The sequence below is a fragment of the Uloborus diversus genome, chromosome 5, assembly GCF_026930045.1.
Source record: "Uloborus diversus isolate 005 chromosome 5, Udiv.v.3.1, whole genome shotgun sequence".
Taxonomy (NCBI): domain Eukaryota; kingdom Metazoa; phylum Arthropoda; class Arachnida; order Araneae; family Uloboridae; genus Uloborus; species Uloborus diversus.
Window position 1 is genome coordinate 80,966,836 of NC_072735.1, and position 260,123 is coordinate 81,226,958.

The 260,123-nt window shown below is 34.0% G+C and overlaps 2 protein-coding genes across 3 annotated transcripts in view; one reads left to right on the plus strand and one right to left on the minus strand.

The window, feature by feature from the left end:
- Positions 1 to 24,438: 24,438 nt before the first annotated feature.
- Positions 24,439 to 188,409, plus strand: LOC129223422 (uncharacterized). Of its 2 annotated transcripts, none has more exons than XM_054858022.1 (6): positions 24,439 to 24,712; positions 132,669 to 132,882; positions 158,651 to 158,880; positions 177,299 to 177,498; positions 178,945 to 179,079; positions 188,019 to 188,409. In XM_054858022.1, exons 1-6 carry the CDS (start codon positions 24,563 to 24,565, stop codon positions 188,200 to 188,202), a joined length of 1,113 nt encoding a protein of 370 aa, XP_054713997.1. In that variant the 5' UTR covers positions 24,439 to 24,562; the 3' UTR covers positions 188,203 to 188,409. The 2 variants fall into 2 exon arrangements, with proteins under 2 accessions (XP_054713997.1, XP_054713998.1); XM_054858023.1 differs by lacking the exon at positions 24,439 to 24,712 and adding an exon at positions 131,458 to 131,580.
- A 38,816-nt stretch (positions 188,410 to 227,225) lies between these two features.
- The window catches only part of LOC129223424 (syntenin-1-like), a 38,482-nt gene continuing 5,584 nt past the window's right edge, over positions 227,226 to 260,123 (minus strand). The window contains exons 2-7 of the mRNA XM_054858026.1: positions 259,486 to 259,698; positions 245,200 to 245,361; positions 242,791 to 242,966; positions 239,108 to 239,249; positions 232,551 to 232,672; positions 227,226 to 227,713 (exon numbers count right to left, since the gene is read on the minus strand). Of these exons, the coding sequence (XP_054714001.1) occupies positions 227,659 to 227,713; positions 232,551 to 232,672; positions 239,108 to 239,249; positions 242,791 to 242,966; positions 245,200 to 245,361; positions 259,486 to 259,698 (870 nt within the window). The 3' untranslated portion in view covers positions 227,226 to 227,658. The remainder of the gene's footprint in view (positions 227,714 to 232,550; positions 232,673 to 239,107; positions 239,250 to 242,790; positions 242,967 to 245,199; positions 245,362 to 259,485; positions 259,699 to 260,123) is intronic.

The following is a 260,123-nucleotide window of genomic DNA, read 5'->3' on the forward strand; positions in this document are numbered from 1 at the left end:
ATGAATGAAGGAAATGAAAAAAAAAGGGGGGCTCAACCAAACCAAGCACTGCTACCAGATGTCTATTGTACTAGTCGTCAAACAAAAGTCTTTAAAACAGACCAGTAGCTGAAGCAAAATTCAGCAAGCAACTAATAGGAGTAACATGATTCTCTCACTGTTCAAGCAAATGATGACCAAAGTCTATCAAACGACCAAATCTATAGGCAGAAAGCCTTTCACAATAACATGGGGGTGTAAGTAATAGATTCTTCATTAAAGAGGTAACCTCTGCAAATGGGATCATTACTGACACCCATTATAGCAAGTTGCTGCTTTACGGTGTAAGACCAGTAGGAAGACCAGAAGTCATCCTAATACTAATTTTGGAAAAAAGCCTTTTGCATTTTGGGAATGTGAGCCTCAGAGAGAATCAGGTCTGTCCTCCTTGAGATGACAAGCTGAATATGTTCAATATCATCGCCAGATAACCTCTTCGACTGGAAGGTTTCTTTCGCAACAGCAATCTTAACCATACTCACTGCTTGAACAACCCCTTACCATTCGTGGCCTACCCAAGAATTATAGAAATTCGGTCCATTAGATCTCTGATAACCTTTTAAATTTTAAAGATATTGAGTGGAATTTTTTTCATGAGTTTTAGAATATATCTGAGCTTTGGATTATAAAAGTTATAAATTGCTATCTTTTGACCATGTGCAGTGAAAAAGTAATTGCTTTACACGTTCGTATTTCATTTTGTTTTGAAAATTTTAACTTCAAATTTTGTTGCTATATTTCTCTAATATGCTGCCAAATAGTCTGAAAGTTTAGTAACGTTTGACGAAAAACTCTGTATGATATGAGCCAAAAACCTTTTAAAAAATTGCATTTTTGAAAGAAGAAATGCTTATATCTCCATGGGTATAAGAGATACTTTCACGAAAATATAAAATAAATTTTTGATAGGATTTAAATTATTTCTCAAATTTATAGCTTATTACCTTACAATGAAAAATGATCAAAAATTGTTTTTTGGTTCCTCAACTTGTTAATGGCCCTCTAAATGAATAGTAGACCTAATTTTATTGGACAATGACAGCTGGAGTTACTTTGTATGTGAAAAAAATTACGGAGCAATTGGTCTTTTATTTCTCTAGAAATCTGTAAAAATGAAATTTTGAAAGTGTCCCAATACTTTTAGTCATATAGTGTACATTCGGAAAAGTTTCACTCTTCCCCAAAAAATATGATGATCCTCTTTTGTTGTTGTGTGTTGTGTTTATAGTTTATACAATCAATGGTGCCAAACAGTTGTGCTTTACGTTCTGTGGTCTCTAAGTACAGATTTCTTTTTCTTAGTTGCATTGATTTTAATTCGCGAATAATTCCATGGACTAAGTAGAAAGTTCAAGGAATTCTAAGTACTTAGGAACAGGGCCGTAACCAGACTCTTGTTTCGGAGGGGGTTTTACCAAACACATTCTTTGAAACATTTATATGGTCTATCAAATTTGGTTTCATGTGTATTGTATTGATTTTTGTTTACAATAGATTATCTAAATGAAAGGGGTTGATGTTCTTACAAAACGCCATATTGTTACATATTAAATAATGGAAAGCATTTTTTTGGATGAAAAATTTCAGTGGGGGTTTGAACCCTATAAACCACCCCCTTGCATACTGCCCTGCTTAAGAAAGGATTTTTCTTTCTCCGAAAAGTCGTTTTCCAGGATCCCAGAAATGAAGAATCTGTACAGTTTACACACTCTGTTATTAGTGACCTTAGCCCTGAACCAGTGATATTCTATTTCCGTGACACAACAAGAGAAAAGTTTTTAGGGGGGGGGGACATTGGAGAAAAAACAAAAAAATTGTATCTGACAGAAAAGGGGGGTTTGGGGGTTCTCCCCCGGAAAAATTTCGAAACTTTTAGCTTTAAAAACATAATTTTAGACTTTTATAGCTGATGTTAGGGGGGCAAAAAGTGCAGGGGTCTCAGCGGAATTTCTAGAAATTGAAGCTTTAAAAACGCAATTATAGGCCGTATTTGCTGACGTTAGGGTAACGGATGGAGCTCAAAGACTATCCCTGATCGATTTTTTTTTGATAGGTCGTAATCAATTCCTCCCCCCTCCCCCATGCTTTTGACATTGAATTTTCAAGAACGCAATTTTAGACAAGCGTTGAAGATTTTATGCGAAGGAGGTTCTAAAGCTCATCCCTGGTAGAAATTTCAAAATTATGGTGCTAAAAACTAAAGCGATGTTTTATATTCAGGAGCTATTCCTCTTAATATTTTTGTAAGTGTAGCTTAAAAAACCTAATTGCTTTTTGATATTGGAGGAAGGCGGTACAGGAACCATTGCCCTAATATTTTATTCAAGTCTTAAAAACACAATTATAAAGCCATATTTTGTAACATTAGGGCTAGTAATTTTTTGAAGTTAAAGCTCCAAACACGCAATTTTAAGCGATATTCGATGTTTTTCAGCATTTCGATAGAAGCATTTCGAACACTTTCTTATTTTCAGATGAACTAGAAAAAATAGTATGGGGGAGGGGGGGAATTAGTTGATCAATCAGCTGTTACTTTTAATATTTTTAATTCAAAGATTTATTTAAAAAATAAATTAAGATTTTCCCTTAAGATTACTATTAATTTCTAAAAACCACTTTGTTCTCCAAAGATGTGTTCTTTTCTTCTCATCAGTAAGAAATAGTTTAATAATAATAGTTCAATATAAATAGTTTTTAGTTTAATAATAATAGTTTTGTAAAACACTCAACTCAGCATTCTGTGTGAGGGGAGGGCTGTTGGCCTCTTTCTGGATTCCCCACTGTTTTATTATACCCGTCTATTACGTGGTTGGTTGTACATTCATGTGAGCGCCAGTTAAAGGATTAAAAGTAAATTTCGCTTTAAGAAAACTTCGGAAATGCAGCAAAATTTCCGCTCTTTCTCGAAAACACTCATTTTTGGGCGCGCAATCCTAGTTTCTCTACTTTAATTTAGTGAACTAGGATTACATGCCTATATATATCGGGGGGATCATCTCTTTAGGATCAGGTGCACACACAAGGGCCTCTTCTGGGCTTCAGATTGCACCGCTGTGATACAGTTTAAAAACAGATAAACTATAGGTTGAAATTACTAATTGGTGGTTGAAGACGGATACAACTTTTGCATGTAATTTATAACAATTGCATTGTTAATATGCGAATTACACGTTTTGTTATCGTTTGAAAGTAGGAAAAGTGCATCGCGTGAATCATGTAAAGTTACAAGCAGAAGTCATGGATTTCAAAGCTCTAATTACAGAAGATACCCTGTTAATGCAAATTGTTTCGAATTAAGTTCTTTTTTTTTAAATTTATTTATTTCATTGTATTTAGCAATTAAAATGCAAAATATAAGAAAAAATAATTGCACTAGGTGTTTACTGATACTAGAAATACTTAAAACATTGGAAATGTATCGGATTTTTTTTTTAAAATAATATTGGAATTATTAGACTTAAAGGGGAGTTTTTATTGAAATACTTGATGGAAAAATATTTAAAAACTAGTATTTGAGTGGAATATTTCCATGGGAGTAGCCAGAGGGAGCATGGAGGGGCAGCTGCCCCTTCCTGGAGGAAAATTTTCTATCCGCAAATTCCTCCTCCTCCCAAAGGTAGTTCAAAATTTTAATTTTAGGACTTCAATTTTGAATAATATTTGGAGGGCTACTTACCTGCTCCCTTTCTGCTCCTTAGGCCAAAATAGCATATGGTGTTTTCCTCTCTGCCATTTAACATTCTCATTCCTCAAAGATAGCTTTGAAATAGAAGCTTTAAACATCATGGGAACTCCAAATCTCTTACGCCATCCCATAATTTCAGAGTATCCGCGCACCTGGGAAGTCATGGCTTCGACTATGACCGACATTTTTCATTTAAAATCATAATTTTTAGCAAAAAAAACCCTCAAAAATCATGAAAATTGACAACTGGTTATGGATTTTGAGCTTTGGAATATATATAGGACCATGTTTTACCGAGAGGACGCGAAATTGACGCAATTTAGCTGTTTTTATGCTTTGTTCCTAAGTTCTGATCTTTTACGCATTTCAAAATCCCATTGCATCATCTGTTGTAAAATTCGTTCATTTTTGTATGCTGTGCGATTATACCAAGTGGGCACTAATGTTTTGCTAACCATTATTTAAACTTACTAGGGGCTCCGCCCCCTGCTCGCCGACGCTCACCAACCCCCGAAGATTGCTTCGGAATCTCATTTGATTCGCAAAGATTTAAAACGTCAATTAGAAAGAAACAGATTAAAAACGCATTATAAGTAGTGATGTTACGAATATCCGTATCCGTATCCGCGGATATCCGAGGAAAAATAAAGATCTGTATCCGTATCCGCTACTTTTTTGACGGATCTTAAACGGATCGCTATTATTCTAAAAATTCTTAAATATTTGAATAAAAGACTCTTAAATTCCGTTTAAATTAGGTTTTATTTCCTGTTTAAATTATAAGGTATCATTTCAGAAGCCAATTTGTACCCCCGTTGCAAAAAAAAAAAAAAACGGATAATGAGTTTTAAAAGTGTATCTGTGTGTCGATTTGTGGCATCGTAGCTCCTAAACAGATGAACCGATTTTGATAGTTCTTTTTTCGTTCAAAAGGTGACTTGATCGAAAGTGTTCTTAGCTTGGCCTCGTTTTTGCAGAGAACTTTAATTACCGGAAATATTAATAAAAACCGACTTAACGTTTTTAAGAATTATGGTAGTAAAAAATTACCCGTATGTTAAAAATATTGGCTCCAAATTGAACGAACTAAGTTTTCTGCGTTTGATATTTGTTTGGAACTTCCAAGTTATATACAATAAAAGCTATAATCTTGTTAAGGGAATTTTAAATGCAATTCAAAGTCTTTATACGCGTGATCGGTAGCTATTTCATAGTCAAGTGTCATAGGATAAGGAGAAAAAACTCAATGATTAAAATTTTCTATCTGCTGTCAGTTCATATTTGTTAGCAATGTGTGTTCTGACCCGCGAAATCCATCTCAATATCAGGTCGGCCCTCTGAGACATGTTTTTTCTTTTAGTTTAATGTTAGTTTCTGTTATTGATTTGGGGTTATATTATTCTTCATTTTGGTTTTTCATGGAATTCTACAAAAAAAGGGAGACTAAATTCTCTATTTACTGTTTGTAAAGCTGATTCCGGCTCTGTTACTCTGTCGGTCGGAGTAAGTTGGGTGGAATGGGTCAACGCTGGGTTTATGCTGAAATAAAATGCGAAAAATAATCTCTAGCCTGTCCAGTAGCAGCTTTACACCCTTGCTCTTGTATCCTACATCTACGGAGCAACCTAGAAATAATTTTTCACATTCTATTTAAGCATTAATGCAGCGTTGACCCGTTCCTTCCAACTCTCCCTCAAATTTATCGGAGATTTCTTTAAAGAATAAATCATTCTTGATTATATTTTCGCCGTAGACGACATTTTTTGAAGAAGCAGTGTTATTATTCTGACGTGAATACCTTCCGTAACAAATTAAATTTTTGGATAGTTAAATTGGGGGAAAAAAAGACGAGATCCGTATCCGTATACGCGGATCTTGACACTAATGATCCGTATCCGCGGATCCATTTTTTTGACGATTCGGCACATCACTAATTATGAGCTCCCTTTGGACAAAAAGCACCCCTTAACAGGGTTTCAAAATAAGTTGTACCAACTTGCAGATCCGTAAGGGTTAAGGGGTTCCTGAGCATTGCAAAACTGCAGTTTTGTACTTTTGCAAAGTCGCTTTCATATTTGTGGTCTCTAGTAATCTATTTTACTTTTTAGCTCGGGGCTTAAATTGAGTTGAGTCTAAGATTTTTCGTTAAAATCGAAACCCTTAAAATTTGTGAATAAGAAAGAAGAAACAAACGAATCTAAAAGACGTAACTATGGCAACGCCAAATAAATCATCAATAATTAGAATGTAGATGAGATTTTTCGAACTTGATTAAAACGGCTTGTAACTTGTTTTTCTTTGGAGATAGAAGCTTAGTTTTTCGACCACAGGTCAAGTTAGATCTGGAGTAAAAAAGCGTTCTTTCCAGTGGTGTCAAAAAGAATACTGTGGGACAATTCCTTCACTTTTTACTGATAGATTTAATGAAGAAAGTTGTGCCTAACTTTCAGCTAAGCACAAATTGAATTGCTTTTAAAAAAAATCGAGCTAAAAACGCAAATAACTCCCGCCGTAATTAAGTTACAGCATTGAAACAAATTGTGTATAACGCAAAAAATTCTACCCTTTCCAACGATATACAATATTAATATGTGCAAGTAAATTTCACCCCTTTAATAGGCAATTTACGCGAAATTTGAGCTTAAAAAATTAATTACAAAAGAAAACTAATTCGAAATTAAAAAAAAAAAAAACCTCAAGTGCAAACCACCGGGGCTCGAAGTAATTTTGTACAAACTTTTAAGGCTGTAGGTGTCATGGGGTCTCCTGGACGTAGGCCCGCCTCATACTTCTTTTCAGAATTGTCTATGACCTTTAGGACTCGACTGATGCATCGGCGCCGATGGTTCAACAATTTAGCCATCGGCATCGGCATCGGCGGCCGATGCTAACTTGCGGGAAACATCGGCCCATCGGCCTTAAAAAACATCGAAAAGCCGATGGAATTGGCCGATGTTTTTGAAAAAAAAAAAGGACCTTTGCTGTTTTACTTTTTAATACAAAGTAAATGGAGTTGTTGTTTTCATATAAAATTATTTACTTAAATTTCAGTATGAATTTCTATTTTTAGTCATCCCTAGAAGAGTTTTTAATATTACATTCAGGTACCAAACAAGTTAATTATTGCGTTGTTTCTTGCAGCAGGATGTACGTATGTATCTGTCATAAGTCATAACTCAAAAATGATAATCTGTAGAAGGTTAAAGTTTAGTCTGTGGGGTCTGCGAATGTTCCAGTTGTGCACTTCCCTTTTTGTTTTCGATCGGGTGTTCTGAAAAGCCTGTTAACTCATTTTTTGTGGCTATTAATTACTTATTTCAATGCAAAACTAATATAGCGTCTCAGACTGACGATCATTTGGTGATATATTGCCGAATTGGAGACTATGGAAACAAATATGAGATGACGAAACCGATTTTTGTGTCATTTTATTAGATTCCCGTTAAACCGACGGTAATTTTTAATATTTCGATATTTGTAATATGAATCACAGTAATGCAGTCTTTTCTGTATCGCTTCAGCGGAGTTACAAGTTTGGGGCCCGTCGAAATACATTTTGGGGATCACAGAAGTTGTAAAACATTTATCATTCGCATTTTTGTAACTCATTCGGTGGCGCTATGGTTATGGGGCCTCTCGCGCAATTGCAACATTTGCTATATTTTAAATCCGCCATTGCACGTCAAAACAAACTGGGGTGCAAGTTTTGAAAGGGTTTTCTGCTCAATGTTTATGATTATTTTGAACTCTATTTTTACGATTTTTTTTTTTTTTGAATTTCCGAGAACACTTGCGTGCCCCTCCTCCCACTCTCTCAATTTCTGAAATTAAACTCTAGTTGTATTTCTGAGTTGTTTAAGACTAACACCATTCATAAAATTGAAGATTTTTTCTTTTCAAACTTTATCTATTGTTTAGAAAGAATTTTGGGCATTAATGTAAGAAATTGATTAAAGACGTTTTGAATGGTGACATAATTCGGAAATCAAAGGGACTTTTGATTTTTTTTTTTTTTTTTTTTTTTTTTTTCGGAAGTGCTGAAGTAAATTCAGAAACTCTTCCGAGGCGTTGGTGGTAGCTTTTCTGTACTAAAAAAATGAGGCAGACCGAAATTGATTGGGTCGCCAAGTGTGACCGAAGTGTGATTTACTCCAAATTCAGAGGGTGACCGCCCTAACCCTACCTCGTCATTTCAAGCATTTCTTAAATATTTAGCGATTATTTATTTTGGTCAAGAAATAACATTTTGCGCATTTATCATACTTGTTTCACCTATATTTCGTAAATTGCCATCTTTTTTGCATCATTAATAGCGATTGATTTTTTTCCTGTTGTAAGTAACTATTTTTATGTATTTATATAAAATCAATGAATAAGTTATTTTCGTTTTTTATAGAAAAGTTGTAAGGATTTTCTATTATGCAATTTTTCAAATTTCAGAAAATTATTGTTAAATTGAAAAATTTAATTTGAACTTGTTTGTAAAGCTTCATAAAAGATGAAACAATCAAATTGCTCAATACTATGTATGCAAACATCACATCAAGTAGTATATGTGTTCAGTTATTAACTTGGTGTAAATATTGAGTTTGTTTATTGTACCTGCGTTTTAAGAACCTTGCTCTTTTTATGGCAATTTTTTTTCAGCAAAATGTATGTCACTGTTATAGCTTTTATAAAAAATGCAAACTTTTCTATTCATAAATTTTAAATAAGTATAAAAATATTACTATTTTGATTTAATATTTTAATTTATCTGTTACCGTTTTTGTTTAATTTGATGACTAAAAAATGTCTACGTGCAATCTTTCCACTTTAATTGCGTAATTTGTTGACGGTTTCATAGTTCTATTCTTCTTCTTATTGTTATTTTTTTTGAATGATTAAACAACGTAATTTAATTTTTTTTAACAATGTTTAGTGTACCTAAATCCATACATTATTGCAACATTACTGAAATCTTAGTTATATGCTCAATTTAAAAAAAAAAAAAACGAATCAATTGGTTATTAAACAATCTCTTTGTTTTTCTTCCTTCTTTTTTTGGCTATTGTTCTTTCTCTTTCATCATACAGCAGTCAAAAAAGGAGAAGCATAACTACACCCTATACAGATTGTACGTAGTACGATGCAAAAGTTCAGGGACAAGCTGTATAAAATCTTACCCAGAATAGTTAAGGGACTATGTACTTCTGCCAGTGTTCATATAACTTTTGGAGACACTCTTGGAAGCCATTTTTCGCTACCTTCTATGATGCAGCTTCATCTTCTCCTGACGGAAAAAAGCGGCGTCTATGCCAATGTTTTTTTGCTGGGAACAGGTAAAAGTCACACGGAGCTAAGTCCGACGAAACGTTATGTTATTTGTTTGTCATATTAGAGTATTGACCAATCGAACCGTGCATCCTCAACATGAAAGTAGCCTTCTTCCCCACGATGAAGTTAAAGCAGCAGCGCGAGAGGCCTTACAGGCATTTGCGAAAAATGTCTTCCACGAGTACTTCTAAAAGCTATGCGAAAGTTGGCAGAAGTGCATAATCGTTCAAGGTGACTATTTTGTACATAGATATATGCTTCGGTAATGTGAACTATTCAGGGTAAGGTTTTATACAACTTGACTTCGAACTTTTAGATCATACTACGTATGTATGAGTTTTCAATTTACTATTTCATAACGTTTTTGAGTGACGCAAGTTCACGCACATGAAGACATCACAAGAGAATTTGCGATAATTAACTGAGGAGGCGTTCAAAATGAATATTTGGTTATCTATATGTTCTTAGGTACATATGTATGCACAGATGTGCCGAAAAAACTTGTGAAGTATAAATTTGGTGATAGTAAAATAGAAATTTAGGTCGAAATCTGATTTTTTTTTTTTTTTTTGTGATTACAATTCTTTATTCGTAGAAAGGAAGTAAAGTGAAATGAATCAATGATTCTTTAAATCCCTGACAATCTTATCAATTTATTTCTGTTTGATTTTTTTTTTTTTTTGCCATCGGCCAACGGCATCGGCCATCGGCCATCGGCAATCGGCCATTTGGAGGAAAACAATCGGCCATCGGCCATCGGCCATCTTTGAACAATCGGCCAACAATCGGCATCGGCCCATCGGCCAAAAAATGCCATCGGTCGAGCCCTAATGACCTTAATGACTTTCTTGTGGCTGTTTTATATTGTGTAACTGAAAACTTTTGCACACTTATCATTTTTTCAAACCCACTCGGAAGCTTCAATCCATTTGCATCCAAGTAGATTGTAGATTCAAGCTAATTATTAGCTTGAATAGAGAGAGCTAATTATTAGCTAGAAGAGTGGTATCAGTTAATAATACCACTCTTTAAAATTCTTTCTTTTAACAATGGAGCTGCGATCTCACACACCGCTCAAAAGTTCATCCGATCACCCCTATTTCATTTTCAGTTCGATTGAATGGTTGGGGCCATGGTAGTCCGATCGGTAGAGTGTCGGATTCGAGGCCGGAGGGTCCTGAGTTCGAACCTCGATGGTCGAAGATCCACCGTCGTCATTAAAGGGGACTGGGCGACGTTAAATATGCTCGTGGTCTCAATGTCCTCCAAGTGAAACGATACCTCTGGGGGTGCTAGCACCAGGTAGCTATTAGCTTCAGGTCTAGTTCTCAATTCTCATTAACTGTTCGGTCCGGTGATGGTGCTGCCATCTATCGGTATAAAAAAATAATGGAGGCAAGGCACTTAGTATGCAGTCCTTGACATAAATACAGTTATAGTCAGTTGTGACTCGGAATCGCAGTAATTGCAGATTGAATGGTTTTCCCTATAGCTTTTAGTTTTGTGACCTTGAACACCCCCTTGCTTATCAGTATCTTTCGGCAAGTGCATCTGGTTTAAATTTCATTGCATTCTTTAGAAGCGGTCTGTGAGACTGCACCTCCCCTTCCGCGTTACAACTTTCGGCAGTAGTAGACATGGCTCTTAACGTTTTGAACTGCGTTTATAGGTTCATTTATCATTAGTGCCTAGAATAACTATAAGGCACTATAATTTATCTCTTCCGCGTTATGCGGAAGAGATGCAAAATATTCTAGATGAGGTTGAGAGTTGTTTGAAATGTTCACAAACGTTACACAAAGGCTGAATTATTCCTCGAAGTACGACGCGAAATACTAATAGTTAAAGGGCTGTCAAAATGTTTCCGTAACGTAATATAATCAACTTTCTGGTACTAAAATGTTCTGTTAATAAATGATTCATTTTCATTACGAGTTGTTAGTAATTTACTGCAGCATATGATTTTCTCGAAAAATCTTAAGACTGTAGCAAAACCTCCTCGGAAAAGGTATATTTCGATTAAAAATTCAAAAATAATTTGTTCACGGAGCTAATAAAAGTACAAAGAGCATCTAAGAGAAATTACGGGAATGTGTCTTAATTACACGATTTTTAAAAAAATTCTAAATAGAGCGATCTCCGAGGCCTCACGTCCCCTGTTAAGTCATAATAAATTAATCAAATTTTGGAAAATAATTGCAGTTTTGCATCTCTAATGAACTACGTTGATACCTGCGTCCCATCCATTTACACAAAATTTACTGAGCCAATTTTCACAAAACTTGAAACACATGTTATTTACGCCGCCATTATTAGTTTTATATATGAAAAAAGTCCATTCGCTACTTTCGCAAAGTTTATGATCCTTGAAGGGTTAAGTCATTGATCCTTACAATATCTTTTTTTATACTAACTGTTGGTAAGTTCTTGCAAAACGAAAGACAGGAAAGGGAGAAAAAATAACTTTCTGCAAAATGCTAACAATTTGTTTTAAGGTTTTTTTTTTTTCTTTTTTAATGTCAGTAAAAATATTTTCTTTTGCCATTTTGAAAAAACAAAACATTCTTTTGTTTTTTCAGAAGTGAATGATCTCATGACAGATGCTTGAAAAGGTTCTCTTTCTTTTGTTCTACTTAGTAGCAGTTAACACCCGTTTATGTGATGGCTGGAATGATAAAATGTTATTTTCCAGTTTCAATCTGAGCCCTTTTATTACGATGGAAGTGTTAAACTTGAATCTACTCACGGCTCGAAAATGTTCCTTCCCCATAAAAGTCGATTTAATACGAATTATCTCTTTTGTCGAACTATGCATGCTACTTTATAGTCAGCAGTTAAAGTTTTTTAAGTTGTTTATATCCTTTTCACTTAACAAATCCTACTCTAGAGAAGTTTTATATTTCTCTCTCTCACTCTGTCTTCGTATAAGAAAGAAAAAGAAATCTTACAGAAGTAGAGGGGAAAATCTATACAAAAAGATCTTTTTACTGGTAGCTGTAAAATAAGCTATTCCGCACAGTTCAGGTTAAAGTGGTTTTTTTCCCCCCATCAGTAATGATAATATATTTTCTTTAACATAAAATATTTTCAAGGTAAAAAAGAGTAAAGTGAAGGCAGGAAGTTACAATGGTAGTAGTAATGAACACGGATTTTTTTAGATCATGCTTTAGTGAACAAACTCATTTTATGTAACTGCGAAAAGGGACTAAAGCTTATACATTATTTTGTCAAGGGTTTTAACTTTCTTAATACATCTTCATCAACACAGGGGCGGACTGGCCCATCAGCCAGCGCCTCCCGCCTACGCTCCTTCAAGCCTGAACACATTTTTTTTTTCAAATTTAATTTTAATTTTTGGTGCAACTTCCTTGTGTTTTTTTTTTTTTTTTCGCTCACAAACCTGTGCGACTTTATACTTTGCTTTCTTTTCCTTTTTTTTAAACTCGTAAACCTGTGTTCTATCTCCCCCCCCCCTGCACGCCCTTTGGAGGCCATGATTGGCGTTATCTTGCAGGATCCAGTCCACCCCTGCATCAACATCATAAGTAAGGCTTCATTTTAAAGTTTTTTTTTTCACTACCATCGGTGAAAAATGAACAAAAAATTCCCATTTTAGAAGTTTTTGGAAATAAAGCAAGGTCATAGTGACTTGACAAGGTCATTTGACTTCTCTTTGAAGGTTGAAGCGCCCCTAAAGCAGAGACATTTTAAAATTCTCTACAAGCGCATCGAAGATAATACATCTTGAAAGCTTTCCCAGAAGTATTTTCGCAGTTGGCATTTTAAATAAAATTTTATCATCTTGAAAAATGAAAAAAAGAGAAAAAATTGAAAATGTTGCTTATCTTATATTTATCTACGACATCGCGCATGCGGGGACCGAGTTACGCCCTCTGAACTGCGGCGTAGACTCTGTATCATAAAGGGCTGTAAAGGTTTTTCGGAATCATTGCATGATTATCTGCCGATAGTAGATGTTTCTCTAGTACTTAATATGCCTCGTCCAAAACACAGAGCGTCATACGAACGAGTAACGGAGTTAGAACGTGGCCACATGATCTGCATGCATGAAGGTCAACTTATGTGTAGAGAAATCAGCGCCCGCACGTGGCGTAATGCCTCAACTGTGATGCCTATTAGTAAAATATGGATAGAGGACGATGAAATTAGAAGATGGGCTCGCACCAGCCCACGCATCCGAATGACGCCACGGATTCTCGACACCTCACCTGCCTAGTTGTGATGGATCATATAGCGTCCTCTCGTGCGCTAGCACAACGTTGGAGTATGGCTACAGTTGTCACACTTGCTGCATCCACAGTTCGTCGACGTCTGCTGCTCCAGAGCCTGCATGCAAGGATTCCCCTAAGCAGGCGTTACCCTCAACCATATTGTCGCTTTCGGCTTCAATGGGACCACCAACGCACTCAATGGAACGCGAACTAGCTACAGGTCGTCTTCTCGGATGAGTCCGGATTTAATCTGCACTATAACGATGGACGTGTACGCGTCAGACATTACACATGGGACCATCACCTCCCAGAGTGTGTAATCCGACGTCATACTGGCATAACGCCAGGCGTCATGGTCTGAAATGCCATTGAATATCAAGGGCAGTCCCATCTAGTCTGAATTACAGGTAACCTCAATAACGAGCGCTACTTCAGGGACGAAGTGACGCCGGAGGTATTACCGTTTCTTCAGAGCATTCCTGGTGCAGGGTTTCAGCAGGACAATGCACGTCCACATGTCGCACGTAACGTACAAGTGTCTTTCGGTGCACGGCAGGTTACGCTACTTACTTGGCCTGCCCGTCCTCCGGATTGATGCCCGTCAAGCATGTCTCGGATTGCGTTGCTCGGAGACTCGCCCATGTGTCTCGTCCGGCAGTTGATACGGATGAAATTTGGCTTCAGATTGAACCCATATGAAATGCTGTTCCCAATCGTGACATTCAGCACCTCTATGGTTCAATGCTAAAACGTGTACAGGCTTGCATAGCTGCGCGAGGTAACTACATTCAATATTAATTATAAAAGGAAAAAACAATTTTAAATTGGAAATTTATCGCCTGCCGCGATCTCAGTTCCAATTAACTTGAATAAAATCATCGAGAAGAAAAATCTGATGCTATTTTTTCTTGAATGTAAATAAATAAAATTCTTCCTTTTGCTGTGAAGCTTTTCCTGTTATCGAGAGATTTAAATGTTCTTCCTCTTTTGGTTATTTTTCCGGGATTTCCTAATTTTTTTTTGTACTGCCGGCAGCAAATAATCAAATATTTCAGTTATGTATTAATAGATACCTTTACTATTCACTTTAAGCCAATCGGGACTTTTAGATTTACCGTTAGCGTTGTCTAAGAATGGTTGGTACTGATATAGATTTTGACGGACTGGCGTCGGTTTTTCTAATGGAGACTTTTAGAGAACAAAGAGGAATTTTGCAAAATTGCTAATTTCATTATGCTACCGAAATTGGGGGGTGGGGGGGGGGAATCATCCCCTCTTATCGTCCAAATGACAGGGGTGGATTTTGGGGGCTGTTGTTTTAATTCTAATGAGGATTCTAAAAGTCTGTTGACGCTATTGTGGATTGCGGAACTGCTGCTTTTATTCAAATGATTCTTTTACTTATACTTATCCTTATTCATTCGAGTATTTTGAGTTTTATGGGAGTGTTAGCTTAATTTACGAAATTTTCTTATTCGAATGGGGATTTTTAGGGACTAAGGTCCAAATTTTGACGGAATTTTTAGGAGCTGTGGCCGATTTTCCGACGAGAAATTTTTCTCTGTGTTTTTTTTTTCCTTTATTCAACACTGATTGTTGAACACGCGTCACTGTCACTTGACATAACTTTTATTTCCAAATAGGTCGTGCAACGTCAGGTGACGCGGATAGTGTTTTAATATTTTGTTATGCAAAATGTCCGATATCTAACTGTTTAAAAGCAAGATACTTATCATGTCTTTTCATTTCATCCTTCGGAATATGAAATTAATAACTAATAAATATGTTGTTCACATTTTCGGACATTTAATTCTTCCAAAAATGTGAAGGAGTACATTCATTCCTTGAAAAAAAAAATCCTAGCAATATCTCTGGATACAAGTATTTTTTACTGGAGGAATAATAAGAGTAACATTTTCCTCTGCTCTACGGAATCCTATGACATGATTTACCACTGCACGTGCTCCGAGAGGCGTCGAATCGTCTGCTGCATCCGAGCTTCGAAGTCGTTTTCGTTTCGGGGTTGCTGAAGTTGGCGAGCATTTGACACCATTATCGCCGAAGAAAAGTTTAGCCGGCGATACCTTTTAAAAATTATTTTTTAATTTGAAAGGCGTTTTTCATTTTACTTTATCTCGAATTAACCATCCCCTCCGGGTACTCATGGCGCAGACTGTGCCATTGAAATTTTCTGGGGGTTGTTTTTAAGGGCATTTTTTCTCTTTTCTGGAGTCTCTCATGCACATGAGCTCTCCTAGTCATTGTGGGAAGGGAGTGGGGGGCAGGTGCAGCTCAGCTTTACTTAGAGACAAAGAAAAAAAAAAAAAAAATTGAACATTTCACTTTTAAGTAATTAATTTTGAGAAAGCATGCATATGTGAGCAGGTTTTTGTTGTTTTTCAAAAAAAAAAAAAAAAAGAAAAAAAAGAAGAAGAAGAAGGGGTCAATTCCGTGTTAAGTGATCCAAAGTTTTTTCATCACGTTTTTGGATTTCTTTGAAAGTTGGCTCATCGATTGTACCCTTCAAGGTGATTAAAAGTCCAAATTTTTAGATTTTTATCTCTTCTTTTTTTTTTAATGAGACTTTGATTTTTGGAAGCCCCCCCCCCTTTTTTTTCTTGGATGCTTGAACATAAAATGGACGATAACTCAGCATCGAAAATGGATAGAAAGATTTGATTAAAGGCAATTTAAAGTAAATTAGTTGCTGTTTAATATGATATGCAGCACGACTAATTAAAAAAAAAATATTTAAAAAAATTAAATTTAAATTTAAAATTTAAATTTCTTAGAAAACATATAATGATTTTTGTTTAATTCCCAAAAGATTTTGTGTATTTTATCTTCATTTGCACAAAATTTCAGCTTGGGATCTCAATGGGATCATATTTTTATGAATTTTTGAATAAAATTTGACTTAAGCAATAATGATTTTTTCCAGATTCTATTTAGTTAACTATGGGGCTATCTTTCTAGAGATGGTCTAATGAGTAGTAAGTAAACATACCTATGCTTGATATGAGCTGGGATCAACTTGCAGATTGGTAGCACCCCCCCCCCCCGCCGCACCACCACTTTTTATCTTTTTTTTTAATTTTAAAACTGTTTTCAAAATTTAAAAAAAACCCCGAAAATAAAAAAAGCTGGTACGTAAAAGTAATAATCAAAACAAACGCTGCCAAACATCAGAAGTGACTGAGGCTCATAAATGGGAGGGGAGGGGGAAGATCACAAACACTAAAATTTGGGAAAACTTTAGCAAACAAAAAGAACCAGGCTTGCATACATATGTGACTTGTTTGTTCAGTTTTCGCTGATAGTTACGAAAAAAACTTTAAATGATATTCTTCTTTTGAAGTTTGGTGAAGTATTAAAGACGTTATGGCGTACCCTAAAAAACACTTTTGAGAAATAATGTATACATGTTACTTCGTTTTAACACGATAAAATAAGCGTTTTCTTTTCTGATTCGATGCAGCAGCTGGTTCAGAATCCTGCCCGACAACTGTGGATGCTTGAACATAAAATGGACGATAACTCAGCATCGAAAATTGATGGAAAGATTTGATTAAAGGCATTTTAAAGTAAATTAGTTGCTGTTTAATATAATATGCAGCACGACTAATCTAAAAAAAAATTATTTCAAAAAATTAAATTTAAATTTAAAATTTAAATTTCTTAGAGAACATATAATGATTTTTGTTTAATTCCCAAAAGATTTTGTGTATTTTATCTTCATTTGTACAAAATTTCAGCTTGGGATCTCAATGGGGGATTATAGGGTTGGTTGAGGAAAGTGGGGCCCTTTTTAAGAATAGTTCGTAATTGAAACCTTGTACAAAAGTTTTGTGAATAAATAAATAAATAAATAAACTTCTTGTCTTCTTTTATCTTGGACATTATAAATAAGCAAAAGTTCATCATTATTTTCTAAAATAATGCTTTAAATATTCTTAACGATTAATTTCTTTTTAAAAATCGGATTGGTGTCCCACTTACCCCATAGTAAAGGGTAAGTGGGTCACCCCCCTTTTATTTAAATTTAAATGAAGCGTATTAAAAAAGGGGTAAAGGAGTATTACATGATAAAGTATGTAAATTTTTAGTGTGATTTTTTTTTTTTTTTTTTTTTGTAAATGCATCCACTTATGAGATATTTACTATCTTTTAAATCTGTATCACGGAAAATTTTAAAACGAAAAACAAAACAAATTCATTCGTGAAATTTACTGAAAGGCTGTAGGTACATATTTTACATTTACATATAAAGGTGTGTTTAATGAACATAATACAGTTGATTAAGATCAATTTGAGTAAATTTGCCAAAACTATAAGTTGAAAAGAAGTTGGAAACACTAATTGACTGCGTCTATGTAAAATTGGCTAAGGAAGAACCATTATCGCTTCATCCTCAGTAATTATTCCAGCATCATCTGCACTATTCCAATAAAAAGTCACTATTTCTATTCGTTCTTGCAAATTCAACGGCATTTTTTAATTTGTATCATCAACTTCCAACATTAGACCTACTTAAATCTAAATGATTTTCTTTCGCGTATGTTTCACAAATACATAATTACCAGCTTTAGCAGTTTTAGTAGTTGAACTATCAATTCCTACTAAGTCATCATAGTTGTCTTGAATTTCACCAATATAAATATTTAATCGGAGTTGCTTTTGATTTTGAAATCAACATTGTTATAGGGGAACCCACTTACCCCGCATAGCAAAATGTACGGGGTAAGTGAGACCCCTCCTCTTAAACACTTATTATTAATATTTCGTACAGAAATTCTTGTTGCTGTATGAATTTTAAGTTAATATATACGTGAAAAATTAATTATCATACAAAAAGTAAATAAATAAATAAATAAACCCTGGAAACACTTCTTCAAAAAATTTTGCTTAAACTCGTAAAAACTTATTTTTCAGTTTTTTTTTTTTTTTTTTGACTAAGTGCTATAACCTAGAAAAAAATTCCACGAATCCCAAATATGTGCAAAACCAATTACTACGATGAAATTTAACATGATCAGTGCAAAAACGTTTGAAAAACACCTGAGCCATATTTCAGTTTTAGGGGGTTGACCCTCTTACCCCAGTGACCCACTTACCCCAACCTACCCTATTCATGGAAATTTGGTTCTGAATTCTAATGAAGAAAATTCTTCATTCAAAAACTATATTTTCTGGTCCACGAAGGATAGATCCCATCAAGGACAGATAGAAGGGAGGGGTGATGGGAGCGATCGCCTCCCCCCCCCCCTTGCGGAATCCTGCACCTGCAATTTTTTCCGAATTGAAGTCCTAAAAATACATATATAGGGCATCTTTAATGACGTTAAGAAAAGGAGTACGGTTCGAGTCCCCCTCTCGGTGACTTTTCGAAATTGAAGTATCTAAAAAGCCAATTTTAGACAACTATTCGAGACGTTAGGATGAGAAGTTTGAAGGCCTTCCCTGGAGCATTTTTTAAAATTTAAGTCTTAAAGGCACGATTGTAGACATCTCAGGTAGTGTTAGGGGAAAGAATGAGTTGAGTGACTTTACCCCAGTAATTTTTTTAAACTGAAGTTTCAAAAAACGCAATTTTAGGCGATCTTCAATAACGTTAAGTAGAGAGGATTGTGAAACATTACCCCGGAATTATCACGAAGTTGAATTTCTAAAAGACAATTTTGGAAAACTCTATCAACAGGAAAGGAAAGGAACAAGATCGGGGACCGCCTTGGCTAAATTTCTATATTTTAGGTTTTTTTTTTCTAAATATAAATAAAAGTGATGTGTCAACCCAAATGAAGTGATGCAGGCAGGTGTAAATCGGAGACATAAGAGAGGTAAAGTAAAAAAACAATCGACCCCTCCTTGAGAAATTTCTGGATTCGTCCTTGAATCCCATCACCAAATTATTGGCACGACACTATTACCAGCTGAGTCAATAGGCCACGACCTCAGGATGCACCCTAAAGCAGTGCGTAAAAAGTAACAAAACAAATTAAATTCGACGCCTCTACTTTGTTAAAATATCCTTAAAAAGTTACGAAGTGAATTACATGCTAAAATTAATGTTTGTTTCGTAATTTTAACAGCAACAGATCTGTTGTTCAGAATTCTGCAATGTGTTTCGATTATTTACCCTTACATCCCTATCAGAATGCTACTGAAGAAAATAAGTCAATAAAGTGATATTTTATCCCCTAGTCTTGTTTCATTTGGTTTGGTTAAATACCCCGATGGTAGACAGGCAATTTTCCTCCGTTACAGAAAAACACACCGCATTCCAAAGAACATTCCCTGGGCACTTTAGAATGTGGTCAAGTTGAGTTGGCGACAAAGCGCTCTTTACCTGGGACCCCTGGCTGCTGTCAGGTATGCCACTGCTCAAAGGGGTGGGCGTAGATGTGGAAGAAGGAACAAAACCTTTCTGTTTGCTAAAGCGAGCCATCGCCATTTGAAGGATTACAACAGAGTGTGTTGAGGCATTCTTTGAAAAGGGTATGGTGGTGTTGACGATTATCTCTGTCCCCGAGGGATGACGCCTCTCCCAAATACATCACCCTCCTTAAGTAAACTGTCTTCTTTACAGGTTACTTAAGCTATTCAGTCAAAATAGGATCATGACCCCAGTCCAAGCATTTAAATTTTCTGTAGGAGACTAAGCATTGTATTGATAAGCTCTAAAGACGTCAGTCTTCAGGGTAACTTTTTGGTCCACTATTTTTTGAATTTTACCAGGGCTGCGGAGTTGGAGTCGGAGTTGAAGAGTAAGAGTCTGACTGATTTTGGAGTAAAGGAGTAGGAGACGAGAGTCAAAGGTTTAAAACTCGAAGAGTCGGAGTCGGTTATTTTCTCTGCAAATCCGCAACTCCGCCAGTACTTGCGAAGTCGAACTGTTTTTAAGGCAAAGGAGTCGGAGTCGAAGGCTCTAAAATTCCCGTAATTGGAGTTGGTCATCCTCCCTCCAACTCGCAGCCCTGATTTTTATAAGCTTATCCAGGGCCCGATCAAGCCAAAGTGGTGCCCAGATCCAGGAAAAATTTGTTGCCCTTCTTGCAAGATACTCCGTACACTTTCGAAGTTGTAATTACAAAAAAAAAAAAAAAGTGCAGAAAGAAAGAAATTTACCCTATTTTGGTGCAGTGGCGGATCCAGCCGATTGTTTTGGGAGGGGCCATTCGAAATTTTTGAACAAACTCCGAATTCCCTAGAAATTTATTAAAATGAAGTTTTAAAAACTCAATTTTAGGGGGATCGATACATTACTTGAGAGAGTGGTTTTAGGATTCTCCCTCGAAAATGTTTCAAAATTTAAAATTCCGAGTAATTTCTGAAAATTAGGAAACTAAAAACGCATTTTGTCTATTTTTGATTATGTACGGAGAAAGGCCAGGCTTCGGGCGCTGGCCCCAAAATACTTTTTGAAAATAAAGCTTAGAAACCAAAATATTCTGAATATATACATTGAGAAGTCAGAAGAGGAGGGGTGCTCTTCTAGCTCTTCAGTTGTCCAGCCTAAAAATGCACCTTTAGGTAATGTTTGCTTGTGCAAAGAAAGTGTGAATGTGTTTAGAATCCTTCCTTCCTGGAAATAATTTGCCTTTAAAACTCTAAAAATTCGATTTTTTACTATATTTACACATATTTCAGAAAGGAATGGAGGATTCGTGAGCTCCTCCAAAAACCTCCTTTTAAAGCTATCATCACGATATAAACAACGGAGGGAGGGGGTCCTATCAAAAATCGTTTGTAATTAAAGTCCCAAAAAAATTCATTTAAGTTGCTTTTAAGCAAGTTAGGTGAAAAGGGCTGGATAAGCTAGCTTCCGTTGACATTTTTTCCAAATAAAAGACTTAAAATGCAATTTTTTTCTACATATCAAGGCATTTGTGAAAGGGGGTTCTTCCCCTAGTTTCGAAATTAAAGCCATAAAAACAAAAAGTTACGCTCTCTTTGGTCTTGTGAACAATAGGTATACTCTGAGAACAGCAGCATTTAGAGATCGTTCAAGTATCTGTAATTGGAATCAAGAAATGATTAAAATATGGAGAAAATTTTTGGAAATAAAAGTTTTGTTTTGAGGTCAGGGACATAATTTATCTCCCAAAAAAAACCTATGCTTCTTTTTCAGTAAAACGCATGTGTTAAATTTTGTTATCTTCTCATAATATTTTTTTCTTTTTTTTTTCTTAAAAAAATTCCTACAATCACAAGGCTTTGGGAGAGGTCATGGCCCCAATGGCCCCCTCTAGATCCACTCCTGTTTTGGTGCCCCTAAAATTGTGGTGCCCAGGTCCATAGACCCGCTGGACCATGCATTAATCAGGTCCTGAGCTTATCTATATTTTGTTGAAGTTACAAGATCTATTGGCATAAAACGGAAGAAAAACTCCGAAAGTATTATACATGGTGTTCCGTTTTAACTTGCAAGACCTCTATTTTTGCAAACCGTTAGTCTTAGATGCATACTTCCAATATCCAATTGCAAAAATATTCAAAATCAGATGCAGAGTTAAGATATTGAAAGTTTGAAGCGAAAATAAAAATGAGTCAGAAAATAGAAAATTTAACTTTTTATACGGGCCCTAGGTCCCCCAACTACTATTTAGAGAAATATACTCTAATGAAAACTATTACTGAGACAAAAAACTTGACATTTGTGCGGCCAAAATAAAAGGAGATATTCAAGTTCGAAGTTTTTAGGGACCATACAGAAGATGATTGGAACTTATCGCCCTTTTAGAAGAATGACAGATTGTCGAAGTAAAAAAGCAAAATATTTATATTTTTCATTGCTATTCAAAAATTTTTGTCAATGCTATGTCGTGATGCGCAAAAACACACGACAAAACCTCAAACAGTTTGAGAAACCACACTCTATGCACACATATAAATTTAAACCCTTGTTAACTGCTATATTTCCCCCCAAAAAGTGTTATTGACGGCGAGAGTAAAGTAATGTAAGTCACAAAACGCTGCGTTTCATATCTCGGTGAATATTGGTCGTACTTATGTCAAACTTTTTGGGTTGGAATTGTTTTTCAATGGATATTATTTTTCTAACTATAAGTTAGAGGACCTAGGGTCCGTATAAAAAGTAAAATTTTGTATTTTTGACTCATTTTTATTTTCGCTTCAAACTTTCAATATCTTAACTTTGCAGCTGATTTTGAACATTTTTGCAATTGGAAGTATGCATCTAAGACTAACGGTTTGCGAAAATAGAGGTTTCGCAGGTTAAAACGGAACACACCCTGTATAGTCGTCCAAAGTTAAGAAATAACAACTATAAAAATCGCTTAAAATGAATTATTCACCTGGTTAAAAAAAAAGTGATCTGTTTACTTCACATTTTGAACCATGCGAGAAATGGGATGTAGAATAAATAATTTTAATAAAGATGGTTGCCACTTTGAGCCTGAGAAATTAAACTTCTAAATGTTCAAAAACTCTCCATTTCTAAACAGGCTGAGTGTAAACTCTTGGGCCTGTATAGAAGATATTGGGTCGGCTTTAAGGTATGTTAGAGGGGAGAGAGGGAACGATAAGAAGCAAGAATGATATAATATACTAAACATGTATTTGACTCTACTCATAAAATAGTTTCCTCTAGTGATCAAAGTGTATTATAGTAGCAAACATTTTCAAAATTTGATACTAAGATATTGTCATACTATTTTATAATATATCAATATGTATTATATGTATGTAATATTATAATATATATATATATATATATGTATATATATATAATATATATATAGAGAGAGAGAGAGAGAACTGAGGAGTTCTCTCGCAACTTGTGGTTGTGTTGGTAAGCTTTTTGCACTGATGAAGAGGCTCCATTGTAGCCTTGAAATAGCTATATGCTGCATTTTCTCGAATATTTGTGCTTTATTTACGTTGTTTTTTTCACCTTAATCATTTCAGATATCAGTTGAGACCGACTAATGATCATTGGGAGTATTTAGTTACTTCACATTAGACATGTTTTCCTTTTGAATGTTGCTGCACAGATTGTCAAATGCACTCATTCACTTATTTTCTTATTCATTTACTAATTCGTTAACTCATTTGCTGAATTATTCATTATGTAATTAATTCATACAGTCAGTACTTTATTATTTCATTTGTTTATTTTCACCCATTCGTTAATTTATTCCTTTTAAGAAAATCCTCATATATATAATAGCGAATGATCGAGTAACGCTCCTGACGTCACCAACAATGAAACTCGTGCCACGGCATGATAATTTTATAATATTTTACAAATATCTTTATCCATGTTTGATATGCAGGGAAATGCTTTATTTTGACAAGAGCTGAACTGGATCCGTTATCTTAACTGTTTTACTGGAAAGGCAGAAATTTTAGGAGAATGAAGAATCGAAAAGGGTGGTCAAAAATTAACGCTATCTACTGGGGTTTAGGGTTTATCCACTGGAGTGAGGGTTGAAATTTCAGTTATAAAAATATCAGCAAAGAGGCAATTGCTTCGTTCAAATGTAAAAGCAATTTTCACCCGTCATACTTTGACGCGTGCACGGGCGGTTTTCTAGTTATATTTAATAATAAAACAAAAAAATGTTACACGAGAAAAATATTTTAACGCATCCCTTTGATCCGTACATAGAGCAAAGAGATTATTCTTCACTTTTATTTGAAGATATACTGCTAAAAAGGAATATTTCAATACAAGTTAGTTACACTATAAATATATAGTGTTGTCTATTGATGTACTGTAATTTTCAAATAGAATTTCTCTTTTCTTAATTTTGAGAAATGTAAGTTTACTATTTCACCTTGCTCCACATTTCCTACCTTGAGAGGGATATAAACATGTGCATAATACAAAAGAGTTTTTTCATTCAATCCTTTATCCGTACTTTCACTATCGCAGTGGTCAGAGAGATACCGTCGCCAATTTGGCATTGCGAACCAGTTTTGGCGATGCCGGTCGGGAGAACGTCTTCGAGTACGAAAGATGCGGGAGCTTATTTCAAACACTGAAAGCGCACCACGTGTATGGGTGAAAAGTTCAGAGCCGCTCTCACGAATCACATGTGTGTGTTTATTGTACATTGTCCATTCCGAGAGCCGTGAAAAATCGCAATTTTAATCACAATTTTAAATTTCCATTTCACCATGCCTGTCAGATGATAAACACTTCTGGCTGTCAATATGTGTGTGAGAAGTAGTTCTTTTTCCAAAACACAATCTCTGCGAATGAAAAAGTGTGATACCGTCGCCTTTGGATTATGTGGGTACTAGTGTTGTGATTATTTGGGAAAATATGCATCTGAAGTGTCTTATCATCTTTCTCCTGATGCTGTTGGGAAATAATCAAGTAGCAAATGCCACCAGTGCGCAGAACTTGCACAATCTACTAAGGCACCCACATTATGCAGATGGACATCAGCATTCAAAATCACTTTATTCACAGGTATTTGTGCTAACTTATTTTTCTAACTTAAAAAAATAATACTTTAGATTTGGAATAAGTGTGCACTGAAGTATACAAGGAGCGCTTCATCTATTTTCCTTCTCTGATACGAAGCTTCGTATTTAATTGCATAGATTTCTTGAAAAGATGTTAACTTTTCTTTAAATTGAATGTTAAACGAAAGCTCTGCATATCAAGTTCCATGTAAGAATTCATATGACATTAGGATAAAGTGTTCGGATTTTTTCAAATGAATATCAGAACATATACTTGAGGGAAGAGGGGGAGGGGCGCAGTGGTGTTTTTTTTTTTCCTTCTTCCTTTTTTTAGATGTTTAGTATGGAGGAATGTCTATCAAGGCTCGAGAGTCCTGGCGCAGAATGTGCCAGTAAAATTTTAAGGAGGGGGGGGGGGGGATAGGGCATTTTTTCCTTTTTGTGGGGGGGGTCTCACTTTTGAAGGGCTTTGTAATATTGGAGGGGGGGGGGGTGTCACTGAATGTCAGATTTAACATGAAAAGTAAATTTGGCACGAGACACCCACTCTTCCTCTTGCAATGTAGTTAGTTAATGAAATCATAGCAATCGTTTTCAAAATCTGAGATAATCGCGTAATGTAAAAGTACTTTGGAACTCAGTTGAACCAATAAAGAACTAACGTTGAAAGATAGTTGCATGGTATTAAGTACGGAATCTTACACAATACATGTTTTTTTCTTCTTTAAGGATCTTTCGGTGTCAGTTAAACTTGCTGCTGAAATTTAGGGGTGCCCACCTCCCTACGAGCAAGGACTCACCCCCTAAAGATCGTAAAGACCCCCAAGCGTAAGAATCCCCTAAAAATGAGAAAAATAACCCTCGAAACAACTCCCCTAAAAATTTCAATGCCGCATTCTGCGCCATGCCCCCCCCCCCTTCAGGTGGGCACCCCTGTTTGAAAGAAGCTTTCAATAGCAAAGATTTATTGACTTTCAAAAAATTCATTTTTTCGCTACCTGATTACTTTATGGACAGTGGAAAACCGGAACAGGGTTGAAAGAAGTCAAGCTTTTTTGCGTATAGTCACGTACATAAGGATCATAAACAAGTTTTTAATAAAAGATACAGTTGACTCTCGATAAATCGAGTTTGTCAGGACGAGCATCAACTCAGATAATCCAGATTACAGGTTCGTTATTTCGAATATTTCCAGGCGGAGAGGGGGGGGGGGGGGGCAAAGGGTATGTACTCAATATAAAAACAGTGAAAACCATGCCCACTTACCTGCAAACATTTCAATTTCCCAAAGCCAGGAGGGCAGTTGACCCCTAAATGATAGACCTCGTGGGGTACATAATAAAATTAAAGAGAAATATATATATATATATATATATATATATATATATATATATATATATATATATATATATATATATATATATTGCGTGTAACTAAAAAAAAAGATATGAAATAGTAAGCAAAATAACGGACACACAGATTGGTAGAAACGGTTTTAGCAACTCTCAGAAACAAACCAGACTAACCCAAGATGTCAAGAGAAGAAAACGGAACAACTTAAATGCAGCAAAATTGGCTTTATTCTGCGATTTCTATGTGCGCGTGAGTTTTTTCCACCCCGTACACGTATTTCAAAACCTAATCCTTCTATTTCATATTTTAAATGTCAAAGTAATGTATTTTCTAGAATATCCAGATTCATAGCTCGTCATTTTGTAAGCTGCACATCTCCTAACCCAAAATAAATGAATAAATAATTTAAAAATACTTAAAAACAGAAGGAGAAAAAAAGATCCTCAAAGACATGTGTAAAAAAGAAAAACTGAAATTGGTTGGGGAGTGAGTAGAAGCTCAAAATTTGGTGCGCAATTTTGACTTAGGCTTGAACCTTGCTTTGAGGTTAATCATTTTAAGCTTTAATTTCTGATGAAATTTGTATGAATTTATGATAAAACTATGCTTATTTTTACATAATTTGTTTTTTCTTTCCATTAAAAAAAGTCTATTTTTAAGCTTCTTCATTAAATAATATTGAGCAGCCAGAAGGTTATTGTTTTGACGTTCTACATATCTCTGCTTACTGCACAACTTCCACGTTATAAAGTATTTAAAGAGGTGCAAATATTTCAAAACTTTAAAGATTAAATTTTTTATGTTAGTTGCAAACAAAATTCAGTTTGGATGTCAGAGTGGAGTGCGCTTATGCGCTAATATGTTTAACTACAATGAAAAGAGGGGCACTCTGATGCAGGTCCGTCATTTGGGGATTAGGGGGGGGGAGAGTATCAATTACCCCCCCCCCCTATGAATTTTAGAAACATAATGAAATTTTCATTTTTGTACGTATTTTGTTTTTTCCTATAAAATGTATTAAGTTAACCATTTGTCCCCCCCCCCCTCGAAAATATTTGAAATGACAGGCCTGCCCAACCGGATGTCCAGGGATCGTGATCTTCCAAAAATTTCCTTATTCGGTAAATTTTGTCTGACGATTCTGTGAAATTTGGAGTTCCATTTGGCAAAATTATCATTATTCGGAAAAATTTGGAGTTCCACTCCACAAGTTGAGAATTTCCGCCCTCCCAAAAATTTTATTTCTGGGAGTCCCTGACTAGTAACGACAGCTCTGTTATGAAGAATGAAGAATATTGGTGCATCTTTACTTTCGTACCGAATGTAGACTTCAATTTCTAACGTAAATAGAAACACAGTAGCAGAGAAATTTGTAATCACGTTTCGGAATAACGAAGAACTATTTCTTCAGTGCAAGAATATAAAGCAATAAAGAAATTTTTGTGATAAATTAACATTTTATCGCTATTTAATAAAATAGCAAACACACATACGGGACAAACTTTTGTACATCCGTTTTATACTTCTAATGCTTAAAAAATATCCATTTATTGTTCGAGATTTTTTAAATATATACCTATTTAGCGTTCCTAGTATTTTTAGTATTTTTTAGGGTTAGCTTCAAAAAGAAGCAGATAGAGGGCTATTCCACAGAAAATCAAACATTTTGTAATGCACGTGACAGCTCTAAAGCAATACCCCCCCCCCAAAAAAAAAAGTGCATCGTGAAAACACACGATAGAAGTGACTTTTTTCTTTTCTTTTTGTATTCTGAAATGTCACTTCATCCGCACGTCTTAAATCACGCCACGGCCTTGTTCTTTCTGCGCGTGGCTTAGGCATAGTTAGAGCCAAATTGTATGCTTCTGTGAAGAAAATAGATGATCAACAATGAAAAAAAAAAACAATCAATACTTGAAATCTGCTTTTCAATTGCCAGAAACAATGAAAAATAATAGCAATTATAGAGGTAGTTTTGTTAATAAAAATTAACAAACTAATTTCAAGGATGAACTTAAGCAATGTGCATTTCGCTTTTAAACTGACATATTGACTTGAATCAAAGACATCTTCGAAAACCTGCATTATTTGAAAGGTTTAAAATTTCCAAATTCACAAATATTTGCTTGCTTAAGTTTAGGATTGAAATTAATTTGTTAAATTTATTAACAAAACTAAGTTTATACTTGCTATTTTTTTTCATTGTTTTCAGCAACAATTAAAAGCAACTACGTCACTTCCGTCACACAAAAAGGTTGCAGGTCAGAATTTCAAAACCCTCGCATAAAAAGTTTCACCTAAAAATTTTCGCCCCAAAATTTCATAGGTACGTTTTTATCTGAATTTTTTAAAAAACATTTTTAAAACTGAAATATTGAGCTGTCACGTGCAGGAAAAAATTTCTGATCTTCCGCGAACAGACCCTAATAGATTCATGTGCGCTGCCTTTAATATAGTGATGTATTTCCCTTCTTCTCTAGTCTAAAGACAGTAACTCAGACTGCTCAGTGGTACATTTTCAAAGAAGACTTTTCTATTCTTTCCCCAAGAAATGCGGAATCATATCTGTATGATTAAAAAAAATAGTGCATAAGAATTAAAAACGTTTTTTGCTCTAAACGCACTTATTTTCGCGAGCCAGTCATAATTACGAAAATTTTAGCCTCGCTAAGTATTTCAACTTTGCATATTATGTAATCAACTTTTGGTTCTCTTCATATAAAATTCGCGAAATCGCCAATATCTTCCTTTTTGCGAAAACTACAACCAGCGAAAATAAGTACTTTTATAGTTTTTATTATTTTTTAACGAATATCCACCAGAGTATTATAGAAGAACTGTCCTGAAATATTTCAATTTTGAGCAAAATATTAACCCGTGCGTATGTTCGTTTGCACGCAATCTTAGTACGCCATTGCTCGGACTCTTGGAGGTATAACTTCAAGGAAGCAATTTCATACTCTTTCATTTTCGTTTTTCTTTCCCAGGAAACCTGTTTCCTTGATTTTAGCTTTATACGATGATTTTAACATGCACTTCTTTACTGTATTATTTGTTTTAAAATTAACTGACTTAATCAGTACTTGACTACATGACATTTTATTCTAGGGATTTATCCCATTTTCGATTCAATTATTTATTTAAGAAAAATTCTCATTAAATAATGATAAGAAAAGGGTAAGGTTAAGAGACCTGTACTCCTACAGCGTAGTGCAACATTCAAAGAATAAGTACACTCGAATTCAGTTAGCTAATGACTGGTTCGGGAGAAGATGAAAGCAGTGCTGTGGAGTCAGACTCAGACTGATTTTGGGGTAAAGGAGAGAGTCGAAAATTTTAAAATTCCAAGACCTGGAGCCTTGGTACTTATCCTTCAGAGTCCTCAACTGTGCTGAGGCTGTGAAGTATGAGCCTGAGTCGGACTTTTGGGTTAAAGGAGTCGGGAGTCTAAGGTTAAAACTCCAAGAGTCGGAGTCTGTCATTTTTTTTCCTTCAAAGTCCGCAACTCTGCCAGTGCTTGTGGAGGCGGACTGATTTGGGGGTAAAGGAGTCGGGAGTTGAAAGCTTTAAAATTCCAAGAGCTGGAATCAGTTATTCTTTCTCTGAGTCCTTAACTCTGCCAGGGCGGTGGATGTGGAATGCGAGTAGAAGTCAGACTGATTTTGGAAGTCGAAAGTTTTAAAATTCCATCGGTCATTTTCGCATCCCTGGATGAAAGTGTCAGTTCCGCCTCAAGCACCCAGTTACAAGTCGGTTATTTTGATATCATACGTCATCTGTACGACTTTAAGCAGTTAATACATTAAAATGCTTATGTTGGAGCATTTGATAAAAATGTGAATGAATTTGATTAAGTCCTTTTCAGTTTTGTAAATTTTGATAAGCTTCATAAAAGTAAGAAAATAATGTACTATTTCGTCGATTGAGCATTGCTCGGCAATTGCAAATTTGGAGAAACTAGGAGTTTTTAATTTTGTCGACAATTTTTTTTCGAAAGAAGACATTCATACTTCAAATTAAATAACATTAAGAAATCGTAGTTTAATAACATTGAAATCAAGTATTCACTTTCCCCAAAAATCATGAAAAGCGTTATTTGTTGAATTTTTCTCGAAGCAATATGTAAAAAAAGCAAAGGAAAAAAAATCACTGAATTACAGTTACCTAATAGCAGCATTCACTAAACGATTCGTCATTAACAGTGACTTAAAAGTGAAAAAAAAAAAAAAAAAAAAAGCCATTTACGGCCATTTAGTTACATATTCCTGTATTAGTTGGTACAAACAAGTAAAAATTTGTGATTTATAGCTTTTCTTCAAAACTTTGAATAATAGTTTCCACTTTAAAAGCATTTTGCTTGTGAAAAACTTACTCTCATGTACAATATATTATACACATTGCGGGTGAACTTTTAACGTTATCTATAACTATCTTACGTTAACTTTTAACTATCACAGTATGAAAAATTATTTTTTAAATACAAAGCATTTTTTAGAATCTTAATTACTGTATATTAAGAAAAACATAATGATTTCTTCATTTAAATACATAAAAAGACTAAGTTTAACTTCCTGGTTTAAAGCGCTGATGGGAGTCATACACTTAAAAATATAACATCCGCAACTGTAGATTCAGCATTTTATACTTTCATTTTGTTTGTCGTTAGATATACACAGCCCCAACAATTTAAATTATTCACTATTTCCTTTGAATCTTTTTTCACCCCGCATTGCAATAATAAAAAAAAATAACTCCGTTTTTGTAAAAAAACAAATAAATCGCAGTATTCAGTGAGCAGCGGTGTTCTTTTAATATCCTAGCAAAATCTTTAATCTTCATTGATGAAGAAATGTAATGAATCTACAGCAGAAGAATGGCAAAAAATATCTCTGAATATCCGTTTCATTGCTTTCTGTTGAAGGTTTAAGCTTCGGGGGAAAAAAAAGAAATGGACTAGATTGTTTCTTTTGCAAACGTTTTATTACTTTTCAGTAAATACTGCGGGTATCAACTAAAGGTTTAAGGTTTTTAAGGAAATAAAATTGAGGAAGGATATATATTTTGAAAGTTCTAGAGGTAAGAAATCTGAAACTTTTTATTTTATGAAGCAATAACTGTTTTTCTATTTCCTTTTACTTATTGTTACAGCATTATGTATGAAGTGATGGTAAACGGTTGGTTAAAATTTAACTTTCGATTTAAAGATTTAATCAGAAATACAAAAACAAATGAAATAATAAGTTCACACGAAATAGTTGTTGTTGTAAGAGCAAAATATGCGATAAACTTGTTCATTGTTTTTAAAAGAGTCGTAAAGAGTTCACCTACATGTTATGCATGGTTTTTATTATTAAAATCCTTCATTCTTTATTTCCTTTAATTCACGAAAAGAGTTTGAAAAAAAAAGTTTAAAAGAGCAAATGCATTTTTCTTTAGAAAAATATTTCTTCTATTTACTTTTTTTTTTCATCCGCAGACTTAGGGTTTATGGTTTTTTTAACCTTTTCAGACTTGAGGTTACAAAAACAATAAAACTATCTTCTTGTAACTCTTTTACGTATGTAGTACGAACGGAATCTTTATTTAAAAAAAAAAGGTAAAAACTAAACAAAGGAAAAGGTGGAAAAAAAAAACATTCTTAAGAAATTCATATTTTAGGAAGATAATCAAAAGTTCCACATGGTTAAGATTTTAGGTCCCCGTAAGTCAGTACATTGTTGATAACTATTAAATAGATGACAATGGGGGATGTTTCCTTCAGTCAAAAGTACAACTTTTAGTCACTAAAGTTAATAGAACAAGCAAAAAAAAAAAAAAAATCATGGAGCGAGAAAAACTTGATTTTTCCAACAGTTATTTTTTATTTAATTTTTTTAAATGTCCAAATTTAGAAATGAGGCGTGGTCTTGATGACGTTACAAGTGATGTACTTTAGCGCGCTACTCCATTGACTCAGTAAATGTTTACACTTTGCTGTCAATCGCGTTGGCAGGACATGATAATTTGCGCTGTGCACTAATGGCATCAGTGAATGGCATTTCATCATCTCTGATGCCACGCGCAGAAGCGCAAAAAATAAATTTGAATCTGCGCGCTGATTGAAATATATTTTTTTTTAATATTAAAGTTGTCCAATCCAATGTTTTTAAGCAGAAAAAATACTTTCCAAATGTCGGAAACTACCCCATTTAGTTTCATTAAATAAGCTAACAGTTTACACTGCTATAAACTTATTTTTTTTTTTTTTTTTTTCAAATGCGTCAAATTACCGTAGGGAAAATTTTTTCGTTCTTCCTATCTCGCTAACTGGAATTCAGTATGACATAGTTTCCGAAAGATCCCTGTTCTGAAAGTATTAGTCGTTGAATTATTTTTTAATAGCCAGAAATTTGTCGGATACTGCTTACAGCATTGATTCTTCAATAATCTGCTCTCAGGGACGCAAAAAAATCTCGAGTCTTTACACGCTGTTAAATTAGAAATAATTTTTCGACATTACTTTCTTTTCTTCTACTTATCAAAAAAAAGAAAAAAAAATCTTTTGAATAGAAACCATTCCTTGGTATGAGTTTATGGTATATGAGTTGTATCGTCGCCAAATTTTGCGTATGCATACGATGTTTAATTCACGAAGTTCTATTCACTTGCAAATGAACGTTTCTTTTCTAGTCTTGTCATTTTTCCAGACAGAACCATTTCTCAGCATTTATGAAGCTGTCATGGAATCGCTCTCTTCTGCAACTCTCCTAAAACTCTTGATGCCACAAAAAGGAAACAAAAAAGGCATTTACTCATCCTTTACTGGCGCGAATGCATATTCGTTCTTTTATGATTCGTTCGACCGTGAATGATGCAAAACAAGCTACTATCCCGCCCCGCCCCCTTTTCCAGTTTTTACTTTGTTCTGATTTATGTATCTGCAGTCTTAAAACACTCAAAAGTTTTTAATGCTGACTGACTGATATTTTTTCCCCTCCTTTATTCAAACAAAAGGGTTAAAACGGTCGACTGTTTTTTTTATCCTGGAAAATAAATGTAAAACATATTTCAATCCTTCATGTATCATTTTAAGTGCACGACTTTAGAGCGAGTAACTAAATAACTACAGTAGACTCGTGCTACAACGTAATTCGACTAACGTGAATTGGTAATAACTAGACTTGCCATATTTCTGATATGTTCAACCGGGACACCGGAATGCTCCACTCACACCCCCTCCCCCAACGTCGTAAGTATTCATAAGGATACTCTGGCTGACTTTTACTGTTTTAGAGGATAGTTCATTTTCAACGCTATGAGTAAATGGTTACTAATTATTTGTGAACCTAAACCAGCAGTGACACAACCAGATAAATTTAAACATTTTATTTCCTGCAGGTTAATATTTATATTATAAGTTAATTTAGTAAGGATAAACAATTTGAATGAGGAATAAAAATTTGAACAAAAGCAACATGTGCTTTTTATTAGCTAAGACCTTTTTTGGAAAATCTTTTTTGATTCTTGCTGTAAAAAACCTTACAAGCAAATCCAATATTGATTTTACTAGTCAATGTTGCAAATGACATAGTAGTTACACTAAATAATTCTTCCGTTAATTGTTTTTAGACTTTTTTGGTCATATGTAATCAAATTTATATTTTACCGGGATGTAAAGTAAACCGGCCGGGACACCGGGATTTTGTCCGAAAACAGGAACTGCCCCGGTTAAACCGGAACGTCTGGCAAGTCTAGTTATAACTCGAGTTTTTCACAAGTAACAGTATAAAAAGTACTACGATACGTACAGTACTAAATACTGTACGTACCATACTGTTTATTTTTGTCTCTCTCTCTCTCTCTCCCATTAATTTATCTCTCTCTGAATCAATTGATTTTGTGCATCATAACAATGTTGAGTAATACAACTTTTTAAAAATATTGTAAAAACTCCTTTTTTTATGCGAGAAATGAAAATATGTATGTAGTTAAGAAATGGTTTAAAACAGTTTCAGAGGTGTTTACAAATGCCTAAAATAATTAGGTATGTTTATAAAAAAAAAAAGTCTTATGCATACCTTTTTCTATACAACGCGAAATTTCGACTTGCGCGAGGGAACTTGGAACGCATCCCTCGTTTAAGTCGAGACTCGACTTTACCTTTTAAAAATATTTTTTTTACAAGTTTTGCAGCGTATTAATTAGAGGCAGAACTGAATTGAAGCAGCGAGAGCAAAGGGATGCAGGTGGACATTTTCAAGTTTTGAGTAAAACGCGTTAAAAGATAGCATCCTAGGTCTTTCATTGAAATTTTTTTCTAAATCATGCTGAACAGCAGCAACTACCAGTGCTACTAGTACCATCTCTTGCCCCAAGACAGAGGAGAGGTTCACCTACTATATGTACTGGTTATCTCCAAATTTTTAATTTTGCCACTTACATCCCTTTGCTTCTCACTGCCTCAATTGATCTTTTTAGCCCTGTTGTCTGAGCAGTAAATAACATTTGAAGAAAATTGAGACAGCGCGAATCAAAATGATTTTTTTTTTTTTTTAAAGTTTTGAGTGAAACGCGTGTAACGCTCATCCCCTCTAAGTAGCCTTTCTTTTGGAGAGTTTTTCTACACCATGGTGAATAACAAAACCTACCAACGCTGCTAGTACCACTCTTGCCCCGAAACGGATGTGTTTCCTCTACCATTATTGAGTCACATCTTCTCCCTCCTCATTGTCACAACTTCAAGAACAGCCCTTACCTTTTCGAAACGTACGGGGGATCATCTGTGCACGACACCTTTTTTGTGGTAGTGATTTTCTTGAAGATCGCGTTTTTACTATAGTGAAGGATCTGATTTTGCTATCGTAATTTTTTTGAGAAATGTTTCGCTTTTTACCCAGTAATGAGTAACAAAAAGGTTTCGTTCCAGGAGATAAAAGGGTCCTTTTAGATCATTTTATTTATTTATTTATTTATTTTTTTTGGGGGGGGGATGGGGAGATGATTTTGAGGAAGAGTACCCTTTTAAAATTGTTCCCCTTCATATGGACCTTCGTTAAACAGCTAACACAACGGCATTACCAGCACGGATCCAGAATATAGGGGGGGGAGGAGGTCATAACCTTCGTTAAGTGTCCAAAATATGTTCTAAAACTGTATTTTTGGGACTTATACAGTAAAATCCCGTTATAACGAAAACCAATGCAACAAAATTTCCGTTTCAACGAAATGTATTTTTAATCCCAATTTAATTGCTGGAACATTGTTTGGATTCCATTTCAACGAAATTCCCGTCGCATCGAACAAAATTTGTAATCCCTTGAAGTTTGTTGCAACGGGATTTCACTGTATTTCAAAAAAAGAAAAAAAGCTCCAAACCCACTTTTTCAGCATTAAATTACGCGTTGACCCCTCCCTTTCCGATAATGACTCCCTCTAAAACTAGAAGCTGGATCCGCCCCTGACCATTTGTACTAACTATAGTTACCTCCACATTTTACATTTTGGAACTTACACCCACGGTTGTCCTTTTCCCGTCCAAAACTTGTTTTTCCCATCCCTCCGGGAAAAACTGAGAAAAAGTGATAAATACAGGGGAAAAGTGGTAAAAACGGGGAAACACTTCCAAATAACAATATGTAAGAAATATTTTGTCTTTCTGAATCTGATGTGTAAAATGAAAGTTAGAAATAAATAGTTATTACAAAATTCCCTTGGGTTTAAAATTATTCTGCAGGAAAGGAATACAAATAAATAAGAATTATTGCATTTGCTCACAGAAGTTTTTAACAATAATTAATTTCCTAAATAAATATTTTAGAACATAATAAAGTAAAATTATTAAATTGAAAAATACCGGGATCATCAGGAGAAGCAGAAAATAATTTGTGTTTAATATATGTAAATAAAGTTTTTATTACATTTTTAAGTAGACCTATTAAGCATATATATATATATATATATATATATATATATATATATATATATATATATATATATATATATATATATATATATATATATATATATATATATATATATATATATATATATATATATATATATATATATTGTTTCGGTGTGATATTTACACAGAATGTTCTTTGGCATCATCAGTAACAGTTGTTGCCAGATTCTTGTCCACTCAAATGGAATGTTTGACAAATCAGTCGAACACATTTTTCTCTGACGGCATTACAAACACTGCAAAAGCATCTGTGTTTTGTTACATGATGCTAAAACCCAATGTGTAAGTAGAAGACGAAGAATATGAATAGGATTATGATTAATAATCTCCGTGCTGTGTAAATATTTATAAATAAATCCACTTCGTTGTCTATTTTTGTAAATTTTCTATTTTTTTTTTCAATCTTCCAAGCTATTATTTAATTAGAACTCAATTGTGATATTTATAAAGATTGTTTTGGATTGATATTTATGTTTTTAAAAATCAGTTTTTTCCAGGACGGTAAATACCGGTTTTTACCATGGTAACCGGGGGTGGGAAAAACCTTGCCAACCCTGCTTACACTCCTTTACTTCCAGGTTATTCAATATTCATAGTGTTTAAGAATCGTAAGTGTCAAGGGAGTGATGGAAGGTAAGACAACAAGAAACTTTTTTTAGAACTCTATTCTTGGGCATCAACTTGATAGTAGAATGAGGAACTTCCACTGATTAATGCCCTGAATTTGTGCTAGTTATCTGAAATTGTTAATTTAACGCTTAACCCCTTAGCTTCTAGGTGCTTCAATTTTATTTTCAGAAATTCATAACATCAATGAAAACTAGAATGGTTTACTTGGATTATTCGACAACTAGCTTCTAAAATTATTTTATAAAATGAAAATACAAAGCCAAACGAAGTTCAGTTTTATTATTATTATTAATTAACTTCAGATAACTTCTGAGTTTTAAATAAACACAATTTCAAAGGAATCTTGAACCTTTTGAGTTTTAACAGTAAATAAATGTGGATTTACAGTCATTTCTGCCTAAAATTCTGTTTTAAACATTAAAAATTTTCTTTTCTGTTCGTTTAGCATATGACGTTCAAATAAATGTGGAGACGACAAAACAAAAGTATAACAAGTTTTACGTCGGTTCTAATGTTTAAAGATTTGATAACTTCCGGTTTAGGTCGTGAAAATAACAGCAAAAAGGATTAATAAACAGATATTCAGTGTTATAATGTCTATAAAATATATTAATAGATTTAAATTCTATAAATTTCTATCTTTCATCTCGAATAAAATTGTAGGATTGTAGTCAATGGCGTAGCTACAGTTTCTATCTCCCGGGGTGGTTCCTCTATTTGCCGCCCTCTCATTGGGACACATCTAATACATTAAACCATTGAAAATTATCGAACTTAAAAGGAAAACTTCATTTAAGGAAGCAAAGGGAATCTAATTTAACGCGTACTCTTCTCACAAAAAAAGGGGGGGGGGGGGGTCTGGCGCCTATCTCGGAGAAATATTCTGAATTTACATCAAAAATTGCAGTTAAAAGTAACCTTTTGGGGGGATGGGGTTCTCTACCGAATCTTCATCAAAACTGCAGTCAGTTTCAGCCGTTGGGGGACGATAGGGAGTCAGCTTTTATTCGGTAACAAAATTCCAACGAATTGTTTTCCCCGCATTAACTCAGCACAGGCAAAGAAACAACTTTTACAGAAATATATTAGATATTTATATACAGAAACAGATATTATATTGCAGAAATATATTTGATATTATTTGAATATTTTCCGAAATTTAAGTTTTAAAAATACAATTTAGTCTGTCTTAGAGGACGTCAAGTGAATGAGGAAGGTTCAGGGGCTTACTATGGAAATATTTCAACTCCGAACACTGAAATGACCGTTCCGTCATACCAAAACCTTACATTTCGAAGGGTTTTTTTTTTCTTTGATTCAAGTAACATATTTAAAGCATGATTTTCTTATTTTATTTTTTTTTCACATCGAAAGTGCTGAATGGCCGCCCTGAAAAGTATGCCGCCCGGGGCGGACCGCTCTCTCCGCTACGACACTGATTGTAGTCCAAGACACCTCGGCATGAGATGTTGAAACTGGAACAGTGACACTGCATTTTGTAGTTGCGTAACCATCTCAAAGAAACGATCGCTTTGCAGCAACTTTCCTTCGAAACTTTCCCCCGGTTATTAAACTTACAGAAGCATCCAATGATTGAAAGGTGGAGAAAGGGGATGGGGAAAAAGAGAAAACCTCCGGGCTGTGTATCTTCCAACTCGTGTGGCTGGTCGGAGTCTGGTGCTACCTTTGACCTTGATTCTGGAAGTGGGGATCTCGGATTGGAACTTCCTCGATGGATTCCTTTTGTTAGAATGAGGTTGCGTAGGAGGATGCATTCAAGAATTTTGAAGGTCTTATTTATATATTTGTTGACATGGATGCTAATGGGAGTTTTCACAAAATCGAAGATAAGGTTCATAAAATTCCCAAAATTAAGGAAAGAAAATCCAAGATCATGTGATTTTAGTTTATTTGCTTTTTTTTCGGTATTTGGTTGATTATTAAATTTTCAAAATGCTAAAGTAAAAAAAATATGGAAAAAAATACTAACATTGACCTTTCAATAATTATTTCTTTGGAGCAATTTCAATAATTATTGAATGAAAACAAAAAACCCGACTGCGTATATATATATATATATATATATAGGCCCAGTACTTTAGAATTTTATTAAGTACTACTGAATAACTACACCATTGAAATAATTTTATAATCGATACACACATAAGACAGATCCTAAATTCAAAAGCAGAATAGAAGGATCGACAGTTGGGGTTCATTCAAATTTTACGGGGTTCCTTGGTTTAAAAAGAAATCTGCCCCGACTGTTGATTCTTCTATTCTGCTTTTGAATTTGTGATTTGTTTTATGTGTGTATCGATTATAAAACTATTTCAATGGTGTAGTTATTCAGTAGTATTCAATAAAATTCGAAACTTCTGGGATTATGTTTTTCTTTCTTTTTTTTTCCTTTTTTTTCACTCAGTCGGGTTTTTTGTTTGTATTTAATAATTATTTTTTATTTTAACCGTTTTAGTTAATGTTCATTAACTTAGTTATTGTGATTATAAGACGGTAAATTTCGAATTTCTCGTTTCATTGAGTTTATATCGTGAGGTTTATGAAGTAGCTTGCAGTGATCTGAACTACTGATTATTTTACCTCGGCTTTAAGCTACATTGCTTGACCTTTAGCAAAAATGTGCGAACTTAGTCAACCACATCGCAGCTATACAGGGTGTTCCGTTTTCACCTGCAAGACCTTTATTTTCACAACCGTTAGTTCTAGATGCATACTTATAATTGCAAAAATGTTCAAAATCTGATGCAGAGTTAAGATATTGAAAAATTGAAGTAAAATAAAAAGTCAAAAAATACAAAATTTAACTTTTTTTACAGGCCTCAGGTCCCCTTAATTATATTTAAAGAAATAATCTCCGTTGAAAAACAATTTCAACACAAAAAGTTTGAAACTAATACGACCAATATTCTCCGAGATATAAAACGCAGCGTTTTGTGACTTACACCACTTTTCACTCGCTGTCAATAACACCTTTTGGGGGAAAATATAGCGGTTAACAAGTGTTGAAAATTATATGTGTGTATAAAATATGGTTTTTCAAATTGTTCGAGGTTTTGTATTGTGTTTTTGCGTATCTAGGCATAACATTGGCGTTTATTTTTGAATAGCAATGAAAAATATAGATATTTTGTTTTTCTTACTTTGGGGGGAGGGGGGGACGACCTGTCATTGACGAAAAGTTCCAATCTCATCTTCTGTTTGGTCCCTTAAAACTTGGAACTGGAATATCTCTTTGAATTTTGGCCGCACAAATGTCAAGTTTTTTTTTTTTTTTTTGTTTTAATCTCAGTAATAGTTTTCATTAGAGATTTTTTCTCTAACAATAGTGGGGGACCTAGGGCCCGTATAAAAAGTTAAATTTTGTATTTTTTGACTAATTTTTATTTTTGCTTCAGATTTTTAATATCTTAACTCTGAATCTGATTTTGAACAATTTTGCAATTGGAAGTATAAATCTAGGACTAACTGTTGCGAAAATATAGATATTGCAGGTTAAAACGGAACACCCTGTAGAAACAACCCGTATAACTCATGATGACGCGAAATCGGAAACGTCGTCAGTCAAATCTTTCTCGCCAAACTAAAAAAGCAAATCAAGAAAATACACGTTACGAAACTCAGTCCCTTGAATCAAGGCAAAACAAATGCAACATGTTAGAGATTAAAATCGAATTTGTAGACTTTAAACAAAAAATTCAGGCAGTGGAAACGCTAACTGCATTTGTTGCTCGCTGTGTTGTACGCAGATAGCATGCGACACGATCCCAGAAATGACAAAATAATGACTGATTGTTGATATGGTGAATTTTGATTTCTGTCATGTGTTTGGTGACACTACCGAGGTTAATACAAATCGATTGATGTATGAATTATCAAAATCGGCCAAGGCGTTTAGCCTGTACAACGCCACACAAGAACAAACATACATACATAGACTGATAAAACACATTACCATCCTTTGCGTCGCGCACTCGCAGTCGGGTAAAAAAAGAAGGGGGGGGGGGGGGCGAGGGGTAAAATCGTCTGCCAATACAATTTTTTTTTTTTTTTAAAATGTTTTGACTCAATAGGGAGGCAATATTTTCGTCATCAGAAAAGCAATCACATCAAAGGCGGGGGGGGGGGGGGATTTTTTCTTCCTTTTTTCTATCATTCTTGCGTGTTTTTTTTTTCCTTTTTTGTTTCTTCCCAAAGCCATCTTCATGTATGGTTACAACATGAGCATGAAAGAAAATTTCATTTTACTATATTTTAGGGAAAACTTCCTGTATTATCGTTTAAATACTTAATAAATGTATATTTCTCATCAATAAAACCCAAGAGTTTCGAATGAAATCCTAAGAGCCGTAGGCCTCTGTTGAAAACCCAAGATCTTATGACATAAAGTAAGCAGTAAGTCAGGGTTGCTTTTTTTGTCCACTTTTTAGTAAAAAGTCCGGAGCGGCGGGAGAAATTGGATAGAATGGACAAAATTGGACAAAATCGACGAATCGGATGAATTGAAAATAAACTGATTTTCCATACCTTTGATCAGGACTTAATTTTTACCAAAAGAACTGCAGGAGTCCTATAGTCACCACAAACTATTTTTATGCGTAAATAGCCTGGATTTTGCCTAAAACGTTCATGGATGCATTCAGGGAGTGCTAGAAAATTTGTTTAACACTCAGATAAAGAAGATCTACTTATTTATTTTAGTTCTTTATAATTTTATGCTCCTGGGGTCGATTACTAGCATATCACTCTAATAAGCCAAACCCTTAGTTCTATTACTCCTATTTATATATATGAAAAAAAAAATGGTGAAGAGTTGAAACAAATGATTACGTTAGGTGAAGACAGCTCATAGATGGAAACTCTTCTATTGTTGACTGCAGTTGAGAGCAGCTTTTGAGAACTTCATCTTACTGTTCTTTTTCTCGCTCTCAAGAATTTTCTGCAGTAAGTTTGATCGACGTGGCTGAAATACAAATCCATCCTGTTATTTTTAAACAAAAAAAGATTACAATGCCAAGCGTTGAAGACGGTTTGCCGCCAAAAGAATATCTCTCATTTGAGGAGCACATTTGAGTGCTTTAAATAAGCCTAGTTTCAACAACAAACAACGATCCCGAGAACAGATTGTTTGCTTTGTGACCCAGAGAAAGTGAAAACGAAAATAAGGGAGAGGCATTTCTAAACCGCCTTTTTGAATAGAAAAGCCCAGACAACAATAGCAACTAGTTTGAGTTAAGTAAAAAAACTCGATCTTCTCATATCATTACTCCTTTTTCAGTGCAATTGCAAGGCTTACTGAAAAATGCCGGTAAGGATTTTTTTTTTCTCTTTGGTACTCGAAACCGTAATCACAGTGTTCACGTTCCAATGTCATTCAGAAGGGTGTATTTTACTTGACCATTTTCAATGAGAGTCAAGATTTATCGTTACGCCCGTGTAATTGCGCTGAAATTTGTGGTGTTTTTTTAGGATCAGCCTCATCCTGTTTTGAGGAAAAGTAAAATGCGATGGGTTGATGGTTTTATTTGAGTTTTTTTACTGAGTGCAATTTTTCAAGGGAAAAAAATTCTCGTCAACTGTAATGTCAAAATATACTGAAAAAAGATGCTTTGATTCTGAATGGTGAGATTTAAAGCTTTAGCTAGACTTTATCCCTCGTTCTAAATGAAATGATTCTGCGTTGCCATTCGAAAATACCTTGAGTTCTTAAGCTATTTTTGTGATATCAATCATCAATGTTTTGTAACACTAAGAGCTTTTTTTTTTGGCAATCTTTGTTGTAAATTGCTGGATCTGCTTGCGGTGTCGGGAGGGTAGGAGAATATATCGCTGTTCCGTCGGAACATTGACGTAACTGCAAAATTAATTGAAAATAAGTTGTTCTAGTCACTGGGTCCAAACGTAGTTACCCCATTCGGAGGAACACTGAGATACTGACAGATTTGTTTTTCAACTTTTAGCCACCAGGGCAGTAACTCAACTATGTTTGATTGTATGTGGTAATGAATAAAAGAATTTTGTAAATTTGTTCCACCGGAACAGTGATTATCATGTATGCCAGTTTAAACCTGTGTCGCCCAAGCTACGGCCCACGGGCCACATGTGGTCCTTTAAGCTGATTCATGTGACCTATTGGTTCCATGTTACAAATCGAAAAAGAAAATTCCGTAATCTTTTAAAACAACCGATCATTTTTATTCGATGTTTTGAATGCTGGTTGCAAATTTAAAGCCAATCAGTCAGAAATAGCTTACTAAGAAACGGATGGAAACTTCGCAACAATAAAATGAGCGTGAAGTCATGATAACAGAAATTCTTGGTTTGTAGTTTTCTGTTTTTTTCTTTGTTTTCCCTACTATTTAGAAAAAAGTAACAGAAAATTTCCATTTTATATATATTTTGATCCGCGAGATTCATCTTAATACGAGGGCGGTCCTCGGGTAAAAGCAGCTTGGGCCCCACTGGACTGGTTTAGTAAACTGAATAGAACTGAGTAAGCAATTGAGATTTCTACTCTAACCTAAATTAAAACAAAATTATTTAGTTTTCAAAATAGTGAATGGCAATTTGAATGGAAAGGAGTTTTTCATTGTCATTTTATTTTATTTTCTGTGAACAATCTTTACTGTGTAAATCTGTGTACAACTTTTCTGTTGAGAAAAACTGCAGATTGTTTTGAGCAATCACGAATTGCTAATTGTTCTCACTTGACAGTTTTAGGCGTCCGTCCTTTGATTTTATTTTTGTCTCAGCCTCCCTCTGACGCACCTCCGTCGACCCTGATGTTGCTCCTCCAGCGTTATGCTAGACAGTGGTATCCATACCCTACACAGGGGCGTGCACAGGGTGGGGGGGGGGAGTGAAATGTAAACTAAGCACGTATAGGTAGGACCGAAAAAACTATTCATTCGAGAGTGAATAAAATAGAAATTTAGACCGAAATGTGAGGGAATTTCTTTTCGCAGTTATACTTTATTTACTACGTATACAAAAGGAAGTAAAAACGGGTGTGTGCATTACACGACTTCCTTGTACGCCCATTAAATATTCGATGTATTTTTAATAATTCAAAAGAATAGGAGTTAGTACTCGCACATTAGAAGTAATGTTTCGGAAATGCATATTTTTTGTGACTATGGAATATGCTATATAGAGAATTTCACTCTTTAGATATTTCAATGTTTCGTTGGCGTCTGAGATATTAAATTAAAAATAAATAAATAGGTAAATAAAATACAAACCAACTTTCTAGTAAGCATGCTCAAATTACATGCTTTCAAAGGTTAGTACACTCTTTATATATAGAATATTCAAGAAATAAAAATAAAAAAAAAGTCATGGAATACCATTTTGATTGCGATAAAATCATTCATCATAATTTGTATTAATTCTGTGGCGAGAAAAACCTTTTGAAGGGAGTATTCAAAAGAGCAAGTATAGTGTACTTAATGTTTCTTAACATTTAGCAAACATTTCAGAATTTCGTTAATGTGTTTACGAGAGAAAATTCTAGGGACATGTTTAAATTGTTCTGCCATATTTCCTAAAGAAATAACCTGCAGTTTTTAGAAAATGAAAACCAGAAAATTCGTAATTGCAGAGAAATCTGGTTGCTTTGTACACGAAATAAGTTTTACCTCTTTAATTTATTCCAAGAAATGTTCGGCACTAACAATGACAATTCACTTTCACGTAGAAAGAAAATAAATGTTTTCATCAGCATTTTGATAGCTTTAAAATCATTAAGACGTAGCACAGCAATCATTCCCCCCTCCTCGATCTTTTTCATGTGCTGCATTTTGGGGCGTGGAATCATTACCCTTTCTAATGTTTGAAAAAATATATATATATAAAAAAAGAAGAAAGAAACCAAAACAAAAAAGAGAATACTTTTTTGTTTTGTTTTCTTATTTTTCAAATATCCTTTCTAAAATAGTCTTTTTTATCCGTTCTTTCGCAATGGCCGAATACAAGTCCTTTTTTGATGTAGTCCGCAGAGAAAATTGCAGAAGGTTAATAACTCAGAAGCTTCGATTCTTTCTCTTCTACTCAAGACCACCCTGAAAGTTAAGCGAGGTCTTAAAAAAGAGTTTTTGATTGCGGTCACATTTTTCCTTGATTCACAAATCTAATTTCATCGAAACTCTAAACTATCATGTGATCACTCGTTTTCTCGAGATTGAATTTATAGCTAATGATTCATTTAACCTACAATTTTACTTTTTCTCGCAGGAAAAAGAAAAGAAAACCAATCTGTTAGTTGAATGACTTAATTAATAAGAGGACTGCTACATTGAATCTGCTACGTTCGCGGCCAATTTAATTTTGTCGACTGGAAAAAGTATTGTTTCATGTTAAGAGCCAGTTTTTTTAAGGATCAGGCAGGCTGGATAGTTGACATTTTTGATTTTGCTGAAATTTTCAGGATATGTCCCTTATTTAAAACTACTAAACACGTGTTTTTTTTATTTTTCAAAAAAAAAAAATTAAGTTTTTGGATGTCAAAGTTGGACTTAGTTCGTTTTTTCAAGAAAAACGTACTAATTCACATAGGCCAATACTTTTTACTTTAAAAAGAGTGAACCGTGGCACTGGCAATTATGTTGTGTTCTACTGTATCCTTGTAATCTGTTCGTACATAATTAGTTGTGGTTGACTCTTTAGGCAAAGGTCGGGGGGTCGCTCAAAGTTGAACGAAAAAAAGTTTTTTCTGCAACTTTGACCGTCGAAATCTTCTTGCATCAACAGTGAGCCACAGTAGTATATAATTCAGTAAATACATACCACAGAGTAGTATCCAAAAAGAGAAAGATTTGTGTGGCTGACATTTGGCGCACTGAAATATTTGACTCTGAAATAATAGAAATCACAAAATTGCATGACTTTCAAGGTCATTAATTTCTTGTATCAAGAGAGTCAGCAGATATGAAACTACCTGGAGAAGAAGCCTTTCGTGTCATAGAAACAAAATAAGTTAACAGACCTGTGGCTACTGTTTCAACTTGTACAAAATTTGACTCTAAACTTTGCTCAACGAGTGTTTCTTGGCGCTTGTGAAAAAATGCCAATTACCTGCTTTTAAGTATTTATTACTATTATTTGCAACAATATTACAATACATTTTCATAAACTAACTAAAATGGTAACAAAGGATAACATATAGTTGGAACCAAATTGAAAATTGAGTCCGTAAACTACTCAGTATGCAACAAAAACTCTATTTGTCTAAGTTAAATAAATACCCTTGTGAATCAAAAGTAAAATACGAAATAACACTGTCAAATAGCAAGAATTGCAGATTACTGCAGACATGTGTTTCGGCGTGACAAGAAACGCCTTTTTCAGAGCAAAAGATATCAGCTTATGGATGAAAAGGGATCCGACAAAAGACATGCGCTTTTGTCGGATGTATTTTATCATTTCTTTCGATATGCTTTTCTGGAGATGATTTTATACCTGTTCCTCTCCTTTCATGAAAGTATAATAATTATGCGTCTTTTATTTATAAGAAAAGCTCGGTTTTTTTTCTGTTGGGAAGAGCCTAAACCTCTTTCAACTACATTCAAATTCGTGGTATTTTTCAAAAGGTTTTTTGCTTAAGTTTGAACCTTACTACACTCAAGCAGATTCATAATTCTCAAATGGAATTTCTTGATCTGTACAAGTTACCGATGGAAAAGGAAAGAACAGATGTTTCAAGAAAAATCGCTTGGCCAAATAGACAAAAAGAAAATAAGAAATAACAACGTCCGTGGACACGTGTTTCGGCGTTACAAGGAACGCCTTTTTCAACGCAACGTGTCTGCAGTAATCTGCGATTCGTGCTATTTAACATTGTTATTTCATATTTTACTTTTCATTCACAAGGGCATTTTTTTAACTTAGACAAAGTTTTTGTTGCATACTCAGTAGTTTATGGACTTAATTTCCAATTTGGTTCCAAGTACAATGGCTCCCAAAAGTCTTCGTACACCTACGACTTTCAACGAAATAGGCCCCAATCCATTGGTTAGAATTACTATTTCGGAATAGGTATTTAATTATAAGATCTATGATCAATTTGTAACAAAACTACAAGAAAAGTTTTTAAAAAATATTAAAACTTAATTTTTTAAAAATCAAAAACCAAAAAGTGCTGGAAATTTTATCTCACAAAAGTCTTCGTACACTTTGCAAAATGTCTATATATTATGGTATAATCTAACTTTTGATTAAGTTATTAATTAGTAGAATATCATACAGTATTCATAACACCTTTTAAACGCCTGGGAATAGATTTCATTCTTTTTCTTTTTTTCTTTTCTTTTTTTTTTTTTTTTTTTTTGCGTAATTTCTTAGTAAGTGTTCAACCACACTTCGAGTCTTACTGTTTCTAGCTCTATTTTCGTTTTAAAGCCCTATTTTCGTAATCTAGCCTCCAGATATCTCTAAATACGTTACATTAAGTTAAAATCTGGAGATTGATGGGGTATTTTCTAAACTTTATTACAATTTTCGAGGCACTAGACGCAAACGTTGAAAACCGTGTGCTTCCTATCGTTATCTTGATAAAAAACAAAGTTGTTTCCAATAACCAAATTTTTGGCTAAGAGTTCAAAACTAGTTTTTAAAACATTTAAAGGAACAGCATGATTCATTATTTCATCAAAAAATTACAAACTACCAAGTCCTGATGCTGATATGCACCCTCACACTAGAATACCTCCACCGTCCTGATTAACTGATCCAAATAAGTTCTTAAGATTAAGTTCCTAATTTTTTCTTCTACTTACAGTTATACAACAATTTAACCAAAAATGTTGAATTAATTTTTTATCTGTAAGTAAGACGTGATTCTAAAACGTTTTTAGCTTATTTATCATTGATTTTGCGACGAAAAGCGTAAGCTTTTTGTTAGATCAAGAAAATTTCTGCGGGAAGAGGTCTCATTTAATCCAGCTAATCAGAGAACTTGGCGAACAATTTTAAGTGAAAATTAAATGTAAAATGTTTAATTTAATTCTTTAGAAACTTTTACAGCACTCAAATGTGTATTTTTCATCAATTTTTTAACTTTAAATCTCCGATCACGTTTTATCAACTTTGCCGGTTGCCCTTTTCTTACCTTGTTTTCGGTCCGATTCCTTTCTTTAAAGCATTTTATCAAGCACTTTACTATACAAACAAATAAAATAACTAATTTAGAGACATTTCAAACCAATTTACCACTACTGTGGGAAAAAAAAATTCAAATTTTAAATGGTGTTTGCGGTTTTTTTACGAATTCCAGCCATTTTACAGTAATAAGCACAATATTAAGGAATAAATAAACAAAGAATTAAAGCCAAATGACTTATAAGGGTCAACACAATGCAAAAATATTAATAACACGGCATATGATAACTTTAATCATGAATTTATTCGAAAATATTTGAGTGTATGATGACTTTTGTGGCGTGTTATTTCTCTGTCTCTTCGTTTTCTGACTCATTTCAAAAAGAAGATCCGTCAATATTTTGAAAAAAACCAATGGGTTGTATTTAGAATGACGTAGGAATGACGTGAGAAAAAAATTGAACTTCATATTCGAATTCAGTTTCGAGTTATTTTGGTTTTACTAAAAAATTTCAAAGTGTACGAACACTTTTGGGAGCCACTGTATATGTTGTCTTTTGTTACCATTTTAGTTAGTTTATGAAAATTCATTGTAATATTGTTGCAAATATTAGTAATAAATACTTAAAAGCAAGTAATTGGCATTGTTTCACAAGCGCCAGAAAACACTCGTTGAGCAAAGTTTAGAGTCAAATTATGTACAAGTTAAAACAGTAGCCATAGGTCCGTTAACTGATTGTGTTTCTATGACACGAAAGGCATCTTCTCCAGGTAGTTTCATATCTGCTGACTCTCTTGGCGCAAGAAATTAATGACCTTGAAAGTCATGCATTTTTGTGATTTCTGCAATTTCAGAGTCAAATATTTCAGTGCACCAATGTCAGCCACACAAATCATTTTCTTTTTGGATACTACTCTGTGGTATGTATTTATTGAAATATATACTACTGTGGTTCACTGTTGGTTCAAGATTTCGACGGTCAAAGTTGCAGAATTTTTTTTTTCGTTCAACTTTATGTGACCCCTGACCTTTGCCTAAGGAGTTAACCGCAACTAATTATGTACGAACAGATTACGAGGATACAGTAGAACACAAAATAATTGCCAGTGCCACAGTTCACTATTAAAGTAAAAAGTATTGGCCTATGCAAATTGGTACGTTTTTCTTGAAAAAACTTAAACATCCAAAACTTAACATCCAAAAACTTAAAGTTTTTTTTTTTTTGAAAAAAAAAAAATGTTGAGTAGTTTTAAATAAGGGGCATATCCTGAAAATTTCAGCAAATCAAAATTGTCAACTATACAGCCTGCCTGATCCGTAAAAAAACTGGCTTTTTAAAGATATTTTTCTGTCGCAACATAAACTCAGATCTATTACTTTTAAATATAGGTTTTCTTACCGTTATCGGCTGTACTATCAAAGCATTTTAAAATTTTTTATTTCTTTCTAAATTTATTATTCTGCTGGGGAGCAATATAATTGTTTTGCTTTCATATATTTTCTAATGCTTTTAAGCTCAAGTTTTAAAGTTTGACTCTTGTCAGCTATTATGGCGCTACATATCAGTCATTCTAATGAGTTTAATTTATCATACAAGTAAATAATATTACTTTCAGATCTAAGCAGTGTTCGACACATCCCGGACGCCGTGTGGCTCAGGTGACTAAAACAACAGCTTGGCATATGGTTCTTAAGTCATATTAGACTGAATTTGAATATAATCCAGGGCCGTGGAGTTGGAGTGAAAATGACCGGCCTCGCTCTCCAACTGGTGCAATTTTAGAACCTTCGACTCGACTCCTTCATCCCGAAGTGAGTACGCCTCCAACTTTACGACTCTTGACACAGCCCTGACTGAGTCGCGGGCTGGGGGTTAATAATTGACTCCGACGCTTAGAATTTTAAAGCCTTTGACACTAGACTCCGACACCTTGTCCACAAAACCAATCCGACTCCCCGATTCCGACTTAGTAGTCCGGATATAAACTATAGGAAATATTATATAGTAATTTGACTGTCACCTAAAATTCCTCCTGACTCCTAAGATTGAAAATTTTTTAAGGACCCCGGACTTACTGTATCGATATATTTAACCCAGTTAAAATTTAGTTATCGGTTTATAAACTTATCGAACGAAGCCTGTTCTTATTTTTCTGTGGAACATCCATCTCTGAGTAACCTGATGTTTTTGTTTTTTTGCATTTTTCGCATGGGGCTGGTTCACTGATTTCTAGATAGTTTTTTTTTAGGGGGAGGGGATAGGGTAATTCACAACTAATAAAGTAGATTACAGACAACTTTTTAATTCATATTTCAACATTATGCTTGAAGAATGCTGGGTTTGGATCCCGGTTCGGGCACGAATGTACTTTGTCTCTCCTGTCCTTGTCTTTTCTTTGTGTGAATGCGTTGCTATTCTACGAAGGGTTACTTCCCTATGAGGGTCCTTATGGCACATGTCAACATGTCCACGTGTATACTGCAGAAGTCGAACTTCACACCAAATCATGGTACAGTTGGAAAAGTGAAAAAGTCCACGAGCGCACCCCAAATTGCCAGCCTAGCTGGCACAAGACAACAACAACAACTTAAACTACTGTGTAATTTCAAATGAAATAATTTGACTTGCCAAACATATGTAGCACCTGGAAAGTTTTCCGTTGGCAAACCCAAAGCTATTTTAAAGTTAAAACTGATTCAACAATCCATCAATTTCGAGCATGAGTTAAAAATCGGCAAAAAATAGAGGAAAAGATCAAATCCTTTATCTTGCTTGGACTTAATAAATCTTCTGCTCCATAATCAGTTCTTTGGTAAACAAAGTAGGTTCATTGTATGTTTTGCGGAAGGTAGTCAAGTTGTGTTTTTCTCATTTAAAGGGTGTCGCCTAACGCCATTAGCAGCCTCTTCAACAGTGAGACAGCGCGCGCGTGCAGTTTTCGTCTCATGACTAGTCATTAGAGGGGCGTCTTCGTCGGGCTTGGTGGCACTCTCGGGCGTCACTGCCACCTTGATGACAGCCTGCGTCATCATCCTTGACACGCCGAATTAAGTAAGGGAGGGGAAGCCGACGAAAATGCTTAATTGAAAAGGATACACTTTCCCTCGTACTTTTTGTCTGCAAAGCGTCTGTCGACTAGGTGAATTAGCAGAAAGGAATTAATTGAGTTGAAGAGGATTTACTTTGATGCTTCTAATCTTTCTGAAGATATGGTATGACACCATTTAAACCCTAAAACACTGCATTCATTTGACAACTAACCCAATTCAGTCTACTGAAGTACTATGAGAACTAAATTGACATTCTGTTGTTGCCAAATATCAATTAAGAAACACTCCGAAAATGCTGTTAAATTATGCTTTTTTCTTAAACAAAATTTTTTTTTTTAAAACCTATAAATGATAGCCCTAGTGCAAATGAAAGATAAAAACCAATAAATTTTCTTAGTATTTTCTGTTTAAACGTTTTGTTTAGTTTTCTACGCTTCAGAATGCTTATACCTTGTTATTTCTATGACAAATGAAAGTAACAATGTAACTGGAACAGTAAGGTATTTTTACAATATGCATTCTTTCTTTAGGCTTTTTGAGTGTCAAGTATTTGTTGTTGTTGTTTTTTTTATGTTAAGGACACGTGTTTTTTTTTTTTTTTTTTTAAATTATAAATCACACTTGTACGAAATACTATTTTTAAAGCAATGTTGCCGTGATTTAAACAATAAATAAAAGCGAAAGACTATGTTTAAAAATCAAGCATTGAAAGGTTTAAGTGCATTGACATATTCCCCGCTATTTTATGAGTGCTTTTAACATTTTTTTTCTAACCGTCCTAAAGCAGCGGTTCTCAACCTTTTTGATTGTGCGGCCCACCAGTTTTGTAGAAAACACGGTTGAGGCCCACAAACTACTATACATTACTTGCACAGCCAAAATTTACTTTCTGGAGGGTGCCTGTTCATAACTGTACTTAAGTGTAAATAATATACCGTATTAGGACTGAAAGTGCGTTAAAAACAAGAGTTCCGGAGATGTTAATCCCCTTTTCCCTTTATGTTGCATCACATATGTAAATACACTCCACAAGAACAATTTTCAAAATATTTTTTAAGGAAGAAAATAACTTTATTGCATTCACTTAGCTGGCATAGCTGTAAGCTGTAAGGAAACTCAAAATCAAGTCATCAAAGTTAAAGCTCCATGGGATTTTTGGCATTGTCTTTCCTCTACGATGGAGTTGATATCTGGATTGAAACTGGATGGTTTTAGTCTCAAATAATTCGCATTCAATGCATTTCTATAGTATTTTAAAAAAACTGCAATGAAAAGTCTCATTCAAATAGGTAGGTTGTCGAAAAGCCCCTCAAGTGTCTCAATTCACTTCTTGCCAGAGTTCAGCAAAGGAGGATCATTTTTAACTTAAAGCTTGAATCTAATACTAGTTTCTTTGGCAATTTTCATTAAAGAAGTTTCGGATTCATTAGGTTTCATCTTCAATCATAGGGGAAACTTTTTAAGAAATATAAGAAATCTTAATCCTAAAGTTCCTTATTGGCGATGAGCCAGCGAGAGTTTTTGAGTGATAGTATATCTAATAAGTGAATTTTCGCAAAAACGGAAATTAAGACCACAAGTTTTATCTTGGTTCAGATTCCCGACCAATGTCCACGGCCCAGTAACACGCTGTTCGCAGCCCACTTGTGGGCCGCGGCCCATGGGTTGGGAACCGCTGTCCTAAAGGTTTCTCTTTATAGTATGTTCCAGAAAATAATAGTTAATTACTTAATTATTTGCCAAAGAAATATGTGAAATGATTGGTTTGAATTTTGAAGATATAACATGCTAAATTAAATAGGCGAATATTTTCTTTTGCATGTTTTAATGATTGAGTCCACAGCGGAAGATGACTTAGAATTCTCAAATACTTTTATCTTTTATTAAAATGCCTTTTTCATTCTTCTTCAAACTGTAAGATTTGCAGTTTTCAAAAATGCTTTCCCAGCTGTCAACTGTATCGATAAATAATCAACTCCATAATCTTACAAGTAAAAAGCTCCATTTCAAACTTTCCTTTTGAAGCTCAAATGAAATATACGGATTCGAGATTGAATTTGCAAATCTTTAAAAAAATCTTGAAAGTAGCATTTTTATATCAACAGTAATGTCGTGAGAGTATTGCGATGTAATTAACTTCATTTTCATATCGTGAAAAGTTGCGATTTATCAATACCGCTCCAGATAACTGTACTGTCCAACTCTGAGAAGTTGAGCTATGACCTTGTGCAAATCCATTTCTATCAAGGGAGAGCAATCAGAAGAGGAATTGAGGCGAGAAAATCTTGTACCGCTTGCTACTTCTTACCTGAATCATATTGTTCGCCTAATAGGCAATAACACTGCAAACTAAACCCGCAAGTTCTTAAGCCGCATTTCCTCACCCCTATTTCAACAAATGGAATCGTTTAATCGGTCGTGCCGCGGAGCTCAACTTGCCAGAGGTGGACAGTATAGTGGCAATAGTTAAGCGTAACCTTACATCATGGCATTGGAAATTATCATTGTGTTCCATTAATATCGCTACTAATTTTTTGAGAAGAAAATATATTTTAATTCTAATCTATTAGTTTTTCAGGTATCTTATCCAAAATATGAGCATATCTTGTTTTCTCTAACAGAAATTGCGAGCCATTTGAAGCGACTAGTATGGGCTGGGTCCGACAAATCCCTTTTTTCACGTCGACTTGACTAAAAGAAATCCCTTGGCGACTGTAGTTCTTTAAGAAAGAACTTGAATCTCTTAAGAATCTTTCAGAAGCCATGTTACACTGAATTTTCTGTAAATTCTGAAGAATGACTTTTCTGGTGTCAAAAATTCTTTTGTGGCTCCTAAGATTTTACAATTTTTGTCTGTCTCTAGTTGAAAAGATTATGTAACTGGAAAAAAAGTTTTCTTTTTTCTTTTTTTTCTGCGCCTTGAAAATAATAAACCATGATAACGAATAACTTTGCTTTGTGCTTCAAAATTAATTAATCAATTAACTAACGTTTTCGTGCACAAAATATGCAAATTACTGCAGATACGTGTTCCTTGTAACACCGAAACACGTGTCTGCGGCAATTTTCAATTTTTGTGCATCAAAACGTTGGTTGATTGATTCATTTAATAAACCATGGTCACTGCTAAAGTATCCATGCTATGCATTTATATATTGATGGTTGCTTTTTTCTTTGAAGAAAAACTTCAATGTCGAACAGTATCTTTCAAGTGTTTTCTTTCAAATTAGTACAGATGAAAGCAATTTTCTTGTATGGCAGGGGTGCCCACCTGGGGGGGGGAGGGGTCATAATGCAGACTTCGCCATTGAAATTTTTAGAAAATGTTGTTTAAAGGGCTGTTTTCCTCTTTTTCGGGGGGAGGGGGGAGTTCTTCCGATCTCGGGGGACTTTGTGGTATTAGGGGCAGGGGTGTGTTCTTGCTCTTAGGGGGGGGGGGGACACTTCTGTGTATGGAAATCTAGTTATAAGCAACAAATCTTTCCTTGTTGGTTGTCGAATTCTGACATTTAGTCATGATTTATGTCTAAACTTACGCTTCAAAAATTGATCTCACTTTTTTCATTGAAGCAATTTTGTTTCATCCGCCTGTAGACAGCTTCTTTCTTCCCTTGCCAATTGGTCACAACCTTTAAAGCTGGAAATCGTTTGTTGTGGTTTCTTACTTTCTATGAATAATATCAAAAAAGATACTGAATCCTCGAAGTCATGAAGTAGTTGCGTGCTGTTAGTTGGCTTCTTTATTCTCTTGGCAAGCTCCAGAGCCTGACCATGAGCATCAGAGCAGAAACATGTGAATCACTATCTTCAGCTAACCTTTTTTTTTCTTGGATACTATTTACGACCATGAGCTGAGATGAATTTACTTTTAAGTGTTTTAAAAGTTTATTTGCTAATTTAATAAGTTTCATGACAAAATAATTTTGTTCATTTATATTTTAGATGAAACGTTTCATTTTTAACCTTTTATGCGTCTCAAATACTTAGATTATATCAAAAGTAATTTTTTCTGAGTGATTTGATCCGTTATATGCAATTGTTGTCTTTACAATTTGATGCTTATTTCAAGTCTAATAATCGTGACTATCCCTTTGGAAGGGAATTTTTCTTTTCTTTGGTCGGTTTTGAACTACGTGTCTCTGAGACGAGTAATTTTTTTTTTCTTCACATTTGTTGTATTTTGGGTTCATCTATAAAAGGTAAATGATGGCAAAAAAAAAAAAAAACTTTAGATTTTTGACAAAAATTCTATTGCGAAGCGAAATGGAATTTTAAAGAAATTAATGAGATACAGTAAAGCCCCTCCTAACGGACACCTCTCAAGTGCGGACACCCCTCTTATACGGACCATTTTTAATTCCCCGATTCCAATGCAAATAACATTATTGGAACCCTGTCCTGCGGACACCCCTCTATTGTGGACAAAAAGTTTGTCCCGTTAGTATCCGCATTAGAGAGGTTTTACTGTACCTCTATTTTAAACCCCTAGTACAAGAAGGAAGTGAGTTATAAGCTTGACGTGGTGCATTTGTGATGTGGTGTGTCTGTCTGTGGCAGCAATTTTCTTGTTTGAAAGATGACTTGATGGAAAATATGCGTAACTAGATCTCATCTTTGTTTGACTTTAATTACTGGAAATATTAAAAATTGAATTAGCATTCTTTCGCAATTTTGGTTGGGAAAGCTTATTTGCACATTCCAAGTATTAGTACAAATCGGAAGAACAATTATTTCAGTGTATGATGGAATTCGCTTGGAACTTCCAAAAGCTCCATTTAAATATTACCGTAAATCGGGGTTACTTTAGACTGACGTGGTAACTTTATATATGTTTTTTATTTTTGAACCGTTCTGGCGGGCTTAATTTTACAATTGGCGACCCTCTGTAGTCTCAGGGTTTCAAGAATCACTTTTCCGAGTGCGCTGACATCGCCAATTGATTGAAACAGTAAAATGGTTTTGACAACACTGATTTATGTGGGGATGGGGTAACTTTATTATAAATCACCGAAACAGTCGTTTTAGATGGAGAAAACACGTTGTTACAAAGTAACCCCGGATGATGGGGTAACATTAATAAAAAAAATGACCCCCTCCCTCCCTATTCTATATATCGAAGAATTTCAAACGGCAATTTAAAACTGAGATGTTAAGCTATCGTTTGGTTTAAGAATTGTTGAAATATCTTGAAAAATGAGGGTGCTACAATACAAAATATGCGAAACCTGTATCAAAGTAACCCCGGTTTACGGTACTTTTTTTTTTTTTGAAATATCAAGACACCCCCCCCCCCCAAAGGATTTTAACGTGATGGGCAGGTTATTTTTCGCTGACAAGGAAAATGCTCAATTAAAAAACATGTAAAAATTATCTGTTGCCATTTTCTATTTCTTAACAAGTAAAATTATTATATTGATTACATCAAGACTTTTAAAAGGTTTTTTAATTTTTCCCTCTTGATTCCGACTTTTTCAATGAGCAAAACTTGGTACCCCCACTCGCAACAATCGATCTATTTAGCACATACATATGCGCCGAAATTAATGATTATGTAATACAAAAGCAGGATTATTATAAGGATGTATCTGCGCAAAAGTAAGCTACTTCAGTTTTTTCACTGCCTTCACTAACTATTATTGAACCTCTTTAAAAGGTTCGACGAACCTTCCGTGGTTCCCAATTGAGAACAGTTAGCGATAACTAAGAATTACTAATGATGTAAACACATTAAGCAAATACAAACATCTGTAAAAATAAATTATTCTGCAGAATAAAAATGACATGGTTATTTATTACAAGAAGGTATACGTGTTATCAAAACAAGAACTAATATTGAATAAAAATTTCAAACACCCCGACCCCAAGGGCTGCAGCACCTTATATTTAGATGAATCTCGCTGGCCAGAACACATGAATTATTTAAATAAGGACTTATTTTATTTTTTTTCCCAGACAACATGGGGAAACACGGAAAAGGAAAGATAATCAAATTTCCAAATTCAACACGACAGATATAAACGCGTCCTAACCTGTGGATGGAAATCAGTTCGAAAGAAATTTCAAACACTAAATGAATTATTATAGTTGTTATTAATGTTATTTGCTCTTTATGTCAATTGTTGTTGCAAACAAGTCCAAAATATATCTTTTTTTAATTAGTAGGCCAAGATTAAATGGTTTACTTTAACGTTACGACCAATACTCTTATTTAATAAAAGAATTGCGGGAGCCTTATATAGCCTTGGGAAGGTAAACAGCCGTATTTGCAAATTTTTAGTCTTTCTTTCTTTCTTTTTTTTCATTTTTGTCATCAGTTTTACTTTAGATTTACTCTACAAACTTGTTTGTTTGGTTTAAGCTGAAAATAAAGCATGAAAAGAAAGTCAAATTTTAATTTTCCAAGTGTTTGTAGGTATCGAAAAACACCTTTCTTCAAATATATCAAAGGCTCATTTTCGTAGATGCTACTTCCATTTACCTACCCACGGTAGTATAGTCCTCAAAACCTGTTTTCGTGCCAATATAGTCTGAATTTCGCCGAAAACGATCAAATTCTTGTAGAATTAAAAATACAGAATCCCCAATTATGACTAAATTTTTCACGCAAAACAAATTTCTGAAATTTCAGTCACTATGATATTTATTTAAACCTAACCATTAACACAGGAAATTTAGCAAGGAAATTTATAGCAAGAAAATGTTTTCCGCACACAGCTTTTCATCATTTCCTAGTGTGTGATCCGATTTCAAGAAAACTGTCCCCACCCTGCTGAGAATTTATTTCAGTGAATGAATGAACAAGATCTTTATGACCGTAATATGCGCTATTTCCTGGTGAAAATACCGCATGTGCTCTTATTCAAGGCTCAAATAGAACTTTCCCGCAGAGAAGTGATTTCACAGACACTTAATGATCAAACATAATTGAGTCTGATTTTAATTAATGTTTTCATGTTATTGTCGCGAATGTCTCCGGGAGATAAAATGAACGTAACCTCCAAGACACGTGGAATCTTTGATGTTGTCACAGCTATTTATGGCACTGTGGATTCTTTCTATATGAAGTAGATATCCTTAATCATCCCTTTGTTATCCGAAAGGAATATTATACAAAGGTAAATGATGAGCGTGGGCAGTAATTGAAGAACTTACTGCATAATGAAGCAACGACTTTGTGGAATGTCACTTATTATTTAGAGTCGGTCCTGTTTGAATCCTCGGGGCGTATCAGGAATAATGGACTACATTTTATGATGTATACATTTATATGACGATGAATAGAGGCTGAAGTAACAGTAAAATCGTGGGAACCAGGTAAGCAGGTCTTTGCAATAGTTTTGTGCTCCTACTAAATTTGCATTCAACAACAGTTCAGTTATCCGCTTTTGATTGTTCTACATGAAGCATAATCAAAGTACAAATCTAAGTACAAAACTTCTGGTTCAAAAAGCTTCTATTAACTTGAAAAATAACTTATTTTCGACTTTGTATTAAAATATAATTTATATCACATCAAGAAAACCTAGCATGTTGCAGAAGTAAGGTTTCTTAATAAAACATAATAACCGTTGTACGTTTCATTAACTTGCCCTGTTAAGATAAACGTTCAATGTTCCACCAAGAAATGAGTCGAATCTATCAAAAATGTCCTTGCAACCATCATACTGGTGGTAAGTTTCACCAATTGAATGCTGGTTTCACAAACTGGTAAACGCCGAAGGACCCTTTCATTGGTAAAACTTATCACTTTTGATAATTTTATTAGAGAGAAATTATTTCTTGGTTAAACAAACAACTTAGTTTTTAACAGAGTATTGAAATCTCCGAACTTCCCCAAAAGGCGATATAAAACTCTTTTTGCTAGAGAAGTAGTTTTTAAGTGACATAAATACTCAAATTGACCAAAATCTGAACAAAGAATACGTCTTGAATTTTTTTACCTAAGACCTTTTTTCTTTGAATGAACAGAATCCATTAGGTTAGGGGTACAACATTCTAAAAGTTTTTCGCAGACTTATGCCACCGAAGTCTTTTCTTTCCACGTAAATTCGTTCTCCAAAAAGGTGTCGAGCTTCCTCGGAATGCAAAGGCGAGAGGATTATTGCTCCAGGTGGTTTGACCCCTTGCTCTGCAGACGTGATCCCGACACGAAGCCCTTTTCATCGCTGCCGTTAATCACAGTTTACTTTCTTATTCTACAAGCGAGGTAATAAAAGAAAATGCGTGTCATCATCATCCGAGACTGTAATTGCCTCGAAAACTGTGCTTGCGCCACAGCCAGCAGTGATACTCCTGGAAGAGAGACAAGTTGGACCAGTCCAGAGGCAACATGCTTTGATTCATAAAACCCTAATTGCAGATGATTGAAGGATCTCTTTATGGCGTGAAGACTTCATCATAAACTGAATGCAAATGCTGTGTGCTCTCGAAGTCATTTAATCTAGTAGAGCCTGGTTAACTAGATAGACCATGCTTACAGTGATTAATGGTAACTTTGATGCGCAAGATTTCTCTGTTAATATCTATCCCACTCATATTTTAATAGTTTTACTCGCACCTGTCTGTCTCGAATTTCTCGGGGCAAAAGAAAAAATCGATGTAAGGAGGTTTTAGATACAGAAGTTGCATTCCAGAAAGTTATAAAAGACAATTTAGAATAAAAACGTTTAGTTGCTTTTATTCTAGTTGTTTTTTTTTTTAATCATTTTGATGTCAGATTGTTGAATATCTTTTTCCATGACTTATGATAACACGTTTTGATAATTTTACTGGTTATGTCGATAGTAAGCTTCTGGATGCCTTTCAGGACAAAAATTACAATTCAACGATCGTCGTCCTAAAAGGATGAGATTTTTACTTTATTCTCCATTGAAACAATTTACACTCTAGTACGGGATAAACCCAGAGAACAACAATATAAATGTAGGGGAGTGCCTGCGGGAATGCACAGAAGGTCACTGTCACCTCCCAAATATTCCTTATCTGGTAAAGCTGGTGACAAATATTGAAAATGTTGTTGTTTTTTCCCTCCTTTGTATGCCTGATGTGTCTTCTCAGTTGGTGTGGTTGTGTGTCCTAGTAATTTAGCATTCGGTAAAACTCCGAGTTTCATTCTGAAAATGAGAATCCCCCCCCCTCTCGAAAATTTAGGCTCGGGATGGCACTTAATGCAGGGGTGCCACCTGGGGGGGGGTCATGGCGCAGACTGCGCCATTGAACTTTTTAGGGGGGTTGTTTTGAGGTATATTTTTTATGTAGGGGAGAGGCTGTTGCTTTTTGGGGGGGATTCTTTGTGATATTTAGGGGGTGCCCCTAATTAATATAATTATGCGCAATTGCTCATAAGCGAGGTAACACCCCTGCTAAATGACTGTTCTCAATGTCTCAGACTCAAACAGTGAAACTTATGAAATTTTTCACTGTTTAACAATACTCACTTGTAAATCATTTTTATACGAGTTACATTTTCCAAAAGACTTGGAGAACTGTATGACTGCAGATGTTAGAAAAATTCCTTTTCGTCTACAAGTTCTGCTAATGATAAACATCGCTGCGAATCTATAGTGACAGAATTCAAGATATGGAGGTTTTCAGGAAAAATTTTTTTCGAGATGAATATGAGAAAAACAGTGAGAATCTTTACAAATAATAAAGCTGAAAGTCTGGATGCCTGGATCTCTCTCTGTCATGGTCTCTGTGATGCGCATAGCGCCTAGACCGTTCGGCCGATTTTCATGAAATGTGGAACAAAATTAGTTTGTAGCATGGAGAGAGGGGGGGGGGGCACCTCGAAGCGTTTTTTCGAAAATTCGATTTTGTTCTTTTTTTATTCAAATTTTAAGAACATTTTCCGAGCAAAATTATCATAAGATGGACGAGTAAATTACCAAGTTATCATAAGGTGGAACTGTAACATGGGCAAGCCAATTGGCGAGAAATTCACCATACATTATTTGTAAATATACAGGCGAACCAAAAGACCTTTTAATTTTTTACTACTGTCAAAGCCGCGCGGGTACCACTAGTAAGCTATAAATGCAGAGAAGTTGCAAAATTTCGGTGTAGGGAGGTTTTTCAATTAATCTAGTTCTAGATGGTTTGATTATTGCATCCAGTGGCGGCTCATGGGAGGGGTCCGGGCCCCCACACTTTTTCCGACAATAATTTGGAACTTTTTTTAAAAATTTATTTTCCTTTTTTTTTTTGTGCGTACGTGCTTAAATTAAGAAAAATAAAATAAAATGGATTGTACCGTATTTTCCTGTGTATAATCCGTGGATTATCTCTTAAAAAAGTGTAAATTTAATGAGGTGCGGATTATCTGTTTATTTTCCTCTCCTCAACACCAACGCATAGAACCTCAATATTTACAGCAGGATTCGCCGAGACCGTTAAACCTGCCTGCATGTGGTTAATTTTACATAGCTTGAATGTTCTTCTTACGCGATTCAGGATATGTAAAATGAACAACGTACAGTGAAGGAAGAAGCCTTCATTTACACAAGATTAGACCGTTTGCTCCTTTCTTGACTCTTTGTTTTCAAGTAATTAGCGTACTATAATGACAATTCCGAGAAGAAATCATTATTTTTAGGGGTTTTTTTTCATTCTAGTTTTGAATATACCTTGACAGTTATTATTTCTTCACGTTTTAATTTAGTTGCTAAAGTTAGATGTTGAATCAAAACTTCACTTTTTTTTGCATCACATTATCCGCGGATTATACGAACATTTTTCTTTTCTTCAGGCTGGTTTTAGGACTTCAATTTTGAAAAATAATTCCGATGGAGAGCTCCAGAACCCCGTCCCGTTAAAATCTTCAAAGTTTGTCTACAATTACTTTTTTGGAACTGCGATTTTGAAAATTTGGAATTGATTTCTCTTTATTTTTCAAAGGAAGAAAGAAAGAAAAAAAAAAGGAATTGGGGAGAGTCCCGGAGTTCCATTCGTTACCATAACGTCTATCAATATGGCCTATAACCGCGTTTTAAGTCTTCTATCTGCAAATTTCCACGACGTCCCCTGGATACCGTTTTTTCCTTTAATATCATTAAAGACTATCTAAAATTGCGTTTTAAAATTTAATCGCTTTTAAATTCAAGATTCAAAATTGAGGGATTTGATGAGCAAATCAATCAAATTGACGAGATTTTTTTCCTATTATGCTTCACCTCCCCCCCCCCTTAAAAATTATATTCTAGTTGCGCCACTGTTGTATGTTGTATTACGTATGTGCATATATCATTACAAGATTTGTTTTTTTTTTAATTCAAAAAAAAAAAAAAAACTCTCCATTGTTACACAGAAATTATTACTCGATTTAAATTATTGCTCGTGTAGTTTCGTGACAAGTTATCAGTAATATGAAGAAAATAAAAACAATTCAAATTTTTTTTTCTTTGTCTGCAGAAAAATTCTGCATCTGGCCCATTTGCGCCGGCAGATTCATACCTGCATGTAAATCACTAAAAATTTGTTTTTGCTAGTTTTTTAGTTTATTTTTTAAAATTTATTTTTAAATTTAGTTTATCTATTTTTATTTTCTTTATTTTAAAGCGAATACTGAGATGTATTTTCATCTTTGTTAAAGTTAATTAATTTATAATTTTTACATATTTCTCTGATCACAATATTACTGCACTTTTGTAATATGGCCTTGCTTAAAATGAAATTAATTTTACTCATTCAAAATAATTTGTTATTAAGAGATTAAAAATAATAGTACTATTAAAAATATTAGATTAATATTGCGTTTTAAAATTCATTTATTTATTTTGAAAAGTCAGGGGGGGGGGAAGTGCCTCCCTTGCAGCCCCTTATCGGTGCTGCAGGCGAGGCGTACTGCAGTGCCGGAAAGCGAACTGGATATAAATATGAGATTAATCATTTTCGTGATGTATTTTGTAGCTTTTCTCTCTCTGATAAATTTTATTTTTGAAAGTCAGGGAGTGAAAGTACACCACTATGCCGGCAATCATGGACATGATGTTAATATCTTTCGTGATTTACTTATAGTTTAAGTATTTTGTTGCTTGTCCTGTGCTTAAAATGAATTTAATTTTATTTAACTAGCACAAAAAATTATTTTAAGAAAGTTTAAATATTAAAAAAAATATTTTTGAAAAAATAAATTCAAAAATCGGGGGAGGGGGAGAATGAACTCATGATCTGGCCCCCCTCACTTTTTCAAGGCACGAGCCGCCATTGATTGTATCTATTGACACAAAACTGAATAAAACTCCAAAAGTACTGTATAGTTTCCATATTAATTATAAAAACGACTTAGAAGGAATAAAAAGCTCTTATTCAAAGTAGTTCTTCCTCTTAGGATCACATTGAACCCTGTCTGAAACGAGAAGTTAAATAAATTATTTTAATGGAAGTAGTGCAACTTTTAACCAGAAAAGTGAAATTTCTAAATATTAAAAAACTACCTATTTTTAATTCATAGCACCACAAGCAAACTATGAAATAACAGCGACCCAATTTTGTTCTTTGGAAGTTTAAAAATGGTGACCATTTGTTCGTACGAAAAATCATTGCGTTCTTAACTAAATTTTATTTGAAACTAACTAGAGGTTAGAGATACAAAATCGGTGATAAAACATCAATGTTTCTGTATCATTGGGTTTTTTAAATTCATATTTATACCGAGAAATAAAATTATTTTATAGTAGAAGTGAATTCGTAGCTTGTACTTATTGATTTACAGCTAAGACAATTTGAATTATCAACGTAGAGTCAATAATAGTAGTAATATTAATGCGATATTGAAAGTACTGTATTTTCAAATTAAGCAATACATAAGAACAAGCAATTTATGCCTGAATTTCAAATATATAAAGCATTAAACATCATAAAAAAGTAAAGTTCTTATTTTCCACCTGAATCATACAAAAACTTCATATTTTTATGATTAATGTGAAGCAGTTAGATAAACTGTTAATATTCTGGTAGCGCTAAAATAAAACCCGAATTAGAAAAAAAAAAGTTTTTTAAAGAATTATTCGAAATTAAATTACAAGGATGAATTGCATAAATTATATTTGAAACGTAAATCAATTTCAATAATCATAAAACATTTATAGCTATCTGGAATGTGTACTAATAACAATCTGAAACATATTTAAGGCAGCGTTACAATTTCAACGTTTAAACTAATTAATTTCTTCAGATAATTTACTGCAGAAAATTTTTCCCAATGTAATGGATGTCGAGATCACTAATTAAGGATGTAGATTTCAAACTTTGTTTTCGTAAACATAATCATTAATGTTTTGTCGCATGGCGATAACGTTGGTTCAGTCATAAAACGTCATCTGAAAAACAAATATATGTTACATTAATACAGTCAAAACGTTGTAACAGAGTGCTCGTAAAAAGCGATTTCGTGAAAAAAAAACTCATAAAAATTCATTATAGTTGCTTTTTTTCTGTACTGTACCAAATGAGCTTTGAACTCTCTAAATGTCTTATTCTTATGTCATTGTTTTTGAGGAACACACACATATGAGGCAGTGAGAAGCAAAGGGATGTAAGTGGCAAAATTAAAAGTTTGGAGATAACCAGTACAAATGGGAGGTGAACCTCTTGTCTTGGGGCAAGAGATGGTACTAGTAGCCCTGGTAGTTGCTGCTATACAGCATGATTCAGAAAAAAAAAATTCAATGAAAGCATACCTAGGATGTTATCTTTAAATACGTTTTACTCATAACTTGAAAATGTCCACTTACGTCCCTTTGCTTCTCACTGCCTCATATAAAATATTTAAATGTTTCTTTACTCCACAAATTAACCAGTTATGCTTGCTTAGATTAAACATTGTATCAACCAAGTCTTTCTGATTTCCTCGATAAATCCGGGTTTTCGTTAAATCAGAGCTCGTTATAAGAGAGTTCAACTGTAAAACAATGGTAGAAATAACATCGATTGGCTTTTTAAAGCATTGACGGTAAAAATACCAAAGCTATTTAAACGGTGACATCGATGTCGCAATCCTTACGAGACATTATTTCCATTTCAACTATAATAAATCACTTTGAAAAATGAGTACTTTTATCTATAAATACACGAAAATTTGCTACATCATCAAAATTATTCCCTATAAATTCCATTTAATTTTTACAATGCTCAGAATAAACTGAAATTTTTTATTAAAATTAAAAAAAAAACTATTATCTTGCATTATCGAAAAAGAATTTGCAAAAATGCGGAAACATCCCCAATACATTCTTTATTTAATCGAAAAATTCTTTTTTTTTTCTCCTTGCTAAAAGAAGAAAAGATACAATTGAAATCTCATGGAAGAGGCTCTCACCTCTAATCTTTAACCTATGGTACTGCTGATAAGAGTAAAATTAGGAACTGAGGAAAGAGAAAAACATCTTCGACTGTATCTTCTGTCGTCCATCATTCGTGGGGGAAGATGTTTTGAGGGAAATTTCGGTAAAACAGGACTTAACCTTGACGTTCCTATGACTGAGATATGAGTGACAGTTTGTAACAAGAAGCGTGCTTGGAGTTCCGAGCAAGTACTTTTCTATGAGGTGTGAATTAATCAGAGATGATGGCTCCATCAAAATGATGTCTGTCATCATTTTAGTGGATTTTTTCTGTTCTTCAATGAAAATACAGTCGAACTTGCTTATAGTGAGCGCAAAGGAACCGCGATATTTGCTCGTTATAACCAAGTGCTCGTAAAAACCGAGTGTGTGAAAAATCCTAAAAATTCATACAGTCGCTGTTTTTTTTTTAATCACTGTACAGAAACAGATAAGTTGGTTACTTAGCTTTGAACTGTATGAATGTCTCTTTCGTGTATCATTGTTTTTGAGGAATGCACATGTACACATATATAAAAACTTTAAATGTTTCTTTGCTCCACGAATTGAAAAAAGTGATATTGTTTGTTCTCAGGATTTATTATTTGTCATTAACTTTGGTTGACTTTGGAACGTTAAAGAAAATTTACCAGATAAAGGATAAGCTGAGCCGGAAGTCAATAGAAATTTTACGAATCACAAAAATTTTGCTCGTTTCAAGTGGAGTTTGCTTTTTAAAAGCGAGTTATGCTCCTACAGACTTAACATTGTACCAACCAAGTATTTCTAATTTCCTTGGCGAATACGGGTTCTCGTTAAATCAGGGTTCATTATAAGCGAGTTCGACTGCATATAGAATAAATTGTTATATTGTAAAAATCAGGGTCACACACATGATTTTAGTCAAAAGAGTTTTTTTTTTTTTTTTGGAATCATTAATTTAAATCGTTTGCAAAACCTTAACCTAAAAAATCCTCTTAAAACACCCATTCCCATATTTCTCTTCTTGATTTGAACAATTTTTCGTTTTATTTTGAACAGTTAAAAAAAAAATTAACAACAAAACAAATTTTGCTGGAAACGCTTTTGATAAATAGCATTTATACGTAAAAAAGATCTTTTTGCTTTGAACAATTTTTGTTCAGTTTTGAACAGTTCAAAAAGAAAAAGGGGGAGGAATGAACAATAGCACCTACGGCGAAATTTATGGCAAAGATAAAATCCCGAACTTTAAGGCAGATTTGCTTCAAACCAATTTTGTTGGAAAGAGCTCTTTAAGTCGTTTTTTGGTTCCTCATATTTATGTGAATAATTGCTTTCGGTAGTGAATAACCTACAATTTAACCGGAAATTACGGCTCACAGATAGGCAGATTGGCGAATGTGCTTACTGGCAGAAATATCAGCATGCCTCCAAATTACGAAGCAACTGCAAATAAAATGTAATGACAAAAATTGTATTACCTATGATATTTATATTTCTTATAAAGAATTTTATACAGTGTAGATTTCACATGCATTTAGTTTTTTTTACACAATAATATTAACAGTAATTTATGTTGCGTTGTTCAACTTTTAATTCACCTTGAAAAAAATCAGTTATCTTGCCCCTAGATAACTGAAGGGCTCAGGGCAGGAACGTGACAAGCCACAAGGAGTGACTTTTCGATCAAAATTTTTGTTTCTCATAACTAAAATTGAAATAAACATGAAAATGGATTATGTTATTTAGAGAAAAACATACCTGTTTTTTGCATTGCAGAATATAGAATGTATAATGACTCTGAAAAATTCTACAAATATTTTTTATAAGTTGAAATTGGCCTACTGAAAAATTAACATCATGTGGCATGCTACATTCTTACCCCGAGACTTTCAATTGATATTGTATGCAAAATGAACATTGATATAAGACTACAAAAGAAAAGGGAAGGATATAGAGTTTTCATTTCCTTTGTTACTTTAAAGACAAAAGCTTATTTTCAGTTAAATTCTTTTTTAAACAAAGGTTTTTTTACATTAAAAGAAGGTGCCAATAAGACGAGTATAAAGTATGCATAACATACTAAGATCTGCTCAGACCTGGCCACTAGTGACTAGCCCACATGTGAACCCGAGCTTGTTTAACAAATATTCCATTTTGCATCTTTTTTTTCTCATATCTCTGATATAGTTATGATAGAGTTATCTGGCAGTAAAAGTGCTTCGAAATGTAGTAATTAATAACTCTTAATCTTAGTTTCGATCTGAATTATTGCAACAACAATTTTCCAAAGCAGCCTCAATGTTGTTTTATAGCAAAGCTACTTACTATGTCATGGCGATTCACGCTAATGTGATTAAGTTTTAAAAAGATACTGTCGTTTCTGGAATATATGTTTCTTTAAATTTTCTTTTTAGCTTGGCGGTGTCTCATTTGCGTAGACACCATGAAAGGCTGCCTTTGAGCAAAGGCCGCATTTGATACTCCGTATCCTCGTCTCCTGCCAATTAACGAAAAACGTGGGTTGCAAAGCATGATTTGGGGCGCTATTTTTGTTTTAGTCAGGAAAACGGGGCGAGGTTTAAAATTTACCGCACTTTTCTTCCATTGAAAAGTTTTACCCAAATGAAAAGTTGCTAGTTGTATTATCAAGATATTTAACCGTAAAGACTACATAAACAAAAGGCGCAATTTTTAAATAAAAAGTAAATATCGCCGCTCAAAAGTTCCCTTCATCTTGGAATTTAAGGGTTTATACTAAGCGATTGATTTTCCACCCTGGTGAGAGAAGTGTCATACACCCCAGAATTAAACTTTGTGCGAAACTAGTAAAAGGCAAATATTGGCGCAGCATGGCCAGAGAGTTTTAAGGATCATGCGCCAAAAAACTCAATAGAACCGAACTAAAGGCAGATTTATCAGTCAGGCAGGTCATTTATTAGCCATTTTAGATTTTGCGGTCAATCACGTTGTTGAGATATTCTCAAGTAACCTTGTCTCAAAAAGAAAAAAAAAGAAAAGAAAAATACTGCGCAATCGAATTTCACTGTTATGGCAATAAAACATGTTTCTGCAACATCTCGATTTCTGTCCTTATCTCTTTTTCTGGTTTTTGATGTCATGAACTTTGATTTGTATATTAAATTTTCTTCTTCCGTTTCCAGGTAGGCTTTAAATTATGGATAATTCATTTTATATTACTTATTGGTACACATCTTTGCGTAATTTTGCTATAACCATGTGCTCCCCTAATTGTTTTGAGCAGTGTATTTCTGGAGTCAGGAGATTTTGGATGAATTTTGTCTTGTCGCTACACTATAGTAGTCGACTATTGCTGGGTATGGATAATAGAGTAATCTTTCTTTGGTATATAACTCAAATAATTAATTCTTTGGTTCATTTTAAAAAAATATTTTTGAAAAGTTCCTGTTTATTCATTGAGTGTGATTTTATTGAAAAAACCTTTATGTGAAAAGATCTTGTACTTTTCCCCACTATTTATAAACTTCAAAAATTGTATAGAAAATAAAGGTCTCTAAAAAAAGTACAGAATAAATGAACACTTTTTCATCAATTACCTAAATTATTTTACTCATTTATATTCAACATATTTCGACATTACCACCCTGTTATGGAACCATGGGCCTGTTAGGTAGCACTTTTAAGATGCATAATAGTTTTATTAACACTCATTGAATTAATTGTTGTTTTGAAAAAGTTCTTTAAAAAATAAATAAATAAAAACTTCTAATAGCTTAAGAAGACACAAATGGACATAAGGTTGGATAAGGGACTTGACATCCGTACATAAAATGCGTCTTATATTAACACTTAAATGTCTGGTTGCCTATTTCCTATCTTTATGTTTCTAAACAAACATTGAAGAGAACTTAATAAACGTGTATGGTAAAAATGCACAGTGCCGTTCTACCTTAAGAAATCAGAGTAGGAAAACCTTAATTTACGGGGATCGTCAGATATGTGTAAAGAAAAAATTCTGTGAAGGATTGGAAAATAAATTAGAGATGCAGTTAACTTTCGATTATTTGTGGAGTAGGCAGGTATGGTAACCGTGGATAAGCGAATTTGGTGGATAATCAAAAAAAATTTTAAAAAAAAAAGGAAATTAATTTGAATTCTGAAATTTTGAATTCAAATTATGTTTTTCGCAATCACGAACTGAGACAGAACCCTGCTCATTGGAGTTATTGTTTCTAGAAACCGCTCCTGTCTCCCCCCCCCCCAAGTCTGCCTCTTCTCCTGGGCGGTTACTTGTGCATAGTTGCGTGTGTGCGTAGACCTGTGTGTATGCACGTAGGCATGTGTGAGGGTATGTGTGTGAAGTCGTGTGTGCGTATGTGTGTGAACATGCGTGTGTGTAGGACATGGACGCCTCCGACCAGGAGAAGCGGATAGCTCAAAACCGGAGCAGCCGCGCCGCGCCGCCAGCAGAGGATGGTGGGCGGTGGTGCTGCTGATTCTTCAGGTTCAAGTTGAAAAAGGCACGGACACCAAAAACGGTCAAATGAGAACAATAAGCAATCGTGATTGCTCAAAAAAAAAAAAAAAAAAAAAAAACTATATTAGGGCATCAATAGCAATAAAAATCAATAACACTCACACATACATTTAAACATTAGGTAAAAACGATAACAAGATTTCTCATTTTTGCAAACTTATTGCACATTATTGCAAACATATTGCACATTAGAACAGTTAGTAATCCAACGTTGTGAAGCACAAAAATTGCAAAATTATTGCAGACACGTGTTTCGATGTTACAAGGAACACTTTTTTCAATGCTAAGAAGTGTGAGCTTCTGGATGAAAAGTCATCCGAGAAAACTTTTCATCCAGAAGCTCACACTTCTTAGCATTGAAAAAGGTGTTCCTTATAACACCGAAACACGTGTCTGCAATAATTTTGCAATTTTTGTGCTTCACAACGTTGGATTACTAACTGTTCCATTTTTCAGCACTAAGTTATTTATTTGTTACATTGCACATTATTGCAAACCGATTGTACACATAAGCGAAGAAATCGTGCTAGGTTACACTAAAAAACATATAGATGGAAGGATTTTTTTTTTTCGAAAAGAAAATTGATCTGGTCACTCGTTTTACACGTAAGTGTATGTCTAAAATTCAGTTAGTAGTGCAGATATAGTAAGCTACGTTTCAATTAATCAGGTTACGGTGACTTTGGAAAGGTTAATGTTATTGGAAGTATGAATACCTAATAATAGGTTTTTTTACTTGTTAAGTTAAAATTTCTGTTTTCCTCTGCATTCAGTTAATCTTCGGCAGAACTTTTTTTGTTAAAAGTGGGAAAGGCAGTGGAAAAAGCCGCCCGCGGATAATTAAGAGTTAACTGTACTAGCTTAGTTAGTCGGAGTTTTCGTTTTGCATGAAGAGAGATCTTAACAGTCCCAATATCGTATTAGCATGTTAGGATTGGCAACGCGGTGCAATGCCAAGGGTTCTGCGCATTAATCCCTGCCTTTGCGACCCTGCATACCAATATGTTTTTGTGCCAAAAACGAGTTTTTGAAGCATTCAGCTATTTTAGAAACAGATGAGTGACATAAATTTTGTGACGTAAAACCAGGAAGGACGACGTAAGATAACATCATTTCACGTCAAGCTACTGCGTTAACTGACACTTTCAATTTGCTCCTTGCTTTTTCAGTGCTTTTAAAGACTAGACATAACTTTTATTTTATTTATTTATTTTAATTACTTATAAAGAAATCAAAATGTGCCTAATGAGTACAATAATTAGTTTTTACTTATAATAATAAATCTAACAACAATAATAATAAATATGTGGAAAGTATTTAGATGCTGCATAATAGAATTAAGTCTACGGCAAAGCTCTTCCCATTTACGTTGAGGAAGGAATGCAGTTTCTAAAGTGTTTTAACAGTATCGCCTCCCTCGTTGCACAGGACTTGTTGCCATCTTACAGGGGATCGATAAATTCTATTTTTTAATAGTGTCTTGGTTTTGGAGGCGAAGAACTCGAGTAGTGCTATTTTGACATCTTCATTAGGGAATTCTTTTCCTGCCAAATAAAAAAAAAATCCCAAAGGGAGGGCTAAGTGAGAAACACAGAGGCTTTAAGATTTGGAGAGTATGGTAACTGTCCGGCCATGCTCAACATGAAGCAAATCGTACGGCATCTTGACAATGCATCACCCAACATGTTCTTTGGCGGCTCTCGTGAAAATCGCAGAGCTAGGTACGGAAATTGTTCCGCATCCACCATACTACCCAAACTTTGAAACCTTAGATCTTCACTGGTGAGAAAAAGTTATAAAATAGTGAAAGATGAGGAACTACTCTACTTCTTCGTCTCCAAAACCAAGGTGGTCTTCAAAATGATAAAAGTGTCCATATAGATACTTTAGGTTTTATCAACCGTTTTGCAGATTCCCATGTTTTTTAGCCCTCTCTTGCACGCAGGCTGTATAAGCGATGTTTCAGTTCCTCTTAAATCAGACCCAGCGTGTTTTGATTAACCAGTACAACTGCTTCATCGATGCTGGCTCGAATTCCTTGAAGGTCCCACAACGGAATCAGAAAAAACGCTATCTTCAAGCTTCTAAAGAAAAACTCCATTAGGGTTATGTCTGGAGACCTTGCAGGTTTTAAAGAGGTCCTCCTCCTCTGTCAGTCCAGTGACCTAGAATTATGTCGCACAAAGAAATCTTAGGGATCAAACCTCAATGAAGAGAGGCTCATCTTAGGAGATAATGTCAGGTTGCAGACTTGACTGCAAAGGCTTCGACCTACGACAATGCAAATTGTTGCAATGTATCTAGATAAACAGTTGAAGTCATTGACGGCTCTGTGAAGAAAAAGCACCGCATGGTCATTGAAAAGTTCATATTTTACGTTTATTTTTGAATTTTTGCGCTTAATTTTTACGAAAGATTTGTCCTCAGAACACTAAATCCTAGCATTGTATCGGTTAACCATCTAGGACGCAAAGGCAGAATTGGGTCGTTATTTTCGTCTACTAAATAGCAAGAAACAAAACTTTAGGTGTATGTGAACATTATGCCGTAAACCACACCTTTCTACGTATCCCCATTTCTGAAATATATGCGACCAAAGTTATTAAGATTATTTCGCTTTCCAAGTCGTCTCGTTTCTTCGTCTTGTTGTGATTATTAACGGGCAACCATTATTATTTTTTTTGCCTAACAACAAAGATTTGATGTAACGGGTCCTCATGGCACCAAAGGTTATTGCGTTACCCACTTTGGTAACATCGGAATTAAAACGGTTATAGCATTTTTCAGTTTCTTTTTTCAGGAATGTGAATTACATTGAATATACTTATACAGGGTGAGTCTGAGCTAGACGACAAAACTTTACTGGGTGGTAGAAAACATTTAAACAATCAGGAATCGTGCAAAACATATGGTCGCAAAAAACAATGATGAAGCGCTACATGCCAGTACACTTAAAGCCAGAAATTGACAGATAAGAAGCAAGGGTTACGCAAAAAAGATTTTACGCAACATTTTACTCGTAGTTTGCAAAAGTTTATAGAGTGGTTGTTAAAATTTCAGTTTGTATTACTTGCACCGCCATAACAAACGCAACGTTTGTCGCAACGACGAGCCATTCTGACAAGGTTTCACCAATTGCTGCGTAATGCTTTCCATAAAATGATGAGCAAAATCGTCTTTGTAATAAATTTGTGACCTGCTCAGTACGCGTCAGTCAGTATCTGGCTTTGTGTCTGTATTATTCTTACTTGTTTAAATATTTATTATCACCCAGTAATAAGTTTTGCCGTTTCACCCTGTATAAAAGTAAATACGGGGGGGGGGATTATGTCAGTTGGGGGCATTTTTCTTAGGCCTTCCTGTACAAACATTTCATTCGCTTACTTGTATGTATGCATGTTTCATGGGGTGCTGATCCCCCCCCCCCAAGGGTAATGGCATACCGCGTATCTCATGAAATGCTACGCAAATGCCCCCAGGGTAAGTCTCCTCCTTGAAAAAAAAAATACTCCTTGAAACAGCCCACTAAAAATTTCAATGACGCCATGGACCCCTATCGCCCATCCTCATGAGCTACCCTTGCACTCCTTATTAAGTGCTACAATCCCCCCCTCCCTTTTTTTTTGTAAGCGCTATCGAATTAGCAAAAAAAAACTTTCCTTCAATGAAAATAACGCGAACATCTTTTGTATAACTTTCTTTCAATTTCTTGCCCTGTTTTCTGTCTTCATTTATCAATTAGAACATTAAAGTGAGTCGTAAAGGCGCCGAATGGGTGGACTCCTCAAACGATCGAAACATGTTTGGTTTTCTAAAAGGAATTGCGCCTAGAAATGCCTTTCATGGCTTATTTACTTTAAACGGTTAATAACGGGTTTCTCTGATAGAATGTAAATGAGCTCATTGGTAATTGATTTTAAAGCTTGTTCCAGTCAATTATCTTCTTTTTTTTCCCATCACTTCTGTTGACTCCGTTCGCTAATCTAAGCAAGGATAGCTAGGAGTGTAACGAGTGAAGAACACTGAGAAAGTTTGGTTGTTTAAAAACTTTATCTTCATGAAAATAGTTTCTTTCTTCCTTCATTTTTTTTTTTTTTTCAAATTTATAGAAGTCCTTGAGAAGGGGAAAAACAACACAATTGATTTTTGAAATGCCGAACATTTTTTTTAAAAATTTTTTTAAAAATGAACGGTGAATAATGAAAGAATAGGACCTCCACGCCGCACCTCCTTCTTCATCCACCAAAAGGAGAGAAAAAAAACTAACACTTTTATATTTAAAATGATTCTAAGCTAGTATAGATGAAGTATGCGTTTAAAAGAATGATTTTTCAGTTAATGGCTTCCATTCCAACATTTCACGAGACATATTATTTACTTAAGATTTTTTTCCAAAATTCTTCTCTCCTGTGCCGTAAAAAATGCTTTGACTGTCTGTCAGGGCTGATATCATGGGCGTAGATAGGATTCCCGTTAGCTAGGGGCAAGCATAGACGCAACAATATAGTGAATTTTAACGGACCCCCACCTCCCTCCAGGGCTAGACCACGGAAATGGCTTGAATATTTCAAGCCATTGTGAGGTCTCCCCTCCTCACCCCTCGAGAAAGAAAACATGCTACGCTATTTATGGTAAGATGCGAGGAAAAACCGCAGTTATGTGGCTCCCCACGAGAATTTTTTTCAAATTGAAGTCCTAAAAATGTATTTTTACATTATCTTCGGTGAGATTAGGGATGAGCGTGAAGATAAAAGGTTCTCTTCAGGGAGGGGGCAGTTGCCCCTCACTGAACCCCCCCCTCCTCTGGCTACACCCATGGCTGCTATAGTGTGACTCTGAGAAGTTGAGGTTTGACTTTGATACGTTTACTTATTTTGAGGGGCAAAAAAAAAAAAAAAAAACGGAGTGCTTACGAGGAGAACTCTATGTCGCGCCGACAGCTTCCTTGAAATTTTTATTAATGCATTCTAAGGGGCCATTTTTTCCTTTTTGTCGGGCTCTCATTCTATGAGTTACTCCACAGCATTTGAGGTGGGTACGCCATTGCTCTTGGAAAGGATGCACCCGCTTGAATAAGGAAGGAGGATTGGAGCTGACTGCTGAATGGAGGTGGGTAACTGTCGCTTATCGCAGTAGTTTTGTGAAAGTATTTTAGCATAAATCCGCGCCAATATCTCGTCCCTTTTTCATTGAACTCCCCAAAGCGAAGTAAACATTGTAGAGGTTAGGGCGCAACTTATCAGAGCCATACTATAATAATCCTAAAAATTAGTGACTTTTCAAGGCAACATTTTTTTTTCTCTTGAAAGACGATTACTGCTTTGTATACATTTTAAATTATTAAAAAAAAAAATTTAAATCGTAGAATAAATACTATGAAAATTACTGATATCTTACACGTGAAATGTAATGTACTAAAAGTTTAAATTAATGGACTGATTAATAAATGAAATGATAAATATTATTAATTTCTCATTTAATGAAAGAATTGTTCCGTTCCATGTGTAAAAAGAATATAATCAGAAGCAGTGATGTTCCCATCAATTTTTCTGAGGGTATACTTCCAGTAATTCACTACGCACGATATGTGTATGCGATCATATACATAATATGTCATAATATGAAAATTTTTGAAGCTTGAGGGTATACGCTATATGTCTACAAAATATTTGAGAGTATACGGCGCGGCGTATATGGAGTGTACCCTATGGGAACACCATTGATAGGAAGGCCCTTTAAGGTCAGATGGGTCGTTCTTTCAAATTTGTTCATTGTGCTCTCAATTTTTTACTTGTGTTTCAGTACTTAAAGTAAAATTTGAAGCATGTTTATGAAAAGTTGTTGTTCCATAACCAGGGACGGACAAATCCTGGTTGCCAGACCATCTGGGAGATTAAAACCGCACCTTCGCTACTAGTTCCTTCGAAACAAATTTTCAGAAACCGTGTTACACTGAATTTTCCTGTAAACTCGTCTGAGAAATAATTTTGTTTGGTACCTAAATTGCTTTAATGGTTCCAAAGATTCTGCAATTTTTTTGTCGGTCTTTGTACGTAACGCATTTTATTAATTTTTTTGCGTGATAATTCAATAATATACCTATTCTCACCTAAAAAATCTAATCTTTTCTCCTCTAAATTCTCCTCTAAAATAGTAGTAGCTGAAGCATTGAAAGTTCATTTAGAAGAGCGAAGTGTGAATGATGATTGCTTTCCGGTATGTATGTTTTTTCTTTCAGAAAGTGTGTTACGACACCGTCTTTTGGTAAAAGGCGGCTTAGGCGTAAGGGTGGCGAATTGCTTTTGATTACTTTTTAATGACGTTTGGTTCATAAGCTGCCGAATGACTTGTTGCGAGAAAAATTTTCATTTTCCGCTACAAATTGACGGGTAGTGTTGCAATCCTCAGGCACTGACTCTTTCTCAGAATGTTCAATTTCCCATACTTCGAGCATTATGAATCATTTTACCGCCCGCCACAATCAAGAACTGCGGTGTCACAATGAAGTCATTTTTGCTAAGTCAAGTGTTTTAACTGGAGGTTTTCAGAGAAAAGGTCTCCGCGATTTCCTTACCAAATATTTCTCATTGAAAAGAGCAAAAGCTGCATTCGCTCGTTCTAAATTGGTTATTCAGCAACTTCATTAGTAGGACGAAATTTATCAAAAAATAGTTGAGTGAATTTGTTGCAGATTCTTCTGTTTGTTCTATTCATTCTTCAAAAAAAAAAAAAAAAAAAAGTTAAAGCTGGAATTCTCCAGCTATAACTTGAAATAAGTAATAACCTGTTCCAACTTTTGTGCAATTCGTTAACATTTCAGAGTTAAAACCTTCAAATCTCATGCTAAATCTATTTAAATGAAATACATTATTGTCTTTATTGAATAGTTTACTATCATAACTTTAAATAAACCCTTATATATTATTTCTGTAGCCTGTTTTTGGTTTCTACGCGAGATCTCCCAGCAAAAAATAATCTTCAGAAAATCTTCAGAAAAAATTTTTTTGGCGTATTTTTCAAGATTTCTGCAGATTTTTAGACGACAAGCAAAATCTGTTTTTTTGTCTTCAAAATAATCTGCAGAAAATCCACACAAAAAAGTTTTCTTTTTAGTCTTCTTTTAATATTCTGCAGATTTTTTAAAGGTAAAAAAAAATCTGCAAATTTTCTTCAATTAGATCTACAGAAAATCTACACAAAAAATTCTCTTACAGTTTTCTCTAAATAGTTCGCACGTTTGTAGATATTTTATGGTCACCAAAAAGAAATCTGTATTTCAATTCAAATTATTTCTTAAAGTTTTATTACAGCATAAAAGTTTTTCACACTTTAAATTTTTTATTTTTATTTTTTCAGTTTTTGAAAATTAAGCACATTTCTTTGTTTCTCTTATTAAAATCAGTAATAAATAACTTAAACTTTTCCCCCAAGAACTTTGATTTATATTTTGATAACTTGTGTTGAAATGCTTTTAAATTTCAATTTGTTTGAAACATTTACCAAATAAAAAATGTCTGTTTATTGTATTATACAAATAATATGACATGAAAATCAATTTTAATATAAGTGCATGATTCAAATCAAATAAAAGTAAAATTACAATACATCTTTTTTTTTTTTTTGAAAACAAAACGATATTGAATAACGCAAGTTATTACATGGTTTGAAAGGGCTTTCAAAAATGTCATTTTCAAGAAGGATACGGATTAGAACAGAGTCAAATTTGTCTCACTTGGAGAAAAATCAGGAAATTGAAATTAAATAAGAACAAATATGACTTGAAATAATGTTCTCGAACGGCGCGCCGTTCGAGTACAAACGCAGCGAACGCCAAGCCTCTTACCGTCCACGGAGGCCTCGGTCCGTCCCGCAATATTCGGGTGCCACAAGCACAAGGCTACGAGAGTAGATTACCCCTCGACCAGGTGACGCGTATTGTTTTTTTGCTCCGTCACGGAAACAAATAATTAGGGAAATTTTAAGTTCCATCATTGGAAACCCATGAAAACATATTGGATTCATACCTCGTTCACAAAAAGGTAAGACACTTTAAAATTCACCAATTATTATTTGATTAAATTAATTTTTATTTAATAAGTGTATAGTATATTAGGGTTAGTTTGAAATGTTATACCTAATCGGAGGTTTTTAATTTTTGAAATTTTTTCTTTTTCACTGATTGACTTAAAATTTTGAGCGAACATTTACGTTGTCAATATCTATTAATAAAAAAAAATGTGTTACGATGTCTCAATAATAACCAGCCTAATTAACTTAATTACTTTCCACCACGTGGCCGATTTGGAGGAATTTTTCGAAATTTTTAATTTTTACAAATTGTTCTATTTATTATTTCGTCTTGAAACTTTATACTAATTTTACAATCATAGCGATGTATTTTTGTGACAAATTTGGTTTAATTATTTCAATTTGCATAAGCTTCAATTCAATAAAATTTAAAATTTCATTTTGGATGCGTAGTTCAAGTTTTAATTATATGTTTTGTTAAACGAACATGAAACACCACTCTGCAGTGAATTTACTCATTTTTATTAAAGAAATGTCGAAACTTAAAATTAAAAATGTTTTCGGATTTTTATTGCATTAATTTCATTTGTTATTAATTGTTATCTACTATTTTTAATTTGCTGGGTACATTTTTTGCAGTTTATCTACAGATTTTCTGCAGAATATTTAAGTATATTTGAAACATGCTTTCTTCACAAAATCTGCAGAAAAAAATCCGCAGAAAAAATCTGCAGAAAATTTGAGCATATTTGGAACACGCCTTCTGCAAAAAATCTGCATATAAAATCTGCAGATTTTCTTTAGAAAGCATGTTCCAAATATGCTTAAATTTTCTGCAGATTTTTTTAAAAAGATTTTCTGCAGATTTTTTTTAGCTGGGCTTCCTCAATTCTTGATCGATTTCTTTGATTTACACCTTATTTTAAAGCTAATCGTGCAGGCTACTGACGAAAAATAGACCCACGGCCTAAAAATTGTTTTTTTTTTCTGTCAAAAAACCGGTTTTAAGGAACCAGAATGAAGTTTTCGGTTAAATTTATAACTTTAACTTGCAGTGAGACCGACGGAGCTGAATAGCTTGATTGACAGAGCGTTCGACTGGTAACCAGGAGAATGCGTGTTCGGGCCCACGTCCGAACAATCTGCATCAAAAAATTAGATAAATATCGCGCATTACGCGAACACTTAATATCAAAGAATAACAAATATGAGGGAGTAGAATAAATGATGGAAACGGTCCTTGCTGTTATGAAAACTTGATGCAACGTTAAACTAAATTGATTCTTAATTGTAAGGCTTTTTTTTTAATATAAGCTTTGGCCTCGGTAAGAAAATTAAAGCATAATATGTAAGTATCAGGTTTAAGATTTCAGACTACAATGGAAATTGTTTTTTGCCCAGAAAAAAATAATAAATCGTATATTGAAATATAGATTCTTCTAATGAATTTTTGACTAAACTATTTTTTTTCTTCTTTTTGTAAAAAGCAAATAGCTTATCACATTTTTACTACATTCGAAAAGCTTTGCTTAAAAAAAAAACTTAGTTCAAATTATTTTGCATTTTAACCGTGCTGTTAAATGATGAACACGTGCTGCCATCTAAATTATAACGATTCAAGCAGCGTGCGATAACAAATTGTAAAAAATTTCAAAAATAAAAACACTTCTCTTCAATATCTTATCTTATATATTATTCGCCTCTCATTTTAAATTTATCAGGCCAGCTAATGACAAAAAGTAGACTTAGGTCGAAAAATCAAGTTTTCGGAAACGCCCCTTGCTGTTGTAAAACTTTGATGCAGCCTGAAGTTCTTACGCAGATTTTTTTTTTATTTAAGCAAAGTTCTAATACAATTTTGTAATTTTTTGCGTCGCTTTCACCAAGAAAAAAAAATAAAATTAACCTGTGTGTGTGTATGTTTTTAAATAAAGCTTAAAAGCACTGGACTTAGTTAATCGGTTAAATTGATAAGTTTTTTTCGGTAGAGTGTTCGGCTATAAACTAACTGAACTTCGGGCAAGCTCGGGCTGTCCGACATAATAGCAAATTTAGATTAATGTTACGCATTACATGTACTCATAACATACAACAGATAACACACGTAACAAAATAAATGCAATGGGAATGCTACTTGGTGTTTCGACTCCTTTATGCCGGCTACAGTTATCATTCGGATAAGTTGACTGTTAATCGAAGGGTGTTCTTCCTTTTTTTTTTAAAGCTTTGACTCCGTTCAGAAAACTAAGCATATTGTAAGCATAAAAAAGTATTAGATTTACCTCAAAGGAATCCTTTTTGTGCAGAAAAACATTTTCATTGTATGTTGAAATGCATAGATTTTTCTAATAGCAGTGTTCGACATTTTGTACAAATGAAAATATATTACGCCAAATTGAAACTACGAGTTTTACTCAGTAAACATTTAATTTTTTATTCGAATACGATATAAAACATTGAAATTATTATCAATTTCATTAGTAAGAAATCATTTTCTACTCCTCTGCTTTCGGCTGAAAAAAAAGAAAAGAAAATTAATTTGAATTCTGAAATTTTGAATCCAAATTATGTTTTTCGCAATCACGAACTGAGACAGGACCCTACTCATTGGAGTTATTAATTCTAGAAATGGCTCCTGTCCCCCCCCCCCCCAAGCCTGCCTCTCCTCCTGGGCAGTTACGTGTGCATAGTTGTGTGTGTGCGTAGACCTGTGTGTGTGTGCGTAGACCTGTGTGTGTGTGCGTAGACCTGTGTGTATGCACGTAGGCGTGTGTGAGTGTATATATGTGTGTGTGTATGTGTGTGAACGTGCGTGTGTGTAGGACATGGACGCCTCCGATCAGGAGATCGGATAGCTCAAAACCGGAGCAGCCGCGCCGCCAGCAGAGGACGGTGGGCGGTGGTGCTGCAAAGGCTTCTGGTCCAAGTTGAAAAAGGCACGGACACCAAAAACGGTCAAATGAGAACATTAAGCTATCGTGATTGCTCAAAAAAAAAAACTTTATCTACGTTCGAAAAATTACACTTAAAAAACGAACTCAGTTCAACTGGTTTATGTTTTGAATTTTAAGTGTTCGATTAAAAGCGAAACATGTGCGGGCATTTAAGCTGGAACGGTTAAAGCAACCTGCTGTGTAAAATAGTTCAATATTCGAAAATAAAAAACACTTATTTTCAATCTAATTTATTACTTCTCTAGAATATTTGTTTCAATTGCTACGTGATATCTTCCTCACTCTTTAACCAAATTCCATGCTTTACGAATAATTTTAAATCGTACCATGTTGACTAATGACAAAACATAGACGCATGATCTTATTATTATTATTATTATTATTTTTTTTTTTTTGCAAAATTCTTTTTTGCTGTTTTTTACTACGCATTCCTTCAATGAATAGCATTCGAAAAGGAAGGCGCAATTGCTAGGTTTGTTGGAGTGTCGTGCTGTTAATCAGAATGGCGCCAGTCCGAATCCGTGCCAATAATGTTTCTTTCTTTCCCGTCAGATGCTCACATGGGCAGGACTGTATTTGCCACAACCTGTTTTTTCATATGCGCAATTACTGCTTTTTCACGACTCACTCAGCCACACTTTTAATGATATTTATGTTTGCATTGAAAATATGTACAATCAAAAGGTGAGCGATGATCAAATTATCACAACGTTGTATTTAATGAGGTTTTGTTACTGATGTCTTCAAATTTCATGCCTTCTCTTGTGCGCTTACGTTTTTCCGTTTACTTTTTTCGGTTCTTCTTTATAATGTTCTTTCTGAAATTTGTAAAAAGCGAAATGCCTTATGAAACGATTTGAAGCACAGTGCGGAGTTCCGCACAGGTCGACTAGTATTTATAGAATGCAAGTTGAATCGTAAGTTAATATTCTGTTCGTGAAATATTTAAAATATTAGAGCCCCTACTTATTTTTACCCTACCTATTTTTAACACACCTACAAGTGTTCTTCTCATATTGAAAATCAGAAATACGCCTCAAAAAGGTAGGAAGTCTTATTTTCAAGGTTTCTATTCTGAATTTAAAAAATTTCAACCTGGAAAATTGTAATAAGAGCTATTTGAATTTGTAAAATACATCTGAATGTTTTTAAATCTTTTTAACTTCAAAAGATCAAAGATTCTGATGGTTAAAATTCAACCATAGTCCATATGTTTTAGCTGTCCTCGTCTATCTGAAATCTCAATGGTTGCCAAAGTTGGTGCCGTGGCACACTAGAGTACCGGCGATGTATGCCGTGAAATGTCCACAACATTAATGGTTAATTGGGATAAAGGGAAACAGAATTTCAATGTTTCAACTTTAGATTCATCTCTTTCTTTGGATGAATTGAGATAAAATTTTGTGCATCGTATCCAGGACTTGGACCAAGTGTCTCTGAGAATAATTGCGTATGAAAAATTTCCAATTACTTTTGAATTTTTGTTAGCGAATGAAATGGTAATTCCTTTTACCCAGTTTCTTTCACCCCAGAAACTGGGAGTTAATGGAAACACCCCATTTATTACTCCAAGAGGTGGTTGTAGATAGATAATCGCACTACACACTATCAGTTGAGAAGCTTAGAAAGTTCTACACCAACAATGCTCAATCTGCGACTCGCTGAATCGTCCGAATGTAATCTAACATCATTTAAAATGAAAAATAAAATATTTAATTGCATGCTAAATTCATGTGAAATATACCGAAAGGTATCATTTAACATTAAAATGTAATCTTACGAAAAATTTGGGAGAATGAAGAACTAAGAACATAATTGTCTCCGTTTACGGTATGTCTGGGATGAATGGGATAACCTAACTTGCAAATCAAAATTTTCTGGAGAGGGGAAATTCATAAATAAGTAGGTTTTTAATAACCTTCCACCTGGGAAGTAAAACTACTTGAAATCAGTTGAATCGCATTTGTAGACTTGCTGAAGAGAATCACTAAACTGTAAGATCACTATACTTTTAATAACTTTTTTTACTTCAAACAATGCATGGTGACGCCTACACTGTTGGTTGGGAACACGTGGAACTCCCAGGCTGTCTTCTTCAAGTTGCCCAGTCTTACCTCACCAACAATTAAGTCTCACAAATTAGCCCCTAGTGTTTCAATAAAATTTGTTTCCATTTACCACGTGCTTCCCTTTGCCCCAACTGACCCTACTAATTTTAATTTGCATTGAAAAAGGAGTTCCCTGAAACAGTTATATGCAGTAATCTGCTTGTTTTGTATTATAAAACGTTGTTGATATTCTTTTACTAGCCCTACAATAGTTTTATTGATAATATTAAAGCGTAAACACTCTCAGAAAGGTATTTTAATCGACACCATCACCACTACTTACCAATCAACCGATTTCAGTAATCGCTTGAAAGGCTAGTTTTCAAAATTGCTACTTGTACTTTCAAGGGTTTTCTGTGGCAAAAACTTTTCAATAACCACGCAGGGCGTTGAAGTCGAGACTCTGGCACCTGCTGCTCAGTATCCCCACAAGACGTATCCTTCCTTGTATTTTGTTTTACTTTTCGCCTTCCGTTTGTGAGCGTGTGGTGATTATCTCTTGAACCAGCAATTTCTAGGCGCGTGCCAGCTCGAGATGGTTTCTGGTGTGGATGCTCCAAGGAAAGAGGTGAAAATAGTTTTCCTAGGCGTGCTTGTGAGTGTGGGAATTAACATGCTAAATTGCCGGAATGGCATTGGGGAGTCTTATTTTAACTACAAAAGCACCGCCTGTGTGGCCTTCGACCGTTTTCCGTTCGGTGTTGTAAAAGCCGTTATTGTTTACCGAAATCTGACAAGTGGCGAAGAATTTCTCTGAGATTAATGATCCTGAGAAAGATAGAGTTTGATAAGTTCATAAGCATTCAGGTCAGTGATGTGGAATCTTCAGCTGCATCAATCTTTGAACCGAAAATGTATAATTGGGATTCAGGGTTTGAAGGTTTTTTTTTTTTTTTTGCTCATAAGAATTAGTTTTACGGTTTAGTCATAGTTAAGCAGATGGAATCGAGGTCAGACCCATCATTTCGGGTGATCAGGAGAAGACAATTCCCCCTCCACCACCTTGGCTTTGAGAAATCAATGTATTGACACATAAGTGATCTTGGTTTTAGTTGTTGTTCGGGATAATTTGCATTGAATATACACCCTTTGAACGCCCCTCCCCTACCCGTAAAAATTTAAAATGACGGGCCCGTGCAAAGCTTCATTTACTATTAGGTCCAAGAATGTTATTAGGTCCCAAGCGTAAAGTATAGAGGATCACATAGAAAATTTCAAATACGTTTTTATATGTTCATTGTGATACTTAAAATAAGCAGCGATTTTATACATTTCATAGCAATTTAGCTTTTAACACCAAGTTAACCATTTTTTGTTATCTAGAGCAGTGGTTCTCTTCCTTTTCAGAACTGAGATCTGCTCGGTACTCTTCTGAACCTTAAGTGGACCATATACGATAGAAATAATATTTTCATAACAGTTATATTAGGTAAAATGAGATTAATCCGAAAATTTCTTTAATAAATTCAATGACTACTGTAAAAATAATATAAATATACATTTTCACGAGCGATCCGAGGACCGCATGAAAATTGCTCGCTAACAGCTGATTGAGAAGCACTGATCTAGACTATTTTGTTAGGTAGTCACTCAGTGTACCCTGGTCTGTAGCATGTCAAAACCTATAAAATGTTGGAAAATTGGAAAAAAAAATCAAAATACTTTTTTTCTTACGTTGTGTTGTAACTTTATATAAAACATGTGATACAACAGATAATTCATATTGTTGTTGCAATATTGTTGTTTTAAGAATCGTTAATTCCATGGACCTTAGTTTTGAAGCCTTGATTTTGCGGATTTTATGAACCCAATCTTGAATTTTGTAACAAAATCTCATTGGCAGCCCTGATTTTAACTCCTATTGACTTGAAGTTGGGACACGCAATATTCTCCTTCTTGTACCACAGCAAAATATTTTTAACCTTTCAGTGGCGAGTTTACAAAGTTAAGGAATAGTTGCAATGCATTTTTGGAGCCCCTCTGTCTATCACAAAAGTGTGCCAAACATCACGTGCATTCTTGCATTCCATCCTCGCAAAGGCGACACTTGTGACATGGTAGATCTGCCGCTGGCATGATTTTATAAATTACTTAAGTTTTATAAATTACTTGATTGCACCAAATTATCTGGAGATTTAAAAAAAGAAATAATGCGTGATAATCAGACCAGTCACTTCGAATTCTTTCAATGGGAGACAAAGGGTGTTGTGTACTTAATGTTTTTTTTTTTTTTTTTTTTGAGAATAAAACAAAAACCACACCCCCTTATATTTGAAAAAACATTTTTTTTTTGGAGCGGGTAAGGGGGTAGGATAAGGGGTAATTGGCCCTTATGTCCCCTAAATAACGAACCTGTTGATACCTATTTTTTAAAAAAATTCCAAAGTCTGGGGCATGATTTGTACCATTTTCGCATAACCCAGACCTTTTCTCATCATACGTGATGATGGTCCACGCAACGATCGTCTGTGTTTGTCCGTCGGATGACGTCACTTCCGACGTCTCGTGAGCCACGTGCTGAATCAAAGAAATCATTCAATTGTCACCTTTTGAAAGAGCCGCTCATTTCCTCATCGGAAACTCCAGATGGATTTATGCGCCTTTTCCGAGATTCTTTTCCGGTTGGAAAGAAAGCAATCGGATAGTTCTTGCCTCGACTGCTTCTTCGATTAAGATTTAAAACATTTTGTGCTGAAAATTTTGATTTCCAATTGAAGACCTCGTTGCAAGATGAGGACAGCTCCACTGTTCTGGTTTTGTGTTTCATATTGAAATACAGTAGAGTCTCGAAAATCCGAGAAGTCACATATCACATCAGGTCATACTCCAGGTACCTACCACTATTTGTGGTTCAACCGTTTGGGTAGGGCCCTGAAGACAGCTCTGTTTTTTGAACCAGACCAGAAGTCGAGCAATCCCTGGTCCAGCAGCCCCAGAGGTATTGATTCACATGGTGAACTTTGCGACCACGACTTATTTAACGTGCCCCAGTCATTATTTACGAACACGGAGGATCTTCGATCGGCTGGCATCGAACTCGGCACCTTTCGGTTTCGAGTCCGACACCTTACCGATCAGAACTAGGGCCGGCTCTAGTAGTTTTGCCGCCCTAGGCGATACTGACAAATGCCGCTTCCCTCCATTGAATGATAATAATGGTAATAATATAAAATAATAAAAACAATAGTAAAGTGCTTAAAATTAAAGTGAGTTTCTAGTTAAATTCTGTACTGGGTTTTGCATATCCAAGCACTGGTAAACACTTCAAACTATCTTTTTTAACTGTGCATCTTATGGCACTGAAAGATATATTAATATTTTCAAAAGACTTTTAAATCACACAATTTACCGCCATTAAAATTAAATTCAATTCTATGTTAAATTCCGAACTATGTTTTGCATATCCAAGCACTGTTACACACTCGGAATTATTTTTTTTAGCATTGAAGCTGTGAATCTTATGGCGCAGAAACAGATATTCATACTTTAAAAAAATTGCTTCGATTTCGAATTTTGCCTTCCCTAAAATCTGCCGCCCTAGGCGACCACCTAGGTCGCTTAACCCAGGAGCCGGGCCTAATCAGGACACCGCGAGCTTAAAACCGAGTTAATCGAGGCTCTCGCCACCTTGAATTACTGAAAGCTTGGATTATGCAGAAAATTTTTAGCGATTAAAAGTTTACAATATTTAGACGACAATATGAACGTGCACCTTTTTCTTTCTTGTAAAATGGAAGGATGTATTTTTGTCACAAAAAAAAGAGCTTGAATTTCAACGTAAATTTCAACTTTAATTCTAGCTATGAACGTTTTTTGCTGGTTGCAATCGGTATTACAAAAATGCTGTTTATTCGTTGCTTGTGGCGAAAAAATAGGAGTCTTAAGTCATTTTTCTGTAAAGTAATAATCTAGAAGGCATTTGTTGATGCAACTGTAGTAGTCAATAAATATTTCGCTCCACTTATTGAGTGTTGTTGTCACCGACCTCTCAAACTTTAAGAAATATAAATAAAGCCCCTCGAATTAAACGGAACTTCGGACTTGCAAAACTCGAATTTCCGATACTCCACTGTGCAAGACGAAAAATATTGTCTTGCATTCTTGTATAAGAAAGAGAATAGTTTTATGAATTTGAAACTATATAGCTTTTTTTTGGCTGATTTTGATATTCCGCCTGTGTTCCTCAAAGGTTTAAATGAAGGTTTCTTTTCACGTTCTCATTAATTCTCAAAAAATAACTACCGTAAAGTGGGGCTATTTGAACCTCCAGGGGCTACTTGAACCCATGAGAAGAAAGTGTTTTAAATCCATAATGGATCTATGTAACTTAATGTATAGACTTCAAAAAATATCTCCATGACAGGTAGCAGTACTAGGTAGAGGCTGGAGTATGAAATAAAGTTTCTGCTATTCCCACCATTTCTGATAGAGGTTATGATTGCAAGTAGTCTAAACAGTTGTTTTTATGTCTGCAAACTTTCACATGTAAGTTCATGGAAACAGCTTATATCATCTAGGTCAAGATAGTTTTATGTTTGCCTTCTATTTCTTAATAAAATAACAGTATTTAAGGTTATATCTATATAATTAACACAGTAACTAATATAAGTTACTAAAAGTGCACCGGTTGCCTTAAAATGGGGCTACTTGAAACCAGCGTTCAAACTGCCCCAAACCATATTTCATCACTAAATTATGTTGAGTAAGGTTGGAATCTTTTAAAATAAAGAGGTTAGTTACTATTTATACCCGTTTTTTTGCAGATCTGGGGATAAAAGAGTCCGAAAGTAAAAGCAAACCCCTTGAAGTAGGAAATAATGCGGATCATTAAGAGGAACAATTAAAATTGTGTCCAGATTCAACTAATTCCGGAGAAATGTCTTAGACTGGCATCAGCCCATTTTGTCTTAAGTGTAACAATTCTAAAAAGGAAATTAAAAGATCGTTCACAAGACAAGCCTGGGGCATCCTGTAGTATTCAGTAGCTAGGAAGAGCAGGTATTAAATAATATCAGAGAAAAAAAATCCACTCATGTCATTAAATTGAGGGACTTTCATTCTTTCTAATGTTTAAATAATGAGCATTTCAATTGGGTTTAGCTGCAGTTAGATAATGTTTCTATTTGAGAAATTATGTTTGCTTAAAAATATGTTTTTATGTATACGTTGATTTTATATTAATTTATATAAATAATTTGCAATTTATATGAATAGTTTGCTCACTTCGTTTTGAGTTTATTTTTTAAAATCATTGGTCCTTCTTGATACCACCACATGTTTTACAGCTTTTTCTAACGGATTTGCTGAGTGGGACCAAGTAGCCCCAGCGCGGGGCTACTTGAACCCAATTTTTAAAAATAGAAAAAAAATATATATAAAGTTAAAATTGTTGTTTAAAAAAGGATTTTTTTTTGGTATCAGAACATCTGAAAAGTGGTAAAAACAAGGTTATCAGTTCACATTATGGGTTTAACAAAGCATTCAGTATAAAACTCGTAAAAAGTATAAAATTTCGGGTCCAAGTGACCCCACTTTACGGTACTATATTCTCATAGCTTGCTAGGAAATAAACGTAAAACTTGTACAAAATTATCAATATTTTTTAGAAGTTCTCTTATTTTGCAGCTTTTGCTGAATGGGTTGCGGGTAATAACTCCTCTATAAATCTCTTGTAAAGTCGTATTTTTCCTCCGTTCCCAGAAGAAAAAAAACAGCCCAAAATAGGGCGTTTTTTTCGGAAGAACTACTCTCGTTTCCTCATAAAAAGTATAACGTTTCTTAAGATTCACAGATTCAATGTTATAACATTCTTCCAAAAGTACGTATCTTCCTCTTCCATATCTTGGCTACATAATAGACCTCAGTCCTACTAAACGCTTTACGATCTGAGATTTCCCCCCCCCCCCCCCCAAGAGTCCTTTAAAACTGATAAGGTTCCATTTTAAACAAGAAATCATCCACTCAGATTACAAATTATCCAGTTTTAAGACAGATGAAGACTATGTTTTTTCGAAACTGTGTACATTAAACTAACTTTTTATTGCATCATAACCTTTCATTAAGTTTTTGTTTGAATCGTCAATTCATTGGTAGTAAAATTTCGCATGAATAAAATCATCGAGGTCTCAATCTACCATTTTGCATCTAGTAGGGTAAAACAAAAAAATTTTAGATTTGAAAATCATTTTCTAAATGCACGAAGATTTTGTAAATCATTATAACAATTGTCTTTTCAGCTCTATATAAAGTTGCGTTGCTTGTGTGGTGTTTGTTCCTTTTCGACTGCGCTATTAAGTTAGTTTATTGTGTAAATAATATATTTAGTTTAAATAACATTTCCATGATGATGTTATAAATGATTATGACTATAAAAGCTAAAGATTTCTTCGCCAGTGTCAATAACAAAATTGTTCTCTTGAGTAATTATAGTCTTACATCACGTGTATGGACTATGGCTTATAAGCCAGGGAAAAAATATTCGGGTGAAATTTTTTTATGATTTTGTTAATATTGGTCTTCTTAAATAAATACCAACCATAGAATAAAAATTTACGTTGAACGATAAAAATATTTTTTCGTGAAGAGTACCCGCTAGGAGTTGATTTTTTACCTGACTAGAAAACACTTCATACAATGCTACGAAAAAAGGAAGCAATTCAACTTTTATATATTTCTGTTTGTTAAGTGTTTGCTCAGTTCGGATGCTTGCATTTTATGTAGATAGCAGGCATAGCATGAAATAGATATACCATAACTTTTAGAGTTATATTAAGGAAATAAAAATAGAGTTTACATAGCCGGTTAATAGCTGCAATGTTGATATACAATGGGGGAAATATCTTAGAAAAAATACCTGAAATTGTTCTAAACCTAAATACTCGTGGACTATAAAGAAAATAAAGATAAAAAATAATTCTTGCAAAATGTAGTCATATGCAATGGCATTCATATGTTTTCCATTTAGAACTCACAATTCCTACAAACATTAACTTGATTCTTATATGATGAGTAATAAACATATTACTCTTATGAAAATGTCCAAAATACTTTGAGCATAAAATTCTCTCATTTGTGCACATAAATACTATGCAGACAACGATAACAATTTTATGCAACGAAAAATTCATCCCTGCACTTAAAAAGCATTCTCTATTGCTAAGTCCTAAAAGCACCTAAGTCTGGGTGTCTGCGTTCACAAGCAGTGTCTTTTAAATGATTGGGCAACGTCTAACCAGCTACGAATGGTGTGTTGTCTTGTCCCATCCCTACATGCATTGGCAGCTTTAAATAATTGGTTCACCTGTGAAAAAGGTACACAATGCTCCTGTCAGCTGTGGCTTAATGAGCCTATCATCCGAATGAATTGGAGATTTTCATCAAGATTCCAACAAGCTCATTAGCGTTGAATGGATGGCAGCTTGCCACTAATCATTGCGTCTTGTTTATAAACACGTGAATTTTCCCCCTTTTTTTTCATCATCTACTTTTTTCTGTTGCAGTAGGTCAGGGACTCAGGAAAAAAGAGAAAATAAAAGAAACTGAATCGTGTCGAGATAGAAGGAATTCAGTGGTGCACTAGGAAAATTAAAGAAGAGATAGACCGCGATGGGATCACAGTTTCGTAATAACCAGACCCGGTTCCTGGGGTAGGCAACCTGTGCCACCACCTAGGGCGACAGAGTTTAGAGGTGGCAAATTTCATGGTGGCAAAATGTAAGGAGGCAAAAAAGAAATTGAAAAACTTGAATTTGTTCCGCAGTTTTTTTTTTTTTGCAGCAAATACGTGAGAGTACACTCGATGATTTAAAAATATATATATATATATATATATATATATATATATATATATATATATATATATATATATTATTAAGCCAATGGGGCTGCACTTGTCAACATCGCCTGGGGCGGCAAAACATCTAGAGCCGGCCCTACGAATAACTTGTCTATCTATACTATGAAGTTACATGTGGCATATGCTGTTCATTTAGAGGAAACATGTTCTGACCTTTCTATTTTGTGGATTTTTGATTTTGAATAATAAAGCGAAATTAAAAAAAATAATCCAAAACTCAAAAGGGAGCTTGTGCAATGTATGACATTCAGTTTAGTCTCATCAAATTGGCCATATCGCCGATTCAAAAGAACAGCAGGATATCTTACAGTTGCTTCTGGGATTAGATTTATTACAGTTGCTCTGGGGCAACGATATGTGCGGGGGTGGAAATTGATAAATGAAAACATGCTTTTTTAACAAGATCTAATATGGTGTCCATTAAAAAAATGACATTTCTGATATTATACATACATTGTACGCAGAGATATAGCTAGGATTGTCTTCCAAGCATAAAAATACTCCTCGACTTTTTTTTTTGGACGAGTGACATTCATTTTGGTGGAGTGGGATTTACTTAACAGTGAAGTCCATAACTGTGATCAATTCTATGTAAAATAAAATCCAAGTATCCAAAAATGAAATGCAAGCTTGCAGAGGCGAGTTGTGTTGCATTTTGATTTGCAATATTTAGAATGGTCGATATTTTGTGTTTAAAAAATACTAAAACAGTCAAACGTAATATTTTTAAAATCCTGACTGCAACCCCAGGGGTTGGTGAACGAAACGAGGGGGGAGCTGAACCCCTTAGTGTTTGTAGTATAGCCTGTTGCCATCGAATAGGACATTTTAAAAAAATGAATTGAGTGACTTCTTCGTAAAATCTACATGTACTTGTTGATTTGTCGATTTCCGTTAAGATTTTCTGCGCTATCTGAGAAATTTATTAGCATTTGTATTAGCGGTCGAATTGTGCTAAAACGTACGAAGTCGTGGAGCATTTTCAGCAGGATCGGCAATCATTAAAAGGAAACAAGTAAGTGCTTAACTTGTCGAAAATCGGAGCAAAACTACGGTGATGCTCTAAGAGTTTTCAAACTCACGCGCAATCACTCTTTGTATGAATAGGATGAATGTGTCATCAAAATGGTCAAAGTACTTTACCTTTACTTACCACAAAAGTTACTTTGAAGATGATTAATCTTTGTACATAGATGTACTTTAAAATGAATTTCTTGTGTTTATGCAGCTGCATAAAAATGATCGATTGTTACAAAGCAGCTATTATTCTAGGAGTCTCTACCGAAAATCTTCCTGATTCTCATTTGAAATTAATTCTTTAGAATGTAAGATGTTTCTTCCAGTAGTTCATTTCTGGCGGCTGTATCTAGGCATGGTGAGTAAATTAGAATGCACTTTTTTAAATCTAATACTGCTGCCTACGTTTCGTTAAAAACGCAGTACCTAAGAAACGTTTTTATTTAGAGTAAATAATCTCAGCATGAAGTTAAAACATAATTTAATAATGATTTTAATTGAAATCATTTATTCGTATGATCTATCAAAAGTTGTAGGTCTAATGTTATTTACAAGTTTTTTATTATTAAGGGGTTTGACTGATCAAATGTGAGGTAATATATGCTGCTGTGACTTCTTAAGATTGTTCTCGCTCTTCAAAAACCATAACTCGCTATAACATCATTTCATGACTTATAAAGAATCTTCTCCCAGAAAATTGTATTTAGTATTTACTTAAACAATATTTTAAATTTTTAGCTAGGCAGGAAAATTTTCTGACGCAGGAAGTTTGGCAATAAATATCAAGATTGGTAATTTTTCTGCTCACCAGAGGCGACTAAGAAGCAAATTTATTTGCCACTACATCTTTTTTTTCTTGTCGCAACTTTTTGCAAACCAAAAAAAAATTAAATAACGAATTTGCTTCTAAATGCTACTAAGCATTATTGACTTAATTAAAGGTTAATATACAACAAATTAAGGGCTTTCACGTTATCAAGTGTCAATTATGTGCAGAGCTGCGGAGTCGGAAGGAAAATTGCCGACTCCTGGATTTTGAAACGTCCGACTCCCGACTCCGGTTTTTTTTTAATTGAATTTTTTTCAATTCCCTTTCCCCTTCTGGGGAAAGGGGAAAAACCTCTAAACAGAGATTGAAATATTAATCCCCTTTTTATGAAAATTTTGCATTTTGTATTTTATTGTAAACCCAAGACGCACACAACGTTAGAAATTCAATTTAAAAATCCAATTTTCCAATAGTTACGAGTTTAAAAGAGAGATGACTTAAAAATCCCTTTAACAAAATTGAAAGGATTTCTTGTAATTTACTCCCCTTTAATGTTTAACAAACAGATATTGATCAAATCGTGTGCTTTCAATTTCTAAAAGCTGTAACTTGAGAGAAATAAAGCTTTTTTTTTAAGTCTAAGTTCTTGAGAGGGAGTGGTTTGCCCCGGGTGACACCCATCTGGTAGGTAACACCCAAAGTTAATTTCAGAGTTTATAAAAAATATAAATATTTTAGTTTTGAAAATGTTCCCGAATATATTTTAAGTTATATTTCATTAATAGAACTTCAAGGAAAATAGGGCACAAATACGTCAGGAGCAAATTTTACACAAAATGCGGCGGTATAAAAATTTGTACGAATAGCTTTTACTATACCTGTATTTCTTCTCCTCTAAATTTTTAATTTAAATTTTATTGGTTGCTTTAGAATTAACCTTAATATGAAGATTTTAAGATTAACTGCAATTATTGAGTGTTAAAACCAAGAAATCATTTACTCTTATTTTGTTTCATACTTTTTAGTGAGAACCAAGCTTATAGAAATAGTAGTAAAAAAACATTAGCTTATTTCGTCTGTCTTTTAGATTCGTGCTTTCACACCAGAAATTATTTGAATTTGCCGATCACTCTCAAAAGTTTCCAACTGAGCTACGGGCCTCGACTTACTAAATTGTTACGTTCCTTTTACTATTTTATAACTGAGATCGAACAAAACACTATATTTATATTTTTATTTGAAAGTGATTACTTGAAAGTGTTCGGCAACAAAACCGTTTGCTGACAGTTGCTATTAGTTAAGTTAAAAAGCAAGCAAACTAGGGGATGGCTACAGAAAGTTCGGTAATCATTCAAGCTAGCTGATTGCCATAATAGCAGTTATTTTCTCATTAGTAGCTATTCAATTGAACCAATCGGTAGTCAATTTTTTATTAAAATGCAAGGAGAGTCAGTGAAAATGAAAGAAAAAAAGAAGCTCGGAGTCGGCATGTTTTCTAACGACTCCGACTCCTTTACCTCAAAATCAATCCGACTCTGACTCCACAGCCCTGATCATGTGAACAGGAAATTATTTAATTTTAAAGGAGAGTCTGGAAATATTGACTGTTTATTTGCAATTATCTGTAAAACAATATCACTCAACGCACATATTATTATTTTAAAACTCTTTTTTTTTTGGATAAGTTTGCAAATGATACTCTGATATTTAAGCGGTGTTAGAAGTCGCAAGAAGTCGCAGTGAAACAAAATATCATGCATTTTTAGTCTATATTATTTCAAATTTTCTTTGTTGTATTTGTGAAAAGTTAAGTAACTGACACAAATGAAGGTTTGATTTAAAAAAAAGAGAAAAAAAAAATGGAAAAGAAAACCAGAACTGAAACTTTTATATCTGAAAAATTATTATTAGTTTTCTTTTCTCAATCTAACACGAAACTAATTATTTTAGAGGGATTTTTTTTTTGAGCAATCACGATTGCTTATTGCTTTCATTTGACTGTTTTGGCGTGCTATCATTTTATTTTCCCACCGCCACCCTCCGCACCATCACCGTCGACCGGCTCCTCACGATGCTGCACGTATAGCGAAAGCCGTCGCCAGGTTGCATCCATGTCCTACACACACGCGCATACATACACAACTACACACACACGCATGCATACACACACAAACACATACACCTACACGCATACATATAGACACCTACACATACACACACAAAAACATACACATAACTACCCACACAGTCATGCCTGCACACAAACACATATGCCTACACACACATACCCCGCCCCGACGCACACAAACACTCATACACACAACTACCAACACTCATGCCTGCACACAGACACAAACACACATGCCTACACACACACATACCCCTACACACACACACACATACCTCCCCCCCACACGCCTACATACACGCATGCGCACGTGATTGCGAAAAACATAATTTGAATTCAAGATGACAAAATTCAAATTAATTAATTTTTTTTAAGTTTTGTTAGTCGTTTTGTTTATGTGGCAGGTATAGACAATTAGATTTACGCTCTTAACTCTATCTAAACTAAAGCTTCTAATATTCGAAGTCACTGTAACAGAAAACTGTTCAAGGCCAATAACAAAGCGCCTGACGATGACACCTGCAGCGTTGACAAGTTTTCGACAATATTTCTTGATTATGTTAATATTCTTAAGGTAGTGGAAAACCCAGACTGACACTTCTGTGTTTGGATTCTGTTCACTCGTGTCCTTGCGAATTCCTTCAGGTTTGAAATCTCGTCTGAGCTAAATGCGGGTCAGAAGGGCGAATCAGAATATATTTCAAGTAATACGTACATATTGTGCTTGCGGATTGTACCCGCATTATAGAGTAACTGACAGGTTATGAGCATGGCAGGGGTTCTCTTTCCCTTTTTTAAAAAAATTTAGCTCTCTTTTTTAGTTTTTTAAAAAATATTTTTTAGATATTTATTTATTTTTAGCTATTGTTATTGTTGTCCTGACTGTTATTTATTTAGCTATTTTATGTAAAAAGTTCTGTGAAACGCCAATAACACACGCACAGGCAAACTTAAAATAATTAACTATAAAAAGAATAAAATAAAATAGATGATTTAAATTATGAAAATAAATCAATTTATAAATTTAAATAAATGAATCAACCCCCCCCCCCCAAAAAAAAAATTTTTGATGGCGCACCTTGCGACATACCCCCCCCCCCCCCCCCCCTGTGGCTACCCCTGGGAGTTTTTTTTTCAATTTTGGTTACAAATGTTGCTGCTCCAGTTCTAGTTCATGGTAAAAACTTATTTTAACGGTTTACTACTTAGAAAATTTTCATTTTCAATTATGATTTATATGTGAGCATCAATCAGTTCGAATACACTGGTTTAACTAGTCACGGTCCTATACGATTTTAGTTATGATCATATTAAAAACTAGTTACAGTCATACTAGCTGAATTCAATTGAATACACAAAAGAGTACTCAACATTATCAAACAGTATTAATAAAAGTTTTCCCTCTATAATTCTTTACGAATACATTTTTCATTTCTAGTAGGTCATACCCGTAATGTCTGACCAAAATCTAATTAGGATGATCATTTGTCAAAAAGTAGGCACCCATGACCAAAACTAGTATTAGTAATCAAATTTTCAAACTAAAGTAACTGATTTAAACCGACTGAACAACAATAAAAATGCCCTCAAAAAAAAAAAAAAAAATCATGGACATGTATGCCCATAATTAAAATATTTACTTTCATTGACTAATTATGGGCACTTAGCTCAAAAAGATCTAAAATATTTAAAAGTTTTTTCTTTCACAATTTTGGTAGTAGAAATTTACTCGCACGTTTAAAATATTAGTGCCAATCGAAAGAATGAATTTTTCTGCGTATAATGAAATTAGTATTGAACTTCCATGTTAAGTAGACCTGGAATTGTAACCTTTTTGGATATTTTAAATGCAATTCTAAACCTTTATTCACGCGATTGGTAACGATTTCATTGTTAACAGACAAGGAGAGAAAGATCAATGATGTGAAATTTTTTATCTTTTGCCAATTTATATTCGTTAGCAAGTTAAGTACTTGTAATTGAATTTAGTACATAAACAAGGCTTTGAAAAATATTTCCAGTTTTTCATCTTAATTCTTATCTTAGTCCTTTGTGACTAGCAAATCTTAGAAGTTGTGATTATCTTTCCTTTTCAGTGCTTTCCCATGTTATCTAGAAAAAAAGCAAATGTGTTTCGAGTTTATATTTGTTCTGACCCGCGAGATTCACCTTAATACGAGGTCGGCCTACTCAGTCGGGTTTTTAATTTTTTAAGGGGATCCGGGTCACATTTAAAAAAAATGTGTGATTTAAATTTAATTTTTTTTTCAAAAAAATGCGGCTACTTTTAAACCGCTGAAACTCAAAATATTCTTAATCAATTTTAAATTTTTTTTCATAAAATCATGCACAAATATCTAAGTTTCAATTTTTATTCGGCGATTTAAAAAATATTAATTTAATAAAAAATAGAACATTTTTGGAGAACAATTTCGAAAAATAATTACTTTTTCGATATTTTTTTTTTCAAATCATATTGTTTTTGCAAAAAACGTTTTTATTTATTTTTTTCTTTTTTTTTCAAATTTGGCGCATAAAAATTAATGTAAACTATTTGAAAAAAGATATGCTCCGATTTTCATTACTTTACCCTTATCAGTTCTTGACTTATAAGAATTTGAACGCAAAAAGTCGGGCAAAATAGCATCATGAAGAAAAAACGCTTTTAAAGTTTTAAAGTTACGTATAATATTAATTAAATGCATGCCACAAAAATAATTATATCTTTCGTTGTAATTAAGATAGAAACAATATTCAAACTTATAGTTAAGCAGATAAAAACGGAAAAGTTTTTTAAATGATAAAAAAATATTGCAAAATTTGACGATTTTTGTGTTTTGCATCCCCTTGTTTTAATATTAGTTCCTGTCTTCTATTATAATGACCAAATGAATGAAATTTTTTTGTCAAACTCGTAAAAAGAAATGATAAATGCTGTCTGAAAGAGTGCGAGATCGAGGTTCAATTTACAATATTTCTCTTAAATTTCTGAGGAAAACGCTGTTTCTTTCAATAAAAATTGAGCTCGAAAAAAGAGATGGCATATAAATGCTGTCTGAGAGAGTGCGAAATCGAGGTTTAAGGGGAAAACCTTTGTTTTCAATAAAAGTTGAGCTCGAAAAAGAGATGGCAGATTCAAGTTTTTGCCGTATATTTTCTTCAAAATCCGAATTTTTTGTCTCAGTTTTATATGGATTGCAGTAACTATTAAGTTACTAGAAAGTTGATCGCCAAGGTATGACGGTTGAAAATTGTTTCTACATTTGAACGATGCCATTGCCTGTTTGATGATATTTTGATAGTTGACATTGTAACCCTAAACTCCAATAGGTCGCATTCATTGCTGACCATTTTTTTCGTTTCTTCATTCCCCCTAAATGACAGTCTTACCAGTAAATAGTTAAGCTACCGGATCCAGTTCAGCCTTGTCACAATAAAGCCTTTTTCTGCATGTAAAACATTACCAAAAAATATTATCAAATTATCATGCCGTGGCGCGAGTTTCATTGTTGAAACACGTGCGTTACTCGATCATCTGCCACATCGGCTACAAATTATATGAAGATTTTATGAATCATACTAGAACAGACTTTCTAAAAATTCTGACATTCAGCATCCTAATTCGTTGCGAGTTGAATAAATTGGCCGTAGTTTGTATCAATTCCAAGACTCTTCAGAAATCTGAATGTGTCAGCTCCCGAAAGAATAACTCTCGTATCAAGTAGTCATTAGAGGCTGGGACCCGGCTTTCAAAGAACACCACCCACCCGAGGCCTTCTGTCCGCGAAGGACAATTGCGTCTGATGATCGCGACGCCCACGAATCGCCAATTGGCCCCCTGCACCTACTGCAACATACCTAAATGGATCGTAAAAGAGGATCAGTTCTAGCTGCAGACACGCAAATTTAGAGATAGGAATTCGCAGTGGAAAAAGTTTGTTATATATTTTCCACTGTTCCTCTTTTTTCTATCATTTCCTTTTCTATTAGTGCATTGCAAATGCAGTCAATAGGGTAACTTTGAACCATGTGGGTTGACATTGCACCACTTGATGTTTTTTAGTATTCTTGAAAGAGGGGAAATTTTGACTTCAAAGCGAAGTCTGGGAGGTTGTATGCTACACTGTGCTAGCAATGTTATAATATAAGTTTTTTATTTTGCGAAATATGTTGGCTTCAGTGATTCAAGTAAATTGTATCATTCAATCATCTGAAGTGACTATTAGGTAGATACAGTAGAACTCCAATTATCCGAACTTTGGCCATCCGAATCGCTTTCAGAATTCAGAAGAAGAAAAAAAAGGGGGGGGGGGGCCGAAAACGTATTGTCATTTGCAAAATAATGATTCTGTCTACTCTTACAAAAGTCAAACAGCTTATTCTGACAGAAATGTTCAGCAAGCAATGACTTTCATTCACAGTACGATACACATAGTACACGGTGTACGTATGTACAGCACTTGTAAGTACGCTTTGCGTTAAAAGTGTTACCTTTCCATTTCGTTAATTAAAAAATCCTTTTCTTCAGTGTAATGTATTTATGTTTTAAGGCAATATCGAGAATACAAACCACGTAACTTGATATTGGAAATGATTAATTTAAAAGTTGTACTGATCAAAATTGTTGGTAATAAAATAACGATACAATACTTAATATTCAGAAATAATTTTTTCTGCTCATTTTCAATGTACATTCAGTAATTTATTAAAACAAAAATTTTTTTTCGAAAAAATCCAATCATTCGGTTTTTTGATTATCCGAATAGGGTCCGATCCCAACGAATTCGGATAGTTGGAGTTTTACTGTACTCTTGAACCCTGATTTGAAGTGGTCGCCATCTTTTTCCCACATTATAACTTTCTGTGTAATGTTATGAAATAAAATTGTGAAGTTTTTCAACTTTATAAGAAATTTTAATTTCTGGTTCAATGTTGAAATAACTTTTCTTTTTTTTTTTTTTTTTTTGTTGATAACATCGACTAATGCTTAATGCCTCAACTTTTTTATTGCCAGATCGAAGTTCAAAACAATCAAACTAAAATTTAATGCGAAATTAGTGATTTTTCTATTGTTAGAAATGTTTTGTAATTCCTGATCACTATTTAGTAGATGCTAAATTAACTGAGAGATCTTGACGATGTCAATTTCGTTTTAAAATAATTACTGTTACTATTGAAAAAAAAGGATAATCAAAGACTGAAAACAATCAGTGCAATAAAGCGATGTTGATGCAGGGAAAGTAGGCTCATTTAATTGTAGATTCTTTTTACTTCCTTTTATAAAAAAGGAAGTATTGTATTCGCGAAAAAAAATTTCACTCAAATATCGACCTTAATTTCCATTTTGCTCACCCTCGAATGAATGTTGAGTTTATTTTTCAAACCGACCACACGTGGATAAATGCCTAAGAACTTATAGACGCGCGAAATATCCATTTTTGACGATTCCCGAGTTAGTTACAACGAGTTTTCTCGCGACGTCTGTATGTACGTATGTATGTCACATAACGCAAGAACGGTCTGTCCTAGAAAGTTGAAATTTGGTACGTAGACTCCTAGTGGGGTCTAGTTGTGCACCTTCCCTTTTGGTTGCATTCGGATGTTTCTAAGGGGGTCTTTGCCCCTTTTTGGGAGGAAATCATTGTTAATTTCGATGTAAACTCAAGTGGTGTTACAATTTGGCGGACATTTGGCGATATATCGCCAGCCTTTTGGTCGCCAAGTTTTGTCGCCAACTGGGCGACAAATTTGGCGATTTTTTTTTAAAAATCTGGTTTTAATTTGGTCATTGTTGGTGATATTTCGAGAGTAAACTATTGAATCACATTAAAATTACCAATAATGGGAAAATGACATTAAATTGAAGTAAAAAGAAGTCATATAAGGCACACATCAGCTCGTTTTTGTTTTTGTTTTTTTTTTTTTCCTTCAGAGCCATTCCACGGAAAACAAACATTTTGTCCCGCACGTGGCAACCTATATTTCATTGAAAATATTAAAAGGATAATGGAAAAAATTTTTTTGCTTAAGAAATTACAAACGTATGTGTGATTTCTTAAGCAAAAAAATGTGTTCATTACCTTTTAAAATTAATACTTTTTACATAAATATGTGAGCTGTCACGTGCGGGACAAAATGGCGGAATTTTTCATGAGATGGTCCATCAGAATTTTCTCAAATTACCTATCGCAACTGAATTTTTTTAGCTTTTTGTTTCAGCGATATTGTTTTTTTTCATAAAATGTTTTTAGCCTTGACCTTTACTGTTGAATTTCAGAGACCTTTTTTGAAAAATATTGGTTTACCTTACTTTTCGCCGACATTTAAAATTCCCTCCCCCTTAAATCTATCTAAATTTAAGGTTGAAACTGAAAAACAGGGGGAAGGAAATTTTGTGTGGGTAAAAAAAAGTAAGAGACACCAAATTTTTCATTCTAAAAATTTCCTTTTTTTTTTTCTTTTTGAAAAGTTTTAACTTTTATTTTCGAGTTTTATTGCTGCTATGAACTGGAAAACAACATGCTCTACTTTAATTCCTCGAATTTGTGTGACCTAGAATTTGTGTGAAAAGATAATTCTTTCCCCCCAATATTATAGTAGTTCTAAAGACGTTATTGTCCTCCCTATTTTTCCTTTGTGATGCAAAAGTACAGAACTTCCAACAGCAATGCGACATAAATATTTGTCCTTGATTTCTTCTAAAGCACTATTATTCATATAGTATTTTAAATTGCTCGTTCAAACAAACCATTTCTTTAACAATGCTAACGAAGATCTGAATTAAAAAAAAAAAAAAAATCTGCATAACACATACTCCAATTCAAATCATAAAATTTCTCGTTACTTATCTTCTTAAACGAAGAAATTACACAATTGTTTTGCAATGAAAGAGTCTTATGATGATAGCATTCAACATGGATTACTTCTGGATTCTAATTTAAATAAATTGGTGAAATTATTTTTCCGTTCAATGCGTTAGGTAATTTTTGTTTTGCTCTCATCTTTTCTGCGCGTTAACAAATGGATATCACGAAACTAGCATCCCTAGAATTTTCTAAATAATTGCGTTGTGTTTCTCGATAAATATCTACAGTTGGCTGAATTTCATATTTAATACAACTTTTCATTAACTGGATTTCATTAATTACGATCTTTTCTTTTCTTCTTTTCTTTTTTTTTTAATTCTTGCCAAATAGCCTTTTTACGAATGCCGTCGTTGCATTTTACTTCTTACGCCGCGCCGTCTTTTCAAAATGAATATTGCGGTCTTCGCGCGATGAACTTAAATGCACATAATGATCTCGTAACTTTTGTTTACTACCGTATTTAAATTAATTTTATTTCTTAGCACTTGGCGGAAGAAAAAAGACTCGGCTGCTTTAAAAGGATTATTGTGGTGTTCCAAAGGAACCTTTGATGAGGAATTGTGGCCAAATGCCAAAAGCGTTCTCTTTTTTTCCCCCCTTCGCGTTCGCTCGTCTAGAACTTATTAACGATATGCTCTTAAATTGTTTAATTTTTGTTGCGTGTTTTATTCTTGTTTATACAAATAGTGACCCCATTCATATCTTTCAGGATGAGATTGAAACTCCTTTTTGCGTTTTGGAATACCTACTCTGCCGTTGAACGTTTCATTTTGGAAGATTTTGAAATTAATCCCTCAAACGAAACATTCGTTTCTTAGGCGGATATAGTTTAGGACTTATATTTAAGGTGGCGCTGCACGTAAAATTTGCATTTTCTGAACACTTAAGCATAATATTATTTATTTTTACTTTTTATTTGATTATTTATTTATTTATTTTGGATTAATCCGAACAAGCTTGCCTTTTTCTCTTAGTACTTTATCTTTTAATCTTGGGTTACATAATGAGCTGAAAAGTTTCGCTAAAAATTTGTTTAGTGTTATAGTTTTAGTACTGTGCGAGCAAAAAACACTTGACGAGATTTCGCATGTCAGTTAAACCATTTTTATTTTTTATCATTTGTGGATTAAAATGGTAAAAAGATTACAGAATTCGATAAGTTTAAAGAAATAATGGAAGATCAATAAAAAAGAAAACTACCACCATATATCCGTGAGAATTTTCTTGATGATTTGCATAGCATGACAGAATTAAATCATAATTCATAAATTAGAAACATACGAAACAGAAAAATTTTAAATTAACCGATTCGGCAATTTGAGAAAAACAAGTCAGCTACAAATGCAAAACAATGAGCGGTAGCCAAACAAGACAAAGAAGTATCATCTTCCTCTTTTGGTAATAATTCGTCATATAATTAAATTATCTAGCATTTAATGTTATTTTTGTCAGTCTTATGGCCACAATGAAAATGTAGTTCCATCGAGAATTGATAAATACCGAATTCAACATTATGGAAATGGCTGCTTAGAACTACGAACTACGTAGTTTGCATTAATTTTTGACGTTTAGTAATGCTTCTTGAATTCTCATTTCTTTCTACGTGGGCCCGAATATCCACAAGACTTTAAAAATTAATTTAAAAAGAATAAAGCAAAGAAATCATGCATACAAACAAAAATTACTAGGCTTATCAGCATGCGTTTGTTTTACCTTTTTCATCCTCCATTAGACAGTGACTGCAGTGCCCATTGTAGTTTGTTGGAGTTGCGAATTAGGATGGTCGTCAAGTTTGCTTGTGTAGTTTTGTTTTTGTTGGGAATATTGCTTCCTCGTCAAGCATGGGGAGGGATCAGAATTATAAGAAAGATTTAGAAGAAAGTTTCGTGATAACCACAACATACTAGTCATGGTCCCAACATTTCAAGCTGAAGGTTAAATCTGACTGGTATTTCGACGTGCGTAGAATAAAACGGACTAAAAAATGCACAAAAATGACTTTGAAAGTTTGCTAGTTCATCGTCAACCGAAGTTACCATTCACTAGGTATTTAGTTTCAGCCTCATCAATGCGAAGCAAAAAGTGAGTAAAAAAAATATTTATTACACCCGAATACATTATTGCCAGGATTATTCATTAAGTCATGAAAACGCTCATTTCCTTATGCTTTACATCTGAATTACCAACAAGGGCCAGTCTGTTAACTCAATTATCACGGATAGACTTTGAGAGATATCGTATGGTATCCGGACTAACCCTTTGCATCCACCCTCTTCCACCAACTGTGGCGTTGACGGATGAGTGGGATAACTGATGGCGGGAACTCGTTGACCCCTTCTGGTGTTCCATTGTTTGAGGGGCATGGCGCAACAAGATGTATGGAGCGGATAAGTGAAAAGAAAGGATGCAAGTGAAGCAGCTTGACCTTTAGCTCTGCTCTTACTAGATAAGTGATCAGGTCCATTTAGCAGGTGGATTCGTCTTTGATAGCTCGAGAAAATATTCCTGATTCAGGGAAACTAACTCGATCGTTGAGAAATAATATCATCAACAGGGTCGTATAAATCCTGGGCACCAGGTCATCCAGTGATTTAAAAAATGACCTGGGCAACTAGTTATTTCAGAGAAACAGAAAAGAAAAAAAGAAAATCAACTATAAATATAATTTCTACTTTTTTTTTGTCTCCAAAATTCCAAGTAAAGTCATAATGCACAGAAGTAAAATTTAAATTTTTCATTCATCAACACTTTCTAATTGTCTTTTGAGCAACATGTAATTTACTTTCGACGCAATGTGTAAACTAATATAAAAAAGTTAAATAAGTTAGATTTTCTACTTGAAAGTGAAGTATTTATTCGTTTACTCTTCAGTTGAGAAAAGAAATTTGTTGTTTCACAAGAAAAGAGAATAGCATACAGCTAGTAATTTGTTTATATTTTTAGACAAAATACTTTTTACTATTTAAGGTTCCAAATAAAATAATCTTTCTAACGCTTCAGGTTTTCTTCTCTTTTTTACCTTCTCTTTTAAGTTTCATTTATCTGAATTTTTCAGCATTAAAAAGTTCTTCATTGACGATCAAATGGCGTGTTTACTTGTGATTTCGTACCGAATCTTTCTCTCAAAGTAATATACTCCTTAAAATATTTTTTCGTGTGCAGGGAGTAAAATAAAATCCTGGACTCTAATATTTTGAAAATTTTGTTGGATTCAGATCATCAAATATGTTTTACAAGATTTTCAACAGTGTTGTTAGAAATGTGAAAAAGCTGATGTCTGAATGGCGGGACGTGAATCTTCGGAAGAAGAGAAAGAGTAGCAGCTTTTATTTTAATATATATATTTCATTGTGATATAGGGTAGACCGACCAGTGAGTGAAAACCACTCAGTGAATGAACAGCGCGTAATTTTTTAAAAGAAAATAAGCTTCCAATTTTTTTTCGAAATAAATTCACTACAAAAGTGTTCTTTATTGATATTATAAGCTATCTGATACCTGATTGGTTAATTTGAATACGCATTTTTTTCCAGAAAAAAATTTGAAATTTTTACTGCCGTGAATCGTTCTTTTTCTCTTTCAAAATAATAAGGCTGATTTTGTGCTATCAATTATTTTCATGAATATTATTTTTATTAATAAATTTTATTTTTCAACTCTTCAAAAAAAAAAAATTAAGTATACATATCTAGGCTATGGATTTAAATTGTTTCAGTCAATGCAGAATGCATAGATTTTCATGTAGAGGGGTGTTCAGTCACTGGGTACGAAAAATTGCACAAACCCAGTGAATGAACACTGGCAAAATTTCTTTTGATTTAAAAATTGAGATATTTTCATTTTCGTACTTTTTTGTAATGCAGATAGTTTTATGTGCTTATTTATTTATGTATTTCATTATATATTTTATAATTTCTTTATTTTTGTTTTCGCAAACAATGCACTTTTTACTGAGTTTTATCTTTTATCTATCTATATCTCAATCTGTATATTACCTACCTACCTACACATCTATCTATCTATCTACTTATCTATCAATCTAACTATATATCTACCTATCTACATCTATCTATCTATATCTTTATCTCCCTTGATAGATAGGCAGGTAGATAGCGAGATAGAGAAATAGAAATATATATACAAAGAGAGAGAATAAATAGGTGTGTATGGATGCTTGTATATAGATAGATAGCTAAATAGATAGAGGAAGATATAGAGATAGATGTATTAAAAGTAAGAGGTAAATAGATATATATCTAGATAAATATAGAGATAGAATAGGTAGGTAGAGAGACTGATATAGAGATAGGTAGATATATTGAGAGGTAGATAGACCGATAGATATAGATAGGTAGATAGGCTGATAAAGACAGATAGATAGATAGGTAAGTAGATAAGTGGATAGATAAGTAGATGCGTGGATAGATAAGGAGATAGATATATAGATAAGTAGATAGGTAAGTAGACAAATAGATATATAAATGGACAGGTAAGTGGATATATTGATAAGTAGATATGTAGATAGATAGATAGAGAGATAGATAAGTAGATAAGTATATAGATAGGTAGAGTGATAAAGAGATAGATAGATAGGTAAGTAGATAAGTGGATAGATAAGTTGCGTGGATAAGGAGACAGATTGATAGATAAGTAGATAAATGGATATATAACTAGATAAATGGATAGGTAAGTGGATAGATAGATAAGTAGATAGATATGTAGATAGATGGATAGATAAATAGATAGATATGTAGATAAATATATAGTGGCTAGATATAGATAAGTAGATAGATAGATAGAAAAATAGATAAGTGCATAGATAAATAGGTAAATAGACAAAGAGATAGACCGATAGATGTGTAGATAGAAAAATATGTTTTTAGATTAACCGATAGATATGTAGATAGACAGATAGAGACATAGATAGATATATCGAAAAATAGGTAAATAGATTAGTAGATAGAAAAATAGAAAGATATATAGATAGATGGATATAGACATAAAAAGGTAGATATAGATAGATAGATGTAGATAGTTATATAAATAGATAGATAAATAGATATAGATAGTTATAGATAGATAGATAGATAGATCTGAAAGAAACTAAGATTCTTTTTGAATCAAAATTTATCATGTTCATTCACTGGACCAATTTGTGTTCATTTACTGGTTGAAGGTATTCATTCACTGGGTCATTGTGCCATTTTTTCTTTAAATACCTAAAAAAAGTCGGAAGCGGTACCATTTAGGTTCCCGGGATTATTTTGAGATATTTAAATGTTTTAACCATCACAATCTGTATAGTATATAATTTAAAATTACTAGGATTTTTTAAAAATGAAATTCTGTTTAGCTGTTCATTCACTGGTCGGTCTACCCTAAGCAGTTTTTTCTGAAAACATGTTGGAGCAGCTTTTATTTATTTATTCAGTTACCATTATTATTAAGCGTTTTTGCTTCTCTATAAGTTATTCCAAGTCAGGAATCATCTTATTCCAATGGAAGAAATTATAAAAGAATTTATGAAATTTATCCACGCTTTGTTTACTAATGTTCCCATATTTTACCCTACGAAGATTTCCCTAAACACTTTGTAGCTCAATTATTTGCGATGTTTCACGAAATCATCGTAAAGTTGTATGTTCAGAATTTTTAAAATTAATTATTCACTCAGAGTAAGATATAGCAACAGATCATAAAACCAACGTAACATGCAGTCTGATTCTCTGTCCTCATGAACTCAGCTTCGCTAATGTTTCCGACTCGGTCACGTGAAAAATTTGATAGCAGATTGATGAATTGGATGCAATTTCGTCCATGTGACCGGTAGAAAACGACGGAGGAAGAAGTGCAACCGATGTACGTTTCGCAACATTCTAATGGGCGGAAATCCATTAGAACGTAGAATACATTTAACATTAAATATATAAGGAAATAACTTGAAATATGTAAGGAAAAAGGTAAAAGGGTAACTAATGTGAAAATCGGTATGCTACATTTTCTTCGAATGTTATAGTATGCAGTGAGAGTTCAGGTCTCTTTACCTGGTTTCATTTTTTAAATATTTTTTTTTAAATAATTAAATCAAAATGGGATTAATCCCAGGAATTAAATTGTGTTTAGTCAACTCCTCGTACATTAAGAAATATCTCTGTGATTAAATTTTACTTCCGATTTCTTCTTTTTTCTTTTCATTTATTTTATTCTTTTACTCGAATGGCCTTGGAATTTAAAGATATGTTCTTCGAAAAATGCGCAGTGCATTGCATAGTAGTACGCAAATAAGCAGGATAAAAATAGTGTACAAAATTATAAAATTGTTTAAAAGCAACCGGTGAGCCTTGAACTTAAATTTGTAAAGGAAGGGCGGCGCGGCGAGGGGGCAATTTTCAATTGCCGAATGAAACTCCGTATTTATCGAATTTAAAAATATGAGCATATCATTGTTATAATATTTTAAAAAATTGCAATTTTGCAATGTTGTTTATGAGTTTGCCGAATTTTTCAGACAAAATTTGCTGAATAAGGAATTTTTGGGAGGTCGCAGTGACCTCCCGTTACCTCCCATCTGGGAGCTCCTGTTTAAAAGTTACTCGTAAGTACTTGATCACCGCATTAATACAAGCCAAACGAGGAGCCTCTGTCTTTTTCGCAGATTCTAAGATTTTTTCCACTTTTTTGCTAGATAAATATTTATGTTGGTTTGACTTATGTTCACAAAATTCTTATCGAACCAAAAAAATCGTATACACAAACACTTGAAAAAGATTAATCTCCTTTGATATATTTATCGTAAAATTAGAGTTACATTGATCAATTCGAAACAAGTTCCGGTCGATTTTTTTTCCTTTGTTCGAAAGCCCTTTGCTCTGTGGAAGCTCGAAAAGGCGCATGAGAACGTTCCGCCAATCTCTGAATATTCGAACAGACGACATAAACAAGAACTGGAGATTCACGAATCGCATTCTGGCTGCCACGTTTAGAAGCCGTAACAACTGATCACAGTCGCCGATGTTCTTTATTTTAATCTTTCTTTTTTTTTTCCGTCGTGAACTGCGATTGAAGTATTTTTTTATAATTCAGTGCAAACGACTAATGAATCTTACTGACAGTACATAGGAGCCGCTTGTGAACTTCATGAGGCACCAAAGAAACCGTTGCAAGTCCTCCTTTTGGGAATTGAAAAGAAAAAACCTTTGATTTTAAAACTATGCATTTTTTTTTACAGTTTGAAAGTAATTAAAATGCTTTTAGTTAAAGCATATTTTTGCTTTTTTATTCCAATGCGCAGGTGTCGTTGAGAAAATAAACAGTTTCAAAGAACAGTTTTTTTTTTCACCTTTCATTTTAATATTAGAAACATTTTTACAAATACAATGAGTCAACTAATGAAAAAAAAAACATCTGTTTTAGATTGGATAGCACACGACTTCCTTGTGCGTCTGTTAAATAATCTGCATTTTTAAAAGCTCAAAAAAAAAAAAGGTTGCTTGTATTCTTGTACTTCACTGTGCATTTCCTGTACTCTTCATAAATGCATTTTTTTAAAAATGAATTTTAAGTTTTTTTTTAAATGAAGTCTTCGACACTTTAAAATATCAATAAAGTGTGGTACATTTCTAGAATGGTGCTTTAAAATTTGAAAGAAATTTTTGTTTTTGTCGAAGTCTGAGATCTGAATTTGTGACAACTAAATGGCACGGCAAAAATAAACAAAATGCAATAGCGTCAGCTGAGTACAAGTATTTTTGAATTGAAAAATTTGATTTGAGAAAAAAGAAATGAATGAAAAAAAAAAAAAACGAACACCCTACGACATAATGAGGGGTTGCCCGAACTTAAATTTTTATGAGGGCGAAAATTTCCAATTTGCTGAATGGAGCTCAAATTTTGTCGAAGAATAAAATAAGGTTATACAGACAAAAGTACATCAATGAAATGGAACATTAGAGCATTCAAAAATTGCAACCATTTCCACAAATTTTCCGAATGAGAAATTTTTGGGAGGTCACAAGGACCTCCCACCGGAGCGCCTGTTGATATAATAGGGCCTTAGAGTGAGTGAACTTTAAATTCATGCACTACCTAGATTATTGGGATTTGGAACGACAATTTTACAATGATTGATCACAAAAATGTCGACAATGTTTAACATGGTTTCTGCAGAAATCTCGCCAAATATCACGAATTCTTTTTTACGTACCATGATATTATTAATACGCACGCCCCTGATATTATTCGTGGGTGGGTTACACTTCTTCGATCAAAGTTGCATCAGCTATGGTTGCGTCAGCAACCATTATTAGGATATGCGTTACAGCGAAAGCCGAAAAGAAACGCATTGCTAAAACAAAAGCACTATTCACTTTTTAGGTAGCGGAGAAAAAGAGCGCCGCAGATTTTTTTTTTTCCAACACTCTCTGACACAGATGTTATTCCCGCCTTTTCATGTTGCTCAATCTTTGATCGTCTGCTGACGGATGCACGTCACTAGCGCATAAATCGCTTCATTCAATGCGATTTTTTTTCTTTCTTTTTGATCCTGCGCTCTATACGGAAACGAGTTCAAATGATTGTCAATTATCCATAATGGCTGTCGGCGGGAATGAAGAGTTAAAAAACTAAATAAAACAAAAAAAGCTACTCCGCGGTAACAACTTACACTAATCGAGTGAATAACCGATTATTTAGATCGTCCGATAAGAAAAAAATTCGTAATTACGTGAAACTTATGCTGTTACGTTGCTCGAGTTTTCTCTGCAGGTTTTTTTCGGTGATTATACTCCTTACAGGCATATATAGAGTAGTCCACCCCAGTGTATGAGCACACCTATGTCTACTGCTCCAAATCAGCCATATAATCAAAGTCAATATTCGGCAGAGAGAGCTCACATGGACGTGTTCGGCGGACAACAAAACGGGAAACTAATCTGTCTTAAGCATGATTCATGCTTTTTCAAAATTTATTTATGAAGTTCTATTACCGGATTTAAGGTCTAAAACTATCAGTAAATAATTCTTTGATAATTATCCATCGAGGTTGTCCGCGTACATTACTTGTTGACAATGCACCATGCTTTAAAAGGGTTGAATTTTCTGATTTTTGTAAAAAAAACTGGGTCTTTATTTGTAATATGTTTTGAAAAAATTAAGTTTTAGAAGTTTTCTTTGATAAATTGGCAGGAGTGGCTCTCTTCTATACCAAACCAAAACTCAAAAATATTTTTCAAAAAGAAAACATTAAAATTTTTTTGCGTTTGTTGCACTGGTTAGTGGTGTTTATCAGGGTTGCCAACTGCTCCACAAAAAATGGCGAAACTCCACGACTCTGCAAAGAAGTTCTTTTGTTCCACATTTCCCGGCGAACGCTTTCGAGCTTAAATTTTGCTATTTTATCATAAAAAAACATGAAAAAATGGGGTAGTAAAGATACTTATACTCAGAGAATGAAATAGTGGTTAAAGCTGTTTTATTATATTTTTTTTATACTAGTGCTTAAAATAATTATTAAAGCTCTAAAACAATTTTAGATAAGTGGTTTTAGTTATTTTTATTGATTTTTATACAAAATTCCGAATTGGTTCGCAAAATTTTAAATTGCTCCTCAAAATCAGCGCAAATGCTCCTCAAAATTGTTTCTTCAAGGTTGGCAACCCTGTGGATCATTGACTGAGATGTGGCATTATTTTCCATTTAAGTATCATAAAAACGAGAGACAGAAACACAAGAATGAGGTGGTTTCCAAAATGTCAAAAGAATTTTTTTTCTGAAAGAGCATGCTTAAAAATATAGGATCTGACCATTTTTTAAAATGATTTGTTTAAGTTTAATATTTTTAAAAAAATACTTAAATCGGTGAGCTTTCATTGTTTACATTTCTTGGCGATGACAACACAAATGATGAAATGCCATTCTGTGTTGCCACTCACAGAGCTAAATATTTAATTCGCATCTTTACTCACGTGTATTGGCAACGATATGGTTGATAGCAAGCGCAGAGTGCAATTTTAATTCGCTGCTTGATTATCATAACGTGGAAACGTAGTAGAAAGATGCGCCAAAGAACTTCATTTGTGACGTCATCAAGACCACGTCTTGTTTGAAAAATAGGACATTTTAAAAAATTATTTAAAAAAAACTATTGGGAAAATGAAAGTATTTTCTGGGCCCATGGTTTTTTTTTTTTTTTTTTGCTCATTCTATCCATTTCAATGACTAAAAGTAGTACTTTTTACTGAAGAAAACTACCCCATTCTCTCAGTTATGAAACAAGAAATATACACTGCAAAAAAAAAAAAAAAAAAACTAAGATATACTTTTTTCCATGTTCCCAATAAATTTTGTCAAGATGTAACAAAATAAATCGTCTTTTTCTCTCGGAATTTTAACCTTTATTATGATGAAATAATAGAAAATTCATATCGCCGATTCTTGCCATGACAGATTTGAAAAGCATATTATTTCATACTGAAGGAAATACAAAAATGTTATTTCATCCTGCACTGTAATTTCCAGAGCAGATAATTGTGCAGGAGCGAGCTTGCTTAGGAAAAAATCAAAACCTCGGAGCAATTAGGCGAATTGTTCTTCTCGTGATAGTAGACTTTTACATTTGCTAGCACCATTAATCTTTATTTTGTCCGTTTAGTGCTGATATCAAGCTATTTGTTGCTTTACAAAGTAAACGACAACATTAATTTTAAGTGAAGTTTAACTGTGCATACTTTTATCATTCCGACGCTCTGAGTGAAGAAAAAAAAGAAGGAAATATTTCTACAAAGTGATAAACGGCAGTGAGTAAAGAGAAGGCGGGTTAAAAAAATAACCATCAGAGTGGAGTGGACTTAGTTTTAGAAATAAAATGTTTTATGATGCTGGGGTAGAAAGTAATGCGCATTACCCGACGACAAATTACCCACGTTTCCCCCGGTTTTCGCGAGTTCCAAGTCGACAGATTATACTGGCCTTGGTGGAAGCTACGATCGTAAACGTCTTGTTTGTTTCGCCCGTTAGCATTGCCGCGTGCTGTAATGACGAACGAGATTGGAAATATTTTTCGGTGATCTTATTCCGCGTGTGGGTGGTAGGAAGCAAGAACTGGGTATTGTTTGAATTGCAGTTTCCCACAAAAGGGAGAAACAGCACTAATCTAACAGGATAAAAACATAGGATGTACAACATGATTCAAAAGAAACATTTTTTTTTTTTGAGCAATCACGATTGCTTACTGCTTTCATTTGACTGTTTTAATGTCCTATGATTTTATTTTTCCCCCGCCACTCTCTGCAGCATCATCGTCGGCCGGCCTTACGATGCTGCTCCTCTAGCGAAAACCGTCTTCAGGTTTCGTCAATATCCTACACCTACACGCATACATACACGCACCTACACACAAACACACGCACAAAAACATATATACACCTACACACACATACAAACACATACACACATGTATACAAATATACACCTACACTCATACACAAACACATACACACACATACCCCTCCCCACGCACTTACACAACTACCCGCACACTCATGCCTGCACACAGACACAAACACACATGCCTACACACACATACACATACCCCCAACACACAAACACACACGCCTACATACAGACACACACTCGTGATTGCGAAAAACATAATTGGAAGTCAAGATGACAAAATTCAATTTTTGGGGGGGGGGGGGGCTGGTTGCATCCCCTGCTAAATTTCATTTCGCTCATTTGGAAGAAGAGTGCCACAATACGAAGAAATGAAATTTTACAGAAGAAGCGTTTGAAGTTGAATTCTTCAGGCAATTTGGATTAAAAAAAGTGAGTTTGCTGTGCTCTCCAGTGGTTAATATTAGAACAAAAAATCTGTGATTATTTTCCAAAGAAGATAACGTCATGTGAAAGCCTTTAAGAGAAAAAAAACAAGACAAAAGAAAAAATAATTAATTTGAATTTTGACATCTTGAATTCAAATTATGTTTTTCGCAATCACGAAAGTGGGTGTGTGTATATAGGCGTGTGTGCTTGTGTGTGGAGGGTATGTTTGTTTGTGTGTAGGGGGTATGTGTATGTGTGTGTAGGCATGTGTGTTTGTGTCTGTGTGCAGGCATGAGTGTGTGGGTAGTTGTCTATGTGTATGTGTCTATGTATGCGTGTGTGTATGTGTTTGTGAATGTGTGTGTATGTGTTTGTGTGTGTGTGTATGTATGCGCGTGTGTGTAGGATATGAACTCAACCTGGAGACGGTTTTCGCTATAGGAGCAGCATCGTGAGGAGCCGGTCGACGGTGATGCTGCAGAGGGTGCTGGCTGGAAAATAAAATGATAGCACATCAAAACAGTCAAATGAAATCAATAAGCAATCGTAATTGCTCAAAAATTAAAAATTTCGTTTTGTGGCACTCTTTTTTCAAACGAGCGGTTTAATGATTTGAACTCTTCTTCTGTTTTTGAATTTTAAACAAGGCGATCCTCGAAAAAAATGTATCGTGCGTAACGCTAAGTTTTTATTTGATTCAGGTAACTATTAATTAAATATGGCATTAATTGTTATGCTTTGATAATATATTAAAACATGTATTATTCCCCTACAGCATTATTTTTTGAAAGTTTTCGTTAGCTGGAAAAAAATAAAAGACTTAGCGTTACGTACGGGACATTTTTTTCGAGAATCACTCAACAATTCATAGAACATTAGTTCCTACTCGGAAATTTAAGTCATATCTTAATTCTGAATCGAAAGAAGTAATTGTTTCAAAGAAAAGTTAAGCGAAAGAACTTCTGACGTAGAACATTTAAAAAATAATAATTATAATTTTTTTCAGCCCTTTCAAAGGCATTTTTTGAAAGCGCACAATGAGTAATTTTGTACCTATTTATTTTATTGACTTTTTAATTCGATAATTTCTTTCAAAATGTGAAACGATATCTGTTGTTGGTATCTGAATTACATCCACAACCGCAAACAAAATTATTATGCGGTTATTACGCATAATAAAGTTTGGGTGATGCATATTCGGCCTTCGGGATGAAAAGTTATTCCGATTGCTACCGTTATCAATCTCTATTTATTTGACTCCAGATGAGAAATCTACATTTAATCATAAGTTGTGGTAATCGGAAACGTGCTAATGAATAGGCATGGATTGAGATCTATATTATTGAGATAGTTGATATTTCAGGTTGGATCGAGTTAGAAGATTTGCATAACGAGTTCTAATGAGTTTTATCACTTGCAATACACAGTTAAAAATTTCAAGTCCTTATAAGGTATTTCTTGTCTCGTAATTCAAGTCTGAAATAAAAAAAAAAGGGGCGTCAGCAAGGTTTGTTTGTGCTCATAAACAAACCTTGTTGACGATATTGACATTTTCGAATTTTCACACATGGAAATAGAATTTGTTGAAATTGTAAAATTTGAGAGTCCGTTTTTTTTTCGATGTAGTTTTTGTTGGTTTTTCTTTGGGGCATTTTCTTGGGCATCCTTCATTTCTCCTTTTTTTTCACTAACAATAACTGAATAAAAAAATATAAATGAAAAAATAAACAAATAAAACAATTTCCACAAGTGCTAGTGTCTGTCATAGATAAAACATTTCTGAAAATGCAATTCACAATACAATACCGTGGTTTTTGGTTGTCTTATCAACAATCTAAGGACTATTAGGAATCTAAGGACTATGAGTCCCTCAGTTCATTTTTTTAATATAAATTATCAAAAACAACTAATTTTTAATTGTTTTTAATGTTATTATGTTATTGAGGCATCAAAATCTCAATACTATTACGGGGAGAAAAACCGAAGAAGAAAAAAAGCACCAAAAAGAAATAATTTCTGTCAGAGCTTGCAAGAACTCAATTTAGATTACTGTGAAATCGAAACCCATGCATTTTCAGGAATAGTAGGGAAATCAGCTGAAAAACAAAATGCTTAGTTCTGAAATAAACTTATATTTCCAAGAAATCAAAGTTACTATAACAGGGCAGTGTCTTTTCACCAAACGAAATTGTTTGTTGCATTAAATACCATTCAATATTTATAAACGTGTTTCACAAATTGTATCGTACAAACAAAAGCTATGCTTAAAGGGAAAAATTGGGAAATTCTTTGGCCACCAATGCCCGGCAACAATAATTCATTAGAAAACATTTTTTTGAAACATTGGCTGTTTGTTGTTCAATGAGCTAAACGATATTTTAAAAAAATTATTGAAGTCAATAATCCTTAATACATTAATTAAAATAGATAATTAGTATGGCGATTGGGAGGCAATTATCAGATTTCAATTCTTTAGCTAACATACTAATTTATTTTCCTTTGAATTTCCTGCCGAGCTTACAGCGTCGCGATGTAACAGATTGAAAGATAGGCTTCTGAAACTATACTGGTCCTTTTTTCTCTTAAGCCGTAACTGTTATTGTTATCTTTCTCAAGCGCTGCTCTGTCAAAACAGCTAAGTGCTTTAACATTTCATAACGGATGCACGAACCCCCACAACCACCACCCGTTTCACTGAAATTTTGGCTCCGAAAGGAATATCCTTAACCCACCAAGTATAAGGTTTCGTTTTCTACTCGAGCTCTCTCCAACTAACCCGTTAAATTTCTCTTCTTCAAATAGCTGCTGCTAGTCTAGACGCCTCAATGGTCTAGCGCTTTGGTAAGTCACTCCAGTATTTTGACACACTACCTCCCAGAATGAGGGAGGACCCACTCCCAAAGCCGAACGACCCTTGCCTGATAAGGTTCGAGAACCCCCCAAGTGGTCTGCGATCTTGAAGGATTTTCGGTGTTTTAGAGGGACTATTGGATCAGCTGTTCTCTCTGAAGCTGTTTGGATAAAGACGCTGAAGATTTTGTGTATGTTAAAAAAACGAAAGTAGTAGAGATAGGAAAAATATGGTGTGCTTGTTCCCTGGTTCTATTTAAAAAAAAAAAAAAAAAAACTGCATCTACATTCACCTGTGTAATAGGAAAATTCCGTCTGACTGCCTTCAGATGTTGTTTAGAAACTTACAGTGTCATTTAGCAGGCAAAATTTGAGTTTTTAGTATGTGTCTAAAACAGTGGTGAATTCGGAAAATTGTTCAGTATCGGAAGGCAAATGAGCAATAATTGAACCCTGAGTCGTCCGTGAAGTGACCAATTTTATGTGAACAGACGGCTTATTTCCCCGAACAGCAGAACCGAAACGGCACTCCGGTGCGTTCTGGCACCAATTCACCCCTGGTCTAAAAATGTAGTGTGCGTCATTTCTCTTGCAGGTGAAAATAAGAAGCAAAATTTGAATTAGTAATAGTAACACGTGTCCAAAAAATTGAAGTCTCGTATGTAGCATACAATTTCCTGTTGATCACTTTCCCTCAGCTGAAACATTTTCATAATTGTAAACAAAGTTTTTTCACGCGAGACTATATCCGAGAAAATAAGCAGACACGTTTAATAGAAAAGAAAGCTGTTGCTGATAAAACTGTCATTTGATACAGACTTATTCAACAGCATCACGCAACCAGTGTCTATTTTTGCTATCTCTCTTCCTCTTTCTCTGTATTTATAATTGAATTATTTATTTTTGTAAAAATTCCGCTTGTTGCCTTTAACTTTTTCAAAATCATCCTTCGAAATGAAGTGCAAATATGGTTTCCGCCATATACAAAACATGGTAAAGTAATGAAATGACCAATTATCGGTGCTTAAAGTGTATTATTTGCGTATTTAAGCTCTATATAGTTTAAATCAGTCGATGGAACTTAAGGTTTCAGTGGTTTTCGTAGAATACAATCTTTAATTTACACTTTGTTTCCAAGTGTTGCATTCATTTTCGAGGTTGAATACAAAATGCTGCAATAATTGCTTAAAACGATTAATGTTTTATACAACCAATGTTACTCTTAGAAAGGCGCAGCGGGCAGAGAGGGAGAGTTAAGCCCCTGGAACCCTCGGTTTTAACCCATTTTGTCAATCGTCGTTAGTATGCTAATATCTGCACATGTAAGTACAATATGAACCCCATCCTCCAAGATAATTCCGGCTTGTTATGTTATGATCTCCTATCTCAAACCGCATAAGAGAAAATTCTGGCTGCTCTTGGGATACTAGTTGATTCTTCTCGGAACGCGAATGTGCTCGAAATCATTGCACGGTATATATAGTCGGAACTCTTTATAACGAGCCCTAATTTAACGATAACTCGGATTTAGCAAGGAATTCTAAATGGTTTGGTTGGTACAATGTTAAATCTATGGGAACATAACTCACTTATGGCGAATAAAACCCGCTTAAAGCGAGCAATATTTTTTGTATTCCACAAAATTTCTGTTGAGCTCCACCCATAAAAAGATTATCCTATTTTAAAGGAAAAATCCTGTTAACATTTTGAATTCAACCGAAAGTTAGAAATAAGACATATTTCCTGAAAACAAGTAATGACGGCCCTTTTTTTTTTTTTTTTTTTTTGAAATCCATGGAGTAGAGGGACATTTGAAAAATATATATTTGTTGAAGGTAATATCATTTCCGAGATATACTTCCGAGGATATTGTAGCACAAATTACAAGCTAATTCATATGAAAAAAAGTAAAATAAAAGCGACCGCGATAACGACAAATGTGAAGAATTCGAAGTTTAACAGCCCTCGACATACTCAATAGCTTCCAAAGGGCAGAAAGAGTTCAAACTAATTTGAAGCCACGGATGCAAATGACAATGTTTTTCGGTACACACGTTTCTCAAAAACAACAAGAGACAACAAGACAGTTCAAAAAGAATAACCAACTTTTTTGGTACTGTACAGAAATGTGAAAATACCTGTGACTTTTTTCACAAACCTGTTTTTTACGAGCACTCGGTTAGAACGAGAAAATCTCACAGTCCCTTCGCGCTCGTTATAAAGGAGTTCGACTGTATACGAAATATTGTTATGCGCTAACAAATTTTTCCCTCCCCCCCCCCTTTTTTTCTCTCCTGCTAAGTCCAATTTCTTTAAACACAAGTAAGTGTCCTTTTTTTTCGATTAGTTATATAACAGTACTTACTTATCTTTGTTGCTCATTTATTTCGGAATAGATAATTTTTCTTTAAAAGCTTTAAGCGGTTGAATGTCCCACAAATAAATGAAGCAACAAAATACTAATAGTCAAGTTTTAGGAATCAAAACCAGCAAAGCTTAAAATTGTTTATTGTGTGAAGTGATAAAAAGGCACCGACGCGGCTGGATAAAATAAACACAAAACGAACAGAATCCAGTCTTCTAAACGGGAAGAAAGGTAATTCTACTCAAATTTTATTCCAAATCTCCTTCCTCATTGCACAAAATATTTTGCTTTACAAATTATTTACTATGCACTCACATGCACTCTTGTTCCGAATGATGTAAACAATAATTGTTATCAAGTACCTTCTCGTTTAAAAACAACCCAGCAATTTATATTTTAAATACAGGATCCTACCCTGGTGTCCAGCATAAAAAACCGAGAAACGAAACTGGTTTCGGGTTCGGAATCGAAAGCAACCGGTTCCCACCATCCGCACCAGCGATGACTTATTACAAATCGCTCTTTGTTGCGCTGTTTTCCTCGCATGTGCATTTGGGAGCCCTTGAAACAAATTGGACCTTATGACGTTTATGAGTTGGAGATCGCTCTGGGGTGCAAACTATTAAGACGGACTCTCTTCTCCTCTGGCCGTACATCAACGGATTAATGGCGCAAATGAGTCATCAAAGGGGCACAAAGTAATGGCGTCGCGTTAATAAGCACTTTGTTTCGCGCCGCGAACAAGGCAGCATTCCAACGGAACGAAATTACATCTCTACATCGAGATCTCTCTCCTAATCAGTTACTATAATTTAAGTTTTGGAACGCAGATAACTGAAGACTGGAAATTTATCTGAACATATCCTGCTTGCAATTCAAGGTAAAGAAAAGTTAGAAGTTTACAGATTTGTTAAAAAAAAAAAAAAAAAAAACTTAAAATAAAGCTTGGTTTCGGGGTAGGAGGATTCTGAGTTGGAGATCTTAAACGCCAGCAGTAGAAGTTGGTTATTTTTCCTCTGACTCTAGTCTAAACCATTTCATTACGGGCATGTTTCTCGTTTTCTTGCAAATTACATCATGGAAATTGTTGCTTTTGATCTTTCGACCATAAACATTAGTCAACTTATAAGATAAACAAACAACTATTTAATTGTACTTCAGCACTAGTTCTCTGAAAAAAAAAAAAAAAGTAGATTTATTGTAAAATCCACCACAATGAAAACCTAATTTTTACTGTCTTTTTTCGCCTCATCCACTTTCTAATAAATACTTGTGTGTCTAAAATAGAAAATTAAGGACAACTATTGCAAAAAGGTTTTTCTTTCAATTGCACAAGTTGCTGGCTTTTTCCCCTCTCGGCTAATGTACTTCTAGAACATTCTGAGATGCAAAAAGGAGATGTGCAGAGATAGTCGAATGGTATGTGGCTACAATTCCTGCGCACAATGAAGAATTTCTCCATACAGCACCCTCGAAGTTGAAGTGTTCGATAGCGGAGAGACGCCACCCCTGGAATTTCGCTGAAAGGTATGCACACAAGAGGAAATCTTACCCAATAATTTTACTTCCTCAGTTGTGCAAGCCTTTCAGTTCCTTTTAAGGAAGATATATAGTCATTCGGGATATTTTTGAAAGACAACTTCGCTATTTTTATTTGCATTTATCACATTCATACTGTAAGCAGGGTCGCCGAGAGCCAAAGCTTGTCCCTTTTCTCTTCGGGCCCCCTACCCCCATAAAACTTGTCAATTTGTTCTCCTCTGAAAGGACGGATTTCTAGTTTCCTGCCACTGATTGTAACTCCGAAACTTGTGAGAAATGTTGTGTAAAATAATTGGTTTCCGTAAAGTAGTGCTTCTTCAAACATTCAAAATTGTCATTTTTCTGGTTCAAAACCTCCCCATTTTAATTTCGTTGCATCACCAGATTTCTATCATTTATTACAGTGCATAAAATGTCCTAATGTAAGACGAAAGATTTCAGAAGCTTCAAATTAGAATGGAGAACAGTGGCTTCCAAACAATTGTTTCAGAATGATTGCATTATAATAGACTAAGCTGTGTGCAGGATTGTCAACATATTTGTAAAATGAAAAGTGTAAACCACGGATACTACCTTGCTAGCAGAATGCAGTTTTGTGATTTTGACAACTTTTTTGTTTTTGAAGATATATGCCACAACGTATGAATTGCAAAGTTTGTTCACTTGTTAAAAATGTTTTCGCTAAATAACTGAGTTGTGCTGATGAAAAATTGATTGCAGTCATTATCATTAAATTTCAAATGAGCTCAGACTCGCAATGACTGGTTATGTTACTTATGACTAGATTTGTAATGTTTCACAAGACGGCATGTGTTTCTTTCGAGTTCTAAGGGAGTTTCTTCTTCACTCAGTAATGGATTCGTTTTTCATTTATCACGTTTGAAAGAGTTTGCTTTCAGTTGCCAAATGCTGTTCCATTACAACATAATGAACTCTTTAAATCCTATCTTTCAGTTGCCAAATGCTGTTCCATTACAACATAATGAACTCTTTAAATCCTATCTTTCAGTTGCCAAATGCTGTTCCATTTCAATATAATAAACTCTTTAAATCCTAGCTTTCAGTTGCCAATTGCTGTTCCATTACAACATAATAAACTCTTTAAATCCTACCGAGATACGTCGAGTCTATTAAGAATTTTTTTTAAAAAATTTCTGAGTCAATAATTCCCGTAACGTATCCCAATCTTAAAAGAAAACATCTTGCAAAACTCGTACTATAAGTGTATCTGAGTTCTTTTTTGTATACCTCAGTATTCTTTTTATTTCGCATAAAATGCTCAATGTTTTCATTTTTTAAAAGCAGGTAGCATTTAACACTGTGCAATTATCTACATAATAAACTTTCTGGTTGATTTTATAATCATAAAATCAGCTATTAATATTTACAATTCAAAACGTACTATGAAACTTCTTTTTTTTTTTTTTTTTTGAAATTGTTTAGTTTGTATACGAAATAATAATTGGCATTTCATCAATTCTTTTAACAAGTTTTCTTTATCTTTTCTTCGAAATGTACCCCTTTTATCCACACCTGGCTGTGGTTATTGTGGTTTTGAAGAAATCAGGGAGTTCTTTGAAATTTGTCGTTGCTTTTTTGCTCGAACCTATTTTACGCGGGACCAAAACCTCTTTCTCATCAGTGATTGTTTGATATCTTCTGTGGTAAGGGTGCTATGTATGCCAAAGACTTGAACATCCCAGACGGCTTGGTCGATGTGAGCTTGGCCGGGAGCCACGATGTTGTGTAGAAGGAGGTGTACTGTGTGACAGCGTTCATGTGAATTTTTTGGATGAAGGTGCGGTGGTTCTAAAATAAGAAAACCAGAGGGTTCGTCCAGATGGATTGATGGCTTCTTTTCATCTGAGAAGAAGGAGAAAATCTCGGTCAAAGATACGATGGTAGCTGATAATATTTTTTACGAGCTTTTGTGATTGAAGACGTTGGAATTTGTACCATTTTGGTGGATGGATATTGACTCCACCTCTTATTTGTAGAAGTTGAGAATACAAAACGGGTGTACAAAGTTCCCACGTTATAAAATAAGGACTACATGATTTGTAGGTTAAGGACGGGTACATTTGTTGGAGGTGACTTTATGCAGAGGTTACACTCTTGCGTAACGGAAAAAATAGTTCTGAAAAAGCATTCAGCCATTAATTATTTTTTGAAAATATATCACCATGGCAACAAAAGTGACACGTCCCAAAAATTAAAAAGCGTACTAATTCTTTATCTAAAACATATATATATATATATATATATATATATATATATATATATATATATATATATATATATATATATATATATATATATATAATAATCTTTCTTACCACAAAAATCCAAATAAGTTAGCCTACATATCTGGAGCGCGGTGGCGTAGAGTAGAAATGATATAACTAATATGTAGCGTTAGGTCATTGCAGAGTGGCGCGAGGACGGCCCGCTCTGAGTACTACCTATCTGGTGGGTGACTCCCATAGTGGATTTATGAGTTCATAAATAAAGTCTTTAATTCTGAAATTTGCTCCCCTTATTTCTTAAATTACGTTTAATCTATCTCATTTCAACTAAAATAGAGCTCAAAATTGTGGTGAAGATTTGGTCACATATGCGTAACATAAAATGAGGCTGTGAGAAGCAAAGTGATGTTAGTGGACAATTTAAAGTTTTGAGTAAATCACGTTTAAAGTTCAGGTCCTTCGTAGGCTTTCATTGATTGTTTTTTCTAAATCATGCTGTAGAGCAGCACCTACTAAGTCTAGTAGTACTATCTCTTGCCCCAAAAGACAGAGAAAAGTTCCACCTTCTATTTACACTGGTTATCTACATTTTTTAAATTTTGTCACTTACATATCTTTACTTTTCACTGCCTCAAATACATTCGAAATTTATACTTGTCTTTTAAATATAACTGTCGTTACACCGCACAAATAAAAATGAGTTCGAAATACATGCTTACATACATCAGTAAGGGAATAAAGTACAATTTTTTTTTCTTCTCGTCCTCCATAACCTCATCGTTAGAAATTTTGTTTTTTATAGAATTTATCACTGTTTTCGTATACAGTGAGGCACTGTTTTTAAGTGTCTCTTTTATACGTTTTCGTCATTTATTCGTTTATTAAATTGGCCCCTGTAGAATTCAATACATATTAACGCAGGGGCGGCAAATAGGGGGGTCAAGAGGGGGCGGTCGCACCCCCAAATTTTTTAAGCAGAATGATAGAAAATGGGTGAATTCTGTTTATGTAAGTCGGAAATCAATGCTCATTAAAAAAATCTCGCTGGTTCTCAGTAACTATTTGTTGAAACTCGACACATTCCCATAATAGAAAAAGTGTTTTTCGTTATTTGGATGATGACTTAGAAATTCACGAAATATTTTTCGGCCTTTTCACGGCTAAATATTTCATACTTGTGTGCCCAGTGTAACGATGGTATGTCCAATATGAGAGGCTCGTGCAAAGTGGTGTGACTGCATGGTTTTCTCAAGCAAATTCCTTGATATTTTACATTCATTTTTACGCTCATTTTTTAAGTGTATATTTATTTAATGAGTGTTCATCGCTTTCTTTTGCTAGAAACACGCTTCAGCTGCTCAATGCATTATCTGCTTTCATAGAAACTTCTTAAAAATGCATGTGCTTATTGAATAAAAAAAGACAAAATATCCTTTATGGGGCTCTATAGTTATGCAATCTCGAAGTGACACAAGATGGTTTTCAAGAGTTAAAACCATAAAAACCTTTCTCTATAACTTCAAAGCAGTGATTTGACGACTATGAGAATTATTGCAAAACGATTCTTTCAATGGTGAAAAAGCTCATGCCCTTCAGCATGTATGACTTCGTTTGAATTTTTATTCAATTTGTTTCTATTGCGGAGAGTGTTTTAAAAATGCTTTACTCTATCAAAACATCTTCAATCCGCCACACTTAATTTTCGGACTATTCAAGCCACAGTTCAATCTACAATTGATCTGTGCGTTCATACTACCATAGTGCAATCTGCAATTGAAATTGAAAATAGATTTTACATAGATGCATATTTCAATCAATGGTGAAAAGTTTTCAAAAAAATTCTTCCTCCAAGCCAATTTAAAAAAAGCGCTAAAAAAAGAAAAATCCACATGATGATGTGAAGTCAAACACTGATTTTTTAATATTTTGTATGAAGTAATAGATTGTTTTTCGAATAAAATTAACACAAGATTTGATGATAATTATTTCTCTGCATGGTTGGCTATATATTATCTGGATTGGATTTTTTGAAAACGAAAAATGTTTCAATTATGAGTAAAATTTTTAGCACTAGGCAAGAAAAATTACAGGCAATATACCGACAGACCGGTTATCACATCCAGAGACTGCAGTTCCGTCCTTGTTGTGGACTCTCCAGCCTGGAATAGTGAATAACAGAGCTGGTGGTAGATGACATCTCATTAAAGCTGAGAGCGCCGGACGAGACTAGATTATTCAATGATGAAAAATTAAGCTCCTCGCAATTTTTGAAGTTGCCTGAGTGATTTTGAAGAGCAAGACATAAAAAGTGTTTTCATACATAACTTTGCTACTTCAATTATTTTTTAACTATTCCAATCAGCTCAGCTGGTAGAGAAAAATTTTTCTTAGGTTAGAGAAATATTTTCGAAGCACAATGGGCAAAAGAAAAAATAAGGAAGAAAAAACCTTTTCTATTTAGCTGTACTGGCAAAACAGCACGACACTGGGCACTGATAGTAAGACGATTCCCTGCTCTTCTGAATTCCAAAAAACATGCATTAAAACTTTTCCCAAAGGTATATAAACTTCAGTATCGAGATGTTTTGTATGATAACTTATTAGAAAATGAATCAAAATTTTAATTGCTTCTAAGCACTAATTTTTATTCATATTAAACCGATTTTATGACCACTTCCTGTTAGCTAATGTGTGTTTGTTACCGCACTGTGGTAATACATATTTAAGCAACTCGACCCCCCAAATTAAAGACTGAAATGCCGCCCCTGTATTAACGTATACCTATTATACGTTTTTTTTATACGTTTTATCATACACTCCCTTCAAAAACGTAAAAGCGGTGCTTCACTGTGTTTCACACCTCCAAAGTGAATTTCACTCATCTAAAAAATGTCGAGGAATCTTTTCACTCCTCGAAATGAAACATAACAAATTCCATCAATAGCTCTGACCATTCTGTACTTGACCACTTTGCTCAGATCCGTCATTTAGGGGGTCAAGAGGGAACTAATGACCCATGGCTTTGAGAGACTGATGTATTCGGAAAAACTTGCATTGAGTATACACCCTATGCCCCCCCCCCTCCGTGGAAAACGTCGTAATGACGGGCCTTCCATTGCAACTAGATAATCTTAAAACTTTGTGCTAAAATTTAGGGAAGAAAAAAAAGTGTGTATCAGAAAAAGCTCGTTTTTGTCGCTTCGAAAAAGTTTGTGAAAAAAGCTTAACAAGTAAATATTTTGGCTTTACATCAGCTGGAAAAACGCAATCTACATTTGCAAACGTTTTCTCCGTCTTTAACGGAACACATGTTCTGTGATAAATGATTGTTTCTCAGAGGCTTACTCCATCCTCTACCACCTTCATTTCTCAACCTCTAATTTCTGTTTTTTTCCCAACATGTATTTCGTTTTATTTTGGCTCTTAACCGCTGTCATCTGGCTGGCACATGAGTTACTTAGCGCGCGTGTCGCATCTTAGTCGTCTATTGGAAAAAAAAAAGAAATCAGTAAAAATTCTTCAAGTTTTGTCCAGGAGGAAAAAAAAACACCTTATCTTTCTTTGGCGTGATAAAAAACGTGTTTTTTTCTATCTCCCCTAACGTATTTTTGTGTTGAAATAATGCATGTCTGTCGGACAGCCGCGGGTGCAAACATTTTTACCAACGTTGGAATAACTCTCAGGGACATGTTGACGCATTTTGGAGTGAGAGACGAAGAAAAAAGAGGGGTAGACTGAAGAGATTGTGTATTTCTCTTGGCGTCGGACACGTTACTTCCATCATTGAGGCTATTCTGTTGGACATTTCCATCCCCTCCTTCCATTGGGTTCCTTCCAGAAGTCTTTTGAGTACATGGGTGGTTCATTGCTTTTGTATTTTATTGATTTATTTTTTGCTTGATGTGTTGCAACCTGAGCCTTGCCAGTGTGCTGACGATTTCTGCACGTGATGCAGAAACTTGGCAAAAGTTGAAGAGTGCAGTAAGTTCTCACGAAGATCATAAACAATAATTTTACAGGCAGTAAGCTATATTCGGATTTTCAAACACATTTTACGCCATTACACGTGTTGATATTTATGCCTTGCTGAAAAGAACTTCTATTTTTGAGTGCGTTGTTAGTTTAACAGACTGTAAAGTTAGTTTTTATTTGTTTTTCTTAAGAAAAATAGAGTCAAAGAGGTTACTAAGTGAGGCTAACGTGTGAATGAACAATTCGTAAAGATGTTTTTTAAAAAAAAAGTAAAATTTCAGTTTTTTTTTTCCTTTTAGATTAATTACCAACAGCAACTTCCTTCGGTACAATTATCCCAAAAAGGAAGAGAAAAAGACTGAATTATGTGTTTTTCTATTGGTTAGTAGTGCTCATGAATGGATAGCTGCTTTTTTTTTTTTTTTTGAATGATTGGACAAATTCATAATGCTGCAGTTTTGACTAGACTCGATTATCAATTCTTGTTAATGAAATTGAGTTAAAGTGTTGATTTTCTGTTTAGGCTACCCTACTTGCTCTGCCGTGGTGTCAATTTGCCAGGAACAAACTTTATAATCATTGCCAAAAATAAAAATAATACAATAAATTCTCAACCTGTGACTTGGTTCTAAAAAGACCTTGTCAGTTTTTTGATTATTTGAGTTATTGATCACAAAATATTATACTTGATCGGCTGTTTTAGTTCTAAAATGTTCTACTCCAAATAACAAGTAGAATGCTTTCTTTTTTATTGACTTTTAATAACATCTAATCTTATTGGGAGTACATGAAGTACACCGCCAACTCAGTCATTCCAGCCGAGGACTGCAGTTTCGTGCTTTGGGGGTGCACACACTCATTGGGAGTGTTTTTGAATTCAGTTAGAAAAGGGCTTTTGACTTGCAATAGACGATTTTGACTATGCTCCTTTCAGAACCGAACCACAGAAATAATCTGCAATTGATGAAAACGGAAATTAAAACTAATCCGCCCCTTCGATTGCAGCCCTCTTATTCCACATCGCTCAAACTTATTCCTACTCCAACCCTTCTCCACGTGCTAAGGAAAATGAACCTGTTTTATGTCATCTAAGTCGACTGCTTACGCCTTCCAGCAGTGAAATGGTCAATGAATCCAACAGGTCCCTCGTGGATTGTAATATTTGTGCGTTCACAATCCATCACTCTGGAGGTTCCTCCCCATAAATCATCACTCTGACGGAAGCGATGCAACGTGAGCCTTCCCCTCGCACTCGCTGGATTTCCCATCTACCAGGTGGCAATATCAGGCAGACACTGTAGGTCAAGCAGCTCAAGTTGACTTGGTGATTCATGTCTTCAGCGCTGGACGAAGTTGGGTTCTCTCAGGGGAGTTGGAACTTTTTTTTTTCGACTAGAAAAAAATCTTATTTTGAAATGAGACCTTTTGTTTTTTTATTTTATAGGACTATGTGAAACGCACTCGATAGAATCAAACGATGTGTGTGTGTTGTACACGAAAATTCCAAATGTTTCTCCAAACAATTTGAAACTAGAGCACTCATATACTCAGAAATTTGATCTCTCTCTCACATACCAATAAATTTGATGTATATCTCTTTTTCTCATATACTCAGAAATTTGACGGCTATCTCTTTTCTCTTATATGCTCAAAAATTTCATCTCTCTCTCTCTCTCTCATATATTCAGAAATTTGACGTCTCTCCCTGATATACTAAAAAATTTGACTCCTCTCTTTCACCTCATACACTACTCAGAATTTTCATCTCTTTCTCTCTCTCTCTCCATATACACAGAAATTTGACGTTTCTCTCTCAGACACCAAAACTCGACTTCTCTCTGCTCTCTCTTTCTCTTTCATACACTTAGAAATCTGACTTCTCTCTTTCTCTCTCTTATATGCTCAGAAATTTGACTATCGCAGTTTATCTCTTGCTATCTTTATCATACATTCATAAATTTTAAGTATCTCTCTTATATACTCTGCAATTTGACATATTTCTCTTTTTCTCTCAATGCTCAGGAATTTAAAATCTCTCTCAGGAACTTGATGTTGTCTCATATACTCAGGCATTCGACGTCTGTCTCTTTTCTCTTTTATACTTAGAAATTTCATCTCTCTCTGTCTATTTCTCTCTCGTATACTAGGAACTTTGACGTCTCTCCCTGATGTACTCCAAAATTTGACTCCTCTCTCTTTCTCTCTCATACACTACTGAGAATTTTTATCTCTCTCTCTCTCTCTCTCTCTCTTTCATACACTTAGAAATTTGACTCCCTTTCTCTCTCTCAAACTCAAAAATTTGACATTTCAGTTTCTCTCTCTATCTTTCTCATACATTCAGAAATTTTAGGTATTTTTTTTTATATACTCTGCTATTTGACATCTCTCTTATCTCCCTCTCAATTCGGAACTCCAGCGCTCGAATACGCTACCTTGCGGTGATTTATAAAACTGCGTCTGCACCTAAAACATTGCCACGTTGCGCATCACGTGTGTCTGTTGACGTAAACACAGGCAGTTTGTTCTGAGTATTTATTAACGCAATCGATGTGTCTTAGTTTGCTTTCAGCTACAGAAATTAATTCGTCCCTTAGTAGTATTCTCGAGCTTCTCAAAATAATGTTAGTTTTTCTTATTTCTTTCAAAAAAGTATTAAATGGTGGAAGCGTAAACAAGAAAACTCTGGATTAACAAAATTGGATAACGTTATACCAGGTAAAAATTTTTATTGTTTTGTATGAATTTGTAAGAATATGAGTTTTTTTTAATCTTAAATTAATTTAACTAATCATATTTTACAGCAGCATTTAGTTGGAATGGACAGTATGCAAAATATTTTCTTGAATATATTATCGTAGAACAAAATGAATAACCGAGAAAGAATTTACTTTATTCCTTTTATTCTCAGCTGAAAGGTTTCGCCAAATTTGTTTAGGGTTATAGTAGTTTTAGTATTGTGCAAGCAAAGTAGCCTTGGCGAGTTTTCGCGTTTTTAGTTAAACCATTTTTAATTTTTATCATGAGTGGAATAAAATGATAGTAAGATTACAGAATTCGATAAGTAAAAAGAAATAATGGTCAATCAACTGAAAAGAAAACTACCACCATATATAAACTGTGAGTACACATTTTATTTATTTTGTTCTGAGTGAATTTGAATAAATATCAGTTTTTCAATTCGATGAAAAAAAAAACGAACTTAACAACATTGACTGGACACTTTTCTTTAACCTAATTCCACATAAATGATTTAAATAAAATTTGTTACTACAGTATCCTACTGAAATAGACAGTATGCAAATAAATTTTCTTGAAAATATTTATCGCAGAACAGATTGAAAAATCCAGAAAGAACGTTAAGAATTTGAACAATAAAAAATAAAAGTTCGCCAAAAATCTGTTTATAGTGTTATGGTTTTAAAATTATGTGAAAGAATAATGTATCTTGACAAGATTTCGCATATCAGGTAAATTATTTCCATGACGAATGAATTAAATGCATGATTTCTTTGGATATCCAATCATATAGTCATAGAAATAAATTATCTAGTGTTAAACGTTACTCTTGACAGTCTGCCACGTATGTGCACTATGTGACAAAAATGTCAACAAATGCTGGAAATGTCACGAAACTGAACTTACTATGTACTAATGTATAGAAAAAACGGTACAAAATGAAAATGCCGTTCGAAGCGAACCAAAAATTTATGAATTCCGAATTCAACATCGTGAAAATGGCTGCTTCAGAACAACTTACTGTGTGTTCTACATTAATTGTTTACTTTCGTAATACTTTTTGGTTTCTAATCTCTTTCTATATGGGTCAGAATATCCACAAGACTTTGAAAAATCTTTTCAAACGAATAAAGCGAAAAAATCATACATACGAACAAAAATCACAACACTTTTAGCATTTTCTTCGCTACCACATGCGTTTGTTTTAGTTTTCAATTCCGCCATTAAACAGTGACTGCAGTGCCCCCTATAGTTCGTTGGAGTTGCGAATACTCAAGAATTTAAAGTCTCTCTTAGGAATTTGATTTTGTCTCAAAAACTCAGACATTTCACGTCTTTCTCTTTCTCTCATGTACTCATACATTTGACGTCTCTTTCTCATATACTCAGAAATTCGACGTCCCTCTCTCTCTCATATACTCACAAATTTGACGTCTTTCTCTCTTTCTCCTATACTCACAAATTTGACGTATCTCTCTCTCTCTCTCATAGTCAAAAATTTGACTTTCACGAAATAATTTCAACTCATATACTCAGAAACTTAATGTCTTTTCTGCAGCTCTCGCTTGCCTGAAGACGAGAAACTTAAAATATCTAATATATTACTGAAATTTCCTTATGTATGAAAGTTTATTTTTCAACTCGTGTCTTTCGTTAAAAGTAAATGAAGCGTTTCAAAAAAAAAAAAATAATAATAACAATAATAATAGTAATAAAAATAAATAAAATAAACATTAAAAAACCTATGCTGAGTTGAAATTCTATGTTATTATGTGTTTGGAAACTTATGGACATCAGCTTTCAGCAGTTTTAGCTGAAGTAAATTGAGTTAATAACTCAAAATAACAAGAAAGTCTGTATATTAAAAAAAGAGAGAAAAGAACAAGATACAGCCCTTTTGTTAGTCACGATTTCTGTAATTATGTTCCAGTAATGAATATTTAAAAATCTTCAGATCCTGGGGTTTTGTTCTTTAGGCCAAAACGACAGAAATTCGAAAGTGTCGGAATGAATCAGCATTGACGTCCCGAAGCACTTAATTAAATTTGAGGAGTCGTAACTTAATGAAAACAAACTCGTCGTGTTTTTCATTAGTCATATCCTCTGGCGCTTCTCTCTAGTCTTCCTATTGTCAACCTTGAGCTTGTCAAGTGTTCCGAAATAAATTCCGATCTTGCCGAACACACGAGTCGTCCGTTCTAATTTGGAGTAGATCGTAAATCGGACGCTTTCTCCTGCCAACTGTAATTACATGTTCTTTTCTTCGCACTCATGTCAACAAGTGGAGAAAAGAAAAGGTGGCAGAGTGTATTCTTACTTTTGAATTATTGATGACGCGATCTCTCTTTTGCCCAACAGCATTGTAATCGAACTATTATGAAAGGACTACTTTATGGTTTGCGACCGGTACACTGTAGCTTAAATGATTCAAGTACTTGTATAGTTAAGGCAGACGATTTAGATGGCTTTTTTAAACATGAGAGTGAAATAACTGAGTTAGTGCTTTCGTGTTTTAAAGCTTACAAGCCATTATCCAATGTGTTTCCATGCTAATTTAAAAGTTATAAATAAATCACATTCTTTTAATTTTTTTAACGCTGCTGTTATTTTTCAGATTTTCAGTTTGGATATTTGCTTCAGAAGTGACTTTCCGACTCACGTTTCCTATTTTATTTCTGAAACCGAACACCGTTTCTATTTCATGGTTATTTTATTATAATTTTTTTAAAATTTGATCTCATTTTTACAGCGAGATTTTTGCAGTTAAAATGATGCTTATGCCTTTTTTTTTTTTTTGTAAATCCTAGACATAAGTTAACAACCCCACTACAGGATCGTTTGTTAAATAAACAAGTTCCGCAGTGGTATAATTTTCATATCTCCAACTCGTTCCGAATCCAGTGATGCTTTACATTACCAAAACTTACCTGACTAAAATTGGGGCAAACTTAACCTGGCAGCATTGTGAATGATACGCAGATCCTAATAGGGATGCCCCGATGGGAGATCACTGTAATTTTCCAAAAATTTCGTTATTCGACAATTTTTGTCTGACGATTCAGCAAAAATTTTCATCATTTGGCAGAATTTGAAGTTCTATCCGGCACAATTATCATCCTTCAGAAAAATTGGGAGTTCCATTGAGCAAAATTATCATCATTCGGGGAAATTTCGAGCTCCATTCGGTCAAGCTATTATCATTTGGCAAAATTTGAAGTTCCATTCGGCAAATTGGGAATTTTCACCATCCCAAAAATTTCAGTTCGGGACTCCCCTGATCACAGCGTTACGTTGCGACCAGATTAGGTTTGCCTGAACTGTAAGAACTTGATATGACTTCTGTAGTGAATCATTTCCAACAAGTTAAAGAATATGGTAAATGGTTCATCATTTCTAGAGAAATCCCTGATGAATTATTCTGCAACTTTTGTCCCACGAAGAATATGTTGAGCGCACACTTCCATACGGGAATTCATTCATGTGTGCATTTACAAGGGTAGCAACAAATTAAAGATGAAAAATAATAGTTCTGATCATCTTGCATCGTAGAAAGCTACAAAGAGCCTGTAAATCTAACACTGATATTTTTCAAAAACTATGGCAGGGGTCATGGCGCAAACTCCGCCACTCAAATTTTGAGGTTGTTTTGGAAAGCTCTTGTTCTTGGGGGTGATACGTAACTTTTGATTGGTTGAGCTATTGTTCTTGGTGGGGATAGATACCCCATATTAGTCTTTCGTCATTTTTTTATGATTAAATTTAGGTCGTTAATATTATACTCCTCTTTTTCAGCACACGACGTCATTTCCTCAGCGAAGTTGGAACTTAGAGAGCCGCTGGACGCCGTCTCTCTCCGCGGCACCCACGTTGAAGACGAGAAGCCAAGATGGCCCTTCCCTGGGGCCCTGGAATAGAGTTGTGCCAGGGTACTATTCCCTGAATGGATTCCCTGCAAAGACCACTTCGGCGTCCAAGAGCCCTTTATTGGACCCAAGGATAGCTCAAGGTGAGAATTAAATAAATTCTACAGGTGGGCAGTTGTGATGAAAGATAACTAGTCAGTGAAGAAACAGAATCTCCTATTAAAGTTCACAGTAGAGTAAGTCGGAGAAAATGGGAAAAAATCAATCTTTTAACTTTAGACCTTTTACTACCTGCTTGGTGAACTAAGGGATAAAATTTAGTGCAATGCGTTCAATACTATGCTGCCTGAAAGTAATAAGGTACAAAAAATAGTCACTTAATGGATTTTGACAAAGAATGAAGTTCTATAAACCCCAGTGCGTATGCATTTAACCCAAAGACAACAGGGTAGATGAAAACTTGACCCATGAAGTTCAAGTATGTATAGATAACTGACATACACAATCAACAAAGTACCGACAGCCCGATTATAACTCCAGAAACCTAGCTGGGGGGATGGTTATTGACTATTCCAGACTTCTGAGGCCATAACAAGGACAAAACAGCAGCTTCTGGGTGTCTAACCAGGCTATCGGTATGTTGCTTATGTAGTTGTGCCTTAGCCCTGGTTTAAAGGCAGTAACTTACCACTTAATACACAATCAGTTTTTTTTATAGCTTAAACAGTTCTACAGCAAATATACTCGATATACGATTCATAGACAGTATACTACCCGCTTTATTTTCAAAATGTAATCTAAATTCAATTGGAAAATAAAATTCTTCAAAAAGTAAATTCTAAAATATGCATAAAATTTTAATTTATCTTTCAGTCGTATGTCCCAAAAAGATAAGAATGACAAACTTAAGGTAAAAATAAAGTGAAATTCCCAACCAAACGTTTTTAGTAACCTTCTACATGACAAATAAAACTAGTTAACCAACTACTTCGCGTTAATAGATCTGCAAAGGAGGAAAATGTAAGAGCACTAAACGTTGGCGAACATTTTTTTCAGTATCATCATCAATAATGATGCCGCCCAGCGCCTACATAGTTGTTGGAAACACGCGGGATTCTCAAAATAGCTTCCATCTGTCTCGCTTTCATCAATTCTTCAATTGCAAAAATCGCAACAAGTCTGGTAATAGTTTGTTCCCTTTTTCGCCGAGAACGCAGTGATAATAGATTCTTTATAAGCTCAAAACACGTGTCAGTTTTATTTTTATTATTTCGTGCTTTAACTACACAGGATGTTTCTGAACTCTTGGGCAAAATTTTAAGGGGGGGGGGGGGATAGTACACATCTGGACAAACAATGTAATTGCAAAAATAAGGGTTCCAAACGTCTTCCGTAGGAGATAGGCGCCATTAAAGTTTATGGTCCAAAATTTCAAATTGTCATAAAAAAACAGAAAAATTGGTCGATTCGTTTGCGGTTTTCGCTAAACTTATTCTTTTTATCAGTATTTTCTTGAAGATAAATTTTGAATGTTTAGCTTAAAAACTGCCGATAGAGGGTACTTTAGACTTTGGAGTAACGAACAAGTATTTTTACCGCTATTTTGGAATTTCATTGAATGTTTTCTAATGCTTGGACTTAAACCTAAATTTTGAGCTCAAAATCGGAATTGTTGGAAGTGATTAAGTAGCGGAAACTGAACTGTTTTCAAAGGTTGAAATACACTTTGTCACAAAAAAAAAATTATGCATCAAGAATAAATTGAGCTGCAACCAACAAACTCGGCAAGAATGTAGTTTGGTAAGAGATAATTTAAATTTCGTCGCCAGTGACGAAAGTGCGCTATGCAGATACAAGATGCGCAGATAGTTACGGTTGAAAGTGGGAAAGTTTGTGTCCAACGAAACTGTCGAGTTGTAAGAATGCTATTGTGACTCGGACATTTTTAGAGGTATAGGATTAATTGTTGAACTTTTTACTGAGACATACAGTAGGTCTCAGAGAAGCAAGTTAGTTGTACGGCGTATCTGCCGGCTCCTTGATCGGAGCAATATGGTAGTAGCTTAAAGGTAAAAATAAATGAATCACTCCATTGCGGTTGGTTAAAGCATTCTAGAAACATAAATGAGAGCGAAGATCGCACATCATAAAAGTGGCCACTACCGTATCAACAAGGTCTTTAACATTAGTTCCATGCCGTTCAATAGCTTTTAAGAAACTGACGGTATCAAGAAAACAATTCTGAGTAGACTGAAAGACGCTGGTATCTCGAACCGGCGTCCATTGCGATGGTTTGGATTTTCGTCGATTGGATTTTCGCTGCACTAAAATTGGCTGGACTGTGACAGACAGGAGACATATTTTCTTCAACGATGAATCCCGATTTTGTTCCTGTCGTCATAGGTGACCTATTTCACTCCATGTTAGATTGTGTTTTGTCTTGTGTAGTTGCTAGAGGAGGCTGTACAACTTACGGTTTTGTAACCATTCTTGTGTCATAACTTTTTAATAAAACAATCTTTTGTTCTTAATTTGTAATCATTTCCTTATTTTGTCATTGGTCACATTCATTTTAAGTTTCATGAAGATCCCTTTTTTCCTTCTATGTTAAATGTATTTTTTCGTAATAGAGTGTGTTTAAAATTCTAAACACAGTTCAGTTTGCGCGACTTAATCACGCCCAATGCTTTTGATTTTGAGCTAAAAATTTAAGTTTTAAGTCCAAGGGGGGGGGGCATTAGAAAAAAAATGAGATTCAAAAACAGCGGTAAAAAATGGTTGTTCGTTACTCCAAAGTCTAAAGTGCCCTCTAACAGCATTTTTTAAACTACATCTTCAAAATTTATTTTCAAGAAAATAACTGATAAAAAGAATAATTTTAGCGAAAACTGATCTGAGCAATTTCGTTATGTAACGTAATTTATATAATAATATAATTGTATTAACGGACATTCTAGTGTAATTTAATTAGGAACGGAAAGGTGAAATATTGAGAAATTTAACGTGTAAGTTTTTCATAAAATTTCAACATCTTTGAAAATTTTTTCGTTAAATCGTTAAAGTCCATCAACAGCCCCATAAGCATTGTAAGAAAGTGAAGAATAAAAATCGTAACATAAACTAATTTTAGAGGCAGCTGCAAATTCCCAGAACTATTTCTGATACAGCAACAGAGATTGAAACTCGGATAACAGTGCTTTCTCATGACAGGAAGCTGATATCGGAATAATCTGCGCAGTCGTTTAAAGAGAAACCACGGATGTAAACAGCTCTCTGGAAAAGGGTAACTTGAAAAAAGAAAAAAACGAAACTTTCTACCACCGGCAACAAAGTGAAAGGGTTGACGTTATCTTAATCTTCTATCGATATCGGCGAACACTGCTCACTTCATGTTTCATTCATTTTGGGGGCAAACGCCCTTATCGAATGTGCTGTTGTGAGCCCGTATAGCTGTCATTTGATGTTGCTTTTCAGTGGTGTTCATTGCTCCTTGATTGCCCATTGCTCCTTGATATTTTGTAGACAGAAGTACTTCGATCTAGTTACACTTTTGAAATAAATGAATACATTAGCCCAGCAAAGTAACAATGGAAACACAACGTTGGTAAAGCATTAATTAGCAACTAAGTTGCAGTCCTATTTTCGGGGCTTTAAAGAATACTTTTTCAATGCAATATATATATATATATATATATATATATATATATATATATATATATATATATATATATATATATATATATATATATATATATATATATATATAATGTCGATAGCAATTCAGGAGATTGAATAGTTAAACTATTTCTAGGAGATGTTTTATTGATTCTTATTGAGGAATAAAAATTATGTGGGTAAGTCTTGTTTGTACTTGTTCGCGTTGTGCTTAATGTGAATGATTCATTTTATGCCTTAACTGGGCACGACCTGATCCGAACCAACTCTTTTTTTTCCCTGATTTTTTAGTTTATTCCAGGGCTTCGCAACCGGTGTGCCGCGGCACACTGGTGCGCCGCGACATGGAACCCGGTGTGCCGTAGTATTTTCGTAGTTATATAAAAAGAAAGAGCCTTGACGTATTTTATTTTAAAGTTACGACCGAATAGAGTTTGTATCGTTCTGTAACTTTTCAATTCATCCTGTCGATCATGTGCAATAAGACATACCCAAAAAGGGGAGAGGAGGGATTTGCTGCCTCACCTCTTTTAAACTCTTTGTGTTAGGCTATTACTTTCGGTTTTTGAAAACGGATTTTAATTTCCAGAAAATCAACTAATTATACAAAATTTTTTCTAAATCTTTCGCAAACGGGAGTATCGTCCCAATCCCCCATGAATTTTAGCCCCAGCTTTAGCTTTTGTTTTCCTCTTTTCCAGTTCCGATACTAATTTCTTTTTATAGTAGTTTCTCGAAGCTCGATTCTGAGATTTAGTAAAACAGAAATTAAAACTATACAGTTTCCTCTATCGTGAAGCTCTCATGGCAGACGGATTTAATTACCAGATGAGCTGAAGTCAGCTTTGGCTGAAGTCGTAAATTTCATAAATCGAGGCCGCATAATTCTCGCCTTTTCTCTTTATTTCGCGAAGAAATGAAGACAGATCACTACTCCCTACTTCTTCATACAGAGATTCGCTGACTTTCATGTAGTGAAATACTTTCAAGAATTTTTGAATTGAGGGACGTGGTACGCTTTGATTTTAAAAAACGAAATGCAGTACGCCAGTTTGTTGTAAGACAAATATTGGCTGGCAAAACTAACGTACATGGCTGACATTTTTGAAAACCTAAACGAATTGAATCGGAAAATGCAAGGAAAAGGAGAGAATTTGGGTTGCATGTATGGACAAGCCCCAAGCCAAGCGGGCTCAAATCAAAAATTCAGCTGTGAAGAGAAGAAGTAGTTCATTGGACATGTTCAAACGGACCGTCAACATGGTATGTGAAAAAAATGGCATGGAAGAAAAGCTGCTGAATGTGGTGGCAGAACATTTAGTCATACTTCAGGACACGTTTAAGCACTATTTCAAGAATCGCAACATGGAACAGTATGGCTGGATTCGCGATCCATTCTCTTCATCTGCAGATTCATAAGTTAAAGACCTTTCTTTGAGGCGCGAGAATAATTATGGACCTCAAGAGCGACCGTACTCTTACACTTAAGTTGAGCAAAGTGCCTCAGGACGAATTTTGGTTGCTTGTTAAAAATGAGTATCCAACTATCTCATGTCTTTCTATTGATGTTCTGCCAACATTTTCAACTACATATCTTTGCAAACTCAGCCTCTCAGCCCTCGCATTTATAAAAAAAAACAGTAAGAGATCATCTCTAAAGAGCCTGGATCAAGAATTTCGTGTAGCTCTTTCCAGCATAGAGCTGAACATCAAACGTCTTTCAGGAATTAGTGTCAAACGGAAGTTAGGAGCTTGGTTTTAATTTCTTGCTTGCTTCTTTCTTGAAACATTATTTGATAAATCATTTAATTGCAGTGTGCACTTTTGTGACATGTTTGACAGAAATGCTTTGAAACACATGAAGCATAATTTTCTGTAAATAGCTATAGTTTTGTTGTTCAATCATACAAAATATACATTCAAAATATTCAATACATTCAAAATATTTCTGCTTTCTAAATGAATTTAGACATTTGTTATAATTGTTTTATTCATATGAAAAAAGCCCCCCCCCCCCGTCTTTTTACCAGTGAATGATAAAAACATTTCTATATTACCACTTCGAAATTAAGTTCAGTGTGCCCCGTTGATCCAGAAATTTCTTAAGTGTGCCGCAAAGTAAAAAAGGTTGAGAAGCACTGGTTTATTCCTCTTTAGGCTGTAAAAGAACATTAAAAAATATCGTTGATGATATGCATGTGATATCATCTGTAATACTTCAACTAAGTTTTCAAAACGAATTTTCGGTAAAAATGTGTCTCTCGTAGATATTACACTACTTAGGACAGGGCTTCCCAAACTGTGGTCTGTTTTCTACTTCAACAAAACCATGTAGCCTGTCATCACGTGAGTTTGAATGTTAGACTGACAGAACTTCAGACTGCAACGTACCCACAAATCTAACTTCCAGAATCAGTTAAAAATGAAACCCAATATGCCAGCTAGAAGAATCTCATTTTTCTCCAAAGGGCGGACGCAGATTTTCGTTTCGGAAGGGGTCATTTCCGGTAGGAGTTTCATAAGCCATTCTTGCACATAAATTTGAAATCTTGACTAATTCTTTCGAACTATAAGTTCCCAAAACACAGCTTTAAGCTCTCTTTGATTATTTAATTAATATTATTGACCTTAATGACCCCCTTTGGATCCGTGTCTGCTCTTCAAATAAGTTCGATGCACAGTTAGGAATTTTCAGCATTTGTTACCGATTGGTCTCTGTCTTTTCTATTCGATTTGTGTACTTCTGGAATTGCAAATAAAAATTAAGCATTGTAAATTACCTACCTAGTGCCTTTTTTTGGGCAGAACAATGATGTTCACCTCAAGAGAGAAATGGTGAATTTGATTATGTTCAATTTACAAAAATTAAAAGTACCAATACACTCTAGTGACGGGGGTCAGTACTGAACATTGATCAATGAAAGGGATCCACTGGCTATAAAGTTTGGGAAGGTATGATTTAGGATATACTTAAACATAAACAGGTACCAAAATGTCCCAAAAATTTACTATTTTTACTTCGGGAAAACGTTAAACTTGGCGTCGTGCTCTGCTTTCGACGAAGGATCTGTACTGGAAGGCTTTTTGCTCTTTTTAAGAATATTCAGATTCTTTGTTTCACTTCGAACCGTGCTGCTAACTGTAACTGAATTAATATCCTTCCTTTTTAAAGACAAATCGATTCGTAATAGCGAATGCCCAATTTTTAAAAAATCTTCAAATTAGCAATGTCACCTGTGAAACCGTACCCATTTAAAGTTCAAATTATTTTTGCGCTAAAATAAAAGAATGGATGACAGTGAGTAGTTTTCAACAGAGTATAATTCTGATATTGATCCAGATCCAGTGTATCTGAATATTTCAAAGCGTGTCATACAAAAGCTGAATTTGAAAACAAAACAAGTTTTAGTATTCAAAAAGAAAAAACTTCCTTTTCCTACATTTATCTCCTGTAAATGGTTCTTTTCAGTTCAGGTCCTTCTTCAGAAAAAAGCCAACTTTAAGTAAAAACCTTTTTTTCTCCCGCAATTTCAAATTAGCATAAATTAATAAATTCAATGGTTATAACTGTTTTGACTGTTGATTTAAATTTGCTAAAAAGTGATGGGGTTGCTTTCATCAGTTAAAAGTACTACTTTTAGTCACTGAAGTTGATAGAATGAGCAAAACAACATATCATGGAGCAAGGGTCTTTTATTTTCAAAACGTTTAATTTTTAATTATTTTTTTAACTGTCCTGTTTTTCAAACAAATTGTGGTCTTTATGATGGCGCAAGTGATACACTTTGGCGCGTATTCCACTGGCGCGCTGAATGTTTACGCTTGCTGTCTACCGCGTTTCCAGGTTATGATAATTCAGAAGCGAACTAAATATTGTGCTATACGCTTGCTATCAACCATATCGTTGCCAGCACATGTGAGTAAAGATGCGAATTAAATATTGCGCTCTGCACAAAAGCATCAGTGAATGGCATATCATCACTTGTGATGTCATGTGCAGAATCTAAAAAAATATAATTGAATCTGCGCACCGATTAAAATAATTTTTTTTAAACATTAAACCTTGTCAAATTTTTTGAAAAATGATCAGACACTTGCTCTATCAGAAAAAAAAAATACTTCAAAAATTTCGGAAGCAACCCCATTATGCGCTTCTACGAGCCTATTTTACGAAGTGAAAATCGAGAATAAACCTCAAAAAACGCAATCAAGCGTATTTTCACGCTCATTATCTTAAACATAAGTTTATCGTTGTGGAAAATGGGGAACAAAAACTTTTCAAATTTAAAAAATCTTATATTTGAATGCCTTATTTATTATTATTTTTAATTTATTTTTCAAATTCAAATCGTCAAATAGTCTGTAGTATAATTGTAGAAAAATAAAAATGGTACATCTTTTCTTTCTCAGCAATCTTCCGTCTTATCCTTAGAAAGTTAGTTTTTTTTATGGAATTGATCACTATTATGGTTGTTTCCGTGTATTTCACGCCTCCAAAAAAATGTCAAGGATTACATTCGAACTCGCTTTTAACGAGCCCTGCTTTAACGAGAACCCGGATATAGCAAGGAAATCAGAATTACTTGGTTGGTACAATGTTTTAGTCTATGGAAGCATAACTCGTTTCTAACGAGCAAATCCCGCTTAAAGCGAGCAATATTTTTGCGATTCATGACATTTCCATTGATTTCCGGCTCGGTTTAGCCTTTTTTGGTCCAAAACTAACCAAAGTTAGTGATAAATTATAAATCCTAAGACCAACAGCCGTTTTTTTAGTGTGTGGAGTAAAAAAAAAATTTAAAAATTACATACATGTGGATTTGGGTATGTATATATATTTCTCAAAAACAATGACATAAGAAAGAGACATTCAGACTGACTGTTCAAAACAAAGTAACCAACTTCTTTGGAACAAAGTGATAAAAAAAGTAGAAAAAAAAGAGCAACTATGATGAATTTTTATGATTTTTTTTTCACGAACCCGTTTTTTACGAGCACTTGATTATAACGAACAAATATCGCGGTCCCTTTGCGCTCTTTATAAGCGAGTTCGAATGTATTTAAAAGCCTTTAAAAAAATCTGTAGCAACATCTTTGCTAACAATAATAAACAGACACACACTTCTCTAACTCAAAATTTGACTTTTTCTAATTTTTGAACAATGATTTACTTTTAGTTCTCTCTCTCTTTTTGGCGATATTTTAATTAAATACATGTACATCTTTTACATGTCCCCTTCCCTCTTCAAGTAGGCTTTTGTGTAATGTAACGCTATTATAGTCATAGCTGTTTTGTTACATTCCACTTCGTCAAAATGAACTTTACTCCGCTAAAATAATGAGGGAGTTTTTTTCACGCCGTGAAAAAAAAAAAAAAACTCTAGCAACATATTCGCTCACAATAGTAGACACACATTTATCCATCTCAAAATCATACTTTCAATTTTTTTTTTTTTTTTTGAGCAATCACGATTGCTTATTGTACTCACTTGACTGTTTTGATGTCCTTTGATTTTATTTTCTCACCGCCACCCTATGAAGCATCACCGTCGACCGGGTCCTCACGATGCTGCTCCTATAGCGAAAGCCGTCTCCAGGTTGCTTCCATGTCCTACACACACGCGTATACATACACAACTACACACACACGCACGCACACACACACACACACACACACACACACACACACACATACACACACAAACACATACACACACAAAAACATACACACAACTACTCACACATTCATGCATACATACAGACACCTACACACACACACACACAAAAACATACACATACGTACAACTACCCACACATTCATGCCTGCACACAGACACAAACACACATACCTACACACACATACACATACCCCTACACACAACACACATACCCCCCCACACACAAACGCACACGCCAACATACACACACTCGTGATTGCGAAAAACATAATTTGAATTCAAGATGTCAAAATTCAAATTAATTAATTTTTTTTTTTGTAATATTTGAAAATTTAATTAACTGTGTCTCCCACCTTTTTAGCGTTATTTTCATTACAGAAAACATGCAAATTTTCTTCCCTTCTCCCCTCCCCGCCGCTTCTTTTAGTAGGATAAAAAGGAATTGAATGTTAAGACAATTTTTCAGATAGCAACGTAATCAAGCGGAAACGGATGTGACAGTGGCTCAAGGAGGCTCACGTCGATGATAAACAAACGTGAAAAAAACGTCTAGAAAGAATCATTGTGAAAGATTCCTGAATTCTAAAAAAAGAAATGTTTCTGGGACACGAGCGGCACGTCTTTCCGAACACAATGAAAATATTAAGAATGAGATAGAAAAAAGGTGGCATTAGCCAGTTACTTTTATTTCAGCTGAATTATTTTAACTGGAAAACTAAAATAGTTCGTAAAATGTAGCTTACAAGTAACCCTACCGATTTGAATAAAACTTTGCACAGCGATAGAAATAATAAAAATACTTAAGACGTGTAATTTTTATTGGCAACGAACACTTTTAATAGGGTGAAATCTAGCCCTAAGTATTGGATAGTTGAGACATTAGAAGGTTCAATATATTCTTTTATTTTAAATTTTAACTACGAAAATTCAAATAATGATTGAAATTTTGAAAAAAACTAAACAAACTAAAGTTGACGCGTTTCAGGATTTTTCTGAATATACTACAAATATATAAACCACGCTTTGCAATGTTACCCAGTCACGGTGAATGACTCTGAAATTTAAATCTATTGTAAGAAAGTCATATTATCTATAAAAAACAGAAACTCTATTTTTAAGCTTTACAATATTTTTTGAATTCACATTCTACTATAATTAGAAGAGAGAAGTTAGTCTTTTGTAAGAACACACTTTTCATTTTTTTTACCACATTTTGAGTTTTTTTACTGGTCTATAGTTTGAACAAATTTTTAAAGTCGAAATTTAAAAATTGGTAGGATCACTAATCTTGTCGTATGTGTCCTTCAGGCCAAATTTTATTGAAATCGGATATGATGAGGTGAAGAAGCTGATTTATTTCACATGGAAATTGTTCATAGGCAACAGCCCCGCGACGGGGTAAGATTACTAGGGATGGTTTACCCCTATAAATAGTTTTTTTTTTTTTTAAGATCCTGAAACACGTCAACTTTATATTACTTTGTTTTTCAAATTTTCAATCATTTTTTAAATTTTTGTAATTAAAGTTTAACGTAAAAGAATATATTGTACATTTTAAAATCCTAATTATCCAATATTAAGGGGTAAATTTCAATCCGTTAAAAGTGATTTGTTTCCGATTTAAAAAAAAAAAAACGGGTTCAATATTTTTAAGAGATCTAACGATGTGCGAAGTTTTAATTCCAATTGAGGATTCACACTTGGGTAGGGTTACTTGTTACAAAGCTTAATTGTAGCTCATTGCCAATACGGTTGTATATAATTTCCTTGAAATTCAAAAAGCAAAATTTTCAGGGTAGTTGAAGGATTGTTTTTTAAGCATCAAACGTCATCCTCACTTTGTTAAATGTTTACTAAAACAGACATGGAAAAATGATTTCACATATAGTTTGTACATCTAAAATTTCCACATACCGAAAACAACAAAATTGTTTTCTTTATAATTTTTCTTCATTACCTATCGAATGACAAAAAGAAAAAAAAAGAGTTAGTTAATAGGTTGACATTATATCTGGTTCAAACTATCTTAATTGTCACCTTTAGTATTTTTATGTTATATGTTTTCGGGAGTTTTTAGTATCGCCAAAGTAATTTTGCTTGAAATTCCCGAACCTGGTAAAAGGAGACTTAGTATCTAACGCACTTCATAGTTTTAAATGTTAATACAAAAAACGAAGCATTACACACCTACACAGTCATTCACTACCACAGGTAGAATCTTCTTTCTTTATTTTGGAGGGGGAGGGGAGTGCAGACACATTACATTTCAAACCCCCCCCCCCGGTATCTATCGTTACATGTGGCTTGACCGGTTAAGTGGGGATTTGAAGACAGGTCTCTCTTTTGATCCTGACCAGGAGCAGAGAAACCCCAGATCTATTAGTTTGGAATGGGAAATTAGTCGACTTTCTAATCGAGACATAATTGAAGTGCAGCAGCAACCATTAGCGTACGAAGTACCTTCGACTGGCAGGCATCAAACCCGCAACTCTCCAGTTACGAGTCCGACGCCGTACCCATCAGGCCACAATGACCCAAGGGCAAGGGGGGGGGGGGGGGTGATTAGTCAATAAAAAAAATTATTTACTAACATAATAAGGGTGGCAATACGGCTTAAAAGAAAGGGTTCTGGAAGGTTAACTATCTTGCCTCGCTGCGCCTCGACGAATAATTAATGTACTGGGTTAGCATAAAAGAATATCACGGTTTTAAAAATTTATATTTCATAAAAAATGACACTTCGCACTATTAATGATGAATAAAGATAAACTGTCTTAAGTTTTTATGAACCTAAGTAACTACGTAAACGTTCACGTTTCGCACTACCGCAGCCAGAAATTCCTTCCGTAAGCGGTTTTTTGATCGCAACAGTCCTTACACGTGTACTAACTACTGTATTAGGATTGGCAATAATGTTAAAACCAAAACCTCTAAGGGATGTCTCCCCCCCCTCCCACTTCGCTGCGCCACTGAAACTTGGCAACGCTAGATTGGCCGTGCTAGTGTGATGACCCTTTATGCGTTGACTAGCCAGATCCTCAAACCCAACCCCATGTGATTTTCTTTACGAGGTTTCGTCAAAGACAGTGCTTTTGCACCACCATAGCATAGAACATTGCAAGCCGAAAGCCTAACCTTGCGCCAAGAAACCTAATCAAAACAACCAACATTGCAAGAACTAAACGATGTGTAGCATTACGAAAAATGGACAGTGAAACACTTCAAAATGTATGTTATAGATGTGTGTCGCATTACGAAAGGCGCACACATCGAACATTTGTGAGTGAAAAAACCTTTCACAGTTTATCTATATTTTTACTTTCTTCTATATCTAATATATAGAAGAAATTATTGGATTCGCGCAAATTTTCGAATTTTGACAAATTTGAACATTTTGAGGTGTGCTGAGTCCATTTCGACCACTTTTGGAAAATGTTTGTCTGTCTGTGTGTGTGTCCGTGTGTCACGTATGTGTGTGACCAGTTTTTTGTGGTCGCACTACAGCAAAAACTACCGTCTGAAATCGAACGAAACTTGGTACACATAAATGCCCCATGTGAACTTTTTGGCGCAAATTCCTCCAGGGGGGAGCAATGGGACGTTTTTTGAGTTATGCGTGCCTGCTATTCCATAGGAAGTAATTGGCGGAATCAAACTAAATTTAGTTCATATGTTACCCTTAACAGATACAGGCGCTGATTCAATTTTGGTGTCAATAGCTAAAACGGGGGTTGAGCTATAGAACGTTTTTTGTTGTCGATCGTGACTGCTGTATCTCATGAAATAATGAACGGAATCAAACAAAAATTTATCGAATAGTAGCCCTTAGAGAGTATAAGAGCTGATTCTATTTTGGCATCAATAGCTGAAAAGGGGGTGGCGCAATCGAACGTTCTTTGTTTTCAATTGTGAGTGCCATATCTCAAGAGGTAACGCTACGTTCTGGATGAAATTTTGAATAAATGTCAATCCGTGTGTAAACAGGCGTTTGTTCAATTTTGGCGCCAATCGCTCCGTGGGGGACTGATTTTTTTTTTTTTTTGTGTGAATAAAAATAGCTTTATAATTGCAACAATAAGAAAGATAAATCGTTATAAACTGTTGTCTGCGTAATTCACATGATTTTAATTGTTGGAAAATGACAAAAAAATCGCGATGATTTAAATTTTTTAACTGTTGCCATCTTGTGTTTGTTAACAAATAAATGTTTGTAATTATTTTAAACAAGGCTTTAAATAATTTTCACTTTTCATTCTTTGCTTTGCTTTTGAGATAAATCGGGAATTAGGATGGTTAAGTTTTGGAGTGTATAATTTTGTTTTGTTGCGAATATTGCTTCCTCGTCAAGCATGGGGAGGAATTAGAATTATAAGAAAGATATAGAAGAAAGTTTCGTGATGACCAGAACATACTTGTTATGTATCATTCATAGTGCTAAGTGTAATAGCTTATGAAATATAAATTTTCAAAACCGGGATATTCTTTTATGATAACCCTGTATATTGCATCAAAAGCGTAACTGCAAACTAGGGCAGTGAACCGCTCTCTATTTTCGTGAAAATCAACTTGAAGCTTCCATTCCACAGAACTCTTTGCACAGAGGTCTTCGTACTCTTTAATCTGTATTTTTTCTCGCAAAGAATAAGGATTCTTTTGAACTTCTCGTGTTACTTAATGTGTCAGGTAGCTCGTTGTAGCCGGGGAATTTAAGTATAATTTCTCTGAAGTACACTCGAACTGTCCTAATTAATACTCTGAAGTTGAAAAGCGGAACAAGTATTTTATTGATATGAACTTCAGCTTTAAAGTGCTTATTGAAATGAAGATTTTATTTTTAGACGATTTTAGTTACTATTTTTTTCAAAGTGCAAAGCACATGCAGTCATTCAGGGAGGCTTTGATCCACTTTCTCTATTTTTAAATGTCCCATTCATATTTTAACATTGTTATTGCAACAATTGACGATAAGCTGCAGAAGATTTCCTAAAGGATTGCATAGTGTCCCAATTGTAAACATCTTTTGAAATGAACGGTTTACCCGGTTCGGTCAAAGTTACCCAGCCACATTGAAACATGGGGGAAAACTAGGTGTAATATAAGTTATTTTAGTCAAAAAATTTTGAACAAAAGAAAAAAACAAGAACTTATCGATGCTTAACAATTTTACCTTTTTATTTCACGTCATCACGAGATTTCTATCTTTTATTATATCTAGTCACTTGAAAATGATTGTGTACAGTACTGCCACCTTTTTTTTATAGAATAAAGAATTGAAAACGAATAAAGAATTGAAATCTTGCCTTAAGTGAAATTTCGATTCATTTTACTTCAAAGTACAAAGCAGATACGAAAAATAACTATCTGAATGCGACTGTTCTTCTAGCCCCTCTTACTGATAATACATTAATAGTTTAATAGTAACATTGTACTGTACATTCTTTATCTGAATTCGACAATATTTTACTCACATATTACGAAGACTATTTTCAAATGCCGAATAATTTTTGTATTGTAGCAAAACGTTATACGGCTTTAAAAAAAAAAAAAAAAAAAAAAAGCAGCGAAGTAAATTTTATTTAATTTTATCGTAGATTCTGATATTAATCAATGCAAACCAAACAGAATTATCGTGATAGTAGATAAACGGTTGTGTAAAATTTGTATAACCAATCGCGTTTACTTTTGCTCCATATTTGAACTACAGAGCGAATGTGATCTTCTTTTAATGTGTTTAGATTCGAATATTACAAATCTAACAATTTATATCTACGCAGCACTTAACCTTAAGGACAAGGAAATTAATGCATACAAAAATGCATACAAAAAATGCATTTTTGTATGCATTAATTTCCTTGCATGCATACAAAATGCAAAAAAAAAAAGCATACAAAAATAAAAAAATGCATAAGTAAAATGAATGCATACAAAAAAAAATATTTAAAATAAGTGAAAAATTTCCTTAAATACGTTAGATTTTCGAAATCAAAGGATCGTAAAATCAGATTAGTATAGTACTTTTGTCAGGGGCGTAGCTAAGGGGGGGGTTTTGGGGACAAAAACCCCCCCCCGAAAAGTTAGTCTCAAAAAAAAAAGAGAAAAAGAAGAGAGAAGAGAAAGAAAAAAAAAAGAAGAAAAGGAAAAAATTCCAAGCGATTATACATATATATAATATATATATATATATATATATATTAAAAGAAGTAACCCCCCCCCCCCGAAAGTCGGGTCTAGCTACGCCACTGACCTTTGTGATCTGAGCTGTTTCTACCAATAGGTAAGACTAGGCGGTCGCCAGAACAGCAAACTCTTGGGGGTGGGGGGGGGGGGAGAATGAGCCAAAAACTAAAAATATATTGAAATTCATAATATTATTATTGTTATTTAAATCTTCAACTCTATATAAACATAAATGTTATGAATAAAATGCAGTAAGTCATTGTAATTAATGCAACGTAATTAATCATAACAAGAACTTACATGACCATTCAAAGCAGGATTTTAGCCAATAAAAATTAGTATTGATGTTAGTAAGAGGTTAGGCTCATGGCGCAGAATGCGCTATTGTTTTTTTTGGGGGGGGGGGGTAGTTGGTTTCAGTCGATTCTTATAGAGGAATCTTCGTGCTTGAGAGGGGTGTCTAGAATTTGAGGATATGCGCCACCGCTCTCAGCAGGGATGGACACTCCTGCTATCAGGGATACAAAATCATACGGATAATGACCGACTCTGACTCCAGGAATTTTAGAGCATCCGAATCCTTTACTCCAAAATCCGTCCGACTCCAACTCTGACTCCGCACCCATCGTAGATTACGGACTCTAGGGAAAAATGAACAACTCCTACTCTTAGAATATAAAAGGCTTTCACTCACCGACTCCGATTCCGCAGCGGTAGTCCTTAATAGTAGTTGAAAAAAAATCATCGATGAAAAAATCTATTATCACTTGTTTAAGTTACTTTTTTTAAATTTTAATACATTTTCCAAAATTTTAATTCAATTGCGTGGTAGTACATGTTCGAGGCATTTGATGCGCGAGTGAAGATTATTGATAATTTTTGCGCTCTAGTTAATGTGCAAAAAAGTGTTGTGATGTTGGAAACAAGGCGGCACTTTCATTTATTGCCTTGAGCGGCAGAAAGCTTTTAAACAGCTCTTTCTGTGGTAGCAAAACTATTTTTTAGCACTTACCCTTAATTTCGTCCCTTTCTTTTACCCATTACTTGTGATAATCTAGGTGCAAGGGTTGTGATTATTACATAATGGGCTTGAAAAACAAATATTTTCGTAGGTGTTGCCACAACAACTAATGATATATAATTTCTACGAATTACGAAACACCAGTATTTGTTCCGTTTTCACCTGCTGTACTCGCTAGGCAGAAACGCTCTTCGCTTTTTCAAATCGAAAACTTTGCTCCTTTTAAACACTACCTACGACATAAGATCAGCCACAAAAGCCTTCGCCGGCAAGAAACGCTATTAAAGAATTCTTTTAAGAGGGAGAGGGCATGGTGCGTTTTTTCCATTATGTTAATCCGGCGATAAACCCGGTGACCCCTCGCGAAATGAGAGGGTGGAACAGTGGTGATGGAACTCTGAAGACGTATGCAAACGCAGATTCCCGCCGAGATATAAGTTGGTGTGAAGCAGTTACGATATCGGGCTGAATAGAAATTATGCTTTTTCGCTAATTACAATGGGAAGTCACGTTGTTTTGTTATTTTCCGTACCAGGAGTTGTGTTGTGATTGGGATAATATTAAATCTTCAAGAGTGCTTAGTCTGGATTATTATCTGTTCTCGGGAGTTGATAGGATCAGTTGGGGTGATTGGAATTGAAATTTCAATGATTTAATTTTAGATGCTTCTCTACTTTTTCGATGCGGTGAGAGAGAAAGTAAAAGTTGACTCTTCGACAATCTGTGAGAGAGATTGAGAGAAAAGAAATCAAAATCAGAGAAACAGAGACAGTGAAAGGAAAGAAGTTGAACTCAGAGGGAAAAGAAATATAATTCAGAGAAAAGAGAGAGAGAGAGAGAGATTGAAAAGAAAAAGAAATCGAACTCGGGGAAAAGCAAAAGCAGAGAGATCGTGAGCGAAAAGAAGAGAAACACGAGTCAACAACACCTCCTTACAGGGGTGTACAGGGATAAGGCACCCCTTACCGGGGGGCCTTACAACACTCCTTACAGGGAGTTGTGATCAGAAAATTTCCAAAATTTTGGGCTGCCATTTCCGAAAGTTTTGAGCTGACAGCACATTCTAAAATTGAAAAAATATATTTAAAAAGAAACCTTTTAAAATGTGTGGTTTTTTATTTTTTATTTATTTTTATTTATTTGCAATCATTTTTGTAAGCATATTTGAAGATTTTTTGCCGGGAGGGGGGGGGGGAACTTTCTCATAATTTTAGAAAATTTCACATTGTCTTCAGAAAATTTACTTGAATCCACTCTCACCCCTGACGTAGAGAAAAAGAAGAGGAGACTGAGAGACAAGAAAAAAAGGGCCGTATTCAAACAATGTACGATACGTTTTCCCCCACCAAAAGTCCATTGACTTCGTTGTGATGTTAGACAACACTTAGGCAAGTGATATTCAGATTCATAAGGCTTAATCTTGTTTTTACACTTAACACATTAAAATTTAACTTTACGGCATGTTCATAACTTAGTAAAAATTCAATTCTTCTAAAAAGTGAGTAATTAGTGAACGAAGATTCATAAAATCTTAAACTTGCATACTCACCAAAAATGTACAGACCATATTAAAACTCCTTTCTCAAGTCTTTAAAAAAAGTAGGCACTCCGACCACTGAATAACACACCCCGGTAAATAAACATTTATAGCAGTTTTTTGAAAAAAATAAGGTTCCAAAATTCTTTTCTTAGGTGAATAAATATTGTTAATAGTGAAACAATAAATACCTTTTTACTTTTGACAAAAGCCTTTTGTCGGATGTCTTTTCATCCGTAAGTTGCATTGAAAACGGATTCCTTGTAACCCCGAAAGACGTATGTGCACAATCTGATATTTTTGTGCAATTATTCGTTGCTGTTTCTTACTTTTAACAGTATTTTCCTTCAATGCGGTTCCAAAAAGAAACGGCAAGAATTTTTTGTCTATCGAATTTCTACGTTATTATGCTAAAAAACTGAGTTGCTGCACCATTTTTCATTTACCCTACCCCCCCCCCCCCCCCAAAAAAAAAAAAAAAAAAAAACTTGGAGAGGAACTATGAAAGTTTTGTCATTATTTTGTTTTTAATACAACATTTATAAAAATATAGTTAATGTTATGTATCAAATGCTAGTTATTTCCAACATTTTAAATTATTGAAAATGAAATTGTGCTTCATGAGTTTGCTGGTCAGATTAATCCGACTAACTAAAAGATTTTTGAAGGACGCATGAAAAATAAATGACACTTTATCTTTTTTATCTATTTTTTTCAAATTCCAAACTAAAAGTACTGATGCAGATTTGAGATAAAACGTTTGCATTTCCGAATGAAATGGTAATTTTATGAATCATAATTTTTTCTGGTACCCGGCAGAACCTGAAAAAAAAAATGCCCCACACGACGTACCTCCAACTGGACAGCGGGAGCTCGAAAAAAAGAAGAAAAAAAAAAAACAAGAGGCTCAAGGGAAGCGCTGACAGGTGAACTACCCATACCACTGCAATTACTGTTGGAATTAATTGCATATGCACTTTGGAGATGGTGTCTTCCCAGCCCCCAACGTTTCTCATATTCCTTCTGTATTTTTTCTCCTATTTTTCTAGAACATTCTTCCAAGAAAGTTTTGTTTCTTAAAAATTTAAATTTCCTATTTTTGCTAGTTTTGGATGCAATGAACGAAAGAGGAAAAATGAGAGAGAGAGAGATTTTAAATTTAATGGAATGGAGTTTTCAGCATAATTAAACCTTATTACCAGGTACAATTATTGCTAAATATTGAGGAAACCCTTGATTATTTTCAATAAGCGGCGATAGTATATTCTCACAAGTCATAGCCTAAATCTTTGAAAATTGTTGCCGTTGTCTAACAATTTTTCCCATAATATGCGAAATACATCCTGAAAACATTTTGATACTGAAAGAAAAATAGATTTATTGATGCAAACATTTTTATTAAAGACTTCCCGAACGCGTTACTCCAAGATAGATAGATTTATCTGTGTAAATATGTTTTCAAAGTAACCTTTTTGTACGCTGATACTATTATAAACAATAATTAAGTTATAATTATTTATGGAAGTTATTTTACCCTTTCAATTTTTGTAGGCGTTATATTTTCCTTGTTTTTGCTTTTTGGGAAAAGTGTTTACTGGGAACTGCATCGGAAAATATTACGCCCGTCATTTGGAGGATCATAGGGGTCAATTGCAGCCCCCTTGATTTTAGAAACATAATGCAATAATGCTTTCGGGTGTGTATTCTGTTGTTTTTTTCGCCCTAAAATGTATTCCTTATAATTCCCTTCCACCACACTGTGAAATTTTGAAGGGAAGAGTAGGGTGTATTCCCAAAAAGAAAATGAAGTCTTTCTTTTTTTTGTCGCATAATTGTTTTCCCTTTACATCAGAACAATTGTGGTGTGGGGGGGGGGGGGGGAGAGACCGTCTGAAAGTGTGAACTAGACCGAATTGGAAAAAAACTTCAAGCAAATTTGACAAAAACTTGTCCTTGTATTTCCACATGTATCACAATCATAAAAACGTTTTTCCAAATTAAAAAATATGTAGGTATCCAGCACAATTCCTAAAAACTAAAATTCTTCAAAAAAATTGATTAAAAAATTTTTTTTAACTACAAATAAATTTTGTAAAAAATATCAGGTCAAGAAATTATTGACGAGCACATTTTCAAATCAAAATTTGCGAATGAATATATATATATAAATATGTGTGTATTTTAATTGAAATGAAAAATGTAACTTTACCTTGAAAAAATCCATATTTTTGAGTGCTAGTGTAGGAAATCTAAATATTGCTTTTGAGCTGAAATTTCTATTTAACGCAAATTAACTTCGTTTATTGTTTATAGTTTTTAGTTTGATTATTTATCTTTCTATTTAAAAATATGTATCGAAAAAATCAATTTCTTGAAGGAGATGGACATTTTAGGCCTCTTGCGGGGTATGTAAAAATGTTTTACTTTGGATAAAAGTTTTTTTCGTGCATGTGGGGCTGTAGGGGCAACATTTTATCAATTTTAAATATCGAATTTTCGAAAAAAAAATTTTTTTTTATTCTACCTAGCACATAAAAGTTGATTTACACTTTCAGCCGCAAGTCGGCGCGAGTTTCCGTTGTTCAAATTATATGAAACATTTTTTACAATTGTTTTGAGATAAAAGCAAAAAAGAGAGGGTATGCTACGCATTTGGGGGGGGGGGGAGAGATTCAAAGAAGGGGGCCAGTTCGGAATTCAGCAATTTCGACAAATAGCTTTCCTTTCTTCCTTGATATGAAATATTTTGATATTTTTCACCAAAATCGTAATCATCCAAATATTTCTTCAGAAAACGACTAAACTGAGATATCTCATTGAAAGATGATTTACCTTTTTCCTACACGATTCAAGTGCTGAAAAATTACCTCTTAGCATATAGAATGCTAAATTTGTCAGAGCCCTTTTCCTGGCCCCAGCAGAGGGAAACGGGGCTTAATCCCGGCTTTATAAGATTCGAACAATCTCACTCGGACCACCCCCCTTGGGTACAGTGTCACCGCGAACCTTACCCCTGCTAGTCCTGATGGATGAGCTTCTAACGGAAATAGTTACATTTCTTGGGATTAGAAATGTCGTTCTTATGTCTGTGACCCCTGTGCAGTACAAAAGAATTTCCGTTCTTGCACAAGTGACAAGCCTCTTGTGGTATTATCTTGTCCTTCGGCCGGAAATTGTTCTGTAAGAATCCCACAATATCTTTGATGATAATGTACCAGTTATTAAAATCGTGTTAAATCCGTGGGAGATAGATGAAGTAATGTAGCTGTGGTATTATTGAGGTCACTTTCTTTTTGGTGGAGTTTTTTCTTCCTGAAAGTTTATTTATGACTAGTGGTACCCGCACGACTTTGCTCGTAGTAGAAAAACTAAAAGGTCTTTTGGTTTGCCTGTATATTTACAAATAATGTATGGTGAATTTCTCTCCAATTGGCTTACCCATGTTACGGTTCCACGTTATGACAACTTGGTAATTTACTCGTCCATCTTATGATAATTTTGCCGGGGAAAATGTTCTTAAAATTGGATTCGAAAAAGAACAAAATCGAATTTTCAAACAATCGCTTCGATGCGCACACCCCCATGCTACAAACTAACTTTGTGCCGAATTTCATGAAAATCGATCGAACGGTCTAGGCGCTATGCACGTCACAGAGATCCAGACATCCAGACAGAGGGACTTTCAACTTTATTCTTAGTAAAGATATCCCAGAGTCTTTCTGTGTTATACTGAAAGTGCTGATATTAATACAGATTGTCTCAATTAAATGTACATACGCAATTCCTTGGACGGCTCGAATTATTACAATACAGGAAAGTTCTAAGATTCAAAATATGTGATAAAATGTAGAAACAGGCAAACGTGGTCATAGTGGTCTTAGGTACAACTGATAGCTCTGACAATAGAATAAAAGTAGAACTAAAGCGCCTATAGTTGAGGCAAACCTAACCTGAGAGCATTGTAAAGGCTGCGCAGATGGAATCAATACCTTTGTGCTTCAAAAGTAACAAAGAAATAACAACGTTAAATTGCAGATTACTGCAAACATGTGTTTCGGGCTCACAAGGAATCTCTTTTCAGTGCAAAATAAGTGAACTTATGGATGGAAAGACATCCGACAAGAGATTGTTGTCTAGATATTTCTTTTTTACTGGTTATACTGATTCATTTTGTGAGTTCTTGCCCATCCTTTCTACAGTGAAATTACACTTAAAAGTTTGTTCACTGATCAGATCACTCTCATTCATATTTTGTTACAATTAAGTCCAGTAACCTTTGATAGATATAGATAAAAATAATATATAGTCAATAAAAATAAAATTCACGTGTAAAAAAAATGTCTTACGTAATAAGAAGTGTTATTCATAACCTAGGGATAAATCGCCACACCGAAAGATTCGCGATCTTCTAACTTTTCCGCCGTGCTGATATACAAGTTTTTTTCTCTCTCTTTTCTGGGCCATGTCAAGTGGCTCGTGTTCTAATGAGGAGTCAACTATTTAACTTCTGGACTGTAATTCGCTTGACCCTCACTTAACCTTAAACACACACAGTATATGGTTCGTCTTATCTTAGCTACTATGTATTCTCCTATGTTTTTCTAGTGGGAACGATAATTTATCCAACGTAATTATAACTTAATTTAAATGAAGCGCTATGCTGTTGAGATAAAATTTCTTAATTCCTTAAAGTTTTATTGCCAAAATATCGTTTAATGAAAAAAAAAAAAAAAAAAAAAATTACATGGTTAAAAAAAATGCTTATCGTAAGCTTCGCTTGACATATGTTTTGGGGTAGTATTTTCAAAATGAGCAGGACGAAAAAAAACTTTCCCAAAAAGTTTTTAATTAATCGTATTTTCACTCCGCTTGTCTTCGAAATTTTCATTAAAGCTATATTTTACAAATAAAGTAGTATTTAGATCTGTAAAAATTTAGATTTTTCAATCATCAGCATTTTTTATTTTTCTTCTGAACATCATACTATTAGAGCCCGGCATATGTGTAATTAATGGAAAATTAAGTTTTTAGTCAAAATTTAATTCACAATTAAATGATTTAGTCATACATTCACCAATTTAGTTCAAAAGGGTTTGATTTGCGAGAAAACAGAAAGATACCTATCTGTATGCAGCCCCGAGGATATATATATATATATATATATATATATATATATATATATATATATATATATATATATATATATATATATATATATATATAAGTTCCGCATTTTGCCAAGATTCTGGTTTATTCCAACTTTCTAGAGTATGCACTATTTTCCTGGTTCAGTTAAAATGATTTAGATCAGAGATTCCCTATTATCACCCAAAATTTCGTTTTACTCAGATGTCACTGGTGGACGGGCAAATCGTCGCGTAAAGAAATTTAGCCTAAAATCTTCTTTACTAATAATAAAGCTGAAAGTCTCTCTGTCCGGAGGATGTCTGGATGTCTGTAGGATATCTGTAGGATGTCTGTAGGATGTCTGTGACGCGCATAGCGCGTAGACCGTTCGGCCGATTTTCATGAAATTTGGCACAAACTTAGTATGTAGCATGGGGGTGTGCACCTCGAAGCGATTTTTCGAAAATTCGATTTTGTTCTTTTTCTATTCCAATTTTAGGAAAAAAATATCATAAGATGGACGAATAAATTACGAAATTATCATAACGTGGAACCGTAACGTGGGCACAAGCCAATTGGCAAGAAAATTCACTACACATCATTTGTAAATATACATTTGAACCAAAAGACCTTTTAATTTGCTATTACGGGCGAAACCGTGCGGGTACCACTAGTACAAAATAAAAGAGAGGGAATTTTATACGTTTTTTTTTCTGTGTGTGGACAGTTTGATTATTATTGACCACTTGGATTCCATTTCTAAATCCGTAGTTTTAGTTTAATGTCTTCACAAAATACCGCATTAGAAATTTTTGTAATTTCCGACGTGATAACCAATTTTTAACTTTTCGCATTTTAACGACCGAAACCCTCTAGAATTCTTTTAAAAGCTTTCATGCCATATTTTTTATAGCGATTTACTTACAATTTTGGAATATATTTATACTTGTAAAAACAAATAAAACATCATAATATATCAAGTTCTTCACGCAGTTTAGTTTATTACAAATTTAAATCCACGGTGCAATACTTCATTGAAGTAATTTTGGAAAGGGGAAAAAGCTTGTTTGCTGAGCTAGCTATTTTGATTAAGAGCAAGTAATTTCCTCAAATAAAAACCTCTCAATGCCAGAAATGAATTCCAATTTAAACAATGCATGCATCGAATGACCTTATTAGAAAATGAGTTTCACGAATAAAATATTCAAATTTACTTATTTATGAGTTACTAATCGGTTCACATTTATGTGCAATAAATCGGTTCATATTTTCATGTATATGTTAATAAAAGGTTCACATTTATGTGTCAATTGGTTCACATTTATGTGTCAATTGGTTCACATTTATGTGTTATTGATCGGTTTGTGTTTTCACATTTATGTGTTAATAATCGGTTCATATTTATGTCTTAGTTAAAACTTAATCAGTTCGTATTTTCACAATGGGGTCGTTTCCAAAACTTTAAAAGTATTTTTTCCTTTAAGAGCATGCTTAAAAGCATAAAATCTGACCATTCTTTGAATAATTTGACAAAGTTTAATATTTTTAAAAAATTAGTTTAATTAGTGAAATCTTATTGATTACGCTTCTGCGTATGACATCACAAATGATGAACTGCCATTCACTGTTGCCTAAACCAGAGCGCAATATATAATTTGCTTCTTTACTCACATGTATTGGCAACGATATGGTTGATAGCGCAGAGCGCAATGTTGAATTCAATTCTTGATTATCATAACGCGGAAGCGCGGTAACCAGCAAGTCTAAATATTCAGTAGAAACACACAGCGCTAGTGGAATACGCGGCAAAGCACATCATTTGTGACGTTATAAAGACCACCTTGTTTGAAAAATTGAACATTAAAAAAAAAAAATTAAAAAATAGCTGTTGGGAAAATAAAAGTATTTTCTGGGTCCATGTTCTTTTTTTGAGCAATCACGATTGCTTATTGCTTTCATTTGACTGTTTTGATGTCCTATCATTTTATTTTCCCACCGCCACCCTCCGCACCATCACCGTGGATCGGCTGGCTCTTCACGATGCTGCTCCTATAGCGAAAGCCGTCTAAAGGTTGCATCCATATGCTACACACACGCACATACATACACAACCACACACGCACAAGCACACGCACACACACACGCGCATACACAAACACATACACACACGCATACACACACACACTTACACACACACACACTTACACACACACACCACAACCTACACACATACACACATACACAAACACATACATATAGACACTTACACATACACACACACCACAACATACACACATACACACATACACAAACACATACACACACGCATACATATGGACACTTACACATACACACAACTACCCACACACTTATACTAGCACACAGACACAAATACACATGCCTACACGCACATACACATACCCCCTACACACAAACACACATACCCCTCACACACAAACACACATACCCCCCCCACACACACAAACACACACGCCTACATACCCACACTCGTGATTGCGAAAAACATAATTCGAATTCAAGATGTCAAAATTAAAATTAATTTTTTTTTGCTTATTCTATCAACTTTAGTGAGTAGTACTTTTGACTGAAGGAAGCAACCCTATTTTGTCTTGATCTATTCACATGTATGTGTTATCAATCGGTTCATGTTTTCACATTTATGTGTTCAATTTCAGAACTGAACGAAGTGCGAGAGGCGAACGCGCATTTCGTCAACATGCGTTCCGGTGCTCGTTGCGAGATTCCACGCGCACAGGTGGTGTGTGTGCGCGACCTGTACCCCGAGAAAGAGCTGCTGCCCCGCTGCACACTGCTCCACCGATGCGGAGACTCCGCGGGATGCTGCGAGGAGGAAGGGATGCATTGTGCGCCCAAAGCGATCCAAGAAGTTGTGCTCCATTTTTACGTGAGTCGTTTTTTTTGTGCATTCAGATTTTATTTTCAGTAAGATAAATTTATCAAAGTTAATGATAAAACACATACAGTCATTCAGAGTATCTTAGAGCCAGTGCAGAAAACTTTACACCACCTATTTTTTTTTAAATTTCTGTGACTTAGGAGCAGGGGCGTGCACAGAAATTTTGCGGCCGTCCCAAATGACTTTTCCGCCCCCTTCATATTGTTTACCCCTGTGTTTCACGCCTAGTTTTAAAAATATTAAGCCCTCTTCAGGCTCAGGCCCGGGCCAACAAGTGTCCCTTCTCCTCCCCCCCCCCCTGCTCATACCGCTGCTTAGGAGAACAAAGCTAGAAGTCTCAGTAACGCAATTTTTGCTCTCGGTTATTTTTTAACATTTCTACTATTTATGATTTTAAATTGTACTATAATATAAAAAATATGCAGTGGTGCAAAAGTATCTGGACTGGTTCAAAGATAACCTGAATGACTGAAGATAAAGGCGATCATCAGTGCAGTTGAGATTGGATTTTGCAAGCCACAAATTAACGTACAATTACAACTTTACGAATTATTAGTTATTCCTGGAAAATCTTCCATTGAAACAAAGAAATTTTTAATTATTTTTTACGAACTTGGCATGGCAAAAATCTCTTTTCATGAACTCGAAGTAAGGTCAAAAAGTAGCTCTTTCTTAAGAATTTTAGCGCCAAAGACAGGAAACACCAGGTAAGAAGATGATTCCTTTCATTTAAATTATAATGTAAAATGAATGTCTGTGCTCAGATGCTTTTTTTTTTTCTTTGACAAAAAAAAAAAAAAAAACAAACAAAAAAAAAACGAAAAATAAAATAATTATTTTATTACATAGTAATAGTTATTGCATCTAACACTAACAGAATAATTATTAGTTTTAGTATAAGTTCGATTAGTATTGATAAAACTTGCTATGAAAATATGTGAACCACGAGTAATATACAGTTTCCGTTGCCTTACAATTTTATGAAGTCTCGTTTTTACGTTTTTTTTCTTTTTTTCGCAGTTCTAAAGAGTTCGTTAAATTGAAAATGAACTGACCAGCTTCGAATTGTTTTTGTTTCCAAAATCTGCTAATAAATAAATAAAAATGTTTCACTAAATTATTGTTCTGATTTGTTACTTTTTATTTTTATTGACTTTTTAATTGTTTCATTTGTTTGTTTATTCATTTTTTGAATATTTAAAAACTGTCTGCAGATTTTTTTGATGACAGCGCAATATCTGAATTTTTGTCCATACTTCAATCAGCAGCTTTTTTTTTTTTTTTTTTTTTTAGATTTTTTTATTGACCTAGAGCTGTGAGAAATGGGTCAGATGCATTTAGACCAAAATGAAATGAAAAATTATTTCTAATTTATCCAGCACAAATAACAGCTTTAGAATTTTACTTGATTCCTACCTGCTATATCAACTCGACTGGATAAACCACACATAGGGGTAGGTACGAAAAACTCTGGACGAAGATACATCTATTCAACTAACTAGAAACTATTTGTGACACTTTAGTTTGGCATAAAAGCAGTTTGCCCCTAACCTCCCGTCTTCTCATTTCTCGTATGCTCCACTATACATTTTATCCGAAAATACTTTGTCTATACTTCAATCCGCATTTATTTTTCAAACTTTTATTACACCATCAAATTTGAAGACGATTCTGAAGCTGAAACTGCAACTTCATTACGTTTATCTTTTGTAAAAATTTATTTTCAGGACATTTTTTGTCAATAGTGTATTTTATTGTACGGAAAATAAAAGTTACATTTTTATACTTTAAAAACTTATCGTTAAAATAAATTTCAAATTAATATTGCATCAAAATTTACGATGATTACCGTAGATTCTTGATGAACTCTATTTAGCACTTCTACTGTAGTGACTGATATCAGGGCCTGAATTACCAACAGAGCCATGAAGAGGTTCCCTAGCTGCAATGGCAGACGAAAGCTGAAAGCCCATATAGAAAATTGTAGGAATAGGTTCATAAAACCCGGTCAAATGGTCCCCTGCTACAATGCGCCCCCCCCCCCCTCTAATCCCCCAAAGAATTACAGACCACATAGAAAATTGTAACAAAATATGGTTTTAATTTGTTTTTCATGCTTTGGGCAAGACCGATATGTAAAGCGTATCGCAATGTGAAATGATCTATAAAAACAACCATTTTTCGTAAACAAATAAATACTTCGCTCAGGTAGTTTGCACCTTCAGTGTACCCAACCCTGTAGCATATGCAATAACAAAAGTCTGCTGCTGGAACTCTACAGCACTTTCGCCCGTTGCACTGTTCAAGGTGACTCCTGCAGGTGACTCCTAAAATCGGACAACGATTAGTATTTTGGAAAAATAAATCAAGACTTAATGCTATGTGTATCTAATGGTATGCATTTATTCCTTTTAGCTGAAATACGAAAGTCCATTAACTTAATTCTTCTGTCTTCCTAGTCATTGAACTTCTTTCTGTTCACGGATCGCATTAGAAAGTTTTCCGCATGAGAACACTTTTCAACAGATTCATCTTGTTGTCTTCTTTTCGCGCCATAACTCCTCTCTCAGATTCAATTCCAGTGTCTGATTTATGTCTACTTATCATCATCTGCCGGGGAAATCGAGTTACGAAGGCCCTTTTAATCGTTTCCTAATCACGGCTTCTCTCTCCCCCCTCTCTGCAAACTTCCAGCTTCGATCAAAATTAATATTTCTGTAGTAAGTAGTCCTCATGATGCAGCCTAAATTCTTTGCAAAACATGGACGATAACATCTCTTGTTGTCTTGAAGCCGATGATGGATAATTGGATTGGATGGAATAGTCATTAATCTCTTGTCTCAATGGGGGTAGGAAGAAGGATTTTATGCTGTTTTCTATGGGGGCCGATAAGTATTTCCTTTTGGGATGAGTGGTTGAAGAAGATCACTGAGAATAGAAACATTATTTGTATCAATAGTTGTCTTAAGCAGGAAACGTGAATTGTGTGAAACTCCTTAGAACATGTAGATCTACTTCGAATTCTAGAAATCTTTCTATTTTTCTATTTGAGGTACAGTTATGGTTAATTTTTCAGAACGGATAAAGGGGTATCCAACCCTTGTTGGAAATATTTGCTTACGCAATGCTTTCAATCAACTTAATGCTCATGAATACTCCTTCACTTCACTGCTGTTTTGAATAGATTTTATAGATAGTCAGTTACAAAAATTCAAAAAAGTATCAATTAAAACTCGCATGTTTTAACATACCACCATAAATAAAACTGTATTGAAATTTTTAACTGTATTTTAGCTTGTTGTTCGTCATAAAAATTTAAACCCTCTGATTTTTTATACATTTTTTAAACTTTTGTTATTCATTTATTTATATATTTTTTGAAAGAAGTTACTTTAAACGATGTATTTTGCTAATAAAAAAACACAATGTAAAAATATGTACTAAATTTACAAAAGTTACGTTAGAAATTGCGCTTAGAGTGGGAAAATATCAAAGCAGGCTTCAAGACGACATCCTAATACTTTGCACCAAATTCGATTTTCTTTTATAAAAAAAGTTTCAAATTTTAAGCAGTAAACAACACACTGTCTGCGACTGCGAGGCTCTTTTCTGGTTGAGCTATGTGACCAGGGATGCCCCAAACTTAAGTTTTTGGAAGGGCAGATATTCTCAATTTGCTGATGCGTAAACATGATAAGTTTGCTGAATAGCACTCAAATTTTTGCCGAGTGATGGTGATTTCGCCAAATTGTCAGACTACTAGCGCAGCCAGAAATACCTTCTAGAGGGGGTTTATTAATCAAAAATACCTTTTGAAGAGGGTTTTTTTTTTTTTTGATAGAAACAATAACTTCATATGGGTAAACTGCATTATTAGAATTTGCACTTATGGAAAACCAATACCTCTGAATGATGTTTTTACACCCCCTCCCCCGCTTCGTTGCGCCACTGCGTCAGACAAAAGTTGCTGAATAAGGAAATTTTTGAGAGGTCACAGTTATATCTCATCGGGGCGCCCCTGTCAGTGACGTGCAAAATGATGAGCTGTTAGTCTCAATGTTTCAGAAAATGCATTATTGACATTGAAACAAGGGAATGGCGGGTTAAAGTTTTAAACATATGTAAAAAACCCATGCACGTTAGAATCGCAGGATGAGCAAACTTTATTACATTTATACTGCCTGTGGAAAGTCGCGGGATTAGCAGTCGGGGAGTAAAGATCAGGTAGCAGTCATTTCCAACTACACGGATTGAGTAGGCATCAAGACATTATATCTTTCGTAAGATGTGGGGGGAAATATTTCGTGATTTGTAGCGTCTTAACTTAATTTCTTTCCTCACAAAAAGTAACAAACATTAGGGTCTTTCTAAAGAAAGGCAGAATATAGTTAAACTTTTTCTACCGTTTTAATGAGTCTTAACGATAAAATTGTATAAGTTTGGTATAGTTTAAAAAACTTCAAAATTGCAAGTAAACCGGAATTTAGTTAACGAATAGATAAATTCGGAAAGATATCTCCCCCCCCCCCAACAAGTTTGCACTGTCTTCAACTGTAAAAATTTTAACAAATTCTTTAGATAATTTGAAGTCAACAAAATTTAATATTGCGTAGAATTCGATTCTCTTTGGGATATTTTTGGAAGACTCTGCTGCCCGTTTTTCATTCCTTATTTTAGCAATTAACATATTTCTCCCTACAAATAAAAAAACCTGTTAACAAGTACTTATTAATATTCCAGAATATTTTTAACTGAATAATCTAATGGTTGGTTCTGAAAATCATAATGGCAGTAGAGTCTAGTTAACAAAAAACACAAACTTAAGATTTTCCTTTGAACTTTAATTCTGTGTGTTTTTAATCTTTTTGATATTTTTTCCTTGTATATCTGTTATCTTGCTGAGTATTCTTATTTGTATTTCAAATGGACATATAAAACTAGTATGTTGTGGCCATCACGAAACTTTCTTCTATATCTTTCTTATAATTCTGATCCCTCCCCATGCTTAACGAGGAAGCAATATTCCCAACGAAAACAAAATTACACATGCCAAAACTTGATGACCATCCCAATTCCTGATTTATCTCAAAAGCAAAGCAAAGAATGAAAATTGAAAATTATTTTAAAAGCCTTGCTTAAAATAATTACAAACATTTATCTGTTAACAGACACAAGATGGCAACAGTTAAAAATTTTAAATCATTGAGATAATATTTCGGATCATTTCCATGCAATTAAAAGCACGAGTTGAACGCAGACGACAGTCTGTTATGATTTATCTTTCTTATTGTTGCAATTAAAAAGCTATTTTTATTCACACAAATAAAAAACTAGTATGTTGTGGCCATCACGAAACTTTCTTCTATATTTTTCTTTTTTTTTTCTGATCCCTCCCCATGCTTGACGAGGAAGCAATATTCCCAACAAAAACAAAATTACACATGAAAAAACTTGACGACTATCCCAATGTCTGAATTATTGCAAAAGCAAAGCAAAGAGCGAAAATTGAAAGTTATTTTAAAAGCCTTGCTTGAATGAATTACAAATATTTTATTTGTTAACAAACATAAGATGGCAACAGTTAAAAATTTTAAATCATTGAGATAATATTTCCGATCATTTCCATACAATTAAAATCACGAGAAATACGCAGACGACAATCTATTACGATTTATCTTTCTTATTGTTGCATTAATAAAAATATTTTTATTCGCAAAAAAAAAAAAAAAAAAAAAAAAAAATCAACACCTCTTGGAGCGATCGGCGTCAAAATTGAACCAGAGCCTGTTTACATATGGATTCACATATATTCCAAATTTCAACCAGAACGTAGCATTACTTCTTGAGATAGGGCACTCACAATGGAAAAAAAAGAACGGGTGATTGCGCTACCCCCTTTTTAGCTGTTGACACAAAAATAAAATCAGTTCTTATACCCACTAAGGGCTACTTGCCGATACATTTTTCTTTCATTCCGTTCATTATTTCTTGAGATACAGCAGTCACAATTGACGACAAAAAACGTTCTATAGCTCAACCCCCGTTTGAGTTATTGACACCAAAATTGAATCAGCACCTGTTCCTGTTAATACCAACATGTGGACCAAATTTTGTTTGATTCCGCCAGTAACTTCCTGAGGAATAGCAAGCACGCGTAACTCGAAAAACGTCCCATTGCTCCACCCCCCTTGGAGGAATTCGCGCCAAAAACTAATGGGCACAAGTTCACATAGGGGCACATATGTGTACTAAATTTCGTTCGATTTCATGCGGTAGTTTTTGTTGTAGAGCGGCCACAAAAAACTGGTCACACACAGACGTGACACACATACATACACACACACATACATACATACACACACACATACACACAGACAGACAGACATTTTCCAACTAGTATGTTGTGGCCATCACGAAACTTTCTTCTATATTTTTCCTTTTTCTGATCCCTCCCCATGCTTGACGAGGAAGCAATATTCCTAGCAAAAACAAAATTACACATGCAAAAACTTGACGACCATCCCAATGTCTGAATTATTGTAAAAACAAAACAAAGAGCGAAAATTGAAAGTTACTTTAAAAGCTTAACTTATATTAATTACAAATATTTTATTTATTAACAAACATAAGATGGCAACAGTTAAAAATTTTAAATCATTGAGATAATATTTCCTATCATTTCCATACAATTAAAATCACGAGAAATACGCAGACGACAATCTATTGCGATTTATCTTTCTTATTGTTGCATTAATAAAAATATTTTTATTCGCAAAAAAAAAAAAATCAACACCTCTTGGAGCGATCGGCGTCAAAATCGAACCAAAGCCTGTTTACATATGGATTCAAATATATTCCAAATTTCAACCAGAACGTAGCATTACTTCTTGAGATAGGGTACTCAAAATGGAAAAAAAAGAACGGATGATTGCGCTACCCCCTTTTTAGCTGTTGACACAAAAATAAAATCAGTTCTTATACCCACTAAGGGTTACTTGCCGATAAATTTTTCTTTCATTCCGTTCATTATTTCTTGAGATACAGCAGTCACAATTGACGACAAAAAACGTTCTATAGCTCAACCCCCGTTTGAGTTATTGACACCAAAATTGAATCAGCACCTGTTCCTGTTAATACCAACATATGGACCAAATTTCCGCCAGTTACTTCCTGAGGAATAGCAAGCACGCGTAACTCGAAAAACGTCCCATTGCTCCACCCCCCTTGGAGGAATTCGCGCCAAAAACTAATGGGCACAAGTTCACATAGGGGCACATACGTGTACTAAATTTCGTTCGATTTCATGCGGTAGTTTTTGTTGTAGAGCGGCCACAAAAAACTGGTCACACACAGACGTGACACACATACACACACATACATACACACACACAGACAGACAGACATTTTCCAAAAATAGTCGAAATGGACTCAGCACACCTCAAAACGTTCGAATCCGTCAAAAATCGAAATTCGAAAATTTGCACGAATCCAATACTTTCTTCTCTATATTAGATATAGAAGAAAGTAAAAAAGGAAGAAAAACAAAGAGACTGTTTAATAAACAATTGATTTTTTTATATTGAACATATAACTAAGATTTCAGTAATATTGTAATAATGCATGGATTTAGGTAAACTAAACATAGTTAAAAAATATTAAATTATGTTGTTTAATCATTCAAAAAAAAAAATTAAGAATAAAACTATGAAACCGTCAACAAATTACGCAATTAAAGTGGAAAGATTGCACGTAGACTTTTTTAGTCATTAAATTAAACAAAAAATGTAACAGATAAAGTACAATATTAAATCATAATAGGAATATTTTTATACTTATTTAAAATTTATGAGTAGAAAAGTTTGCATTTTTCATAAAATGTATAACAGTGACATAAATTTTGCGGAAAAAAGAAATAGCCATGAAAACAGCGAGATTCTTAAAACGCAGCTACAATAAATAAACTCAATATTTACACCACCAAGTTAATAACTGAATACATATACTAGTTGATCTGATGTTTGCACACGTAATATTGAACAATTTGATTGTTTAATCTTTTATGAAGTACTACAAACAAGTTCAAATTAAGTTTTTCAATTTAACAATAATTTTCTGAAATTTAAAAAATTGCATAGTAGAAAATCCTTGAAACTTTTCTATAACATATTATTAAACATATGATGAAAACGAAAATAACTTATTCATTGATTTTAAATAAATACATAAAAATAGTTACTTACAACAGAAAAAAAATAGTATGTTGTGGCCATCACGAAACTTTCTTCTATATTTTTCTTTTTTTTTTTTCTGATCCCTCCCCATGCTTGACGAGGAAGCAATATTCCCAACAAAAACAAAATGACACATGCAAAAACTTGACGACTATCCCAATGTCTGAATTATTGCAAAAGCAAAGCAAAGAGCGAAAATTGAAAGTTATTTTAAAAGCCTTGCTTGAATTAATTACAAATATTTTATTTGTTAACAAACATAAGATGGCAACAGTTAAAAATTTTAAATCATTGAGATAATATTTCCTATCATTTCCATACAATTAAAATCACGAGAAATACGCAGACGACAATCTATTACGATTTATCTTTCTTATTGTTGCATTAATAAAAATATTTTTATTCGCAAAAAAAAAAAAAAAAAAAAAAAAAATCAACACCTCTTGGAGCGATCGGCGTCAAAATTAAACCGGAGCCTGTTTACATATTGATTTACATATATTCCAAATTTCAACCAGAACGTAGCATTACTTCTTGAGATAGGGCACTCAAAATGGAAAAAAAGAACGGGTGATTGCGCTACCCCCCTTTTTAGCTGTTGACACAAAAATAAAATCAGTTCTTATACCCACTAAGGGCTACTTGCCGATAAATTTTTCTTTCATTCCGTTCATTATTTCTTGAGATACAGCAGTCACAATTGACGACAAAAAACGTTCTATAGCTCAACCCCCGTTTGAGTTATTGACACCAAAATTGAATCAGCACCTGTTCCTGTTAATACCAACATACGGACCAAATTTTGTTTGATTCCGCCTGTTACTTCCTGAGGAATAGCAAGCACGCGTAACTCGAAAAACGTCCCATTGCTCCACCCCCCTTGGAGGAATTCGCGCCAAAAACTAATGGGCACAAGTTCACATGGGGGCACATATGTGTACAAAATTTCGTTCGATTTCATGCGGTAGTTTTTGTTGTAGAGCGGCCACAAAAAACTGGTCACACACAGACGTGACACACATACATACACACACACATACATACATACACACACACATACACACAGACAGACAGACATTTTCCAAAAATGGTCGAAATGGACTCAGCACACCTCAAAACGTACGAATCCGTCAAAATTCGAAATTCGAAAATTTGCACGAATCCAATACTTTCTTCTATATATTAGATATAGAAGAAAGTAAAAACAACTTTTGTTTAGCGGAAAATTTTCCTCTGTCAGCAAGCACAAATCTCAGCGAACCTTATAAATTATCATTTGTACCAAGTCAATATAAAGTATAGGTTACGAAAATGAACCAAAAGCAAAAATCATTGAGGAACAAGTTAAAACAAGTGAAAGGAGTTGAGCGAGCCGCTGAGCTCCCTTATATTACAAAATGAAATTCATATTCTGAATCGTCAAAAATAGTACAATGATGGTTTTTAATCTCAAAAATAAAAGTGTACGCATAAATTATTTAAAATTTTCTTTTAAAGCAACTGAAAAGAATTAAAAAAGCGGAAATATAAAATGCGAATGGGAAGCGAACTGTGAAGATGCTATTAAAGGAAAAATAATTCTTTGCGTCCTACTGCTCATTAAAAATGTTGTTAAGACTCTAGTCTTTTCTTTGCTTTTCCATAGCATCTCCCTTAAAGTTTCGCTACGTTTTTTTTTTTTTTTCTTTTCAACTTTTTTTACTTTTTCTGTTTTAAATGCATTTCAGTTCATCTTTCTTCCTTAAAATTGAGATGTTTAATTCAAAAGTTGTTCTCGAATTTGCTTCCAAGCAATTCCGGTTGTTTTGAGGATAAAGAAGAAGCATTGTAATTCGTTTTTTCTTTCGGTTTGGTTAATGATCCAAAATATTTTCTAAAACGCTTTTTAGCATTTTTTTTCTTTTGAGAAAGTTTGAGAATAAAAAGAAATTTAAATTCTCCCAATGGCTGCAGCGTTTTTATACATATCTGATGCAGTGACGTCGTTACGGGGGGGAGGGGGGCCACCCCGGGGGACACCCAAAGTGGAATTGCAAATTTTTGAAAAATATGAAGCTAAAGTACAATTCTAAGACTACAAATATAAAAATTTTCCGAAGGTTTACCCCCGGACTCACCTCTTTTCCGCTCCACATCATGGAGTGAATACTATATTTAGGATTAGGTTAAACTCATTATCCTTTCAAGTGTTTGAGATACGTTTGAAATAATTAAAGGACAATCAATTTCATACACCCACTTACTTATATGACCTCTCGATGGCCTGCACATTACATAGAATATAAAAAACAGCTTTTTTTATGCTTGGGGGGGGGGGGAGTCACACCAAAAATTACCACCCTGGGTGTCATTCATGATATCTACGCCACTGCCTAATGATTCAGTTGGTAAAGCACTTGGCTATAGTATCTTGCCGATACTATAGCTAAGATATTAGAATAAAACTCGCATAATGGCACATCATTCGTGGAAAAAAAATGTTGGTTTTCATGGCCACATTCTTTGGGAAACATTAGGGCTGATCTTTATATTTTTACCTCTTATTCAGGAAATAACCTGAAAAAATAAATGAACAAATAAAATAAAATAAACATATCAATGAAAAATTAATGAAAGAATGGATAATATTCATTACATTTACTGCTTTTCATAGCTTTTTCATGTTACATTTTTTTTGGACTGTGGCATTTTGTGAAAGTATTCCAACTACATATTCCATGATACTGTCGGACGATATTAATCAACTTTCACATCCCGATCTGAAGATGAGGCCATTCGAAGTTGCCTCCCCGGGAGTGTTCGATTCCTCCCTCATCTTGGGAGGGAGTCCACACGATGAGTCAAACTTTTCAAGTGCTCCCCGGGGGCTTTGCAAGGTTTTTGCCTAATCGGATTAGGAAACCGCAGCCTTTCAAAGCTATTCTGACAGATTGCCGGAGCGATGTTCGGATTCCTTTATCGAATCACTTAGAAATAAATGACCCCTGCTATTCTCCTTTTTGGAACATCTGTGGAAACGCCGCTCATCCCCAGTTCGGAAGCTTAGATTTTATCATCGTTATCGCTAACCAGGAATCTTGGGTACGTTATTGGGTACTGATGCCCCACCAAAGGAAACATGCGAACTCGAGGGGTTTATGTTTCGGAAAATTAATTAAACATATCGTTTTGTGCTCGTCGTTTTTGATGAAAAATTGCTTCAACGTTTTCTAAACGTTGATGCTTCCTTCCCCCTGTTGTGCTTTTGGTTCGATAGCGTACCTTGAGAAAAATTGAGGTTAACCTGCATTAGGAAACTCAGTGAAGTAATTGAATGTAATGATTTTGTTTTCGAGTATTGGGAACAGCCCTGGATCTGCGTGCCCGCAATCCCCGCAGTGCTGGGGAAGGGGGCGACCATAAGGGACCCAATGACCCAAGAAATTGAAAAAAAAAAAAAGAAAAAGAAAAGGAAAAACTAGAACTAAAACTTATTAACGTTACAATTATACATTACAATTATACACTGCTGACCTCTGGGGAGGGGCGCTACAGATTTTACTGCAAGGGTGACCAAAATTTATAAATCCAGGTCTGATTGAGAATGAATTTCTCTAGTACCAAATTGCTTTTCGAGTCCAAAAGAAACTTTGCATCATGCCCCCCCCCCCCCGTCACACACACACACACACACACACACACACACACACACACTTATTACAAGGGCCCCTTTGCCAGATATTGCTTCGTCCCTCTTCTAGTTTTGTTAAATTTTGAAATGTACATATGAACATAACTTAACGCTCCTTTTTTTTTTTTTTTTCACCTTTGGTTCTTCTGAATCCTTGCCACATTGCTCTTATATATCTGGCCTCCAGACTCCTCCTAACTGTTTATAGATCATGTGAGAAAAACATGAAAAAATCAATAGTTCCGCAGAGCAGCTTAAATCCGCGATTTCTTTCCTTTTAACTGTCAAACTCGTATTTTAATAGTCCTATTGCATCGACTGGCATAGAACAAAATAACTGATTCACTAATTATTGTATAGTCAACCGAAATCAACAAGTAATAATTATTTCATCTATTTAAATACCAATTATTAGCCTAGTTCAAAGTGATCCTACCTCTCCACTCTCACCCACTTAGAATTATGTGAGAGATTGGATGTAAAATTCATAATTTTAACAGAAGTAGTGCAGCGAACCAGAGAAATAAATGTTTTGAATAATTAAAAAATGTCCATTTTTCTTTTATATCATCACTACTGGTACCAGCACGGCTTTGCGCATAGTAGAAAATCTAAAGGCCGTTTCGTTTGTCTGTATGTTTACAAATAATGGATGATGAATTTCTAGCCTATATGCTATGTTAATTTGCTCGCCCATGTTATGTTAATTTACTCGTCCATGATATGGTAATTCACTCGGTATTGCTGCAGAGGAATTAAATCCCCTAATGGTGACTTAAAATTAGAACAGAAAAAGAACAAAATCGAATTTTAGAAAAATCACTTCAAGGTGCTTACCAAGGCCGCGCCAAGCCTAATCCGCGCCGTCGTGCACATGTCTTTTGAGCGCCTTTATGCTCTGGCGCTCGGGGAAAATATAGTTAACACCTGGAAAGAGGTTTTGTAAACAAATATAAAATGGAAAAAAATACGTTTTGCATTTAATTTATTAAAACAATGTGTGAATATTTAGTTTGGGAATATGGTGTACATTTTTACTTCATGTTTCGAAATTATTTAGAGTTCAGTAGCTCGTCTGATATGCTAATAATGCATTTTGGAAAAAGAAAAATGTTTGAAATAACAAAGTTCACGCCACTATGAGTATCTATCTGCTCTCTAAGTGATAAATAATTAATAAAACGGTTATACCTGTCAAAACATGACAACAGAAGCAGTGGCGCAACTAGAAAATAGTTTTAGAGGAGTACATTGAAAAAAAATTCTCTTGTAAAATTTTTGAAATTTGTAGTTTTAAAAGACGCAATTTTAGACGATCTTTGGTGGTGTTATGGGAGAAAACGGTACAAGGGGCTCCGCGGAAATTTGTAGAAGTTGAAGCCTTAAAACGCGATTATAGGCCGTATTTATTGACGTCAGAATAAGAAATGGAACTCTGGGATTCTACCCGAATTTTTTTTTTTTTTTTTTTTGTAAAACAGTTAGAAATCAATTCCTCCTCTCCCCTCCAATTTTCTGAAATTGAACTTCGAAAAACGCAATTGTAGACAACTTCGGAAGATTTTTACTTTAAGGAGATTTTGGAGCTCCTCCCTGGAAAATTTTTCAAAATTAAAGCCTTAAAAACTTGAGCAATATTCTATGATATTAGGAGAAGTTCAGAGGCTATTTCACTAAAATTTTACGTAAGCCATGTTTTAAAAATCTAAATTTTAATGATATTAAAGGAAGGCAGTTCGGAGGCCCTTGCCCAAACGTTTTCTGAAATTGAAGTTTTAAAAACGTGATTGTAAGACCATATTTGGTAACATTAGGGCCGGCAACCGTTCGAAATTGAAGCTCCAAAAACGGAATTTTAGGTGATTTTCGAAAGTAGCTTCAAGTGATGTTGTTTGGTATTCGAGGACTTTCCCTGGAAATTTTGCGAAATTGAAGATTTGAAAACGAAATTTGAGTTGCTCCGTAATGCTTTTGGTGGCGGGAGAGAGAGAGAATCGGAGGAGTAGCATTTTGAAGACAATCTTACTTTCAGACGATCTAGAAAAAAAGAAAAATTATAAGTAAAAAAGAAAAAAAATAGGACGGTGGGCAAGGGCGCCCATATACAAAATTTCAAGGGGGGGGGGGGCTCAAAAATTTTCCTCATGGTTTAGCAGAACATTTTACCCATCGAAATCGATTTCAGTACAGATTAGACATATTAAAATTTTATATTTTTAATAACTTACTCATTAATGGCTGGAAAAGAGATTTTTTAACCATTTTTGCAAAGAAAAAAGCACTAAAAGCAAGGAATTTCTCATTTCAAGGGGGGGGGCTTGAGCCCCCCTTGCCCCTCTATATGGGCGCCCTTGACGGTGGGCAGAGTAGCTGGGGGAACAATTAGCTGTAACTACTGAAAATGTTTGATTCAATGATTTCTTTTTGAAAAAAACTTAAGTTTGTCCCCAACATCAATATTTTTTTTCTTATCAAAATTACTTTGTTTTCCTAAGACATGCTTTTTTTCTCTTCAATAATAAAGAATATTTTTGAAAAAAATGAACTCAGCATTCTGGAGATGCATAAATTATAATACAACACATTCACTGCAAGAACCAAAATGGGGAATAACATATTTCTTGCGCTTCGTATGCTCAACCTTGTGAAATTATAGACAAACCGAAATATAGCATGTTTGGACACAAGAAGGCAATTTTTTCCTTTTAGAAAGGCAGCAAGGAGGATTGCTTGTTTTAATGAGCAGTATAATTTCACCATCACTATTAGATATAATGAAAGTTCAATTTTTTTTTTTTTTTTTTTTTGGTTGGACATTTTTTCCACTCATTTGGAGCATTTTTGATTGGTATAGCTCGGCGCCTTTTCGACTTTGGCGCCGTCGTGCGTCGCAAGACTTTGCACATAGGGAGGGCGCGACCCTGGTGCTCACCCTTATGCTACGAACTGATTTTGTGCCAAATTTCATGAAAGAAGAAAATCGGCCGAACTGTCTAGGCGCTATGCGCATAAAACAAACATCCAGACATCCAGAGACATAAGACTTTCAGCTTTATTATTAGTAAAGATAAAGGCAATATTTCTATAGTTTGTTATATTGCATAGAGAACACAATTTAGAAAGGGAAATTTCGACAACTTCAAATCAGTGTTTAAGAACAGTTGCCGAACAACCACTTTATACTTACTGGAAGATACAATGAGCTGGTGTACAGTGTTGCCATGCGGCTAAAACCATCGAGTTACTGGTAGTTCGATTCATGGGAAGTTCCCACAGCCTTCTCACGAGTTTTTGTCGAGATAAAGGGATATTGCAATTAAAAGACTTCGTGTTATCGAGAGTTTACTGCATTTTGGAAAGCAAAAAGTACATATTAAACCGTGCCAGCACAGTGCAATATTGGGCCTTTGGCAGTTTTTTTTTTTCTTTTTTTTTTTGAAAATATACAAAAGAAACAAATTAGTGCAGAGCTAACCCACGTGGTTCTAAGTCACTCAAAATGATTGTTATATATCTGCTAGTTGATGTAATTAAAAAGTAAACTTCAACTAGAGGAATGTTAAATGGTTTTGAGTTAAAATCTCCTAGTAAAATACCATCCCAAACTCTACTTTTAGAACTTCTCTCAAATTTGAAACCAAGAAAAATTCTTCTTTTTCTTTTTCAAAGTTTTTTATGTCATGATTTTTCACCTCGCGTGTTTGTCGTTTTCTACTGTTCTGGCTCTCAGTTCTGGTAACCTGCCAGCCTAAATATGCCATTTAAAAAAGGGTGGCAAACAGCTGTAGTGAGTATACTCACGTTAGTCATTTCTTTCACTAGACACAGAGTTTGGTGCTGCGTCGGTTGCGTTTTTTGTCAAAGAGAGCAAGTGCATTGCTTCTTCGGAACATAATAGTGGCCTAATCTTAATGCACTTTCGTTTCTCTGCTGCGAAAAAAAAACACATGCTCACTAATCTGAGGCAGCTTAATTTTCGGTTTTCCCAGTAAAAACGATATGAAGTTAATTGCGGTTGAAAATTTTTCTTCTTATAATTTTTTATATATATACGACGCTTTTTTAATCTATTCTAAGGCATGATGCCTAAGGAGAAAATGTTATTATATGTTCTTCTGAATGAAAAGAAAAAAAGCTCTACAGATTAGATGAAAAATTATGAAGTTAGCAGAATGCAATATGAGATCAATGAGTAAAGTTTAAGTACCGAACAATAAACTGAAAAAGGAGTACTAGGGAGATTCAAAAATAGAGTTAACCAAAAGTGGACATCCACACTAGTAGTTGACGCAGCATTATTAGTTGGCACTTGTAATTCAAAAATAAATTTAAAAGAGAAATTAGAAATTCGTTCAGAAATTACTTAAGATAACATGCTCCAAAAATTTGAAACGCTTACCTTTCATATTACTCTTAGCTAATCTATTGGCCCATATTATTCAGAATTTCTATTCTATATAGTACAAACTTCTCTGGTCCACCGTCTTCTGCTCGCGGGTGTTCCTCCTGGGAAGTGGTGGGAGCGGTGACTCTTCCGGCTCTTCTTCCTTGTTCATATCGGAACGACTTTATTTATCGTCGGGAGGGTTGGGACCCGACCCTCCCGACTTTACACAATCATCTTTAGATAAAAGCAACATTCAGCACTCAACATCAAACATTCAGCACACAACATCCAGCCCTTGCATTCATTGGAATTTTGACGTCTTGAATTCAAATTATGGTTGCGACAAATGCCATTAATGGAAACAAGAAACCCAACGAGTAGAGTCTTATTGCAATTCGTGATTGCAAAAAAAATTTGAATTCAAGATTTCAAACTTAAAGTATATTTTTTAAATATATATTTTTAATTATATAATATTTTTATTTTTATTATTCGTTTAAGAGAGAGAGCTTAAGGTTCCGATTCAGGCATTTTGGAGAGGTTAAATGAAAAGTAGAGCAGCAATCCAGTCAATGACCACATCTAACCAGAGGACAAACACGACGTTTTCTAGTGAAACTTTTGAAGTTGTGTAGAAAAAAGTTGCTGCTGCCTTTTTTTATATACTGCAGCGCAGGGCTCACAGATTGTTTCTTACGGTTATTACGGATAGATTTGTATTCTAATTGGGATGTTAAAGCTTTGATGAAGATGTTAAACTTTCCAATATAGCTACATTTTTTCCAAATTTTATCAGAAGTAATAAATTCAATGTACTTTGAATCGGGATAAATTAACTATATTAAATAACATAAGAAAATAATGTCTGCTTTAAAATTCTAGGGGGGGGGGCGGTATCAGGGTACCAAGTGATATACTGCCGTAGTTAGCTAGTTACAAAATAGTTGACGGAACTTAAAATAGACAAAAAAAAAACAATTGATATCAGTGGCTATCGAGTATAACTAGCTAACTGGATCGAAAAATCGCTTGATGCACTAATAATCTCGAGATACAGAATTTTTATCTGGTACACATTCTAATGTACACAATCCTGCGCTAATTGAAGAAAAGTCATTTATTAATTATAAATTCGCTTTTTAGTTCGAAGAGATTATGTTCAACGAATCTTCATCAAAATAAAAAAAAAAACGCTTTTTTCTCAGCCACCACTAACTAGAATTTAACAAATGCTTCATAGACTAATCATGCTCGAATTCATAATTTTTCAAAAGTGTCTCATTAGTTTTGAATGAAGTTTTGAGAATTGAGTTATGGATGGATAGCCTCGGTGATAACGTTTACATGGCATCAATAAGAATTTAAGGTATTGAAATTTACTTCACACTGAACTTCAACGTTGCAAAATAATATAATTCTTCAAAATATTTCTTAGGGGAAGTATTGGTAATAAAGCTATAAATTCCTTTTTAAAATATTAGATATTGAAGTGTTATAATTAACACACAAAGTTGAGATGGAGCTTGAGCGTTGTCAATATTTATTGAAATCAATCTACATCTACACTATTAATTTCTGTTCGCGTCTGTCTGTGTGTCTGTAACCCTATCTTCTCCGGACTAGGTATGTCTACGTGGTCAATACTGGTACCGTTAGATGCAGGACATCCAGGGAAAGTCATTCCGCCTGTCTCAGATCTTTAAACCTTTTTAGAGGCTGGATGATATCCAGGGGAAAACATTAAAATCATCAATTGTCACACGCTGCAGGCGGCATTGTACCACCGCAGGCGGTTCGTGAATGGGGGTTTTCGAGCGAAGTGAGCAGAGTAGAGACCCCTAGTCCGGATGAATTGTTGTAGCTTGGGTAACAACGTTTACATTGTATTAAATAAATTGCACTTGAATGCATTGACATTTGCTACACCAAGAACTTCAATGCTGCAAAATAATGTAGTTTTCCAAAATACTTCTTAGGGGAAACATTGGTGATAAAGCTATGAATTCTTTTTTGAAATACTACGTACTGAGATGGTGTTATTTACATACAGAATTGAGATTGTGCGTGAGCACTGTCAATATTTATTGAAATACATCAGGATGAAATTTTATGTTTTAGGTGTTAGGAGGGGATCATCGTTCAAACGATGTCGAGAAACTACTGTTCGAAAATCACACTGAGTGTGAATGTCAGGCGAAACCTCAAGTCATTTCAGTCACTACTTCTACTACCACCACCACGACAACAGCAGCTCCCATCACCCCGAATGTGACGGTGTCACATGAACAACCTCTTCTAAGGGACCAACAACAAAACAAGTAATGTCTACAGCGTTCATCTGCTTTAAATGTGTAGTATTATATAGTTATAGTTGAGGTAGTGAGAAGCAAAGGGATGTCAGTGAACTTTTTTCAGAACCACCTTAAAAGAAAACCATTCCACAGCAAACCTGACGCAACAGTAGAAGGATGGGTCAAAGCCTTTACTTGACTGTGTAGCACTCTCAACACTCTCCCTACACCAATTTTCTCTCCGCCAGCCTCTTGCTAAGATATCACAGAAACCAGTGAGAAGGCTTTCTTGTAGGAGGTGCAGACTTTTTTACGTTTTGAGTAAAACGTGAGCAAAGTTTGTACCCTTCCTTGGTAGGTTTTCATTGAAAAGTTTTTCTAAATCGTGCTGTATAGCAGCATATACCAGGACTACCATTAGCATCTCTTGCCAAACAGAGGAAAGGTTCTCCTACAATTTGTACTTCTTATTTCCAAATGTTTAATTTTCTCACTTAATCCCTTTGCTTCTTGGTAATTCAGTTGTATAAACCTATATTTAATGAAAAATACGTTACATCAATTTCTTTTAAGTTTGAAAGAAATTAAATAGAAAAAAAAATTGAAGAAGAAAGGAAAAATACATTAGTACCTGACTTAACATTTTTTTTTTTTTTTTCAATTTTTATGCGCATTGATTTTAATGTATTCAAACCTCTACTTCTTGAATTTAAAAGAAGTCTGAATAGCATTGAGTTATTTAATGATTTTGTTTGTGTGTTTGTTTCTTCTTATGAGACTGCGTATTGACTCCTCACAATTTGTCAACTTACTGTTAGTGCATTCGCTAGAGACTGGCATCCACTCTTCAATGTGGCACCACAATTGGTTGTTGACCAATTGGTTGTTGGCCAATTCGATGTTTTTTGATATTTTCAAATGTAAAAAAACATCTCTTGTCTGACAGAAATTTTTGGCTACTTTTGACACCAGCGAAGTTGATTGGTGCATATTTAAAGAAAGCCGATTCACTTACAATTTTTCGTCTATTTCAAAAATCGCAGCTTCTGTTTTTAAGACGGATTTTTTTTAGTAATTAGGAGTCATGTTTTTTTTTTTTTTTCAAAAATCTGACTGGTCTTTGTTTATGCTCTGTTCGATTTTCTAAAAGAGTTTTTTTTTTATTATTATTATTTACCACTGTGTCAAAAGGCTAAGCACAAAAACATAAGAATAATCTTTAGTTTTTTTTATAATAAATATGACACAAAACCAAAATATTTTTATCTGTTCTTTTTTAAACTAAAACCTAAAAATTATATTTAAAAAAAAAGAGTCGAAAAGTGAAATAATAATAATAATAAAAGTCATCCAAATTCGGGTCTCAGTTGCAAGTTTTTTTTTTTTTTTTTGTATTTTCTTTCTGAAAGAATATATGTGGAAAGCGATAAACAGTATTGTTATGAAATACTAACTACAGGCTTATATTTACAGGTGTCGGCCTTGTCCTAATCCGTTCTGCATACGGGAACATGAGCGAGGGCGCTGTAGTTGCGATTGCTTCGACAGACACAAACCTTGCATACGCATCAAAAGGGGGCGAGAAGCCCTAACCGACACCGAAAGGAGGTGAGTGAAAAATCCTTTCCTAAATACATTCGATTAACGATGAATTAGCGAGAAGAATAGGGGTGTTTCTTTAGAAACTACTTTGTTATTGTGGCAAGTATCGCAAATCATTGCATCGCATCGTTAAGATGAAAATCTTAATTTTATCATCATTCCAAACTCATTAAAGAAAATTAAAAAATACCGAAACTAGTGTCGCTAAAATATCACAATTCATTAGTATAAAATTCTCTAGAACAACAAGTCAAGCGCTCTAAATTATCCACTGTTCTTATCCGATTTTACTCTACTTTTGTTTTCCAACTAAACGATTTTCAGGCGTTAGAATAATTTTTTGAGCTTTATTGCTGAAATTAAGAAGAAGAAAATTAGCTTTTATGTTTGAAAAAGGCCCATTATTGGCAAATGTGCCCATAAACAACAGAAAGCATATCATCACTTCAGGGCAACAGTATGAGCAAATGTCTTACAGTTGTTAGATATCTTACTGTTGCTCTGAGCAGAGCCGGCCTACACTATAAAAAAATTCCGAAACGTTACTGAGTATTTCCTTGCTATGTTTCGGAATTTCAATGGTTTTTATCCACTTCCTGGAAAAATCAAATATCATTGTCAAAACGTTTCCTGAATTGCTACAAGTTGCACGAATGCAGACTTCTCGCAATTGCGAAAAATATTTTTAACTCCCAGTTTAAAGATTAACTGAGCATATTTATAAAGTGCATCGGCTTCAGCTAGTTTCCGGCCTGTCCAGACTGCTAAGGCATCCAAAGGATGCGAATAAGTCCATGGACTGCGTAGCTTTGCAAGAAATGCAGGTGAGTAAAATTCTTGATACTTACTTGCAATTTTGTCTTAGCTTTTGCCATGTTTGCAATACTGCTTTTAGAGCTTTCCTGGAAACGCAGAAAGGTGCCAACCTAATATGTCAAACCTACCTAAGCTCGCTAAAGTTCCAGAGACACGACAAGCTTTAAACGGGAATATTTCTGAATATTTTTGGAAGTTTCCTGGATAATTTCAGGATGGTTACTGAATTTTAGCGGAAAACGTTCCTGGTTTTGGTAAGATATGTTACTGGAAGAAATTGGGCACATCAGCTACCCATTATTTTCCAGGAACGTTTCTGAATCGTTTTTACAGTGTAAGCACATGCGCGGCCCGATTGGAAAAATCTGTCGGGCCCTTTACAGAATGGTTGTACAAACTCGAGAAGTGCCGACCGATTTTTCTGATTCGGGCAAGTATTCGAAACTGCCGTAATTATCCGTCTTCCTTCAAAAATTTCTACATCACGTTTGATTTTTACTTTGTTTTTCTTAAGAAATGAATGAAAGAATGGCCACAAAAATAAGTGTAAATATTAAGACCGTAAGAAAAGTAGCTCTGAGAATCTTTATGCCCAACCACTTGCGGTTGGTGCACGAGAAAATTGTGGGGTCAAAAGAAGTGTGAGGGTTAGGATACGAAGGCCCCTAATCCTGATTTTTTCTTCCTTTTTTTTTTTTTTTTTGGTTGAAACATTGGACGATATTATGGGATTTTAACATGACTGATTAAATAACCTCCAAAAAAAGTGGAATATGACCTCCAAAACAGGGACGGATGGCCACCGTAGACTTCCTTCTTCCAATTCAAAGTTCGATTATCGTGAAATAACATGAGAAAAGTCCTTTTAGTTGAAATATTTAGTTTGGAATAAATCAACCCACCCTGTAAAAAATCATTTTTCTATAGATCATTATTGTGCAACTTTGAGAAGTGTGAGCCCCTTCACCGTTGGAGATGAGCGGGCGATTGCCCCCTTCCCCCCCGTACCACGTACGAGTCGCCTATATGCGCAATTTCTAGCTTTGACGGGAAAGGAAAATGCACCGAAGTTAAACAGTTCTAAAAAAGCTATGTCGCAGACTACATGCAAAAAACCAGACGTTTTTCTGGTGTCAGAAGTGGAATGGAATTGCAGGAAATGAGTTGGCTCTTCTTGGAAATTTTTCAAAATTGAGGTTTAAAAAAAGTTTTGATACGAAGATGAGGTTTTTTCTTGGGGAGGGGGGTGCATTAGAGGTGCTCCCACGGTGTCCGGGAGAGTCTTCAAAGTTGACGTCTAAAACCGCAAATTTGGACAATTTTGTGTAAAATGAAGGGAAAGGGAGAAAGACGGAGGTTCCCTGCCTACCAAATTATTTTTTTGAACTTAAGATAAGTTCAGATTAATTTTGGTAACGATAGGGAATTAGGGGCTCCTCTCAGAAATTTTAGTCCGAATTAGGTGATGAAAATCGGTAGGAATATGTGATAGTTTGATGAAAATCGAGAAAGAAGGAATTTTATGATGTCCTGCAGAAAACTTTCAAAATCTAGGGCTTTAGGCGCAATTTTAGACTATCATTGAAGACATTAGGGGGTTCAGTGACTCTTCAAACATTTTTCGATATTTAAGTGATAACTCAATTTTAGACTCTCTTTCGTAACGACAGAGGAAAAGGGAGGAGATTCCTCCCGGAATTTTTTTCGAAACTGAAATCAATTTCATGCTATCCATGGGAAGGAATTGGGTTTGTTTTTCTCGCGGTAGTATTTTCTAAAAGCGAAATTTTAAGCTATTGTGCTGGTGCTAAAGAAAGGTATCATTAGTTACGAAAATGGTTTCAGAGACCTTCCAAATAATATATTTCGAAATGCATATCTTAAAAACACTATTTTATGCTACCTTTGGAGACGTTAAAGCAGGAGAAGGGGAGGAGGGTTATGAAATTTATGAATCTACTCCTTCCTTGGAACTAATTTAAAATTGAAAACTGAATGATGTAATTTTAGTCAGTATTTTGTGATAAAGTTGAGGTAAGGGTGGGCGTTTGAATAGCCTTCTCCTGAATATTTTGAAATTGAAGTCTTTAAAACGCATCTTCAGTCACGTTAAGAGATACGTCAGGGTTTGGTTTCTGTCCCAAGAAATTTTTCCTCCTTGAAGATTTAAAAACCAAATTCCAGGCTATATGTTTATAAATGTTAGAAGATGAATGGCAATTTGCTTTCTTTAGAATTTTTATGGAGATATTTTACACGTATTAAGCACGCATTATTTGAAATTTATCATTTATTTATATATTTTTTAGAATTGCACCTACGCAGGGCCTGATTACTGAATAGGCCAACCAGGCCGTAGCCTAGTTCCCCCGATATTTCGGGATCCCCAAATGGCTGAAATTACTTCAGTCTGGTTAAAATTGTTTCAGCCAATGGCTAAAGTAATAAAAAGGATAAATAACTGGTTAAGTAACAGGCTATATGTGTTATTTTTTTCTTCTGGAAATTTATTTGAGATTAGAAGTTTTGGACATATATTTTCTATTTTTAATAGGGATGCTAAAAGGGTCAGGAAACTCTCCCCATACTCCCCTAATAGTACTGAAAGTAGCTCATACCTCCCCCCCCCCCAGATTAAATATCAGTTAAGCATATTATTATTAATATCAGTTAAGTTCATTTGAACCTTTTATTTCCTTTATTTTCTTTTGTGAGGAAAAAAGCATTTTTTTAGAGCAGGGGCTCTGCTGCCGCGGGGCCCCATTTGGCTCTTTTGCTCTAATCGGCTTAATGCCGGCTCTGGCTCTAAGGCGACGATATACATAAAAGAAGACAAGCATTCAGCTGTATGAAATAAAAATGAAAAGTTCAGAATCTGTTCAGAATCTGCTATAGGGAAAGCTGCAGTACCCACGGACGGTTGTACCTGCGGACGTTGGTCGGGAAATTCCGGGTATCGTCGAGAGAGATCCTAATTGGGGTTCATCGTGTGTATCACAGCCCTTTCCAATACCCCAGGAAGTTTCAACGCCATCAAACGAACGTTTAAGATTCTATCACATTTTTTTGGTTTTATTAGGGTCTAAGTAAAAAAAAAACATGAGCAATTTCCTTTTTTTTTTCGTCCGTCGTGGATTGTATCATTCTTTTTTGTTGTAGGTATCATGATTCCCTATATTTTTAAGGTTTTGTTTCTGATTTTTAATGTTGTAAAACTGTGGTCCTATCGATGTGACTGCCTTTCAAAACCAAAATGGCATACCTTTTTACCCAAGGACACACAATCATATGTACCCACGGACAGCAATTTTTAGTCTCCTTGTGTCACACATGAGTCTTCTTACGATGTGAAGTACCTCAAAATAGTGCCTTGTCATCAACGTCCGAAATTTGCTTTCAACAATGATGATGAATTTGAAATAGGGCTTGAAGTTATAGTGTTGAAGTAACCCCTACGGTGTTGTAGGATCTACAGACCGTCAATCCCACCTGTTTTCATTTGAAGTCAACTTTTCTAGATTTTTGTTTGTTTAATCTAAACTGATTTTTTTGTGGTGGGTTAATTTTGGTTAAAGGTTTCAATTTGCATATAAATTGAAGTTGTTATGCAGATACAATAGAGAGCCATACTATCATGAATATAGTTATTTTTTTGTTTCAAAACATATTAATTATTCATAACGTCATGAACTCTCTTAAGACAAATAACATTTTTAAAGAGTTCACTGATGTTAAAAATTGAGGAAAATTAAAAAAAAAGGAAAACACCTTAGATTTTGTTTAAAGTTTAATTTCTGTTGGAGATTTTATTTAATGTTATTTTCAATGAATGTTTGAACTATTTCAAAATAAAATGGCTTATGAAAATGTATTAAGTATAATTGAGTTCCTCCGACCTATTTATATATTATTTTTTTATATGTCCATGGGTACAAAGGCACCTGTCCGCGGGGTAAACGGGTTGTTGTACCCACAGACAAAAAAAAAGGTTTTTAAGAAAAAAAATTTGAGGTCGAAAGCTTTGAGATTTTCACCTGACAAAAATTGCCAAATTAGATGATAAGTTGTAGATTCTGCCAGAAATTTTTTCCGATCGATTATCCATTCCCAGAGAACGGTAAAAATTAAAAAGTAAATTTTGTTCGTGGGTACAGCCGTTTCCCCTACAAATGTGAAAAGTAATTACAGATATTTGGATTCTATTTATGTTGTTTTTGGTATGTTTGCCATCAATGTAACGAAAACGAACAGCAAAATTTTGCTATTCTTTCAATGACCCCTAAATGGCAGTTTTGAGCTCAACAATGTTTTGGGGTAATTTTCGTAAAACTTTTCTTTAAAATGTCTTGAAAAAGCAAATCGCATTTGGAATTCTGGTAGTCAGGTTGTCCCCATACCTAGCATTCAGTCTCCAAAGTGCTTTTCGGGTTTTCAAACACTGTATGAGTACGATGGAGTCATGATTTGTCTGCCACGAACTAAATACTTTCGAAATTCGGGTCATTTTGGATAATAGGGATGGCTTCTCTTTTTTATTGTTTACCATTTGTCAAGTTTTTAACTAGTACATACACGACCGCCAAGAACCACGAAAGGCCCCTTGTCAGTTTGGTCGCCGGGCCCCCCTCCGCCCATAAAACTTTTAAAATGTATACTGCAACGGTTACGAACCGGCTCCCTAGTTTGAGACTAGTCTGATATGACTTCTCATCGGCCCTAAGTACATGACACTTGGACCAGTTGCCTTCAGCTTGTCCTTGGTAGCAAATTTCTTTTGAGCACGAGGTGGGCTGTCATTTGCCGAATAGTACTATAATCGTTCATACGCTCGGAAGTACTATTGTACTGTATATCGACATCTTCTCCAAAAAAAAAAAAAAAAAACGAGCAGTAATGCGTCAACGTGCAAAATAATTATTTTACATGTAGATTTGCCTTAGCTCTGGCTTAAGAGCGGTAACTAACTGCTTAATGATGCGTCTGCTCAAAAAAAAAATCCCTGAATTACCCGGATTCAATGTATATGAATAGAAATCCCGGTACAACGAATACCAATACAATGAAATTCGTTTCGATGAAGTACATTTTCAGTCCCGTTTTTACATCCATAACATTGCTTGTATTCCAAATTTCCATTACAACGAACAAAATTTGCGATCTCTTCAAGTTCGTTGTAACGAGATTTGCCTGTAATAGATATATATATTGTCATGAAAATGCAAAGCACAAGAACGTTAAAATGAAAGTAGAAGCTTTGTTAGCGTTTAGCAACTCGCAATATGCCAAAACTAAGGACTGGCTCCCAACTAGTGAGCCTCAGCTTTTATATATGCTCATAGAATATTCCAGAAACATCTAAAGCATTTCATAATTTACCCAAAGTGTAAATACAATAATACTTTTAATTAAAATTACAAACTTTTGATAGAAACGTCTTTTCAGAGACTCGATCCACAGGAACCGATTAACTTGACGTTCAGGGCGCTTCGAGTTGAGCCACTGTGATCATCAGACAAACTGCCCTGTGTGGCAATATCTAATGTGTAGTTCAATTGCTTTTCATTTATTTATTTGTTTATATATATATAGCCATTCCATTTCAGATCAGGCAAGGTCTGTCACATGACCATCACTGATTTTTTTGAAAAAATTACAGTAGTTACAACTAGGGGCATATGAAATATCCCAAAAGGATTTCGCAAGAAAAAAATTTTTTCTTCAGTTACAGCCTATTAAAATTCTGAACAAAATCCGCCATTTTGGAAAAAAACGGCAAAACACTCCATTTGAAATGGACACTATTTCAAAAGTATTTAACCTACTTGAATTATTCTTTTTTTAAAAAATAAATAAGGACCCATATATCCTCTAGACATCGTTTTTGAAAGTTTAGTTAGGTTTTTTGATAAAGAAAAAAATTCATTTTTGCCGCGAAAAAACTGCATTTTTACCGATTTTATGATTTTTTTTCTCCATGAAAAAAAAAGTTTTTTTTTACTAAACGGAGATGGCAGTCTAAAGCCCTTATACGATAGTTTCATAACATATTTTATTATAATCCTTGGATGCATACAGCCTCGGAAATAAAATTTGAAAATTTGAAAATTTTCGAAAATGAGCGATTTTTGAAGTGGTTTTACTCAAAAAACCCATTTTTTAAAAATCTAAAAATTGGCTCATTTGAACCCCATATAATGCTTAACAAGTGGATAGACACCGCATCCCGTATTTTTTCCCATAAAATGTTTTATGATTTTTTTGAAAGTGACCTTATCGCCTATGGCATGCATGTAAAATAAAAATTTCTAATAATGTCAGTCACTGAAAATCTGATTATATTAATGTCTAATAGCTACAATAATGGTGCACTTTATCAGCAACAAATAAAATTTTACTGACTTTTAATAATATAGCAGTATCAAACCGCTTCTGATGACCCAGTCAATTCGTCTTTTTGTACTTCGTTATATAAATATATTTTTCTGCTGATCAGCGCCTAATTGTTATGGGAGCTGAGCTTACTACCTTAATACCTGATACTTCCTTATTTGTTTTACACAAATTTTTGTATTTTTGATCGAATTCAGGCCACTTAAGCATTAAAATAGGTTCTAAAGACTATAGGGATCCTGCACTTCTTTTGTTAGAAATTGGATCCCTGGCTATGATCTCATAAAACATATATCTCATAAAACAGGTGGGCTTTTTAAATTCTTAAACTACAAGTGAGTTTTGCGGTTTGAGTTTAGTATACACATTCTTACGTATAAAAGTAATCATACGAGGTAGGATCCAAAAATTATGTGACAATATTCGCCAATGACAACCAAAGCACGAAACTAAAATTAATCGTTTTAAATGCATTGTATTGTTCTTCCTTTGATGGTTTCCCCTGTCGCATAATTGAGTTGAAGAGAAAGAGAATTGAAAGAGAAAAAATATGATTCGTTGCTGCATATGAAAGTAACGGTGAATGCATAGCTTTGAAGACAAAATAAACTAATATTTATAAAAAAAAAAGGAAAGATTTTAACTGTTACTGATAAAGTACATCATTATCGTAGCTATTAGTCATTAATATAATCACCAAAGGCTCTTCTATGTAAAGGCTACAAACAGAGTCTTACAGAAATACGAATTGACTGGGTCATCAAAAGCGGTTTGTTACTGATATATTATTAAAAGCCAGTAAGATTTTAGTTGTTCCTGATAAAGTGCACCGTTATTGTAGCTATTAGGCATTAATATAATCAGAATTTCATTTACAGAAATTATTAGACATTTTTATTTTACATGCATGCAATGGGCTATAAGGTCACTTTCAAAAAATCATAAAACATTTTATGGGAAAAAATACGGGATGCGGTGTCTATCCACTTGTTAAGCATTATATGGGGTTCAAATGAGCTAATTTTTAGATTTTTAAAAAATGGGTTTTTTTAATAAAATCGCTCCAAAAATCGCTAATTTTTGAAATTTTTCAAAATTTCAAATTTTATTTCCGAGGCTGTATGCATCCAAGGATTATAATAAAATATGTTATGAAACTATCGTATAAGGGCTTTAGACTGCCATCTCCGTTTAGTAAAAAAACCTTTTTTTTTTTTCATGGAGAAAAAAAATCATAAAATCGGTAAAAATGCAGTTTTTTCGTGGCAAAAATGAATTTTTTTCATTATTAAAAAACCTAACTAAACTTTCAAAAACGATGGCTAAAGGATATATGGGTCCTTATTTATTTTTAGAAAAAAGAATTATTCAAATAGGTTAAATACTTTTGAAATAGTGTCCATTTCAAATGGAGTGTTTTGCCGGTTTTTTCCAAAATGGCGGATTTTGTGCAGAATTTTAATAGGCTGTAGCTGAAGAAAAAAAAATTTTCTTGCAAAATCCTTTTGGGATATTTTATATGTCCCTTAGTTGTAACTACTGTATTTTTTTCAAAAAAATCGGTGATGGTCATATGACACTTTTCATACCTACCTGCCTGATTTGAAATGGAAAGACTCTATATATATATATATATATATATATATATATATATATATATATATATATATATATATATATATATATATATATATATATATATATATATATATATATACTTATTTATTTTTTTTGTATAGATGCGTGGATGCTGGACATTGTAACATCCCTGACTGCGAATATGGAGCCTATGACCCAGATAGGGGCCGGTGCCCTAGAAGACCCGACTACGATGCCCCCAGAGGACCTGAAGGTCCCTACAAGAGACCTCCTGCGAATCACAAGAATCCAAATCACAGATGGCTTTACTTCGAAAGGGACTGACCTCACAATGAATGTAGCCCTTTCTCACTTCCATTGTTTTTCATCAAAAGAAATCTACATTTAAATCATTGAAAAAGACTTTTTTTTGCAAGCTCGACGGAGAATTGATCATCGTCTGCCAGTTCTACACGTACCTTTACTTTGACTGTTGATATACACAGTTCTATTTATATTACATGAATTATTTGAAATTCACAATAGAACTTCAGTGGCTTGAATAAGTATGTGAATGATTTTGCTTACTGTATCGTTTTGATTCAACATCGTTTGAAACATTTTGTTTTTTTTTCTGTAGTTCTTTTTTGAACAGATCTGCAAGTAATTCCATTTTGCATTCTTGTAGAGAGATCATTTGCATACCTGAAGAAAAATTTCTTCTACAATAAAGGTAAACTGCAGTTATTTCTTACACGCTAATGAATCCAGTGATGAAGATTTTTGGAAGGCCACTTCTTCTGAGATTAAACGATGGCTTGACATTGCAATGCACATTTTGTGGAGAAATGTTGGATATCTATGACTTTATCACCAAAAAGCAAATGACAGCAGGAACTGACTGCCTTTTTATGGTGCTTATTGTACAATTCGTATTCGCTAATTGTGTTCCATGTGCTGTTATGATCATTCTGTGGTATCTGAGGAATAATTAATCATTAATGTCTTTCCATGCTGCGAATCGCAAGACGACCTCAACTTTCTTGTTTGGTGCCATTGAAAAAGAGCTTTTTGTTTCATGACTACTTCGTGCGAAAAGGCACATTTATACTAAATGCAAAAGTGTTCAGAAACTAGAATTTCGCATTGCACTTTGAAATCATCTGTTATCGGTTTTCATATGAATCTTTCAAGTGTCAGTATGCATATGTCTATTTTATGTCTAGTCCAGACCGAAATACCTTTTTTTTTTTTAAATAAAAATGCTAAAGCAAGCAAATATATTTACTTTACTGCGGGGGTATTCAAACTTTACAACTTGGGAAACTCATTTTCTTGAAGAAACCTCCTGGTAAAAGAGCAGAAAAATCAAGATATAAAACTTATCCTACTCAAATTTACAAAATTATTTTTGTAACTTTATTTCACCTCGCTACAAATATCTTAATCAGTTAATGAACGGTAAGGAAGCTAATGGGTTTATTCCTGGGTTTTCTAAAATGTACTGTGTAAATATTAAATAAAAAGAACAAAAAAAAAATCTTTTTACTTTTACTAGCAAACCGCAATTCAGAATTCTATCTTTCATAAAAATTAAAATTTTACTAACATTTTGGTTCTTTGATAAAACAAATAGCCATCCTTTGAGAAACCTTTGTCAAAGTTCTAGGGGCTTTGTCAAGTCCAAGTCAGAACCTCTGCTGCACTCAAAGAGAATGTCAATAAATTCAACTCCTTAACCTAAATCTTAAAAACGTCTTTGAAAATGTTGTTTTGCTTTTGTTCTTGTTTGAATCCCGGGGAAAATATGTCTAAAAATAATATTTATTACTTTTTTAAAAAACCATTTGTCAACCTTTGACTTGAACTGAGAAAAACACGAATTTCTTTTCAGTGAAATGTCAAAAACATTCATAATTATTGTAAAAGTACCTTACTGTTTCTTATCTCAGAACCTGAGGGAATGTCTAAAATTTTCGGTACATTTATTTTTGTATTTGTTGGCAAAAGTGTGTAAGTCTGGATTAAACTTCACTTGTTTTTATTTGAATGTAACATTTTCCGTCACAGAAGGCCATTCGTGAAGAAGTTGGTTAAAGTTGCAGTTTTATTATTTCAAATCAGTACTGTTTAGTTACATGTCTTCTGATTTTGTAACTGCGTCATCATATTAAATAATTCTTTGTAATTACAGAGTTAAAATTTCGATAAAATCAATCACGCTGGATTTTGTGTCGATAAAAATTTAAAGAACGAAAAAAATTAACTAGAAATTGACTTGAAACGAACATAATTATCTTGTAACGTAACAACAGAAATCACCAGCATAAAATACTCCCTAGAGTGTTTTTTTTTTTTTTTTTTGAACAGTTAATTCTCATTGGAAATCTAATCTAATCTGCATGTTATAATTCAGAAAATGTTAGAGACAGTATAATGAGGAGTCAACAGGTCACCTACTCCAAGAACCCGGCCTGTACTCGAATGTTCTTTTGCAAAGAAATGCAACTCTCAAGCTTGAAATATTAGTTCACAAATTCCAAAGGGAAATGCAGATTAAAAATATGTATCTTCCCATGAACTGTTTTTTGAATAAGTCTACTGAGAGACAGATTTATTAGATCATCAATCTAGAATTCAACGCAATGTCCATTCACTTAAAAAGCAATCTTTAAAGTTTTTCTTTACGATATTTTATCACTGTTATTAGCTAATAAATTAACGGACTGAAATTCAAGCCAGTTTTTTTTCCTGCAATTTATGAAAGAAAGATGAAGAGTTATCAAAAGTTGTAAAAGAAAAAACAATATTCTTCTAAGTTGTTCGACTTTTGACACTTGTAGAGTTAGTTCTGTTTCACACTTCTTTTTTGAAAAGCAGAATAGATAACTTCGTTACAGATACGTTTTTGGGTGACGAAAGTAAACTAAAAGCAACAACATGAGTTCTTAGAGCAACAGATGGAACAAGCGGAATGATTCTTCCCGTTATAATGCTCATATATTATCCTAATTTTTAATATTCCAACATCAAAAACATTTTTTGTAACTATGTACCTATATTCAAGCTGTGCAAAGTCTAAAAATAAATCATTAGATATTAGGATTTGGTAAAGTCAAAAAATATAAAAGGAATTAATCACAGAAAATAAAAATAAATGAGAATAATAAAAGGAATCTTGGAAAAGAAAAATCGGTTCTGTCAAAGCAAAAATATCCTGTGTGTTCTATTATGAAGGATTTTAAGCAGGTGCGTAGCAAGGTGGTTTGGTAAAGGACTCTAGAACCTAGAGCCCCTGGTATTAACAAATATAGCCAATCCTAGTATAGTATTTATGTACATGTAAATAGAGTAGACCGAGGCACGTTTAAGCGGATATTTTTTCAATGAATTTTCTAAATTTTATGTTTTAATTTAAGAAATTTTAGACATGGCGGTTTTATGAAGCAGTTAATAGAGTCAAAATTGGTATATTCAGTTGTTGCTCAGTTTATGTTTTTAACCGTTGGAAAAAATATTTTTGTGTCCAAGTCGGTTGCGTAAACTTGCCCCGGACAAGGGGCACGTTTACGCCTATTTATTGTGACACCTAACGTGGTTCTGTTGGTGTTTTGAACAAAATGTGTTAACCATCGTTAAAATAAAGCAAATTCACTACAGGCTGAATAATGTATAAAGTAAAAGCTAAACGGGTATGAAGACAGTACTACATGATTGTAAGTTATAAGATACGAATGTGTAACTCAGTTAAAAATTAAATAGTGATTTTCAAAACTAAATAGCCGGGAAATACTAAAACGTTTTGAGACAGGGCAAATTTAGAAGTAATAAAAAGCTGTTCGTCAGTTTAACGTCAAAGCGACAGATTTTTTCAAGACAGTTGTGATTGAAACTTTAAGAAAAGAAAATAGAAAATTGTAATTTTTGGAAATTTGATTTCTTTTTGAGTTTATAACAAATACATAGCATAGTTTTATGTACATTTTTTAACGCTTTGCATTTACCTTTTTTTAACGTGACGATGTTTGTGCAATAAATCTAGTAGTTTCAAAATTATAGTATAAATATAAATGATTATTATAATGCAAGATCCGGCACGCCAGCCTCCTGTAATTGTAGAAAGCGCTGTGTGACTTGTAGTATGGATACGGTGATGGAAGTGGTATCGATAGATAGCAGTTGCCATTCGCAGTTGTAGCAATGGCATGGCGTGACTAACACTCGTTGTGTGTTATGGAAGAGACCATTCACAATGGTGGTTTTTCGATTACTACACAGCAAAAACTTTGCGTTTGCTGCCAACATGATCCTGTTACGGATAGAAAAAACTAATATTTGTGTATCAAACCTTAGAATACAGGTACAGCACTGAAAACAAAAACGTCTGGCAGATCTCTGTGTGGCCCATAATAGAGCGTCCACTCAGGAATCTCCAAAGCGCCTTGACAGCACATAAACATGCAGTTGCCCAGCGATTTTCTGGTAAGAATGTACGCAAAATCCTGCACAGTAATCTTTACAGTGTTGGAGTATCTCTTGGCAAAATAAACTTCCTAGTGCTGTTTCGTATGGAATAGAGCAAAGGTGCCCCCATCTAGTGGGGAAACTGGTCAAAATTCTCGTGGCAATGGTATCCCAACGGTAGTGGTGCCACGTAAAAGACTGACTGCTATGCCGTGGGATCGCACTAGGTCTGCAAAAGCTGCAAAAGGCAGTGCCTCTACCGCAGCCCCATTGAAAAAAAAAAAAAAAAACTTTACAATGTGAATAGTCTTTCTTGCCGAGCAGGATTATATCGGTTAGACCCGGATGTCAAACTCTTGCTGAGTAGCAATCAGAAAACCACCTTTCAAGGGCGGTTTTCATAAGGGCCTTGTGAATATACTCCACACTGCGATGTTCACCACACCATGCCATTGCTCCTATTTACTCTAAATGGCACGTATAATACTATCCATCGATGCTACTTCCTCCACCACATTACCATTACACCTCACATTATTGAAAAGAGATAAAATGGAGGGAGTGAAGACTTTCATTCGTAGAGCAAAGACACCAAGTCACGTGACAGATTTTAAAGCAAAGCATTGGAAGAAATCAGGTTTCTTTCGCTAGTTTCACTCGAAACGTGTCAAACATTCGCCGTTGTTGAGTCACATTACTTAGGGGTCTTTGCCTAAGCTTTTGCTAAGTCAATGATTGGACTTGCTCCCCCCCCCCCATTTACTAATTTCTGCTCTAAGCCTCACACCGCGCCCTCTCCAAGCACGGGAGGTTGATATGCCGCATACGGTATTGCCTCGCATGTATTGTCTGAATTAAAATTTTCTCACTTTTTGTGATTTCACTTGTGTACTTTCTTCAAAATATATATCTAATTTTCCAAAATGAACTGATTTTTTGCATGCACTTGAAAAATTTCTCAAAACCCACTCATTGTCGTTGTTTTTTTTTTTTTAAATTCACCTTACGAAATGGGTGTTATTTTGTAAATCGAGAAAATTTACGCATGTATGCTGGCAACTTCGTTGTAAGTTTTTCTTTAATTTTAATCCTATTCATCATAAAGTATCAAGTATTATAGATTGTATTTACAACGATATAGCAAGCTGAAGAAGTAAGCGTTGAAGATTATTATTTATGCCAGTCTTTTGGAAAATATAAACGTACATTACATTGATGACTTAATTTAATGTAATCAATCTTAATGTGAAGTGCATAAACGTTCACTGCCACTTTTCGGGTAAAACTTTGGCTAGAGAGTGGAATATCGTTACATAAGCGATATAATGACGTAATCTGTATTGGAAACTAAGGTGTTTCGAGTTGGCGACATTCTACAACCGCATGGTAAACCTAATATTTGTCGCCATGTTTGGCTAAATTTTTGTTTAAACTTGATTTTGCGATACATTACATTATTTTGCCTTTTTAAAAGACAAACGAGCCGGAAAACATGCATAAAAATACCATTAAAAATGTTAAATAATCCAGCGAATAAATAAAACAAGTCACTAGCATTAAAAGTTCTGCTAAAATGTAAAATAATCCAGCAAACGAATAAAAGGAGCCATTAATTAAAATAAAATCTATGTTTAAATGTAAGAAAATCCACCAACTAAACCAAACAGCCCAAAAAGAAATAATCTGCCAAGTAGATGCATTCAGATATTTAAAAAACAGTATTAACAGTTCCATTTAAATGTTAAATTTAAACATGAAGAGCAAACATGGCGGCAACGTAGACAATGTTTTTCTATTTTCGCCAACAAGTTCCCGAACCAGTGTAACTCTATTCTACTCTCTTACCAAAACTTTTTGAATCAAAGTGTTAAAATTTGTTCTTATGTAACATGAAATCTATGCCATTCATGTTTTCATGTCATAGATTTGAAATAAAGACTTCTTTTTAAAAATGATGCATTTTATTATTTAAATCTAAAATCAAATTTTATTAGACATCGGGCATATAGAACAATGCGCGTATAAATTCAAATGATTTCTATGTGCATTAAGCATGAGGGTCATTCTCCAGAAAACGTAACTTTTGAACGCAATTATTTTTAAACTTCGAAACCTTTTGTTTTCTGGGGTTTTTTTCTTTTCTCACATGAAAGTGTTACCTACTGGAAGTAACCATAAACAGTGGCCCAGCGAAGTTCCAATTATTTTACTCATAAATAAAAAAATTAAAAAATGCCTTGTTCACGGAAAAAAAACTTTTAACATTTAAAAATCGAGGCCAATTTAACATCAAAGTAGTAATTTTGTTAATTGTGCAAACAATCAGCTATTGTAATGATTATTGGGAATATAATATTTACCTCTCTTAATTAAAGTACTGCTTAGTTAGTATTTTCAAATGTATGTTAAAAAATAGAATTTAATAAATTTGAGGATATACTGGCAATTTATAATTTTGGTAGAATGTCTGTTATTGATGAATTTCCCCTCTATCATTTGTTTTCTCCTCAGAAATAATGATATTGATAAGGTCTATCACGGAGGTGAGAAATTTTCCGTTAATGTAGGCCTAATAGATACATTTTTCAGGGATTTTTTTTCTTCGTTGCTACAATCTTCACATGTTAAGCCTATGAAAACATGTTTAATTCTTTTTTTTTCACCTTAATTAACATCCTTGAAATTCAAGTACACTGAAGTGAGAAGTCAGAGTAACCACACTAAGTGTTTAAAGCAAAATCTATCTTCTTGGTTTTCGACAAAAATCTCACAACTTCAACTATGGATGAAAATAAACAAGGGGGCCTCCTTGTATTATGGAAAATAAAATTTAATGTCATTACTGCCACGTGTTAATGAGGAATGGCATTTTGTGTTTAGATAACGGATGTGATAATTTATTGTGTGACATGACTCTTTATCCTACTAAAACGAACTAAAACACAATATTAAAAAATTAATTATACTTAAACAATTAGTGTTTGAGACACTTATAAAAGGAATAGTAAATAAATAAGTACATAATTTTAATTAAACAAGTTATTAGGCAACGTAAACAGTCACACAAGGTGTGTGGCATGCCACGGAGGTGAACCCAATTGTGAACCAAAAATATACTCAAATAAAAATTATTATTAAAAAACTGTTGGCAGGTTTAAATAGATATATTTTGATGAAATTAAAAATTATTGTTAAATGAAATTGTTCCTTAAAATTTTTACTGTAAAAGACGTGTGACAGAAAAGTTACACTTTTTGAAGAATGACCCATGAGTGAAGCTGTCATTCAACTCGCAGCATACATTGTTTAATACGACTCACATCTTATACTGTCATAAAAAATTTTCACTGATGAATTGGTTCCTTGCAACGTCAAACCACGTTTTTTTCGGGAGGGGGGGATCCTGTTTCACATTGTTTTTTCACATTAAGTTTCTACCTAAAGACAAAAGTTTATTAGAAGTGCCAACGAAAAGGGATCATGGCACAGACTGCACAATTGAAATTTTTGGTGTTGCTGTTGTGGACAGGGCCGGATTTAGGGGAGGGCAGACTGGGCTACTGCCCCTATGCCTCCACAACAAAGGGCCTCCACAATAAAATTTTTACAAAATATCCTAACTTTCATGGGTCGAAAATATCGGATATATACATATGTATCAAAATATTCGGATATATATTAAAGTATCGGATATTTTCGAAAATATGATGATCTTTTCGAACCCTGATTAGGGTCTTCTACTCCTTCGTTGTCCCGGGGCCTCCACACTTCCAAATCCTGCCCTGGTTGTGGAGGGTCTTTTTCTCTTTTTTGAGGGTCCGCCACAATTTGGGAAAGGTGGGGGGGGGGGGGTATGGAGCACCCACTTGTTCACTGTTTATCCAGGAAAATATAAAATATTCTCTGAAAGAGAAAAAGTAATTTTTAAAAGTTATATTCACGTTCTAGAAAGATGACGGTATAACTCAACAATCTCCGACATACGGAATATGTTCGAAATGCATATTTTGAACACAGTTGGCCGCGAGCTTGAGTTGGCATCGTCCTCGTTGGCAAATGTCCAGCTATTCCCGTTCAATGTCATTAGTTCTGAATGAAGCCCTTTTTACAACTTACAGCTTTTGAGGCTGAAATCTTAGAGTTTTATTTCTTGAAAATCGCTGGTGCCAGGCTGTGATGGTTATCACTTGGCAAAATGGATTATGATCGACGGAAAGGCTAAAAAGTCTCGTTCAGCAAAACTGTTGACAGCCGTCATTGTGCGTTATGTATTGTGTTTAAAGCGATTCGGGGCAGTGGAACATGTTATTGAAAGACATGTTTTTACCGATATTGAGCATCCAAAGTTGGTTTTTTATTTTACGACTTCAAAACAAATGTAATTTTTTTTCTTTCTGTAGATCATTAGAACTTGTAGATAGAACTTGCCAGAGAAATTTTGTTTCTCTCACTCTGCTTTCGATGGAAAAACTTTGTGTGTGTGTGTGTGTGTTTGTTTTTGAAAAAATTAGCTTTTGAGTTTTAATAACAATGGACGAATGCTGGCTAGCAGAAAACCCGTTCTTTCTGGTGGCGGACAAGCTCATCATTATAAGTTGTTCTGGGAGGAGATGGAGCAAATAGTAACTATTTATTCTCAGTGTATTGTTGTCCTACCGGTAAATAAACATCCCTTATAGAATAAAGAGTTTTTTTTTTTAAATAAGGTTTCAAAACTTTTTTCTTAGATGAATTGGCAAGAGTAACATTCTTCTATATACACTATTCCGAAGAGGAAAACACAGGTAAAAAAGAGGGTGATTCTACGAAAGAAAAGGTTTTATTAGATAGTGAAGCAGCGGGCGGAAGAAAAAAAAGTAAACCAGAGAAAGAAGTAAAAACAAAACAGGAGTATTAGGAGAATGTATAAAACACAAGATGAGCGTAAAATAAATGCAGAATGGGAGATGCCGCAATAAAACTTTGCTGGAAAACAAAAATCTCACGTGTTCCTTGAATAGAAAGTTTTTATGTTTGTCCGTTGTCTAGGGGAAGTTCATTGACTGGGTTGTTGCACCAGTTTTCATTTTAAGTTGCAAAAAAACCTGAAGCAGAACGAAAAAAGTGCTTCTAATTTTTGCAACGTAATTGCAGAAATCGAGAGTTTTTTTTAATAAGCTGCATGAAATACTAGTTTTAATGATATAATGAACAGTGATGTTCCCATTACATTTCCTGAGGGTAAACTCCCAGGAATCCATTATATGTGTATGCGATCATATACATAATATGTCTAAAAAATGAGTATACGGCGTATATGGAGCATACCCTATGAAAACACCCCGATAATGAATTTCCAAAAATGAAATTGTGCTTAGTTATTAATTTGCTAGAGGCATTGCATTACTCTAAATTATCTGTAAAAGATCCAACATACATCACACACTTTACATATTACTTTTCAAACCAGGAACCCAACCTATGGGCGGAGTTAGAATTTTACATCAGGCTAAACCTAAAGCCAAAAAAATTGCTCCAAAATTTAACGGGTTACAAGTACCTCAAAATTGACCAAACAACCAAAATTTTTTCATTGTTTATTTTAAAACTAAAAATCATTTCAAACACACAGAAAAAAACCTCATCGCTCTTTCCATATCACTGAAATCGTTAAGGGTTGTTTCTATTAAAAATGAAGCCTTGAACAAATATGTTTTGCACTCGGAATAATATATTTAACAAAATATATTATTCTGAGCATTGCACTGTGCATTGAATAAGCATTTTATAAATTTCCAAAATTTTTAGATCGTGTTAAACAAAACTTGAAAAGATTTTTTTTTCTTTTTTGACTTTTTACATAAACAGAAAATTAACAGATCACAGAATATTTTCTAAACAATTATATAAGCAAATGAATGCACAGATTTTTTGGAGAAAATTATTATGATCATTCAGAAATTAACCTTTTTTAAAACAGGCAAAAAACAAAAAAAACCTTAAAATTTTTGAAAAATTAAAAAAAAAATTAAAATTTAAAATTTTCAAAAAAGTGAGCATTAATTTTAATCTTTGGAAATAAATTATTGATTGGAAAATAAATGTCTATACAAAGGTTTCAAAAAATTAAATGTTTCATTTAAATTTTTAAAAAATGTTAAGAAGGCCTCTTAAAGACAATATGTATACAGTTGAACGATCGGGGTGGTTTCTCCCGCGAAAAGTAGGAAGTAGCAGTTAATAATTTTAGGCAATTTTCAGATTCAAGCAAATTTCCGAAATTGGGAAAAAGGATAAGGGTCTCTCCCATTTTTATTCTAAGACTGAAGTTAATTTATAGGTAATCTTTGATGCCATAAGGAGGTCGAGGGCTCACTGATGGAAGGAGAGCGTTCCTTTGGGAAAAAAATTGATGTTTTTATGACGCAGTTTTAAACTATCTCTGGTGGAGTTAAATAAATAATTTTGTGCTAGAAAAGTAAAATAAGAAATAACGTATAGTTGCACAAAATTGCAAATTACTGCAGACATTGGTTTCGGAGTAACAAGAAACCCTCTTTTTCAATGCAAGATAAGTGAGCTTATGGATGATCACTCTCGATGTGTTTTTTCGAAACTCGTCAATTTTAGGTTATCTCTGGAGGAAAGAATTTTGCTGAACTCTCCAGCAGAAATTGTTGGAAACGAAATTTTAAGCTATCTTTGGTGATGATAAGGAACGGGAAGATGGGGGAAGAATCGAGGTCTCTCTCTCTCTCGGAATTTTTCGTTGTTAAAGTTGGAAGAATAATTTTAAGCTATCTTTGGTGTCGTTGTCATATCAGAAAATCCATTGTTTGGTAACTGTAGGAAGAAAGAAGGCCAGAAGGTTGGGTTCCCCCCTGAAATCTTATTAAAAACAGAAATCAATTTTAGGGTATCTTAAGAAAGAAAAAGAGGGTTCACCTACGTCCAAGAAGTTTTTCCGAAATTTCAGATTTAAAAATGTAATTTTAGGCTATCTTTGAAGATGTTAGGTAAGTAAAGGAAAGCGGTAGCAATCTCCTTTGGAAATTTTTCGAAATTGAAATCTTATAGGCTCAATTTTTAGGCTATTTTCAGGGTTAACATTAAGGAAAGCATGGCAGTTCGGAGATCCTCCACCGAAAGTGGTGTGTTAGACCCCCTCCTTCTCTGCATTGACTAACACTGCATACACGAGTACAAAAAATTGTTAATTTCCGGTCATTTTTAAAACATGTTCTCCACATTTCATCCCGTAGAACATTTTTTTCCGCCAAAAGTGCGGTAAAACACTTCTGAGAAATTTTTAGTTTTCAGTTTCTTGAATGCTAAAGGTGTTCTATACATTTGGCGTTTTACTCTCATAAATATAAACAATGTTGTGTTAATTATTAAAAAAAAAATGTCTTGCAAATTTCCGAAATTGGGAAAAAGGATAAGGGTCTCTCCCATTTTTATTCTAAGACTGAAGTTAATTTATAGGTAATCTTTGATGCCATAAGGAGGTCGAGGGCTCACTGATGGAAGGAGAGCGTTCCTTTGGGAAAAAATTGATGTTTTTATGACGCAGTTTTAAACTATCTCTGGTGGAGTTAAATAAATAATTTTGTGCTAGAAAAGTAAAATAAGAAATAACGTATAGTTGCACAAAATTGCAAATTACTGCAGACATTGGTTTCGGAGTAACAAGAAACCTCTTTTTCAATGCAAGATAAGTGAGCTTATGGATGATCACTCTCGATGTGTTTTTTCGAAACTCGTCAATTTTAGGTTATCTCTGGAGGAAAGAATTTTGCTGAACTCTCCAGCAGAAATTGCTGGAAACGAAATTTTAAGCTATCTTTGGTGATGATAAGGAACGGGAAGATGGGGGAAGAATCGAGGTCTCTCTCTCTCTCGGAATTTTTCGTTGTTAAAGTTGGAAGAATAATTTTAAGCTATCTTTGGTGTCGTTGTCATATCAGAAAATCCATTGTTTGGTAACTGTAGGAAGAAAGAAGGCCAGAAGGTTGGGTTCCCCCCTGAAATCTTATTAAAAACAGAAATCAATTTTAGGGTATCTTAAGAAAGAAAAAGAGGGTTCACCTACGTCCAAGAAGTTTTCCGAAATTTCAGATTTAAAAATGTAATTTTAGGCTATCTTTGAAGACGTTAGGTAAGTAAAGGAAAGCGGTAGCAATCTCCTTTGGAAATTTTTCGAAATTGAAATCTTATAGGCTCAATTTTAGGCTATTTTCAGGGTTAACATTAAGGAAAGCATGGCAGTTCGGAGATCCTCCACCGAAGGTGGTGTGTTAGACCCCCTCCTTCTCTGCATTGACTAACACTGCATACACGAGTACGAAAATTGTTAATTTCCGGTCATTTTTAAAACATGTTCTCCACATTTCATCCCGTAGAACATTTTTTTCCGCCAAAAGTGCGGTAAAACACTTCTGAGAAATTTTTAGTTTTCAGTTTCTTGAATGCTAAAGGTGTTCTATACATTTGGCGTTTTACTCTCATAAATATAAACAATGTTGTGTTAATTATTAAAAAAAAAATGTCTTGCATGTTTGTCTAAAGTGGCACATATGCAAATAGAAATGACATTCAGAAATCGTTGTCTACCCTCCCCCTCTAATAGGTTCGTAATGTTATCATCTCATAACGTTTTGAAAACACAAAATAGCAGTATGGTATATCTACAGGAGCTAAGTATAACGGCGGACAATCAAACTGCTGATTCGGGGATTTCGTTATCGAAAGATTCAGAAACTCAGTCGTCAATGGCTTTGAAGTGAAGATTGCTCCTATTATCGTCATGACAGTAAAAAAAAAAAAAGCACAGGAAGCCAATTTTAGAAACTTATTTCTAAGCTACAGAAAATCTGTCTCGGAAACCCTACAAAAATTTAGTTATTTTAAACCTTGGCAAACATTTTCCAAGGATTAGAGAACAACACCGCATGCGATTAGGGATAACGCGCTTCTGTGTAACAGAAAAGATTAGTATATCTGGGATTTCTGGTGTCAGAACTGATGCGTTCTCCGGAGTGGGGGAGGGTAGGCATTCACTACCCAAAAACCCATTATTCATGGAGGGATTCTCGTGTCAGACAATTTCCGAAGAAAATGACAAAAGATTGGACAGATGCATCTCCTATTGAGTTCATGAAGAAAAAGCAGCAAAAAATGACCGAAACGAGAATATTTCTTTTTGTTTTCTTTGAAAATTTATATTCTGGCGTGCAGCTGGCCCAAATAAATGGGTCCAATTTTGATCTGAACAATAATATCTATTTAATTCGATACACAGAAATTTAATGTCATGTGCTAAACTATAGTACAGTTTCACACATAAGCACCGACATTGAAAAACTTTATAGATTGAACAAAAATGTAGAAGAATAGGAGGCGAAACCTCGCATGTTCAAAAACGGTTTTGAAATCGTTTTGAAGATAAATATAAAAAGAAAAAGAAAAGAATGTAACAAAATAAATAAAGAAAATAAAATTAATTTTAATTTACCATTGGGTCATTTCACAGTATGCTGTCCAAGTGTAGAGTCCGCAACATGACACTTTGTTTGCCATAATTATTTAATTTCTGTTTGATTCGCATATTTTTTTATTTTGAGTTTATGTGTTGGTAAGATTAACTCAAAATAAAATTTTCTGCGGATCAAACAGTAAATTAAATAGTTACGGCAAAAAAAGTGTCATGTTGTGGTTCTACAGTTGGACGAAATACTGTGAAAGAGCACTATTGCTCAAAGTTAGATTAATAGAAAACATCGTTTTTATTAACACGCTTTTATTAGTTTCACCTGTATGTATGTATGTATCTATCTTGTAACGGAATCTTGCAGCTCAAATTTCGCTCACTTCCTGCGATCGGATTCTTTTGAAATTTGGCACGCGACCTCAGACCGATGACAATGCAATATTCTATAATCAAATCAATTAATTAACTCTTTTAATTGTTAGTTCCCCCAATTTTAATCAATATTTTGGCATTTTTCCAACAATGTAAAAAAGAAAAATTAAAAAAAAAAAAAAGACGCATTAAAAAATGCTCGCAAAAATTATTTAAAAATATCTACAAAAACCTTTAATTTTTCTGCATCAGACAAAATTTGTTCCAATGTTCCAAGGTAATTAGAACATGAAATATAATTGATTTTAACTAATTTCATGCCAAAAATTTAGGTGAGCCTTCAATTGGAAATTCATTGCTGGCAATAAAATAATAGTTTAAAAAACTAAAAAAACACGCTTTCGTCTCAAAATGAACTAAAAAGTGAAAAATAATCTTTGGGTGATAGTAGTTGACCAATCACTTAATTTTAATGTAATACAAAAAAGCGTGGGGGACTTCTTATCAGTTGTCTTGAATTTCTTCCATTTGTTGTCCAAGCAAAAATGTAAATAGACAGCACCCCACGGTTTTTTGTATTACATTAAAATTAAGTGATTGATCAAGTACTATCATCCAAAGATTATTTTTCACTTTTTAGTTCATTTTTCAACGAAAGCGTGTTTTTTTAGTTTTTCAAACTATTTTTTAATAAAAGAAATTTAAGAATTTCATTTCTAAATGTCACTGAAAGTGAAATTGTTTTCCTTCTCCCTCCCCCGCTTGTAGGCACGTCTCAGAAAATATGTTGCAAACGCATCATCCGTTCTTTGATGTCTAAAAATCACATTCCCTGAGTTCTTCTTCTAACTAATTTCATATTTTGATAGTTAAGAGGAGAAAAAAGCAAAACAGGCGCAATGAAATGTTTTACAATTTTCAGAATTTCAAGATTTTTAGAGGGAATGTAAAAGCCATGCTGGGAGGAAAAGTATAGTTAAAAAAATGAAAACACAGTAACTGAAGTATTTGATGCTCGAAATTGAAGACAGTGAATATAACAATTATGTTTGATATAGGTTATCAATGTAGAAATCGATAAATTCTGTAATTAGTAATCTTTACTATAATAATAAAGCTGAAAGTCTGTGTCTCTGGATATTTGGATCTCTGTCCCTCTCTCTCCGGGTGTCTATTACGCGCATAGCCGACACCCCCGGAAGATAGAATGGGCGTTGGCATAGCGCTAGACCGTTCGGGCCGGTTTTCATAAAATTTGGCATAGAATTATTTCTTAGCATGAGGGTGAGCACCTCGAAGCGGTTTTTCGAAAATTCGATGTTGTTCTTTTTTCTATTCCAATTTTAAGAACATTCTACTGAGCAAATTATCATAACATGGACGGGTAAATTATCATAACTTGAACGAACAAATTACCATAATGTGGGCGAGCAAATGAACATAGCAAATTGGCGAGAAATTCATTATTTGTAAATATACAGGCAAACCAAATGACCTTTTAATTTTCTACTGCAGGCAAAGCCGTGGTGGTACCACTAGTTTGAAATAAAATGGTAGAACTATTTTTAAAAATTTTGTAAAATTATTTGAAATTGCACGAATAAACAGGAGCGTGCACAGGTGGGGTGAGAAAGGACACCTGTTGTCCTAGGTCCAAGCTTGAAGGGGGACCAAGATTTTTAAAATGAGGGGTGAAATGCATGAAGAGACGTAGGGGAAAACACAAAAGGTGCCCGTAAAAGTCATTTGCGGCGGGCCCCAAAATTCCTGTGCACGCCCCTGCTAATAGATGAACTAAAAGCCCTCTGCATTACCTGAATTAAATGATTTTTGACATTTTGGAAATATTGAGGCCCAGTAGGGTTAATTTTATCTTGTAACAGGAACTCATCAACTTCACTATGACCTTAAAAATCATACCCATCTTCAAATTCAAACCTTTCTATTTGTGCCTTTGTTCTCAGGGGAAGCCAAGCTGTTCTCAATTCCAAAGCTGCACCTCTATGGGTTTGACGTATGGATTTTTGAGCTCGAGCTGACAGTTGGGGCCATCTCCGGAATCCATAACGAATGTAAAGAATATTTCCAACATGACCTCTCATGGTGAGAAAATGGCGGTTGACGAACTGTTGCCATCAACTCCTTGACAAATAGGAAACGGATTTATAGATTTTTATCCCGTTCATGTTCCACGAAATGATCATGGCGGCCATTGATAAGAATTTATTGCCGGATCGACATTTATATCCGATGGGTTGCCTTTTTTAGTCAATTGTGCCCAAGAAAATAGGTATATGGTATTGTGAAAGGTTTTGAGACCATTTATGATTCGTCATTCTTTTTAACGACCAAGGAAAAATAAACGGAAATAAAATCGAAAAGAATAGTTTCGCACACATATCTAACTGTGAAAACGTCCTTTCTACTGAAAATGATGAATGTTCTTGGGTTAGTAGATTGGAATCACATTCACTACTTTAGATTCCCTCCCTCAAGCGTCTTTGCCGGAGTTTTTTTTTTTTTTTCCTAGTCCATATTGTTGCTTAAAAAGTGAACTACTTGAAAGTTATCAGCAGAATCGGATTGTATGCTTGTTGAAACGTTAAAACTAAAAAATACTTTGTTCGTGTTTGTATACTATTTTAAAAACAAGAATATGTGTATCTTTTTCTAAATTATGCTTTCAGCCTATAAAATCTTCATATTTTATCAAGAATTTGTTTCCTGAACTCAGTTCTTACAAAACTATCTTTACATATAATGCAGGGTTGATTAACCAGAGAATAAACAATTAAGCACAATTTCATTTTGAAAAATTCATAACATCATTAAAGACAGTAGTATTTGGCACATGAACTGTAAAAAAAAAAACGTTATTTTCATTGATATATTAAGTGATTATTTTTAGAAAAATTGAAAGAACTTTTCTGGTTTTGAGGGGGGAGGAGAGGGGAAATAGAAAGTGAAAAAAGTTCAACAACCAACTGAATGACCAACTATATAGACAAAAATATTTTTTAGACCTTGAATATTTTTTATATCATATTAATAAAAAACGAGCTGTTTTTTTACTGGGGTGTATTAATTCTTTGATCAATGTAACTACTTGGTGCAAACCTAACCTGTCAGCGTCGTAATGCTGTGTTAGATTCTGCGTAGGGTAACGACCCCAGTAATTGGCACTTTAAGAGTTTGTCCTTAAACTTACCTCTGTTTACATTACTTAGAAAAAAAATATTTACTTGTAAGTATTTTTGTATCAAAGAATGCACATCTGTGCATCTATTTAGTTCACTAAAAGCAAAAATCTTTGAATAGATAGTTTTATAAAAATATGTGTATAAAAAGTAACCAAAATCACCAGTAATTGGCACCTGATACCCCAGTGTATAACACCTCGTGAGTCAGTGATTGGTACATGTTAATAGAACTGGAAAATCACTTTATTTTTCACTTTTAGATTACATACCAATTTCATCATTATAAGTAACATAATTAATGTTAATTTAAAGTAGGTAATTTTACATAAATTAATGTTAAATCACGCATCTTGACGTTGAAAAAGTATTTCAGAGAGCTAAAAATAAATTTGGAGTGTTGCATGGAAAAAAATATCGAGATTATTGATGTTTCATTAGTCGATATGCAGTTTCGATTTTACAAATTATAGCTATTTCCACAGAAAAAGGAACATTGACCCGATGATTCTAAGGGAACATAAATAATGAACCGAATCTCTACGGTTGCAATATCTGACTGATGGTCAAACATATTTGTTTTTTGTTGTTTCACTTTAAAATTTAACAGTATATTCTGTAGGATTCGAATCAATACTACAACTCCTATAATATAAATGCTGCAAAAGTATCAGATATCAAACTAGCGACGTTGCACAACACACCAACACATTAGTGTTTATAGGCACATGTGCCAATTACTGGAGATTAGCAAAGCTGAAGCACCACTAAATGGCATCCATCATTATTTCTAAAATCCCAAAAGGGACAAAAATATATTTCTACCCACTCAATAAAGTAACACCTTTTAACTAAACAAAACCTTTTACAACGAAACTTTAAAATATATTTTAAGCCAGATTTTAATGTAGTGATGCACAGACATTCCCTTAAGCCAAAGAAGAAGCTTTTGCAACAAAAACGGCTGATTTGACACAAGCCACAATTGTTTCTCTTTCCTATGCACTGCTACCATTTAGTAACATGAATTGAAGTTATAATCTTTAAAGTAAATGTACATTCAGTTGATATATAGCTTTCTACTTTTAAGAGATTGGATACGAATCTTATTTTAGGACATTTTTGTTGGAAGTACCAATCACTGGTGACCTGCCAATTACTGGGGGTGTTACCCTATGCTTCATAATACTTGCAGAAGTTTTCCCAAACTATAGTTGCCAAAGACAAAAGTACGCTGACAATGTGTGCTTCCTGAGAATATCAATGAGCATCAAATTGAGTAAAATATAAAAAATGTTTTTTGATTATGAAGACTATTTCTATAAGCTTGGATCACACTAAAAAGTGTGAAATGCACTAAGTAGGAGAGACCTGGGCAAGATGACGAATCTCTTATTTATTCCGTTTTTCATTAGGTAACAGCATCAACTCGATATTACAGGTTCTCCCATCGGCCGTTCGTTAAGCAATAGTATAGAGACACTGAAATCGCAATATTTGTATTAGTTCTGAAGCTCTGAATTTTTATGGCTGCCACGTTATAACTTTTATGCATGTGTGCATAAGCTCTGCTACAAATAAGATATATCGTGTCTCTTTAGTATTTATGAGAAACTTGATTTAAATACTACCTATTTCCATAAAAAAATGTCAATAAATCGCCTTCCTTAATGGCAATTAAGATGTATCATTTCAAAAAGGCAGTCCGGGGCACGATGACGGATCAAAACACGGGGCAAGGTGACGAGCTCGTCATCTTGCTCTTGGCCAAAGTTTATACAATTCAGGCCAAACGATCCAGTTGCATCAACTTCATAGTATGGTGTTATAAGCTGTCCTGCTTGTAAAGAGGAGTATTGTGACCCTCCAACAGAAGAATGGATCCAGTACTGCAAATGCCAAGATTGGTAGCAGGAGAAAAATTCCAATAACGAAAATGGCATTTTGATTTTGACATTACATGTTAGCTGCACACTTCAACATTACGCTTAAGTTTTTATATTACGCTTAATTTTGATACTTTGTAAGATGAAAAACACAGTTATCATTTGTTAAACTACGTAACATATTCAAAAGATTAAATACGTTCAACCGTTTTCAATGTTGTCATCTTGCCCCAAGTCCAAAACTGGGTCAAGATGACGATTTGTTAAGGTTATGAAAAAATAAAATATCCTTCATGTTTTTTCATTTGAAAAATTAAATGGCAACATATTTAATGTTACAAAGGACTACTCTAACAGATCATGTAAAGTAAATTTTACTATCCTTTAAAATAAATTAAAAGACAACAAAAACTGTTAACATAGTCAACTTGCCCCGATCTTCCCTATATGATTTCTTGATTGTAACACCCAAAAATTGAAGCTGATCTTAATAAATGTATGTTTACGTTAATTCTAGCGCAACCAATAAAATTAAAATCAAAAATTTGAGAGAAGAAATAGGCGGTATTCAGCTCTGTACGAATAGCTTTTATTGGGCACGAGTTGTACTCAGATAAATTTTAAACGCCTCAACTCACGTAGTATTTCACGCATTGAAAATTCAAAATAAGGCTCAAAAATGTAGTCAAGCGTACTTATTTATTCTTTGTATTTTAACAAAATTCATCAACTTGGATAAGGGAGGAATTAATCAATTTGAATTTTAAAGATATTACATGTTGTTTTCTTTAAAAAAAAAATTTGAATTCGAAACATCAAACATTCTAAAGGTTTAAAAATCGAAATATTACGCGTCTTTTCTTTGTCTCCCATCTCATCCTTAGAAAGTTAGTTTGTCCCATGAAATTGATCATACTCTGAAAACAACAATTTCAAAAATGACGAAAAAGTACTCAAATTTAAATATTGCAGAGCCAAAATGGCTCCGACTATGTGGTATTCAAATTTGAAACATTCAAATACTCAATTCAACATGTACTCATTTTTGATGTATTTGTGCTCATTTTTACTTTCTTCTATATCTAATATATAGAAGAAAGTATTGGATTCGTGCAAATTTTCGAATTTCAAATTTTGACGGATTCGAACGTTTTGAGGTGTGCTGAGTCCATTTTGACTATTTTTGGAAAATGTCTGTCTGTCTGTGTGTATGTGTGTGTGTATGTGTGTGTGTGTATGTGTGTGTGTATGTGTGTCACGTCTGTGTGTGACCAGTTTTTTGTGGCCGCTCTACAGCAAAAACTACCGCATGAAATCGAACGAAATTTGGTACACATATGTGCCCCTATGTGAACTTGTGCCCATTGGTTTTTGGCGCAAATTCATCAAAGGGGGGTGGAGCAATGGGACGTTTTTTGAGTTACGCGTGCTTGCTATTCCTCAGGAAGTAACTGGCGGAATCAAACAAAATTTGGTCCATATGTTGCCAGTAACAGGAACAGGTGCTGATTCAATTTTGGTGTCAGTAACTCAAACGGGGGTTGAACTATAGAACGTTTTTTGTCGTCAATTGTGACTGCTGTATCTCAAGAAATAATGAACGGAATGAAAGAAACATTTATCGGCAAGTAGCCCTTAGTGGGTATAAAAGCTGATTTTATTTTGGTGTCAACAACTAAAAAGGGGGTAGCGCAATCGCCCGTTCTTTTTTTTTCATTGTGAGTGCCCTATCTCAAGAAGTAATGCTACGTTCTGGTTGAAATTTGGAATATATGTGAATCCATATGTAAACAGGCTTTGGTTTAATTTTGGCGCCAATCGCGCCAAGAGGTGCTGATTTATTTTTATTATCATTATTTGGTATAACTTTGATATACCCCCCCCCAAAAATTACGCGCCAAATCTGGCACTCCCTACGAACTTTTTAGGGTTGCTGTTTCTTATTTTGGCGTTGCCAATTTAGGTTTTTTCAGCTTTTAAGTTTTTGCTGTTGCCAAATTTAGTATTTTCTTGTATTTTATACAATTTTTTGAGTGATATTTTTTTTTTTTTTGAAAGTTTTGAGGCAACAATTTTTGGATTTCATATATGTTTTAGCGCCATTTCATTCATTCGCCATTTCTTTGTGAAGTGATCAAGCAGATTCTGACTTGCTGTATTTTGCCGCAAATCTGGTTGTATTTTCCAAACCAGGTATTTTGCGCCAACGCCAAAAACAGGTATTTTGCTTTGCGAGGAAAAAAAGTCGGGTAGAATTACGGTAACCGGGTCGCTGTGATAAATATTTCATTCTATCAACCCGCTACCTTACCTTGGCGAGGGATCAATGTTGGTAACCCTACACCAAAACTTATTCGCTCTTCGTTTGGCCAATCAACCATTGCAGAGTTCACTACACAAAATTGCAATGTATTTGTTTAATAAATCTTTTTTTTAAATTCCATAGAATAAGATTTTTAATTTTCTCAAAGTTTTTTTTTCCAGAAAATGGCAACATATATTGCGTTTCTTCAATTTTTAGATCTTCGAAACATTTTACAAAAATTTACATCGCAGAATGTTTGTCACTATTTTAAGTTGGATTTAAAAATCAGTTATTCATGTCTTTGGATACGTTTTTGGAATTTGTTCGCAGTGAGTAATTTCCTTTGTGTTTTGCTGTTCCATCTTTGATTTAATTAATTACTTATTGCAATAACTTAGTAAGTTTGAACTAAAATGTTAGTTATGATAATGTTCTCTGAATGGGTCTTTTGATGTGATTTAACTTATTTAGTAGATCGTTTTAAATTTTAATTGAACATTAAATCTACGTAAGGACTTTTTCTATTTACTTAACAAACTATTACAGACTAATGTCGTTTTTTTTTATCAAACTTTAAATGTTGTTAAATTTGGTAGAAATGTATGTTTCATTTTAATGTTTTTTAGGAAATTAAACATAAAAAGTGTAACATCATTTTTGTCATGAACCATTTCGTTTTATGCGCTTTATATTCCCACGCACATTATGTTAACATGTTGGAAAGCGTTTCATCTCACTTCTCTTTTCTGCAAACTTAATTTCAAAATAAGAAAAGCAATAAAATTCTATAAAAAAATAGGCTTAATAATATATTTCTGCATATTTTCATCAATTACAAAAGGAAATGTTTTATTACTTTTTTTTTTTGCTTCCTTACGGCTATAATCGAAGAAAGGAGAAAGTTAATAAACAGTTCTAGTTACCAAGGTGATAGTTGGAGCCATTCAAAGCTCCACCCCTTTTCTTTAAGTCTATTCCCATTGGATGATTTCCTTTGTTTAGAATGTAGCACTTTGTTTACATTGAGTCTTAGGTGCCAAATTTGGCTGTTTTTGAAAACATACGCCAACGCGACCCGGTTACCGTAATTTTACCAAAAGTCGCCAAATTTCCGATTTGGGGGGGTATATCAAAGTAGTTCCCATTATTTTTTTAGCGAATAAAAATAGCTTTATTAATGCAACAATAAGAAAGATAAATCGTAATAGATTGTCGTCTGCGTATTTCTCATGATTTTAATTGTATGGAAATGATCGGAAATATTGTCTCAATGATTTAAAATTTTTAACTGTTGCCATCTTATGTTTGTTAACAAATAAAATATTTGTAATTAATTCAAGCAAGGCTTTTAAAATAACTTTCAATTTTCGCTCTTTGCTTTGCTTTTGCAATAATTCAGACATTGGGATGGTCGTCAAGTTTTTGCATGTGTAATTTTGTTTTTGTTAGGAATATTGCTTCCTCGTCAAGCATGGGGAGGGATCAGATAAAGGAAAAATATAGAAGAAAGTTTCGTGATGGCCACAACATACTAGTCGCAACTCCAACGAACTATAGGGGGCACTGCAGTCACTGTCTAATGGCCGACTTAAAAACTAAAACAAACGCATGTGGTAACGAAGAAAATGCTAAAAGTGTTGTGATTTTTGTTCGTATGTATGATTTTTTCGCTTTATTCATTTGAAAAGATTTTTCAAAGTCTTTTGGTTATTCTGACCCATATAGAAAGAGATTAGAAACCAAAAAGTATTACGAAAGTAAACAATTAATGCAGAACACACAGTAAGTTGTTCTGAAGCAGCCATTTTCACGATGTTGAATTCGGAATTCATAAATTTTTGGTTCGCTTCGAACGGCATTTTCATTTTGTACCGTTTTTTCCATACATTAGTACATATTAAGTTCAGTTTCGTGACTTTTCCGGCATTTGTTGACATTTTTGTCACATAGTGCACATACGTGGCAGACTGTCAAGAGTAACGTTTAACACTAGATAATTTATTTCTGTGACTATGTGATTGGATATCCAAAGAAATCATGCATTTAATTCATTCGTCATGGAAATGATTTACCTGATATGCGAAATCTTGTCAAGATACATTATTCTTTCACACAATTTTAAAACCATAACCATATAAACAGATTTTTGGCGAACTTTTATTTTTTATTGTTCAAATTCTTAACGTTCTTTCTGGATTTTTCAATCTGTTCTGCGATAAATATTTTCAAGAAAATTTATTTGCATACTGTCTATTTCAGTAGGATACTGTAGTAACAAAGGTTATTTAAATCATTTATGTGGAATTAGGTTAAGGAAAAGTGTCCAGTCAATGTTGTTAAGTTCGTTTTTTTTTCATCGGAATTGAAAAACTGATATTTATTCAAATTCACTCAGAACAAAATAAATAAAATGTGTACTCACAGTTTATATATGGTGGTAGTTTTCTTTTCAGTTGATTGACCATTATTTCTTTTTACTTATCGAATTCTGTAATCTTGCTACCATTTTATTCCACTCATGATAAAAATTAAAAATGGTTTAACTAAAAACGCGAAATCTCGCCAAGGCTACTTTGCTCGCACAATACTAACACTATAACCCTAAACAAATTTGGCGAAACCTTTCAGCTGAGAATAAAAGGAATAAAGTAAATTCTTTCTCGGTTAAACATTTTTCATTTTGTTCTACTATAATAAATTCAAGAAAATATTTTGCATACTGTCCATTCCAACTAAATGCTGCTGTAAAATATGATTAGTTAAATTAATTTAAGATTAAAAAAAACGCATATTCTTACAAATTCATACAAAACAATAAAAAATTTTACCTGGTATAACGTTATCCAATTTTGTTAATCCAGAGTTTTCTTGTTTATGCTTCCACCATTTAATACTTTTTTGAAAGAAATAAGGAAAACTAACATTATTTTGAGAAGCTCGAGAATACTACTAAGGGACGAATTAATTTCTATAGCTGAAAGCAAACTAAGACACATCGATTGCGTTAATAAATACTCTGAACAAACTGCCTGTGTTTACGTCAACAGACACCGTGGAGCGCAACATGGCAATGTTTTAGTTGCATTCGCAGTTTTATAAATCACCGCAAGGTAGCGTATTCGAGCGCTGGAGTTCCGAAGTAATTGTATGGAAATGATCGGAAATATTATCTCAATGATTTAAAATTTTTAATTGTTGCCATCTTATGTTTGTTAATAAATAAAATATTTGTAATTAATTCAAGTAAGGCTTTTAAAGTAACTTTCAATTTGTTTTGTTTTTACAATAATTCAGACATTGGGATGGTCGTCAGGTTTTTGCATGTGTAATTTTGTTTTTGTTAGGAATATTGCTTCCTCGTCAAGCATGGGGAGGGATCAGAAAAAGGAAAAATATAGAAGAAAGTTTCGTGATGGCCACAACATACTAGTTAAATATGTAATATAGTTTCAAAATTGAGTATTAACCCAGTTATGTACTCATTTTTGAATATGAAATAACTCAGCATGCTATTTGAAAACATGGGTACTACTCATATTTGAAACAAAAGGTTTCAAGAAAATTTGAAAGCATGCATATACCCACTTTTAAAAATTTCATTTTCCTCAGTGCATCATTATGATATTTACAGTTTCTGATACCACATTTACAAAATGAATTTTACTCTCTAAAAAATGTCGAGGAATCTATTCACACTTTGAAAAAGTCTCCAGCAAAATCTCTATCTTTACTGAAATTCTTATGATTTTTAGTCATAAATTTTAGATTGAAGTCTAACCACAAGTATTTAACAGAAACTATTGACTACTCAATCGGCACCACAGTAAAATCGCTTCTTAAGGTGTGGATGATGGCACATTTAAGGGATTTAAAGGTGGGGATCAGTAGGGGCGTCTCGAGTCGGGGAGACAGCTGTCGGATTAGTGTCAAGAGTCCCCAATGTAAGAAATGGGATCCCCTTTTAAACTGACTCAAAGTTTGAAAAGAAAAGGCGAAGGTTACTTTCCTCACATTTGGCCCCCTGATTGCTGTTTTTGTTTCCTCAGAAGTTTGTCTAAGAAATTGACGTAGGAGTTAAGTTTCAGTCAGTGATGTTTCATTTTGGCAAAATGATTTATGTTTGTAACATTAAGGAAGATATTTTCAAAAATCTTCCCACAAGCTTTTCTGGACAAGATACAATTTCTTGTTCAGAAAATGTCGTTATTTTTCATGTAATAGTAAGTGTCCTTTTTCTTTTTCTTTCATTTTAAAAAGAAATAACAAATACAGAACATTTGTGTCTGAGAAACTTGTAAAACATTTCATGGTGTTCCTTTCTTGCTTCAGAAACTTGACAGCTGCCATTCTTTCCTTCCAGTGTTTTTTTTTTTTTTTTTTAAAGTAGAATTTGATTTTCTGTCTGGAAGAGGGTGAGAAATAAATTTTTTAAATGTAGAAATGATGGACACTCAACAATTTTAATGGAAGAAGTGATGGATATTCAACGCTTAGATATTCAAGTTCTACTCCTTATATTTATAGAACTACTAGTACTATCAAATTCATTCAGCAGCTTAAAATTTTCTGATGATGTGATGATGTTTACGCAGACAAATTTTCGGAGACAAATTTCAAGTGAGTATTTGGCTAGAGCCTTATTAGTCTTGAGAAAGAGGTTTTTACAGAAATAATTTTGCAAATGAAATTTAGAGCAACTTGATTAGGGTGAATCAACGTCCCGTACAACGCATTCATTGACCGACTGATGGAGTACTTGATAGTTTAGATTATGATATTTAATATTAGTACAACTGGGGTACAGTGTGACGTATTCGTTTGCGTGCAACTTTTAAATAATCAAGGGTGCGTGAAAATCTATACCAATATTAGAAAGCTGAAGAGTTTGTTTGTTTCTTTGTTTAAAAGTTGTTGAACGTTTGTCTCAGAAACTACTGATGATTCGAACTGAAAAATTCTTTTTGTGTTAAAAAGTCCATTTATTGAGGAAGGCTATAGGCTATTTTTTAAAATAAATAAGATTGACCAAATATTTGTGATTGCAAATTAAATGTTTAATTAACGTTTAATTTTTTGAATTCCTAATAAAAGGCGGGGTAAATTTAGTTCTATGAATTCACTCATCCAGAGGGCGCTGGCCGACAGTTTCGACAGCTGCGAGGAACCATGCCGTGCGGCTCAGACGTGAACTGTTGCAAACATCGTTGTTGTGGTCAGTGAACTAATTTTTTAATGCTTTTTTTTTTTTGTATATTCAGGTACATAATTTGATTTTGTAGAATTTTTCTATTTAGTTTTGTTTTCCGTATTTCTTCAACGTTTGTTTTCGTTCTTATTGTGAAGATAGTAATGAAATAATTTGATTTGCCGTATTTTTCAATTGTAATTGTTGTTCATAACGTTTTTAATATAGTACTAGCAGTACCCGCACTGCGATGCCCGTGCTAAAAATTTAATGAAAGTCCGTTGAATAAAAAAAAAATAGACGCCCCCTCCCCCTGTGATGTGAAATGATCTTTTTTTTTTTTTGTATAAAATGCGTACACGCCTTTTCAAAATAAATAAATAAATAAATAAATAAACTATTAAAGTTTCTTTGGTATTTAAAACTTTTCGTCAAATCATTAAATTAGATTTACAGTTGCTTTAAAACTCTATTTAGCGAGTGAAGTGGGTTTTGCTGCAATTTAAAATATTTCGCCAAATAAACAAAAAAATACATCGAAAATATTATCTTTCAAATGTAAAAATAGTTTCGCAACTCTATTGTTTATCGCTAAATTCGCCCAGCAACCACGCTATCATAATCCATCCGTCTGACGAAAAAAAAAAAAATCCAGTGGAACATTCAAAAATCTTCGTCTGAAAAAAAGAAGAAAATGTTGTACATTTCACTTGGATAAAAATAAATCAAAAATTTCTTTTCTTTTAAAACAAAACGCCAAAACAATGAATTACATTTACGGTTGCTTTAAAACAATAATCCTAGACTGAACTGTTCAGCGCCTAACGCGCCAAGCGACCACGCTACCGGAACCCAGCTCTTTTGCGAGTGAAGCGGATGTTTTTTCTTTGGTAATATTTCGTCAAACAAACAAAAAAGTATAAAATCACATTAACAGTAACTTTTAAATCCTTATGTATGTTGCGATGCCCGGCTTTGCCCGGTCTACATTGAAAACAAAAATTGTGTCAAGTGACATATATTCAACAATCAGGCTCAAATAAAAGAAAGAAAACCATGCAAAATTATCCTTCCAAACAATGACGACAGATATTAAAATGGTTTTAAGAAATTAAAATGCGAAAGATGGATTTTAAAAGTGTAACCATGGAAACACGAAATAAAACAAGTTTAAGAAATTAAATGCAAAATAAGGAAAAAAACAATGGATTCAAAAAGCGTAACCGTGGAAACACGAAAATAAAATGTTTGACAACCTGAATCAAAATGACATTTTTCGAATTTGATTTAAAAACGCTTGTAACTTTTTTCCTTTGAAGATAGAAGCTAAGTTTTTCGACCGTAGGTCGAGAGAGATCTGGAGTAAAAAATGTCGCTTTTTCCAATAGTGTCAAAAAGAAAACTGTGCGACAATTCCTTCACTTTTTATTGATAGATTTAATGAAGAAAGTAGTGCCTAAATTTTAGCTAAGCGTAAAAAGGTTCGAGTTATAAACGCAATTTACTCCCGCCGTAATTAAGTTAGAGCATTGAAACAAATTGTTTAGAACGCGGAAAATTCTACCCTTTCTAACGATATATAATATTAATATGTGTAAGTACTTTTTCACTCCCAAATTCGGGGGAATTTATGCGAAATTTGGGCCTAAATTGAAATTAAAAAAAACTATTTATCGGATTTTTTTCGAATTATAGCCTATGTCACTCAGTGAAAAAGCACCTTTCATATAGTGAAGGAATTTCTCAAATAGGTGCAGTGGTTACCTCGAACATATAAACACACATTTATAAACACGCATTTTATACAAATAAAAATGAACATTTTACATCTGAGGAGGAGGGGGCCGTCATTTTTTTTTTTTTATTCAACGGACTTCCATTAACGACGGGACATCCGGGCCAAAAGGTGTCCCTTCTCCCCTTCCGCTGTGCACGCCCCTCTGAAGAGTTGTACATTTAATCAAAATTAAAGAACGAATATTTGAAGCATTTATGGTTCCGTTCTTTCTATCACAATTTAGAATTTTTATTTATGTGAATAAATATTTTTTAACTCTACGAATTTGTTCCGGATAAACGGTGGCCGGCTAAATGAAGTTCGACTGTACTTTGCATCGCATAAAAAGGGAAACACAAAGCGAAGTTAAGCATGGCTCTGAAAAGTTGAGGTATAACCCTAACAATATTTACCTCATCTTTTTTGGGATGATAGTGAAAGTGCTGAGTTGGGTTTCTTTCGTAGTAGTTTTGCGAAATTATTCCAATTTAAATCCTCGCCAATAACACGTCCCGGTCCCTTTTTCACTTACGTCCTCAAAAATAGGTAAGCATTGTCAAGATCAAGTCTCAACTTATCAGAATTACACAATTGTAATTAGTCAGTTACACTCGTTTCAGACATCAATTAATTTACTTTCCCTTTGGATTACACTTTTCTCATATGACTCACGCATGTCCTTCGATGTATCTGCTTATATAGCTTCAGTTTTCCGTATCATTTTGAGTATACTGTTGACTCTCATTGCATTGCTTCTTCTTAATGGAGAAGAAAATGTCTTTTAATTTGTAGATTATAAACATTTTCCTCGTCTAATTTTCTTTTTAAAGACCCACTAGTAACAACATATGAAAAAAAAAATGTCCAAGGTCAATTCTTTTCTGACAAAGCCGAAGAGAAACATTAAGCGGTACATTAACGAGTTACAGGTCACGAAATAAGCATTTCATTCCAAATCAGGTATTATGAATTCGTGATACTGTTACTCTAAAAAGGACTGAAATTGAGAGAAGATCTATCGTAGCAGAAGTTAGAAAATTATTGAAATCCAATTTAAGATTTTTGAAGAGGGTGAATTTTCTCGCATCATTTGTGCTGACACTTTTTAAAACGACTGGACCAAGTGAAGCATTTAAACTTCGGACCCATAAAAGCTGGATCATGGGGTTCTCTGCTTTTATTGATGGCTTAGCAATGATTCTTCTTTTGCAAAGAAAAAATTAAATAAGTAAATAAAGCAGCTGTTGGACAGCATCTGACCTGAGATTTCGTTTCAATATTTACGTTGGGCTGCTCCCGAGAACCGAGTACAAAGGGTTAAACTTGAACTGCACGTCACTACATCATATTATCGCTTCAGAATAAGAAAAAACTCTATGTCAACTGCAGTACTTTACTTCAAAATTAAAGTTAGATTGTTTCTGCTGAGAATGCCATTGTTTATGTATTTAAACTTACAGTGCACGTACAGTAGTTTAACAGGTTTGGTGTCGCTAGATCGAGAAACTAGGGGGGGGGGGGGAATTTGCGGCCCGCAGTGGCGTAGCCAGGATTCCATTTCGGAGGGGGTACAATCAGTGGCGTAGAAAGGGCTGCGAAGTCGGAAAGAAAAATTGCCGATTTTAACATTTTGAAACGTCCGACTCCAACTCCGGCTTTTTTATTATTAATTTTTATTATTTTTTTCCAAATCCCCATTCTGCGAGGGAAGGGGGGGGAAAACCTCAAAACAGAGATTGAAATATTAATTACTTTTTAGGAAATTTTCGCGTTGTATTTCATTGTAAACCTAAGATGTATACAATATTAGGAATTCAATTTGAAAATCAAATTATCATATAGTTGCGATTTCTAAAGTGAGATGACTTAAAAATCCCATTTTTTAAAAAATTGAATAGGATTAATTTGCTCCCCTTTAATGTTTAACTAATAGATGTTGATGTGCTTCCAATTTTTGAAAACTGTATCTTGAGGGATTTTTTTTTTTTTGCTTAGTCAAAAAACTTTTCTTGATCGGGGGCGGTCCTCCCCCTCCCGGGTGACACCCATCTGGTGGGTACCACCTCAACTTAATCTCAGCGTTCATAAAAATGAAAATACTTTACTTTTGAAAAATTTCCCCAATAATATCCCCCTAAATTTAAAATTTCATCTTAAAAATTTCAACGAAAATATTGCGCTATATTGCGGGGAGAGTACGTCTGGAGCAAATTTTACCCTTATTGCGCTGTATACAGCTTTGTACGAATAACTTTCACTATAGCTACATTTCTTGGCTCAATTTTTAATATTAGTTTGATTGGCAGCTTTAGAATTAACCTTAATAAGAAGATTTTAGGATTAACTACAATTATTGAGGGTTGAAACCAAGAAATCATGTACTGATTTTATTTTGAACTTTTTAGTGATAACCAAGCTTTCTTAGATAGTCTTTAGATTTAAAAAAAATATATATACAGTGAAACCCCTCCTAACGGACACCCCTTTAATGCGGACACCCCTCTTATGCGGACAGTTTTTAATTCCCCGGCAGAGAGACATTAAACCTAATGTATAAGGAACCTCTCTCGTACGGACACCCTCAAATACGGACACGGACACCCTTTTCGAAGTCATTTACATTGATATATCCTTTTTTGCGGACAGTATTTAAAACTTGAGAATTAAATAGCTACTCCATTGAAAGGCTTCATTTAATGCAAAGTCGACCAGCTTATACGGAGATAAAAAATATTTCTTTGCAATTTTACTTTGCATCTACTGCGTAGCAAAAAATTTTCAGCTTGACACCGAAATGCATTTTTCATTCCAAAAAACATCATCAAATCGTCAAAAATAAAAGAAAAGAAAAGAGAAAATGATTATTCTGCAAGTTTCTGTCTGTATACCCCCACCCTCCCCCGTTGCCTTGTTCCTTTTCAGATGACTAACAAGCAGGCGTGTTGTGTCTAAGTGGAGCCGAGTTGACGCGCCATCTAACAAAAATATTTTATAGAGAGTAAAAGTAAAGCCAATGCAATATCATAAAGTAAACTTAAGGGTAAAAGCACTCAGTTGTTTCATCGTTCTCATTGAAATGGCTCTGAATGCTCATCGTCAGCGTCGTACTCTTTCTCTTAAAGAAAAAATTGAAGTTATAGATTTCGCAGAAAAAAAATAAAATTGGAATACGGAACATTGCTAAAAAGTTTGGTGTGGGACGCACACAAATTTGCTGTATATTAAAAGGAAAAGAGAAGTTTAAGAAAGAATGGTTCATAAATGGAAACCAAGAGAAGAAAAAAGATTTTCCTAAAAGTAATGCCCTTGCAGTGGATGAAATTGTGTTTAAATGGTTTGTGTCCGCAAGAAGCAAAAATATTCCGATTTCTGGCCCTATTTTACAAGAAAAGGCGAAAGAAGCAGCTACTGAAATGGGTATAGAAAATTTCAAAGCTTCCAATGGATGGTTAGATCGTTTTCGAACGAGACATGATATCGTTTTTAAAAAAATATGTGGTGAATCCATGGATGCGGATGCTGACGTTTGCGAGAAATGGTTTGAGAAAGTGCCTAGTTTGATTGAAAATTACGAGCCATGTGACATTTATAACATTGATGAGACCGGTTTGTTTTATAGAGCTCTGCCAGATAAAACCTTAACTTTACGGAAAGAAAACTGCTCTGGTGGCAAAATCTCCAAAGAACGCTTAACAGTTTTGTTGGGTGCCAGCATGGATGGTACAAAATTAAAACCAGTTGTCATCGGAAAAGCAGTCAGACCTCGGTGTTTTAAAGGACTGGATATAAAAAAATTACCTGTAGACTGGTATTCAAATAGAAGAGCGTGGATGACAACCAGTGTCATATCTGATTGGCTTGTAACTTTTGATAAGAAGTTGGGGAGAGAAAAAAGGCATATTGTTATTTTTATGGACAACGCGCCCTCCCATCCCAAAGACTTTCACTTGAAAAATATAGAAATAGTCTTCTTGCCAGCAAACACAACATCGAAATGCCAACTTATGGATGCTGGGATAATTCAAGCATTTAAAATTCAATACAGACAACTAGTTATGAAGCATTTAATCAATAAAATGGAAGAAACTAAAACAAGTAGCGAATTGTCCAAAACAATTGATGTGTTAGATGCAATCAGCTGGGTTAAGCACGCATGGAAGGAAGTTAAAAAAGAAACAATAGTAAGTTGCTTTAATCGCGTTGGATTCAAAAAAGGATCTGCCACAGAGGATATTGACAACGAAGTTGATTGTGACAATGATGGATCCGATTTGCAGTCGTTAATGCAACAAGCAGGGTTCACAAATGTGACCGCTGAAGACTATGCTCCCATCGACGACCAAGTTTTCACTGAAGAAAGCGAAACAGAAATTGCAAGCATAGTGCGCGAAATTAACGAAGATCATACAGTTGAGGATGACGATGAAGATGAACTGTCCGTAAAAGAAGACGTTAAAACAATTAAAAATGTTAACGAAGCTTTAAGCGTATTAGATGGACTCAGGGAATTTTCAATTAAACACAACGATCCTAAAGGACTAGACTTTGTACAAGAACTTAAGATACATTTCGAAAATGAAAGACTTTCATCGATCAAAACATATCAACAGACATCAATCGAACAATTTTTTAAAAGTACAAATTAGGTATGTAATTTTTATGCGAACCTGTTATTTAAATCTCTTTGAGTGTGCAAAACTGTAATATTTGAATTTAACCTGATAAAATAATTGTTTATTATGTATATGTTGGTAAAAACTAGTAAATTTAAAAAAATCTATGCATATGAAAGAGTAGAATTCACACATATTTCATTTAAGATTTCAAAAAACATAAACAAATAACTAAAGTTAATTAAATTAAAAAAACCTCTGTAAAGCGGACACCCCTCTCTTACGGACAAAAAAGTTTGTCCCGTTAGTGTCCGTAATAGAGGGGTTTCACTGTATATATTTTATCGGATTTTTTGCGCTTTCGGGAAAAACCAACACTTATTTGAATTTACCAAGCACCCTCAGAAGTTTCCCGACTTGCTCAAGCGATCCATACATTCCCTTTACTATTTTATAACTGAGATCGAGGTAAAAAAATATATTATTTTATTGTATTGTTTAATTATTATATTATTTATACATTTGAAAGTGATTACTTAGGAAATGTTAGGCAACAAAACTGTTTGCTGACAGTTGCTATCACTTAAATAAAGTTAAAAAATAAGCAAACTAGGAGACGGCGTTGGTAGCTGTTACAGAAAGCTCGATAAACAATCAAGCCAGCTGGTTGCCACAATGACAAGCATTTTCTTATTAGTAGCATGTAATCAAATTAATAGGTAGTCAGTTTTTTAAAAAAGGTAAGGAGAGTCAGTGAAAATTAAAGAAATAAAAAAACCCGGAGTCGGAATCGGCATGTTTTCGAACGACTCCGACTCCTTTACTCCAAACTCAGTCAGACTCCGACTCCACAGCCCTGGGCGTAGCCAAGAAGTTATTTCGGGGGGGGGGGGGGTCTGTGGAAATTTGACAAATTGATGTGGTGGAGATTTTTAAAAATAATCAAAATAGATTTTAGAGATGAACATTTTATTTAACTGTTATTAATGACCAGTAATAATTTTGAATGCATTTGAATTTAAAATAAGCAGCAAAATAGATTCCCCACTCCCCCAGAAAGCCCAGGCAGAGAAAAAGTTCCAAGAAATTTGAGGAAGGGGAATTATCTTTTGTTAGATTTTAAACAGGTATATTCTTAGAATTTGCATCTACTTTAATCATACAAGGGAAACCAAACCAATGTTTTGGAAACTGCAGAGAGGAATATTTTCGCACAATAGGGAAAAACTGAAAAAACATTGCAATAAAGCTCTACGCCTTACAGTGCCTCCCCCCTTCCCCCGCCCATTTTACTTTATCAATTTTCCCTTCAAAATTTTTTTTTGTATGTTATACATTGTACAAAAGAAATATATATGCATATTTTTCTTGTTCCATTTTTTTCACTTGAGTAAAATGCTTGTTTTCAACACAATGCATTTTTTATCTTCAATCATATATTTACACTTACATTTCGAGGGGGGGGTCCGACCCCCCCCCCTGGCTACGCCACTGGCGGCTCGTTATTTTTTTGAAAATTATCAATACAGAGAGAGAGAAAATTCAACTTCTGGTTTAAGAGGGAGTCATTACTATACATGTAAAAATTAGAAACATAAATCTAATCCTGAGTACAATGTTCAGTCCGAAATTCTGAAATAGCAGGATCTGGGGTTTCTCCCCCAGACTATTTTCTAAATTATTCTAATAAAAACGCAGTTTTAGACAAGCTTTGGTGATATTAGGGTGAGATGAGGCCCATAGGCCCTCCCAGGCCTGTCATTTCGAACTTTTCCAGGGTTTAAGCTCTCCCATGGCAGTTTTTCAAAATTGAAAGCTCGAAAATGCAATAGTAAATTATATTCGATTGCATGACAAAGAGGGGTACTGGATGCGTCGTAATTGTAGCTTTAAAAACGCATTAGACGCTCTTCTATTGATATTACGGGGAGAAAAGTTCCAGGGGGCATCTAAAAGAATTCTTTCGAGAAGCCTAAAAAACGCGAATGCATTCCTTTGTTGTTAAAGGTTATAACAGCTAAATCTATCAAATTAAAAGCTCCGAAAACGCATTTTAGACGATCTTTTCTTTTGTTAGTTGGGAAGAGAAGTTCGGAGACTTTTCACGCAGCACATTTTTCTAAATTTTCACCGGCCCATCTGCCAATGCGCCCTCAAGCTTAAACACCTTTTTCATTTGAAAAAAGTTTTTTTTTTTATTTACTCATTTTTTAAATATTTTGGTGCAATTTCCTTTTTATTTTCTTTTTTCTTTTTTGCGATCACAAACCTGTGCGACTTCCCTTCGTTTTTTTCTTTTCCTTTCACTCGAAAACCGGCGTACCATCGTTTTTTTTCATTCACTTTTTTTTCTCTTTCATTTTTTTTATTGCACCTTTTTTTGCGCCCTTTGGAGGCCAAGGTTGATGCCCACTTGCAGGACCCAGTCCGCCCCTGACTGTAGGCCGGCCACTGGAAGAGGGCTTTGTAGCTTAGATTCGTCCCCGGCATTTATTCAAAACCTAAGTTTTAAAAAAGTAGTTGCTCAAGGCCAGCTTTAATAACATAAAAAACAGTGAAAAGGTTTCCTCTCTCATCTGCCTTTTTAGTTGCATCCCTATCTTTTATTTATTGATAAAAATTCAGTCAACTCTCTACAACTTGAAGTCCCAAGAGACCGGCTAAAACGTTCGGGTTATTGGTAGTTCGAATTATGAGAAGTTTTCCACAACAGTCTCAAGAGTTAGGGACCCAATAAAAACTTAGAGATAAAGGAATATTCGGGTTATAAGCTTTGAGTTATCGAGATCCGAATGAATTGCAGAAAACCTTCCTCCAGTTTCTTTTCTCAAAACCATTAGCCTGCTTAAATTTTTCATATTCAATTTTTCTTTTTCCAGTCCTATATTTTTACTTGCTCGAAATGTAAGCATCTGCGTCTCTAGCTCTCTAGTAAGAGAACACTTTTTGAACTGACGTCGTACGCTACGTTATAAGCTGATAACCTTCTAATTTTGGAAGCCAGTCAAAAATTAGTTTGTAGGGCCCCAGTGGCCTAAGCGATTGCTTCACACGCTTGAAGCGGTGGGTTTCAACTCCCACCCTCGCTAAGTAAGAAAAGAAAGAAATTGATTTCTGAAAAGCATACATTTAAGCATCAAGTAATGAAGGCAGCAATTATTGGTTTGTAATTTTCTTTTCCTTTTTCATATTTTCCCATGTTATGCAGAAAAGAATGAAATACTTTGAAATTTTGTATTTGTTCTTGGATTTTAATATGAGGTCCGTCCCTCAAATAGAAAAAAATTGCGCACCACTAGCTTAGGGGTAATCTTTAGTTGGTTTGATCCATGTTGGGATTTTTCGCTAATTTAATAATTTTGTGAGCTTTTGAAGGAAAAAAGATTATTTTCCCCCGCCTTTAGGTTTTCCTAAGCATTTTCAGTGGAAAAAAAATTCTATCCTTTTTTAGATACAAATTTGGAGCATTTTCATTCACTTTTTCTTCGATTTTATATCATGTTTTACATTTTCGGCTGGTTTGATTACTCCGCCTCCTCCCCTGAAACAGGACATGTAGATCAATCTTTATCAGGAGCACAAAGGCATGCACTTCACTGCAACTTTTTTTGAAAATTCGATTTCGTTCCTTTAATTCGTTTCCAAATGAAAGTTTTGTAGAAATTCGTTGAAAAGCCCTTGCATGCTTCAAAATTGTGTGTGTACACTAACACATTAATCAAAATACAATTTCAAAATTAAAAACTTACCTTTTTTGTCTAAATGTTTGCGCTATGACTAATTGCTTTTATAAAATACCGAAATGTAACAAATTTTAAATTATTAGCGAGAATAGAGCACAGAATTTCAGTAAATAATCAAATTGTAGGTTAAGAAAATAGTTGTTTACTTATTAGCACCGGGACAGTGTTGCTCGTGACATGCTCTAGTAAATATGTCAAAATAACTAGAAATTGTAACCATTTAGGGGTTATGGGGCCCGCTGGGGGGGGGAGAATTATATCCTTTCTCTTGCCAAAAGAAAAGAAAAATTAATTTGAACTTTGATATCTTGAATTCAAATTATGTTTTTCGCAATCACGAGTGTGTGTGCATGTAGGCGTGTGTGTGTGGTTAGTTGTGTGCATGTGTGTTTTGTGTGGGGGGTATGTGTATGTGTGGGTAGTTGTGTGTATGTGTGTGTAGGTAAGTAGGTGACGCAACCTGGAAACGGTTTTCGCTAAAGGAGCAGCAACATCGTGAGGCGGCAGGCGGTGCTGCAGAGGAAGGCGGGGGGGAAAATAAAATCATGGGAATTCAAAACTGTCAAGTGAGAACAATAAGCTATCCTGATTGCTCAAAAAAAAAAAAAAAAAAAGAAAAGAAACTAACAGATTCTTTAAATTTCTTTTTTTAAATGATGGTAAAATGTTTGAATCAGTTACTTCCAACTTTACAGAAACATAACATATCATAATTTTGGGATGCAGAAATTTTAGTTTTTTACTTTAAAAATGTTCCAATGGAAAAAATACAATTCAACTCGGAAAAATTCTAAACATTGCATTAGAAACTCAAACAAACATTGTGGTGGCTTTTGACTCTTCTGCACTGAGTAGAGGATGTGTAAATAAGAGCAAAAAATCTGAAACAAGGAGAAAATGAAAAATATTTTTACTGCTCAACTGAAAAAAAAAATCGCCCTTCTAAGAGCAACGTCATACCCTTCAAATTTCAGACTATCAGTTTGTCGAAGTTCTTGACTGTAAATGCTATGCATTCAGGACCCGATTAAGATATTGGGGGCCTTAAGGTCTAACAATTTTTCAGGGGCTCTTGCAGTCAGATCTCACAGTTTTAGTCTTTCAGTCATTTGGGAGCACCTACAAAGCAGAAGTCCCTCCTAGGTCGTGGCCTATTCAATGATCAGGCCCTGTTCAACATTCATCTGGACATTGGTCGCACTGAGATACAGACACAGGCATTTTATATTAAGTAGAGATACAATACCTGTATTTCAATCATTTGATCAACCTAATACTTTTGTTTTTATCCTTCGACTTTTATAAACTGATGCAACTCTTTCTTATAATATTTTCAAGCTTTGAAGATTCTTAATCACATAATACTGACCTAAAAGATTTGTTTTTCCTTTTGGAACAAAATGTTTGAAATTTGTATTTTAGTGGCTCTTAGTAAGTTACTTCTATTACTTAAGATTCACAGCTGTTCTAACATAATATATGTTCAGTTTCTGTTTTCCCCACCTTTACCTAAAGCATTGGAAAAAAAATTTCAACTTTAAAATTTGTGTGATAGTTTAAAAAACTTCCTTACACATGTATCAATTTTATTTCATACTTAGATAAAAATTTATCATTGTTTCACCTGTAACTATTTTTTTTTTTTTTTTTTTGCAAAATAACCAGTTCTTGTACATTTACCCAGGCATTGTTTAAATGCCCCGAAAATATTTATCTACCCATTTTGTTTTTAATGATCCACAAAATTGAGTGCATACCATAAAAGCAAATGAGCCAAAATTTCAAAGCAGGACTGATATGACCAGATAGATCCAAGTAAAACAAAAGTGAATCTTAAAAACTAATATTTAGTAACAGTATCATACCTCACACATTAGTTTCGGAAAATTGCAGCGATGTTTCTTAAACCAAAAGGCATAATATTATTTTACATTTTTGTAGCTAATAAGAATAACATTCATTTACCGATGCTTTAGAGACAATAGTAAATGTAATTCAGTAGAAGAACCAATTCATCTTTTTAACAAAAATTAATATTTATTGCATTTAAAACTACACAGTTGATTCATTACAATAACTACATGCATCATTCTTTCCTTAGAAACATTTTTTATACTCTTCCAAAATTTTTGTTTTTTATTCATGTGAGTTAAATAAATATTCAAGGTGATGATTTTGTCACTTCAAGTTATATTGCACTGTATTAGTAGAGTCATGAAATAGAAATGGTTTTATAAGGATAGTCTATGAACTTTATTACGACTATTTTAATGAAATGGCTTTTGTCACCACAAACAAGTTGATAAAAATGTCCTTTGATTAATAAAGAGTGCTCAATGATGAATATTAGTCACACATACATTTTAATTAATCTTTATTTTAAAATTAAAATCACTAGGATTATACACAGTCATGAAAATTAAAATACACAAAAATTGGCCTTTCAAGCTTTATGTTAACAGATAAAAAAGGCACGACATAAAGCCAGATATGTCATAATTGCAGCTTAACCCCATACTATAACTTGAAACCATGACGGAATGTTCAAAATACATAAACTAAGTACCATGAAAAAAAAAATTCACAAAGAAAAAAAATACTGTTCTTAAAACAGACAATTCCCCATAGCATTGGATATACAAATGTAGAATCCAAATTACAGGAATATCTAAAATTAACAAAACAGATCAACAAGTGACAAAGTGTTCAAAACATAGAACACACAACATAAAAAGCTCAGAAATTAAAGCAACAAAAATTTTTCACAGAACAAAGGTATTTTACAGTCTTTTATATGTCAGGGATGGAGTGGTCCATGGTCTTCTTGATGAAACTGGATGCAGTACTGCAAGAACAAAAAATTCACATCACAAGATGCATACACTATCAATAAATTATTAAAACTTGGGTAATATGCTTTAAAAATTTAAGATCTGTTGAAGGTTCAGACTCAAAATGTTCAAAATGAAAAAGTTGAATGATTATTTTATGTGTAAAAAGTTCTGTGGTGAAGATGAGCATTAGGTTATGGCACTCAATTGAAAATATTTTTTTTCAATACTAGAATTATGGGAGGAGTCATTTTGACCCTAATCACACTTCTTTTGCTTATTGATCCTATTGTTGTTTCATAAAAAGCTTAATCCTTCCTTGATTTTCCCTAAATCATCGTGCTGTGTAAGAATATAAAAGTTTCCAAGAAAATTATACTTTTTTCCAAATTAAAGAATTATACCTGGAAGCATAGGCATCTATCATTTTGAACCCTTTGAGGAAAAAATGCACATTTAGTGATGCTGAAACAGATCGAAAAATCAAAAATGCCTCTTGGAGCATATCGCTAGAACTTGAAGCATTCATAATGGTTTTGGGCGATTCTCGAAAAAATTTCCCATGCGTAACACAAAGTTTTTCATTTTATTCAAGTAACTATTAATTAAATATGTGATCAACTGTTACGCTTTGAAAGTATATTAAAGCATGTATTATTCCCCAACAGTATTTTTTTTAAGGCTTTGGTTAGCTGGAAAAAATAAAAAACTTAGAGTTACGCACGGGACGTTTTTTCGAGAATCGCCCTTTTGTACATAAAATCGAGCAATAGACACTAGTTTCTGAAATGCAACTGAAACAGCAGATTATTTTAAGAGTATTTTGAACTCTTTTTCAATACTTCATCAGATGTAATTAAAATCTTTCTATCCATTAAATAAACTATATTTATTATAAACATGTTTATTTTTAACTAATTTTTACAAATGTACAACATTATGTAAGGAACTATGCAGATTTCTTTTTATAGGGTCAAACTGATCCCGAAGTATTTCTAGGTATATGAAGACTGCCGTAATTCTAGTGCTATGGTATTCCAGGGGAATTTGGGAATTTCATTTAAATTCACTATATGATCAAGAAATATTTACTGGTGGATTAAGATAAAATCAATTTTTATATATTATTTTCTAAACAGAAGCTTTGTTAGCCATGTGTGTGTGGAGGGGGGAGGCTTCTAATGAGTCATGAGGTAGGAGTTCATGAGGTTTATATTCTTTTCTTCCAAAAATGCCTTCAAAGCACTTTACGTTAAAAAATCAAAACCTGTGGCACGACAGCCCGTGAAGGCCAAGGCCTACTGTGCCCAACTCAGTTTTCCAGACCAGGGGCTCTGGGGTGCAAAGCAGATGTCCCTATTAGGTAATCAGGCTAATGCGGAACACCCAGTGTTTGGTTCCCAAATACACTTGGTTCTCATTTTATCGACCTATTGAATGGATGAACAGCTGAGTCAACCATGCCCAACCCAGGCCTGTGGCATGGGAGTGTGAAGCGCTACCACTGAGCCTCACTTTGAGCTAAACATCACTATAAACACCAGAAAGAGATTTTAAGTTGGAAATTTTCTAATTTCTGGTTTCATTAATATTTTATTATTATGGGTTCTTATAGAGAACTGTGGCATAAGAAATTTATCATTTTGATTCGGGTATCACATGACAAGCTAAGAAATGTGTACAATAAATGACAAGGAACCTAGTGGGACACTTCTGTAGATTATGTGTGAACTATAATAATAACTTAAACAGTTTTGATACAGTATGTATAATAATGCATCATTTAAGAACCAGTATCTAGAAAACTTTTGTTTTACTATTTGGGTCTTTCTCTTTCTTTTTTTAAATAGAAAATATTTTTAAAAAATTAGAGAAAAATTTTTTTTTTTAGACTGCTTTCTATTGTCTACTATAAGTGGAATGGGAAATATGACAAACCAAATGCAGATGCTGAAAAATTGCAAAACAATTACAGTAGTGTGCTAGTGATGTGTGAACTACATGTCTATTTCTGACTTGTAAGCAAATGTTGAAAGCATTAAATTGTGCTACAAATACTAAAACATAGATTAATACATAACATTGAAATTAAATGTCCTCAACTTATTGCTACATATCTTTGAATGTTTGGCTTTTAAATCAAAAATAATCACACCTTTGGTGTTCAAAAACTGCAAAGTTTGTAAAATGCAACAGTACAGCTTACATTTAGTTGATGATTAATTAAGATGGTACAATTTTCTGGATTACTGATGATAAACTTTCCAATGTAAATTACTAGCCAAGTTCAGCAACAGTATATGATACCAAGTTCATGATCTTAACATACACAGGAAGAGTTAAAAATTATCACACTCAAATCATTTAGAAAATAATTTAGTATAAATGCATTTCCATTTTTAATATACATTAAGCAATATAAGAACACAGATTTAGACAACCTAAAAAATCCACAAGAGTGCCTATAGCAAAAAATGGCCTTAAAAATATACACACAAACACTAAAAAATAAAATTATTTAAAATTAAAAGAAAGTTAAAAAGAAAGAAAAAAAAGCCAATTGTGATTAAGGAAAATTAAATTAAAACATAATTTCTTTCTTAAATTCACACATAATTCTATAAAAATATATAACTAAAAGACATTGAGATGCAACATTTATTGAAGCCTAAAATATTCAGGTTCCTTTTAAAGAGCAAAAATGTTGGGAAAATCTTACAGAAAATGACCCAATACCAAAGAAAAAACATTACGAAAATGTAAAAGAAAAAACTAAATGAAATGTAAAAAAGAAAGTGTCTTGAAATATGACTCCACTTCTCTCCCTAAAAAAGTTTTTTTGAAACTAGTTTTGTTGAGCCAAAAAAAAATAAATAAATAAATAAATAAAAATGAAAAAAATTAATTTGAATTCTGAAATTTTGAATCTAAATTATGTTTTTCGCAATTCGGAACTCCAGCGCTCGAATACGCTACCTTGCGGTGATTTATAAAACTGCGAATGCAACTAAAACTTTGCCACGTTGCGTTCCATGTGTGTCTGTTGACGTAAACACAGGCAGTTTGTTCTGAGTATTTATTAACGCAATCGATGTGTCTTAGTTTGCTTTCAGCTACAGAAATTAATTCGTCCCTTAGTAGTATTCTCGAGCTCCTCAAAATAATGTTAGTTTTCATTATTTCCTTAATAATTGGTGAAAGCGAAAATTCTGGATTAACAAACTTGGATAACGTTATACAAGGTAAAAAAATTTATTGTTTTGTATGAATTTGTAAGAATATGGGAGTTTTTTTAATCTTAAAATAATTAAACTTACCATATTTTACAGCAGCATTTAGTTGGAATGGACAGTATGCAAAATATTTTCTTGAATATATTATCGTAGAACAAAATGAATAACCGAGAAAGAATTTACTTTATTCCTTTTATTCTCAGCTGAAAGGTATCGCCAAATTTGTTTAGGGTTATAATTTTGGCATTGTGCGAGCAAAGTAGCCTTGGCGAGATTTCGCGTTTTTAGTTAAACCATTTTCAAATTTTATCATGAGTGGAATAAAATGGTAGTAAGATTACAGAATTCGATAAGTAAAAAGAAATAATTGTCAATCAACTGAAAAGAAAACTACCACCATATATCCGTGAGAATTTTGTTGATGATTTGCATAACATGACACAATTAAATCGTAACTCAGAAATTAGAAAAATCGAAACAGAAAATTTTTAAATTAGCCGATTCGGGAATTCAAGAGAAATAACTCAGCTACAAATGGAAAACAAGCGCTAACCAAAGCAAAGCAAAGAAGTATCATCTTCTTTTGGTAATAATTTGTAATGTCATATTAAATTTTCTAGCATTAATTGTTATTCTTGTCAGGCCACAATTATTATTTAGTTTTATCAAGAATTGATAAATATCGAATTCAACATCGTGAAAATGGCTGCTTAGAACTACGAACTACGTACTTTGCATTAATGTTTGACGTTTAGTAATGCTTCTTGAATTCTCATTTCTTTCTACGTGGGTCAGAATATCAACAAGACTTTGAAAATTAATTTAAAAAGAATAAAGCGAAACAATCATACGTACGAACAAAAATCACAACACTTTTAGCATTTTCTTCGTTACCATGTGCGTTTGTTTTAGTTTTCAATTCCGCCATTAGACAGTGACTTCAGTGCCCCCTATAGTTCGTTGGAGTTGCGAATTGGAGTTATTGTTTCTAGAAACGGCTCCTGTCCCCCCCAAGCCTGCCTCTCCTCCTGGGCGGTTACGTGTGCATAGTTGTGTGTGTGTGCGTAGACCTATGTGTATGCCCGTAGGCATGTGTGAGTGTATGTATATGAAGTCGTGTGTGTGTATGTGTGTGAACGTGCGTGTGTGTAGGACGAGATCAGATAGCTCAAAACCGGAGCAGCCGCGCCGCATCGCCAGCAGAGGATGGTAGGCCGTGGTGCTGCAAAGGCTTCTGGTCCAAGTTGAAAAAGGCACGGACACCAAAAACGGTCAAATGAGAACAATAAGCAATCGTGATTGCTCAAAAAAAAAAAAAAAGAGTCCAATTCAGCTTTAAAAACAAATCAGCTAGAGTATAACTTGCCATGTTTTACAGTTCATTTTAAAACTAAATTTTTGAATGAACTAATAATAAAGTGTAGGATAGAATTTTTTTTAGATGTATCATAAATATTGAACAAGGCTAAAAATGATTCACTGAAAGATAAGGCCATAACATTAAACATCTGCACCTAACGTTTAAAAATTTGGAATCTTTGTTTAATGGTACTTATGAACTTCAGTTTCAAATAAAAAGTAGTTTTACACTACTGCAACAACCTAAAAAAGTACTTACTTTTTCAACATATGATCATAAACAAAAGAAGGCATGATGGTTACAGTTACAGGAGATGTACTTTCTCGAATAATAGCAGAAATTTCCTTATCTTTCAATCCAACCACATTTTGGCCATTCACCTAAAAGTAAAGCATATTGAAACATTTGCAATTAAGTATAAAATAAATATTTTCAGATGTCGACTTACTCGAGGGATGCGTTCCAAGACTCCTCGCCTAAGTCAAAATTTTGCGTTGTGGAAAAGTATTGCGTATGATTTTTTTATTAACATACCCAATCATTTCAGACATTTTTAAGCACCTTTTAAAATGTTTTAGACATTTTTTAACTATATATTACTGTTCCTTACATAAAGAGCTAAATTTTTATTGTATTTTTTAAAAAGCTGCATTATTCAATACTGTTACGATGCACAAGATCAATGATCAACTGGAAAAGAGATATAAAAAGAACACAGTATGGTACGTACAGTATGTAGTAGTAAAAATACAGCACTGCACTGTAAGAGTACTATACAGTAAGTCTAAGTAGATACAATAAATTACATTTATAACTTAAAAATTGAAGATGATGATTTATGCTGCGCAATCTGACCATCATTCTAATATATTTTAAAATATATATACAGTAGTTTCGCAGTTACTTTTCTAACATTTACATCTATGGTAACACCCCTCTTTCAGGGTCTATAATCTACAATACAGGAGCAGATTCCAGTTTCATATTGTTTGCATTTTGCTTAAACACTACTCTGCAAGCTTCATATTAAAACTAAGGTCTGGACTTATACAGATTGGCTTCTCTTGACTTTTACTTAAACGTATGAAAGATTCACTCCCATACCCTATTGTTGTGCTACCTTCGACCCACTTAGATGTCACACGTATTACAAAACTTTACCTTTTCTTAAATTGTTGCAAACTTTCGCTTTTTGTTTCCATCTTTAAACTTTAGATGAAACAGCATATCTAGGTGCCAAAATATTTCATCACCTTTCATATTTAGAATATCTTAATATATAAAAATCAATGTCCTGAGATAACATATATATATATATACATACATATATATATATATATATATATATATATATCAACGCACAGCTGAAACCGCTGAAGCTTCAGACTTGAAATTTGGCAGGCATGTCCGCATGATTACAAAAGTAACCACTAAGAAAGGATTTTTCGAAATCTCAATTAGTTCGGGAGAAATTAATTAAAACCCCTTAATTTCTGAGAAATTAAAAACCAGTCATTGAAATTCAAATCCCTTATTTTCAAAGGCTTTCCTCCATTCAAATCATTATTCAGTGCTTCATCTCAACTTTTGGTCGATAGCGAACTATAAATTTGATATTGTTTTTGTTTCTCACGTGATTCTTCGAGGCTTTTCTCAAGTCAAATCATAATGTTTCTGTCTTTTGGTTTTATTTTTTCAAAACTAGAAACGAAGTTTTTAAGAACATCATCACAGGCGGACTATCCTTTTGAATTTAGAAGAGTGCAGTTTCCTGTTAAAGTTTGCTTTGCAATAACCATTAATAAGTCACAAGGACAGACATTAAAAGTAGCAGGGATCGATTTAAGAGAAGACTTTTTTTCACACGACCAATGTTATGTAGCTTGCTCCAAAGCCAGTTCATCAAGCAGTTTAATAATTTTAGCACCAGAAAAAAAACTAAAAATGTTGTATACAAAGAAGTTTTAGCTTAAACATAGGTATAACAATAAAATGTGGATGACCTGTGTTTGCAAAGATAATCAATACTTTAAAAAGATCGTTAATAATGGTTAAAGATCGGTTAAGGACAAGGGCATATATATATAAGGAGTCCAGGGTCCCCGGGATCCTCCCCAAATTAGAAAAAGTTATAGGTAATAAGTAATTATTATAGGGGATTTTCGAAACTAGGTGCACCAAGCACTGTTAACCCCTTCTAATTCCATTACACGAGCAATGCCGGATACGGGAATGCTAGTACTAAATACTACTAGACGTTAAATCACGGTTATCACAAATTTGCCATTTCAACTGCGCTTGCGCGCAGTCTTAGCTTTTTTGGACTTTCTGTTTCAAGATTTCGTGTTGCTCGTATAAAATAAAAATGAGAGGAGTGGTGATAGAGTGATATATACACACTAATAAAGCTATGTTTATAGTGTGGTGTGTTTGAACTTGAACAGTCAGTGATGCTGAAAGGATGAAAGTACATTCACGAAGTCAATGTTTAGTAGTTAATAACAAAGCCGAAACTTAGCATAACGATTCCTCTCCAAATATTTTCGGGTTGAGAGGGATAAATTTGCTTTAGCCCTAAAATGCATTTCTCCCGAAAAACTCGTTATAGCCATAAGTCGGATCGCGTTGTAGCGGGAGTCGACTGTACATAAATAAGCGTTGGAGCAAAAAAAAAACTATGAAGGTAATTGATAGTTTTATAAAATTTCTGTGATATGCTACATCAGCACAAAATTATAGAAATAAAAAATAGTAGTTAAAATTCTTAAAAGAAAATTGGTCATTTATAACAAAGAAAATTTTGTACTTTATTATTACTTTTTTTTTTTTTTGAAAAATGAAGTACATTTTAACTTATGTTGCAGCCATCATGAAACTTGCTTCTATATCTTTTTTATGAATTCTCGGTTCTAATGCATAATCGTTGCTACAAAATTCTGTTATTCCCACAAGCAGAATCAAAAAATTGAAAATTACTTTCAAAGCCTTTATTAAATTCATTACGAACATTTAATTTGTTGACAAATAGATGATGGCTAAGGGTAATTTTAAATCATTGAGATTTCTTTAGTCATTTGCCAACAATTAGGAAGGCTTTTTTCAAGGCAATGGTAATGACAAAACAGTTCAATGTAATTATTCTTTCAATTGTTGGCTTAACTAAGCTGTATAACTCATACAAAAGATGACAAAAATCAGCCTTTCCTGGAGCAATTGGCCCAAATATTGATTCAGCACCAGTTTTTGCTTAGGTTGATTTTTATTTCAAATTTCATGTAAACCATAGCATTACTTCTAGATAAATAGTTGCCATGTTCTATTGCTCCACTTCTCTTACAGCTACTGCAGTCAAAATCAAAACAGCTACTGTATCCTCTGAGGTCTACCTATGAAACAATTTTTGTCTGAATCTTTGTGTTACTGCTTGAGAGATAGCAGTCCCAAATAATCTTATATATAATAGCCGATGATCAAGTAACTCACATGTTTCAACAATGAAACTCTGGCCACGGCATGATAATTTGATAACATGCTTTGGTATTGTTTAACTTGCAGGGAAAGGCTTCATCATGACAAGGCTGAACTTGATCCGGTAACTTAACTGTTTTACTGGTAAGACTGTGTCATTACCGGGAATGAAGAAACGAAAAAAGTCAACAATGAACGCTACCTACTGGAGTTTAGGACTAATCCACTGGAGTTAGGGTTACAATTTCAACTATCAAAATATCCCCAAACAAACAATGGCTTTGTTCAAATGTAGAAGCCATTTTCACCTGTCATACCTTGATGGGCGACTTTCTAGTAACAAAATAAAACATTCAATTGCTCCCCCCCCACCTTTGACTTATAAAGCTGCTAAAATCAACAACCCTCTGAGGTATACCCTATGGGCCAATTTTTGTCTGAATCCACTCGCTACTTCCTGAAATATAGCAGCCACTATAACCAAGAAAATGTTTGATTGCTCTACGACGTACTCCCCTTCCCTTGAATGAATTGGTGCCAAAAACTAACGCACACCAACATGGGGGTTCATATGCGTTCCAAATTTTGTTCAATTTCATGCTGTAGTTTATGCATTAGAATGACTACAAAACACCTGTCACACACATGCAGACAAACGTTTGCTAAAAACAGTCAAAATGGATTCAGCAAACCTCAAAATGTGTAAATCCGCCAAATTCGAAAAGTTCACAAATTCAATACTTTTTTATGTACATTAGATATAGAAGAAAGTTAAAACGGATGTATTTTAAATCAAGGACTCTTAGATGACTAGTTTTCAACATCAACTACTTCATGAGGGTGACACATTTTGATATTTTTCTCATTAAGCTTGATAGGTATATCTCAAGAAACTACAAAAAATAAAATGCAGAATGCACCTAGACAGGAACTGGACTGACAACTTTTTGATGTTGATTGTTTTAACGTTGTAACAAAAATCACTAATTTACTATTAAACATGTTTACTACATTTTAAGTATAGCATGGAAAAAAAACAAAAGTTGGCTTACAGCTGAATCCCGATAGAAACATATAATAATTTTTTTCTTTTGCAGCCAATCTTTCAAAGAGGTCGGCATCTTTTGAGCAATTTATATGAATTTTCAAGTGAGTTATTTACATACAAAGACAAAGAAGAAAATTTCTGAATATCCTTAACATTGTGTCCATAACTACAACAATAAACTTGTTTTTTGAATTGAATAAAACTGTTCAATAAACTAAAAAATCTATCCAAAAAAGTTAAAAATATTTTGTAGTCTTTCACGATAGTTTACTTATACTTAAACAGGTGTCTTTCCAGGATTTTTCACAGGGTCCGTTTTTTGCGAAAAATCAAATAATTTTGTGAAAAATGAATTAATTTTGTGAAAAGTCAAATAATTTTGCAAAAATAAATAAATAAATAAATAAAATAAAATAAATTGTTAAAACAAAATTTTAGAATTTAGAGATGACTCAAACTGCATCATTTAAACTTAAAGTTGAGTGCTTTCCTCTTCTATGTTGAGAATATCATTCAGAGGTGTTTTTCTAGTAGATATTTGGCGGAGTGAGGGGGGGGGGCGTCATCGCTCTCTCAAGTATCAATATTTATCTACCATTATACATTATGTTAAGTTATGCTAGAAATATTTCTGTACAGTATTTAAAATAATTGTAACAAAAAAAAATAATAAAATAAAATTCAGATAAGGGTTCAGCATTTAAAATTTTGGCCCAAGACACTCTTAAAAAGCACAGAATTTCGTTTAAAACTTATAAATTCCGTGATTTTAACAAAAATAAAAAGAGAGTTTATTTGTTTACCTCTTAACAAAGCGTACTGAACATCAAAAATTCGAAAAATCGGATTCCCATAGCGGATGCAAAGAGATCGCAATTCTCAAAGTGGAAGCATCAAGAGTATAAAAACGGCTTGTAAAAGAAATATTTTTGATAAAATTATTTTTAAATTGCATTTTAGAGTCCTATGTTAAACATATCATTAATACCTGTGGACATAGTTGAAGCAAAAAATAAATAAAAAATAAATAAACCATCGATTCAGCATTTTAATTTTTTACTCATAAAAAATGGAATTTTGATTTAAAACTTAAAATGAGCATTCTAACAAAAATAAAGAGACTTTTTATTTATTTGCATCCTAATAAAGCGAAGTTAGCTTGAAAAAAGAACAAAATATGATTCTCATATCGGATGTTAAAAGATTGCATTTTTCAAAATGAAGACAACTAAAGAAAACAAAAACAGTAAGCAAAAGAGTTTATTTAAAGTTAATCATACTTGTTAGCATCAAAAAATCAAAACCATATAATTTTCTCCCCAAATAACAGTTAAACTTCACTGTAAAAACGCAAATATTGACAAGCTGATAAAATGATGAGAATATTTTCTAATCAAGACATTATAAAGGTTTAACTCCAAACGCTAAGTGGCGATAATTTTGAAGTTGGTAACCCTATCTGAAGGGATCATATTTTCCCCCACCCTTACTATCCCTTTGCAGTTCTAAGTTCATTTTGAGGGGAGAAAAGTGCTTACCAATACCTTTTCAGAAAAGTTTACTACAACACCACTGCAAATTAGCTATGATAAAACAAACAAAGTTTTAAAACCAAACTTATTTTCAGCTGTTACTAAGAAACAAACAACAAGCATTATATTTATTTGGCAGTAGCCATTATTTATCCCTTGCAGGAGCATCATAAGAGTGCGGATTTTTTTTTCTTTGTAAAATTAGGAGACTTTGTATAAGCTAATCCCTCTTACTTGACTTTAAAAGGGCAAATATGTCAAATAAGAGCAAATACATGCAGATATGCATTATTTTGCTTGCAGATTTGCTCTTTCAATAAACAATTTGTGAAAGATCTGTTCTTGTTTATCAGAATTTTGTGAAGGGTCTATTGATGGGGGGGGGGGGGATTTTGTGAAAGGTCCAGACCCCTATTAAGATCAATTTAATTAGAGAAGTTTTGTCAAGTAAACATTTCTTGACAATCAATATTGACAGGAAGTAAATGAATTTTTGAGCTCCTAATGAAAAGATATTTCTTTATGCTTTATCATACATGTTACTTACTCAAATTATTTCTTAATCATCTTTAGTAAGAATTTAACTTCCTTAAATACGTTTAGTCATACTTTTCAGAATAGATTGTAATATTCAGACAGAAAGAAATTATTTCTTTTAAGGCTAACAATCTGAGACATCTAGTAAAACCAAATTCTTTTTAACATTAATTTTAAAATTTTGTAAGGCACTGGAAGATCAGAAAATCTATCCGTGTGATGTTGTTTACCTCTAGAAGGTTGTGGTCAATTAGGACACCATTCCTTGCAGCTGAAGAATCCTTCACAATGTTAATTATCTTTCCATTTTTGAATCCAAATCCAATACATCCAGCACTATCTTTATGAACTGTAATAGTTCTTTCAAAAGGTCTAAAATATGTTCAAAGAGTATTAGCAATATTGAATTGATTTAAACACTTAAATGAATAGTTCTGCTTTAAATATGTATCATTTGTTAGTAGTATATATTTCAGATGATTATAACTAATATATAGTGTTTGAATATATATTTTTTTTTTTTCAAAGTGAAAATAGTACTATTATTCCTTGTAATTAAGTAGGAAATTAATCTCCTAGAAAATGTATTTGTTTTTATGCTTCTTTCTTTCTCTTTTTGTGTCGTCTGGCTTGAAAAATGTAACTAATTTCTTTAATTATTTTGCATTGATGAATAAATTTCTTTATTTTTATTTTTAAAAATTCAAGTGAAAAATTAAAAAATGTTTCATGTGTTGCTTGATTTGAAAATGAAGTTAATAACTCAATAATATCACTGTTATCAATATAATGACTACCAGTGGTACCCGCACGGCTTTGCCCGTAATAGAAAATTAAAAGGTATATTTGCCTATATATTTAAAAATAATGTACGGTGAATTTTCTCGCCAATTGGCTCGTGCCCATGTTACGGTTCCACGTTATGATAATTTCATAATTTACTCATCCATCTTATAATTTTGTTCTTAAAATTGGAATAGAAAAAGAACAAAATCGAATTTTCGAAAAATCGCTTCGAGGTTCACACCCCCATGCTACAAACTAACTTTGTACCAAATTTCATGAAAATCGGTGGAACGGTCTAGACGCTATGCACGTCACAGAGATCCAGACAGAGAGAGTTCCTGACAGAGAGAGATCCTGACAGACAGAGAGACTTTCAGCTTTATTATTAGTAAAGATTGACTCTTCTTTGATACTCATTTCTACCATGAAAGTATTTTTTAGTGTTTATGTACATAAATGCACATTAAAAAGTTCAAAACCACTAATGTCAATGCCACTAATATTTCAATTTTGAACATCAATGTCACGTCTCTAGTTGGAAGGTAATACAGTAAAACCAGTAAAGTTGACCACCTTTGTAAGTTGGCCACCTGTCTATGTTGACCGCTTTTGTCAGGAACGGAATTAGTCCTATCTTATATGATGAAGGAAAACCTCTGTAACTTGACCATCTCTCTATCTTGACCACCTGTCTATCTTGACCACTAATGAACACCAAATTTGGTTTGGAGTACTGTAAAAAACCCTTTGTAAGTTGACCACTTGGTTTAGTTTTTAAAATTTTACTTAGCAAATTATTTTATTTTATTTTTTTATAGCTTTTTCTTTTTGATACCAGAACAGCATTTTACTAACTAAATGGAACAGCAGCATAACTAAACCTCCTTTTGAGTTTAACAACATGGGAAAACTACTAAGAACCCTTTTATTTCTCAAACTTGTTTTTCTTTTGTTGATCTATTTGAGATTGCCCTTTGTACTCTCTGTTCAATGAAAACATGTGTCAATAGAAAAGTACAAAGTATTTTTTTCCAGTTGCATTATTTTGTGGCAACAATGGAATTGTGCTAAAGAGTAAAGTTACTTGCATTGCAGTATTTCTGGTGCAAGTGATTAAGAGATAGGACACACACACACATTTTCATTTTCAACTGCTTTTTTGAAATATGAGAGTCTAGCTTGTTGCTCTTTGTGTTACAGTTTTACATAAAATGGCTTCAAAAAGAAAGTTAGTTGAACTTGAGATCAATAAAAAGTATAAAATATTAAAATTAATTGAAAAGGGAGAAAGCCAGAGAAAATTAGCTGACACATATGGAATTTCTAAAACTAGTGTCTAATAAGTGTGCCAACTTCAATAAGAAGTTGTTTTGTTGAAAAGTAGATTATCATGGGGTATAAATGTATATGAGAAAAATTTGTAATTTTTGAGAAGCTATGAATTTTTAGGAACTATTAATATCAAATGAGTAACTTTTCATAAATAATAAGATTTTTTTTTTTTTTTTTGGATCAATTTACTGAAATTTTAAATTTGCATGACACATCATACGTCTCATTCTGGGAAAATAATCTCTAAAAATATTTGAATAACATTTTAAATAATTGTTTCAAAGTAATGCTAAACAATGAAAGTGAGTTGAACAGAAAGAGTAAGTGTCAATCAATCAAAAAATGAATACATGGAGCAAGAAATGACAAAAAAAAAATCATTACCCCCTTTATAAGTTGACCACCAAAGAACTGCACCGCAAGTGGTCAACTTACACAGGTTTCACTGTAACTGAAACATACACATGTATAGTGTATGCATGAACTCCAATGAAGTGCAGCGCATTCTGCAAGAAGCGATAGTGAAAATGAACAAAGCAATGTGACTTGGCGATACTGCTGGGCTGTTGGATACAGCACCAATTAGATAAGCGAAATGTTTGTTAACAGAATTTCATGTCCAACGAGTGTTTCCTGAAAGTGGCAAATGCTGCGGCGAAACAGCAACTCTCCCTGCTTACTTCCACTATCACTTCTCCCCAAGGGCACCCATATGCAAAATTTTAAAGGGGAGGGGGGAACTCAAAAATTTTCCTAATGGTTTAGCAGAATATTTTATCTATGGAAACCCATTTCAGTACAAGTAAGAGTCATTAAAATTTGACATTTTTAATAACTTGTTTATTAATGGCTGGAAAAGAAATTTTTATACATATCACGCGATATAACAACTAATTTTAGCCCATCAACTTCCATTAACTGTTGAAAACAAATTAAAATGTACTCATGCACTAGTGCAGCCCCAATTTTCTCTTAGGGGTCATCACAATTCTTATATGTATACACATTAACATACTATTATTAGTAATGAAGCACAAATTTAAGATTCTAGAAGTAGTGGTGCAGAGCAGCGATTCTCAACAGGTGGTCCGGAGGACCGGCACCTGTCAGCAATAAATTTTTGAAGGTCCTAAGAGATTTTTACTTGTCCAAGGGAGAAAAAAATTCTTATGCAAAAAAGGAAAAAAAAAGGTAAATAATAAATATATTTAAAAATAAATAAAATACAAAATGAGAAAATAATAACATCCTACATGATGTTTTTGTGGAAATTTACACACAGGTAATTATTACAGGTAAAAGGCAGTAACTGCAAAATTTTCATTTTTTTTTTTTTTTTTGCATTTTGTCATTTATTGTACGTTATCTTTACTGTACAAGCTCGCTTATTTGGTTTCCGCTGAAAAAAGGCGCAAAAAAGATGAGTAATTCCAACATTTCCCTATTGTTATTATTGAATCCAAAACATGTTTCTTCAATTATCTCAAAAAACTCATTTCTGCAGATACTGCCGTTTACCTGCACATAACAGTATAAATAGGAGGTTGTACCATCCTTTTACTTTAATAACAGATTTTATAAGCCATGGCATAGATTCATCAAGGCAATGAACAACATTTAATAGAATATGAAGCTGAAGGTTGAACAGTTACAGTTAGTTGCTCATAGTTGACCATTAAGAGAAGTTCCACGACATTACAAACTAAGGGACTAATGTTATTTTACAACAGAATGATTTATAATTGAACAATATTGGCTGTCATGCACAAAATCAGATTGATTAAAAACTTCTTACCTGTCTCTCACAACCATGGTAATGCGGTCAGGGTTGGCTTTCTTAATCATCTTGTGTACATCATCCATTGAAAATCCAGCAACCACTACATCATTGATCATAAGGATCTGGTCCCCAAAGCGTAATCCAGCCAAAGCGGCAGGAGTATTTTTCTGAACCAAAATTATAAAAACGCCCTAAAAACATCAAAAGATGCATTAACTCACATTGGAAACTTGGTGAACAACATTCAATCCAGGAAATCAAACTTTTTCATTCTTAATTAATATTCAAAGCCATCATCAATTAATACAGTACGTAAATATCAGCTTTTTGAAAACCTTGATATTTATTTATTTTCTCAAATTCTCAGAAAAGATTATAAAAATGCAGTTTTAAAACTAAATTGGAAAATACGTAGGCGCCGCTTAATGTGATCACGGTTAATGTTATCATTCGCTTAATGTTATCAGAATCACAAAGTCCTGGAACACTTGTATGTTAACACACGTTAAAAAAGTCGGATATTGTAATCAGCGTCTTCGTTTATTGTTATCACTTCTTCATAAACTCTCAATTTTCCCCCCATTTTTGTTCCTCAATTAACAGAAATACATAGGCAAACCCTGATGAGACTAACTTTCTGTGTAGCATTTTGTGGTTTTCAATAGCAGTTCAAATTTTTTCTAGGAACAAAGCTACAAAAATTTTGCCCCCAGTGACCACAGAATCCCCATAAGAAAACTTTCTTTTGCAACTAAAAAAATTCAGTCGCTGGACATGGTTGCAGGCATTGATGTAGGAACTCCATTTCTGCCATTACTTTGTAAGCTGTTAAAGAATTGTGTCGAGATTGAAAACAAAGCGAAGTTAAATTAAAATTTAAACAACAAGCAAAACCATGCTGGAAAAGATTGAAAAGCTGAACATGATTTGAAACTGGTTTACAAATGTCAGGGAAAACGGTCATATTTTATTTCACCTATTACTATGCGATTAAAAATTGCATAATTTAGCTTTTAACTTTTTATAATTCAGATATTTCCATTCTGTTAATTTAATAATTTATAATTTAAAACTGCGTTCAGTTGAGTCACTGTGATTTTAATTTGAGGTTGCCAAAATAAATGCACCTTAATTGGAAAAAATACATTATTTTATGTCTCCTGGATTATTTTTGTTTATTGTTATCAAATTATATTTGTCCCAAAGTGATCACATTAAGCGGCACCTACTGTAGTTTTGGGGAGGGAGAAGATTATAAAATTCAAGTGAAACATATTGGTCGTACATAACTCACAGTACAACAATATTACTGATCATCGTCTGTGTTTCAGCTTAATGAATCTGAAAGGAATAAACTCCTTGTTTAAAACTAAAAACAAGTTAGAGATTCACATGATTTTTTTTTTCTTTTTAGAGTTTATATAAACATAGATAGTTCTGACATGATTGACACAAACCTTAATTTATTTAAAAAATTACTTTTTGTACCAAATAATCAAGTTAATTTGCCACACCAAACTCTTTCAATTATCAAGCAGTAAAAAAAAATTATTTAAAAAAAAGCACAATAAGTTCTTTCTTTCTTTGTGTGTGTCAATAATACTTTCTGAGAACAAATCAGATTTAAAAGTTTATCGATTGACGAGATATACCAAGCTGTAAAGGTCTCAACAAAATAAAAGAAACAGCAATTCATTGACTTTGCTGCATAAATGTTTCTGAGGGTGGGCTAACATATTACCCACTTCATGGCTGACAGCTTTTAAAGAGTTGGGAATCATTGCTGTACAGAATTCAAAATCTACAACTTTTTAAGTAGTATAAATTTGATTACTCTTATAAGTGATAATGTACATTTCTTGAGGAAAGTAAAAATTTGTAATGCTTTACCATTCAGTTTTTAAAACAAGCCAAATCAAATTAAAATGTTTCAAAAATGATCTGACTCATGCATGAAAAGGTTTTGCTTTTGCAAGTTCGATTGTATCAATGTAGCGATTTTTCCCTGAGATATTTATACTTCATTAGGAATTTCGGAAGAAGGCATCAAAATTTGGGATTTTCCCAAACAAATTGGAAGAGCTGGCAGCTATGGTATGCCTAAAAGCACAGGTTTAAACCTTGCTCCAGTCAGTTGATTTTCAAAATGCAGGAATGTCAGCAATCATGATTTTTTTTTTTTTTTTTTTTGATGTTAAAACTGTTAAAAATGGCACAGATGGGTGGCAAACGTTAAAGTTTTTTACATCTGACAAACTTTTATAGGGATATTTACAAAAAATTCAAAATTCATACAAAATGAATGGTCTTTAAAGCAATCTTATGACCTAATTAAACTTCATACTCAAAACGAAAAAAAAAATAGTCAAAGCTCTGCAACAAGCAGTCCTATTATAAAACATGAATGTAAAATCAAGCCCTTACTTTGTTGACAGCTTGCATCCTCAATCCAACACGTCCATTCCCGTCTTTACACAGGGTGACTTCTCTCAGTCCATGACTGACCTGAGCTCTGGCCAAACCAGGAGTTGAACTGGATAGCGGAGCAACCATATTTGTTGGCTTCACAGCAGGAACAGATATGTTCTGGAAGATAGTGATAAATATTTAATTAAATAAAAATGAGTTTTATTTGATTTAATCAAATATTTCTTTCAACTGTCATTTCTCTTTTATTAGTTCTTGTGCAATGAATTGAATTGATACTGGGCCAAATGTAGTTTATGCAAGAGCTTAAAACACTATTTTTTAAAATAGAAGGATGTCAGTGTCGGAAAATAAAACCATTTTTTAAACAATAATCGATGTAAATAAAACAAATAAATGTATTAATATGTGTGCATATTTAAATGTATGTTCTCTATACAAGCCTAGTTTTCCTCGGATCTGGACCAAATTTGGCATGGAGGTACTTGGCACCCGAGAAGGGACGTAGGAGAAGGGGGGGGGGGGGTTTGAACGCCAAAAGAGTACTGAACCGGTAGGGCCCAAAAATGACATTAAATGGCTCTTTCCGCCCAAAATAAATTATCTGATCAGTTCAAATTTAACAGCATTCGAAAGACCCCCCTGAAATTGATTTAATTGCTTCAAATTAAAAAAAAGGCTGTAAAACCACCGGGAAATTTTTTTAAAGCATTTTTAAGCGTAATGGAACATAATTTCATACTGGAAAATTATTGTTTGTGCGATCTCATTTTAAATTAGCGTTCAGAAGGTTGCCACTTTTTTTTTTTATCGGCTGTGACTAAATAAAATTTTGTTGTTTTGAGGTAAAAATATCCCCTTTTAATTATTATTTGGTGATTTATCTTCTTTTTTTTTCGTACTGCCAACAGAAGATAATCAGGTAGGATGCGTTAAATTTTTCGGGAATTTCTGATTTGCCTTTTTTTTTTCTTTTAGAATGATTATTTTGATGGGAAATTTTAGTTTTTTTGGAACTAATATCATACCTCCCCCCCCCCCCCGGCGACATTTTCCTTTTGGCGCAAAAAAAGCGCCGCCAAGAAAATGATGTATGACATCATACGTCATACATCGTTCTTAGCGAAGGCTTTTTAGCGCCAACAGGAAAAATTCAAATAAAAACACATGATCAAAACACTTCAGAACACAATATATGATAAAACAACATCAAGCCACAGCAAAAAATACATCACAAATATACGCTTCAAAAATACCAGAAACCAGAAAGTTTTTCTAATTTCGATGTATGAAAAGTAGAAATGTCTCGAAACAACAGCCCAAAATACAAAAATATCCTACATTAATTTACTATCCAGAAATGCTTTCAAAATATCAAAAATATCTATTATATTTTACATAAAATAACACCTTCATATTTTTATAAAATGCTATAGTCAACTTATTTTCAGTTATTCAGTACCTAAAGAGATGCACGTTTACGGAAATGAAAACAGTCTAAAAACATGCATTGAAATGCTTAAATCAATCGAAAAACTTGAGGAATTTTCCTGAATAGTTCTTGACATTGATAAGAATTAACTTTTAGAATAAAATAACCATAGTATTTTTGTATAATAAATTTATATGCAGTAAAAATAAAGTTAAAAACTACAAAAAACCCTCAAGATTTTGTAAAAATATCATGAACTTCCAAAGTGAGTTTTTTTTTTTTTTTTTGAATTCTAAAAAAAGAACTTACCTTTTCATGTTCAAATCCACACACTCAGCCTAAAACAACTAATTAATTAGCAACTAATGTCAAAAACAAAAACACAACATAATGCAACTGAACAATGGCGCCTTACAAAGACACACCCCCATGTTTGATTTTCCGTTTAATTCACGGTGTAGTTTGAAGAAACCGACATTTTCTAATATTGACACATCAAAACACAACTACTGAGTTAAAAACAAATTAAACTTTCTTATGAGGTACATTACAAAATAATAATAACCACTCCCAAATGTGCACACGATTAACAAGTTTGAACAGATCTATGTTGCCAAACATAGGTTAGTATGGCCAGGGATGACATGTTTAAAAAAGTCATCGCCTTGTTGGCAATTTTTGTAACAAGCTAAAATTCAAATCTCGTCCGGGGGGGGGGGGGGGGGGGGGGGGGGGGGGGGGGGGTATGACATCTGTACCGTTTTTTTTCTTCTCTAATTGAAGACTGATTGTTGAACATGCAACATTTAACATAACTTTTATTTTCGAGGTAGGTCGTGTAAAGCAGGGCGACACAGCTAGTCTTTATATAAATTAAACAAACTCCAAATGTGTATATCTGGAAAGTATTGGATGGATTTTGTTGAATTACTTAGATTGCATTGGTAAGTGCTGGGAAAGTTTATAGATAGTTTAAAAAAAAAAATGAATTTTTTTCTTTTTTTTCAAATTTTTTATTTTAGGATTCAAAAATGGATCTCCCTACGGGAAATAATTATTTTATCATCTCAAATTTAGTTTTTTTTTAGAAAATTTGGAAAAAATACTCCTTTAGAAGATTTTCTACCAACAGTTCACAGGAATAGAGGGTCTTAATAAACAAGAAAAAAAAAAAAAAACAAATAAGAAATATTTAAGTAAGGGAAAATCAATTTTAATTTGACATTTGAATTGTTGCCGTTTTGCATAAAGGTGGACAAGGAATATTATAATTCATTTTATTTTTAAACAATATTTCATATGGTGTAAAATTGCAAAAATTAAAGTACTACAAATTTAATATACAAATGTTTCCATTATACAGCATTAATCTTCTTTAAAAATATTTGTGAAGTGATATTTTTTTCCTTTTTTGAGCAGCATATTTAGTAAAAATATTAACAGGTTCATTAATATGAAATTATGTATCAATGAACATTTATTATGAGTTTTTTTCTTTTCCGGTTAATGTTTTATGCTTACAGCAGAATCTCATTATCACATGTCTCTTAGGACTGTCTAGAGAGTCCTCATAACCAAAATGATGTCTAAATCCAAATAGTTAAATAATTAATATTGTTACAAATCCTGTAAATAGTAATTATTGTAGTAACGTAACCTGTAAATAGTTTCCCGTAATGAATATACAACCCCTTAACATATGGTTAAAGTATACGACCCCCCTATTTCTTTTTTTGTTCATTGATAAAATTTGATAACGGTCTACTATTTTCCAGAAGCGTTTGGAATATTTGAGAGATTTCTTTTGGTGTGTATATAAACCGCTACGCTGGATAAAGAGTGAGTTTCGATTGAGATTTCGAACTGAGAGCGTATTTGCTCTGTTTATTGTGAGGCATTTCGCTGTGTTGTTTTCGTATTTGGAAGTAAATACGTGTGTAAACGTTGAGTTTACGGTGTTGTGTGATAATTGCTTAATTGCTGATGAATAATTTAGCAGTTGTTGACGATCTTTCCTGTACATAGTGTAAATAAATTTCCTGTGTTTTTATCAAGAACTGTGTCTTCATTTCAAGAAAGTGGAAGTCGCACCGGATCCGTTACAATATAATTACGTAATTTTCAATAATAAAACTGGATATTTAATGAATTTAAGCTGTTAATTAACTAAATTAACATAGTAGTGAATTATTGGCAGACAAGGCTAAAATCATAAAGGAAAAATATTTCATATTCACACTTCTTTATTTCACTCTAAAAAACTCTTCAATAAGGGTTGGCTTACTTTTTAAACCCAATTTAAACCAATTCTAGTTTCTGAGAAAATAATTTTTGAGTCAAAGAACTCATTACTTTTGACCACATTCCGATAAGATTTTGGCAGCTGAACCCTTCCTTTTGAACATGAAAGAATGTTTTTTAATCTTTTCCGTCTTTTTCGGCTGTGTGTATCTTGGCAATCTAAGGGGATTAATGTTATCTCCTTCTCACATGGGAGAAGTTTTCAATGACCAACTATAGCTTATTGTACCTACAGTGTTTTTCTTATCTTATTCCTGCTTTTGACGAGTTTTCAATTCCATCTGCTTTCCATTTCTTTCTATAGTCTCCCAAGTCTAAAATCTGTCCCTTTCAGAACTTACGTCCATAGCCCGTCTTTCCTGAGGTGGCGTGTATGGGCTATTGTGGCACAAGCTCTTACTACTTGCCAGAAGTTCCAACAAATGACTTTCTAAAGATATTTCCTTTATTTTGCTGGAAATATTTCAGTTATGAGAAAAACTCCTTAAAAACCTTTCTAAACAACCTAAAAAGTTGTGGTAACTGCAGTTTTCATGAAATCCAGAACCATTCATTATTAAGATCAAATGACATAACTTCCAGACTTAGAAAAAGTAAGGCAACATCTGGAGGGTCACAATAAAGAAGTTTGACTGCAAATGAGTTAGTAATAGTAAGGTTAAAGTAATGTGTCATAATATTTAAGAAAAATTGAAAAGCAACAAAATTTAAATTTGACATGTGCATGTTTTCTCTAACATCAAAAGTACTTTGAATGTGATAGTATTGGTAACAATTTGAATTAATTTTGTACTGTTGTACAGTAACCCCTCCTTATATCGCGCCTCGATATATCGCTCATTCGGATATACAGTCGACACTCGATATAACGGCCATCTCCGTCCCAGAGGAAAAGATCTTTATAATGAGTGGTCGTTATACGAGGTAGAAGTTAAAAATATATATAAATGCATCATGCATGTTACGTTGCTCCAGTAAAGTTGGCACTTTTTCAAAGATTCCAGTTAAATGCCCAAGTATTTTTTATCATAGAGATTTTTTAAAAAATAATGGGTGAAAAATATTATGACAGATTTTAAAGTACAAAATATGGGAAAAACTGATTACATTGCTCAAAAATCACTTACTTAAAAATCATACTTAACAATCATTTATTTTCTGAACATAAAATCAGAAACACTTGTTTGCCTTTTTAGCGCACGTGATTTTTGCAAAACACAATTTTCCATTTCAGTTATAGATGATAAGTAGTGCTTTTTTTTTGCCTTTGAAAAAACATTTAAAAGTCCCTTGAACATTTGAAACTTTTCACACTAAAAACTTTGGTCTCAATTTCTTCGTCTGATCATGATACATCAATTTATTTTTGTGCACAGTATCGAGAAATAATTCATCTTCTGACAGATGCTTGGCACATTCTAAATCAGAATCGATGTTAGCATAATTGTTTAACACTTCATCCAATTTTATTTTCCTAAACACATTTTACAGCATTTCATCTTCTTCATCAAAATTTTCATCTTGGATTGCCTGACTTCAGCAAGTTGCTTTTGCACTTCAGCATCCATTTCCTTTTGCTTTTCAAAATCAACTTGATGAAAGCAATTCTTGACGGTCTTTTCTGAGGCTTCATTCCATGCTGCTTCAGAGATGCAAAACTGTAAAGATCTTAAAAACTACGTGTTCAAACACCAAACATAAAATGTGTCAATCCCATTTCCTTCGGAATCCGGAAATTTCACGTTATTCCCCGTTTATTTTTTCTGTGCCGTTTTGAGTAATAATCCCCCTCCACTCCCTACCCTTCTCAAAGTTGGATTGAACACTGAAGACTACATGCAGCTGTCCGTAAACAAAAATCAAGGTCATTTCAAGTTACAAATTTGCTTTATTGGAAAAAAACACAGGAAATAGTGTCCGCTGAATTCGGTCGTTGTATTGGATTAGAAGATACAGAACGGTCGTTATACCGAAAGCAAATTAACATTAAGTTCATAGGGACAAAGTTTGGGCTTTTACCACTGGTCGTTATAATGGAATGGTCTTTATAATGTGTGGTCGTTATAATGAGCGTTGACTGTATCGCTTTTTTTTTCTGTCTCCCAAAATATTAAAATCTAAAAAAAAAACCCTTGCTTTAAGCTTGAAACCATTCATGAAAAAATATGGTATTACTCAGCAACAGTCTTTATCTTCTTTATTTTGTCAATGAACAAAACGAAGATGCTCCTATTCTTCTATGCTCTATGACTTTACTGGAAAAGCAGAGGCAATTCCTGCCATCCAAATGTACATACAAGCAGTATATTTTAGTTTAAGATATTGTTTGGAAACTACTTGACATTTTCTTTTGTATTGATACCAAGACCTCTACAATGAGTGAGAGACAGCAGGCAAGTGTCATACTGGTCCAAGTAGAAGAGAACATAAGCCCTTTCTGATTACCTGTTAGCACAGAAAAGATTTGTGCTTGGTTGCACAAATCAGGATTTACAAATAAATACAAATACAAAAGTGACGACCAGCAACAGGCTCTGGGCCCAGCTAGACTGGTCCTAGTCAATTTACAATCCCCAGTGAAGATCAATGGCCCTTTTAAAACTATCTACTCCCTTGCTCATTACCACCTCTTCCGGTAAACTGTTCCAAGGTTCCACTACCCTGCTATAATAATAATTTTTCCTAACATCCATGTTAGCCTGAGATTTAAATAGCTTTAAACAATGACCCCTTGTCCTGTTTTCAGTGCTAAACTTCAGCCCTGTAATATCTTTCATTTTAATAAATTTAAACAACTGAATCATGTCCCCTCGGTTTCTTCTTTGCTCAAGACTGTACATTTTTAGCCTTCTAAGCCTGGAATCATAGTCTAAGTGAAAAAAGTCTATTTATTAGCCTTGTAGCCCGCCTCTGAACCCTTTCCAATACGTTAATGTCTTTCTTAAGGCTCTTCTAAACCTCTCCGTAAAATCTGACACGGCGAAATCACGAAATCTGTGGCAACACAGAGGGTGTTTCTGGGAGGGTCTAACTCGATTTTTTTTGCACTGCTAATTGGTCAGATTTCATGATGGACAGCGTCAATCACTGAGTACGTGAATGGACAGCCATAAATCTAAGCTGTGCCCGAAGGTACTGTCTTTGCGATCGGACGAGGGCAGAGAGAGCTGCGAAAGATTCGAAGGATCCTGTTCCAAAACATGTTTCCCACCCGGCCTGTTTCCCCTCCGTAAATCAGTAAACATGTGTTTTCGTTTCAAAGTGTTTCTAGAGCTGACTGCTTACGATTTCCGAGAATTTAGTATTCAGCGAAAGGAATAGCAGGGAAAGCTGTCTGAGTTTTCCACTCAAGTTCTCCCGCCAAAGGGTGACAGAAGAAAAGAAGAAAGAAGACCATGTGTCAGGAAATTAACTTATCCTGCAAACTATAAAATTTGCAGAATGCGTAGAAAATAGAATTGAGAAATGAAGGCAGAAAAAAAAGAGAGAAAAGAAAAGTTATAATATAAATTCAAGTGCTTTATTAATCATCTAAATTTCAATATTGAACATGGTGCGCACAAATGATGAACAAAATTTTTAAAAATCGAATTTCCGAAACTACTGCACATATCACAATAAGTGATACTTGAGAATAAATAGAAACATTCTAAGGTTTTTTTTCCCTTTTCAGTTACAAACAGGGGCGGAGGGCGGGAACAGAAATTAACGTTGCGAGGGGGGAAGGAGATGTATAATAGTCATTGAGATAAAAGGCGCAATTTCAAGAACTATCACTAACAAAAACAAAAACATATTCCACTATAAATGTGGATGTTATTCTCAGACATTAGTCATTCGCCCTGAATAAAATTTTATCAGTTCCACAATGCTACAAGTTAGAAATAAATTCCCGTTCCTTGAATCTATTTTTTCATATCAACTGATGTATTTGACTGTACTCGGGTTTTCAACGCAACATTTCAATCCGAAGAAAGGAGCAAGTAATAAAAACTACCTAATAACATAACATAAAATCAAGTTACATGATATAAAGTGGAAACAATAGATCGCAGTCCGACGGAAAAGGTATTTCTACTTCTTTCATTCGATTTAAAACTGCTCAGGGTTTGAATTTTTTAATGCAGTAATGAAAATAATTCAGATCAATATCATTAAGTACAATAATGACACCTTGAGAACAAAAATTAACATTACACAAAAACGGTGAACTGTGCACTGGAAAATTGTTAAAAGCCATTTTATAACTGCCGAGCACAGACCAGGCATTAAAAAAAAAAAAAAAGGTTCAAAAGGTTCGCGTACATTCAAGGAGGATATGATAAAAATTCTAATTTTATCAACCCAGTATGTCGAAGGGAAACATGTTAGGAAATATTTTTTTATCATTTCATTGAACAAAAGAACCTTTCAGTAATTCATGCATTAGAGACGTACCGAGTAGCACTTTGGTCGAGTATCGAGTTCCAAGTTCCAATTATGTTTTAAGAAGAACCACCGACACACACGTGACGAATTTTGAACTCAGTGGTCAGTGGAAGAGTAGTATATACCTCCATGTCCACACACACACACAAATAATAGTTTTAAAAACAAAATTCCAGCCGAAATTTAATTGCGCATTATTGGAAAGATTTGTTTCTGTCAATAATTTTGACAAATAAGTTATTTTTTAAATTAAAAATAAACAAATACATAAAAGGTAGTGTTAATCAAGTTGGAATTAAAACAAATTATATCAATCCATACTTCTAGTCCGCCAAACGTAAATAATGTTTAAAAGCAAGTGAAACAACGTTAACACACTCTCAGAAATGGACTTTCATATTCGACGAAATTTTCTTCGTTTCTGACGAAATCGCTTCCAGGGATATGCTCCGAGCGAACATTTCGTCAAATTGAGGAAACTGCTTTCGTCTCTGGTTTGAAGATGCGAATTTCGTCAAATGTAACGAAATATTTCTTCATTCTAGTTTCGTCAAATCGACAATCATTTTCGTAGTTTTGAGAGTATTAGTTTCGTCAAATTAATTTCGTCATATTTGAGTATGTTAATTTCGTAATTTTTTGAGTTTATTTTTTATTTTAATTTTTCTTTTTTGAGCTGATTAGTTTTCTTTCTTTTTTTTTTTTTGACAATACTGACGAACCTCGTTAATTCGAACACGCTTAAAAAGAATTACTTCTAAAACGGACTTTTTTGTATTCTCTGTCCCATTGTTTTTGTTTTTCGAATAAGACGAATTCTGTTAAGAATAATCGATTTTAATGATCCATTAAAGTTTGTTTTAACGAGGTTCGACTGTATCTTATAAGATTTAGTCAAATCTTCACTTCAGAATCTTACCACCATAATTTCCCACTTTGATGCGCATAGTCACACTCACAGGCCCGTCATTTACGGGGGGGTTGACATTCCCCCCCCCCCTTGATTTTTGAACATTTATTCTTTACGTACGAAAGGCCGTGGTTTTAGTTGGTTCTCTATAAAAATTTTGAAGAGTGTACACCTTTTTCCACAATTGGAAAAAAATCGAAATGACTGGCCTGCACTCCCCCTCTCCGCCTAAAGCAAAAGGCAAGTATTTGTTGAAAAAAGAGACACATAAAAGATGTTAAAAAAAATTTTATTAATGTAAAAATACAAGCAGACAATTTCTTTAAAATGTAAAAATAATTATTGCAAATTCAAGTTAAAGAACAATGAAATGATGTCTGGGAATTAGGGCTTTACGATGCATCGATGCATCGTAAAGCCCTAAAATTAAAATTGGAACGGTTTGGTTCTTTTTTTGGCGTTCCAAAAACCACCTACGTTCCTACTCGGGTGCCCAAGTACCTCCCTGCCGTGTGTGTGTGTAACGGAAACAAACTGTTGATTATATATAACTAGCGACGATTATTCATAATTTTCAATAGACTTGGTAAATATGATACATTATGTAATGTTTATCAAATTTACTAGTTTATTCACATAATTTCCTATTCGTGGATAATGCAATAAATTAGGATTATTTGTGGAGTAATGAGATCTTAATTGCAAAAACTGAACATTTTCAAGCAACACCAGAAAACTCAATCGTCTAAAAAAAGAAAAATGTCTCGGTTGCAATTAAAATTTCTAATAATATTTCAATTAAAAAACTGAAATGTGCCTTTTTTTTTTGTACATTACTTTCTTTTCTTGCCGTGGAAAATGTACATTAGATAATAGTTTTAATTCTATAAAAAAAAAGTTTATATTATTAACTATTTAATGTTTACCTAAACAAAACGGAACTTCAAATTTAATTACATATTTAGAATTCTATATAATGTCAAAGTCTTGAAAATTAAAGATCTGAAAGTAAATGCATAACACACAAAGCCTCGATATCAAAAAGCAAACCAAGCCAATATTCTAAAGAAAAACATTTTCTTGTAAGATAACCTATTCAGACTCATTCTGCTGTGACTTTCCGAATTATTAGCAACTTTTTTACTAAACTTCATTTTCAAAGGCATCGTTGTGTGTGATATATCTGATCCTTCCAGAAAGAGACGATTATTTTTAATTAATATTGCTAGTTCAGGAACATTGTCAAGCAAAATATTTTTTCTATACAAACTGACCTGATTTTTAGAAAAGCTGTGGACTTTTATTGTATTCACCACTACGAGTCAAGAAATATATTTGATAAATATTAAATAGTAGTCATACCCACACGGCTTTGCTTGTAGTAGAAAATTAAAAGGTCTTATGGTTCGCCTGTATAATTACAAAAAATGTATGGTGAATTTTTCGCCTATTGGCTTACCATATTACGGTTCCACGTTATGATAACTTAGTAATTTACTCGTCCGTCGTATGATAATTTTGCTCGGGAAAGTGTTCTTAAAATTGGAGTAGAAAAAGAACAAAATCGAATTTTCGAAAAATTGCTTCGAGATGCACACCCCACGCTACAAACTAACTTTGTGCCAAATTTCCTGAAAATCGGCCGAACGGTCAAGGCACTATGCGCGTCACGGGAACCGGACATAACGTCCAGATCCATAACGTCCACGGACATAACATCCATGACCAAAACGTCCAACGGACAAAACATCCGAGGGACAAAACGTCCGACGGACATAACGTCACAGAGATCCAGACAACCAGACATCCTCCAGACATCCAGACAGACTTCAGCTTTATTATAACAAAGACTATTTCCCAACTTTAGTGGCAATGGGGTTGATTCCAAAATTAAAAGTTTTTTTTTTTTTTTTCCTGAAAGAGCATGCTTAAAAACATTCGCAACTCCAATAAACTATAGGGGGCTCTGCAATCACTGTCTAATAGTGGATGTAAAAGGTAGAACAAACAGATGCCGTAACTTATAACCTGCTTTGACGGTGAATGACAGTAATTTTTGATCGTGTTTGTGGGAAGCTTTCATTTCTATTCTTCTGAAATTACATTACACAACAAACTGTCTGAAGCCTGTAATTTACCCAAAGAAAACACGTGGCATGGAATGTTTTACCTTTTTCTTTAATATTGTTAATCACCGCAAGGTAGCGTATTCGAGCTCTGGAGTTGCAAATAGAATCTGACCATTCTTTAAATAATTTGACTAAGTTTAATAATTTTAAAAATTTATTTTAATCGGTACGCTTTTATTATGTACGCTTCTGCCGATGACATCACAAATGATGAAATACCATTCACTGTTGCCATTCGTAGAGCGTAATATTTAATTCGCATCTTTACTCAAGTGTAATGGCAACGATATGGTTGATAGCAAACGTAGAGCGCAATATTTAATTCGCTTCTTGAATACAATAACGTGAAAACGCAATACACAGATGCGCCTAAGTACATCATTTGTGACGTCATAAAGACCACGTCTTATTTTCAAAATCGGACATGTTAAAAAATAAGCATCTGGAAATGAAAGTTTTTTCTCGCTTCATGTTTTTTTTTTTTTTTTTTGCTTATTCTATCAATTTCAATGACTAAAAATAGTACTTCTGACTGAAGGAAACAACCCCATTTTGAATAATCTCTGAGGAATATGTATAATCGCCAGATTAATCTCATTCTACTGCACATACACTCAGGAGTGGGAAATTTCATGATTTACTCGCCACTTTTCCCCTAATGTGGCTAGTGTATTTTAAGTGAATTCGTTTATATTTTTGCAAATTTCACATCGAGATATAAATCGCAATCACTGTACTTGGCTATATATTTTTTAAATTAATAATTTAATAAAGAAATACATAAATAAAAATGGCATTTCGAATTTTTTTCCCATTATAAGATGCGGTAATTTTCACTGATTTTTCAAACAAAATAACTTCTACATTTAAACGGGGTACTTATATTAAAACAGCATTGAAAAATATATCACCTAAATAATTTCAAAAACTTATCGAATAGAACTCGAAAGAAGAAAAAAACTTCTTTTTAGAACGAGTTTCGTCGATGTCACAGAAATACGAGACCAACACACAAAACGACAAAGAATGAATGGTCATTAGTAGGGATTCAGTAATTTATTGCCTGCCATTGAGGCAAAGCGGAGGAGCGGAGAAGCAGAAGACAAGACCCCAAGACCCTGAAGACCCTGGGGGAGAAGAGAAAGTGGCCCCTCAAAGTGGGAGGAAATGGGTGTGGTCTGGTGAAAGGCGTGTTTTTCGCAGTTTTTCACAATTTTTCGAAAACAAGGCTTTACTCCGTGGAGAATATCAATAGAACAAATTGTCTCAGAAACAAACTCAAAATATGTTTTTAAAGAGAAATGTTCAATCTTTTGCGCTCCTTTTTCAGTTTTTCCATATCATTTTTCAAACGTGTTAAAATAGTCGTTTAAAGTTTTAAAATGCTATTAAAAAAATTTCAAAATAATTACAGAAAAAATAAAAAAGCGCATATCTAGTTCTGTGTCATAGCCATCGTTTAAAACAAACCGCATGAAAATATTCCAGTAATTTCTCGTGTTATGCTTTGCACAGGTAGCAGATTTTCCCGTAGAGAAAGCATTAGCGTCGAAATCCAAGATGGACGGTATAGAAGAGCCTTAAGATAAGGAGACCAAAACTGAACAGCATACTCCAAATGAGGTCTTACCAAACTTCTATATAAGGGCAGAAGAACTTCTTTAGATTTGTTTGAAATAGATCTATTGATAAACCCAAGCATCTTATTGGCCTTGTTACTAGCAATGCTGCACTGTTGGCTAAACTTTAAATCCTGACTTATTAAGACCCCCAGATCAGTAACTTTGTCTGCCTGACTAATGACTGAATCTTGCAAATAATAACTTGTACACTTATTTCCATGCCCTAAATGTAGCACTTGACATTTCTCAACATTAACAGCCATACCCCATTTATCAGCCCACTCCGTAATATGATCTAGATCCTCTTGCAGCTGTTTTGCTTGTTCTTCATTTTCTAGTCCCCATAACTTTGACATCATCAGCAAAACAATTCATGCTCCCTGAATTATTTTTCTGAATATTGTTCATAAAAACAATGAACAAAACAGGCCCTAACACTGATCCTTGAGGAACCCCGCTTAAAACCTCACTCCAATTAGAATAATTTCCCCTTACAACTACCTTTTGTTTCCTTCCGGTCAGCCAGTTTTTTACCCAAATGAAAGTTTTCCCTCCTATTCCTATATCAGCTAATTTGCTAAGTAGAGCAACATGTGGTACTTTATCGAAAGCTTTTTGAAAATCAGTGTAAACAACATCTACAGGCTTCTTATTGTCAAAAGCCATGGTAACTTTATCATAGAAATGTAATAAATTAGTTGCACAAGATTTACCTTTCCTGAAACCGTACTGAAAACTAGTCAATAAATTATTAGTCTCTAGAAAATTTACTATCTTAATTTTTATCAATGTTTCAAAAATTTTGCAAACCACCGAAGTTAGACTCACAGGTCTATAATTTCCACAATCCCTTTAGACTGGATGGGCAAAAGAGTTTTCTCTAAACAATCTAGTTACTTTTACTTTTCACATTCTTTCTACTGCAAATCAAAGGATTAGAAAGTCTATTGGGAATAAGAGGGTATTGGAATGCTCACTCCTATCACGCTGTAACTAACGATGATCATCTTTATTTGCCATTTCATATTGAGGCTGAAAATTTACTAAAATTTAAATCTTGTATAAGTTTTAACACATGTGATAGTAAATTTGTGAACTATATTGAAACCATTTGAAAATCATGTCAAAAAGAGTGAATGCTAATTTACTTGTATGTGTTGGATGTATAACTATTTTTAATGACCTCAGTTACATTGCGCTTTCGGATGCATCACACTTTTTCTTTGTCCCCCGAAAAGAGAGACATAACTAGTTTACTGTACTATGCAATAACTTTCATCCATTGCATAAAAAAATGTGTCTACTAATTGTTGAATATTTAACTTTGTTTACAATCTGGTTCCTGAATATTAAAGTATTTGGCTGAACTAAATATTTGGTTTGTCTGGGGAATAGGAAGTATTCCAAATACTAACAGAATACTAGGTGCACCCCAAGTATTTTTATACATTAAATACTTACTGCAACATTTGCTACTGCCTGTGATTGTGCTGCAATTTGTGGCTGTGATTGTGCATGCTGATGCAGTTGAAGTCCCATATAATCATCCAAAACTGGATACAGATTTGCATATTTATCAGCAGAAACAGGTTTGGAAGCTGGAGTGATGGGATATGGGGGAGCTGATGCTGAGTAAGAAGGAGGAGGAGCAGCAGGAGTCTGAGCCAGCTGTGCCTAACAGAAAATAAAAAAGTGACTTAATACATGAAATAGTCAGTCTCAATACAAAAATATGCTTAAAATAAATAATTGAGAAGAAGCAAACACATTATAGAATACTTTTTTTAATATATGGCATTATAAATTGCAGTATATTTAAAAATAAATAAAATAGACATCTTTAGATAACATTTATATATTATATTTAGTTCCATTTTCAATCTTTTTTTCTTTAAGGCATGCAGAAACAAAATACCAGTTTTGATGCTTTTTGTACACCAAGTTCATTTTACTGTTTGGAAAGGATCACTCCAAAACTGAAGACGATCTTCTCAATTGATGCTGACGTAACTTCTATCGCAGATTCAGCTTCAAAAGCTATTAAAAACTTAAATGAATTTGTTCGCTTCAAGTAAATATTAGTTCATTTAGGAACAAAA

What these genes read in the sequence shown, in the direction of transcription:
- LOC129223422 (XM_054858022.1), top strand. Translation starts at nt 24,563, where the DNA reads ATGCATCTGAAGTGTCTTATCATCTTTCTCCTGATGCTGTTGGGAAAT. An exon ending in AAGTTGTGCTCCATTTTTAC is followed by an intron (nt 158,881 to 177,298) that starts GTGAGTCGTTTT and finishes TTTATGTTTTAG; the next exon opens with GTGTTAGGAGGGGATCATCG. An exon ending in AGGGACCAACAACAAAACAA is followed by an intron (nt 177,499 to 178,944) that starts GTAATGTCTACA and finishes TTATATTTACAG; the next exon opens with GTGTCGGCCTTGTCCTAATC.